The 272,490-nt window shown below is 43.6% G+C and overlaps 5 protein-coding genes across 8 annotated transcripts; 1 reads left to right on the top strand and 4 right to left on the bottom strand.

The window, feature by feature from the left end:
* Positions 1–248: 248 nt before the first annotated feature.
* On the bottom strand, positions 249–100,931 carry LOC144933806 (oxysterol-binding protein-related protein 8-like). Of its 3 annotated transcripts, XM_078858960.1 has the most exons (24): positions 100,679–100,931; positions 93,547–93,643; positions 80,242–80,284; positions 75,813–75,917; positions 32,138–32,320; positions 29,083–29,150; positions 28,790–28,864; positions 27,014–27,115; positions 24,155–24,358; positions 21,231–21,315; positions 19,727–19,895; positions 16,417–16,744; positions 15,272–15,456; positions 14,621–14,702; positions 13,352–13,450; positions 12,675–12,771; positions 11,941–12,039; positions 11,063–11,160; positions 9,916–10,005; positions 8,159–8,295; positions 5,255–5,440; positions 4,495–4,727; positions 4,076–4,175; positions 249–3,373 (listed from the first exon to the last, which is right to left on the bottom strand). In XM_078858960.1, exons 2-24 carry the CDS (start codon positions 93,592–93,594, stop codon positions 3,238–3,240), a joined length of 2,952 nt encoding a protein of 983 aa, XP_078715086.1. In that variant the 5' UTR covers positions 93,595–93,643; positions 100,679–100,931; the 3' UTR covers positions 249–3,237. The 3 variants fall into 3 exon arrangements, with proteins under 3 accessions (XP_078715086.1, XP_078715087.1, XP_078715088.1); XM_078858961.1 differs by lacking the exon at positions 32,138–32,320 and having other exon boundaries at positions 100,679–100,930; XM_078858962.1 differs by lacking the exons at positions 75,813–75,917; positions 80,242–80,284; positions 93,547–93,643; positions 100,679–100,931 and adding an exon at positions 43,972–44,072.
* A 13,294-nt stretch (positions 100,932–114,225) lies between these two features.
* On the bottom strand, positions 114,226–138,979 carry ZDHHC17 (zDHHC palmitoyltransferase 17). Its single transcript, XM_078858963.1, has 17 exons — positions 138,892–138,979; positions 133,564–133,676; positions 132,940–133,062; positions 130,810–130,887; positions 129,209–129,353; positions 128,409–128,473; positions 127,167–127,329; positions 126,916–127,041; positions 126,648–126,790; positions 124,984–125,090; positions 122,815–122,933; positions 122,226–122,288; positions 121,931–122,024; positions 121,519–121,602; positions 120,526–120,683; positions 119,689–119,783; positions 114,226–119,028 (listed from the first exon to the last, which is right to left on the bottom strand). Exons 1-17 carry the CDS (start codon positions 138,958–138,960, stop codon positions 118,890–118,892), a joined length of 1,884 nt encoding a protein of 627 aa, XP_078715089.1. The 5' UTR covers positions 138,961–138,979; the 3' UTR covers positions 114,226–118,889.
* A 5,125-nt stretch (positions 138,980–144,104) lies between these two features.
* Positions 144,105–188,512, bottom strand: LOC144933721 (glycogen [starch] synthase, muscle-like). The gene is made up of 17 exons (XM_078858787.1): positions 188,371–188,512; positions 188,172–188,301; positions 182,682–182,863; positions 179,326–179,517; positions 170,800–170,985; positions 165,732–165,876; positions 164,439–164,556; positions 163,597–163,717; positions 162,116–162,222; positions 160,141–160,200; positions 159,446–159,524; positions 151,321–151,434; positions 149,522–149,648; positions 148,600–148,695; positions 147,908–148,071; positions 146,622–146,702; positions 144,105–145,450 (listed from the first exon to the last, which is right to left on the bottom strand). Exons 2-17 carry the CDS (start codon positions 188,281–188,283, stop codon positions 145,178–145,180), a joined length of 2,157 nt encoding a protein of 718 aa, XP_078714913.1. The 5' UTR covers positions 188,284–188,301; positions 188,371–188,512; the 3' UTR covers positions 144,105–145,177.
* A 4,294-nt stretch (positions 188,513–192,806) lies between these two features.
* Positions 192,807–197,935, top strand: LOC144933722 (uncharacterized). The gene is made up of 3 exons (XM_078858788.1): positions 192,807–193,049; positions 193,512–193,617; positions 196,396–197,935. Exons 2-3 carry the CDS (start codon positions 193,514–193,516, stop codon positions 196,970–196,972), a joined length of 681 nt encoding a protein of 226 aa, XP_078714914.1. The 5' UTR covers positions 192,807–193,049; positions 193,512–193,513; the 3' UTR covers positions 196,973–197,935.
* Positions 197,936–215,473: 17,538 nt separating this feature from the next.
* Positions 215,474–222,137, bottom strand: GAL (galanin and GMAP prepropeptide). Of its 2 annotated transcripts, none has more exons than XM_078858789.1 (6): positions 221,937–222,137; positions 219,914–219,997; positions 219,343–219,397; positions 218,773–218,850; positions 216,551–216,628; positions 215,474–215,613 (listed from the first exon to the last, which is right to left on the bottom strand). In XM_078858789.1, the coding sequence occupies exons 2-6, from the start codon at positions 219,995–219,997 to the stop codon at positions 215,552–215,554; spliced, it is 357 nt and encodes a 118-aa protein (XP_078714915.1). In that variant the 5' UTR covers positions 221,937–222,137; the 3' UTR covers positions 215,474–215,551. The 2 variants fall into 2 exon arrangements, with proteins under 2 accessions (XP_078714915.1, XP_078714916.1); XM_078858790.1 differs by having other exon boundaries at positions 215,479–215,613; positions 218,773–218,847.
* Between the last annotated feature and the right edge of the window lie 50,353 nt (positions 222,138–272,490).

Raw genomic sequence — 272,490 nt, forward strand, 5'->3', positions numbered from 1 at the left:
AAGCATTGCGTATTTTTTAATGAAGACAAGTGGTGCATTATACAACATCATGTTTTATTTTAAGACCCCCATTCTATATTTAGACTGACTAAAACAAGGCACTGAGATTGAGTACTTGAAATGGGCTGTTTGGCAAAACCTACAAGTTCACCATTACATGTGCAAGACTGGAGATATCCTAGGAGAGGCGTGGTGCCACATTGCTTATATCAACAAGGCTGCACAAAGTTCAGCATCAACTCCATTCGTTAAAAAAAACCGTCTTTACTTCACCGGCAAAACACATTACAATAACAACGTGGATGCGTCTTGTGCTATTTAGTCAAAGCGAGAGTAATGGAATAACCGCTATTGCACAAAGGTTTCATCACCATCATCATCATCGCCACCACCATACATATTCAAGACCAGCTCCTGTGCCACCATCAGAATTGTGAAGTACCAACTTATTTTCTACCAATATTCCGTAAACTTTTCGGTGCACTTTCGTGAATTGAGCGAAAGACAAAAAAAACTTTTACTTCAATGGTCATGGGGTGCTTTATTTTTATTCAAATTTAAGCAAAAATGTTGGTGAATGAAAGTGGTGTGTCCTCTTCTGTGGGTCATAATCCCCTTGTGGGGGTCCTGCAGAGGTTAGCACAAGCATGACCGAGTGTGTGTGTGCATGTTTACAGTGTCCACCGTTTATGCATGGGTCGTCACGTAGCTTGCGTACTATAACAAAGTAAAGGCTTACAATCAAGATTTACCCTATTGCTGCTAACAGAAGTTGTGACTTTTCTATTAAATATTAGTGGCAGAGTGAAAATAAAAATGCAAACATTAAGCACAATATAACAGTAAATGTAACAAGTAGAAAATATATCCAGGTGATCATGTAACATATTATTGCCTGTTGCATATATTTGGGCAAAGCTCATTTCACTCTCACACGCACAAAGGCAAGCTCTCAGCACTTAAGTACAAGGATTTCCAGCTTTGGGACGCAAGATAACCTAATTTTAACATCATGTTCTTTACCTCTTAAAATGTAACTTTCTATCAAAAACGAAATAAGTGACAAATTAGACACGGATTTACACAGCATGGCAAGGAATGGTTATAATTACGAGACGTCACCTTATATCAGTGGTAAAGTGAGATCTGGTCTATTAACTTCGGAATTTCCAAATAATTAATTTATATATTCACGGTAACTAGAATGTGGCATATGCAAGATGAATATACCAGCGGAACAATACATTAAACAGATTTTTTTTAAACAGATGGCAAGTAAAAAATGTACACAGGAATCCCGTCTATCTCACCTTTTTGTATACAAGTATTTACATCGTTTTTTCCTTCTCTTTAAATTACATTTCCTGTGTTTTGATCAGTTAAGACAAATGGTTAAGACTACACGTGGACCCAATTGTACGTACAAATAATCACATTTATCCTCTGGTGCAAAGTAAAAGCGTTTTAATTTATAGTCAGTGTCACAACGAGTCACCCAGCATTCTGCAAAAAAGAAAACATTAAGTAGGTGTACCGTTTAAAGTTAACATTAACTGTACAGACACACACACTTATGTGAACTGGTCACATGGCTTTGCAGGTCTTCAGAGAAATCCAGGGTGGCTCGTTTTAATACCATACACACCCTAACCAAAGTATTGCCAGACTGCACAATAACTGCAATACTGGTGGCCAACAATCGCTCAAGCTGTGTTTTACTAGTGCATGTGCAATGTGTGACAGTGTATTTACTACTGTATGTCATAAACCTTCTGTAACTAGACTTCTTGGCAGTGATGGCTAATTACATTAAAGTAAGCTGCTACTAGCGCCACAAACAGTGAAAAATGTATAAATATAATTGACACATTTACCAGACACCTAAAATACAATCACTGCCAGTGCACACAGTATGCAGAGTTCAGTAACGACGTATAACATGCGGCTGACTTGATAATCGTAATAGGATTAGAATTGTAAAAGGTAAAGTAGCTAATAGTAAGGCTTGAAGCACTGAATAGTGGGGAAATTAAGCAAATGGAAGAGTATTTCTACTTGAGATCCTTTTGATGCACATCTGTGGGCAGGGGAAAATGGGCAATACCAAAAATTGATAATCATCCGTAGCCCACCTCACCAAGTGCTGAAACGCGCTCACACACGCACAACTGCCAGACAAGATAGCACGCTCAGGCTGAGCGTATTGACCGTGGCGGCATGACAAGATAAATATTACAGTCGACTCGAAAACACCAGCTACTGTGGGATTTAAAATGGCACTAAGGAAGACATATTCGTTTATTTCACTTGCACCTTCATTTCTTCGCTGAAATAAAAACCGGCGTGAGCAATGGGAATTAGTGAATTCATTTTGTTCCACTCCGAGCTCGAGCCTTGGCAAACAGTGTTTTTGCCAACAAAAAAGAATTAACAAGACAAGAATGAACGTTCGTTACCAAAGATGACGCGTGTTTTTTTCCTCGTGTAATTTTAAACTCACCCCAACTCATTCCACTTGCTCATATATTAGTTACATCACAACTACAAAAATTGTGACTTGAAAGACAACTTGATTGCTGCAACATGGGTGTAGTATATGCAAAGCTCCCTATATATACCAGGTACATATACGCTGTAAATGTGATGAGCAACGAACAGCTCAGAGAATCGAGAAGCCACACACGCCCACTTGGTGGATCAGCAGCCTCCACATTGTATAATATAGTTATACACTTACGAAGACAACTACGCAATAACATTAACTGCAATATGAATTGACATTGATGCGATAACTCGCAAATGGAGTGTAAAAGGTGTGCTCTTGGCAATCAAAATATATATTATATTTGTAAGTGTGCACAGGCATTATTAGAGGGCAAGGGTCCAGCCACAGCTGCTCCATTTTTCTTAATTTTCCTTTCGCAGCAGAGGCCTTGGACATTATGACTGCTGCAGACAGCCACTGACAAAGCGTTCCACCCTGCTCCGCTCAAGGCTCCCCCTTGATACGTCGAAGGACTCCACCGTGCACTGCTTAATAAGTCCCCGGCAGACCGGCATACACGTCCGCTCTGGACGAGCGCTCTCGCGCGCAGTCAAGGATCCACCCTGTGTTCGGCCTAAGGGCTCAGCCCACTCAGCTCCGACGGCTGCCGCTTTCCGCCTCACAGCAGCCCGGGAGGGGTGGGGCACGTGTCTGGGAATTTGCCGGCATGCACGCAGAGGGTGGCGAGCATCCTATTTGAGAATGTAGGTGATGAGGAGCTGGGAGAGCAACAGCAGGAAGATGAGCATCCAGTCTCGAGCCTGCAACAGGCTCTCTTCCTCTGCGGGGTGGTTGGGCAGCACCCTGCGAGCGAGGAAGGCCAGATTCCTGTGCGTGCACACGGGACACATGGTTAGTGTGGAAGCAATTAGACTCGGAGCCACGCGATTTAATGCAAAATCTATGCACACATGTAGGCGTCGATACACACACATACATACATATGGAGCCACAAAATGCGATTAGAATTCACAATATGAAAGTAGTACGGCCGGCCACCTTTTAATAATGTAAACTGTAAGACCATATGTTAACAATGTAAACTGTTAATATTTACTTAGCACTCATATCAGTGGGCACATCACTTAGCACCTGTCCTACAAATGTGACAGAATGAAAACAAGTAGATATAAAATTTAATTAGCGTCACCAAATTGAAAAGTATGATTAGCTATGTTATCCACTGCAGTAAAATGCGCTTGGAGCAAATTAAACTGCAAGGTTAATAAAAATGCAATGAACACTGCACCTGCAGGCAGTTGCTGCAATAAGTGTATAATGCTGCGGTGGGCATGACGCACACCTGATAATTAATGAATGCATAATAACACGTAAAAAAGGTTTGTATTTACGCAATTCATACCAACAGCTCACCCCCCCCCCCTTTAGCAAATGGTCTAGAGCAGTGGTTAGTGGTCCATGGGTTCAAACAGGATGGGAACCACTGATCTAGGGGAAACGTAGGATTTAAAAGCTGTCATTTATCACTGCCTGAATCCCAAGCCCAACAATGACACTCCAAAGCCATACTTGTTAATTTCTTCCTGTGTTTTCCGGACTGAATCGATGGCCTCGTGGATTTCCACCAGCCCATGCCTCCTGCGAGACCTCGATCCATGCGACCTCACGTCTGTTCGCAGACAGGGAGAAGAAATCGTTGCAGCCAATAGATGGCAATCGACAATTGTGCAGAAAACAGCTGAACTACGCGCACATATTTATTTTGTTATTTTCTGACGGAAAGTTACTACGACATGCATTTGTTCAAAACGAATACAAATGAGACAACTGAGTGGCAATCATCTAGATTAACCCCGATTGATATACAGCATTTAAACCACTTAATTTCATAATTTAGCATTCAAGAATAAAACATACACGACGAGCTCTACTATTGACCAAACCGACAGGACAGGGATGCCCGCACGGCAAGGAATGAAGCGTTGTACCATCGTTGTCGGACGAGTCCAAGTGCTGGTGGTCTGGCAAGGGGTTTTTCCGGTGTCGCAGGCCACCCTTGAGTGGTTTGAGGTCCGGGCCCACCGCCTGAAAGCCCTTGTGAGATGCCGACGGCACGGCGAGGCTCACCACACTGTGCGCCGCCCTGTGCCGCATGTGCGTCTGGATCGCGCCGTCTCTCTCAAACTGCACCATGTCGTTGAGCATATCCCAGGGCCTGGTACTGTCAGCCACAACAACAGGAGACCCCCGTGCCCGACGGCGCCCAATTAAAACCGACGCACGGTGTGGCTGGATGCATCTGTGGGGGAATGGCTCCACAACATGGTGGTTGCACGTGTGTGGGCTTGTATAGCCTAGAGTGATTTTAGAAGAAATGGTCATTGCTTTTATTACATTTAGTTAAAGCCTGCAATACAAAGGGCTAGAGAGTATATCCAGCAATGTGAAAATAACATACTTAACATTTACTGCATGCCTGTTCAGTTTTACAAAGTCTCATAATAAAATGTAGGCTATTATGGTCAAAGGGGAATAGCTTTACCACATTTAAATCTGAAATTCAACTATTGCCCATCAAAAATGACACAATATTTACCAATTAGAATGCTTCAGGCAATGGTCAATCCTTGGCATGAAGGACATTATGAATGTTTTAAAGATAGCGTAATATGGAAGTAAACATTGTCCGTGTGCTGATGGTACGGCATGTAAAGTCGCAGAGTCACGAGGTTGCAAAAGGCCACTCACTCTGCATATTTATAACACCAGGCGCCTGTGATGGGGTCCTGCCGGAACAGTTTGGGTGTCCACTCCGAGTTCGACTCCTTGCGCTCCTTGGCCGCGTTTCGCTGGGCCTCTTCCAACACAAATTTCTCCTGCGTCGCTCTGTTCTGGTCCCTGTCTTGGATGGCCCGGGTCACGTGCTGCCACAGCCTGGCGTGTCGACACGGCACGCTCAGTCATTCACACTTGTGTAGAGGTGTAATTGTGGAAATGTATGGGCACGGATGGGTAACAAACACAAGGGGCGTGGCTAGGGCCGTACACAGAGGAGGTGCTCACACCGACGTCCGCACCTGCATCCCCCACGGGCCCCTCCCGGGGGCCGAGTGCTATAAAAGGTGGTGAGCCGGAGGGCTCGAGGTCGAGTGTTAGCTTTAACCAGCGAAGAGTGAAGACCAGCTAGAATAGGCCCCGGAGCTCCCCTGGCTCGCTGTCCTTGTCAGGACCGACCAGGGCAAGCTGGTGGCGTGGCCCCGAGAGCCCAGACTGACGTTCTTATAAGAGCCGGTCTGAAGACTCAGGGTGCCGGGATCCCAGCTTGACCAGGGCTGGGATAGGTAGCCTCCCCTAGCTCCGTAGTGGAGGACTCGGGCGTAGGTTAGCGGGGTTAGACGTTGTGTCTCCCTGTTAGACGAGTGAAGGGGACAGTACCCCTTCAAGTGTTGTGTGTACCCGTTACTGTACACGAGTTGGTATTAATAAATAAGTGTGCCTCCGACCCCGTCGTCAAAGCCTCCTAAATACTTACTACACTTGGACTTATCTCCATAGAGAAATGTCCTCTATTTCAGCAAGTGATCAATGTAAAGAGGTGCAGTCGTGCAATTTCTTGGTCACGCCACTGCCGACAGAAGGGCCTCCACCAGAGGGAGAAGTAGAGAGCCCCTCCAGAGGATATCTGGCCGACTCTTTCATGCAGATGTCTCGGAAGAGATAAGAGTACCACCACACTTTAACCCACCATATGCAAACTGTCGCTCGACCGACTTTAGTGTACCCATTTATACTCCTGGGCGAATAGAGGCAGTGGCATTTGAAAAACTTGCACCACTGTTTCAACCACAGCAGTGGATGATTGAACAGGTGATCCTCAGGTTTACAAGATTATCGAGCTAACCATTACCCTATGGTAGCAACCCCACTTTAATGCACAGTAATGAAAATAAATAACGCACGTCAATAGTCGCATCCAAATAAAAAAACACATTATACAGCTTTATATTTGACATTTACTCTAAGACTTTATTTATTTCAGCAGAAAGGGCAAAATTAGCTGTTAGGGTCTATATCATGGGTGTCCTGGGATGGTACAGATGTTATGCAGCACAGATCGTGGTTACAATCGTGGTTTTGTAGGTCGCGTCTAGATAGCAACAATTAATTATTACATTATTTTTTTTAAATTACAGAACAATAATCTTTATCAGAATCTTTATTTATCCTGGAGATGATATTAATTAGAGATTATTCACCAGCGTGTTAATAATTCAATGGAAAAATGTTAGTTTTTTTGCGTTTAAAGACAATGAGGAACTAATGCATGGTTTGCTAACAGTCATCAAAACACACTCAGAAACCACAGATAACAAAGTACGCAGCACAATACAAAAATACAACACGTTACTTTGCACAATACAACAGATGAGTCATTCAGGAGGACACTCCTCATCTTTACAGCATTATACCACAATGTTCAAGTCCAGGAAGGATTTGGCTTTGAGATATTTTACAGATGACTCTTAAATCCACACGAGTTTATTCCCTATCCATTTATTTTGCCAAAACATTTTCACTGATGCAAACAGCTTCAAACTATGTGGCCGTTGTACTGTAACTTATCCTTTGACTACAATAAGGTAAAACTGCTCCAGAAAGCATCAACATGTCTACATCACAAAATATATTGACTTTTTTTGTTCCTAATTTGAAGGCACTTAGTGACACTTGACTTTACTGTGACAGGGAAATTTGATCTTGTCAACATTTAGACCAGCAGCATGCACACACTTTCGCTACTCCAATATATTCTACCATTGGTAAAGGAGGGTTGAATAATACAAAGAGTAAGTGAACCAAAGAGATGAAAAAAAACTCAGTTTTATTTTAATGCCACCTGTTTTCCAATTACACAATACACAGGAGGACCTGTGGAAATTATGTTTAATCTCAAGTGAGTTTTTCTGGTTCTTCCCAATTAAATAGAACACCACAATGATTGCAATAATACACCAACTTGATGTAGAAATATAAGTTACATTCAGTTCACAAATTTGAAGTGTTGAATAATTGCACAAACTGGTATTATGCAAAGGTCTCAAATTATTGTTAAACGGGAGCCCGAGTACGAGTGAGGCAGCGTCGGACACTTCTGGTGTCTACTGAACCCAAGAGCAACCCCCCCCAGGCAATCTCCAGTCCCATAAAATAACTCTTTTTCATGATAATTGGTTTTTTACCCTTTTACAAGGAGTCATGTTTGCATAGACCACAATACCTGCAGTTTTTTGGCGTCATCTGGTCCAACACCATGTGAGACTAGGCTCTAAGGAAAGCTGCCTCGGGTGTGGACCAATCAACTTCAAGCACAGTGCACATTATCAGAGTTATGTTTTTTGTTTGCATTATGACTGCAGATATTGTGGTCTATGCAAACATGACTCCTTGTAAAAAAAAAAGGTGTCAGTTTTGTTGCCAGATAAAAGGGTAAAAAACCAATTATCATATTTTTTACTGGCAAATGAGGTTCCAATGGTGAACTCTTTTTCATTTACACCGGCGCTATTCACAACCATGTGAAAGGAAGATGCAAAGAAAAAGTCAAAAAGCTACGGGCGGCACGGCCGCCCCCCATGCCTCGCGCGGTCTCACCTCTCCGACTCAAACTCGCCCTGCTCGTGCATGGCGACCGTGTGTCGCTGCAGCCGCTGGTGCCGCACATCTGACGTCGGGTGCCAGAAAACCTCCGTGACCCCAGACGACAGCTCGTGGATCAGCACCTCCCGGTCCTGAGTGGGGTGAGGACAAACATTGAGGCCGCTCAAAGATGCTCAACACTCAGGCTGTCATGGCCCCTCAAACATGCTGCCTTGCCTGTCCGGGACCCCAGTGGATGTCCTGGGACTTGTCAGTGCTGCCCTGGATATCCTCTGGCTGTCCCCGATCCCGTGTTGGTTCTCGTTGCTATGTCCCAGGGCTGTGCCACGGTGTTGCTCTCCATCGTTTATTTCTAGTTTCTCTGCCCTATCCTCCCCTCCCTTCAGAAACCCAATTCCCTTTCTTTCTTAATGTACGTTTTGACCTCTTGAAAGCATCTTGAGATGCGGCCATATTTAGACGTTGCACAAATTTAAATGTTTGTTTTGGTCGTCATAGGCCTCGTGGAACGTAGTGGGGCTAATGTTGAGGAATCACGTGGCCTTGTGAGATTAAGTTCTCTTTGTCAAACAAGTGTTCTAAACATTTTTTCTCCAAATTACAGCATCTTTCATCAGGGACCATTGCAGAAACCAGCATATATTTATGGCAGAGTCATGCCTTTTAGAATAAGTTACCGCATACATACTTCCAAAGTCTCTTCAACTGCCTCTTATTTGTACATGCTTGATGATGACTACTTGCCCTGCAAGTGTTGTTTGTCGCTTACCAATCAAAATGAAGTGTGTTAGTCCTTAGAGTTGGAATGTGTTAAAGTAGGCATAAAACAATCTTTATGACAGTTTTGTGTACAGTTACTGGGCTTAGTGAAATGAATTAGTAAAGTTTAGAGTTGAAGAACAGGCCATCGACAGCAGATTATGTAAGTTAATGGGTGCTTGTTAAATTAATGGTAGATTACTTCGTAGTTCAATGATTTGTCAGTAACTCTTGTTATTAAATGGTTCTCCGTCACGGAAATATCATAAACCATAGGTTTCTCACCCAAATTGGCCATTTTGCCAATCCCTTAAGAATCGCGAGTCATTTTTACTTACAGTACAATTATTTTTCGATTTAAAGCTTTCGTGACTGCAGCGATTCATATTCTTGGTTCTTTCGGTAAAGTCACGTAGAAGGGAAATAATAAAATAAAAAATATATAACAATCAAATTCTCACGACGTTTCGATTGCAACACAAGCAATCATCATCATCATCACCTGATGATAATTTTATTGTTCTGTTTTATAATTTTATTATTTCCCTTCTACGTGACTTTACCCAAAGAACCAAGAAGAATACAATTATTATAATAATTATGTTGGCGAGCCATATTTCCTTATATTTGTTTCCAATCCATAACAGCTGTCAATCGCACCAAAAGGTGAATGTTGAGTGGCTATTCAATGGTAATCTCTTCTGAAGACAGCGATGATGTATACCACCAGACTGACAACGTCCACCTGACATGCAATAATTTCACCCTAAACACTTCATAGGCCATAATAAAAAACTCCCGAATTCAAATGTAATGGGTGAAGCTTCAACCACAGATATTGCTTACAAAAATATACGTGGAGAGTTATAAAAGCCAGAATGTTTAGTACTACTGCCAGCTGGCAGAGTGATTAAGACATTAAAAAGGTCTCTCCCTAGGGTCCGTGTGTGTGTACTTTCAGTGCCTGCTGTAATTATGAAGAAGCAACTCACCCAATGCCCCTGCAGCGTGGCCAACACTTCCTTGCCAAGCTTTATTTTCCCAGAAACTTGGTTCACGCTGTCCGAGCTCCCCAGGAATGGCTGCAGGAATGAATTGTGACAAAGCACGCAAACAATGCACCATGTCTACCGTGAACACCGCCTTATGAGAGAAACATAAAAAAGCAGGCTAGTATCTCAGGCAATGGTACTTCTTCAGTGCATCCAGAGTGCCATTGCCCTAAAAAAAGTTGGCCCGTTGTATATTTCACTATTGCCAGATAAAATCAATGTAAGGGTCTGCCATTGGCAGCGGTGCACAACACACACAAAAATGACTCACCAGATGGGTCATGAATAGTCTCATAACAGAGCCGGCATGCACAATATTAATTTACAGCCACTTGTCAATCCACTGCTGGATAAAAATATTCCCATGTTTGCTATTTGTTAGACCATACTTCACCACGTTGGTCAATGTTGATTTGTCAAGGTGTGGCCTTGGGACAGGTTCAGATATCACTTGCCCTTTATGTTAACTATGAGCAGAAATCGAACTCGGGTTGTAAGCTTCATGGCACAATGCGCTAGAAACTGTGCTGGGTTATTAAAGCTTTTACATTTTTTTCCCATTACAAGCCAGTGTTAATGAGGAACGTGGTGCGTTTAATTTTTTTGTGCTTTTGCACCACTGCCAATCTGATCCTCTACAAAACATTAGATTAAAAAAACCTGTTAATTTACTAACCACGCTGAAATAGATTTCAAGCAATTACACATGATAAAATAACGAGTAAACATTGAAAGCGAGCTTTGAAAAGTAACCATCACAGAATATGCGTGGTCCACCTTTGGGTGCTCCGCTATATTACCATAAATGCAATCCTAACATTTACCAAATTGTTACTTAGTGTCGCGAACCAAAATAAAAAGGTACGTTTCATCAACATTGCATGTCAACGAGACGAAAAATACAAAACCTGCAATTATTTTTTCAATTAAAGACAAAAGGTTATTACCACCCAAAAACAGACTATTATGGGACAGATTTTGTTCGAGCCAAATCCCTTTAAATCACCGTACGGACAAGGTAAAAATATAAACGTGAACACACTTCCACAACTATTGTATTGGTGTTTATAGATAACACATTGTTTACCTTGAGTTTGAATTCAATCTCGGCTTTATAGTTGGTCTTCTCGCAATCTATTACAATTTTGCCTCCAAGTTCAAGCGTCATGGTGCCGTAAAGGATGCCTGTGGGTTCAAAAGGAAAGTTTCCACGAGCTCGCATGCAACTCAAGCCCCATTTCTGAATGGCTATGAGCTGCCCATCAGTATCGACTTAACATTCCATTTAATCCCAAGACGCCGCACCAGCTTTCACAGCAGATACTTATTAATCTATAACCAAAGGCTGGGTGATAATTTCAAAAGCGCTTTGCGCACAATTGCTTGGCATGCTACTCTCGGCAGTGCAAAGCAGAAGAATATCATTACAAAACAAGTGCTTAATGCCATTTCATATTACACGGGATTATGGAATGTTTACAGTTATACTGACAGTGTGTCCTAGGCACAACTGGACATGACTGCATAAAAATGCGTTCTCCAGAACCCGAGTATAATAGTGTGCTGCATAAAGGCCAAATGTAAAGCATAATCATAAAAGTACAAGTAATTATAATCACAAAACATAGTTGGGCACTTTCTGTGAAGGTAATAATGAAGGCAGGGTTAACAGAGTTACACAATAGAATGGTTTTCTGGAACAATATAATGCATATTGAAATGTTCCTCAATTTGTGCTGTGAAAGACCCTCTGCAGTTTATTTGTTGATAATGAGTATGACGAAGATGATTAGGGGGACATCGTGTTTTGTAGCAGCAACAAAACAATCAACACACGACTTGTGTAGTATTGAAGAACGTGCCAAAGCAAGCAGCTCTGCTGGGATAATGACTGTGGCAGGTTTACTTGAGGATGCAATGACAGCTGATGAAGTATGTGTGCACAACCGGGCGACGATGCCTCACCTTTACAATGCGCATAGGGCATCGTCATTAAGTATTCCTCGCCCCGGTTGAGGAATGTCAGCTTCCCCTCACCATCCAAAATGGCAGAGAGCGAGTTTCCTGAGAAAGGGCAAAACGCGGTTGAACGTGGGCAGCGTCGAAACTTCCAAGCTCAACAGAAAGCTTGTCGTAAAATAACGACGAGCCTGAAAAAATGAGCCCGAGTCAAATGACGTGCAGATACAAACCTGGACAGCTCATTGGAAATACAGACGAGATAACGAAGAATGCTGCTCATGCTCATATATTACATTTTAATATGCACCGTTAGGACACTTATTCTTCTGAAGATAGTATTTTGTTTTGGTTATACTGGTAGGAACCCACTGGTTCCACCAGCCCACAGGGGATTATTGTGTCCGTCCGTCGTGCAGGGAGGGGCTGGGTGGGGAGGGAGGGGCTGGGTGGGGAGGGGAAGGTGGGGAGGGGCTGGGTGGGGAGGGTGGGGCTGGGTGGGGGGTGGGAGGGATGAGACTGGGTGGGGAGGGGCTGGTCACCTCGTGGTGCCCTTATAAAACTCAACGTTTAACTTACTCACGCCGGCTTGTGCCCGCCCCCACAGCCGGCCATATTTGCGGAATACACCACGCCGCTGTTGACCCTGGCCATTGACCGAGAAACCCAACGTTCCTACCAGCTCCCTCCGCAGGAATGTGTTTTCATGCTTTGCATTTGAAGGTGTTAAAGGTTCTCACCGTAAAATTTTGATCTTGCCAAGATGTTTCCGCTTATGCAGAAGCCGTCTTTTCTATTGCTGATGAAGAAGGCAGAGATGGGAGGGTGATGCGAGACCTAGGACACAACAAGATTTAACACTGTTCATTTCATTTGCTCCCTGCATCTCAGCATTAAAACAACAACATATTGCAATCTCATTCACCAGCTCGTGTACAAACTCAAATAACCATACACTCTCAAAATAATTTTACCCTCCACATTTAGAAACATGCGTTTTCAGTATTTAGCTGCTATACATTTCCACAAAAGCCACTTTGTTGAACTATCATTTGTGGCCAGGTCGCTGCTAAAAAGAGCCTTATAGCCCAGTGAGCAGCACATTACAATGTCTGTTTAACTGAAGTAAGTCTTTTCTTGTGACAGGGTCACATGTCAAACAAATACACTGCTTCACTTCAGCTCTCGTGAGAATTCCACTGAACTCTGCTGCCAAGCGCATGGTTTATAAACGCTCAGTGACGTATAATTCCACAACTTGGAAGTAAATAGGGAGTTGAAGGAATGGCCTGAACGAGCTCACCAACCTTAATGTGATTAGCCATGACCAAGCTGAATGCTACCTGCATTTATTTCGCCGTGACCACATCTGCTGACTGTTCCAGAGCTGCGCGTTCCAACGTCTAACCCTGCACACCTGCTCAGAGATGTAGTAAGTCTTGCTGCTGGTCTGCGGATGGATCCACATGCAACGGAATGTCTCGCCAATTATTGGGTTGTACGGCTTTTTCAGACCCTGCAAGGAGCAGACATACATGGCAATGACACACAAACAAACACACATGGGGCACAAACAAGTACACAAGTATGCGCATAGTATCTCATACTGAAATGTGGCCTAAATACCTGGCTTGGTTTTCAAAGCATTACATTTTGTTGACAGGACTTTTTAAAATCATTTCCTAAAAAATGTGACATGGGTTCCATGGAGGCAGACACTTCTAACTTGGAGGCAACATGTTAATTATACACGCCAACAGGGTAACTACATACACACTCGACGGGATAACGAGATAATCGGACCAGGTCAGCTAACACGCTGGCTGGTCCACGATGTCGTGCGCGAAGATCTAAGAGCGAAGCCCGATTAGCGTAGCACGAAGATTTGAAGCTTTCGTGACTGCAAGGATTCATACTCTCAGTTCTTTCGGTAAAGTCACGTAGGTAATAAAAAGAAAATAATAAAATCACGACGATGCAGCAAATCTGGCTGTGACGGTCCCACCTGATGACAGAGACTTGTGTTGCCTCCGAAACGTCGTGATTTTATTATTTTATTTGTATTACCTACGTGACTTTACCGAAAGAACTGAGAGTAGCACAAAGAGTTGATCCCAGAGAACAACCTGCTCGGCTCACAGGATCCCCTTCGTATCCCCTGAGCGTGGCCTTGCTCCGCCCTCGGCCACGCCCCCTTCGGGATCTTCCCAGAGGGTTCTGGGACCTCACATCACGTGTCCCCTCGGTCCCCTTCTGGCCCCCATCCTTATCCTCTCCTGGTCACGTGCCCTCTCGGGTTTACCTATTCTGTCCCGTATGCCATACGCACTCTGTTGACAGAGAGAGGCTCTAAGATGCACAGTTACATTCTTCTCACGGTGGCTAGTACCAACACCACAGTGACTTAATATGTCACTACAAATGTATTGACCAAGCACACCAAAAGCAACTGTGGTCTGAACTTCGTTCGAGTCCCTTTCTAGCCTGAATGAGTACTTGGTATTGTATCCCTACATCAGCATTGTGGAGATAAAGGCAGCTGGCTGTACCGATGGTGCTGATCACACCCCCCCCCCCCCCCTTGTGTTGATGTGCCATCTTTAATAGGTGTGTACTAACAGCACTTGGCCCAACAGTATAAAACGAAATCAAGATGCTTGTGTGAGTTTAACAACATGGCTCATGCCTTGGGTTTCTTGTAGAAGCCAGACAGGTACCACCGCACCACCTGCTTGATACGATCATATGCATTCTCCTCCACAGCAGCTCTGGAAAAGACGGGGAAAAAACAACGATAAATATCGGAACAAATAAAGATAAATGCGACAGGTGAAACGGATGTGAAGACAAGTTTATAAAACTCTTGAAATAGACACATTTGTCGGACAACTGCCTTGTAGATCAACATGAATGGACTTCATGTCGTATGCATAGCCATACGAGTAAAACTTTGGACAACACTTGAAACCTAGAGTTTTTTAGTGATGCGCCAGGACTTAATTCTGTGCACATCCTGAACAAAATTGGCCAAGTGTAGTTAAATTTTTTCACAATATTCTGAAACAAATTGAGTTGGCAGGCAGGGGATGTACATTTAAGACGCTTCAGTTGCTGCAGGGCTGCTGCGACGTTTCACTTCACTCACCATGAGCCCACAAGGGCATAGAAGTTAAATCCCTCATTGTGTGCCCATACTACAGCAACAAAGACCCGGTCTCATCGGGGGGAACGAAGTTTCAATCTGCAAAGTGGATCTGCGTCTCTCCATATGTATGCAGAGATCAGGCCACTGTGTGGGAGGAGGGGAGGTGTGCTCCCCGTGTGATGCAGTACGCACTGCGACAGGATGTCGGCGTGGTAGTAGTAGTCGGAGAGCTTGTCCAGGAAAGAACGCGGCTCCAGAATGAAAGTGGGCAGCACCACCTTGGACAGGTCCATACCAGGCCGCAGCTGCTTCAAGAGTGTCCAGATCAAGCCTTTGTTTTCCTCTGAGACGGTCTCGGTCTGAGCCGCCTCGCCAACCTGTGTTGCATGCGCGCAAACACCCCAACTGAGAGGTCAAACTGCAAACGCTGATCACCCACACTTCTGCAGCGCAAGTCAAAAAAACATCGCCATGTTTTTTTTCACAAACAGCACATTACAACAGAAAAATACGATACAAATGTGTCAAGTGATGGCCCGTCCTTCAGGTAGAAGTGTCACTGGCTCTAAAGAACATTAATTGCCAAACATGTTGGCCTATGATATATTTTATGTTGTAAGGAAGTGTTTATGATGAACATAAGAATATTTTATTTGTGCTCGTCCACAGCTGCCATTGCAGGGTTTCTTTTTTTGGTAGCATTGTACTTGCGGGAGTAACGATAATGGATTATTTTGTTAGGTGGGGTTTTGTTTCAAACATCTGTCTCTCGCTAAAGGAAATGTGCACAAGTCTCTTTCAGGATTCTACATAGTTGAGCCAATTCTTTCACGTGCTTTTTTGTTGCGTGGGCAGAACCAAATTACGAAGAGAAAGCCCACGCATCGAGCCAGACTGCACTCAAAGGACTGCAAGTGAGTCAACAACTAATTTGCGCATTGACTTCTACAGACCAATTAGTTGGCGTGTAACAATTCACCTGCAATGATGATGAATTGTCATGATTTGGGAATAGGATTCCACTGAAGAATCCATTCATTTTTTTCCTCTTTTGACCGATTCATTGGATTGTTTTGAATTGTTTCACCCCCATTTGCAAAGTAACGTTTTCTCCCTCCGCCAAAAATCTAACATTTACGTATTATTTGCAAATCAATTGCATAATAAAAAAGAATTCCAATGGGTGGAACAATATTTCATGCTCCACGCGTTCTGACAAGTATCACTCTCTTTCCGCGTTAACATGAGCGCGATGCTCTGTGTCGTCATCGGTGCGGTTCTGCAATCATCGACCGTAGCCAATGACGAGCGGGGGGGCGGGGGGGGGGGCTGCTCACCTCACCAAACTCCTCGCCCAGCTCGGCCACATAACCCGTCTCCACCACGGGCTCCGGGGGGGACCCATTACTCTGGGAGCTGTTTCCCAGGGAGCCGTTCCCGGGGGAGCCGTTGGCAGGAGAGCCGTTGCTTGGCGTGGCGGTGACGACGGCGGCGTCAGGCCGGTCCGACACGTCCGAGTCGCTGTCGTCCGTCTTGTCGGCCGTGCCGTCCTCGTCCGACTCCTCGCGCTGGCCGTCGCCGTCGCCGCCGTTGGAGCGGCCCGAGCCCTCCCAGGGCAGGTGGTGCGATCCGAAGTGAGCACTCTCGATCTCGCTCTCGTTCAAGCTGCGACCACCCGGCACGGCGCGTGAGGAACGGGGGGGTGGGGGGCACGTGGGGGCGAGGTGGACAGTCGGAGGGATGAGAGCACGGATCAATGCCATGTCATCACGATCATAAACGTCGGTCATCTTTTTATCAATGATGCCACTCGTCCCACGCAGCACAGCCTGGAGGGGCCAGAGCAACAAAGAAATTGAGATGGAACAAAATATCTCCGCAAGGAAGTTATTGGGGACAAAATACAACGGGCATCGGTGATGCATGCCGGTAATCCGGTGCCTTGGAGGTGGGTTTGGGTGGGTCACGCAGAATTCATCATGCTCTTGAACTAGAAGGTGGCAAGTAGGTGGCAGTAAAGCAAATGGGCTGCCAGCCTGTCTTTGTAGTTTGAGGGTTGTCTCCTGATTTTGTATATAAAGGTTTGTTTTTTTTTCCTGGGGGGCTGTTGCCAGATTTACTTGGAATTTCTAAATTTGGTTCAGGACATCAAACAGAAATGTTTACTGCCCCAGGCAAATTTGAAGGGGCACACCGACCAATATACCTAAGTGAATCTGAGATTTAAGGACCTTTAGAAATTACATAAAATAAAATGTTACAGTAGAAACAGTCATGATTTACACAGATGGTAAAAGATGCCTACACCAACTGTAAATGCACTGTATGTGTACAATGCATGAGTGCAATAACGTACATGCATTTCAATATGCACAACATTTATCATGGTGATGATGAACGTGTTTTTCATCACCTGTGATAGAATATAAGATTTAAAAAAATAAATAATTGGGTAGGGGCGCGGTAAAGCTGTGGGAAAAAGAGAATTGCTCGTAGAAAGTGATAATTACGGACAACTTGCAACTCAGAAGCGACACGTGCGGTTAGAGTGCATAGCAAGGCGCAGACAAGGCTGCCATGTTAGCGCGATTAAACACAGGGCCATGCCGTGGGTCGAGGCTGCAGAGGGGCACCCATCAATTTGAGGTCTTGTAACCCATTTGTGTGACCAATTAGTAATTGTGGAACGTGCAAAGGTGAACACCGGAGCACCCTTTGAACGGTCGGCAAAATATGTTTGCTTGCGATGATTCTGCATTAACTTGAAAGCTTACGTATTAATAGCAAATTACTCGCCTGCAAAAAACATCGAGCTCTAATTAGGCATGTAATGATATATTGGCTTTGCAATAGATTTTGATGCACAGAAAAGCCGTTATAATTGCACCATTCCCGTTTTAACGCATCATGATATTCAACCACGAGCATTTGGGCAGTACCGCCAGGACGAGTACATGCTGCTTGGCCTGCTCATGAATGGTCAAATGGTTCTGTAGAGATGTTTATGACATTGGGAGTTTATGAAGCAGTGCCCACTGCAAAATATAGGCTTCGTGTGCCACAAGTGTGACCTGTTTAAGTTTCTGAAAAATGTTCCTACATTTTGTATCCCAGGACAATTCAAAAAGAAAATGAATTGTCACGGTAAAAATAGGCATGATGATGAACATGTTTTAATCCACCTTAAATAGGGGTATAAATATAATAAACATGAGATCGGGGGAGAGGTGTAATGAAGTGGGTTAATGTTGTATGTTTTTGCAATGTAACCTGATACTGTAATAAAACACGTCAGTCTGATGCAATGTCATTTCAAACACCAATGATACATATTGTTAAGCATAAAAGTATATACGTTTAAAATAATCATTTAAGAACAAGTGCTGGATTAATCATTACAAGATTAGTCATCTTCAGGAAGTAACTTGTATGCTAGAGCATTATGAAACAAAATGTATACCGGTTGTAACGTAACTATGGTTAAACGCACTCATCGGTTTCTTTTTTTACCTCCCTGTACAGTGATGGGAAAACCCACTGCAATAGCTCACATCTCCTTCTATGAGCTGAGCACAGATCCTGTGGGAGGGGATATTAAAGGGCACATCTGCTAATGAAGCCTCGATGCCAGAGACGTGAAGAGAAGGGACAGGCCGTGACTCGGTGCGAGGTGTAACGTGATGCGTCGTGACATCAGAGGCCGTGGCGGGAGCGAGATGACATTGTCGCGAAATGCCCCCATGGCGCTGTGGTTTGCAGTGGCCTGGTACGGAACGATATCAGCTGCCACAGTTAAGTACGATGTCTGTCATCACTGTGATGTGTATTCTTTGGGTCTTTCGGTAAAGCCACGTAGATATAAAATTGATAAAATAATAACAATATCACGACGTTTCGATCGCAACACAAGCAATCGTCAGCAGGTGAAAAATATAGCGGGAGAGCTGCTGAGGAAAGAAAAATATATGGCGGGAGTGCTGCTAAGGCAGGGAGTTATAAAGGTTTGAGATGGGTGGAGCCCAAGGGTCAGTGGGTAGGGCTAGAGATGAAATTTGCATTTAAATATAAGATAGGAGAAATCTTGACAAACGAAGCTGTGGGGGGGAGGGCCGTTGTATTGTGAGAGATTAGCATGTCAATGTAAGAAATTTGCTTGTCAATGTACAATCGGTGAGAGCTCGAAAATATGTGATGTGCCAAAGTAGGTAATGAAAATTATATATTCAAGATATGCAAAAACACACATTCATAATGCTGAATTAATGCTAAGTTGTGCTCAAATTTTTCCTCTCCCAAATGTGTTTTTGTTTTTTTACCAATTACGTCCCAATTGTACAATCCACACAATGTCAAGAATCTGACAAATTTACTCTACCTATGCTATAATAATAACAAGAAGATATCATCTGCACTGTGTGCTGGAAACCTTGGAGAATATCAATCCATCCCCCTGGGAAAGAGCAGCTTTGGAATAATCCATTGAGGATATAGTGGCATAGTTGGTTGGCAAGCCGCACCTTAATCTTATAAACACACTTAAAGTTACCAAATGAGGCTATAGCTTTCTTGACACCCTCTCCACCACCTGATTGCCTAGTTGCCCATTATCAGGCCAAGTTTCCCATTATCAAAACTGCATGGCCGTACTTCTCCTGGGGGCTGAATGGGGCGCTGGCCCTGAGCAGCTGCAGCAGCCCCATGTGGCCTCCATCCACCGAGTTGTTGAGCTCAGCCTCCTTGCCATCCTTGACCACAGCGCGCTTGAGCAGACTGGAGCAACGCAGCGCCAGCTCAAGGGCGTCCATCCAGCAGCGGCCTACAGCGAGATGACAACTCTGATTAGCGCGGTTAGCTACGTACGGTGCAAAGGAAGTGCAACACACATATATACGTGCGTGCACATAGCGGAGGGAAGGACGTAGAAAAAGCGTGCGAATGTGCAGAGGTGATTGTGAGGTGGCTGGCTGGCTCACAGAGCTCTGAACCAGCACAGCTAAGATCTGAGTTTGAGTTTTAATTCCTGGTAGCCACTCGTATTTAAACCACGTTTTCAAGTCAAGTGATTTAAATGCCTCAGCTGGAAGAGAAGACGAAAAAAAACTATTAAAATAAATTTGGTCCTGCTTATTATTTGGATCAAATCCAGCTCTAGGAATAAATAATATCGATTTCACGATTATCTGATGAACATCAATTCCTCTGTGGCACAGCAGGTGGGAAAGTGCTGCCGTCTACTGTATATGGACTGGACATCACTTGAAGAGATCAGAGGCAGCTCTGTGACATCCACTTCTGTGGGCAAGCAGCGTGTGATGCTCTGCTAGCGATGCAACGGGATATTTCACGACATGGCGACATTTGGACATTTTGGATAAAATAGCAGAAAAATAAAAAAAGGAATAACATATACAGTAGATGTTGTGAGCGGCCTACCCATGTGGATGGAAGGAGGATGGATGCCAAGAGAACCGACCTCAGGCAGTGCTTGTTGTGAACACAGCAATACCCAGTCCACTATCAATGGTTAAATCACACTGAAGTGACCGTCAGTAAACAACCGCATATCTACAGGTCTCCGTGTTTAAGTTCCATTCTTTGTCACTCTGTACTCTGCTTATTATTATTTGGCTGCTATACATTTCCACATGATAATCCACTTTCGTTGAGCTGTCATTTGCTGCCAGGCCGCATCTGAAAAATAATCTCAGTGGGGCTGACCTGGTAAAATAAAAAAAACATTCTCGTTTTGTGATTTGCTTACCTTTCCTATACTTTGCACTCCTGTTGTATTATTGTCATTTTCTGACCTGCCCCTACCGGACATCTATGAAAAAAAGTTGTATAGCTAATCGGATTCCTCCAGTATAAATAACTATTCGGATTCTGATCACTATTTGTGTGTCAATATAAACAGGGAAGTTAACTTCTCCCACTTAACTACAACACATGGGAATGAAGTCTGAACAAAACCCACACACATCTAAAAATAAAAGTTAATTACCACACAGGAAGGAAATGATCAAAGCCCATCCAGTTCACAACGAACTTGGCGCCAATGCACACACGATGATCCCGAGTGTAATTGGGGTGCTTGGTACACCAGACGGACGCGTGCAAGGACATCGCCGTGTGCGGCGCAGCGTGGGCTCACCGTCTGACTCGGAGATGGCACGGAAGATCAGGTAGCTGCCAGGCAGCGGCTGAGTGATGGCGCCCACAGTCTCACCCTCCGGGCCCTAGCAGTGTGGGCAGACAGCACGGCTTGCTCAAGGGCAAACAGAGATAATTGCTTTTGGACAAAAATGTGCTGCACCGAGAAGGGTATGTTACCATTTTATCACAAATATCAGGCGAGATTTACGATGATGTATGCGTGTATGTGCTGCACATCAAAGGCAAAGATACCCCTGTATAGCGTTCAACAGACTGCGTGGGCAAGTGTTATTTGCAAGCACCAATAAAGGCCAGGGACGGCATGCGAGGGGATGGGGTGGGCAGTACCACATCTGGCGGCCTTTGCTCTCCCCAGTGCTACTGTTTACACAGCACACCAGATATTTGCCACTTATGCTGATTCAGTCTTAAATGAGTACCTGGTGTGGTGTGTAAACATCAGCACTGGGGAGACAAAGATAGTCTGGCTTGGTACTGGTCACCCACCCCCTCGTTTTCCATGCTGGCCTTTAATACGTTCCCACTAAAAAAACTTGGCCCAACAGTCTGTTAAGCCTATATGGGAGGGAAGGGGGACTTTGTCTTTGTATTGTATGTGATGTTATCATTGTCCGTGCGGAAAGTATTGCTTTGCAGCAATTATAACTATAGAGATAAACTGGAGTTCAGTTTAGGGGCATATCTTTCTGATGAACATTTTGCACACGATAATTTAGTCATCATTTATATGAAATTAAATTTCTAAAACCTAATGCCACACATGCACTTTAAAAACATACACATACACTTGCATACGATGACTATACTATAGAATGAAATGCTTACAGCAAATTTCATTATAAGATTTACATTGCGAGGAAACCACTGACTAGGAAAAATGTATAGAAGTTTATTATAACTCTCATATCTCACCGGACACTACCCAGGCTGTTGAATGAAAATAAGCGATGTATAAGTGATGATCAATGCTTGCACAAATTGAATACATTATCCAGTACATATCATGGGTTGTCATTTAACACATTTGGGTAAGCTGTTACATGGCATGGTCCTATATATTTGGGAATTAGCAATAATATGGACGCCAGTCTCTTTTCATCCTGTTAAATGCCACATTGTCCCCATCATCCTCGACGCATTCATCCTCGACAGCAAGAATAACAACTCCGCGCACACTTGCAGGACAAAGCGCTCAAGACACACAGAACGTCTATATATGTTCGCTGAAGGCCGGGCGAACATACTACGTGGAAGGTTGCGCAGGCAGGCAGAGAGGCAAGAGAGGTATGTGTACACGTTGCCTGATTTCAGGAAAAGATTGACATTTTTATCCCTATGGATGAAGAATTAATGACCTGGATGGGGGGCGGGGGCGTTGCTATCATAGTAATTATGTTAACACATAATGTCAAAAAGCTAGTAAGGAAACATTTCATTTGGCAAAGAGCACGCCCAAACAAACCACCATTATAGGCATACTAACCAAGCCCGAGAAAACCCTACCACCATATACAGAACAAAATGTCCCCCCTTTAGATCACACACTCCTGCAACATAACCTAAAATTCTAGATTTGAAGCTTTCGTGACTGCAAGGATTCACTCTTATTTCTTTCGGTAAAGTCTACAAAATTCTAAACCAACATAAGATCCAAGTCCGATTCAGCACAGTACATAAAATCCGTGATCTAATTCCATCTGTGAAGGATGTCATCCCTGACTTGCAATACGAGTACCCCGTCCCTCTGTTAGCCCTGCCCCCCCTCCCAATACGTTCCATTCATTGGCTACCACATTCTGATAAGCCCCTCCCCTCCCTCCCCCCTTAACTGGTACTTAAGAGCTTACATCTTGAATCCCTCCCTCACTTGATGCAGCAAATCTGGCTGTGACGGTCCCACCTGATGACAGAGACTTGTGTTGCCTCCGAAACGTCGTGATTTTATTGTTTTATTTTTATTACCTACGTGACTTTACCGAAAGAACTAAGAGTATGACTTAAAATATCTCATTAAGTCCCCTAAATCCTGTGGCCACATCTCATTAAATGTCACCTTCCCCAATGACTTGACTGAACAACACCTCATTCAGGATGAATAACAAACATTACAGTAGTTTTCCAATGGCCTTTCACCAATCTAAATTCAGGGGTACGTTTAATATTAATTTAAAATATATATTTTTAGTCTTGCGGCGGTACAAAGATAGCACTAAACTATATATATATAAAAAAGTATTAAAAATCTCTTCCCCGTTAACCATCTTAACATCATTTGCCCAAGGTTATCACACTTCTTGGCTTCACCTTTCGTGCAGCGGACCACGCGTGCGTATTTATATACTCTCACCCTGCACGTGAAATAACGCTGCGTACTGCGATGCATGACATTTGTCGTGACCCTGCCAAGTCGGTAAAATACATTTTGTTTTCATACACCGCTAATGGAATACCCGAGGGTTTCAGGCAAAGCACCACCGCGTTCACAAACTTGAAAAGACATCCAAAGCAAGGTGCAGCGGGGTCAGTGGCCGGGCCAGGTGGAAGCAATGAAACAGAGGGGGGGGGGGGGGGTGGGGGTGGTTCGCGTAAACACGAGGCGTTGAAGGAAAACTGAGAGAGGCATAAGGACAGAGAAGGGGACGGGGGTTGAGAGGCTGGCGGCACAGGCAGATTGTGAGAGAGGTCAGTGAGCCAGGCAATTACCAGCGAAACGTCGTACTCAAATTGTAAATGTTGTGGTTTCACGCTTCAACACACCGGTGGGCTAAAGCAGTGAACTATTTGTCTTTTGTCAACGTGACACTTTTTTTACTGATTGGCCGTGTCGGGTGGTGGAGGGTTACGACACATTTATAAATAACGCGATCTAAACTCAAAAACGTTGATTATGAACAGGTCTACCTTGACGGCCCAAATGGACTGGTCCAGCGGGTGGAAGAGCTTGAAGCAGAAGCCGTCCTTTTTGGAGGGCCGCTCGATGAGTTGGCACACGTTGAGCATCACCGTGCCCACCCAGTGCTCGTTCTTGGGGCTCTTGTATATGAGCAGCACACCGGGTTTGAGCACGCACCACAGCTTGGTCCAGCTCTTCAACGTGCCACGGATCTGCAGCCAACAGCAGGATGTCGTGCATCGCCCTTGAAATTTCCACGCGCAGGCTGTTTACCGAAGGTGGACATCTATCCAGCTTGATGCTCCGTGCCATGATCGAGGATGCTACACGTCATTTAGTACCGAATGTGTCTCTCGTACAGTTGAAGTACCGATTTGTCAGTTGCTCTCCATCATTCACCGTCTATTTGGTGCTCATCCTGCATGCAATGGCTACTATATTAAATGGATACACCCCGACCAAGATGTGTTTGGCTTTTTCCCAATGTTATTATAATTGCACTAGCAAAATTATGTCCTGAGGTGGTATATCCATTCATACATTTTGCAGAACAGTGGATCACCCCAAATATTAGAAACTTACTCGCAGAATCATATAATTTGGAACTATTTCTGTAATTCCTTCAAGCGCCCTTTTTAATCCATATACCTTACGGAAGAGATATGATCATTGCATGTAATTTTCTTTTTCCAAAACAAGAGTTTATCCAAATGAAGTTAAAAAAAATCATGTGATTGGTTCTTCCTGCAATAATTGGTAACTCGGCTAAGACAATCACACCATTGCACCTTCAATCACACAGGTGGCTACCAGGATTCGTAACTAGGATCTCAGCAGCACCAGGCTCAGTGCTCTGACCTCTTAGCCATCCAGATGTTGAAGCAATGCGCACTCTGTAGTAACAATACATTGAACAGTGAAAATCAAAACACCAAATTATACGAAAAGATAAGACAAAATAATTTGGTGTGAATGCCATTTTGAGCGAATGCTTCCAACAGTAGTAAGTGGAGCAAAGCTTTAAGGTGCTTCACGTTAATCAACTTAACTCTATACTTTATATTGTTTCTTCAACCCTGTGTTAATATGGTTTAATAAAAACAACCAATTCCAACAGTAAGGTTGTATCTTCTATCGCGTGTGCATACACACACTGGCATCAATTAGTTTGAAGAAATGCATCGCATCACAAAGTGCTTAGCATGCTCCAAAATACAGTATGAAAACTGTGCACACTCGCAACAAAATGAGCGGATTAACTCGCCTAATTAGCAAAACACATTTAGTAATTTTCCATTCCAGTGTTAAATGTCGCATGTGATCATGAAGCACGCATTGAGCCATAAAAGCGAAAGCATCATGTTTGCAACACAGTCAAATGACATTACCGATTTGAAAAAAATAACAATGAAGAATGCCGTTTTCCAGGCCCTTTCGAACACAAATACCGTAGTGTTAATTAGTGGCAAAAGATGTATAAAATTAGCTGTTGATCATTCTGAAAATAATTTTGGCTCACGCAATCAATGAGGATGTGCAACTTATATATTGCAAATCAGAATACGAGAGAATATTTAAAAAAATATTCTTTAATGCAATTGTTATGCCAATCGTTGCTAAATTTTGCTCATCAGTTGAAAACAATTCGAAATGAATACTTTGTTTGTGGTACAATATTGGTGCCCTGACATCCTCTTCTTGGTTCTTTCGGTAAAGTCACGTAGAAGGGAAATAATAAAATAATAAAAATAAAACATAATAAAATACAATTCTCACGACGTTTCAGCCACAACGCAAGCAGCCGTCCTCAGGTGAAGAACAGGTCTGTCGGAAAGACAGCGTCTTCCCGACAGACCTGTTCTTCACCTGAGGCCGGCTGCTTGTATTTTATTGTTTAATTTTTATTATTTTATTATTTCCCTTCTACGTGACTTTACCGAAAGAACCAAGAAGATAAATCCCTGCAGTCACGAAAGCTTTAAATCGAAACCCTGACATCCTGTTTGCAGAAGGTGGGAAACCCGAACAAACCATGCCCAGCGTGACGTGGCTAATGATGCCCAAGATGTTAAAAGCGCTGCCCATCACCTCCTGTCCCGTGGCACATGTGGCGGCGAGAATTTTTTCCCAACTAAAATGGTGTTATCCACTCAGTTGAGCAAGTGAACCCGATGTTCGGTAGTATATTCGATTGCTTAAATCATTGGTATATTCCAGCTCTACTTAAAATGTGCCCAGTTGATACCTGTGCAATCAATCGTCCGAAATGAATCGTGGATGGCACCATTTTTAATGGAAAAGAGAAGACCGGCACACACAACATAAAATGTCCGTCCATCATCAATGAATCATTTCAAATCGAGAAGCGTCCTTCGCCCCAAAAACCTTTAAAAAATCTTTCTGCAATATTAATTTTAACCACTGGGACTAACCCACCTTGACGGCTCAGCCCCTCACAACACAAATAATTTATTTGGCACCGTGCCTCAGACAGTCTATTCAATTGCCAAAATAGAAAAAACACATATGCATGTTTCTTAGTAGCAAAACCAGTTATTTGGGAACGTCGTTTTAATGCGCAGAATTTTGTTGGTGCTGTGTAATATGTGCCAATGTGCAGATGATCAGCGAGGCCTCAAAACAATACCCAATTTATAAAAAATATAAAAAAACTCAGGGTAATTTACATCCTATTCTATTTGTCATGGACAAAGATATCTTTCACGAGAAACATTTTGATTGTTTTTCTAAGCAGTGCTCCCAACGATAACATTCATTAACACATTTTCCGAATAATTTTCTAAGCAATCAGTGAATGACACCAAGTAGAAATTCTTGGTTAACGAAATAATCAGTGAATCACCCACCTTCAGCCAGTCTGCCATGATCACCACGGTGGGGTCCTTCAGGTTGCTAAGCAGCTCTTTAGTAGCCCTTTTCTTTTCCTGCTTGTAATTCTGTTTTTGAACCTGAAAATTGAGGTTTGTAAAATGTGAAAACACAAGTCAAAATCAGCATTAGCCAATAAAAAAAATCAATAACAATCAAAGATCTTTAACTTTCTTAAATTCTAAATAATTGAATTATAGTACATAGACTGCAGTTTTATTGTATTTTGAAAATAATGTTTTGCAATTAAAGCGACAAAGGACCTGTGCAAAGGGTTGCATGTGGATCCATTAAAATAAAATCCAAGGAAGCGCCGTGGCATGTTAGGAACAAAGTGTTCATTATTTTGACAACATCAAATGTGTAGCCCACAAAACTTCTGTATGAAGTTTTGCTACTTCAGAGTGTGATTCATCCGATGCATTTTCCAATTCCGTTGCCTTTTTAAGACCATGTGAAACCCCACGTCTGATCCTTGACATGTTATACACATCAGACTGGTCGTTACTTTCGTAGCACCTATTTGAAAATTTGAGCAAAATGGTATTTTTAGGAGGTTTCTTGTACGTCATTTACACAAGTTTCAACTGTAAATAGTTATTCTACAGATATTACTATACAAAAGAATATATTTTTTTACACAACAGTGATTTGTCTATTTAATATGAGCAAAATTTATGGAAATTACATGAGCTGAACATTATAAAACATTTGTGTTACGTAAGTTTATCTCTTTTCCAGATGTATAATGGCCTTCCCCAAGGAGTCGACAGGTGCAGACAAGGCGAGCTTGACAGAAATGCGCTTGATTGGCACAAATCAGACCCCGTGAGACTTGTGGAAACTTCACACGTGGTGACCCCCACAGACCCAGCGATGCGAGATTTGGAGCCAAGTGTTCAAAATCACAAGTGGAGAGAGGGCTTGAATATCCCAATGGAAGGCCGAATTATATGTCAGAACAATGGAGATGTGCGGGATGGCTTATCCTACCTAGATTATCCAAGGCACTTTACAGCGATTATAAAAAAAAAAGCAATGTTTATAATCGCTGTGGATTTTTCTCCAGTGAATCTCTGGACCTTTGATAAATTGAGCCTTAGTGCATGCACACACTTGGCTTTCTGCTTCAAGCTTCTTGCGAAAATCCCTTCCCAAGCACCACCACCGCACGGTACTATTGCGCACTAGAATATCCCCTTTGCTGCTATTATGTAAAATTTGTATTTTTAAATCATGGTTTTGTAAAAGAAAACTACCCGATCAAGCGATGTTAATGTCTGGATGTCACAAACAGATGTCAACACATTCCTCCTGCGGAGGGAGCTGGTAGGAACGTTGGGTTGCTCGGTCAATGGCCAGGGTCAACGGCGGCGTGGTGTATTCCGCAAATATGCCCGACTGTGAGGGCGGCCACAAGCCGGCGTGAGTAGGTTAAACGTTGAGTTTTATAAGGGCACCACGGGGTGACCAGCCCCTCCCCTCCCCACCCAGCCCACCCTCCCCACCCTCCCCTCCCCACCCAGCCCCACCCTCCCCACCCAGCCCCTCCCCACCCTCCCCTCTCCACCCATGGACGGACACAATAATCCCCTGTGGGCTGGTGGAACCAGGAGGTTCCTACCAGTAAGAATTTTCATTCCATATCAACCTTAGATTTGTAGATGTGTGGCAAAAGGAAAGACGAGCACAGTACAATCAAAGAACGGAATAAGTATCTTCTTGCAGGATAAATTAACAAGCAAAAAGTCTACCTTAAGAGATTCCTTTTTGGTAAGCTTGACTGTTGGGGTTGACGTCTCATTGCCATTGTACAAGCCGCTTTCCGACTAAAAGCGGAGTGGGGGAACAAAGAAGACAAATACGCAAACGTACTCTCCAGCGTAACAACGCACCATAAAATATACAATCATCATTCCACGCATTTATTAAACAGTGTGCGAAGTTGGAAGAGATCAGATGAAATATTTTGTCATTGCAGATACATAGGAAAAACATCGCAAGCGAAAACGCGTGCACGATTTTAATGACGAACGGTCGTTCTCACTTTGCTCTTTGTGACTGTGAAGGAGTCGTCCCTGGAAATGTCCGACTCCTCCTTCTCCCTCTCACTCCCTGGTAAACGGTGAGACACAAACGGACGTCAGTTCATCACAATTCATAAGCGGCACGAGAAACAAGAGTGCGGAAAAAGTTAATCCTGACATAAAAACTTAAGGCAACACACGCAGGGCACAAGCAACTGTTGAGAAGCAGTGATTGATTTGTTGATACGAGCACGAGCTACGTGGTATGAATTATTTAGTCATGTGTACATTTCAGTTGTGGATATTACATTTAAAATTCATTTGAAAGGAAAAAAGTGTTGACAAAAAGTGCATCGATTATGGTAAATACCCAAACATTACTGTCAATATAAATTATCATGTATATTCAAGCCAACATTTCATTTTTAATAAGATAACTGCTTTTATTTTTCAAATCAATACTTACACAACATTGAGAACACGGAGTTTTTAATCAATAAATACCCAGATACGCACAACACAATACAAACTACGATCCACAGCATCAACAACAAAGAACACAAATTAATCATTCTGATCCAATACTCAATCACTGCAGTGCATCTTGAAAGGTGTGCGATCCATTTAGTATAATCTCACAGCCTGTAGGCACTGTACGTATGTGGAATATGAATACCCGTTAAACAGAATAGGTGGCGATTGGAAAAGTAGAATTCAAACTTGCATCCGAGATTAGCGTTTCACTTTAAATTGTGCCGTTTTTCAACACGGCAGGCAGGACACTCATTAAATCCTGCTCACAAGGTGCCATTTAAGCAACTGCCACAGCTAAGCCTGTCCAAGAACACGTTAATACCAAAATGCTGTGAATAGCAACACGGATGAACCATTTGCATTTTTCCCACTGCCATTTCACAATTTGACTGAAGCGTCCCATTGCAACTAAGCGCTGTGATATTACCATCAAAATATACATTATAAAGGAATTATCTTATACGCTATAAACACATCCATATCGGACTACAGTAATGAGTACAGCTAATCTATTGGCTCAATGTCATGAGGGATCTGCCCTTTTAGGCTAAAGCCTGAGCATTAATATCATAATGTATAATAACTGAGTATATTTCCGTGATTTTCTTTCAAATAAAAAAGATGTCAAAACAGCAAATGGGTAAAAAAAAAAACGGAATAGTCAATGTTCGGACCACAAGGTCACCATTCTGCATGAACAATGGCTCCTCATTCATCAGTGATTAGTGACCAATGCCTCTGGGCTAAAACATTGACCGTATGTTTGTTTTTTCTTCATAGAATTAATGTAATCGATTTTCCCCCAATGCTGACACAGCAATACGAAGTAAATTCGAATTTTTTCTTCGGGTCCGGATAAACGCAGTTCAAGAAAACAATCGTGCGACACGGATGAATTAGACTAATGAGTTTGATTAAAGCGAGATCATATTTTACACACGGATCAATATGTTAATAAAAGGTCCCCCCTCTGTGTAATGAACTTTGAAGGGAGATAAATAATAAATTTAATACTCATTTCCATTTCAATTTTATGGAAATGGAATAAGAACATTCGGTTCTAGAAGAGTATCTACGTGAAACAAATGAACCTCGTGAAACAGTGTGTATTGCACAAGAAAATACATGCACTCATCGCGCTTATGACAATTAAACATTTTCACCGAGTAAATTAAAGCATGTGCAATGCAAATTCTGAGCTTACAAAACTGGCTTCATTTAATTGCAAAAATAAAAGTTCCTTTAAGTTCATCTGGGAATTAAGTGACATTGAAATGCACGGAGCATATTAAACAGCCTCCATTACATGCACGCCAATTTTGCCAAAAAGGTGACCTGGAAACCACTCTCATCGTATTCATTAAAACCCCCAGCAGCAACGCAGGCAGTACTGTGCAATCCACAACTGCAATTGTGAATTGAAAGTCGGTCACTGTTATTGCAATTTTCATGCTTTTGTGAATCCACTTCTAGATGGCAGCCTCCCACACACCATGTCCGTCAAGGGCGTTGTGTGACCATACTTCACCATCCTAGCCAGTTGGTTAAAGGGGGTCACCCAAGACCAGTCCGTATATCACTCACCACTGATGTTAGCCGTGGTCGGGATACAAATTCAGGTTTCCGGGTTCAGAGCACCACGTGCTAAACATTGCATCAGCACTCTCGAATAACAATAATTACGGTTGTACTTCAAATGATGCATGCTGCTCCATTTAACACCCATGAATATAAAAAGGAAAATGCAATTATCTGATTTGTGACATCATTGCGTGGTGGTGTTTCGTAATTATTTAATTCAGGTATTCCTACCATTAATTGGTGCTTATGCAAATTTAATCTAAATTTTGTTCTGTAAGCATCATCACTGTTCAGATTGTGCTACAAATGTCAATGCTGGCTATTCTCTGCTTAAACCCATTCAGACATTCAATGGAGGAATTGGTCTCTGGCACGCATGTACAATTGACGTTTACTGCCCACAGGAGTTAGCGAACAGCCGTTTGTGTCCACCACTGTGACTGCTAAAAAGGACGAGATCGCAAATTCCTCATGTCTCACATATGTGAGTGTAGTCTTGCTGAAGTAACGCAAATATTTTTTTTTTAGGTTTACGGCAGTCAATGTCTGCCCTGATGAGCCACGGCAGTGCAAGGCCATCACGGCATAATGGATTCCCAACTATACCGGCGATCTGGGCAATTAACGAGCCAGGCCATTACAAAACCGGTACATTTCTAGGCTCACGAAACACCTGAATCTGACTTGAGGCCAAGAAGGCCAGCGACGAGGGTAATTATTTCGATACGACGAAAGAGACGATAATGTGACGTCAGTAGCAAGTTTTGGGTTGTGCGGCGGCAAAAAAAACAACCCCGACATCTGCTGAGCAGCACCGTGCCCTGCCCGAGCCCACGGCTCTGTTGCACAGCGGAAGGGAGGCAAGGGAAGCGGTTGGGAATGTGGGCGAACGTGCAGCTCAGAGCGAATGTCGTGGCGAAAATGTAATCACGTCCGAGCGCGCGGTGCATGCACACACACCTGGGCAGAGCCACACATGGTGGAACCCCTCGAAGGAGGCCAGCCGGCTGGTTCGATGGCGCTTACTCAGAGGTAGCGCGGTGGCCGAGGAGGGTAGGGGCGGCGGGAAGGAAGCCCTGGCGTGCAGAGACATCATCGACGCGCCGCTCGTCTCCTCCCGCATGCTAGCAGCACTCCGTGCCGCTAAGAGATATGTGGCCGTGGCGGGCAGAGGCAGTTAACCAACGTGGCTTGCCGCGCCAAATGAAAACTCGCGCGTGCCTTACGATGTACTCGTGTCCAGTAACTCACGCCCGCCTTAGAACTGACCCGTTTCCAGAAGGTTGTACACATCCGTAAACGTGCACGCATGCCGTACATGCATGGCTGCCAATCAAACAGCTGGAGAAGACTTAAAATATGTATTTCTTGACTGCTTGCTTACATTTGAGTGCATAGTCAAATGTATGAAAATATGCAATGTTTATAAAATAATGTAGAACTGTACTCAGATTCTTCAAGTCATGTAACCGTGACAGACTTTACTATACTAGCTATATACATAGATGATAGTACGTGGAAGGGGTAGATTGTCCATATAAGTCACTTCTATGTTAACAGTTGTAAATCAACATAAATGTTCACTGCTAAGAATGGTGAAATGTGATTTTCATTGCAAACATATTCTTGTATATTTTTTTAAATGGCGACACTTTACATGGCTTTGAGAAGATTTATGTTAAGTATAAACAAAATTTCATATTATCATGTTATGTTATCCTAATTTTTACAGGCTATAGCCGACATATGTACTGCCATGGCATTACTTGACTAAATACAGAATTAAAATCAAAGTAATATTTTCCTATTACATATTATAAATAGCAAACACTTAATGCATTTTTCATTCATAATTCAGTACAACAATGTACGACCGCAAATAAAACTAATCTATTTAAGAGAATACTTGAGAAAAAACTGCCTTGTATGTCTGCAAAAGTCACACAATTACAACTTACCACTACAACACAAAGAACAACACTGTGCCGTATCACATTTCTATTGTGACAGCTTCTGCTAGCGAGAGAATTCACCTGGGTGTTTCAATGTTTGCCGGTGGAAAACTATAAGGGCAATGTTTTGAAAATCCCATTCTGTTAAAATGCTTTCTGTTCAACCAGGAAGCTCAATGGCCTCCATGCACTGACAAACAAACCCCGCTTTGCTGCTTTTGTCTGCCCCATGGACATTGTTTGACTGCACTGTTAGAGAAGGAAATGTACCGGCACACAACCTAACGATGCAACCGTGTGGGTGCAGAAGGTCACAGGGCGGATGTCCGCACAGTCCCTCGTTAACAATTGAGGCCGAATGATTGTCCCCAACGATCCAAGGCTCTATTTTATCTCTGTCTCAAATGTCCCACAGCCAGCTCTGCACCAAGGACTCTGAAGCGCTTTAAAATGTATTTCCAAGTCAAACCTAAATCCCCCCGATTCCCACATTACTGGCTTTCCGTGCAATGTGTATAAATGCATTTGCACACTCATTTGACTGATGGCAATAAAGACTTGTGAACCCGTTTAAAAAAAATAAAAATACACCACCATTACACAGGGTTCATTTGAATTTTTCAATCCATGAATTATTGAAATGACTAAAGTAAAATGTGCATTGACATTATCGACTGAAATATTGAAGTGGTTTAAATACGAGGATTTTTTGAAAACTCCTGAACCACTCCCAATTTAATCCACTGAAACTGTCCCTAATTATTTCGAGATATTTATTTTGCTTACTGCAAATTATGTAAAGTACCATGGCATTAGCTGTGCACAAGTTAATCAGATACTTTATAATAAAGTGTTGATAAGACAAAGGCAGGCCAGGCCCGAGGCATTCCACTCTAGCTTCATGATCGTTCCCAAAAGAGGTGATGGCATTAACTTGCCATCCCATACCCCCGCATCACCATTTACTTTCGCTCTTAATAAAATATAATGAATATTATAATTGTGCCCATATAGGAGGTACTATATGGCTGCATATGGAATGTTTACGTAGGAGGACCTTTGCGCTACATGCATGAATCAATGATGAAATAAAGAAGTGGACAACAGCAGGATGGAAGGCATTTGGACTACTGAACTTAATAACGAAAAGTTAAATATCCACGTGCATAATGGAGATAATATTTTATCAGTGCATATTACATGCAAAAAGCTGAAAAGTGTGCAAAGAAGCATAGAGGTAGATGTTCTGAGAGACAAAGAGGTACATTTGTATTACAAAACATGTACAAGTTCGAGACATCGTATTGACCGATTATAAAGTAATTAGGCAGGACTACATCATCCGATGATGTCCATTGAAGCTATTGATGAAGTGGCAGCCAAAGGAGTGAACACAGGGCCATGAGAGACAGTGATAGCTTGGGGAGCGGCTCTAATCCCACACTGGATAAAGCATGGTTAACAGTGATGATGAGGATATGAATGGAGGAAATGTTCTTCATGTGTCTACGGGAGCAGTACACGCTGTCTCTCTCTCTTGCCAAGGGACCAGAGGGATCTCTCACGTGTGCAAAGAAACGTTCTCAACTCTCCCCCTTTGAGGTACTGAGGCTCATTAATAATGTACCAGCCAAAAAAACCCTCAGGGGCCCAATATGTGCAAGCCAATGGTCCAATCCAAGCCTCGAGAGATTACAGCGGCATACAAAAGCTGCTGCCTGTGTGTTTGCGTAGAGGTGCATATGTGCACGCGTGTACACATGTCCGGGGGGAGTTAGCCGGAGAGATGGTACTCTAGTCTGTGCTTTCTGTCACATCCCCAGCCACCGGGGCTCACTTACAGGAAATGGACACGACGGGTTATTAAGATTCTTTATGCTGTATGGAGCAAACGGGTCGAAAAATGGGTGCCGGTTGAGATTTTTCTGTATTAATAATAGATTTTCTCTGCGGGGACAAAACTAAGCAGGTAGGCATTATTGTTTATAGTATTGATATATCAACTGATAAACTAACAAGGAGGTGAACGCTGACTTCACATAAAAACCAAACCCTCAAGAAAACCGCACATATTGTTGTCCTTCCCCCACACCTCCGATTAGCGCAGTTGGCTACATAAGGCACGAATTTTTTTTTAAACATACATACATGAAAGGATATCTATATTTGCAGCTATGATGAGCGGCCTGTTATGTATTGTTAATTTATTATACAGTACCTTTTTCCCATTCTTGCTTAATTTTACAGAAAATCAATCTTGAGCGTACGAATTCTCTTGCACCACTGCCAACACCGTTTCTGGGCACATGAGCACAGGATAAGTGATTGGCCAATTAAAAGATCACACGTAAAGAATAGGTATCAGCCTTGATGCCATTGTAGTGTATTACCATATTCATTCAAATGCCTTACTCATTCCAATTTGGACCTTGCTGATGGCTCGCCCTACTTCCGTAACACAATGCGGTTAAATATAGATCGGCCAGCGCCAATCTTTCGAACATTCAGTAATGCAATAAAGGCTTGGGTTAATTGCTTAAATGTTAATATAAGTTTTGAATCATTGTTAATTAAAAGTTTGTATGACATTAGACGACGCTGAATATTTGAAGCCAATTCATGGCACACAATGAAGGCCAACACAAGGTGTAATTGAACAGTTAGGGCCAAATTGTACGCAAGGTAAAGCGGCACATGATGCAACAGGATGTAATACTTCTAGATTTGAAGCTTTCGTGACTGCAAGGATTCATACTCTTAGGTTTTTTCGGTAAAGTCACGTAGGTAAAAATAAATAATAGAAATAAAATAATAATAAATCAATTAAATCACGACGTTTCGGAGGCATCAAGTTGATACAGTAAATTTAGCTGTGACGGTCCCACCTGAAGACGGAGACTTGTGTTGCCTCCGAAACGTCGTGATTTAATTGATTTATTATTATTTTATTTCTATTAATATTTTTATTCTTTATTTTTATTTTTAACCTACGTGACTTTACCAAAAAACTTAAGAGTAGGCATAAATATGAAAGACTTTAGTTATATTGTGCAAAATGGTAAAAAAAATATGATCCGTGGTTATTCCTATATAAACTGCAATCTGCATATGAATCACCTTGCTCATGTGTCCCATCAGCTCTCAGAAGCTTCGCAGGGCTGAGCATGGACGGAACTGAGATCGGTGACCACCATGAACAATAAGATTGCCAGAATTGTGGGGCTACATTGTGGGCAACAGAGGGCAGTGCAACAAAATACATTGTTGCATTGTGCTTCTATTCTCCCAAGTATCGGTACATGTTTCCAACTTTCAGCAACCTACATTGAGCAGCATGGTGAATTATGGTCCAATAACCATCGCGGACCTGCATGGCGTGGGAAGGCCTTCATCCAGCAGTAGATGAACACAACTCCTGTACATGCACATTCGTACATGAGAAACTAATCTGGATGCATGTCTGTACAGCAAAGTCCTCCTAGACCGCTTCAACAATTTCAATGGACGATGAGTCATTTGGAAGCTTATGATGCATAGATTTTGCAAATGAGGTCAAAATTACAAACAAAATGGACCCTTTTACCTGATTATGCAGGTTATCGGCCCCAGCGCTGCTTATCCGCGAAATCATTTCACATTACAACCAGGAATACACCGAGCCCCATAGCCTCATTTCAAAATCATGCAACTGGTAGGCATGTGCCTTTGGGGAGGGGTGTTTGCATGGGTGGGATCAGCCAGCCTTCACCCGTGTCATATAAATTGGTGAATCGTGAGGGTCATTTAGAGTTGATGACTGGTGAGTGGTGAAAGTCACATGAGTTGGTGAGGCTCAGGTGAGTAGATGACTGGTGACTGGTGACAATTATGTGGTTCGGGTCGGGAGAGTAGTAAACATTCCAAACGGGTCAGGGAAGTGTAATTTGAGTGTGATGTCACCGTCAGTAGGATAGGCTGCCCACTAGTTATTTATATGTACGGAAAATAAAACAAAATTAAGTACTTAGCTTGAGAAAAATAGGCAGAGTGCAGCTAAGTCAACATGTGACAGTTTTGGCACACTGAAGGGACATACTTGTAGCCAAATTTCATCACTGCATTACATAGAACATGCAAATAAACATGAATCCCGATTCGTATCTTATAACCCTTCATGTTGTGGTGGTAGTAGAAGAGAAGACGATCCTATTGTCAAAACCTATTTGTTTCCCTTTGCACAAGATGCGGCTGGACATTGTATACACTCTTTATTTATAGCCTATCAATTAGAATTATCCCGACATTCTGTCAACTCAAACAGTTTAAGTGAATGGGCAGGGTAAATCGCAGTTTGTGAGCACTGTACCTTATTGTGCACCAATTACAATGTATTCGTAATAATAACAAAATACATTCCCAAATTCGTTTTCCACCACATTGGCCTTGAGGTGATAGGTCAGCTAAAGGGCATCAGAACATCATAGAAGCAATTAATACAACTCACACTTCTGCTTGCAAATCACTTAAATTCTCCGACTGCACACTTTGTTCAATATTAATGTATTTTATAATGGGCTAGATGCCTTTATCCTTACCTAAAAGGTCAGTGTCGGCACTGGCTGTGCATATGGTGCTATGTGTGGAGGTAATCGGGTCACATCGAGGAATTTCCATGCATCATTTGGACAATTCCTTTAAATTTGTGCTTTCCAACCCCATAATCCATGTTGATTTGTACGAGAAGCATCTGCCAGACACTTTCTAAAATTTCCCTATAGGCCAAATCATACTTCATTATCTCAGAACAAAATACTATACCTGCAGCCTATTGAAAAGAATCCCATTTAAACTCAAGGGTAACCCCATGAAAACTCAATACACTAGTGTATAGACAATTCACGTGGCTAAATTCACTACCACCATCCACTGCAATTAAATTGTACGTATGACTGTGTTGTGAACATTCTTTGACTATAATTGAAATACAATCTTCATCCTTCAAGCATGCAAGAAAGAGCAGTAACAGGATAACAATCCAAGTTAATATATTAAGTGGCCTTTGTTTAATTGTAAAACCTATAGTTAGTTTAACAAAACCAAAACTGATTCAGTGGTTACATTCGTAGCATTCAATTTATCAGTGGATTTTCTTTTTCTCTGAAAGAAACTTCCATTTTATTGAACAACAATAATACCGTGAAAAACATTTTTCAGAAAAATAACAACTAAACTATAAGAAAAAGTACAAGACTCTGAGAGAGACTCGAGTGCAATGTGTGAGAGGTGTTTTGACTATGTCAGCCCCAAAAGAGTGCCTGGTGCGGTGTGTCAACATCGCCACTAGGGAGACAAAGGCGGCCGGACGTGGTGCTGGCCACCCACCCCCTCGTGTGCCACAGTGCCGGCCTTCATAGGTGCTACTCGCGAACAGCACTTGCCTCAACAATCTGTGAAAGGCTACACGGTGGATCTTTGTCTTTGTTGGGGGGGGGGCTGAACGAGCTGTGGTCTTGAGCTCCAGGTCGGACCTCTGGCCTAGGCGCTTCCAACACCCAAAGGAACACCAACGCTTGTGCGTCGCAGGCGCGAAAGCATCAAAGCGAGAGGACCATTGCATTCTGAAATTAAAAGCCATGTTCAGCCACAGTGAGCCCTTTTGCTCCTACAAGAAAATATCTGTGCAAAACCATGAACAACGATGAGGACGAAGAAGACAACAAAACCAGTCTCTAATTTTGATTTGAAGCTTTCGTGACTGCAGGAATCCATGCTCTTTGGTTCTTCCGGTAAAGTCACGTAGGTAGAAAAATAATAGATCGCGACGTTTAGATCGCAACACAAGCAATCGTCAGCAGTTTTTTCTTGCTGTGGTTGCCCCACCTGATGACGATCGCTTGTGTTGCGATCGAAATGTCGCGATCTACTATTTTTCTACCTACGTGACTTTAACGAAAGAACCAAAGAGTAGAGTCTCTAATTGCCAGATTTGGTTGGGAGAAATTTTCTTAAATTCATCGGTTTAGCTGAAACAATAATAAATGCCGTGCTAAATGCTTGTAGACCTCGTGACAATTTAATGTGTTTGACAGTCGGGTTGTGTATGCTCTTATCATAAACATTTGGCCAAATTATTACGTGGCCTAGATCAAATCTCCTATGAATTATGTCGGCTGCAAAAAACCTACGTAGTCTACTTAAAAAGAGTTGCGTAATATGAAAAGGATAAACAAAACCACTACCGAGTCAAAATAAAAACCTATCACTTAACATACATGCCATTCTACAATCCGCAAGCAAAAGCCTGACCTATAGGTAAGCGGATCGACCCCAACTTTACAAAACCGCCTCCTCTGCTTAGTTTCACTCAGCTGAGGGAATTCATCCCAAATGCACTACTTTAAGAAATCATAAAATAAGCAGGGTGCCCCTTGGAATCCAGCCAATGGATATTTGGGCCACCTAAATCAAACCACTGTACTATGAAAGCATAACTCATTGTTATAAATAGCCTCATACTTGCCCATTCTTCAAACAAACTATTTCTGGTGGGGAGTTGCCCACACAAGTGATTTTAGAGAATCTTGATTTGAAGCTTTCGTGACTGCAGGAATCCATCCTCTTTGGTTCTTTTGGTAAAGTCACGTAGGGAGAAAATTCATAGATCACGACGTTTCGATCGCAACAACAAGCGACCGTCTTCAGGTGACGATCGCTTGAAGACGGTCGCTTGTTGTTGCGATCGAAACGTAGTGATCTATTAAATTTTCCTACCTCCGTGACTTTACAGAAAGAACCAAAGAGTATGATTACAGTAATAAAACCACACGGGTTCGGAGTGGCGAGTCATTTTAAGAGAGTAAACAGTCAGATGGCTATACTGCAAGCTTTAAAAAATAGAGAATCACTCTCTGCAAATGATCCTATTATTTTTATTACTTTTTAATTTTTTATTCACTTTATTTTTTTTTTCTATCTACGTGACTTTACCGAAAGAACCAAAGAATATGATCCTACATCAGTGTGAAGTGCAGGTATTATTTGGTCCAGTGAGTGAGAGATATATAATGATAAAGTGGATGGTCTTACAATAACTGGGTTTTTAAGTCGATTCAAGCTTGCCTTATTTTGGGTATTTTAGACAATGTGTGCAAGCATGCGTGTTTTTTGCAGCAACGATTTAAGCACGTGTATATAAACACTCGCATGCGTGAAGTCACTTGCTTTCTGCACTATACATCATTTAAAATATAGGAAATACCTCATTGAATATTTAATTGTGTTGACATTTTCATACTTTCAACCTACGTCCCTAACAATAACAAACATACCATGAAAAGGCTCTTAATGGTTGTAAAAAAAACCGATATTATCTTAAAGTTAAAGTTCTCATTCTAAAGATTAAGGGGGTAGGTTAGCGTGTCCGGTGGTCCCCTTGTTCAACACTCAGCCTTGCACTTTAGATAATTGGGCTCCTCCTGTTCTGGACACCGCAGCAGTGTTAATTGGGATAGGAATTTTGTGGATGGTTAGCTACCTGCACTACTGGAAATACAGTGTTCCCCAGCGGAGCACGACGCTAGAAATGTTGGAGCACACGATACATTTTTCATCAACGAAACGTCTCTCAGCATCAGCCGGTGTGTAAGGGAGAGAGAACAATCGTACATGAGCATCCGCGACGATGCGGTATATGTTTAAAGGCAACCGAGTTGTGCACGGTCATGTCGGGCAGGTGGCTGTTCCAAATCGCCGGCTGTTTTGTTAAGAAAAGCCACGTGAAAGATATCCGCTAAGTGCAGGTCTTCTCTACGGGACCCTGATGCCTGCTGTATATTTGAAGTATGCATGTGCTCTCCCTGTGGTCGTGTGTCCTCCGGTTTTTGTCTCCACATATAGACAGTATGCATTTAGGAGTATTTGGCTGCTATCAATGTACCCGTGGCAAGCCATTTTGTTGAGCTATCATTTGCGGCCAGGTCGCTTCTGAAAAAAGAGTGGGCCTTATCTGGTAAAATAAAAATAGTTAGAAGTTGACTCCAAGATGGTGATAACTGCACCGCCAATTTAAGAATCGAGCGTGCCCTCTCAGTAATTGCGTGCACACTGTGGAGTATCATCTGTCGCCCCCACTCGTCCAAATGTCGTCTTTAAAAACATTTTGAAAAGGTTCTCGAGATGGCCAGACGACTCACTTGGATCAAAGCACCAGGTCAGCACTACCGAGATCCTGGGTTTGGATATAGCTGGCCAGGTGCCTACGATTAAGTGCAGCGAGTAGATGATCTCAGCCCAGTTGCAATAACTGCACACAATAGTTGATTTGGTGGATCACTTGCTTACTGCAGCTCTGAGAATTAAAAAAAACTGGTTTAACGCGATGAACAATATTTACTGCAGGGTGTTGTAAAACGTGTAGAAACGCTCAGTGTGAATAAAGATGGTTGGAGTAACTATTAAAAGCAGTTCTGTGATGTCATCTTCCTGGCTGTTCTCTAGAGGTTTATTAAGACACCAACAGAATAACTCGATTATAATAATAAAAAAAAGAAAACATAAAAGATGTAAAAGTTATCTCTGTGCATTCGTCAAATTACAGCCATGTTCTCTAACACTCCACCACATGTAGATATTCAATCACTGTAGAGGTGGCCAGGTGGTTTCAGAGGTGTAAGTATTGAGCTGGCACCCCTGAGATCATGAGTTTGAAACCAGGCCACAAGCTGTCATTTGAGTGTAGAGAGTTGACCTCAGTCCGGCCCCCCAATGACAATCCAAAAATCCCATCGCATCACATTGGTTCCGCACTATATCTTGCTGGTCTTTTCAAGGAGCACAAACCATCACACAAACTCTGGTAATCCTTGCAACGGATTTTAGCTAACCCATCGAATAAAGACAGTCACCGCCTCGTGCGCTTTCAGATGCACTTCTACGGCCGTCTGGAACGCTCTTCCTTCCAATATTTGGAAGCCACTGGAGCTATGCATTTTTGAAATCTAAATTGAAAACTAATTTCTTTAGAAGTGCTTTGTGTTTAGTTTGTTGTCCTGTCCCAACACCTCAGATTAGCACGGTTGGCTTCGTATGGTGCGAAGGACGTTCAAAATACATACATAAGGATACATTCTTTAGCTCTGAGAAATAAACACGTGGGTTTTACTGTCATGGAACCAACATTACACTTTGTAACAGGGTGGGTGGGTAAGGATGTCCCCTTACTGTGTGGACCACTTAAGGGGATCTCAGAATTAGTTATTTGTTATCTATATATAAAAGGGAAATTTATGAATATGTGTGTCTGTTCAAAATGTCTAGCATACTTCCCGACATGCAACAAACTAAAATTTGGCATGTGGGTAGTTTCCAGACAGTACACAATGCAAAAAGTATAAAAATAGACTTTAGTATTTTGGGGGGGGGGGGGGGGCGCAATAATGGATATATTTTGCACGGCAAGTGAGCGGTGACGTCACATCTGTGATGTCACCCGCATGCGGCAGCGTCACGCAATGTGCCTGCTGACGTCACGCACCCCTCCGCGTAGGCCGTGTATCAATTTAAGACAAGAATCCAAGTCCCGGGCGAAGCCGGGTAGTAAAGCTCGTCTGCTTATATCGGTGTTCTGTACTCGAGGGCTGTGTATTGCTCTGCGAGAGATCCTCATTCATCATTATTAGTCTCATGGGGTTATATTGCCCAATACAATAAAGATTCAATTTGGGTAAAAAACTAATATTAAAATACATTGCAACATCAAAGCAATGTCTTTCATGGACTTTTGCATATTTAAAAACACAAATAGGCAGCGATTTTCAATCCACACTGCAGTGTGTGCCTTGCTGTGCTGACACCATTGGCGAGAGGCTTTCAACACGTGTCCCAAATTCATCATCGCATGTCCACTTCAGTTGATCCTTTATACGTGTCACCTCTCTTGGCTGTCATTCCAGCAGCAGTCTTGAATGAGGCTGTCATCTCTTGGTACAATGAGCCCTGCCCTCACCCATTAGCGCATAGCATAGCAATGCGAGTGAAACAGGTTCCTGTTTTGTTCACTATTCAAAGTTTACCTTCTCATTTCATACTCGAGATGTCTGTTTCAATTTTTTTTGTCTTATTCTGGATATAAACCATCAGTAGACACATTCAGGAATTTGTTCAAGAAAGCCGCATCATTCAAAGCATAATTAAATAACTTGCTCATCTGCCATCTAACTCAGATTGATGTATTATTTTTCCCTTTATCCCCAGCTCTTTGGAAGATTTGATATTGTAAAGTTACTTTTGTTTATCTGAAAAGTCCCCCATCTTTAATATCCGACGCCTACGCATTAGACATATGCACTCTAAATATAATCCTCGCTGTGGAATGAATGTAGCTGATCTTTATTCTCACGATCTGTTTCAATCGCTTTTACTTCAATATTTTCAAAAGATAAAAATCAATTCCTTACAAGCCGTCTTACATTCATTCAAATTAAAAGATTACTTGCTATGAAACACTAAACACTATAAATCCTCAAAATGAAAATAATAATAGTCAGCAGAGAACAGGTTTCAAAAATAGCAAAAATCATCAAGAGAAAAATACAAAATGTACATTCATTATTTTTAAAACACTGGAAATATCAGCCACATTTTTAAACATTAACTACCTGTTTTTATGGCATTGTCTACGTGAAAAATGTTGCCATCCCAATATAAACATGCTCTTTACTCTACCCAACAACTTAAGTGTTCCTTTGATTTTACCCCAACTGCGTGAACACGAGTCTTTAATTCAGCTATTTTTCTTGAAAAGAACTAAGAATTCAACAAAAACCGTAACACCACACAATAATAAACCACTTTATACATACTTACATGGTCCGGTGGTAAGGCTGGCTGTGCGCGTGCGCGCGTACACGAGAGGAACGCACAGTGCGAGTGGCTGCGTGCGAGTGAACAAGCCGTGGAACCGGCCCCGGCGCTATACTGACGCGTGACGTCCGGATCACGGCGAGCCCAGGGCGCAGCGACGCTCAGCCCAACAGCAAAGGGGCGTGCGCGCACGGGTTCCGAGCGAGCGTGCGTGCGAACGCGCGTGCACGGGTGCGAACGCGTGTACGTGCGTGCTCGCGGATGGCCGCCCCCTGTAATCCGCAGGGCACAAGTGGTCGGGGAGCCTGTGTTTAATCAGCAACAAACACGAGGATGTGCTGGCCGCCCGTGCCACGTACGCATGTCTCCGCCCGCGACGCTGCCACCACCCCCAAGGGAGGATGAGCAGTTTCATGTGCGAGACACCTCCTGTCAAGCAGAGCACCACCACCGTCTACAACCGCAGTCGTGCTGAGAATGGGATTTTTTTTATTCAACAGCAGACGGAGTAGGGAAATATGAACCATATTTCTTATCAATTATTCACGGCTTATATCTAAACTAGGGCAAAGGAGTCTGAAGAGACAGCTGAGCATTTCTACGGGCAGGGGGAGGGTAATTGTTTACGGGAAAGGCAGGCTAGGCTGCCACAATTGTGTATAGAGAAATATATCAGTGGATATAAATTAAGGGATTTAATGAGTTCAAATGAGGTGAGATTTTAGGGTATTGCAATGCCATGTGCGTCAATATGGACATTGTAAAAAAATCCCTATTAATTGAAATGTGTAATCATTATTAAGCTGAAAGGCCAAACCAATTCAAACAAAACTAGTTAAGGCTTGTTGTTTCTCACATAAGTAAAGTGAGTTCAGTCAAAATAAAGCAAGATTTAAGGGCTGTATAGGCCTTACGAGCAATATATAAAACGAGCGACCTCAAATTTACAACCTCAGAGTCCTCAAGGCTTTCCCCGCATCTCCGATGAGAACGGTCGGCTACGTACGACGCGTAAGAAGTTCAACGTACACACATACAAGGCCGTTTGGCAAAGCTTTGTAAGGCATCAGCAAGGAAGTTCAAATAATGGCTGACACGTGTTCTATGTAGTGTTAAAAACGTAAACGTCAATTACACAACAGTGACAAAACTGTAAAGAAACTTGGTCTAATGTAACAACATTAAACCACCATATTAGTAATGTTACTTGTAAATTTGGTTTGAATTGCTGTGATTCAGGTTGTTTTTTCAATGCTGTGGTGGATAGTAGTGTCTCTAGTGACTGCAGGGGTCAAGTGAACCGATTGTGTAACAAATTCATTATTACACGCACTATTTGGTGCATGTATCGTGTGCGTAACACTTTCCCGTTCCCATGACGTATGTGTACATGTACGTCATCCGTCTTTGTTCCGGAAATGGGAAAAAACTAAATTAAACGTATCGGTACCAAGGCTCCCACAAGGCCAAGCGGGAGGACATGTGGCACAGTTTGGTGCCAGCTATTAGAGTACGGTCGTGTCGCTCCAGTTCTCTGCGGCGAATGCAATGTCTTTGCAAACAATGGCGCTACGCCTCTCCAAGTAAATGAACGCTGAACTTCTTGCACGTCCGAGATTCAGAGGCGAACGGGACACACCCTGCAACTTGCAGTTGTCTTGGAACCGGAAAGGGTTAAGATATTTATTTCGATCAATGAATGGATGCATCGGACCACCCTGAGTAGACACTGTACTGAATGTTTTCAATGCTAACCCTTGAAAATGATTTTCTACAGTTGCCCGCAATCATTTGGAGTCAGAATGTATGCTAAGAGGAAATAACAAATGCGAGCTACGTCCATGCATTTGGCACCAACTGTAAAGATGCAGAAATGCAGCCGTGTATTTCAGCAGCGCAGGCAGAAATATTGGAAACAATTTTTTGAATCTCGAATCCGTTGAACTAGCACACGTCTTCAGCGCCTCTGAGCAAACACCCCAGGAGGTTACAACCGTTCTTCCAAAGACCATGCACTGCGGAGGAGCAGGTTGACTTTCCACAATGGGTAGAGAGAGAGACAATGCTTTCTTGCAGCGGGCGGGCAGTGTGTAAACTACACATCACAAAACCAGGCGAACATTGAATGCAGTGGGACCTACTCTTGTGCCTATCAACAAGGCCAATATGTTTGGTAATCAACTAAGTATATGTTAAAAGTATATCAATGACTATTAACTTGTCCAAAGCTAAAACTCGTGACACCGACCAGAAGAGTATCGCATGATTGCATGCCACTCCAAATTTAGAAGCAAATTGCACACATTTATCTGTCGTTTGTCTTGCACACAACGTTTTTGTGACCTTTCACTTTGATACAAAAAAGGGTTTTAGAGTTATGCCATATCAGTCTGTATGCAATATAGTGCTCATGCCTGCAAGGATAAATATAGAACATTCCAATATCACAAGAGAGGGCAGAAAGCCGTGGAAACCAGAGCCAGCTTAGCCTCCCACATGTGTCTCAATGCACACTGCAGAGACCTGCTCAGACCTGCGCTTGGCCCCGTGGGAGCTGTGTGCACGCTGGAAAATGTTGGTTTGTGCAGTGGTAATCTGCACACCATTTAACGTGACCAAAAACAAGAACATCTTTAAAAAAAACGTTTGCTATGCTTTTCATCCGACACGTGCTTCTAAATACGGAACATATATATATTTCTGCAGCAGCAACAATAAGGGGTAAATCACACTGTGCGCATGGTATGCCGTTAATTTTAATGCGCAGGCAATGTCACCATTCGGCGTGTTGCTCATTTTAGATTTTCAACACTTCCTAAAACGTACATTACACTGGAAGGCCTGATGAGGAAAGGTTTATGACAATTATCGTTGTCTCACCATTGCAACCGGGAGTGATAAAAACGAGTACGACTTTGTGGGGACGTTCACAGCGGCTGTCCTATGGATATACTCACCCCTGGCCATATGAACATGGAATTTCCACCAGCGGCTCAGGGCTGTAAAAACGAAGATGAGCACTGCCACAGTGCTCGCTGCTTCTGCAGGACATCACCGTTGTTTCACGGGCTAAACAAAACCCATGCGCAACGTCTTAAAAATGCACTTTGTTTGCCCACCCTTAACAAAAATACACTAAATGTAATAATTCGCCTGGTCACCAAGCGGGCACACACTGGACTCGAAGCGGTCAGTGGTTGCTAACAACAATGCACCGATGCACACAGGCATTTACGAGCAAGACAACTGCACTCGTAACGCGCAACAGAAACTGCAGCACTTGTCAATGGCCTTTCTAAGTTCAATGGGAACTGAACACACCCGCTCCATCACAAGCAATCACTGCGGAGTGTGGAGCTTACAAATGAATTAACGAGAAGGCCTTTTCATATTCATTGTAACTGTGCTGTACTAAGCGCGTGTGGTGTCCTGCCATTATCTAACCGAGTCCGTGCGGGTATTTATTCGGAGCACTTGCTTGTGCCGCTATATAACCAGGCAGCGATGCTGTTTTGCTGACGTTTTCAAGTAAATGTTACTCGAGGAAACGTGCTTCATCGGTATCTTGTGAGGTGGAGAAAAATAACATTTGAAGAATAATGTCCTGACTGCAAGCGACAGAGAGAGAAATCAAGAAAACTCCAGCTATGCAGACTATGCGTTACGAAATGTAAACCAAACGTAAAATTATATTATGGAACATGGTTCCAGGCAGGTAGCAAATGCATTTGATTTTTCGATTTAAAAATGCATTTGAATTAATGTTACTGCGGTTATCCATGCCTAAGTGCAGCATTTTTATCGAAGTTAACTGAAAAGGAGTGTTGTGAGTTTAAATGGATTGTTGTTGTGAATGTAATCACAGCGATGATGTTTATTTATGTATTTATATGCTTATTTATTTAATTGATCAGTCCACTAATTCTCTTCGGAAAGCTATTTGCGCATAGTAACTCAATTTGTGTGATAGCAGCTAGTTTATAATGAGATACCGTGGGCATTAGATTAATGAAGCGTAGTCCAACAGATCAATAATACTAATGGTCTACTTTATAATCACATTACACGCTTTAATCTCTAAGCTCTATATGGCTGCTGCATTTGCTAAGTGAATGAATGTACACAAAGTTTCATAGATGTTCCTGGTAAAAAATGGATGCCCATTGTTCAAAACTGCATTCAAAAGACGTGAGTTTACATATAATTTAACTTTTCTATGAAACCGATTATCTTGAAACACATTTTCTTGCGCAGTTCGCAAAGGGATAGCAGCATTGTACATGATTCACATATCTTGAAGCACTTTCCATTGTGGCTATCTTTTTCCTGAATGCACAACAGACTGGTGGCTATAATCAATACGACCAACACAGGCAGCTAAATAGAAAACTTAATTCGTATTTTTCGGTTTAAAGCTTTCGTGACTGCAGGGATTCATATTCTTGGTTCTTTCGGTAAAGTCACCTGATGATGATTGCTTGTGTTGCAATCGAAACGTCGTGAGAATTTAATTGTTTGATTTTTATTATTTTATTATTTCCCTTCTACGTGACTTTACCGAAAGAACCAAGTATATAAACTTCGTATACTAATAAACACATGCAATATGTCCAACTGTCTTTTAAAGGCAGGACTACTAAGTACATCCTGAATGCTAATATAATAACGGAGCACGGAATCTATGGCAAACAATTAGCAAGCAGATAGTCCCACGGTTCATAACAAAATATATTAAACTGGCTGTGCGACTCACAAACTATGGAGGGCCGATGAGCGAGTGCTGTAAAAAAAGAAGAGATAAAAAATGAGAGTGGTAACCTTACCCTTATTTAAACATTAAACGCTTTCCCCAGACACAGACAACTCCCGGCTGTCTGCTGCAACCCTGCACCACATGAGAAGCCGAAGGGCAGGTACTGCTCGCCGGAGCCCAGGGCACAGGTATAAGCTTTCGAACGGATTCTGGCTCATGTTTCGAGAGCCTTCGCAAAAAAACGTTCCCGATTTAAAGGCTTCAAGATAAAGTGCCAAAATATATTCAATAATTTCCCACGCCAGTGACGTGTAACACCAATGCCAATAACTCCACCCCTTTATAACAACAAATCTCCTGTGCCACTATACATACAACTTTGCAAAAGTTTGAATTTGACCTCTAAGCAAGCACATACAATATTACCCATCTCTTCAACTTCCGAATAATCACAGGGATGTTTCAAATAGCTATTGAGAAATGCCTCAAAACACACTTCTGGCCAAATATCACAATACCGCTAGAATAACACGAAACGACCCGAAATTAGTGGAGCAATTTTGTCAAACGTTATTAGGTGCGCTCAAATTACATTACGCCGGAAAGCAAGAAGACCGCACTGAAAAATGAGGCATTTCATCACAGCGAGGTCTTTACAGCGAAACGCCTGGAAATGAACGCACTGATGGATGGATATCCCACTGGGTGCATGAACATAGAGAATATAAAAGAATAATAGATGGCACACGCAACGAAGGTGAATCAACACGTGCATTCACACAACGAACGCGCAAGACAACACGGCTGGCAAGTTTCTGCAGGTGCCGGCTGCCTGCTAACGCTTTAGCGGCATGTCACGGAATCTCATTACAGAAGCAACGCAGGGGCTAACGAGGTTTCGAACATCACAATGGACGCGTCCCCACAGGAACACACAACAGACACAATGTCCGGTCAGAATGAACCACAAGAACGGAGCAAAAACGGCCCATGATATATATTGTTATCACCATGAAGTAAAGCTAAAAGCACAACCAAATCTGTGCCTCGATAATAATGCTAATACGTTCTCTATTTACATCATCTGTGTGCCAGAAAATGCCTTGCACCAGTTTGATATACATGTTTTAACATTAATATTCAACACACACCTTGAAATGCAAAAATGAAAGAGGATATTGTTATTTTTATTTAGTGCGCGTATTTGTGCCGAGGAGCCAGGCAGTAGCTTCATCATTTACATAATGTGATGTCCTCAGACAGCTGCTGCCCGCTTGGTTAGCTGACAGAATCCAAATATTATTTATCCTGGAGAAATCCGATGAGCTATGAAGCTCTTTTTCATAGATGTCCAATAGGGACGGGTCAGAAAATGAGTCTTCAACAAAGTGCGTCACCGTCTGTCTTGCACCACCGCGACAGTTGAATTAATTGGTCACTTTTATAACCAAAGTACATTTTCTGAATCCGATTACCGTACTTTACAGGGACACTTCTCACATGCAATTCGTTTTCTCTCTGTGGGTGTCTTTGGTCCTCTGCCCAAAAGCAGGTCCTTGACTCAAGCTCCCTCCATGTTGCCCAATCTCTCGCCTTCTTCTCAAGTCACCGTATGCCACCCCCCCCTTCCCTTGAAGGTGTCAAACAGCACCCTTCATTTTCTACCCCTTGGCCTCTTTACCAACATCCTTCCTTCATGGAGCTTTCATTTCTGAGAATGCGTCAAACTCATATCTTTTACCTTTTATGGATTGTTCTAATTCGACTTCTCTCTTTCTGAACCTGCTCCAGAATGTCCTCACCACTCTCTCTTTCTCCACGCAAATGATGCCAATCATTTGATGCCATACCCACCATCTCTGAACTAGAATTAGTCCAGTTTTCAAAACCCTTTGATTTCCACTCATAAACGTGCATGTCTGTGGCTAAAAGGGGCATAAAAGCACTGCAGAAGAAGCGAGATGGAGAGTGGGATGATGTGGGTGTGAGCAAGTGTGACATGACGTGTTACGGCAGAAGCACACGGCGATCTCAGATGCCGACGAGAACTGTCTTAACAGGAAGTGTGTAAATTTCGATTTAAAGCTTTCGTGACTGCAGGGATTTATCTTCTTGGTTCTTACGGTATTATTTTTATTATTTTCCTTCTACGTGACTTTACCAAAAGAACCAAGAAGAGGAAGTGTGTAGTTTCAACGCACATTGCAATCCACTGAGGATGCCAACTTTGCCAGACGGCGTTGTATGAATCCGAGACTGCAAGACGCAGTCTTCAGCCTCCATGTTTGTGCTTGCCATTTACACAACTGTGGGTTTGGTATGATGTGTGCGAATGCCAGATTACAGTAAGTGTAAACGTCTTTTAGTAACAGTTCATTTCATAACATGCTTTTCCAGTCGAAATTGACCAAACAATCCAGACAGTGAAAATGTCACAAAATAATTCAAAGAAAGCCTTCTTTTCAGGTTATTTATTTATTATTTTAGGTGCTTATCTTTATGTATGAGATGGTCAGGTACTGGTGAAATTCTGGTTTCTAACCTGGGCAATAACCCACGCTCGGTGGGGGGGGAGGGCTGTGGAATCAACCCTGGGTGCTACGTCTCTTCGGTCTTCGCTCGGCATCGTGGGTCAGGCAGCGTGCGTGCTGGCTGACCCGTTCGTGTAGTTAACCCGCTGCTCACATAGTTAACCGTGTAGCTATCACCTAGCAGTAGAACCAATTTACATTTAGTTAGTTACCCTGTTGGGGAGTTGTAATAAACGTGTTGCCTTCAAGTTCAAGTGTGTGTCTCCATGGTCAACACGACACATGGATAAAAGACAACTGAAACGATGCCATAAGTTACCTCTCATCACTAGCCAGGCAATTACAGAGGCTGCTCCCGAATATGGTAAGACGCACTGCCTATGAGTGTGCTGAACAGAAGATTATTCACCTCCTGGCGTGATGTCAATATTCACTGTTACAATACAATTGAGAAAACTAAATGAAAAAAATACTATTTGGAAAATTGTTAGCTTTTGTTTATATAGCCTGTATTTTACCCCAGGTTTCATTTGCAAAACAGACCTTTGGTATTAGTGGGCTCTCACCTGGATGCAGAACAACTGTCATCTATATACAAAAATGGGGTGCAGCGGTGGTGTAGGGGTTATCTCACCACGCTAATAAACCTCGTGACACTGGTTCTAATCCCGGCCACGACTTGTGTCATCGGCGAGCGATGTCTGAACCGGTCCTGTGACCGCCCGTCACCAAGCTTTCCGAAGCAGTGTTGAAGTACGGTCAAATAACCCCCCCCCACCCACGACTGACACAGTGTGCAAAACTTCCTAAAGTGGTGGATTGTCCATGGGGTTCCTCACTTTGTTATAGAACAGAAACATTCACTGAGTTTTGCACGAAGAATTGTATTATCAGACACCGCCAGAACATTTCCAAACTATTACACTAAATATAGACTTGAAGATGTCTACAATTCAGAATTTTACATTGGTTTGTAAAGTACCACATCGAGTAGCAGGGAACACTGTGAAATCTCCTCGTACGGGTGCTGCCGACACACCACCAGGTCACCAGGTCACCCAAAACGAAGCAGCGTTCAGAACGGCAGTGTCGGTAATAGTCAACTAACCGAGCATAAGGCATCCCACTGGCGACACTCGGCACCCATTAATGATTGTCTGCGCTGGCCAGGCCACAGTGTGATCAGTCACTCTGAAATCTTTCACGCCACATTCCTTTGCACTTGGACCATATACTGAGCCCCATGGGATACAAATCAAAGGCTCTTTATTGTACTACTGGTACATTTCTACTATTTATTGTCTTAAATATCTTGAAAGACACTGAGATGATGTATTTGTATACTGTATTCTCGTATGAAAGGTCTCTAAATGCTAAGTGTCTTCTCCTGCACACTATGCTGCATCAAGGCAGCTGATAAGCTACCATTTGCTATTATCAGGGCATATTATGTTCGTTTGTCCATCGATCGACACCTCACATTTAAATAATCATTGCAAAAGCTCGACACTAAATGCTACAGAACTTACCACATGGCTTCTAACATTAAAATACCATCATCTATAGTTTTTGGATAAAATTGGCTAAAGTAGTTGAAAAGAATCATGTTTATGTCCATTTATGTTACACTATGCTACATACTAACACGATTAGCACTTGCACATTATAACATGAGCACATGGGTGTAAGTTCACGAACCTAATGTGTGGCATCCATTGATAGGTGTGCTTTCCTTTCCCCCCCTGCACACATGGCGATCATGTAGAGACAAACATCCCGTTATTGACTGGCTTTGCACCTTGTTCTCAAATGTGCTATGGACCGTGTGCAACATGCCGGGCCGAAGTCCACTAACTTTTCATAACAGTCACAATGACGTATGTAAACCTGCACGCTCTAATACATGTGTTCCTCTCTCCATCTCTCCGTGTAACATTCCAAGCATGCACCTCTCCCATACTTCTTTGCGCATCGTTCAGCTTTTGTTCAATCTGATCTGGATGCCGGTTGTGTCCCGTCAACAGATCTCTTCCATTCTATAGCAAATGTGCTGTATGTATATATGAACCTTATAGCGGGACCCCGGCTCTCGCATAAACTGCGTTGCGACGTCATTTTGTCTGTTGAAGGCGAACTATACGGCAATCTATTCCTCTTGACAAGCTCTACACGATGCGCTAACCAAAGTTTCAAAGTTTTGTTTCTTCTGCGCATTCATCCTCGCTGCGCTTGGACGGCATGACAACAGAATGATCCGCACCAGGTGGGTCGTGGCGTTTATGTGCGCGGTGGGACGGAGTTGCCAAAAAGAAATTACGATTTTGACTTCCGTTTATTTGGGACCCATAGTCCCGCCATAAGGTTCATATGTTGAACTTCTTTCGCACCATAAGTAGCCAAACGTGCTATTAGGAGGTGCAGTATATGACTCTTGTTTCGCTCATATTTATCGAGCCCCACTTTGCAGCCTTCTCAACTTGGTACTTCCAAAACATTTCCCATAGTTAATTTCCATTACTATTTTACAATGACTCATTTTGTAAATTTCACAAAAAAGCGATATGGACTGATGCATCTCAGGACTGTGAGAGTTAGAGATGGCTTGGGGGAGGTCTGTATCCAGCAGTGGCCAGATCATGGCTGATGCTGATGAAGATGATAGCTGGTGTGCAAGTGCTGGGATCTGCCATTCCATCCCGTAAAAGTACGTCTGGCTCTGCTCGCTTTACCCCGAATGCAACCAAAGTACTCACCGCTTGGTGACCACGTTGACAGCTATTTACTTATTTAACATCCAACCACCCCACGAGTGTTCAATTAGACAATGTTTAGTTTACATGAGAGTTCCAATGGAGGCAAGCTACAGGAAAGCAGCACACTTTAAAGCAACACCAAGAATGGCAACAAAAAACAGTGATGTGATAATGGCAATACTTTTATAGTATAACCTAATTATTAAGGCATTCGTGTTACTGGTTTTCTTTTTACATGTAATTCAATGTGTATGATCTCAAATTGGAAATAAAGTACAAACATAAAATGTTCATATTGTACAATATTATAAGCAGCAAAGCCTCTATGAAAGTGAACATATTTAGGTAAAGACAATGTTGCCATCTGAAAATAAACTGTAATTACACTTTTCCAATGGTGCCCTTCATAGGGCAAGCAACTACCATTAATATCCATAGTTTTTGACATGTATATAAACTGGGTATGACTGTGCATTGGATAAAATCTGCTTCCTATTTAGTGGCGTTCAGGTACCACTTGCTGCTTTGTTTGCAAGGCAAGACTTTGTGATTGGATCCCACCCTTCCAGTATGCGTGCCACTTTCTGTTCAAAACGTCTGCTGCCTCCTATGAATCACTTGAGTTAAAATCAATATATACAGCATGTCATGCTGTGTGGAAACCAAAGAAGGCCAAGACAACATGCCAGAGGCATCCCTCTTCCTTGCAAAGTTATGTGATTTAATAATAATGCGATCAATATTTTTTGCAGGGGCTTTCCATTTCACTAGTCTTGCAATAGAGGAAGCTGGTTATTCTGCCAATACACCATCCTATTCTGAGAAAAAATAATTAAACAAAAGGCAGGGAGGAAGACAGTGGAAACGGCACTTAGGGCACACGAGAAAGACGTGATTTATCGGGTCCTCCTTGGCACTTAACAAAATTTAAGACAGGTGATCGCTAATAGTACGTAGCTACAGCCGCATGTTGGGTCGGTAAAATAAAATACAACACAATGAGGCCGCACATGCTTTCACAATCGATTTAAGAGAGCAGTCGCCAATTTCAAACTAAATGTTGAAGAAATAAACTCAAATATAGCACGTTCGGAAGGACAGTGTAAACAAATGGGCAGGATGCTAAGAGAGATAGGATGGAGGGGTACTCGGGACAACAGGCAGGAAATATGTAGTTGCCGTTTCGCAAGCGTGAGAATGATGCATGCGGGTACACGCATGCACTCACACAGGGATCACAGCCATCTCTTGGTAAGCACGGCAGAACACAGTTGAGTAATTCCGGTAAGGTAATTAAAGTCATCCTGGTGGAGCCAGCAGTGCCTAATGCAGCACAATCATCCCTGTGAGATCGGCATCTCTCCATGGAAAGAAAAAAGGCACACTGCCACATCGGAGCTGAAATTTCAGAAACCTAAGCTGTGCATCGCTCAGCGCTCGGATCAGAGCTGCAATTTGCTTGGAATTTTCCTCTGAGCCGGTCAGTTTAGAATTCACAACTTGAACTGCGCCTTTAAATTATTCACACTGCTGTTCCAAAAGATTCCCTGACTTATAAATACAGTAAACAAGCGCTGTGGGCTGATCTCTGACTAAATGTTTAACTTTGCTTCGTTAATGCCAAAGCATCTGTTTCAATTCTTGTGGTCTCAATTTAATGATGCACAATGTATAATTATTAATCAATTTATTTGAATGCTATGTTAACAATTTAAATATAGCTTGTGTTTTTCGAAGAAGACCTGAACTGGACTACTCTTCACATGACAGGCAGACAAACGAATGCTCTTGAATATAATTTGACAGTGAGACTTTATAACTCCACTATGGACATCACACTCGAGCAAATCCCTTGACAATCATCACACGAGTAGGAATTTTTATTTCACCTTTATTTAACCAGGTATAAAAACCCATGAGGTTAAAAAACTCTTTTGCGAGGGGGACCTGGCAAGACGTCAGCAAAAATAAATCACCACACACACACATACGGACACAATACGAAAGAGTACAATACTAAATATTAAAAAAATTACAATGGTCAATGACATTTTATTCTATCAGAGCTTTGAAATGAGACAATAATACCCTCTTCTCAGGTCTTAAAATCGTTTGTAATTCATTCCAGGACTAAGGAGCATGATAGGAAAATGATTATTTCTCCATTTTAGTCGTTGCCCTTGGAACTGTTAAAGAGAACACTGACTCAGAACGAAGGCTGTAGGGTTGTGATGTTTTTGTGAGCTGTGAACAAAGATATGTCGGGAGTAGGCAAAGTACTGCCTTATACACAATCACGTACCAGTGTTTCAGCTTTCTGGTGTGAAGGAAAGAGGACTTCACCATGTTATATAATTCGCAATGGTGAGTGAGTAAACTTGCATTAGTAATGAACCTAAGTGCTCCATGGTGTACTGTGTCCAGCACCTTAAGGGTACTGGCGGCTGCTCACATATAAACAATGTTACCATAATCCAATACAGATAAATATGTACCGTGCACAAGATCTTTCTTAACTGACTTAGAGAAGCAAGTTTTGTTCCTAAAAATAAAAACCCAATTTCAACTTCAATTTATTTCCAATATTTCAATATGCTGTTTAAAATTGAGCTTTTTCATCTAACCAGATGCCTAGGTACTTGTATCAAAATACCCTTTCGATCAGTTTACCATCTAAAGTAAAAATTGGCAAATGACCACACCTGTCTGCTTTGACGGTAGAAAAAAAAACATTTACAGAGTCTGTTGGCATTAAGCACAAGCCTTAATTGTGAGAGTTGATTCTGAATGTAAATCCTGAAACTATCAACCGACTCAAAACTGGCTCACTCATCAACCCAACAACTATATTGCTAACTAACAAGTAGTTCCAAAAGAGTTTTAAATTATATCGTTACGCTGAAGAGCTCTGGGGGGTGGGGGTCGAAACAGTTTTTGACAAGAAGACCCTGTTCCGTTGGGAGGACATTTTTCACACTGTAGCACACAATTAAGAGGTTTTTTTTGCAATGTCTTCAGATTAGAATTCATGATGAAAAATGGCCTGAGAATGCAGCATCAACGTGCAGCATTAGGCATCAAGCTGGGGAAACAAGCGTGTCCCCCTCCGTGCCTGCCACTCAGCTCCCAGAAAACCTGCTATCTTCGGCTCGCTTCTACCGTCACGATGAGGCCTCCCACTCCCTCTTCACAGTACGCCCTGCTGGGCCTAACGGAGATAATAGCACCAAGCCATTTCATATATCTCACATCTAACTTCCTATAAATAGCATGCCCACTGTCAATCTAAGACTGCCATGCGTCAGCATTGATTCATAGCCATCTAAGTGCTGCTAGGAGAGAATCATTAGGCTCAATTTTTGAAGGCTAAAACTATACATTTCAGAAGAGCAAATCTACATCAAACAGCGACGCTCCGGAAAGTTCACCAAGGACAATTTCCATGAGCATGATAACACATTCGTATCCTCGGTTAAAGCACATTTGTATGTATCTATTTTTTGGGAAGCATCAGGTGTCTGAGAAAGCTCAGAATCACCTGAGTGTAATGAAACAATACATCACCATTGTGCGCTGGATCACCACATGCAGACGACTGCCCTATCTTTCAGGTTACGCTAGTAAGCAAGCTGCCCCTTCAGTCACGAGCGACTATGATGAGGCCTGCTCAATAATTTCTGATTTACACCATTGGAACCTCATTTGCCAGTAAAAAAATATGATAATTGGTTTTTAACCCTTCTATCTGGCAACAAAACTGACACCTTTTTTACAAGGAGTCATGTTTGCATAGACCACAATACCTGCAGTCATAATGCAAACAAAAAACATAACTCTGATAATGTGCACTGTCCTTGAAGTTGATTGGTCCACACCCGAGGCAGCTTTCCTTAGAGCCTAGTCTCACATGGGTTGGACCAGATGACGCCAAAAGGCGCACAACTCAAAGACAATGCACCATCAGAGTATGAGAGCTCGGGGTAAGCATTTACACCATTGGAACCTCAGTCATATTGCATTATGACTGCAGGTATTGTGGTCTATGCAAACATGACTCCTTGTAAAAAAGGGTGTCAGTTTTGTTGCCAGATAGAAGGGTAAAAGAACAATTATCAATTTCTGATTTAATTAGATTCAAAATATCTTCACGCAATGTAAAAAATGTAGAACGTTTGACAATTTTACATCATTAGCAAGAATAAGACACTATTTTATTGCAAAGATACATTTTTAAATCATGCATTTCAGTGCTGTTATATGCAGCTTAACTTGGGGCATTAAATAATTAATTGACAGGCTCTGGTTAAGGCAAAGTGATTCTCGACAGCTGTGGAACATTTAGTGGCCAAACAAGTTATCAGCTTCATATGTCACCATGAATGCTGACCAGAGGATGTGCCCTCGCTGCTGACACAGCAACCATCCAAATGCTCTTGGCACACAGTGCTCTGGCAGGTATTTTTTGCATTTGGTTAAATTCGCCAGTACAAATGGCATTGCCTGCAACACATAAGCACAATGTTAGACTGCCGTTTGCATTCTGCATCCTACCCCTTCTTAAGCTGCTCCACCACTAACTGAATACCAATTCAAAATATACATTTATGTTCAATTACAGTAGCAAAAAACGTATTGATCCATTATAATATTGCATTCACATTCCCATTGCCCACAAATGTAAGGTTCTGGTGTCACATTGTGTGTATACCATTGAATCACAATTGTTGCCCTGCCCACATTAGTGACATTAAAAAAAACATAGAACGGCCAGTAATGCATGTGTGACCACATACACGCAAGTACAAAGATCCCCCCTATCGCCTTCAACAGGCTTGAGGAAAATGCTGTTCGCGAGCACCTATGAAGGCTGAAACATGGCACACAAGGTGGCTGGTGGCCAGCACCACGCCCTGTCTTTGTCTCCACAGTGCTGATGTTTACATACCACATCAGGTACTCATTAAAGGCTGAGTCGACCTAGGGGAGCTTAAGGACTGGTTCAAATATTTGCCAATGTTATTGGTTGTGAGCAGGAACCAATGTCATGTCACCGAGTTGGGTTCGTAGTGCACTGCGCTAACCAGTATACTACTGCTCACCACCAAATACATAACAACCGACATTCACAACTAAGTGGATGTGACATTACCACGGCGCTTGTGATAGGCTAGGTGCACTTTGAGGCCACGTGAGTTGTCGGAGGCTCGCTGGCAGGTCACGGGACAGACCCAGGTGCCATGGGTTGATGGACTGAAATAACTGGCAGATGCACCACCTGTGTCCAATACTGTGGCAACTTGCTTCGTCTAAGCCACCCGGAACTCTGCTCGTTGTAATTGGAGGGCAATTGCCTCCCAACTGCCCAGTAGCATCCTTCACGAGCCTCCTCCAGAGGCCGATCTTGACACTGCTGGTACCAGTCACAGGCAAGTCCACTCAGCTCAATATCCTCCTGTACCACATCAGTCCATCTCTTTCATAGCCCGAGCCATGCCCGTTCAGCCCCCTCTATCCAGCCAAACAAAAGCCGATTAGGCATGTGGTGGCTGGGCATTCGGGCTACATGCCCTAGTCAACACAGCCTTGCTTACCAGAGGAGCTCACCGATCAGACTGTGCCCAGATCTTTCAAGGATTTGTGAGCTCCTCACACAATCCAGCCTGGTTAAACCCAGAATGGATCGTGTGGGCAGATCAGCTCCATGGTAGGTCCAGGTGACAAGGACATTGGCCTGCATCCACTGTTCCTTCACTTTGTAGTCCAGCAGATGTTCTTGCTTTAACTCAGTGTGCATACATGATGTTGTGTGGATGCACCAATGCCAAAACAGAGTGTTGGTAATTACAAGCCCATGGGCGGCACACAAGTCCAGTAGACTCCTACCGTTGTTATTGAGCTCATCTGGCCCATGCCTTCCAATCACTCCAGCCCGGGTGCCTGCGCCATGACCCACTCGGGCATTGAAGTCACCCAATGGGAAAACACTTTATCCTGAGGGGCCACTTTAGCTAGCACCCATGACAAGTCATAGAAGGCATGTGACTCATTGGCCTTGCCAGCATCCCTCCACTGATGTTCATGATCAGTGGGGGGGTAAAACCACCACCCCATCACCACCACCATTCCTCGCATCCCATTGATGGGGAGGAGAGCCCACAGTAGCCTGGAACGTACAGCTTCCCACACCTCAACGCCACGTTCCCACGCCCCCTTCATTATTTTGTTCAGAAGAAGAACCACTCCCTGTTGTTTGGCAGTTTCTGACACCGAGTGGAAAACTGTCCACCCCTCAGTGACAGGGGCCAGAACCAGTCCACCGGACCTCTTAAATACCAGAGATCCAGGCGGGTAGTGATCCAGATCCTGACGGAGGAGTGGCAGCCTCTCCTCCGCATTGAGTGTTCGAACATTCCCTGTGGCCACTCGCAGTGGCTTTTTGCTGTTTCTAGAGGAATCCCGAGGATGCAGGTTCAATCTCTTGGCTCCGCCAAATGGGGTTTGGTCAGCAGACATCATAGACGTCTGTCCCCGTGGGGCCTCCAGCACAAGCTTCGTTTGATCTCAGGAGATAATAAAAAACAATCATTTGTAGTTGACCTTTAAAACGCCAAAATTTGCACCTACATTGACCACCAAACACAGTTCTTGAAACAAACATCGGCCAATATTCTATGTATTACAGCACAATCTCTCATTAGATGCACCACATTGTCACCTTTCCCAGGCAATACACTGGTGTAACAAGGCCTGAATGTGGCTATAAGACTGTCGTGTTTGTAAAGCCTAAGGAATCAATCTTTGTTTGGGGCAATTGTGTCTATACTGTACTGTGAATTAAAATGAGGCCTGTTAAAACCTACTCCATTTATTAACACATTCTCCCCTCTTTGAATAGTGAATCGGTAAAAAAAAATCTCAGGAATGAAAGTAAAATGTTTCTTTTAACGATGCTCTCCTTACGGGAATATTTTATGATGTAAAAATGCTTTTTTTACCTTTCACAACGACAACAAAAATTACGTGAAAAATTGGGAAAAACAATGAGTTCACAAGCTGAGGATGCGTGGTAAGTTTTGATTTCCTTCAAATGAAAAGGAGTGAAAAGCAGAGGCTACATTTCTGGGAAGAGCTGGGGGGGGGTAAGACAAAGGACCGCTCTGTGCAAATTAAACAAAACACATTTAAGGGAATGTATTTGCAGATGTGTGTGGACACAAAACAATTTAACTCACCACGTGCGTCATTAAAACTGTCTTAACAGAAACTTATACCAAGTATAATTTTTATATTTCTGACAATGGCCTTTCTTCAGGGTAGAAGAGGAAGAGAAACGGCTGGGTGATTTGACTTATAGTTGGAGATTATACTTCACAGTATTGAGAAAAAGTCGAAATGTTGAGAAAGCTCACCGTTTTGAATTTACATACTGTATTCGTAGCTTACCGAGTAAATATTCATCAATTAATCGAATGCTTACAAACCGAATTATGGTCAAACAACTCCCACGACCGACAGCGTCTCTCTGAAGAATATTAGCATATTATAGGTGAACAACCGAACCAGTCTTACCAGTTTACTACTAGCTCTTTATATCTGCTATCTACGGCAAGCTTGACGTGGTGACTTGTTAAAACCAGCGGTGCTTCACTTCAACAGTGTTGACCAGAGTTACAATAAGTCTGTCCGTGATGTTCATCTGATTTCTAGTAAAAATGTAACTATAATCGAACACACATGCTGTATTCAAACTGAAAGATGTTCATCCAGCGAGGCTAAATGAATATAAAATATATATTTACCTAACATTATATCTTGTGTCTATTGAATGTTAGAAAAGTCCCTTGTTTTTCCCATAATGAAATGTAACAATCAAGACAATGCTCTTCTTTATGAAATTCAGTTTTTTTACACATGCATGAAGGCTGTGTGCTTTTTACACATTTGTGTCTTGTTTAAAAATTCGACTTTTACTGCATAAGGGTTTAATCATACATACTGCTTAAGAACAGTAACATTTGAAACTGTTCATCAATTTATATAAAAAAAATATCCTTGTTTACTCAAGGCCCCAGAGTGTACATTAAAAATCTCCCAGTATAAGCCAATATCCATTCTCTCACTGCTGTAAGTACCTTTGCCTGAAACGTCAGCCTCCTGTATAGTGCTGTCGTAACGCTGGGCTAATAAAGAATGTGGTGTTTTTGAGTTGTGCAAGGTTTCTCAAGTGCCCGCCGATGGAAATAAAGGCAGAGGCCAAACTCCCACAATGTAATTGCACAAAAACATGCAGACAGGAATTATGACCTTGCTGATTCAAAGAAATTGAGAGCCAGTTGGCTTTTATTTCGTCTTTCCCTCCGAGGTGAGTGACTTTGTCCTGTACTCCTGTGCCAGCTCATCATCGAGATGAAGAAACATCCAATGGTCATTAATACAGTTCTGTTAATGACCTGCTTGGAATGTCACATGCAGCCAACCTATGTACTAGACATGCCTACCACCACATTCCATCCCACCCAGAGATGTGATGAATTGATACAATTTTCAGTTCCAAAATGACGTAAGATAAATGAGATATTTTGAGAACAGGCAATTGTTTCAAAACATCTCTTGTGCGCTCACTGCGTTTTTACCTTTTCATTAATATCTTTACCTTGCTATTTCCACTCCGATTCAGCAGTTTTATGAGCTCAATTCGCCTAAATCTAACATATGTAGTAGAGTTAACTACTCGATGTTCACAAACTGGGAGAGCAAATCGTTAACAAGGTTTTCCCGCTCAAACTAACGGTCAGGGTCTCACAAGCTGTGAGAGCTGACCGTAAACAAGGTTTTCTCGCGCGACCAAACGGTCAGGGTCAGATAGGGTGAATTGGGATCGAAAAGCAGATTGGGAACGACCAATCACAGGGTTCCACAAGGTGGCCGGGGATTGGACAACCCGGCCACGAACAAGTATAAAGCCAGAGCGCTCAGAGCTCTCGGGGAGTTCGACTACACGAAGACCCAAGACGGCGGAAGAAGCCTAGGACCCTGGACCAAGCCCTACAGCCCTTATAAGGGCTAGGGTTCAGAGTAACCAGTGGTCGGGGAGACATCTCCCTAGGTCCAGTCAGAGGACATTGAAAGAGCGGGGTATTAAGTAGCCTGTAGGGTGCGGAGGCTTGTACGTTCTGAGTGTAACGGGTGAGGGGACCGTATACCCCTCAGTGCATAGGGACTGTGTTCATAAGACGAATAAAAGTGTGTGCTACAAAAGACGTCGAAGAGTCCGTCTGTACAACACTACACATATAACGTGCATGAATCGTGAGAACAGCAATCAATATTAATGCATTAATCAAGCAACGTGACATGGCTACCACGCATGCTTTTCTGAACAATGGTGGTAGGCAATGCCATAGTCTTGAGTGATCGCCACTGAGCCAATTTACACGGAATCATCGGTTCGATTCCCACAAGTGTATAAACTGCTGGGCACTATTCCTTCACTTGTCAAAAGCCTTTGACACTGTTGACGATGATATTCTACTCACAATACTGGGTCAACTACTGACGATGATATTCTACGATAATCTTCTACTCACAAGACTGGGTCAATTAAAATGTTCAGACGATACAATAAAATGGTTTAAGAGTTACCTCTCAGACCATTCTCAAAAAAGTGCACAGTGATAACATCTCGTCCACAAATATTAAAATAACAAAGGGTGTTCCATAAGGTTTCATGTTGGGTCCAATTCTGTTCTCAATAGATTTCAACAATCTCGGACTCAACTCAATTCACTCAGAACCAAATACATTTGTTGATGACCCTGTTATATAAGCACTGGGTAAATCTCCAAACCAAGTCAAACAATCTCCAACACAATTTCCACTGAATTTAAAATCACTGTCATCATTAAAATTTCTCTTAAATCCTAAAAAACTGAAGATCATGCTATTTTCTTCAAACAAAAATCAAGTTTAATTCCATTCAACTATTGCTGATATCAGAAACAACATCATTGAACAAATGGAATGCTTCAAATACTTGTGTTTATACTCTTTGGTTCTTTCGGTAAAGTCACGTAGGTAGAAAAATAATAGATCACGACCTTTCAATCGCAACACAAGCTGCTGAAGTAGCCTACTTTCAGACCGCAGTCCACTCACTGGCATTGACTATATATCTTTTATTCTCCGCAGGGAATGGATTCTTTGCTCCGCTGCAAGTCTCCTATTGCCACTCTCCCATTGACATATTTCGTTGCTTCCTCTTAGTACCTTTCACGCGACGGCCAATGGTATAGTGTATAGCAGATTGTATAATAATAAATAGTATAAAAGTGTAATATTTAATATAATGTATAAGGTAATATATAGTATCGTAATTGTATAGTGAATACTCCCTCCCTTTGATGCTGCTAATCCTGCATACTGCATAATGCATGGGCATAATATGACTTTGAACCCCCCCCCACCTCCTACTCATTCCACAAGTAGTGACTAATCCCATATCTGCATTTCCCATGAATATATGCTAAATTCCTCTTGATATGCAAATTCCTTTGTCAAGGCGCCCCTTCCCCCTCCAACCCAGCTTAAATATACGCTGCCAAGCCTGGTGGTGCCCATTCAGACGCTGTCTTTCCGACAGACCTGTTCTTCACCTGAGGACTTCTGCTTGCGTTGTGGCCGAAAGGTTGCGAGAAGAATTTTATAATGTTTTATTTTTATTATTTTATTATTTCCCTTCTACGTGACTTTACCGAAAGAACCAAGAAGATGAATCCCTGCAGTCACGAAAGCTTTAAATCAAAATTTAAAAAAGGTTTTAATACAAAAACAAACATTGGTTTCCCATTCAATTGCATCTGCTAATTATTTAAGGTATCATTCTACCACTTTGACAATTGTGACACTTACAGATCAGCTACTAATGAAACACTCAGACTAAATTCACATTAAATCTTGACTTAAAGCTTTCTTGCCACGTAGACAGAACAAATAATAAAAACAATAACAATGTCACGACGTTTTGATCACAACTCGAGCAATCGTCATCAGGTGAACAATATAGCGGGAGAGCTGTTTGGAATATATGGTGGGAGCGCTGCTAAGGTAAGGAGTTATAAAGGTTTGAGATAGGTGTAGCCCAAGGGTCAGTGGGCGGGGCTAGAGATGAAATTTGCATGTAAATATAAGATCGGAGAAATCTTGACAAACGAAGCTGTGGGGGTGGCTATTGTATTGTGAGAGATTAGCACGTCAATGTAAGAAATTTGCATGTAATTGTAAGCTCGGAGAGAGCTTGGAAAGAGCCATCGCCTCATAGAGGTGGAAAAGGATGGCAAGCCGACATTTACTACAGCTAACGGTGGCTGTATTAGTGAATGTAACTCAGAGTCAAAAATAACTGCTAACATAGGAAGATAGGGAGGGAACATCACAGCAGTTATGACCGAAACTGGTTAATAACGTCCTTCCAATGATTGCTCAGTTTGTACCCATCTTCTCGGTTGAAATTGTGTTTGTGTTTATATATCTGGATGGCTTCATGAACGAATCTTTGCCGATAGCCAGTGGGCTTGCAGAGTACCCTCGTATTGTCAAAATCTATGTTCCCACAGCAGTAAAACAATGATCAGCCACAGCTGAGGTATTGGTCCTACCATGTTTCAGATCTGCCTTGTGTTCACGATAAAACTGCATTTGCAAATGTGATTTGTAACTTTCATCATTTCCCATGTATCGATAGTTCAATTTGAATGTGCAATTTCATGACGGGACCGTGTGTTGACTTGAGTGTGGTCTGGGAGTGTTCTTGTTGTTGTGTTGCTGCCCTGCCCAAGCCTGGGAATTGATGTACTTATGAAATTTGAACTTATATACTTTATCTATTATATATATTCGTTTTTAGTTATTCGTTTTCCTTTCCTATACGTTGCACTCTGACCGCTTTTTGTATTGTTTGTTGTTGTAACTTTCTGACCCCGTGCCCCTACTTGACATCTGTGAAAATAGCTTCATAGCTCATCAGATTTCCCCAGGATAAATATAGATTCTGATTCTTCTGATTCTGATGAACATTTCTGCTAGAAATTCTAGATGCACAGTTAGCTGCATAATGAATGTGAAAGACCGTGTGATGTAACTTGAAAATGTGGGTCAATGTGTGTTCTTGTTATAGCCGAAATGGCACATTTTCTTTAATTACCTGCAATTATCAATGAACTCGACTTAGAATCAGGTGCATTTACTTTGTGCAATTAAAAAGTGAGCGATTAAATGTATAAAACAAAGTTTACCTAAATCTTCAGCATATGATTTACTGCTTCTCGTCGAAGTAATGGAAACATAGTGAATTGAGGTGAACTTGAAGATACACCTTCATGTCCCAAGTACATTAAGGTGAAATGGGTGGATGGCTGGTATTTAAATGCAATACAACACTGTAAAAAATAACAAAAGTGTCCCTCCACAATACATGACTAAGAATGGCAGCTGACATTCTCCTGACATTTAATTGCGCCATTTATTTTTGCTGCACAGTGCACTTTGGGTGACTTCCACCTGCTGAGATTTTTAGCTACATATGTCATCACCCAACTCGGATGCTTTGAAGAAGCGCATAATACAGCTATATACACTGCCCTGCAAAGAACTATGTAATGCGAGCCAAAAACAATATATGCACACACTCTGCTAAAAATGGAATATCACATTGAGTTAAACTGTTTGCAAGTAATTTCCATGAACCAAGCAACTGTCTACGATGATATAAAAAATCAATCGCTACTTCCAGAAAAAGGCTTCCGTATCAAATAATGCATTAAACGCTCATCCCCACTGTATGAAGAATATGGCAAGCAAGAGAGGCTATGCATTGCGACTGGAACACGAGTGCAGTTGGGCTCAGCACATTTTAAATTTCAACACGGTGAGCAACTTAATGAACACTTGATCAGAGTTTCAAGTCCAAAAGTCCCAAGCAGCACACATCACATGACGACGCTATGAATAAGCGGATCAGCCCTGGCCAGCATACATGCGGGTTATTCTACGTTCTCTATCGTGGCATCACTTAAATGCCATCAATCCCGACAATCCCTCTGTTTTGCCGGCACACTAAGTGCTATTGCCTTAATCTCCAAAATGCCACAAGCTTTTCGTTTAAATCTATGCTAGGGGTATTCAATCATGCAGAGCATAGCAGTACAGACAAGGGTGTCTACCACTGCCCCCACGAAGTCTGTGCAAATCAATCAGTGTAATAGAAGCTGCCAAAAAAGACCACGCCAAGTTAGGGTCTACAGGGGGTGGGGGGGGGGTTACACCGTAGCTAGGATACATACTCAATTGAAATGTTTGTTCGGCTCTTGAGATACTTGACCATCCAGTGACTGTCTGTATGAAAGCTAATGGCTGTGTTTAGCAGGATAATATAGCGTGTTATTCATATATAAACATATTTAAGGCCATACAATATTCTGTTGTAACAAAGTATGCGGGTAACAGAAATAAACACTGGTTTTACATTTATGGGGCCATGAACGATGACTTAAAATAGCTCATTGGGATATGTTCTCAATGTGATACCAACCGGAGCAAAGCCAACAAGCTGGTTTTCTCTAGACGAGGACAGAAAAGGACTCTGAAGTGGTAGAGTATTTTAAGAAAATTACGAGTGCGTGTTTATTCTAAACTCAAAGCTGACCCGGCAGGAAATTCATTCTAAACAAAGTAATGAGTTGTGGCCTTGGGAAGTCAGTGAAAATGGAACCACAAAACAACGAATTTCCTCTTGTTAAATAAATAATAATTTTCATCTCTACAAGTAAATCCACCGCTGGACAAATGCCTCCCCCATGCATGTAAATCATACAGCACCATACTGGTAAGGGGACGCTGGTGAAAGGGGGCCCAGATCTTAATTTATGTTATAGCCATGGCCAGGAATCAAACTCAGGTTGGCTGGGTCAGCAAAATAATACTATTTCATCAATAAATAATTACGCTGTCTTTCCGACAGACCTGTTCTTTACCTGAGGAAGGCTGCTTGCGTTGTGGCCGAAACGTCGTGAGAATTATTTTATTATGTTTTATTTTTATTATTTCCCTTCTACGCGACTTTACCGAAAGAACCAAGAAGATGAATCCCTGCAGTCACGAAAGCTTTAAATCGAAAAGTCATTAATCACATTTAAGAGCTTTACCTAACCATGCATATGGCACAATCATGTTTGTGCTATGCAGTCAATAAGCATAACATTTTATTGAAATCTAGTTACTGATTGACCACGAGTGTGAAAGCAACTCAACTTGTCATTGATTTATAACATTTTGCCTTGTGGTCCTGAATACCACTCTGCATCACAAGCGAAATAAACACGAAGGGCAGGCAATACACGACTGACTGCAGTATTCATCTCCAGCACTTTTTGTCAATCCACTGCTTGATGATCGCCTCTCCATGTCATATGGGTTATTGGGGCTATTTGAACATTGTGCTAAGCCTAACCGTACTACAATTAATGCTGTTGAAGTGGACTTCGTTTCCCACCACATAGTCACACAGCTTATGGTGGTCATCCATATAATCACTCTCCAGGCTCAAACCGGCTTTGCTTGCAAGATAAATACACCATCTGTTCGTCTGAACCCACTTTACATGTTCTCACGTTAACTATAAACTCCTAACCAAGAGCCTTACTGTAACACCATTGTCAACAACAATGCCCGCCAAAAATTATAGTTTTTTGGAACTATCGTCAACAAACGTGAATTATATATTTTTTAAAAACATGCTGCTATCAGTGTTCGATGACCCAATTCGCCATGGGAGCACGTTGGTAACAGTTTTGTATGGGCGTAACAATGGATTAATCAATAAATTATTCGTCTACGTTCTCTATGTAATCGAAGCATGTGAACTTTCCACTTGACTTTTGGATTGAATGATAATGCAGAATCACAATTCACCAATTCGCGAGGAGGGAGAATCCTTGCACTCCTCGTAGTTTCTACGTATGGTGCGCGTGTGTCCGTGAGTGTTTCTGTACGCACGCTAATTTACGCAGCCGACTCCGCTTGTCACAGTGTTCTTCAAAATATCAATATTATTTCATCTGGGTGGAGAGCTAGCGCTGTTCTTTGCCCCATGTGCGAAAAACGACGCGAAGTTATGTTCCTGGCCACATCTAACATCAATAGAGTGGTATCTGAACTGGTCCTCAACGGAATAAGGGGCCATCCATTTAGTAGGTACGAAAAAATCAGTCAAAACTTGACCCCTCCCCCCCTCCCTGTACGCACGCGTACTTTTTACACCCCCCCCCCACCACTTGTGTGCGTACGTACGCTTGACGCACCCCCCCCACTCGAATCCTATAGAACGGCCGATATTTAATCCACGCAGATTAAATATCGGCCAAGCTTTACACACAGCTTTGTACAAACAGTTATACTTGACCGTGTTATCAATCCTGACTGGTTATTCAAAAAACGTCTATTATTATCTTAAAACACAATTAAAACTCGGTGAACTAGTCTCTACATAAAGTGCGTCGACTGAACATCTACTGTAACAGTAGACCGATGGACAGACCAGTGTTAGTACTGTAGTCAGGGAACAGCAGCAGCACGAACAGAGCACCACGGCAGCTAAAATCTTGAGACAGGGGCAGTCTGCAGTGAGGCCAGATTGAAGGATGTGTAATCCATGGGGCAGACCGCCAGACTATGTCAGACTCACAGCTGAGCTGCGTGATAGCTGCAGTCAGGGGTACGGTGGCATACAAGTGACACCTCTCCCACAGTCCCACTTCTCCCGGTAGTACTTGTCTGACAGCAGAAGAAACTGAACTGTGGCTCATTTGAAGGCCAATGTAGACAAATTATCAAGGCTTCACCCCCCCCCCCCCGTTTCCTCTGCGTACGTACATTGTCAGCAGACCCCCCATACGCAAGCGTACACATTTGGGTTAACCCCCCCTCCCCCCTCCATGCGAACGTACTAAATGGATGGCCCCTGTGATGAGGTATGGTCAAGTAACCTCCTCCATGACCCTCAGTGTGCAAAGGCCTCGATCAAGCAATGGATTGACATTTGGCTGTAAATTATTATATTATTATATGTTCAGTAGGTCTGCAGTTTTTCCACTTAAAATTGCAAACTAACGTTGGTTTCAAATATTCAAATATAAATGGAAAATAACCTAGAAACCTCAATAAAATGGATGCTTTTGTCATAGGCTGACGGACACAATTTCGATTTATTATTTGGGTTCTTCTAACAATCCTCATTAGAAATACTTATCAAAATAGTTTTCTGCTGTCAGTACATGGTAATGGACCTGCAAACTGATACGCAAACATCGCTAACTTATTTTCCCACTGGAAAGACTGTAATAGCAACATTTCAGACGGCACAAATATGGGACCAACGCCACGGCTCAGCACAAGGCCGGCACTAGGTGGATGCTGGGGTGGGCCCTTCCACCACCTCGTGTCAGAGGTCGCAAACGGGTTTTGATTCCTTACCCGTACCCAGCCGCACCAGGGTCGCAAACAAGTACCCGTACCCGGCTGTACCCGTACCCTACCCGTACCCGGCCGGGTACGGGTAGGGTACGGGTATCGGGTACCTGATTGCAACCTCTGGGATGAAGTCATGTTGCAGGCATGGGTGGGTTGATTCTAGGAACTTGAATTGTGAGAAGAGACAAGACGTTGGGAAATGAGTGACAAACAGTTACTCACCAGTGACTCACGGTCTACTCGTACCCGACCGCACCAGGGTCGCAAACGGGTACCCGTACCTGGCCGGGTACGGGTAGCCGGGTACGGGTAGCCGGGTATCGGGTAGGGTACGGGTATCGGGTACCCGGTTGCGACCTTTGCCTCGTGTCCCCTTGGCACTCCCGGTGTTTACTCTTCTGCACGGTACTGTCTACCACTGTTACGATGGCCCACACGATAGTATTACCCCCCCCCCCCGTCCGAGACGAGCTAAAGCCAGGCCTGCAAAGAACTCCAAATAAAATTCCATTAAGTTTCTCATGTCACACGACCACAGCCAGTGGACAAAATAAGAATTAAAAATGTATAAGTTGTTAAATGTAATTATTTATTAATTCACATATATATAGGATATTTTTTATACATAGCACAATTTAACTCATGGGATTGTTGCTCAAGTGTTTCTAGCACACGACTGGTGTCACCGATTTGGCGAGGCAACCATGTAAACTAATGCATTCAAAATGCTATGACCTTTTAACCAAATCTGCCAAGCGCACTTAACCTTTCGCAACGATGTGCAGAATTGTGAAATGCGACAGGTGTTGAAAAGCACGACAGATTCAGCACAGTTTACAGATATGAAGTGTCTTAAAAAAATACTCACACCGACACGTTGTAACAAGTCACCTGCTTACACTGTATTCACCTACTAGCTGATATACCCGGCGTTGCCAAAAAATATTTCAAAACTACTCTTAAAAATGTAACAGCAGTGCGTACTGACTGTGGTAGTACCTGCTATGATTACAGCAGTGCATACTGTGGTGGTACCTGCTATCACTACAGTAGTACATGCTGACTCTATAGCAGTATTTATGGACTCGAAAGCACATGGTGAGGCCTACTCCCGTGCAGAGCCTCCAGCCTCGACTAGATTGTCCAGCCAGCCGAGGTGGCATCTTGGCAGGCTGGGGCTGGGCTGCTACTCCTGACCACCCCCCCAGCCACGATCTCCCGGCCGCTCTGCAGTAATATCTACGGCATATAGTGGTAGCATCTACCAACTGTATAGTAGTAACTGCACGTATCGGGGTGGGGGGGACATCACACAGTGAAGAATTTACCTGAGCGTTTAGTGTATTTGAATAGCATTTTTAACACGAAATACAATGTCCCCCTCAGTCCCACCGAAGGCGTGCAGCTTGGCATGGGCCATCCCCCCCACCAAAGGCGCGTGAGTTGGTACAGTCGTGCATGCATCATACATAAATAAATAAAAAGAAAGCACACACAAATCGCACTAAATCGCTAAATAAACTAATTACAAGTTGACGGATGTGAAAAAGGAATAGCGCTTGCTCACGGCGGGGCTTACGGCGTGGTACCTGGCTATTTTTATTTAATGTAAACCCCACCGTTGGAGAGCCAAATCCTTCGCAAATGCACAAACACAAACAAACCCACACACAAACTCCACCACAAACCCACAGACAAATTTTTACTTTGATATATATTCTTGCACTAGTTGTAGGCACTCCTATAACGGTCTATACAGTCACGGTCACTTATGTTTAACCTCTCCCCACTCTTATCTACCTTTCACCTCCCTTGCACTCAGCAGCTCTCAGCGACTCCGCACACAGCGTCTTCGCACACAGCGTCTTCGCACACAGCATCTTCGCACACAGCAGCTTCTACCCTTCCACCGCTGCTCCCTCAGACCCGCTCACCCATCTGTCCCGGGCAGGGGGATCAGCCATCACCCGCCCGGCGACAGCATGAAGGTTGCGGTTGCGTTGACGGCTGTAGCGGCAGCGGCGAGATGTCTTCACACTTGGTCCCCGGCAACAACTCCCCGCTCCGCTCACGCAGACGCCCTTATATTCCTCTGCTAATTATCCGAGACCTCTCGTGTGTCTCTTTAGGCTGGCGCCTGTCGGCCCATCAATCAACCCTTATCTCCCGTCTCCCTGACAACACCTCCGGTGTCAGCGTGCACAACCGGTCGACCACGTTTGCACCTGTTTCGTCCCTTACAACTGGCGGTTTGCCCGTGCAAACCTCACGCGCACCTGTTTGCCCTCAGTTGCTCTCGGTTAACTGTGCGCACCGCGTATTTCACTACATTGCAGATATATAAACACTGCCCACCTCACCAAAGTGCAAATGCAGCACAGGACACCCTTAATATTCGCAGGGGATACGTCCCGCGAATATTCATCTTTAAAATATTACGAGGAAAATTGGATCAGGGGGGATAAACATATTATGTTTCATCATAAACATATAAACTGTATGTATATAGTAATTCGTACATATTTTATTCATATAGTTTAGGTGATCTGTGCCTAACGCCTGATACTGTACACTGTGTAACGCTGGGGAGGCTACGTGGATCCGAGTGATGTCACAAATTATCCAGTAAAATATCTGCACACACGAACACCATCATCTGGAATGCCACCTCATAAATTGGTTTTGAAAAAAGGAACCATTGTAATGCCGATTCCAAATCTCAACCCCAAAAAAGTATTATGCAATGGCACACGTCCAGTGATTCGTGAATTGATCTGGCACCGTCTGATGTGAATTTACCATTAATTTTGGGGCGAAGACCGTTTCCAATCATTCCTGCATTTGCTATCACTGGCAATAAGTCACGAGGACAAACTTTTGAGTATGTTGGACTTTATCTCAACAATTCTGGTTTTGTTCCCCGAATGAAAACTTTATGTTGATTTGTCAAGATGCAAAACTCCAACCAACATCAAAATGCTGATTCTAGATTTGAAGCTTTCGTCACTGCAAGGATTCATATTCTTAGGTTTTTTCGGTAAAGTCACGTAGGTAAAATGTTGTTTTTTAATTACTATAAGTAAAATAAAAATAAAAAAAAATAAAAAAAAATAAAAATCACGACGTTTCAGAGGCAACACAAGCTGTGTTGCCTCCGAAACGTCGTGATTTAAAATTTTTATTTAATTTTTTATTTATTTTACTTTTATTAATTTTACTTTTTTTTACCTACGAAAAAACCTAAGAATATCAAAATGCTGATTCAACAAAATTCATCTCAAGGAAAACTTTTGGGAGATGATCGTCAATTTACTTCAAATGTGCTATATAGACAAATTTTTGATTAAATAAATTCAGTACAATCTTTAAATGTTTGTCTTTTTAATTAAATATATTTTTTATGAAGCCGTCATATGATGCACAATTACACAAGTAATGTATAGTTATTTAACTTGCCTTTAATAAAGATTCACATACAAATATGTAAAAGTACAAATAGAAATCAATAAATAAGTGAATATTGCACACTTAGTAATTCCAAAACATTGTAAAGAAAAGTGCCCGTGTGTAAACAGTGCGGCAGATAAAGGCAGACTGAGGGGGAGAGCGTTGCGTGGGAAATATTTTGTGGTCTAAATCTACACCGCTCTCTTGCCTCACTACAAAACAACACTTCTTGTCAGATGGTAGCGCATGCTCCAGCCGCCAATATTTAAAATAAATACCCGCGAATATCAAATAGCACAACAGTAAATTAATCGCGAATACGCAAAAAACTCGATTATAAAACCTGTGAATATTAAGAGTTTATTGTACCTTCATCAGCAGTTTTCCTGAACTTTGTGGACATTTATTACGCCAATATATGTGGTTGTATACTTAGAAAATGTATATAATGCAATATTCGTAGCTTATGATTGATATCATATATAACTGGTCAAAGGTGGCAGACGCCTGTAATCCAGCACATTTCAGGCGAGGATTGGTGGATCGTAAAAATGATTTTTAAATTCCTTTTCCGTCAGCATTGAGGTCTCATACCCTGGCTTGCCAGCAAAAGGCGGTACAGCAAAAATGTGGATTCCACATTTAGATAGAGTACTACGAGAAGTGTTCGATCAGCACAGAGCTTGCACTCCACACACCATGGCATCCAGACTTTGCAACACAAGGAGGAGGGGCTCCAATTGACACAGACCACCCCAAGAAGCCGCCAGAGCTGGATGTGCTTCTAATTGGGAAGATGCCTAATGAACCAATTATTTGTGGAATGTTAAGAAACCCACTCAATTTTTCTTTATGGAAGATTTAATCATCTTATTATTATTTTGGAGAAAGGTCATCTATAGGCATTACGTTTCAGTCAAGTCTGCGCCATTCTTTAACAGTGAGCGTTAGAACTCAAAAGATGTTCTTAATAACAAGCAGGCAATAGAACATATCTCTAGCAGATGGATATTAAATTCCCCCAGAAAGCTAAACCTTTTGATCGGTACAAAAATAGCAACTGCTGGGCTAATCTCAAAGGACTACGGGGGTCTTGTCCAAGATAAAAAAAATTGTCACATCCCACTGCTGGGTTGATCACACACCTTCCAGAGGTCTGCTGCTTGCAGTGCTGGATACTTAAATATAGCAGTTTTAACATACGGAAATGTACAAGGACATCACAGACTCAACACGACATCCAAACACCACAGAACACAGTACACCCACATAAAACCATGCAGATTTTTGTCAGCAGTTAAAGTTTTGCGTTTGCTGGGGGCACTTACCTTCAATAATTAAACCTACCTTGAAGCTTGCAAAAACGCACATATGAACAGTTGAGCAATAATTAAATATATAGGGGGCATGGGATAAATGCCCAAGTATGTGTTTTCATAAAAATTATGTTGCATGAAGCAGCTTGAATTTTACTCAAATAACTTAGTTTCCTGCCAGTAACCAACAATAACAAAGTGCGTATCTCACGATATGCAATTTAAATCTCATGTTATATTAGTGTTTTTTTACGTAAGCTGCCAACACGTGCCATAAAAGCCGTTTGCTCCCATTGTTATCATTATATTTTTTGTTTATGCCATGCAGCGTTTCGCAAAAAGTATTTTTAACACGCAAGCAGAAAACCCTGTCATGTGACTTCGTACTCCTTGCGTCAGCTCAGTCTGTGGCCGTTCACTTGGAGTGGTGTTAAGTGCCCCTTCTCGTTGCCCATGCTGCAGAAATAAGAGCGGCAGCACTAACAGCCAGCATCAGCTGTCTGTCCGGGCCAATAAAACCAACCGTGTGCCGGGCTGGGGATGGGAGTTGCCATGTTTTCTTTTCCCGGGCGAAGGCTCAATCTCTGTTTCCCTGCCAACGCGTCCTCACTGTCCAGGGGTTGTAGGACTGCAGCGCACAACGGACACGCACGCGAGCACGCACACACAAAAAGCAAATAAAAACAAACAGCTCATACTCCCAACAGAAATGGGCATGCTGCATTACGGTCGGGATTGTACGTGCACAGGGCAATAACTCATAAGACTGAAACAGGAAGAAAACAAAAAAGACGGATGGAAAAAAAACTGACTCGAGGGATAAGAAATAAATGTTATCAGGGTTAGGTTAAGACATAATTGTGCTCAATATTTTTACAAGTAGGTGGCAAGGTTATTGGAAGGTGACACACGAATGGCATGAGATGAAGACCCATACATTTGGCAACATATCTCAACGCTCGACACTTGCCGGGTTTACATTCAGGAAAATGAATTATCATAGTCCAAACGATTTGATGCAGCTGTTCACCTTTATCAAGTAAATGCAGATTATTCCTTACCCAAATGAATGTGTATTCTTTGATGTAAAGATCACTACTGGGGTGTACAAATGGCTGCAGCTACATTTGTGTTTTGGCAAATCCAGAATGGGAACACAGTGCTGTCTGTACAGACAAAAGCATATTCACATTTTGTGCATAATGGCAGCCAACACAAAAACTGAATATGTCGCACAAGGAGACGTTAAAATACCAGCAGAATGTCCAAAATCAAAGTGGGATGCCCAACAAAATGATTATTCTAATCAATGAAAGTAAATTAAATGAAGACATCAAAAACACTAATTTAACAATTACATATGATCAGCATTTATATTTAACAATTCTTTAAATCCGTTGACAATCCACTGCCGAATGAAGGCCTTCCCCAACACCGTGTCAGCCATGGGGGTCGTTTGAGGTTACTTCCCCACGCTGGCCAGTGCGAGTTGGTAGATAGGTGCTCAAGGCCGGTTCAGATATCACTCACCATCGATGTTAGCCATGGCCAGGAATTGAACTCAGGTCTCCCGGTTTATCGGGCACGCCACGGCTCTTGAGAGGGATTTAAAATATTCAAATTGCACATACAGTAGTGCTCTTAAGATTCCAAAAAAAACAAAAATTGGAGTTTCATGCATATTTAGTGTGCATTTCATCAAATGCCTCCACTTGCAATGTTAAAAACAGCTCAATGCGTTCATAAAATAATAATGACAGCAAATTAACCTCTAAAAAGCAGCCTGCAAGTTCCATTTGCTTAAACAAGCAGATGGGAAACTTAAATAATTATTTTGACCTTAAGCAAAGCATACAAAACCTATCTATTCACAAAAATGTTTTAATAACTCATGACATGTATAAGATAAGCACAATCTCTACAGAATTTTAAATCACCATCTTTGTGTGTGAAATACCATTTCAAGCCCACATTTGCTGCAATTATTAAATTTTAAGAGATTTTTTTAAGTAAATAGTATATAGACATTTCAGATTTTAAATGTAAAACAATACCACAATGGGACACTAAAGACATTTAAAAATGGCAAACCGCCTATTTTAAATTATTTTGAAGAAGCAATTCCAGAATCATGTTATTTATATACTTCTTATTCATGTTTAATTCGTTACACTACAACATGTCTTGTTGTGTATAAATGATTAATCAGATTATACATCAATCACCAGGTACAATATAATAACAATCATCTACAGCCATTTGACAAAACTACTATATTGGGGGGCTTCCTCGTGCCATTTTATTAATCTACAGGTCTACCCTAAAATACCGGATTGCAATTTTTATGTCCTGAATTACACCTAGAACGATACAAATAAATAATGAGTGGTAGTCAATAAGTATTTAAATTTGCAACAGCTGTGACCAATTCACGTTCATAGTGAGTGAAGTTGATTTGCTGCTTCATAATGTAGAGTGGGATTATCGTGGCATGCACAGAACGATTATCAAGCATGCCTCTGCACATCCATCTTTAAATAGGTGCCATTTGTACGAAACAGGAAATGGTATAACCGGTTACATTTTCCACTACCGTTGGAAAAACTAGCGTAGGCAAGCTCTCAATCTCCAAAGAAGTTAACGAGAGCACGGTGGACCCTAAGAAAGAAAAACCGAAACAAAGTGCACACTTGAAGCTTGTAACACGTTCATAACAACCGTGAGTTACACTCGCCTGCGGATACGATGGCGACTGAGGGCCACTCCGATTGCGCACTCACTTGGCAAAACTAACGCGAGCCTTGCCACCACAGGCAAGCACAAACACATGCGGCAAAAGAGCTTGCAACAAACACTTGCTCGTGTGGATGGCAAAGCGTTGTGAACGTTGAACCAAACAGTTCGTAGGCCATGCAACTATTCATCTGTCCATCTTAACATTGTCTACATCCACAATATGTATTCTATCAAAATTACTGGATGTAGTTCAGCCATGCAGAGTGTAGCTATTTATTGAATAAACGTAAGTGTATATGCTAATGTATTTACAGAAAATGTTATATTTTCAACTCTATGTGACCATGAAATTATCCATATGTTCACCTCGATCATTTTTACAGTTACTCTGTGTAGTCTATAAAAATTAATGGCTGCGCATTCAGTCATACAGTGTTGCTATTTATCTAACTATCATCACTGTACGTCAAAACCGATCCAGAATTCGCTTAAATTGGATTGATGCTGCTGAAATGGTGCACTACCAGAAGGCAATGGGGCTAAGCGGTTGCGGGAAAATACTTTCATTATTAATGTAGAGAGATGATTACATGAAGGACACATTTCCTGTTGACTTATAGTTATTCATAATCTCCACAACCATGCTTGGTTATTTTGTGTTATATAAATTATGTGTCTCGGCTAATTCATTTACACTCGTCATTTTGTGACAAGCAGTAGGGAAATTGCTGCTCATTGATAAAAACAGAAGTGTGAGTTACAACGCCACTGCAGGGACTATATATGGCCACATGCATTAGAGGAAACCCCCTCTCATGTGAACTCATTAGCAGACGATCAATTGCTGACTGTGCAATACAACTTCAATTAAAAAGTTAGAGAATGCTACTAGCTAAATAAAAGGCATTACCAATAAATATATGTTATTTAGCCAAGTGAATTTCTATCCTTTTTGAATAAATGAGCATCTTTAATTTCACAGTAACAGTTATTAAGTTCTTAAAATTCTGCTGTGCATAATTTATACGTTCGAGATATGGACTATGCCACTTGATGAAAGAAAATATTTAACACGCCTCTTATATGAGACAGCGTGCTTTCGCGATTTCCCCATACAAATTAGATGGTGGCTGTGAAAACTGAACCACTGACTCGGTCGCAAGCACACGACAGCCCCCCCCTCCTCCCATCAATCACGAGGACTGCTCGCGAAGGCGTCACGTTCCACCTGAGGTAGGTAGGCGAACGCCATGGTGAGCAAGGGGAACACAGGCCCATTTGAACGCACATCCTGTTAGCATGCAGCGGTCACAAGGTCATTAATTCCAGTCACTGCTCATCAACCTACAACCTCCGCGCTTAATTGATGTATATATGGTGGAATTGATAAAGAAAAATTACACGCTCCTTGCATTGTGCCCGAGTGGCAATGTTTGACCTCTCGGTGGATGGAGAGTGGTGGCCTCCTCCATCCACGTGAATGTCACGTAAAGCGAAGTTGCCCGTTTCGGATAATGCCAATTTTGGGATCACAACAAACCGTGTCCATCTCTTTGCACAACATAACCACACGCCGATAAATTATTAACATACTGTGCCACATCCTAAATTTACCTTTGTTGATAAAAGCAAACAATATCGCAACATCCTTCCTGCACACACAGTGTGACACTGTCCTTTAAAAAACATTTTTTTTGCAACAACAAACCATAACAATCATAACTTAACCATGCCCAGTGTGAAATACATGTCTTATACTGTCATACATGTTGAGTCAACGATTAAAAAAATATATTAACTTGGCAATATAATCACTTGCTAACAATAATAAATAGGCACTCCCTAAAAAGAACTGAGTTATGAAACACACTAAAAGACCAAAACATATCCACCGTGTCAAGACTTGATGCTGCTAAATATTTTCCCGCCAACACAAATGAACCGTAGTATGTATAGTGAACTTATTTCGCACCGTACGTAGAAAGCCCTGCTAATCGGAGGTGCGGGTAAACGACAAGAAACGAAACACAAAAAGCAGTTCTTAAGAAATGCGTTTACAAGGTCACTCAAATTGATCACAGAAGCAGTTCTATGCAATCTGCTTCAGCAGGCCATTGAAATGTACGATTGGAAGTTCCGCTTCACAACCACCCCAGAGCCCCGTGCAAAGGAAACGGGAGGTACCGAGTGAGAAACGGGGACCGCGTGCTACTCACATGCATGGCTGTCGCGTGCTTGAGAAGCTTCTGCCCCATAGTCCTGTGGGCAGCGGTCCAGTGGAAAGTGGAGAAGCCGGCAGTGGGTGAGAAGGAGGGGGAGGGAAGGAGGAAGAGGGAAGGAGAAATGCAGAGGGAGGGGTGTGGAGGAAGAAACAGCAGGAGGGAAACGTGGGCGAGCGGTCAATAAAAAATATCGCATCGTTACGAGGTTAGTGTGCATTACACAGAGGACGAATTGGAATGTGCGGAAGGGTTAACGTTCGTTGAGGCCATTTGTTTTGTCGAGCAAGAAAGTACACCACTAAATGGTGCTTTATAACGACGACAATTATGAGTAGCAAACTGATCGTAATTAATTGGAAACAAGTGAGAAATTAACACAACAGTGACTACATTCGAAGGTAATACCATAAACAATCCATCCGACATACTCTTTGGTTCTTTCGGTAAAGTCACGCAGGTATAAAATAAATTACATCACGACGTTTCGGGCGCAACACAAGCGTCCGTCATCAGGTGGGACAACCACAGCAAGAAACAATTGCTGAAGTGGGCAAAAAAGATCCGACATTCAGCTTTGTTGTAAAATTTACTAAAACACGTTGAGCCTGGACCCTCGCTCCTTTTCCTAATTCATCATCCACGCATTTTGCCTTGTTTACAGATGGTGTCAATTTCTGAACGTTCCATAGCGCACACTATAAGTATATGTTATAGTCCATTCATAAATAAGAAAAACGTCCTTCACAGATTAAAGGAAATATATAACGTCTGCTAACCGTTCACTGCATACATAACCTAACATGTGCGTATCATTTCAACAGTATATATTATGGTATCCGAAAATGAAACATCAATTGCTATGCTTTATCCACTGCCGATTAAGGAGCCCCAGGTCATCCGCACTGAGCAATGCCACAATCCATCTTGCTCTTTTGCATTGGCTGCTCCAGTGGTCACCCTCTCAGGCCTGTTTTCTTCCTTTAGCTGACATTTCATCACCATGCGCGTCTACCAGCTACCATTCGTTTTCATAATGCGTCCAGCCGAAGTGAACTTATTTTTCTTCACGGTCAATGTCTCTAATTTTCACTGCTTCTCTGATCAATGTTTACTCTTTATGACTCACGTGTAATTCCCAGAATGCATCTCTCCATGTTTATGTGCATACCTTCGATAAATCTCCATGTTACTTGAGGGATTCCATGTTTTCCATCCTTAAAGTAATAGCAGGTAATATGCATCGATGAAAAATTATCATCAAAAACTATTTTCCAAAATATCTCTATTATGCTCTCAATTGCCTTCGGATTTCATCATTTTTATGCTCGACTGCTTTCAATGATTACCAAATATGTCAATACTCTTTTGAGTACTGTATTCTAGTTCTCTCCCTCCAACGAAGATTTTTACAGCAAACCGAGTTATTTATTTATTACTGTTATTTTGCAAATATTTATCTTTAGTTCAACTTTTTTTCCAGGCTTCTTTCGCAAGTTATTTTTCTTATGTCTGGTGGTTCAGTTCCATTGGTTGTAAATGTATCACATTAATTAATCAAACATTGTGAATACTTTCACGATTCACGATAAAATCTTTATTTCCTCAATCAGATCTTCATAAAACATATTCTGGAGTTGCTGTGAAAAGCCTTTGTGAGAGGTAAACCTCCTTTGCTGAAAGCCAAATAAAAGGACACAAAATGCCAGGGACACCGTTGACTGCTAAGATCAACTACAATCATTAATAGTTGAAAAGCTGACATTTCACAGAAATGGGTTTAAATTTCAGGGCATGTCACTGAATATGACACTTCTGTTACATCGACCACAACTCACGAACAATATGGAAACAGCACCGACTTATCTGCCTAATTAGGGAGCGGTTGAGCTCAGTCCCTGCATTGTTTGAAGGCTCAGGCCAAATAGAGGCAGCTCAACAGCATGGCTCGAGCAAAAAGCAGCAAACGCATGACAGGCGTATAGCTGGGCATGTCAGTGGAGTGTATCAGTGGAATGTGAGCATAATTAACTGTTAAGATACTATGCCAGATTTGGCAACTCAAAATAATTGTATGCAGTACTCAATCAAAGCTCTCCAAAAAGCAACATCTGAATTCAAGACAAATATTTAAAAATTAGAAGGAAAAAAAAATCTGAAATGGAAGAGCGACACTGAAATTTCGTTAATCACAGGGACACGCGATGTTTTTGAAAAGTTGGATTGGAGATACATTCAAGTGCATGTTCATGAAGCAAATTAAGATAGCCGTGTGCACTTAACAAGTTTTGCTGGCTGGCACACAAGTGTGCGGTGGGGTGGTCACCGCACACATCAGCGTGATGACATCACTCGCATCCCACGGCAGTGAGCTGGGTTCGTGGGTCACGCTGGCGTTATCACACCTACCGCCCACCCAGCACTGGATCCTGTGCAAATGCGTAGGCAGTGCTAGTTTCGCTATACATATAAAAAACATATATGAAATACAGTGCTATTGGCAAAGTTGTAAAAAAATACCATGTACAAATTGCGATCATGCACAATATATCCAAAACTCATAATGTGCACTGCCAGTGCTGTCTTGTCTGTAATCCCACAGTAAATGTCTGTTGCTAAACGCCGACATCCATTTTTGTATTTCTGGAAGTTCTACACAGCAGGGGATACGCCCTTACCATCCTGTTGTTTCCTTTTCTGGTCAGTCAGGGTGGGTTCTGCAGTGGAGACCGAGCGCTGGCAGGACTTGCGAGCTTAGTGACCAAAGTAAATTACGAATGCGAGTGCTTGGCACTGGAGAAGTCAATAATTGCTTTTCTGCCTTTTCTATTTACAATTGCAAATCATATTTTTTAGGGATGTTTGCTGTTCCTTGATACCACGTATCAGATGTTCCATATTTACAGTACATTGTAATTTGGTGTTGTGTAGTGCCAAAGGCATCGCTATTTAATGATTATAAACATATCAGGTTATACATGGATGCGGTTGCCGTGTTGAAAAAAATAACACTCACACTGGGATAAATAGCTCTGTATTGCCTGTAGGCTAATAAAATAAACGTATTCTTTTTTATTCCAGCAATTATACAAAAGTCATTGTCCCGTGACAATTCCTCACACTTATCAATTCAACAAAACAAAGCTGTAAAACCTTATATAGGCATATCTAAACATATCTGCTCCTGTGACGAAATTACCCAGAATGCAGCCAACATCATCAGATCTCGGAAGCTAAGTAGGCAAATTGCGTGCCTAGTGCTTGAATGGGCAGCCACCTCCAATTAGCGCAGTTGGTTATGTACGGTGTGAAGGAAGTTCAACATACATATATCTAAACAAGTATGATGTATCATGATGCTGGGCTACATTTTCAGTAAAGAGCAGTACATCAAAATCCATTGTACTGTAATATGATACAATGTCTATGCTCACCAGCAATCCTTACAGACCAGCGTGATGAAGTACGGTCAAACAACCCCCACGACTGGCATGGCATGAGAAGGCCCTCATCCAGCAGTAGTCTGGCAAAAAAGGATGTGCATGTGCAAGCACGAAGGCAAAGGAGGTTCCAATGGTGTAAATGCTTACCCCGAGCTCTCATACTCTGATGGTGCATTGCCTTTGAGTTGTGCGCCTTTGGCGTCATCTGGTCCAACACCATGTGAGACTAGGCTCTAAGGAAAGCTGTCTCGGGTGTGGACCAATCAATTTCAAGGACAGTGCATACATTATCAGAGTTGTGTTTTTTGTTTGCATTCCGACCGCAGGTATTGTGGTCAATGCAAACATGACTCCTTGTAAAAAAGGTGTCAATTTTGTTGCCAGATAATTGGGTAAAAAAACAATTATTATAACTAATGCATTACTTTGCCAAATAAGTGTTATTGCCCATAAAATGCACTACGATACGCTACGGCTTGATAGACTGAAAGTCTGCCAAACTGGTGCAATGTTGCTGTGAAAAAACAAATGTCATTTGACGTTTATCAAGAAGGCCCATCATTTTAAAAATATACGAACACTAAAAAAAAAACAGTTTCTTTATAAAATAGCATTGTCTTTTATATATAATAACTATCTAGAACAGGGGTCCTCAAACTACGGCCCGCGGGCCACATGCGGCCCGCCGAAGACATTTATCCGGCCCATGGTCACTAATTGGGCTGCGCTTGTGAGCACTAATTGGGCTGCGCTGGTGAGCACTAATTGGGCTGCGCTGGTGAGCACTCATTGGGCTGCGGTGGTGGGCACTGATTGGGCTGCGGTGGCGAGCATTGATTTGGCTGCGCTGGTGAGCACTGATTGAGCTGCGGCGGTGGGCACTCATTGGGCTGCGCTGGTGAATGGTTCAATGGGCCAATTGACTGGACTTGCCCCCCAGGCCGAAGGCTGCCAGCCCTCCCCTGGCTGCGCTTGACTGGCTCTCCCTCCCTCAGCTCCCTCACTTGCCCCTCGGCTGCACTCCCAGTGATATTCCTGTGTCCTGGGGATGTACTGTGATCTGTGAACAAAACTGCAGGTGTAATTAACTTTTTAATGGCACCCGCACTCGTGTGAGCCTGGGGTAAAAGCGGAGTTCCCCCAATCAGACTGCATTGATGGGCAGTGCAGTCTGTATGTCTCTGTGTGGGCAAAGTTAATGCTGGTATATTGTTTTTGTAGCGCTGTATATATATTGGTATTTTACTAATAGCAATTTGACTCCCTAGGAAACTGATGTCAAGAAAGAGAAAAATTGACTCGGAGTATAGGATATTCAAAGAACAGTGGACTTATGATTACTTTTTCATGCAGTACAAGGAAAGAGCTGTGTGTCTGATATTCCAGAATATAGTGTCTGTGTTCAAATAATACAATTTACGTCGACACTATGAAACTCAACATGAAGATAAATATGATTGTTTGGTCGGAGAAGTGAGAAAAGATTAAATATTAAAACTGAAAAATACATTAACTCATCAAAATACTTTTGTGAAGCAGAAGCAGCTAAATATTTCATCACTGCGAGCAAGTTTTCAAGTTGCCAAGCTAATAGCGTGCACTGGCAGCCCATTCGTGGAGGGAGAATTTGTTAAAGAATGCCTTATTTCTGTTGCCAAAGAGATGTGTCCAGAGAAGGCCGATTTATTTAGTACAGTGAGTCTTTCAGGACCTACAATTACACGGAAGATTGAAGAAATGGGAGACAATTTGCATCAGCATTTGCAAAACTCCACAAAAAAACTTTCCTATTTTTCCTTGGCACTCGACGAAAGCAATGATGTTCGTGATTCTGCACAACTTCTAATTTTTATTCGTGGGATGAATGACTATTTCGAAGTCACAGAAGAGCTTGCTGCACTGCAAAGCATCAAAGGAACAACTACAGGAGAGGATATCTATGAAAAGGTTTGCCAAACTGTGAATGATTTGGAGCTGAATTGGGCTAAACTAGCCAGTGTGACAACTGATGGTGCTCCTAGCATGGTGGGGTCTAAGAGAGGAGTAATTGCTCGCATTAACCAAGAGATGGACAAACATAACCATTCTCATCCAATAGCCATACACTGCCTCATCCACCAACAAGCGCTGTGTAGTAAATCACTGAAGTGGAACTCTGTTATGAAAATTGTGGTATCTTGTGTTAACTTCATTAGAGCTCATGCACTAAACCACAGACAATTTCAGGAATTTCTGTCTGAACTAAATGTTGACTATGAAGATGTTCTGTACCACACAGAATTCCGTTGGCTGAGTCGAAGGAGAGTTTTGAAACGTTTCTATGACTTACTTCCACAGATTACAGCTTTTCTGCTTTCAAAAAACAAAGAAGTACCAGAGCTCAATGATGCAGAATGGAAATGGCACCTTGCCTTTCTGACAGATGTAACAGAGTTACTCAACAGTTTCAATGTGCAACTTCAAGGAAAGGGGAAGCTCCTCTGTGATATGCAATCACATGTCAAAGCATTTGAAGTAAAATTAGGCCTCCTCATCAAACAAGTTAAGGAGGAAAACTTCTGCCATCTCCCCACAACTCAAAATCTGTTAGCGGAAAAACCATTGGTTGCAATTCCCAAACAAAACATGTGTGGATTCACTGGAAAAATTGCAAAAGGAGCTCCAATTTAGATTTAAAGAGCTTCATCTCCATGTACAGGACATACAGCTTTTCCGTAACCCATTTTCTATTAACATTGAAAATGTGGATACAATTTACCAAATGGAACTGGCTGAACTGCAGAATTGTGACTCTGAAAGACGCATTCAAGTCAAGCAGCCTTCATAATTTCAATGCATCTCTCCCCTCTGAGACATATCCTCATCTCAGGAACCATGCACTCAAAATGGCAACCATCTTTGGCAGCACTTATGTCTGTGAACAGACTTTTTCCAGAATGAAACATTTGAAATCTCCAACCAGATCTAGACTAATGGATGCACACTTGCATCACTTGTTACGACTAGCAGTGACAAATATGGAACCGGACATTGACCATCTCATTAGCCAAAAGCAGGCCCATAGTTCCCATTGAAATACTGGCAAGTTTGTTGATTTAACTTTACTTGTTCTTCATTTTAAATATTGTATTTGTTCCCGTTTTGTTTCTTCACTTCAAAATAAGATATATGCAGTGTGCATAGGAATTTGTTCATAGTTTTTTTTAACTATAGTCCGGCCCTCCAACAGTCTGAGGGACAGTGAACTGGCCCCCTGTTTAAAAAGTTTGAGGACCCCTGATCTAGAATGTAGATACCTTAATCTCCCGGTCAGACAAATTGTTTCATGTAGAGCATTTATCAATGGCCAGCATAAAAAGATGTTGATTATAAAATATATTTACATCATTCATGAATGCCCAACATAAAAATAAACCAAATTATTTTAGTTGGGCTTTATATTTTTCTGTGCCAACGAGTTATATATTGAGGCATGTTTGCAATAATTCCGTTGTTTTCCAGTTTAGTCACTCATGTTTAATGTGATCCCAACTGGGTTAAACTTTGTGAAGTTCTTTAATAATTTATTGTGGCTAATTTATATTGGTTGTTATGGCTTGTATCAGCAAATATGGGAAGGTTAATACAATCCCTATTTATGCGTATGCCTCTATTTCTCACATGTAATTGTTGAAAAATATTTTGCAACGTCCCTGTGAATAGCTTCAGCGAGCAGCGTCTCCTTGACACACTCTTCGGATCTGTATTGTGTTTCCGGTCGCATTCAATCTCAAAGTAACTGTACTACCTTAATAAACGTTTTTTTATAATTATTATATATTTTAATGAGGCCTGGGTTAGCGTTTGGTTGTCTGCTTCTTTTCTACCGAATAAAAAATATTTTCCAAGTATAGGAAAGATAGGCATAGCGGTATCTGATATTAATTTCCCTCTTCCATAATCTGATAGCATTTATGTGGACAATGGCAGAACGAGCGTTATAATAACACCTTGCTCAAGTGGTAGGTTGGCCTCTAAATTGTCCATTATTGCATTATCTATCATGTTGTGAACAATGTGTATGCACAGAATGAGGATAATGGGTCGAAATTTCTTCAAATAAGCTTTGTCTCCATTTTTTATGAAGTAAAAATTGAGGCATCGTTCCAGAAATCGAGGTAATTAATGGCTGCGTTAATATATATTCAGTACATAGGTCCACTTGTTTTGATCCAGGACCTTGTCATGTTTTTTCGATATTTCCAATAGTATTGCATCGTGTCCGGAAGCTTTCCCATTTTTGATACTGCAAAGGGCAGTGGTTACCACTTCAACTGTGACATCTGGGATATATTTATCCTCATCTGAAAAATGATTTGCTTCCTGGGGAAAGAGATTAGCTCGTGCGAGAGGGATGGATAGTGAATCCACGAGACCATGGGCAGCGGCAATAACTGGTGGAGGCCTTTATCCACCATTAACGCACATAATGCAGAAACGCCGCACGAGACAGAATTCTACTTGAAAGTGCAGTTTTGTAGACATCTTGCCGTGCATGTAAAAAACGCACAGAAATTCTACAGTTTCTATGTATTGATATGGTCAGACAATTTCTGCGAGCAGGAATGCAAATGGCAACCACATCTTCTCGGTCACCTAATGGCCTAAACAAAAGGCATTTCTCCATTAAGTGATGTATCGCTTTGAGGCGGTGAAGGTTTACCATTTATAGATTTCACTATAAACATTCGTTCGTTCAGTCTGTCAAATACGAAGTGGCAGACGTACCACCACATTTGTTTGGGCAATTTGTAAACTCTACACTTTCGATCTACAGTACAGCATTCCATGCAGAGGGCTCTTGATACATCGGCCAATAAAGTTGGCACCTTGGCTCTCTGACGGCAGTGCTTAAAAGGTCAGGAGCAGTCATGGTGTACGAGTTAACACGTTGTTCTGGAGGTGTTACATCTTGCACCATTGATTTTTCAAAGCAAAAGCAAGTCTCAAAGCAATAACAAGTTATTCCCAAGATTATACGTGTTCAGCGAGACAGCTGCGATTATGGGGGTCTCTTAAGTTACCAGTTTCAAATACATTTGGCAAATGTGCAATGGTTGAAATCAAGTAACTGTTCATAGTTTCAAATGGCTTGCAGGGCTGAGTGACTGAAAACAGTACATGAAACACGAGTTGCAGAGAAGTGCCAAAATATATTTAAATTTTATTTGATATGCTTCCATGACGTTGTAATCATGAGCATATCAAACTTTCATAAACACACAAAACTTCATATCCATTGAAAATATAAATTTTCACACACAGATGACCATCTTGACTTGTCATATAATCTCAAGCATGTGTAGAATTACATTTTTCTAATAAAAAATAAAAGGTTCAAAATGTCAGCCCTTTAAATTTTCAGTGGGTCTGTTGTTTCTGAAACTAAAAACAGTCACAAATGATATATCCTTATTTTAGCTTCCCTTATATTTTCATGGATTTACTGTACGTTGATTTACACTAATAACAAGATGCATTTGAAAAATAATGTTTTTTCCTCTATAGTCCAGCTGCCACCAATGAAATGTGTTTTTGTTTGTAAAAAAGTTACAGATGCCTCTGCTTTCTGTTGATCTGTGAGCAGTGGTCAGCACTGGGGAGTGAACATTTCAAGCCGTGCGTTATCCAGTAAAAGTTACGTAGTGCGGCGAAGTGTTCGGCGATGTAAATAAAAACTGTACAATGCAGTGTTTCTGTACAATTTCTGAACCAAATGAATGCCAGTAACATTCCCCTCCCACCACCCTACCCTTATAGGCTCTCTCCACCATTCTGGCCGTGTGCAGAATGCTAACATTTACACTGTACATCGAGCATGCCCTTCTTCTATCCATCCAGGCAAAGAAAGGACGTCGACTGGCACCATCTAGACGGCCGTGTGAGAGACCCGTGGGTTCGTCAGATCTGCCATGACACCGGCCGAACCTTGCATGATGCCTTCTACAATGCGGTGGAATGAGGACACTGGTTTGCGGAATGGGCCTTTGTCGCCTATGTGTCTCAGATGATGATTAAGAATGAGGCACCCACAGGCATGGCTGGAGATGTCAGAGAAGCCTTACATAATTGTGCTTAAGTGTGAAATTACTCATAGCATTAAAACTAAAATATTTAATTTATCAGGTAACTCCCACTGAGCTATTACAGACAATTTAAAGTACATTTTCAGTAACAAATATTACTTTTTGGGTGTGTACCTTAACTTCCCCAACAACTGGCAGTTGGTCAGCCTGTAAGACACCCATCTCCTCCACACATTTAGATAGGAACATTCTGCCACGAAATATCCAGAAACAAAAACCACAAGCGAGTTCACGTGATTTCATACCAACGACAACATACTCCTTAACCAAGTCCTCAACAATGTACCGCGTCCCCAACTCAAGTCGCGATCCCCCTTCTAGGATCGTGCTGTCACCATCCTAGAATCTCACCCAAATTCATAAGGATGCTGGTGAACAGAGTGGAACAACGTGAACGTCCAGAATAGCCAACTCATTACAGACCCAAACATCGCATCTCCTGGCTTTAACATTGCTCAAAGACACTGGTGTATCATCAACAACATCAAAACAACAGGGCAATGCACATCTCCATCATAAGTGGAACATTAAAAGACAAGCCAGTGTGGTTCTGGCCATGCTAGCAGACCACAACATTGGCATTTCACTCCGCAACATATTGCCATATGCAAGAATATAAATTCCATACACACCACACAGAAGACTCGTCCATGAAGAAGCTTTGGGTCGCACAGCACGATGAGTGGTTTAGTATCCAGGAGGGTATTCAGAAGACTTAGCTAAACCTTAACAATCCGTTTCAAATAACCAAACTGTGTACATGAATGTACACATATTTCAGAGGTACGCTACTCATTTAAAATTACCAAGTGGATTTTAAACAGGTATATTTATTCCCAAGAAAACAAACTAGATGAGGCAGCAGTCAAATGAGGAGTACATATGATTAGTGGCTTAACAAGGGGGCATGGACACAAGACACCTGAACAACTTGACATTTCCCTAGACAATGGGCTATATGTACACAGTGGTTTGTAAAATAAATGTTGTCTTCTGAGATCAAGTTACCGTAAACATACCCAGCAGGAAATGGTTAGCATGCGGTATTTTTTCTGCAAACCCTGTGGAATTACAACCAACCATTTGTCAGACTGTATAAAACCCACATTTCCATGACTAAATGAAACATTTTCATTCAGCTCAGTTTCACATCTAACAATGGCCGACGGTAAACAATGCTAAGGCATTCATTTACCAAGTGATAATAATTAGAACACAAGGAAATAAGGTGACATGAATGCTGGGCAGGCTGACATTTCTCGTCATTGTGTTACATCAGCTGGCCATTGCACAGAGGTGTTTGAACTATTTGGCCCCCAGAACACACCCTGGGAGTGTCTGTATGTGGTAGAACACTTAATTACGGTATGCTGCATATATTTATTTATTCAAGATACAGTACAAATACTTCATAGCAGATTCTCAATTACGTTTCAAAGCAACATTTACAGAATCAAAATTATAAAACCTATATAGAGTACGCATTCTGAGTACAGTAAAACATTACATTCCGTGGATTTTTTTCACGAAATTCAAATATTCGCAATTTCATATTTGTATACCACTTCAAGTGTTGCACCTTTTTACCCTGGACTATTCACGATTTGGCAACGTGGCGGAGGGGCCCCGTGTGCACACCGAAGCAGTTATGTAACCCATCGGTGGCATGATCGCGCACAGCACAAATGTGCACACGTTACCATGTGCATCTAGCCGTTCACTCGTTTAGGACGTTTCATACGAAAGCCTAGATGGCATATCACTAACGCTCAAGTGACCATGACGTTTTGTGTTGATGTGTTTTATTTTCATCTATTCTATGTTCTTGTGTTATAAAATATTGTATTATTGACAATTTTATGAAGTATATGGATCTTATTTACGTGGATGGTACAGGATTAACGTTACGAAACATTAATTTTTTCCCGTATGTTAAGCCAGACACGGGAACCTAACCCCATTTCCAATATAAATACCAAGGCCTTACTGAAAAAGATTTACAATCACGAAATAATGTTTGAAGCTCCAATATGCAGAACTGTACTTGCTTATAATAATGAACCCATTTAATACATGTCATTACTCATGGGCAGAGAGAACATATATCTTATAACCTTACCAAACATGCAGCAGAAAGGATACGATTGTTAAAAACTGTCAAAATAATTGTGTCCACACTCCCCGAAGAACAAGGTGCTAATCTGGTTGAGGTTGCTGAGACTGCCTAAAGGTAAATTCCCCCTTTGGGTACAGCACAAGCTACTATAACAAATAATAGCACAGCAAAAATGGAGACAGATTCCAATGCTGTCAACATGCTCACGGATATGAGCGTGAGTCACTAACCACATGAGCATAGTCTGGAGTGTTTTTGTGGGTAGTGGCACAAATATCGTTGAAAAGTGAGACCTGCCAAACAGGGAGGGATTTCTTACATGCTCGCTGCAGAGCTGCCCAACTGACTTCACAGGGATGCAAGGCTCGGAAGCACGAATGGAAAATAACAATTTCTTCGATATGTGCGACTGTGGTCACCCAAAACAAATAATAAAACATAACGACTCAACGCCAAATTCACAAATACGAAAGAGGCATCACAACGATGCATTCCACTGCTGCTAACGCAATTATCTGGCTCAACCACGACAATGTTGAATTACGGTTGTTGCGTGACATCAACATCAGCCATACAAAGAAGGAAGCGCCATTCTGTACCGTGACGTAAAGGCGCCATGAGTATTATCAACAAACAAGGCTCGAGTTGGGAGGTACAGCTTGAAAAGAAGAGACCGTATGAGGTGTGTGACAGACAATTATGTTTGTGGTGCCTGCTATTTTAAGCGCAAAAAAGCATTTCAGTGCATATGAATTTTGCCTACAGTAGAAGCTTTTTGAAGCAAGCACGTACACGAGTCTGCACAGAATATAAGCAAATTATTTGCACAAAACATTATTTCAAGCTAAGGTAACTGTACACGATTTTTGTAAAAGACTATGGTGTTGTTTTCCTTCATTTCCTTTTTTGAATAAAAAACTATTTCCAATGTAAACCTCAAAAGTGGGCTTTGTTTAAATAAGGAAATACTATATTTAAAACTTTTTCCTAACTACAATGCTCAGCACGAAATACATAAATACTGGAGAAATCACGAAAATGTGGAAGTCTTGAGCATAAGGCAAAAAAAATCATTCAAATGGCATCAGTGAACACATAAAACGCAATCTTTTATTGAAGCAACCTTTGATCCAGCGAGGATAGATATCTCGTTTCAAGATAATCTAAACAGCACAGCTTCAATAATTGATAAATGCAAACATGGCTTTTATATGTGGGAATTCAGAATTATTTGAGGGTTTTTTTCACTTTTTGTTAACAAAATCAACTTAGTAACTGGAGATATTTAAACCAACGCCTCAAGGAAGGAGTGGAATTAGTTTGGCAATCCAATTAAATCAACCTGAGCTCCAACTCCAAAACAATTCCCAGTGGAGACCTAACACATGCCAACCTGGGGGAGCCCACATCAAGCCTCTTGAGATGAATACAAGTGTTTTGGGAGAAAATAACATTTATTATTTTGTCCACAGCAGACACGCTCCGGGCACACGTTGGCCCTTGTGGAAGTCTGGGGTTCAGTCCTGCTACGGAGCCGTGGGGGTTAAGGGGGGCTGACCCCCGGGGAATGTGAGAGCGTGGCCGATCACGCACGCCTCATGAGACAGGTGCCACTCACCAGGGTGTGCTCACTCTCCGCTGCTGCGTCAGGCGTGGCCGGCTCCATCCTATTGCTGCCAGATCAACATGAGGCTCTCACCCCCCTTCACGCTCGGCTGCATGCGAGACAGCCCAGAAAAATAAACACACACATAACACTGCAAATAAATCCTCAGGCGGCAAAACATCCAAGCTGGAAATGCTGTACAATGTTAAATGTAATGTCAAGATTCCTACGAGAAAAACTAATTTACAGCATTATTTTTAACGCACAAATGTCATTTACTGTATTGTGTGTATGGTATTTGTATGTTGAAAAAATGTCATCATGTGATGAAATACATTTTATGCAAGTAAAATGTTTCAGAATTATAATGCAACTTATTAATAATACGATAGTAAAAGCATGCAGACCCAGTAATTTTCATGTTTTTCAATATACCGTAGTGACAGCAACATCAATGTACTATTTTCACATTAAGCAGAGTACACTAAAACTATGAGCCCAACATTAAGTACAGTACTGTAGATGTTGCATTCCCAAATCTTGACATATTATTAAAGTCCATGGAACTAAATACATATACTCATGATGTAAATGTGTCTGTTGAAGGTGAAACTGTTTGCTTTTTTCTGATTATTCTGAAACATAATTTTGATGCATCGATGCAAATTATGTATCAATTCAACTATTCATTTCCCTTCTTACCCTCACAATGTATAATAATCGACAGACCTGGTCTTCACTTGAGGACGGCTGCTTGCGTTGTGGCCGAAACGTCGTGAGAATTATTTTATAATGTCTTATTTTTATTATTTTATTACTTCCCTTCTACGTGACTTTACCGAAAGAACCAAGAAGAATAATGGATGTGTTTTCATTTATACATGCAAGTAATTTGCTAAATACTGATAGGTAAAGGGGGTACAAAATCTCCCCACCTCCCCCTATACTTGTTACACAAAGAAATTATCCACAAATTCAGTGAACCGTGCTGAAGAACGATGCCCAATTTCAGTGGCTCTAGAGCAGCCAACACATTTAAGTTGCTGCGTAACTACAAAAAAAACCTCAATGACCCCCTCTCAAAACTGCATTAAGGAGTGCCCCAAGGTGCTGCACCAGGTACCAGACATGCACAAATGCCACACCTCTCACACAGAGCAGGTAATCCTGGTTTTAACTATAACCTCATGAACCTTTAAACCTTATCCTGACCTACTTAAGCCTGACACTAGTCCCCATTCCATGAGGCCAAATCCCATAGAAAACCTCCAAACCCAAACAACATTACCTCCCTCCCACAATGTTGTTCAAGGTGACATTCACATGGATGAAGAGCCACATTATCTTTAGTCAAGATTTATCTACACCCAAAATAGATAAAAAGGTTATCCATTCGTACACTAAATAACTGCACGTGATTTTGTAACCTCCCCCCACTCCTGCCTAACATGTTCAATACGTCTATAAGACTGCTCCACTTACGTCAAAAGCTTTGATGTTTAATTTCACACAAAATTACCATCCATGGTGTCAAGCTGTGAATGCCAGAATGTGGAAATTAAATGAAGGCTGTTCAACACTATAAATATTATAGAATCAATCATAATTAAAAATCATGACATTCAACAAATAAAACGAGGGTCTCAGAAATCCAGAAAAATGTCATTCACATCCCATGTTAGAAAATGGTAATGAGTCCAACTATGGCTAAAAATAAAGCATCCTTATTTTAAGGTGGATATCATACTGCAATGCAGTGGTAATTCAATGCTTTCTATATAAAAAGCATAGACTTGCAATTCCCATTCTGATTTATAAAAACTAGTACATTACCGTAATTTCATTCCTGTCTGAGAGAACATTCTGAAAGTAATTAAAACAGTTAATAGAGTAAAAAAAATATTAAATAAAACTGCGAAACATAATTGTTCCACTGTATTCAAAACATTTTCCATATTTAGTAAATATATTTACTTTATGGATTACGGTGTATTAGAAGGTCCGTGTCGCTCACATTCTATAATTCACAGGAGGTATTGAGCAAATCAATATGCAGTTTCATCCACTTTGGCTCAGAGAGAATATTAAATATTCATTACAAGTCTTCCAATAAGGCCAGATTGAAAGTTGTGAGGTTATAGATCGAATAAAGCTGCACCATTGGCAGGCACCGTCATTTTTATATAAATAAAATAATATATCTTGATCTGAGGACGATCGCTTGTGTTGCGATCGAAACGTCGTGATGTATATATATTTTTTCTCTACCTACGTGACTTTCCAGAAAGAACCAAAGAATATCAAATAATATATCTCATAACAAGGGAAAGGGGTTAGAGAACAACATTACAATTAATAGCAAATGTATCCTAGACACACGGTTGTGCTAAAGAACTGCAAATGCTGCTCACATTTGTTTGTCTATGACCAAATCACCAGGAATACACCCAAGTTGGCCAGATCGCAGAAACTGGACAGTGATTGGGCAGCAACCACCGTGTAACATTCTGACCCACCCCAACTGGATATCTGTGAAAAAGAGCTTAACATGTCAACCGATTCCTCCAGTATAAATAAAGATTCTGATTCTGACAAACAGGTTGTCATCGGGATGTGGGGGCTACAATGCGAACAACAAAGGTCAGTGCAGCAACATTCATTTCTGTATTGTGCTGTGATGCTCCCACGTCTATTTTCCCTGCCTTCACCAACCCTCACTGACCGGCAAGGTGAAGCATGGTTAAATAACCCCCACAGTCTGTACGAGGGATTGACCAAAGCGCTGTACACGTTCTTGTACACATGCACACTTATTTACAGATGCATGTTTAATATGAATTGTATACAAACAATGTGCAATTTAATCATGTTAAATAGCTACGCGTGAAAATGTCAAGTTATCGTCATGAAAAGCAACACAGCATTATGAACAATAATAAGACCATTACGCTTTTTGTTCACTGCACTGTAGATATAACCTCTATGAACACGCTGTTAATCTTTAGTACATTTGTTAAGCAGCTTACACTGCATAGTGAGACAGGCATTTTACATTTTCCACAGGCTCAACAGTTAAAGGGTTTAATTTCCAGGCTTCTTTATCCAATGAAATGCTTACAGACTTCTTGAAAAAAGAATACTCTTGCCAAGGCTGCCAGTGTGAAAATTCACGGCAAACTTCTCTGTTCACCACACAAGGTCAAATTAAAAAAGCCCCAGAAGGTAGACTATCATCAAAGCTGGGCAAGGATCATCAAGGTGAATGTGTTAAGTGATCTGGCGGGCTTGCTGGGTTCATTGTAAGCACTACTGCGTTGCTGATGAATGTCCATCATTTCAGAAAATATATAATGCCCAGTGTGCACATCAAGGTGCTTTCACTTTGCTGTGTTTATGGCCGAAAAAAATGCACGTCTAAATTCACTGTGTCTGCAAGAACGATGCAAGGCAAAAAGCCATGGTGCTGACCCCCATCCGGAACCAGCCTCCACCCAGGGAGCAGGAACATCACGCTGCGATGCTTCAAGCAACAGTGATGCTGCAGCGCTGCTTTGTGCAAACCCCAGGGCACAAAGAACACAAATTCCGCATAGCAAACTGTTAAGCTTCAAGCTACAGCAGCCTGATGTGCTACAGTTGGACCTCAGCAGCTGAACTGCTACATTCTGCAAGCCGGAGCAGATGGCCAAGTCAGAAGCTCTCTGATGTGAATGAGGGCATATAAGATGTGTACTCACCAGTATGGTGCAATGAATATGATTGTGCATGCTGTTTCAACTGCTTTTTGTGTTTAGTTTGTTGTCCTTCCCCCGCACCTCCGATTACCGCGGTTGGCTACATAAGGTGCGAAATGTTCAACATGCATAACCAGGTTGTGTAGAAAAAGAGCAATAAGTAGCAAGCATATAGCATGTGTTTCACGGATACTACATTCAGTTAAATGGCACAACACGTTAATTTATTATTCTAGTATTGTTCTCAACATTGAACCGACAGAACAATGAACGAAGGAACATTCAATAGCATAAAAGATGTAACTGGTGAGGCACATTTAAGTTAATTGTTCTGGGGTAGTAAACATGCAATATTAATGCATGTCAAATTACAAAATCATATGTGGTGCATGCCAAATGTAAAAACGAAAATAACATCACAAAATATTACATAACGTGAACAAATGTTGTCATGTACACAAAGATCCCCCGTGTAGCCTGAACGGACTGTTGGGTCAAGTGCAGTTAGCGAGTACCTATGAAGGCCGGCGTGGTACGAGGGGGTAGGGCGGCCAGCACCACGCCCGGCCACCTTTGTCTCCCTAGTGGCAATGTTTACACGCCCCACCAGGTACTCATTTGAGGCTGAGCCAACCTAGGGGAGGCCCGGAATCAGTTCAGATAATGGTCACTGATGTCGGCCGTGAGCAGGAATTGAAATCGGGTGGCCCGATTTGTAGCGCAGCGCGCTAACCGCTAGACTACTGCTCATGGACACAATACATGGCAAGACAGACCCATTGCAAATATTTTAACCAACGCAGTAACACTGCAAACAGAAAAGAAAGCACGTCAGACCTGGAAAAAAAACATATGCAATGTATAATGGGCGTTCAGCTGCTTTAACACATGTCTGGATATGGTTATACGGAAAGTGTTTTTAATTGCAGACTCATGGCTTATGGAAAGCTGCATTATTTTACAGTCGTCACAGAGCACTACTATCTCGTTCGAAGTGGGGTTAAATATTCTATTTCAGTCCACACCTTGAGGCATGATTCATAAATGACAACTCATATGCATGATTGACGAGCAGCAAAGGGCGCATTATGCTTGTTTAACCATTGTGGGAGCTTAATCTTATCAAAAATACTATTGTTATTTGTTATGTTAAACCACTGCACAAAGGTATATAATAGTACACGATGGGGCGGAAAAAACACTTTTTTTTAAACTGAGTTTCACTATCTCTCAATACCTTAAAATCTCACAGGCGGATAATAGCTGACAAAATGTTTTTTAAAAAACCGAAGCCCGTTTCCGTTTCTGCCCCCCGTTTTCTGGCATTTCCTTCTGGTCATCGGCACTGCTAAAACTCCATCCCCTCCTGTTCTAGTCCAGGCTTAAGAGATGGTCTCTCCTCTATTTGACTGACCGTCAACCTATCCTTGCTTCGTCTCTTTTCCCAAGGAATTGTCTTCAGCAGCAGACAGCATGTACATGCTTTATACGTGCCATTCAGGCTGCCGTTGGCACGTGTGTTTCGCTAAATGTTTAGTGACAGGGTTAGCATTTCAAACTCGTCTATTTCACTATAACGCATCTGTAGAAATGTTTTTAAGAAGCGGATGTTTTACGCAGTTGTGTTACTCCGTGTTAGAATGGTTGGTTTTCATGCTCAATTTTTGGGTGTTTTAGTATTTTCCACCGTTTTTAGGTTTATTCGTTTCATTTTCCTGCTTATATTTGTATAAGGGGTTATCCCTCCCCACCAAACCTTTACGGCAACTGTAGTCTGATGATTGCCGTCTTGTAGGGCCACACACTTCAATGGTGAACACTTTCCATAAACTAATACACACAACACAGTAACCGTATTATACTGTAGGTTGCTTTTTTTTCCAAAGATGAATTTTGATCACATTTTACAGAGTTGAATAAAATATACATAAAATAAAATTTCAATACGTATTTTTTTATGTGTCTATAACGTTACATAGATATTCATTGTTCTAAACGCTTGCCGGACCAGTGCTCCTCCCTATGAGTCCGACTCGCCTACATTTTTCTGTAATATGCAGGTCATTTCCATCATTGGAATTCCTTTGGGCAAGACCAGCTGCAGTGGATATTTGTCAGCTGTAGGAAAAACCCGAGGGTTGGGGACATACAAACTCCATGGGCTTATGTATGAGGCACGAATCAATTTTAGATGTCATCCTTCTGTTAAGTCTTCTAAAATTCCAACACATTCCCCCTGTCTTGTTCCCCAACCTTGGCTCTTCGCCTTCCAAACTAACAACTCTGCAAAACAGAATCCCTGCTGTTGTTGACGGGGGTTAGGACTGTGTTGCAGGTGTCCACTCCCATGGCCTATTTCATTTAAAAAAAAACTGATTGGTTTGTTTTGAACGCGGCATCAAGTGAATAATTGTAAGCGAGTTGAGGTTTTATTTTTGTTAAATCTTCAAGTCGAATAAAAAAACAACTGGCGTTCCATTACAGGGAAATGTGTAATCAACCCGACACTAATTTCCGTTTCCAGCGTCTTAAATGTCTCCAACTTAAAAGGTTTATACGTCCAAATTGTACCTTAATGTTGTCGATACTGTACACATGAAAATCTTATTCTCGCCCTCTCTCCTGCCCCTGAAACCTCACCTTCACATCAGACACACAATCACGTCGCTCCTCTTCCCCCTGGACATATCGACACACGCGTTCCCCCCTGGCACGTACAGTGGTTGTAAATCAAAACGTAAACATTTTACATTTCCGTCTGCGACCCCTCCATATCGCCGCTTCTGCTTTTATCCATAACCACCCAAAACACAAATCAGGAGCAGCCTCTTCCCAAACACTTCACAACACCCGCACGTACACACACACACCAGGGTCGCATTCAGACGCGTCGTGCCATCACAATGTACACCCGGCCACTCTGTAATCGTGCCTCTTTTGACACGAGACCAACCGACTGAACACGCCACTAAAAAAAAACATCACAAGGGGACGCGAACCCCGCACACAGCGGCGAGGCGAAAGACATTGACACCAAACCCCGCGAGCGAGGCCGAGGGAGGCCGCCCCGACCCTCGGGCCCACCCGGGGGGGCCTCTCCCATAGCCGAGCCAGGCAAGCGGCGTGCGGGGCAAGGCTCGTGGTGGTGGAGGTAGTGGAGGTGGTGGTGGTGGGTGGTGGGTGGTGGTGGTGAGGTTGGTGGTGGTGGTGAGGGTGGTGAGGGTGGTGGTGGTGGTGAGGGTGGTGGTGGTGAGGGTGGTGGGGTGGTGGTATTGGTGGGTGGTGGTAGTTGGGGTGGTAGTGGTGGTGGTAGTGGTGGATGGGTAGTGGTGGTGGTAGTGGTGGATGGGTGGTGGTGGGGGTGGTGGGTGCTGGTAGTGGTGGGTGCGCTAGGCCTCAACGGAACTCACCTTCCAAACGAGGCGACCCAACGCGGAGCCACACGTCCCCGACGGCGTTCGGTGCTCGCTGAACGAAGAAATCTTCCCGTTGATGAATGCGGTGTGGCGTGTGGTGGGTGGTGTGGCACCGCACTGGTCACCCCGTAGAGCCTCACACACAACACACGACACAACACGACAGACACAGGAGGCAGCAGCAGCAGCACGAAGCAGCCGACACCGCAGCTCTGCACCACGGCGACTTCGCAGCGAACCCTTCGCTCTCGAATTTCCTAGCGCGCATTGACGCCTCTCGCGCGCCATTGGTCAATTGGCGTGGGCGTGGCGTGAGAGGGGGAGGGGCCGGAACCGCGACCCGCCCGCTGACCAATAGGGAAGCGCCGCCATGTGGCAGACGCCGCGCGTGCGTTGTGGGAAATGTAAAGGGGATGGGGGGGGGTCCATATTATTTGGTAAAGTCACGTAGAGAGAAAAATAATAAAATTTAATATAAAATGAATAAAATTAAAAACACACAAATGTAGACTGTAGCCTGGTTATTAAGCTGAGTGAGTGTACTGGCAGTCTATAATGTAGACTGTAGCCTGGTTATTAAGCTGGGTGAGTGTACTGGCAGTCTATAATGTAGACTGTAGCCTGGTTATTAAGCTGGGTGAGTGGACTGGCAGTCTATAATGTAGACTGTAGCCTGGTTATTAAGCTGGGTGAGTGTACTGACAGTCTATAATGTAGACTGTAGCCTGGTTATTAAGCTGGGTGAGTGTACTGACAGTCTATAATGTAGACTGTAGCCTGGTTATTAAGCTGGGTGAGTGTACTGGCAGTCTATAATGTAGACTGTAGCCTGGTTATTAAGCTGGGTGAGTGGACTGGCAGTCTATAATGTAGACTGTAGCCTGGTTATTAAGCTGGGTGAGTGTACTGACAGTCTATAATGTAGACTGTAGCCTGGTTATTAAGCTGGGTGAGTGTACTGACAGTCTATAATGTAGACTGTAGCCTGGTTATTAAGCTGGGTGAGTGTACTGACAGTCTATAATGTAGACTGTAGCCTGGTTATTAAGCTGGGTGAGTGTACTGGCAGTCTAAATGTAGACTGTAGCCTGGTTATTAAGCTGAGTGAGCGTACTGGCAGTCTATAATGTAGACTGTAGCCTGGTTATTAAGCTGGGTGAGTGTACTAGCAGTCTATAATGTAGACTGTAGCCTGGTTATTAAGCTGGGTGAGTGTACTGGCAGTCTATAATGTAGACTGTAGCCTGGTTATTAAGCTGGGTGAGTGTACTGACAGTCTATAATGTCGACTTATTCTTGGTTCTTTCAGTAATAATCAGGGGGGTTGTGGGTGAGTGGTTGGGGGTGACATCACGCGCGTGGGAACGCCGCCTTGGGCTGGCGCGGGACCACGTGGGAGGCGAGGTGACAGCAGATCACTGAATGACTGCATTGGGACTAGCACACAGCATGATGATGTTTGGTAGCAATGTTTGTGTTTTTTTATATATACTGGATGTTATCTGTGGGCCACACATTGGAAGATAGGCATATAATTATGATATTGGCAGCTGTGCTTGGTTTATATATGTGGACTACACATTGGAAGATGGGCATAGCATGATGATATTTGGTAGCAATGTGTTTTTTAAATATATACTGTATGTTATCTGTGGGCCACACATTGGAAGATAGACATAGCATGATGATATTGGCAGCTGTGCTTGGTTTATATATGTGGACTACACATTGGAAGATAGGCATAGCATGATGATATTGGCAGTTGTGCTTGATTTATTCTATACTACTAGCATTTTGCCCGTCCAATGACGGGTGTATTGCAGTAAATCTGAAACTTGCAAGCGAAAAGCAGACCTCGACGTGCTATTCATTGCATTAATCCGTGTGCAATTTGTAAGGTCGCGGTGACACAGACCTATTTCATTGAAAGGTTTTAATCCCTTATTCATCATGACGTCCTTTTTACTTTGATGTCTCAACAGCGTTACGGAGATCGCCTTTGGAGTGAGGGTTTTAAGTGGACGCCGAGGAGGGGGGAGGAGGCGCCTCGGCAGAATATTTATTTTATATTTGAGGAATCCGATGAGCTATGAAGCTCTTTTTCACAGATGACCAGTAGGGGTGGGTCAAAGCGTTACAAAAAACAAGCAATACAAAACACGATAAGAGTGCACCATGTAGGAAAGGTAAACAAATCATTTAACAAATATATACAAATAAAAGTAAACTTTTTTTGTGCTTAACAGGTAAAGCCCACTGAGCTTATAACTCATTTTTCAGAAGCGACCTGGCCACAAATGATAGCTGAACAAAGTGGCTTATCATTTGGAAATGTATAGCAGCAAAATGTTCAAAATCTGGGACTACACAGTGGAAGATGGGCATAGTATGATAATATTGGCAGCTCTGCTTGGTTTATATACGTGTACTGCATTTGTTTGGATTTCATCACATTTATGAAGCATTAAATGGTACAAAACATACTTTATGACATGAGATATTGAATGGCTGCATAAGACAAGATATTGAAGGAATAAGAATGGCATCATATGTTCTGATATACTTGCTTTATTTGTTATTAATATAGATCTATAATGTTCATATCCACCGCTGAATGGAGGCTTCCTCATCCCGTGACAGGCATGTGTGTTGTCTGACTGGACATCGCTACGCTGGTCACTGTGTGGTGGTGGTGAGGGAAGGGGAGCGAGCCAGAGACTGCTTCAGATATCACTCGCACTGATTGTTACTTGATCCGGAACATCGAACTCAGGTCGCCAGGTTCACTTTATCCACATACGTATATGGAAATCAAACGTCACAAATTAAATGATGACATGAGATTGAATAACTGCAAAAGGCAATACATTGAAATACTAAGCATGGCATGATATTCTCTGCAATGATTGGTTAATATATCTTTGATATCATATACATTCAGTTTTTCCATGCAATGAAATATAAAAAATGGCATGAGATGTGATAATAGGACTTAAACATGAACCAAACCCCACATACAGAATGACAAACGTACATATTTTTAAAGGCTCTGTAAGCTGGGATGCACCTAATTTGGCATGCAGAGGAGTCGGCTGCGATGTGAGATCCAAATTCCACCATCACCTCTCCAGTCAGATGTAACTTGAGCACTACATGGGCATGAGTTGTTATCAGCGATTGCACTGTATTAAACATTTTTATTCCTGGGTAGTAAGTGCTATTTCCTAATTGCTTATGCCTCAAAAGTACAGAAAATGGATATTATTCCCCACAAACTTTTTTGGGAAATGTCCCTATTTTCAATGAGAGAACGGGCGAATTTGTGTATTTTCGTTCACATAAAAAACCAACATGAATCTATATTAACATGTATTTATATACTAAAGTAATACAAAAATGACGACAACAGATTTAGACACCAAGGCGCACTACCACAGGCAGGACTGGCCACAGCAGACCGAGTTCTCTGTGGGGAGGAAAAACGTCAAGTGGGAGCCACTGGTGAACCCCCGGAAGGTGCTGATGCCACCACTGCACATCAAATTGGGCATTATGAAACAATTTGTCAGAGTTGTAGATAAGGAGTCGGCAGCCTTCAAGTACCTTCAAGACTTCTTCCCTAAGCTGTCTGAGGCAAAGGTCAAAGCCGGTGTCTTCGTCGGACCACAGATAAAGAAGATCCTGGAGTGCAATGAATTCCCCAAGAAGCTCACTAGTAAGGAGGAAGCGGCTTGGAACAGCGTTGTCCCAGTGGTTCGTGGCTTCCTGGGCAAGCACAAGGTCGAAAACTGTGGAGCTGGTTGAGACTGGTGAAGAACTACGGCACAATGGGCTGTAGGATGTCTTTCAAAGTCTATATCCTTGATGCTCATCTTGATAAATTCAAGGAGAACATGGGAGCGTATTCGGAGCAAGGCGAGCGCTTCCAACAGGATATACTGGACTTTGAACGTCGCTGCAAAGGACAATATAACGAGAACATGATGGGAGACTACATTTGGGGGCTGATTCGTGAAAGTGATTTACAGTAGAATCGTAAATCTCGAAAAACGACTCACTTCTAAATCTTTTGTCGTCATTTTTGTACTACTTTAGTATAAATACATGTACATTTTTAATTAATATGTAGTTTTTTAAATCCTTTTTTTAAGTTCGCTTGCTTGCTTGCTTAGGACCGTGCAAATCTTTCGGTCGTTTTTTAACCCACTTCGTTGTGCGCGACAATTAATGTTCGTGAAAATTTTTGTTCCAAAATTTTACACTTTTTAGGACAAAAATATTATATTTAATTACCAATTGCTTAATGCTGCCATGCAATCATCTGACCCATAGGTGGCAGCCATCTCAAGCCAGAGGACGAGAGGACTCTAGCCACCACGCATATAAAGGATTTATAGTGAAAAACTTTGTTTTTACGGGTTATACTTGTTTCTGAATTTATGTGAACGAAGACACATTCGCCCGTTTTCTCATTGAAAAGGTACATTCAAAATATCACTGTCCTGGTCACAAAAGCAAAGGATGTGGGGAATAATAGCCATTTTTTTTATTTTTTAGGAGTAAGAAATTACGTAATAACACTTACTATCCAGGAACAAAAATTGTGTTACATAGTGTTGGTATGGCAAATAATGTTAAAGTTAGACTTGTCATTGCCAAAGGGATGTGGAATCACCACCCCTTGTGATTTGGGGTTCTATAGCATGCTTGTTGCTTTGTCTTATTTTATGTAATGTATGTTTCATTTTTACTATCATATATAATAAACTTACAATATTTAATATATCCTTAGTTATTGGCAATATATTAAAACATATATTGACATGTTCTCGATAACTGAGGATATATTGTTAAGATTGTAAAACAAATTATTGCTGCAAATCAAACATAATTAATCAAACACAGCAACGAACAGCATGCGATATTTTGCTGCACGTGGCCTGCGTCCGACAGCGCAGAATAATGGAACGCACACACTATCAACCCATATCGAACATACGGTGGTGGAAATTGGCCGAAACGCTGTGGTGGGGTGAAAATGTAAACCCAGCTGCGTTCCGGAAGGAATCAATGATTTATCTTTTTTTTTATTTGACTCACAGATAGACCCCCTAGAGGCCTAGACTAACAGAGATACCCACAGACACGCTCAGAGACCAAGAGACACACATCGAGACCCACAGACACAAAGACAAAGATACCCCTATAGCCTTAACAAACTGTTGGAGCAAGTGCTGTTAGCGAGCACCTATGAAGGCCGGCACTGTGGCACAGGATGGAGTGGGTGGCCAACACCACGCCCGGCCTCCTTTGTCTCCCCCAGTAGCGATGCTTTTACACACCGCACCAGGTACTCATTTAAGGCTGAGTCGACCTAGGGGAGGCCCAGGACCGGTTAAAATGATCGTCACTGGTGTTGGCCGTGAGCGAGAATCGAACTTGGTTCGCCAGGTTCGTAGCGCAGCGCACTAAACCACAGACACACACGTAGACACACACACCACCTCCTCCTCCGATCTAGTGTACGGTCCAGATCTAGTAGGGGGTGGAGGAAATAGTTTTATAAGTTCCCCTAGTACTTTATTCCCATTTCCAGCCCTGCGAACATATATAAAAAAAAAGCTGCGTGTTTTATCCAGGGCAGTCCCCGACATATGAACGGTCCCGTTCCTGAGACCCGTTCGGATCCATCCATAGATTGACCCGTTCGGATGTTGATTCGTTCGTATCTCAGAACTCACTAATGTACTGTGTTTAATTGCCCATACGGTACGTGTTATAAAATGTGATATCGTTCAACAAAAAAGGGAAGCATTGTTAAACTCGTAAATGAGAAGAAATGTACATTTTCATGTAATGTCAATTCAAGAGGCACACGCAGTAGGATGTTGACAAAATTTAAATAGAGCATATTCATTCTTGACTTAAAGCTTTCGTGACTGCAGGAATTAATATTATTTTTTCTATCTACATGGCTTTACCAAAAGACCCAAAGAATGAGAGCATATTCATATTTGATAACTGTTCAATACCTCGGATTTAATGATTTCAGAAATTGTCGATTATAATCGAGGATACATTAAATAAGTTGTTTAATACATTGGCGATAATTGAGGATTATCCTATATACAGTAACATTATTTATGTATATTGTCGAAATGAAAAAGTACAGAACAGTGTATTTAAAAAAATCTAATATAGCAGCAAATATCATGCCAGTGTGCAGCCAAAGATCATCGTGATATATAAAACGATGGACACGTTTACGGGAAGGGGAAGTGAACCTGAAACCACTTGCTGGGAATTCAACGATGTTAATCCGTGAGCCGATGGATTAACCGATTTTTTTTTGTTTTAAACACAACAAAGCATCACTTGTTGAACCTTACACGCCTAAGCTGCGTTTCGTGGGTTCTCCAACACACTGTGAGGCTTCTTTGATGAGGAAACAGTGTTCACTTACGGTTGGGGAGCCTAGTGACGTCTGCCATATGATTTATGGAAGATGTCACGGCAATATGATTTATGGCAGATGTCACGGCCATATGATTTAAAGCGCCAACGCATTGGCGTCACTGCAGCGAGCGCATAACCGTAACTTTGAAGAATTACATTTATTTCTGATCCCAAAGTTTAAAAAAAAATTTGAACAGTCCGAGACGCATTTTAAATAAGCGCTACAGTTGTTCTTTGGTTTGCATCTTCTTCATTCAAGGGTAAGAGGTCATTTGATACAGCTGAGGGGTAAGGTTTCGCTGGATACTGGCTGTGAAAATTACAATCGGAATTGGGACTGGGGTAATTGGGTGTGTTGATGGGATTGCCATAACCTTTAACGGGAATAGGCGCGATCGATCGTGTTGGGGATAAGACTATGGGCAGAGCCAGTAATTGTCTAAATCTCTGTTTAAGAGCAATAGTGTTCAATTAGATACGTGAATAATAATAATATCTCCATGATAACAACAAACACAAGTTTCCAACAACACGCAAAAAAAAACCCGCAGAAAAACCACTCAGCCTTTGTGCATTATTCAGGAAAAGCAGTTTTTTGCAAAGTGCACAAAGGCTGAGTGCCATTTCACACGCGCCTGAGTGTTGTCCAGTGGCGTTTATAGCCCAACAGCGCTCACGGGGTGAAATCATTGAGACCAAGAAGCTTTGCCCTGCACAGTCACTATGTGTTTAATTGGCACCTCTCTTCTGTTGTTATTCTTCCCACCGGCGATGGTATCTTCTTGCGACGTGTCCTGCCCAAGTTCACTCGGCTTTCCTTAAAACGTAAAAATTATGATTTTAACGTGATATTCTCGAATCCAAACGCCCGTGATTCTGTCTCTCAATGTAATTCCCGGTATGTTTCTTTGAGCACGTTTGAGCTCATCTTCATGTTGGTTCGTCAATGTCCATGTTTGATCCGTGTCGGCTGATCCATGTCATATCAGATAATACCATTAAGTTTGCCTTTCCAAAACCACTCAAACCCACTCTCGCCGTGACCTCAAGTTCACCTTCAATACATTAGTTCAACTGATGCAGTCATTCAAGATCTCACAGCAGATTGAGTACACAGTATAAAAGAACATACATTAATATTTAATGTTTTAAATGTGTAATACATTATATTTTATCTGATTAAAGTACATAGAGTTATCTATACGGTAGCAGACTAGGCTGTGCAGTCAAGGGACGTACTATAGGGCATTACCATATGAATAAAAAGTGTGCTGCACTTGCCCCTTCCCCCCTCTCCAACCATTATATAAACGGAGTGGTAGCTCCTGCAATCTCTCATTTACTTGATACAGCTGTCGTGGCTGTGACGGTTCCACCTGAAGACGGAGGCTTGTGTTGCCTCCGAAACGTCGTGATTTTTATTTTATTTTACTTTTATTAATTTTAATGTTTTACCTACGTGACTTTACCGAAAAAACCTAAGAATATGGATGTACTATAATTAATATGTAGCTATGAACACAGTCTCTGTAGCCAATAACGAGAAGGGTATATTATGCATAAGCGAGTGTGAACACAAACAATACAGCCATGTGAATAAAGTAAGGTATTCTAAAGCCTGTCTTCTCATTGGCTGATCTTGGCACTTACTATAATGATGGAGAATATGTATACACGTATCAGAACATCTGAAAGCTTATACTGGTAGGAACCACCTGGTTCCACCAGCCCACAGGGGATTATTGTGTCCGTCCGTCGTGCATGGAAAATGGGAGGGGTGGGGCTGGGTGGAGAGGGGAGTGTGGGGAGGGGCTGGGTGGAGAGGGGAGGGTGGGGAGGGGCTGGGTGGGGAGGGTGGGGCTGGGTGGGGAGGGGACGGTGGGGAGGGGCTGGGTGGGGAGAGGCTGGGTGGGGAGGGGCTGGTCACCCCGTGGTGCCCTTATAAAACTCAACGTTTAACCTACTCACGCCGGCTTGTGCCCGCCCTCACAGTCGGGCATATTTGCGGAATACACCACGCCGCAGTTGACCCTGGCCATTGACCGAGCAACCCAACGTTCCTCCCAGCTCCCTCCGTAGGAATGTGTTTAACGAGAGGGATCCATACGGTCCGCCTGGGTAGGAAACCACAGACAGAAGCTAGAAGGCAGCTAGAAACGGGTGCCAACAATTGCCCATTGGCACCGGTACACAATGGCCTATTCTTGTGAAAGACGTCACGGGATCTTTAACGTCCACTGTGAAGCAGATGGAGAATAGGTTTATGCTTCATCTGCTCCACAGTATTAACCAGGGCGGCCTCTGGAATTTAACAGTGAACCTCCGCAACAAGCAGCGAAGGCGCGACCCCAAGACCATGCATGCATTGCTTTGCTGTAACATTACCTATTGCTGTAATAAATGTAACTAGAAATTAGTGTAATGATTGTAAAATAAATTATAAAATTGTAATATTTAAAAAGGCATTCATGTAATTACCATCATCCTATTCCTATTTAAACTTTTTTTCTATCTTACGAGGTAAGGCTCACTTGATTTTTATCGCTATTTTTCAGAAGCGACCTGGCCACAAATGATAGCTCAACGAAGTCGCTTATCATGTAGACATTTATATCAGCCAAATACTCTAAACACAAGCTTCTAAATGTGGAGAGAGAGAAAAAATTAACCCGTAAAAACAAAGTTTTTCACTATAAATCCTTTATATGCGTGGCATCGGTTTTATTTTATTATTCATTTCTGTTTTTCTTGAGTAAGAGTTTCATTTTTATCACATTGGTATTTGAAATTAAATATGAAAAACATTTTTTCTAAAAAAGTGGAAAATTTAGGATTTTTTTTTCACGAAAATAAATTGTCACGCACAACGAGTCTGTGTGCAAAATGTCAGCTCGATTGGATCACGGGAAGTGGGTTAAAAAACGACCGAAAGATTTGCACGGTCGTAAGCGCGCAAGCAAGCGCGCAAGTGAACTTAATATAAAGGATTTAAAAAACCGGAGGACCCGGAGAAAAATCCACGCCACTACTGGGAGAGAAACATGCAAACTCCCAATATACAGGCATCAGGATCGGGATCGAGCCGGCCAGCATGCTGGCGTCATTGTCCTCCATACCAGGCGAGGGAGACAATATCTCACCACCACGACGCCCCAGGGTCTATTCACTGGTAGATGAATACCTCATGCTGTCACCATCCCTCACATTTTTACAATGCCACGGTCACGTCTCCTTCCTGCAGATGAACTGATCACACCGCTCCATCTGCAGTGGTAAGCCTCTCGTTGTTGAGTCCCCATCATGTAGAGTACTGTCCTGTATTTAATTAGCATTTGTTTCGCAAAGTCATTGGGCAATGTTTATCTATCTCTCCATGCTTCTACTACATTGTCAACGTTCATTTTCATTGTCAACGCCCCCTACGCTAATCCAATGTCAGAGCAGGTAATATGCAGATTTGAAAACTTGTATCCGTTGGCACACGTGTAATTACAAAGGGTTGTTTCTTTTCTGGATTGTGCCTCCCATAATTGACTTCTTCGAATTCTCTGCCCAAGGGAAGGTGGTTTGCTCAAGCTTGAGTTTAGCTAATTTGAAATTGTGCAGCTGTCTAACGTTACATCAGCTTTGCTTAACCCCAGGTTAAAATCTATTGAGAGTCCATGAAAAAAAACGTGCAGAGATAACACGAGCAACACAGTTTCATTAAAACGTACAGTACATTCCAGCCTGCCGTACTCGGATTCCGTACACACCATCAGCAATTTCGTTACCCTACTCCATTGCGGCATTTAATCACACTATGTAACACAATTTTAGTTCCTGGGTAGTAAGTGTTATTTCGTAATTGATGCCTAAAAAATAGAAAATGGCTATTATTCTCCGCAAACTTTGCCTTTGTGACTAGGACAGTGATATTTTGAAACGTACCTATTTTCAATGTGGGGCCGTCCATAAATGACGTCACGCACCTGGGGGGGGGGAGGGTCAGACATTTGTGACGATATGTGACGAGGGGGGGGGGTTGAGAAATGTGACGTCACATCAAAATGCACAATTTTAAATAAATATAGACAACACGTTCTACTTAATTAAATATACTTTTTAATAAATGTTTTCTCCTACATCAGACTGTAGCGCCACATCAAATACGCACATGCTTCAAGCGATTTGAAGCATGTTTTATTTTTGGGGGGGGGGGGCATAGCTTTGTGACGTCATATTTGAGGGGGGGGTCTGACTTTTTGTGACGCCGTGTGACGAGGGGGGGGGTCAAAAATCGTCCAAAATCGCGTGACGTCATTTATGGACGGCCACTACGAAAACGGGCGAATGTGTCTTTTCGTTCACATAAAGTCAGAAAAAACTAAAGTAATACCAAAATGACTACAAAAAAATTAGAAGTGAGTCGTTTTTCGAGATTTACGATTATACTGTAAATCACTTTCACGAATCAGTCCCCAAATGTACTTCCATCATGTTCTCGTTATATTGTCCTTAGTAGTGGCGTTCAAAGTCCAGTCTATCCTGGTGGAAGCGCTCGCATTGCTCCTCCGAGTACGCTCCCATGTTCTCCTTGAATTGATCAAGATGAGCATCAAGGATATGGTCTTTGAGGGACATCCTACAGCCCATTGTGCCGTAGTTCTCCACCAGAGTCTCAACCAGCTCCACATAGTTTTCGACCTTGCGATTGCCCAGGAAGCCACGAACCACTGCAACAAAGCTGTTCCAAGCCGCTTCCTCCTTACTAGTGAGCTTCTTGGGGAATTCATTGCACTCCAGGATCTTCTTTATCTGTGGTCCGACGAAGACACCGGCTTTTACCTTTGCCTCAGACAGCTTAGGGAAGAAGTCTTGAAGGTACTTGAAGGCTGCCGACTCCTTATCTACAGCTCTGACAAATCGTTTGATAAGGCCCAATTTGATGTGCAGTGGTGGCATCAGCAACTTCCGTGGGTCCACCAGTAGCTCCCACTTGACGTTGTTCCTCCCCACAGAAAACTCGGTCCGCTGTAGCCAGTCCAGCCCGTGGTAGTGCGCCTTGGTGTCTAAATCTTTTGTAGTAATTTTTTGTATTACTTTAGTATAAATACATGTTAATTTTGATTCATGTTGTTTTTTTCTGACTTTATGTGAACGAAAAGACACAAATTCGCCCGTTTTCTCATTGAAAATAGGGACATTTCCCAAAAAAGTTCGTGGGGAATAATAGCCATTTTCTGTACTTTTGAGGCATAAGCAATTAGGAAATAACACTTACTACCCAGGAACAAAAAACATGTTTTGTTACAGTTATGCATGTCCAGCTCGTTCGTGAATCTACTGCTGGATGAGCCTTCCCTGGCCATTCAGGTCGTGAGAGTTTATTGGATCACATTTCATCTGACTCCGCAGTGAAGATTGGTGGTGGTTAGATGAGGGCAGAACAAACATCGAATCTGCTGCACTGCCCTCCCTCTACACATACCTTCACTTGAGTGTTTGTGCTTGGTGGTGGCCCATCCAAGCAACTATCCCGGATCAAACTTGCTGAGCTTCCGATGGATAACAGAATCGGCCGCATTCCAGGTGATTTGCTCGGAGGCCATGTGTAATCGTGTTTTACTATGTATACTTTTCATGATTAAATTACTCTATTGCAGCTATCTTTCGTAATACCACCCCTCAAAATCGGTGTGATTGTACTGAGTAAAGGGCATTGCATGTACAGTGTTACAATTATTATTGTACGCATGTCTCGCCTATTGAGGACTTGGTCCAATTTTCATGGCTCATTTCGTTGTTAAAATCATGGATCAAAATCATGCTATTCACACATTAGCAGGCCGATATTATATTATTGTAAACCATATGAACGTTAGCCTAAGTGGTACTTATTATGCAAAATATTAGAGAACAGAATTACTGTACAAGATGCTCCTGAAAGTAAGACGCACCACAAATTTGTACCCGGTGTCAAGGAGGGGTTAAAACTGGTCATACACATCGGATTATAAGACGCACCTCCAACTTTATCTTTAAAACGCTGCAGGGGAGAGTGTGTCATATAATGCTAAGAATACGCTACCAAATTGCACCCGTAATCGGGTTGCGGAATTACCTTTTAAACGCACTTCAAGCACCTCATACCATTATTCGTGTCTGCTTTAAATCTATGCGGCAAAATTCAAACTCCGTCCATTTAAATTCAAAGTACATACTGCTTCACAGACATGTTACGTAGTTAAGTGGAGCTTTAATTTGAAGGGCACCTCTTTTTGGGATGTGATTTATTGGTTGCTTACCGGTGCAATGCGGCTGATTAGTATGGCCGTGACAACTCACAGTGGCCTTCACGAACTCATCAGTAAGCAGACGACTGAGGGCTTTAAACGTTTACCTCTTAAAACATTCTCTCCTGGGTTATCTAGGAAACAAAATGTTCTTTCTGTTCATGGCCCTTGCGCATTCTGCCTTGAAAAGGCAATTCCAACCCAGATACGTGGTTGAATTGATGCTGAAAATATTACCAGGAATGGCCAAGAGTAAAAACAGTTGAATAGTTAGGGTATGTGGGAGGGGACACGTGAGAATAACATGCCATTCCAGCATAATGACCATGGCTTAATTAACAGGTCTAAAGAGTGCACAAAATAGCCTTAGAATTCGACTGTTGCATTTGGTCATGGATGGCCAAATTGGCAACGAACAAATCTACAGAATGAGTCGTGCGAAAAGGCTTTGTTCCTGAGAAAGTCACATTTAGAATAGTTTAGAGATGAGAAATACTGGTGATACTGATCATGATGAAATATCGCCCTCATCTGGAAAATTCTGGAAGTCTATATATATGGTCGTTCAAGCATGCGCCATTACTCTAAGATCCATTATATTACTTTCCAGCGACTGGATTACGATGATGCACCACAATATCCAAGGTGTCTGAAGCGGAGAAACGGTTTCTCTTATTTACTCAAAGCGTTTGCTTTATTGACATGTAGACTGAAGCGGGAACACGTTACAAACCTGAACCACTTTACTGTAACACAAAAAAATGTGGAAGACCGAACCACGTTTCATACAAGCAGCCATCTATAAAGAAATGTCGAACACGAAGTTTATTTTTGAAAGTGTCAGATATTACGGTCATTCGGCTTTACATTAACTCAAATAGAAATTATACATAAATAAAATTATGGCACATCTCATAAATAAATCATTTATATAAAAAGAAAATCAAATATACAAGAAGGTTTAACACAACCAAGTTGTTCCAATACAGCAAATGTCAGAATGTTTAAGCTTATGAGATTGGGCATCATCATGGGACCTCCTTTGCCAGTACCAAAATATGAGAATAGGTTTTCCCCTTTTTTCTGGCAACAAAACAGGTGTTAAGATGTTAAAACACCAAACTGAAACCTTTTACAAGGAATCATGTCTACAATAATCACAATACTTGTGGTCAGAGTGAAAACAAAAAACATTCTGATAATATATGCATTGTCTTTGAAACTGATTGGTCCACACCAGAGACAGCTTTCTTTTGAGCCTCGTCTCAAACGGTGTTAGACCAGAGGGCGCCTTTTTGGTGTCCTCTGGTCTAACACCATTTGAAACTAGGCTCAAAAGATGTCTCTGATGTCGACCAAATTAGTTTCAAAGACAATGCATATATTATCAGAGTATGTTTTTTGTTTGCATTCTGACCACACGTATTGTTGTTAATGCAGACATGATTCCTTGAAAAAGGTTTCAGTTTGGTGTTTTAACATCTTAACACCTATTTTGTTGCCAGAAAAAAGGGAAAACCCTATTCTCAGATTGGGCATCATTTACACAATTTATAATGATAAACGTTATAACATTGCTTGGCCTCCTGTCCTAGAACAGCAAGTGGCAATGCACAACTACAACCAACAACTGTACACAGCAAAGTCAATATTTATATATTTTCACCATACCCTTAAGTGTCTAAGGTACATATTTTCCCTTAAATTGTTCACACCAAGAATTTTTTTTCTAGCACACAACACAGACTGCCGAACACAATGATATGCACCAAGCATAAAACAAACCTTGTAAACATTGATGCAATACGATTTGTAGTCATGCGAGCTTGTTTCAAACAATTTAGCATTTTTTTCAACAGGAAATATTGCAAATTGCATGTTTCATTTGTATGACTCTACCTGGGCCCTTTAACATTCACCCACACACGCACACTTAATACGAGGCGACTATGATGTTATCATGAAAACTCAGTGGAACACGTCTGCACCCAATTCAACACGTATGCTTAAGCTCAAACTTTATAGAGCACTGATTTCAGGGTGAGGCTATTACATACAAAATTAATTGAAGTATGCAATAAGTAACATGAATTTGTATGCAACAGCCACACCATGTCTTCCACTGATGGGAAGACCCTGTCTTGCCTTTGAGGGCACTCGTTTACATTTTGCTTGCCCAGTTTCTGTCTCGTTATTTCAACCAAGGTATGTGCTAGCACACTTTCACACGTTTCCTTAATTGCCACAAATAGTTTAAGCCCCTATATTAATTATTCTGTTCAACATAAAAACACAAGATCTCAGGAGCCATAACAATTGCTTAATCGAGGCCTAAGAAAATCAATTAGAAAGTGTTGTTCACTGCTACAAGCTTTTAATTTTGTGGCTGCTTAACGCTAAGTTAACAATGTCCACAGATATATATTTCTTTGCATGGTACTTTCAACGTAGTTGCAGCCTTTTATCCAGGACGTTTTCAAGCAGGTCGGGGGAGCCAATAGAAGTCAGGCAGCAACAAGCCTATTGTAACAATTTGTGCATACTGGCGAAACGTGGTTGGTTAGTTTACAGTGCTAACATAGAAATAAATGTTAAGAAATTATCACTCAGCTTTATACAGCCTCCATTATATACAAATTACTTGCTTTGTTTTGCTGACAGCTTGTATCGTCATTCACATTACATCCCTTTTTTTACCCCGTTTCTCCCACCCAAATTAGATCAAATTGAAAACAATTAAATTGTCACGTGATTTCACTTAAGTATGATGTAACAAACAATGACAGCTCCATATCACATCAATATCTAAACACAATGGCTAGAAAGAAAACATTATTTTTTTGAAAATAAACATCACACTTCCCCATGCTTATGATATAATTTCGATAATTTTATCAAAAACTATGAAAATAACAGTGACCAAGCAAAAACCTTTTGGTTGCTGCCTGCAACTTCTGACTTGTGGCTGACTATTACAGAAAACCATAATTATGTGGTATATGAAGGTACGTTTCATTTAAAAATTACAGTATTTTAATGTTTTGATGAGCAAAGAAATGAATCTTGGCTTTAAATAAAATTTTGGGGATTTTTTATTAACACTAAATCTTCGGATCCAATATTTTTTAATTATCTGGGGGAAAGTATTACATAACCATACCAATGTTATTCACAAAGACACCGTATCTTTTTTGACCTTGTACTGTATTGTTTTCACGATACCAAATACAGTACTTGAATAGCTTCAGAATTATAGCAGCTGTTTTCAGGATACCTATCAAAACATACATTTACATTTCGTATAACAGAGCGCAAACAAGTGATAGCACATGATTATTTGGGCAATCTGTGCAACTAACCTTGACGTATTGGAACAATTCAAATCAAGCCCATGATTTTTACATTGTCAGCCACTGATAATTCATATGGATTTGTAATTTTTGGGTCGGGTTTCAGAAATCAAATGTGTGTCGTACACCCTCAAATCTACAATATTTTAACGGTTGGGTAACAATTGGATTGCTCTCCAACACTGGTCTGTTGAAGCAGTAATGAAATGGCACGTATGTTCTCGTGACAACTTTACCAATTGGCTATGTCGGGTGGAAAGAGGGTGTACGACATACATTTTACTTCCACGATCTTACCCAAAAAACGATTCTCAATCATATTGGTCAAGTGAGAGGTGTTCAATATGGACTTAACCTACACGGCCTGGAGGCATGATCTCTTGGCAACAAACTTGCTTCTCATTAACGTGGCCTGTGTGCCAGCATTAATGATGCGTCTGTCAGAGGTAAGAGTGCCTTAATTGCCACATGAATTGTGACTGTACATACACCTTCACCAGAACCCAACATGTCCACGATGAATAGTAACCTGCTCTGTCATCATGCCATTATTGCATTATGGGTAAACTTATCCTGGCACATTTATACAGTAGTTTGGTAAAACGAAAGCAAAAAAATCCCACAGCTACATTAATTTCATATTCCTTAAAGTTTCCCCCGATTACTACGCAGACAATACCAGTCAATATTTGATCTGCTGGGCAAAGAGGATTTCCGTACACATTAATCTCGACAATGTCAATAAACCGCTTGGTGCTTCCTGTTCAACTATACACCATCCAAATGTGTTGTCAAGTACCATTGGTGTTAAAAAGAAAACTATAACTTGCTAATTAGTCCGTGTGATTTCAGATAACATGAGAATGTGATGTCTACCAAACACTTGCATGGCCTTCAACTGAAAACACATTTTCCAGATTGTGTGAGAATGCATTTTCTCATAATTTAATCTAGTGAACAGAAAGACATTCATAGACATGCAAAAGCGATCAAGATGTCATATGGTTAATGCCAATATCCAGCATCATTACAAATTGGGATGTCAATATTATCAAAATGTGCTGCATGCTCATTCCAACAGAAAACAAACGTGGAACAACACACATTGAAAAATGTTAATGGAACATTATAGATGTATCAAGCTCACCACTAAATAGACACAAATGTATTGGCTCTACTGTACCTGAAATGAAACTTACAAATTACACAAATCTGTACACTCGAAAGCATCTGCAAGTTTGAAAATAACCTCTAATTTTAAAATAATGTGAGACATTTAACAGCAAAGAGGGCCTGACGCATTTACATAAACAAGGCATTCCACTGACAACTACCATCCAAAAGGGTGTAAAATGGTGTCATGTTAAAATTGTTTAATATAACCTATGTGTTTTTTTTTTCTGTTCATAGTAAGCTTAATACATGTAAGACTCACCTGCTATAATGCATACATACAATCTTTATTTGGTTTGATAGTGGGCTGAATATTCACCGAATGTTAAACACACTTGCATTCATCCTTTGTTAAAAAAAAACTTTTTTTTCAGTCTCACTACTCCTCCAACTCTTGCCCCTCACTAATTGCAAGGAAATGAAATAGCATGGGTCAAGAGAGTGTACCACTTTGATGATAGGGAAGAAAAAAAACCAAGATAGCTAATTAAAATGCACTGAATGTGCATTTTCACTCCAAGACCATAAACATTTTTAGAGACCAATTAAAAAAGATACATAACACTGGAAAAGTACACTTAATGCTAGATCTGATTTTCTAAACTAGCAGATTAACCAACAAAATAATTGGCAATTACTAAAACTATGGCCATGATGTTTTCACATTTCACAAAGAACTTCCGATCAAAGTGGTGCAATCTCATGAATGCTAGGTGAAACTTTGTATTACCAAATCTGAACTAAAGCTTTAAATAGCATGTGTTTGTGTATATGCATGCACGCTTTGTCAGCCTCAATGCAAAACAAAAACATTAATAAATAACAATATTTGTTTAAGGTTTTCAGCGTTCAAAATTTGCCACTCGAAGAGAGCAAGAACGTACAGTCAGTATCAACCACCTGCACACACACACACCAGCAAGCTTCGCACACGACCTTGCCCGTTGGCCCTTACACCAGCTGATAGCCCGTGCCGGAACTCTGGTCATACTCAATGGAGAACTGGCGTGTCCAGTCCACAGCGCTGGGTCGGCACAGCCCACAGCAGCGGCACTGGAAGAAGTCCACCGAGTTGCGGAAGCAGCCGTGACTTCAGGGTGAAACGAGATCGTGGAGGAGAAACAAAATGAGGCCACAAGGGGAGGAAGAGAGATCATGACCGATTAGCACGGTTGGCTACGTACGGTGCGAAAGAAGTTCAATATACATTGTAAAGATAAACATTCACTGACCAAGTTTACCGCTTTACAATGGAAGAAACTGTTTAAGAGGCCACGTGCACTCAATTTAACTCAAAACAAGTGGAATTAAATGTTTAACTGAATAAGATAACTTCACACGTTGACTTAAGTACAACACTTCTCAACCAGCTGTAATGTTTGTTTGTTCCAGGCTGACAAAGCTGTATGACTGAAGACTTTCGTTATTAATGTTACGTATTTTATATCAGGAAAGCCGTAATGACTCTCAGTACAATTTTCTGCAGGTTATCCCTTGGAATGTTGAACAGTTTTGGAGTGCTGCGGGAGGTAATCACGGTGCCCAGAGAAAATCCACACGTTTAGAAGGGGGAGTTTAACACTCAAATGTCTGTGCAAATTCACACACATTTACTGTGTTACTATCTGCCCACTATCTTCCATTTCAGTGACTTTTGAAGCTTTTCAAAAAATGTTTGCCACCACATCAATTTTTGCAAAAGAACACAACAAATTGTTACAGCTATAAAATGTATCATACAATCACTCACTTGAATGGGCTCTCAATGGTTGTGGCAGTCACTTTAAAGTGCTTGTATCTTCGTGCATTCATCCTTTCATTGGTTGTTATTCCCAGGCAAGAAATCTTTAAAGAAACATCATCACACAAGTTAAAACAAAGGCAACATTTTTTTTCTCCCAATCATTACTTGTAAAAGCAAACACACTGCATCTGACACATTAACATGGGTGAGCAACACAATATTATCAGTTTTGTAATTATACAGGTAGGAACAACAGTACCACACTGCCCACCAGGGATTATTTGTCTGTCGTGCATAGCCACGCCCTTGATTTGTATTTCATAGAGCGCTTCGGGTGGGCTCAGCACCACGTGACGCCCCGCCCCACGCAGCTTGCGCCGCGTGACACGGATCGCACGAATGCGCTGTCCAACCAAGTTCTTACCTGCCCACTTTAAATTTACGTTCTGGTTTTCAGGAACGCATCCTGGGCATAAACCAGGGTATGTCTATATGTTACCTATTAGTAATTACACTCATATTAAGAACACGATTGAAAGGTATGAAATAATGTTGCATGTTTACCCTGTTACATTTTATGATTCGCAAGTAATTGCGATGCTAGGTTTATATGGACAGATATTAGATGCATGTGTATAGCTGAACCCGATACACATATGTTCAGTATGGAATGCACATATGACCTGCATCTGAAATGTAATTTCCAGAGTGAAATGACCCACAACACAATAATAAGTATCACACTGACCAGAGCCAGAACAAACTTAGTGGGTCGAGAGGCAATAGCACAATCCTATGCAGTCTGTACTCAGTGTAAGCAGGACAATCAGAGAACATGAACACCTGGTAGAGCTGACACATGAGCAGGATGGTGACCCAAGTGAGGTGGAAGAGGCTATTGATGAACATCCAGAAGATCCAGGGCGAGCACATAGCCACCTGGGACACGTATGTCCAGAAGCCATCCGTGTGGTACGTCGTGTGGCACCGCCGGCTCCAGACTGCGGTTAAACAATCCAAACGCAACGTTGACCACAATGGATACCCAGACTCAAATACTAAACATGCCGTCCTGGAATTCCATGGAGATATAACTGATGTGGAATAAGGTGTTTTGGTAAGTCAGAACCAAGTTAACTATGACTTAAAATGTATTAAACTCCAAGACTAATCTACCATAATCTGTTGGCCAAAATATATTGAGGATATTTCCATAAACCAATAAAACGGATATACATGATATAATTAGCCACCACATTCTGTATAATCTAGTTCTTACTTTGCATGTAAATGTATCAATATGAAAGTTTCGGCAACACTGAATTTGCATGCAAAAAACAAACGTTTAAAAACATGAGAATAGGTTTTCCCCTTTTTTCTGGCAACAAAACAGGTGTCGAGATGTTAAAACACGAAACTGAAACCTTTTACAAGGCATCATGTCTACAATAACCACAATACTTGTGGTCAGAATGCAAACAAAAAAAACACACACCAAAAGGCGCCCTCAGGTCTAACACCATTTGAGACGAGGCTCAAAGGAAAGCTGTCTCTGGTGTGGACCAATCAGTTTAAAAGACAACGCCAATATATTATCAGAGTATGTTTTTTGTTTGCATTCTGACCACAAGTATTGTGGTTAATGCAGACATGATGCCTTGTAAAAGGTTTCAGTTTGGTGTTTTAACATCTCAATACCTGTTTTGTTTCCAGAAAAAAAGGTAAAACATTAGCATATTTTGGTACTGGCAAAGGTCCCATGGTTTAAAAACATGTAATAGAAAAGTTATTTTCTAAGAGTAACCCCGAATGTTTAAACCACAATTTATCACTCACATATGATGCACCCGTAGATCAGCCAGCATATAGTTCCCAGCAGGAAGAAGAGGTAGCCAACGAAATAGCGGTGGTTTCCGGCACCTTGACAAGAGAGTAAAAATCAACATATGCAAAGGAACCAATGATTGTATGACTTGAGCTGTTAAAACACTTCTCTAGCGTTTCTCATCTTAATAGCAAGGCTCTCAATCGGTGAGACCACTTGATGCAATACTGCTTGGTGGAAATTTGGTGAGAACCCAATTCCACAATGTTCATATTTTAGGCATGGGTGGAATGGAACGACAGCACAATGAGCTTGATCCCTTGAAAACAAACAAGTGTGCTCAAAATCAAAGTTAAGGATCTCGTGCAAAAAACACAAAATGGGAACTGTCGTCACGTGGTGACCTTTGATGGCAATGCTCACCCACGCAGTTGCCGACCCAGGGACAGTGGTGATCGAACTTGGCAATACAGCGATTGCACACAGAGCAGTGCTTGGACCTCACTGGCTTGCGGATCTGAAAATGTTAGTGATTACACTGGATAAGTTTCAAGAGGCAAACAATTCATGATTTTCTTGTTACAAAGAACGGTGTGTGAAGTATATTGAGGATTACTCAACCCAATAGAATTTAAACTATTATGAACTTCCAGCAATATACAATAGCAAAAAGATATTGTGAATAAAAGAATATAGAAATTGTAACTCTTTTGCTTACCAAACATGTACTGCAGAATATGCTGAGATCCAAGCTCCCAGCTTCAGCTAACTCCACGATAGTCTTAAAATGGCACAAGTACAGAGACGCAAGTACACAACACAAGCACGTGTAATCAAAGTGTTAAAACAATCCTTGAACATTTAGTTAGACTTATTTGGACAGAAACATCATGAACGATAACATTTTTTGTAATCTGTAATATAGACCCATGAACAGAATCAATTTGGCTTAAAACGTTTCAGTGCTTTTTCTAGGAGTCCAATTTTTTGGAAGACACTTTTTGCAATTTAACATAAGACAAAATTACAAATGTCACTCAAAATGTAAGAAATATTCCCAGGCAGACGTAAACAAAGTATGACCATCTACGAGAATAAAGAGTGTGTAAAATTGGAATGTTATGTGGACATTAAGTGTGTATACTAAAAACACACTATGCAATTAGTTATAAACATATTAAGTGAGTGTGTAGAGAAATGTCACCAACATTAGCAATCACCTTAAAAGGCCTCAAAACTGTTTTCAGAAAGGCTTTTGTTTCAAACAACTGTAAGCACTTTAGGCACTAACTACCCTTTGATCTTACCTTCTTTTTCTGCTCCTCTGTGGCTTTCACAACACCCGGGTCTGATTTCCAAGACTTGCCGAAGTTGTAAAAGAGAGCCGCAGTGTTTATTAAGAAGGGCACCTGAATGGAAAGGCTGGTCAGTTGTGCATGGCTTGTTAAGGAACACTACTCTCAATGAGTGCAAAGCCAAACAGTGCATTAAAAAAATATTGTCAATATCCACACACTAAAGGGAAAGAGTCAACTATATTCAGAGACACATTATGGCACTAAAAATAAACGCACACTACATGTACCAGAATCACAGATTTGACATACTATTGTCCAGAACAGTAAATTCACTTTGAATTTATGATCTGCAACCAACCCAATAAGTATGATTCTGTATATTGGACTCATTCTTTGCACAAAGAAAATGCTGTGTTCCATAAAAAAACAAGGATGGTTCTTATACTGGCTTTCCTATCACCTTCTGATGGACTCTGATACAAGTGATACTGCAACAGATTACCTGCAGCACAAGCCATTACCCTATTATACAGGTTGGCCCAAAAAGCCAGGACACACATGAGTAATTGAATGTATTTTAACACTGACATAAAATAATGGTAATTGTTTATTCATTAAGTAAATGTTATCTATTATCATTATTCAAATCTATTTTTTTTTCTTCTCAGATGAAAACAAATGGAAAGAAAATTAAATAACCCGATGTGATTTGTTAAAATAAAGATAACCCTATGTCCTAACTTTCGGGTCACCCTATGCAAATCAATCCAGCAACCTCAAGAGGTTATCTATTTTGTGAAAGTAATCACACTCAAATGGACTACATGTGTCTCATAGCACGATGATCAAAATGATGTCCAATGCAGTGTTTTCAACCTCCATGAAATTTTTATCCCAATTTCCAGGAAACAGAGCTAACGACTGAATTACTGCAAGCAAACAATCCCCGTGCATGAAACTCTTTCCAAACGCAGGGGTTACGTTCCTGGAAAATGCTGTTGGGCAAAACCGTGTCCGACAAATAATAGACTTCATGTGAAAAATAGTCCTTCTTTGTTCATCTAACTCTACACAATTGTCCACGACTTGGTATCACATGAATCAAAACAGACACAAAATACATGTAAATCAGTGAAACAGATTTTTTTCTCCTTATTATAAATTATGATTGTGGGGGTGCTGGAGGGCTCAAAGGGTTGAAGGGCCCTCTTTGAATGTAGAAGTACTGGTACTTTCACTTTTGCTTGGTTTTAAATGTTCGTAAAGGCAGTTAGCCTTCTCCGTTACCACTGCGAGGAAGTATTCTTTGTGTCTGTTCCTTGATCCACAAATTAAGTGCCTTTTCTGTTTTATCGATCAATAGATCACGTCGAGCAACCAGACACTTTAGCACTGGCTGAAGCGCTGACAGAAACACTGGGCCCCCCCTTATCTTGTCTTCCGATTTCTCAATCGTTCTCACAGTCGATTCATGCACACCATATTACTTCCACCGGATGCAGCACTCTCACCTCTCGCAAGCCTTTCTGACAAGTACACTTTTTGCACTAACATCATTACTTTGCTGTGAATTCCTCACGACAATAACCACCACTCAACTTGCATTTTGGGTCATGATTACAAAGTGAGACCGCAGCCTGAGTGTTGCGGAGGGAAGATGGTGATGAAATATTCATCCGCAGTATATACAGGACAGTACAACCGGACCGTTCACTACTTTTCGACACGAAGATGAGCGTCTTAGCAGCATCAAACCATAATAATAGGGTTTTTCCCCTTTTTTCTGTCAACAAAACTGAAACCTTTTTACAAGGAGACAAGGCTCAAAAGAAAGCGGTCTCTGGGGTGGACCAATCAGTTTCAAGGACAATGCATATATTATCAGTGTGTTTTTTGTTTGCATTTTGACTGCAAGTTTTGTGGTTAATGCAAACATGAATCCTTGTCAAAATGTTTCAGTTTTGTTGGCAGAAAAAAGGGGGAAAACCCTATTATTATATTTTGGTACTGGCAAAGGAGGTCCAATGATGTAGAAGCATCAAACCACTCATAGCCAAAACATTACCCCCATATTCCAGAAAATATTCCTCATTTAGTAAACCGTATATAGACAAAACACGCGTTCGGTAAAACCGCATTTGGCGAGAATTTCCTGTACAATGGTTTGCTGAAAGCAAAGGATATCTGGCCACAGCCATCCAAACCAGGTGATGTACATCCAGAATTTAGTTCCCAAGTAGATGCCCAGAGGCAGGGCACTGTGCATGGAGTGGTCGAAAAATGTCCTGCAAATAGAAAAAGAAACAATGTTTACACATTCTTTGGTTCTTTCGGTAAAGTCACGTAGGTAGACAAATACTAGATTACGATGTTTCGATCGCAACACAAGCAATCGTCATCAGGTGGGACAACCACAGTAAGAAAAAACTGCTGAAGTAGGCGAGAGATCTGCTGTGGCACGAGGTTATATAGGCCTCGGCAGTCCGGGGGGGAGAGAGGAGGTGGGGGGAGAGAGGGGGCGGGGGAGAGAGGGGGCGGGGGAGAGAGGGGGCGGGGGAGAGAGGAGGCGGGGGAGAGAGGAGGCGGGGGGAGAGAGGGGGCGGGGGAGAGAGGGGGCGGGGGGAGAGAGGGGGCGGGGGAGAGAGGGGGCGGGGGAGAGAGGGGGCGGGGGAGAGAGGAGGCGGGGGAGAGAGGAGGCGGGGGGAGAGAGGGGGCGGGGGAGAGAGGGGGCGGGGGGAGAGAGGGGGCGGGGGAGAGAGGGGGCGGGGGAGAGAGGAGGCGGGGGAGAGAGGAGGCGGGGGGAGAGAGGGGGCGGGGGAGAGAGGGGGCGGGGGAGAGGGGGCGGGGGAGAGAGGAGGCGGGGGGAGAGAGGGGGCGGGGGAGAGAGGAGGGGGCGGGGGAGAGAGGGGGCGGGGGAGAGAGGAGGCGGGGGAGAGAGGAGGGGGCGGGGGAGAGAGGAGGGGGCGGGGGAGAGAGGGGGCGGGGGAGAGAGGGGGCGGGGGAGAGAGGGGGCGGGGGAGAGAGGGGGCGGGGGAGAGAGGGGACCCCGCGGCAGCACTTGGAGAGATCTGAGAAATCGGCTGCAGGGGGGGGGGAGAGAGAAGGGGTGAGGGAGGAGGCAGGGCAGAAAGTGGACCCCGCAGCAGCACCTAGGTCACTGGAGTATAGTGGATCACCACAGCAGCACTAGAGAGATGGGCTACAGGGGGGGGTGAGAGAAGGGGGGGAGGAGGCGGGGCAGAAAGTGTACCCCGCGGCAGCCATTTTTCTGTATTATTCTCATAAATTAACAACAGGTGGCCATTCAGTGCAACGCAAGTCAACATGCAATGCTAAGACCATGGGTGCAATTCACATGTTGCCAAAGGGCCAAATAACCCTGGCAATTATCTTCACCTTAGCAGAGCCAATAGGAAATAACAGAGAGAGCATGCTCCATGAGCCTTAACCAGCCATTCACCAACTTCTGAACGCACTCCAGGGTCTAAAGGTGTGGCCCTGCAATTGCTTGCGTATGCCATTCCTGGGGCAAGGGCCTCCACTGGAGTGAACTCTTGAGGGTATATGGTCTTCTCTTCAGACCAGATGCGTTGGAAAAGGTAAGCGTACCCACACTTTTCCCCACCACATGCGATCTACTAAATCGACTAACTGTGGTGTATCCATTCATACTGCTAGGTAGATAAGAGGCGGGGGGATTTGAGAAACTTTCCCACCGTTTCAATTGCTACGCCGGAAGATCGAATGGAACCGGCGACCTCTGGTTGCAAGTGGAGTGTGGTAACCATTACACAATGGCAGCTAAAACCTGGGTTTTAAGTAGACCACAAAATGGAACTCACTTTGACAGGAACTGCACGAGAGCCCAGACCCCGACGTAAAGAGCCCCCTTGATGAGCCAGGAGCCAGTGTCCAAGTCAGCGATGAAACCGATCAGCCAGATCACCAAGAAAGGAGTGCCCAGCATCACTTTCTGACGTACCGACTGAATGGGAACACCCGAGGCAAGTACACATTTCAGAACAGAAACGAAAGAACCAGATCCCAAGGGCATCTCTGACAGTAGTGTAAAAACCCAAGTGAGGCAATGGCACAATGCACATGACATACCTTGTCTGATTTAAACCTGTGCAGGAAGGAGGCATTGTCCAGCCCCTTGGCTTGTCTTGCCTCCTGTAGCCGGTTTACTATCCAGGCATTTTTCCGCTGTTTGGCAAGGTCGAGAGCACTCTCTCCCTGCAAATAATGAAGCAGGGGGGGGGTTCAATTTATAGACCAAAGTGTGTTGTGGACTAAACCAACATGGAATTCAGAAATAGGAGGGAAATAAGTTTTGTGGTGACGCATCAATGTGCCGTCACCTTGACGTTCTGCGCGTCAACGTTGGCTCCAGCATCGAGCAGGAGGCCGATCACATTGGTGTTGCTGGCCAAGACGGCCCAGTGCAGTGCTGTGTTTTTGTGGAACTTGTCCCCAAGGTTCACCGTCGCATTGAATGTGAGCAGCAGCCGTGTTGGGTCCACGCTGCGTCACAGCCAATGGAAACGGCAATGTTTTTTTTTACAGCGAAACTGACATTATAGAACAAAATTCATCACTAAACCATGCCAATATGATTTAAGTTGGTCAAATTCAGAACTTTAGATTGAGTTGATTATCTTATTTCATATTCTTTGGTTCTTTCGGTAAAGTAATGTAGATAAAAAAATAAGAATAAAGTGAATAAAAAAAAGAATAAAAAACAAAAGGCACTAATGTAGACTGTAGCCTGGTTCTTCACCTGAGTAAGCGTACTGACATTCTTAGTAACCATTGCTACTGTCTACATTATAGACTGCAAGGACACTAACTCAGATTAAGAACCAGGCGACAGTCTACATTAGTTGTCACTTATTTGTATTATTTTTCTATCTACGTGACTTTTACCAAAAGAACCAAAGAATATGATTTACTGCAGTCACGAAAATTAAGTCAAAATGTAACTTATTTCAGTTTATATTTAAATAAACCATGTGTTTTATATAACAATTGTAAAGGTAAATTATTTTGTTAATTTAAATGTATTCCCGATTAATGCATCTCAACACAACAGAGAACATACCACACCCTATTAATGTGACCCATAACGTCACAATGTCAAAATGGATCATGAGTTTCCCTATTTAAAAAAAGACACTGCTGGTAAAATAACGGTCCAGAATGACTTCTGGCATGGACCTCATTATTATTTTCATTATGTATTTTGGGATACAACAAAATGCTTGCTTGTCAATTTAAATCCAATAGCACATTTTTATAAACCGACATTTGAAATTTTAAGAGTTCTCCAAATTACTTTCATATGCACTAGCTTGATGTTTTTTTTTACAAGTCCCGAAAATGAATTTGGAACTAATTATAATCAAACGGCGCAATATTTTATCCCACAAAAGAACCAGCTACAAACAACTGCTGCTGCATTTATTTAAATTACCATCATGATAGACACTGCAAAATAGATGTATTTTTCTAAACCTGATAATCCAGATGATAATTGTCGCGGCTAACACTCTGAATGTCTATCGTTTCTCATGTCTGGCGCAAACTACAGGACGTCCTCTTACCCGTACGTCCGGTATGCCGCCCACATCAATGGCGTCATTCCATTTTGGTCCATCATGTCCACATCCTGAAATAACAGGCCCAGAGGTTGCATTTAAAAATGTCATAAAGGCACAAACTAACATGAAAAGTCTGGTAAACATTTTAAACTATGCTCGAAGAACATGCTTTAAGCCAGATTCTTTAAACGTAACCAAACCCACCCTCAAAACCTCTTTAATAAAGAAACCCGACAATTTTAGCTATACTCACCCATTAACCTGACTTAGAAATCAAACTTATTCTACCCACAATATAAAAAATAACCACGACACCAACCCGGTGCAGATGAAAAGCCACTATATTGAATATTGATATAAAGTATTCATTTGGTGGGAGATTGATTGCTCATTCTTTTCTGCTGCACCCCCCCCCCCACTGTCTGGAACTCCTTTCCCCCAGCAATCTGTACTGTCCACTCGCTGCCACTGCTCCAGCCCAGGTTCAGCACCTACCTTTTTGAAAAGTCTATCAACAACTGCCTCTCAATAAAATAATTATGGCCAATGTTTTTTTTACAGTATCTTGAGATGTGGTCAGTTTTATACTTGACATAAATCCAAATGGTAAAAAGCGACATGCATGAATGCTTTCTGTCAGCCAATGCAGTATAATGCACTGGTATCTATATGGATTACAACTGAATCGGTTACAGTTTCAATTTTTAAATGACATTGCCAAACCAAAAGAATTAAGAAGATTGATAATTATCAATGTGGATGTCATTGATTGGGCTCATTTTTAGCATCACCGCTCCACTCACCAGGCCCTTAGCTATGAGGTACGCAACGATGGCTGTGTGCTGGAACTGAGCCGCAAGGTGAATGCAGCTGCAGCCTTCTCCGTCCAACAGGGAGGGATCTGTGCCATACTTCATCAGCAGCACCACCATGGACAGGTGGCCCTGCCTGAAACAGAGGTGGTAAGGAATTAATGCACAGCACATATACGTCTATGTACCAATGAATGCATCTATTGGGGTGAGCAGAGGTAGAGTTAAATAGATGAAGAGGTATGATCAAGGGATTTCATCTGTCTATGAAATTGGAGCAACATGAATATTTACCAGAAGCAGATGGATCTCTTCTGGGCTCTTCGCCAGATCTTCTGATTGCAGAATGCAAAAAAAAATCTGTCCAAAGACAGCTGGCAAACATTTGCCTTCTGCTGGTACGGCTACTTGTAGCAATGAACGCCAGTTAATATTCGCGGTGGTAGTATCTTTTTGATTTAAAGCTTTCGTGACTGCAGGGATTCATATTCTTGACTCTTTCGGTAAAGTCACGTAGAAGGGAAACAATAAAATAATAAAAATATAACACAATAAAATTCTCACGACATTTCGACTGCAACACAAGCAATCATCATTAGGTGTGGAAAAACACAGCAAGAAAATTTGAAAAAAGTAGCTGTTTTTCACACCTGATGATGATTGCTTGTGTTGCAGTCGAAACGTCGTGAGAATTTTATTGTTTTATATTTTTATTATTTTATTGTTTCCCTTCTACGTGACTTTACCGAAAGAACCAAGAATATGGTGATAGTATCGTTTCATCGGCATCTTCCTCAGCTCATTGTTGTTCTAGCTGCATCAGAACCTCATTAGACAGGTCCTCACCATGAGACTCGAGTAACTACACCATGTCGGACTCCTCCACATTGAGTCCACGTGGTACGCACATAGCCCTCCACGTGCTACGCTATGCCCGTACAGTATACGTGGAGGGCTCCTTTTCCTCTCAACCCGGTACGCGCTATGTGCGTACTATAGAGTATTACATCACGTAGTATTTTTTTTACCACGTGCGTTCCTAGTTTAAACATAATGTGCAAACATGTCAGTTACAGGGCTTGTAAACACAAGTGTCATGTAGAATGCTCAGAAAGTTGTGACTACACAGATGTTGATTAAATTGTGAATGTGCTGCACTTGGAAGAAAATGTGCACCTACTCCCACAGCAACTCCATGATGTTTCTAACAAATGTATTTCGCAAGTTTAAAGAGGTCTAACTAACAAAATGTAGCAACAATGAACAGCTAACACAAGATTCAAATTACTGTATTTCTTAGAGTGATTGAAATCATTGCAATAATTCTCCAGCGTGCTTTGTACAAGAGAGTTAGATGGATCGGTGATGCTAGTAGCTGCTCATGTTCTCAGTAATTGCATTTGAAGGGTATGACCTTAAAGGTAACACATTCAGAGCAAAGAGAACATTTATTTATGCACTGCAGAAATGTTAAATAAGAGCTTGTGCCATAAAGTGACATGTGGCAGAGGAGCCAATCTGCAATTTCTGAATGTAAAATGCAGTGTCATTTTGTTTCCATGGCCACGTGAAAGCCATGACTGGCACATTACCGTGTGGCCCAGTGAAGAGGGGTGGAGTTGAGGTCTCCTCCAAGCTGATCCACTATGGCTCCTTTAGAAATATAGAACCTTCACAACAGGAAGTTCAGATTTTCATATCATCATACATTCATCCACCCACATGCTAAGCAATGCCCTCCAGAAATGTCACTCCCTGAAGTTTCCCTCCTCAATAAAATCCAGTGCAGAGGAGAATTATTTTCAGACAAAACATGAGTTTTAAATACAACCAAACTATGAGTACATTTACCATTAAAGAATGCTGTCTTTTACATTGAACATTCAGCATCCTAATTTGGATGCTAGCTGGTCTAAAACATCCCACGGTTTCACCATTAAGCAAGTGTACTGAAGTATAATAAACGTAACTTCCCACATTTAGTCAAACTACAATGGGCTGTTGCAAAATAATCTATTAAAAATACTGATCCTTTGGTTAAATCAATAAAAAAACACATGCACATGTTTCATAAAAAAACACATGAAATAAACTAATCAATTTAATGCACCAAATATAAAACCCAATTAAGATGACAGATTTAATCTGTAATATCAGCAAGCGGGAGATTAATATTATGCAGGAAAAACTTGACATGGATACATTTTCCACCATATGCCCTAGATTGAAATAATATTCCTCGGGATAGATATCAGCAGTGCCACAGAAGACGTAATTCTGATAAAGAGTGCATGCAAAGAAATGATTGACCAACATATTCATCTTAACGTAAATAATTTAAATACAGAATTTCACGCAACAAATCTATACTGTAATGTACTAGTTTGGTTGAAGAAAACAAATCCTCATTATATTGTCTAAATACAACACATTTGTGCCTCATAACCAATGCCTTTAATCATGAACGGAGATCAATATTTAAGTCCCATTTCAAACTAACACTGCACAAAAATAATGTGATAAAAATTACATCTTTACAAACACTAAAGTGTTTTTAAAGGAAGCATCAGCAAGAAAACGTGTTTTCTATTAATTTACCTTCTTTCTGTGTTTTTTACAATGTATGTTTTAACTTCCCTGATTCGAATGCTCCACTAGCTCAGCATTTGCATCAGGCCAATTCACCCACGATGTGCCTTCAGTGTTGCTCTTGATTAAGAAGACACACTGCAACTACTATTCTGTGCATGATAGGTTTTGCAGATAAACAGAATGTATATTTAAATATTAAAATAATCAAGCTGCGGGAACTGCCAGAGCTAATCCAGTAACAGCATTATACAGCATTATGGACTGTGCGGGGGTTAGGCAAAGAAGAAACTGCAAAAATATTGTAAAACAAATAATGTACAACTTACGAATCTGAAAAAATTTAGTGAAAATAACCTGTTGATTACTGCTCAGTCCATCTTTTGGGAAGCAATAACTGAAGTTCCATCCTCATGTAGAATACAAATTGATGTTATATCAGCAATACTCATTATCTATAAGTTATTACATTATGAATCAGTTAGTCCACACTTGTGAAACTAGAGTATCTCGTCCACATGGCCATCCATGGCCATTGGTGTAATTATACTGAAAGTACTCTTTGGTTCTTTCGGTAAAGTCACGTAGGTATAAAATAAATTAAATCACGACGTTTCAATTGCAACACAAACATTCATCATCAGGTGGGAAAACCAGAGCAAGGAAAATGTTTTTTGCTGAAGTGGGAGAGAGATGCCGTAGTAAGAGGTTATATAGTTAAGAGAGGGTGGAGGGGCAAGTGGGGAGAGAGAGGGGGGTAGGGGGAAGGGAGCGTTGCGTGGACGCTAGGCGAGGGACGTGAAACTGGACGGGGGGAAGTGGGCAGGGCTGGAAGTGGGAGGCTGAGAGAGCTACTACGGCATCTCTCTCACACTTCAGCAAAAAACATTTTTCTTGCTGTGGTTTTCCCACCTTATGATTGCTTGTGTTGCAATCGAAACGTCGTGATTTAATTTATTTTATACCTACGTGACTTTACCGAAAGAACCAAAGAGCATGGATCCCTGCAGTCACGAAACCTTCAAATCTAGATTATACTGAAAATAATAATGCTCCTGTGCTGGTGCGAATGCAATTTCCCCACAGCAAGTGGCCATTAATGAAGCGGCTGCTTTGTCAATCGGTTGACTCACTTGACAAGATCAATGCGATTGTTGATGGCTGCCCAGTGCAGCAGGGTGACATTCTCCTTGTCTGGTTGTCGGACATCATAACCCGCTTCTACCAGTTCCCGGCAGCGCTCAAAGATCCCGTATCTGAGCACAACAACAAACCACATTAATATATGGGCAAACACATATCAGATGTGTCTATTATGAAGTGTGTATCACAGAGCATGTTAAAACTGGGTGTGGTGACTCAAGCCGATTAACCAGAAATGTTGGGGCAGGATTTGTAGTTCAGTTGTAGACCTTTGAAACTGAAACTTACCGGGCTAGTTTCAAAGGTCTATAACTGGGCTAGTTTGTAAATATATGAAGATATTGGAGTGTTATCCCATTGTATTCACAAGTTTCTAAGTAAATGTTTTTTTTTCCTCTCGCATGCAAAGCACTCAATCAATGGAAAGAGCCAAACATCTCAATGCTGGATCCTCTTGAAAAAAAAGTACCACAATTGAGACTTTATTGGATAAGAATATATGTAAGTACGATAATAATAATAAACTGTGCTGCATACAATTAACAATTGTTCATAGGAAAAGGCAATAACTTCACTGCATCACAATCACGGGCTAGTAGAGCGGCTGCACTTACTGTGTTGCTTTGATGATATCCCAGGTACTGTAGTCATCTGAATGGTGTTTTTGCGGTTTGCCAGAAGAATCGTTGAAGCCTTGGCTATTGTTGAAACTGGCCTTCGTTTCAGACTGCAAATGCACAAGCATAGCATAATATGAATCAAAAATTAACATAAACAATTGCTTTTCAGAACATCCAGATTTCTAAACCATCCACATTGTTACTTATTACTGCAGTTAGCTGCTAAATCACATATTTTCAAATGTTTATTGCATGGGAATTTAAGGGGTTAATACCATAATTAACACACAAATGCCATTTACTGTATTGTATTAATTTGAGAAACTGTCAAAGTTAGGTCCATTTGGGTTACACCTAATCTATTATATTTTCAGCTGAAAAATCCAGACTCCCATTCGTAATGCCTGAGGTCTATGATACCAGCCAGCACACTATTGAGGAAAACAGCTAAGTAGGTAATTATGAGGAATGAAAAGGACCATTACCTGAAACGTCACCTATTTTCTTTTTTCTTTTAAGGTATTGTTATTGGCGAATGTGTTAAGTTTTTTCTAAGTAGGTAATTAAAACCGAAATAGTTTTTGTAGAAAAATAACAGGCCAATTTTAAGCACTACAAAATTCTAAATGTCACACTGCTCATGTATATAATTAAAATTACAAAAATTGGACGAAGCTAATTCATACATAAATGCTTGTTTAATTAAAGGTAATTTCGAGTTATTCTTCAATATGCAAATTTTAACATTTAATACTTAAAATTAATTATATTACAATTTATGGAAAACCACTCAGTTGCTTACTCAACTTTAAAAAAATTATATAAAGATCAGCTACTTTTTTTCTCTCCAAAGAATGAACAAAACTAAGTTGGTGATAGGAATATGTTAACAGATTTAGGTTAAAAAGATTAAAACGGCCTTGGAGACCACTGACAGGAGCCCTGAAGCCCACAATTATCACCCCCTGTGCATTGCTACAACGGGCTCAAAACAATTCAGTGAGCCTGCTACTCAGCCATTTTAACAGTAATCAGATTACTTGCGGATGTTTTTGGGTTAGCGGTCACCGAATCACTGACCAGCGTTGAGGGACAGATTCATAATTAACTTGCACACATGTATAGATATTTTTTTCGCAAGCATGGTTAAGCTGAAACATGTATAATTTCCCACCAAGTAATCAAGGATTAAACGTACCACTTATAGAATATGCCCAGGCTGATACTGGTCTTAGGTTTCATCACATATCATAGTTAAGCACACTTTATGGCACTCCATTTACAACGCTCCCATGTTTTCATATGTCAATGCTTGTCACGAGAGCGGCTATGGTGACACGTGATTTCAACCTTGCTTTATCATTTAGAAAGCTTTAAACTGATACGTAGCTTGGGTAGGGCATCTACAGCAGCTGTGTGTGTCCTGGGTTGCATCTTCTTTTAAATGCCCATCTTTATTTCGAGCACTTCAACCATCCTCTTTTAATGCTAGGTATTTTGCTCCCCAGTGACCCAGTCTTTGCAGGTGCCAGATGGGAGGGCTCATCCCCAAGGGTTTGCTGCACCCGACAAGTTCCCTGCTGCTAAAGCTGCTGGCTAAGCTGATAATAATCCCACACAATAGCAGTCATCCTACCAATGGGCTGTGTGCTGCCTAGGTTTTATTAATTATAAATGAAAAGTACAAATTATTCCTGTGCAGCCTGGAGTTAAATACAGACACTTTTTTCAAAAATGATCACACATGAATGTAGAAAAATGTTAATAGTCCGGAGACAAATATTTGCAATACAGTTAATGTGACAATGTGGTGATTACTGTATGTCACTGGTATAACAAGTACATGTGCTTTGTACGTTCTGTATAAGGTTAACGAAATAAAGGGCTACAATAACTCCTCTTCCATACAACCTATTTACACTCAAACTTCACCTATGGTGGGTTTTTTACCATTCACGCCAAATTCAGAGATATAGTTTGCTGATCGCTGAAGAATACACTTCATCAACATTCATGCAAAGTATTTTAGTTTGTTATTTTTTTAACAGCAGAGTATTTAATGTAATTGTCTTTTTATCCCTACCTTTATTTTCATGTTTACTTAAATATACAGTTATTCACGAACTTGCTATTCGCGATTTTGGCAATCCGCGAATCGCATCTGGCACTCTACACGACTGCAACGAGAGAGAATGTGATGTGACAAAGTGATGAGATAATTTTCATGCATTTAATAGCTAATTTATGTATTTAAGGTAATCCATTAAAAGAAAAGGTTTCTGTGGGCGAATATCATTAGCCGCAGAATTTGTTATTCACGAGCATCTCCGGAACGCATCCCTCGCGAATAACGAGGGAAATACTGGAAAGGAAGACCTCCTTGGAGCGACCCCGTAGAACGCAGATTCATTATAACGCGCTTGGGTAAACATTTGATGAAAAGAAAATTCACAAAACGACAGTTTATATTTTGCACGCTTTTATTTAACTCACTCTGTCTGTTGTCCTATCCTCAAATCCTGTAACTCAATTTTAACCCACTTCCCAATGTGGTATCGACTGCAAAATTGGTATACTTATGTCATACTGATGACAATACTATATTCTATCATTTTAAAAAATGTTTTTTTAAACCATCTTTTTGATGTTATGTTTCGGCTTGGGTCTAATTGTCCACGCTCAACTGTAAATCACCACGGTCCCTTACGTTATGGCAAGCTTCGGGGCCACTTCCTGGAGTCGTGGAGTCTTACCATTACGAGTACGGTACATTTCATTAAAGCGTGTTATATAAAAAAAGGGTATTTTTAAATATGACGTATTAACTGAAGAGTACGCAACAGTGATGACGAAACGAGCCTGCTCTGTTTACATTCGCTCAGCCAATGACACCCCCACCCCGTCCCCTGGTCACTATTACATTTGTAAAAATAGATGTTATTCAATGTAATTACAATACCTCCGATTATCACGGTTGACTACGTACGGTGCGAAAGAAATTCCACATACATACGCACATAGAGTATGCTCTGAGCCAAGTAGCTCCTCAAACCTCGTCTCCCACTGCTGCCACGTACGAGTACAGGAAAATGCGCTATCTGAATTATTGGGGCTATTACCGATACCCCAATAAAGTCCTCATATAGTAATAGGTTTTAACCCTTTCAACTGGTACAAAATTGACACCTTTATACAAGGGATCATGTTTGTAATAACCACAACACAAGCAGTCAAAATGCAAACAAAAAGAAACAACTCTGATAATGATATGCACTGTCCTTGAAGTTGATTGGTCCACACCCGAGACAGCTTTTCTTAGAGCCTAGTCTCCATTGGTGTTGGACCAGATGACGCCAAAAGGCGTACAACTCAAAAACAGCGCACTATCAGAGTATTGAGAGCTCGGGGTAAGCATTAACACTATCAGTGGCAAAATATAGTAATAGGTTTTTACCCTTTCAACTGGTACAAAACTGACACCTTGATACAAGGGATCATGTTAGCAATAACCACAACACAAGCAGTCAAAATGCAAAAAAAAACGCTGATAATGATATGCACTGTCCTAGAAGTTGATTGGTCCACACCCGAGACAGCTTTTCTTAGAGCCAAGTACTCATATGTTTCTCCTGTACAATGCTTTAACTCCCTTCAGCACTGATACGATTAGTGCTCACTTCTCCAGGGCGCTGTACAGTGCAAGTTATATTTAACACTATCAAAATATGATTCAAATTTTACGTTAAAAACCAAAACCCTGTTTTTCCACTATGCCTTTTGAGTTCGTCGATCGCGGATTTACCGATTGCAGCTTTGTTCAAGAGCGTAACCACCCCCCGCGATGGGAAAGGTCGCGCTTAATGTGCCTCCATACAAGGCGAACGCTCTTCGATTCGGGCACGTTTTTAGCAAAAACACGGAACGCGGTTTCTAAGCGACCGAGGACGAATAACCCTACTTGAGCTGCGCGACTGAACGGTATGATGCAGCAGGCAGCGTACCCTCATCTCAGTTGTGCGATGGTTTGACTCATACCTGTCAACCACTTTATCAGTGCCTACTTTATTAAAGACCAATTCAGACGTTATTGGTCACCCTGTGCCCTTATGCATCTCAACGTTCATCCTGCAAAGCCCGGATTAAAACTGTAAGACGTGTGGACCTGAAAACTCAATCTCGCTGTACAAGAATACGGATAAACCGTATGGATGACTGCGGGTTGATGTTATAGTGCAAATATAATTCAAACATGCATTGTTTTATGTATGTATGCCCCGTAATGTGTATACCTCAATACCTCGCTTAACGCGGCACTGTTCAGGATAGCACCCTCCTCGATGTGTAATTAAGCGCAACTGCACTCCAGTTACCGCTCAGCACGAGTGGCACCCTGCACTTGCGATCTCAGATGCTCACAGTAACTTAACCAACGCATAACGAGTCATTTTAAACATTACTTTTAAAGTTGTGAACCCTAAAAAAACGCGTGTAAAGGTAGCCGAGGAACGAATTTGTTGACATAAAGTACCACAGTATGAAACGCTGCGTGATGCATGTTTACCACCCTGTGCAAGGGCACCGCCGCTCAGACGTGGCCCCATTACTCAATGCAATGTCATTTGACGCCAGTGCTTTACCACTTGTAATCGTGTAATCTCCCCAAGAGAACCAACAGCACAGCAATGCTAAGGAATAAATAATGATTGCATAATCTCGGCTGTATAGCGTGGGCGAGAAGTTCCATTACCTCCATGTTAAAAGATAACATTTTGCACGGGAGGTAAACGAGGATATTGTAAACTGCAGTTAAAATGTCATGATTGCACATCTGCGTCTACATAATGTACGTTCAGTTGCATATTTGTTAAGGATTTCCTTATGCATGCAGAGAATAAAGGGCGTTTGACCAAACCATCCCTAATGATGCTGCAGCAGTGATTCAGTGCAGAGTCCGTGCGCGACGTCACTTATCAAAAAGCATTGCTCCCTACCCATCAACCGGTCTCCTATCTCCAACTCGAACACAAACGTTGCATGAATAACAACACCGATAACAACAATAACAAAAGCGGGACCGCCGAGGCTTGGGGTAAGAGATCTCCTGCAAGGACCTCGCCTAGAGACCCCTACCGAGAAAGCCTCCCCCTCCTGGGCACCGCCGAAAGGAAAACCGCTGAAAGCCTCGGCCTACAGACCTAGCGCGTGGGGCGGCCATCGAAGCAACACAACAACGGTATCACCGCAATCGTTAAAACGGCGATACACACACGCTACAAGCAGTCGCGGTGTCGCTGCGGGCTGGGGGGAGGAGAGAGACGTTACCTCGGGCTGGAATACGGGCGCGCAGCCAGCCTGCTTCTCGTCGTCAACCATTTTCACGCCGTCCGCCATCTTGTTCGGCCCCGGCGCGCACGGCATTGTGGGTAGAGGGGGCGGGGCCACCACTCTCATCCACCCCCCCTCTCATTCACCCCCCCCCTATTCCAACCCCCTCTCATCCACCCCCCTCTCATCCACCCCCCTCTCATCCACCCCCCCTCACACCCCCCCCCCCCATCTTATCCTTCCCCCTCTTATCCACCTCCCTGTCATCCACCCCCCCCCATCTACCTCCCCCCTCTCATCAAACCCCCCCCCATCTGATCCACCCCCCCCCTCACGTCCATCCACCCTTTCATCCACCCCGCCCTCTCATCGACCCCCCCTCTCATCCACCCCCTTCTCATCCACCCCCCCCATTCCACCCCCCCCTCTCATCCACCCCCCCCCCCCCATTACACCCCCCCCCTCTCATCCACCCCCCCCATTACAACCCCCCTCTCATCCACCCCCCCATTCCACCCCCCCCCCTCTCATCCACCCCCTCTCATCCACCCCCCCTATTACACCCCCCCCTCTCATCCACCCCCCCCCCATTACACCCCCCCTCTCATCCCCCCCCCCATTACACCCCCCCTCTCATCCACCCCCCCCCCATTACACCCCCCCCCCCATGACTCCCCCCACCACGAGGGGGCAGCAGCGCGCGCTGATTTTGGCCACGGAGGGGAAACAGCCGAGGGCCGAACACAAACCCGCGGCGACTTCATAAACTGGACGCACGGCCAAGTGAGGCTTTATACCACTTACAAATGGCCAGAAAACGAAGTACCGTATGTTTATCACCGCCAATAAATTGACTGCACTAATGGGGAACTAGAGGGGAATATTTAAATACAGCATACTTCATTTGCAAATGGAGCTAAGCGTTAGGATAGCCAGAAAACACGTGTTAAATCACATTAAGGCATTACTCTTTTACATGCACTGATTTAATAATAGAAAGTAAAATAATACAAGTCAAATATGGGTGCAGTATTTAATTTGTATACAACTTATTAACTGGCATTCGTCTCTCAGTCTTCACTACACCAACAGCTTACTCATAATTAGCTGTTACGACGGTTAAGTTTGTGAATGAGACCAGGCTATTATACAATAGCACTTATATATTAATGATCAGTGAGCAGCAAGTATTGTACCCAGTAAAAATGGTACTGCCACTGTGGAAAGCCCCCATCTGTGGAAGAGGGGAGGGGGGAATGGTGATTGGGCAAATTTCAGATAGAAATTGGTACGTTTCAGATCCAGTGTTGGTATCTGACCTGGCACATCACACTCATGGAGAAGTTACAATCACTATGCCGAGTTATAATATCAGTGGCGAGGTGCAATGTCCGTGGTGCTGCACAACGCACACGTTGTGGTACATATTCCTTAACATGGTACATTGTACATGGTGTGGTGCAATGTCAAGTGCCATGTTCTGCTGCGAAGCCATGTGATGTCACACCTTGAAGCCGTGTTTTCCGCTGCGTGGCATTTCAGTAAAACACGATATCTCCAACCTCAGATAGACAGCGGGGCGGAGGGGTCAATAAAGAGACGTGGAGATCACGGGGGAGAAGTGGAGGTGATCAGACATCATGAACTTCGTCGAGAGTGAGAACACGTGGGTGACAAAACCCATCCACCCCATCCATTCGAAGCAACGGCTCAGAGCTGATGTGCGGGTTGGTTCCACGCACGCGCAACGTAGCGGAGGCAACAAACACTCAACCCGACTCCCCTCGAAGGAAAAAATCGCTCGGACGTCGAAGGAAACGATGTGCGGCAGCAGCAGCAGCAACCACCAACCATATCTATATATTTCACGACTCTTGTGTACGGCCCGCGATGTGATGTCAGTAAATCGTTGCATGCCTACAACGCAATGTTTACATAAAAATACTGTAAATCACGTGAAATAAAATTAATGAAGTAATCGAAGGTATTAAGGTTCGCTTCTATAATTGAGCCCAGGTCTGGTGGGGTGTGTGACTGGCAGATGCGTTTATGAAACAATGCGTGCCGGACGCGTTGCCATCCCAGTGAGTGGGAGCATCACACCCTGGGTCTTGTTGAAGTCTCACTTGGCCTGGTGGAAGTCGGCAGTCAGCCATGGAAAGCCTGGCAAGGAAGCATTTCATTTTAATCGATTAAAAAATTGTCATGATGTAGTGAGTTCAACTGAGTCGCAGACGTACTCTTGGAGGCAACACATTTATTTAGCACCAACACACGGGGTAACTGCCCCTTAACAGAATAACAACCTATGGTGGTGAGTGGTGACCACCAGGCTAACTACACCGTAACGAGCTACAACGGACCGGACCACAGTTCGGGTCCAGGTCCACGTGTTAGATACTTGGCAGGACGTAGACGAAAGCTTCTTCAAGATGAACAACAACGCCGGTCCCTCTGGGGGACCCGGCTTATATCCTCTGCGGCGTGGCTGGTTCAGCCCTTAGCTACGACCACCTTCCAGAATCCTCGAGCAGGATCTGAACCCCGACCACGTGACCACCCCTAGCCCCCACTTGGGGCCCCTGTGTAGACTTAACCGGCCACGTGTCCTCTCGGGTCAACCAGAGTGCCATGGCCCTCAATAACCCCGTTTCTATGGCCGGCACTCCCACACCCTATCCTGTAGGGGCCTGCACTGCACGCCAAGTGTGGTGCCATCCAGCGCTATTAATCAGCGCTCACCGGGCCCTTCCAGGGCCGGTATTACACCCACATTATTGTGGTCTCCGCGATGTCGCTACATCGCACGCCGTGCCTCTCTATGGCCGGCACTATTGTAGTGACATCTCGGGATGTCACGACAATAGTAAAGTGTTATTACAAACGCAAATCCGAACCATTTCTTTTTTTAAAGAAAAGTGGGTTTTGGGAAAGAGACTACGAAAAGTGATGATGGGCGGTAGGTGACTGATGAAATAGCAGCCAAAGGGAAATGAGACAACACGCAATAAAGTACCACTGCGGAGATGGCGTGATCAGAACAGTTCATGTGCGGTGATTGACTGTGGCATCAAACAATCCCAAGGCATGCTGATGGCATGAGGAGTCTCGTGATGATGAGGTGTAACAATTTCCAAAAAGGGGAGCAATTCGTCAAAATATTTTCACACATTCAAATAATTGCATATGGCTGTGAGCTAAAATCGTTCCTTCACTTGAGAAAGGGATTGTTTCCATCACGGTTTAGAACTCCTTTAGGATGTTGACTGCCTTGCCGGTTCTGTAGTCACAGGGCTTCATTAGCCCCGTTTCCCACTGCCTCCGATTCATTTTCAACTTTGCCTGAAAAAAAAAGTGAATTCTGGCTGTGGTTGTCCCACCTGATGACGGACGCTTGTGTTACGCCCGAAACGTCGTGATTTAATTTATTTTATACCTACGTAACTTTACCGAAAAACCAAAGAGTATGAATTATTTCACGTACAATACTGTCTTTGTAAATTCACTGTTGAATGAATGCCTCAATGTCCAGCATGGGGATTGATATACCATACTTCACCAGAATTTGCAGATTACTTGTAGGGCAGGGGCGGTTTAGATATCACACCTGTCCAGCACTGCCCCTAAAAAAATATATACACAGTGAAAATTACGTATAACAAAAAACAAAAATTCTAACACGAAATCAAACTTCGCAAATATACATTTCACACGAATTAATTGCAGAGAGGTCTATTGCTCAAACACCTCCCCTTCACAAGCCAGCCTTGCTGGCATCTGCAATAAGTCACCTGCAACTCGCTTTCAATCTAACTTTTAATTAGAGTAATTTCCATTTACGCGAATAAAAAGGCACTTGTAAAGCTAATAGGACGGATACAATCGATACGTCCTTCCAAAAACACTTATCTTACTTGCAAGATCTATACCGCAACACAAAGGAAACGTAACAGCAAACACCCTGAACGAGTTCAAATCCAAGTCGCAGACAAAACCGATCATCCGAATTGACATACTGTATCATCTTTCCGTGGTCGATAAAGTGGGTATCATTTTCTGGCAAAGTGAGCAGCGCTCCCGTGATCTTGACAGAGCGGCTCCAACCCAAGCGACAAAAACTGCGCATCCAGAAACACGAGCGCCTCCCCACGGTCAACGTGAGCGTAGAGAAGCCAAGAAGAAACGTGGGAAAATCTTAAATCATGAAGTTAATGTTAGTGAGCGGTTGTTATGTTCCTCCAGCTGCAGGAGCCAAGTTGCCAGGAGACATTGATTGACAGCAGTAGTCATCGTGATGCGTACCGCAGCGTTCATCGGAACCTAGGTCCACATAATCAGTCCCACCACCAGATGGACCTGCGCGCCTCTAGTTGCCCTATAGGGGCCGGCCATAAATGACGTCACGCGCTTTTGGACGATTTTTTACCCCCCCCCCCTCTTCGTCACACGGCGTCACAAAAAGTCAGACCCCCCCTCCTCAAATATGACGTCACAAAGCTCTGCCCCCCGCCCCTCCCCCCAAAAAAAATAAAACATGCTTCAAATCGTTTTAAACTATTGTCATTGTAGTGCGTATTTAATGTGGCGCTGCACTCTGATATTGTAGGAGAAAACATTTATTAAAAGTATATTTAATTAAGTAGAACGTGTTGTCTATATTTATTTAAAGTTGCGCATTTTGATGTGACGTCACATTTCTCACCCCCCCCCCTCGTCACACATCGTCACAAATGTCTGACCACCCCCCCCTAAATGCGTGACGTCATTTATGGACGGCCCCATAGGACTCGATTGAACAAACCATGATGATAAACTTAAACATATTTTGGTCTGAAAGCGCACGCGTCTGTGTAGCCTCCTACAGCAGAGGACAGATCAACCCTGGAGAGTGGGGCCTTGCATTAGGAGGAACTCCCAACAAATCTGTTCCAAGTTTAGTTCCATCAGTCGTGGATCCGTTTGCATCCAGATCCTCACATCTGTGACAAAGGGGCCGTGGCCAGTGGACGAGTTCCGTGTTCTATGGACCCACAGGGGCTGTTGTACACCGCTTCTCCACTGCTTCCTCGATTTGCTACCAAGATCTTGTATACAAGATCATGAAGCTTACATTTTGTAGTTTTGTAATGCGGTTGTATCTTGAATATATATACACACACACACAACTGTTTAAATGTAAGAGTACACCAGCAAAACAAAAATATGGGATTTGTTTTATTTCATCCAAGTGCAAAACCATGCAAAAGTGAAATGTCTTGGCAAAGATAGAAACATATGCATTTGTTTTACGATATGTTCCCCAGCCTGCCTTGTTCGCATAAAAACACTTTTTTGCTCTTTTTACCGTGAACATTTTTAGCACATGTTAGGATATATTAACTTCCAATTCTAAAACACTGCAACTTAACTTGTAACTGCAATTCTGTGAGATTTGTGGATTAGATTACTAAAGTGTAAACCTCGGAGCTCTGACAAAGACCATGAAGCAACCATATGCTACGGATTGAAAAGACGCACCTTCTCCCCCCCTCTTTTAGAAGCGTTATGGGGTGCTTCTTATAATTTCAGTCGGGGTATGTATGACCAGATTTGTATAACTTTGTTGACACCTAGCATACGTTCGTAGTGTCTCTTCATATTAATTTCCGGAGCATCCTATAATCCTGTGAATGGGATATTGAGCCACTTGGGTTTTCCAAATGAGCAGGTGGTGCTTCACATGACTGCCTGTTTATCCATATGTAACTCATGCAAAGTGCAAAAGTGGATGGCTGACAAATCTGTACGATTCGGGGTAGTCCTCAGGATTGAGGTAGGTTGATCGTTTAGCATTGTGAACATTGATGCCATTGGCCACATGCCTCCTCCACACAGCTCCATATAAATCATCACAAAGTGGACCAGAAAATAGAATTTTCACTACAAAAAATACGCTGTAGGACATCTCATTTACCAACATATAGGCTTTTAATGTAAATGTCGACAGAATCAAAACAGAAGTTACAAATAAATCAGTCTTTCCATCGGGGTGACTACGTTTTCAGATTCGCATATCACACACAGCGGGGGTGGCTAACGCAAAAGCCATCACATGCCAGACTCCCCAACAAAACGATGGCATCAACGAACCATTCACACCGCGAGCGATGATCCGTAAAATTACATTTTAAAGCCGAACCACACCTGGCATGAAAGGTCTAGGAGTTGCCAACAACGAGCACGAGACGTCAACAATGCCAACAAATTGCCAATCTTGCCCAGGTCATTGGAACAAGCCAGAACGTCAGCTCTCCTGCCGTGCCGCTGCTGCATTCGCCTTGGGCCGCACGCCGGTTTTACGAGCCTTGCGCCGTTCGCGGGGGGGTCTCTCCAGCAGCATTTGGGGCGGCCGAATGTTGATGCGGTCGATCTCCGCCTCCTGTTCCTCGTCGTAGCGCTCCTCATCATCTTCACCGCCGCCATTCTCACTCTCGCTCAGGAAGGAGTTCGATCGCAGAGAGGCCGACGGGGAGGTCGGCACGGAGGCCGGGCGAGGATAGCGGAATCCAGCCTCCTCCTACAGGCAGTACACCACGACAAGAGGCCAAGCTGACAACTGCTGTCATGGCTACCACACGCTACGGTCACAGGTACGTACAACAGCAGTGGTGCAAACCCATTGGGTGCCCCAAACAGAAATGAGTTGAGCCCTTTCAATTGATACTATCCTAATGAGATGACAGAAGATATCGATTTGGTGAGATAAAAAGACTGTAGATAAAGCTAGATAAGGAGAGGTCCAGACAAGACAGAAATGGGAGAAGTTGGATATTTAGGTTAATTAACTTATGTTTATTAGGATTTGATTGTGCGTCGTGGTAGTAAATGCTGAGGATTGGCATTTGAGTGTCTTAATGGTTGCCACTTTGCACTCGTATTGTGTTTTTGTAGTGTTTGTTGTTGTAACTGTCTGGCCCGTCCCTACTGGACATCTCAGATTTCTCCAGGATGAATATAATTATCTAAATTGCTTGGGACCCGAGGCTTTTGCTTAGTTTCATTATGCATAATGCTGCCACTGTATAACAGGAACACAGCTAAACTAGAATTGCCTTCCAAATGCACACAATCATTGGTTTGTATTGCACCTGGTCCAATTAGATTGTACGACTAAATTGCAGACTGAGTGTATTGCTTGCATATCTTTATTTACCAAGTCTCTTAAAAGATAATCAAATAATGTCAGGTAAATTGTACAAAGGGTTAAATATTAGGATGAATTCTACATCATTTTATTAATATGGCAGGATTGGAGATATATGTTTGGCATCAATGGAATTGCTTGGAAAGACAAATGAACAAATGGATATTAGAACATATGCAGGTTAGCAACATCATTGAAATTGTAGTTTTGCTCAAGACACATCGCTAAAATGGATGTCGGACAATGGTAAAGAACAATAATAAAGTGGCAGTCAAGGGTTGACATTCTTACAAGAGGACGCACATCGAGAAGATGGAACGATAAATCATCTCGTGCACGTGGTATATGACACCGCAAGAACATTAGAGATAGTGGGCATCTTTGGGAAGGCCTTCATCCAGCAGTAGATTGACCATGGCTGATAATGGCAGCATATGGTAAAAATGTATCCCTTAGCAGTGTCTTTAAATGGGCCTTCATGCGTTTGAGAATTTCACAGATTTACAGAGCTTTAATGCAAGGGACCCAAACTCGATGTCCTCACCAGTTCAGTTTCCTCCGCATCATAAGTGAAACTTTCCGGAAACTTCTTGGCCAGTGCCATGTGTCTGGCCTGTGCATAAAACTAAAAACAAAGACAGACAGGAATAGTTATTCAATACTTGTTTTTCATACAAATGTGGTGGCACTGTGGTTAGTGTACTGCGCTATGAACCCAGTGACCTTTGATTATATTATCGGCCCAGAGTATACAATGGCAAGTCATAACCCCCCCCCCCAAAACACCTCCTTAAATCTGCACCAACCAACGTTAAGTAAAAACTAAAAAACTATTAATATTTCCAGGTAAAGAAGCATGACCAAACAACCCCGCCATGACCGACAGCCTGGGAAGGCTTTCACCCGGCAGTGGAATGAAAAATGGTTGTATAGTATATTATCATTGTTTAAACTTTATTAAGCCGACTCTTTTTCACCGTTAGCTAGTTATAAACACAAGAAAAATCATGCACATGCATGGATCGGTAACATTTTCCGCAGGCCTCAGAATTATTTGACTAATTATGAATAACGATGTCGCGTTTCAAGCCGCACGGATAGACGTCGCCACAGACATTGACATCGCTGGGAGGGGAGGCGCACATGTGCCTCTGCAGCCCCCATCTGCTAGAGCAAAAACCGTTTAAGTGCCGTTTTTTGTCTCCAAGGTTTTGACCACCCTTCCACAAATCTGGTTGCTTTTCTCAAGGGTAAGTGCCTAAAAGCAGAACGGCTTTATACACGATGCAACTTTAAATTGTGACCACGTTGGATAACCTTCACGAGAGACCTCATATGCTCCCGTGTAACAGACAGACAAAGCCAATGCATTTGTGTTTTCAAACTTAGTTGGAATTCGTTCCAAGGGGCAGTACTGCTTATTAGGAAGCAGTATAAAAAGGCAGTTTTCGAAAAGGCTATCTCTGTGCAGATGTGCATTCTTACTTTCTGACATCCATGGGGTTTTCAATTCAATGCAGGGCGCTCCTGAAGCGCAGTCTTAAGACACCACTACTGGTGGAAGTTCCTCTGCTTGAGGGGTCTCTCAGGAGCCCCTAGAACGTATTTTGGCGTGCTTTTCCAAGATGGCCAGAGACATCTTGAAAAAGTAAGCGAGGGGGACCCACACTTTTCCCCCACCACACACGATCTGCTCGATTGAGAGTGGCGCGCGCTCATTTATAAATCGCCAGCTGGACAGACGCGAGAGGGTTTAAGAAATGTTCCCCACCGTTTCATCTGCCGTGCTCGAACATGACAAGGAGTTCATAAATCAACGGCCGGTTTTACCTTGTTCAGATACCTCCAGTCGAGCAGGTCCGACAGCCGCTCGGTGCGATTGCGCTGCACCACGCGCTCGCGCCGCGACTGCCGGCAGAAGCTGAACAGGAAGCGCGTGAGCTGCTCGCACGACTCCTCGGGTGACTTGAAGCGCCGGTCCACGATGTAAATGCCTGACGCAGCAGTCACGGCGGCAGCAGTGGACGAGATGGTAGTTGGGGTAGTGTAGCGTACAACAGCACTTGGACAGCTAGAGCACGTGGCACAGCTCGCAAACGGCACCACCATTTTACGAGCAAACGGGAGCTAAACGACGCCGAGTACTATTAAAGCCGGGTCTTCTGCGGGGAGGGGCGCTGTAGCCGAGGAGATACAAAGGTGGCTTAGCTTGTACTGTCACGGAGGGCTTTTTGACCCGACTTCACTCCATTGGTAAGTGCAGGCTGCTGAAGGAGGTGCCGCACGACCGGTGTCGGATATCACTCGCCACTTGCGTCACCCGTGGTCAAGAATCAAACGCAGGTAAGCGAGGTTCTTAATGCATTAGGCTAAGCATCGCGCCACCATTCCCGTGACAATATAATTCAGTTCAACGAGCAAAACAGCAAAAGAAAAAAATTACGTCAGAGGTGATAGGCGTTCAGAGATTACAAGAGTTCAAAGATTCGGAGATGTGGGTGCAAGCGTTGTTGGCGCCATACCGTAGGATGTGGGATCGGCGATGTGTTCCGCCATAAAGGAGCCGAACCCAGACAAGTTGGTGGTCACACTGGGGATACCCATCACTGTGCACTCGGCTGACGTGAGAGAGAAGAGACATCCACCTCGACACCGGTTATAATGGCAAACGCACGCACACACACACTGCCTTCTGAACACTGATGGTATCGTGGTTAGCAAGGAGCCACATAGACTGTTAGAATTTTGAAATTATATGGTGATCTAAAATAATATGGTCAATGCAAGTTCACAGTTGTAAGGCGTTTTGATGTTAGCTTCTTTGACAAAACTTCCACGGGATGGTGTCGATGAGATTAAGCACCACGGTAGCGAGATGTTAAATACCTCGCCTGGTATGCAGAAAGTTGTGAGTACTATCCCGACCCTGGCACCTGTTGTATAAATCTAGTTAGTATGATCTCTGTGGTCGTGTGGATTTTTCTCTGGGTCCTCCAGTTTTTATCCCCTCCATATTTAGAAACGTGCATTGAGTATTTGGCTGTTATAGATTTCCACACGATAAGCCACTTCATTGTGCCATCATTTGTGGCCAGGTCACTTCTGAAAAAGAGCGATATAGCTCAGTGGGCCTTACCTGGTAAAATAAAAAGTTAAGAGTTTAGTTTAGACTAATACTTTGACTAAATGAAGACTGCTAATAACCCTATATGCAACCACACAGCCGATTGTGCCCCTCCCCCCCGTGTCGCATAGGGATTCACGGTTGTTGCTGTACAACTCTCAGATGTGTTTTTGGGTTGAACCGCACGTTGTCAGGATCAATGTCCACGATTTCGCTTGACATGCTGGGAGCATCTTCAGCAACCAAATGTAGTTCACAACAACATGGAGTAAACACAACCGGAAAACACATTGGAAAGCGAGGATTGCCACACGTCTCACCAGGCGTGTATCCCCAGGGCTCGTAGTAAGAGGGGAAGACCCCAAGGTGGCAGCCCCTGACGAACTCGTCATAGTCCATGGGAAGCAGTGGAGAGGCGGAGGAGAGGAATTCCGGGTGGAAGACGACCTGTTTGGGTGCAATTCCAGAGGCACAAATTAAGCGCCTCCAATTAGCACGGTTGACTACGTACACTGCGAAAGAGACGAATTATTACCAACCATTTGTATCTTACCAGGTAAGGCCCACTGAGCCATACAGCTCTTTTCAGAAGAGACCTGGCCACAATTGATGGCTCAACGAAGTGGCTTATCGTGTTGAAATTCATAGCAGCAGCCAATTACTCTAAATGCATGCCGATTCTAAATGTGAAGGGAAAACTCGAAGGGCCTGGGAGAAAAATCCACACGACCACGGGGAGAACATGCGAACTCCATATACAACAGGCATCATCAGGATCGAAGTCGAACCTACAACATCCTGTATACTAGACCAGTGAGTTAATGTCATACATCCAGCGACAGTTGAAATATTGTTACCATGGACCTTTGTTCAGGAACCATGATTTTTCTTGAGACGATTCGTGACTTTCAGGAGAATGTTGTGTCGTCATGTGTGGCCATTTCCTTTTAAAATACTGTTGCCCTATAATGGCACAAATGTACCACTTTACCTAAAAGGTCTTCATCATTAAACCAATTCTTCTTGTAGAAATTGACAAGCACCTAAAGTATCACTTGTACAAACCTAGAACGCCAGCAGGAATAGCCGAGGTGAAGACTTTTGCAATATCCACAAGAAGATTGGCCATAATTGTCAAATTGTGATTGGGTCACAGAAATCCTGCCGCTACTATAATACATGAACCACGGTGCAAACAATAATATTTTTTTTACAAAACAAACGGTGACCTCCAATTGTGACAAGGAGTCATTTTATTCCTAGCAGAGAGGGTGCATCAGTAGCAAGCATGAGTGATGGTAATAAAATGGTTCAAAGGTCAAGTGGGCTTGGTTAAAGCAATTTGAGAGTGGAGTTGCAGGTCCATGGTTAGCGCTCTGCTAGTAATCCGGTGACCGAGTTCGACTCCTGGCTATGGCCAACATCAGTGGCGAATGATATCTGAACCAGCTCTGGGATACTTCACCAAAACTACTCTAACCACCATGGTCAAGTAGAGTAAGGGAACCATCCATTATTGATGTGGGGGAGGCCTTCATGCAACATTTGATTGATAAATATGCTATAAATTATAATGAGTACTCTTCTTGGTGCTTTCGGTAAAGTCACGTAGAATGGAAAAAATAAAATAATAAAAATAAAACATAATAAAATCATTCTCACGACGTTTCGGCCACAACGCAAGCAGCCGTCCTCAGGTGGAGAACAGGTCTGTCGAGAAGACAGAGTCTGAATCCACCTGAGGACGGCTGCTTGCGTTGTGGCCGAAACGTCTTGAGAATTATTTAATTATGTTCTATTTTTATTATTTTATTATTTCCATTCTACGTGACTTTACCGAAAGAACCAAGAAGATGAATCCCTGCAGTCAAGAAAGCTTTAAATCGAAATATAATGAGTACTTTTAATGCTAATATGCATCGTGGATAAAATACACCCTCTTGCTAAATGCTTGCTCTCATTTGTATTATTATGCAACGTGGGGAGGCCGTCGTTCAGCAGCGGATTAAATAAAGGGCCGTGAAAAGGAAAAAGGATGCTGGGCAGCAGTGGAGAATAAGAGGCGATGGAGAAGGCGAGGGAGGGGGTCACGCGGAAAACCGAGACGGGCGCTCGTCACCTTGACGCGGTCGCTGCGGTTGTTGAAGAGGCCGATGCGGCGCACCGTGTTGAGGATGGGGTCGCTGTTGTCGTCCTGCATGTTGTGAGTGCACACGGGTGGCAGCAGGTGTCTCTGTGGGAGCCACGGGGACAGCACCGCGATGCAGTGGAAAGGCATCCAGGGCACAGCTAGACCCCCAAGGTTACACTGCCAACAATCGTCAGGTTTTAGTGTAAAGCAGCAGGCATGGCCAGCTCACAATGTGGAAAGCTTAGACTAAATTTAGTGCGATGTATGCATTAATGTAGCTACGTAACAATAATTAAAATGTGTAATGTGCATTCAATACAAGGATCCAAATATCAGACAGCACCGTACATATAAGCTATATTAAAACTAATTTGGTATTCGTACTTTTTTAAATATATATAGTGCAAGGCTATCATGGAAAAACTATGTTTCGAAGGGAGTCTCTGTAGTAGTTTCATAGTAGGGAGCACATTTGTCTACGTGTTATCCCAATTGCTTAGTTTGCAAGTAATATTTTAAATAAAAAAAAATTTGGGCCATGATACTGGAACACAACGGCCTACTATTATGAAATGGAATAACGCAATCTTTAAAATGTGCTGTCAAGCAGACTTGTATTTTATGGTTAATCAATTTGTAGTAGTAACCGGGGCTGCCTGCCGGATTCGAACCGCGAGCTTCTGCAACAAGCAGGAACGTGCCTCCGCTAGGCCATGTCCCCCACCCCATAAGACAACAGTACACAAATCCATGATTGTAATGTACTTTGCTCCTACTTAGATGCTTCCCATTTCACGAAATCCACACTGACAAACATTCCAGTTAACGTGCAACGTTGACCCAACCTTCCATGTGTAGTAACGCTTATGACTCGTTCACACCGGAGTTGGAGGCACACTTGTTTATTTAACACCACACGTTGTGACATACACACTGAGGGGGTATCGGCCCCCTCACCCGTCTATCTGAGGACACACCTCTAGGCTAACCCTAGCCTGCCTCTGAGTCCTCCTCTAATGGGCTAGGGGAGGCTATCTTGGCCCGACACTGGTCAGTCGGGCCCGGTACCCAGAGTCCAGACCAGCACTGGCTCTGGCTCTGGTACCACGCCACTGGCTCGAGCCTGCGCGGTCCTGATAAGGACGGCGTGCCAGGGGGAGACCAGGGCTCTATCTAGGACGTCTTCCGTCTCCTCTTCTTAGCTAACACAACACTCCCGAGCCCTTCGATACATTCCCCTTTTATACCCAACCCCTCCCTGAGGGGTGGGGCCCCGGGGGATCATAATGACCGAATCGACCCCCCAGGGTGTCTGGCGCGGACGTCGCAGAGGGCACCTGCTCGTGCACACATGTAGCCCCGCCTACTGTGTTTGTTTACCATAGGCTGCCATGCATAACGGGCTCTCTCTCTAACACCCCTACATCACTCCCCCCCGCATAGCATGCAGCCGTCCCGGCTGCCAACATACAAAAATTTGACAATAAAGGTGCCTTCACCCCCTGACCGCGCGTGTGCCTCACTATTTTTGAACAATAACAGGAACCAGAACAAGAACGCAACAGCAAGGTGAGAAACAACCCGTCGCACCCCCCCGAATAAATACGAATTCCGTAAAAAAAACAGCCTATATACAATCAGCAGGGAACCCACCCCGCACACACAACACACGGTGAACCCAACATATGTACATCCGAGGAGCGAGGAACACACCACCCACACAACACCCAATAAACACAACAGCTATGTACACATTTTGCCGGCCTCACAACAGTTTGCGCATTTTAGCGCGCGTCCTTGCAGCGGGCCCCTCACACGGGGTAACCCCGCGTGGCGGACCATCAGGTGGCGAATGTCCGTCTTGGGGTGAGCATTCATCCGACTCCGCGTGACCCTTGGCATCCGCAGGCGGGGTGATCGGGCGTGAGCCCGTCACTCCTGATGCTCCTGAAGGTGGCACAGCCGGCAAGGCATTTGGTGAGAGCGACGGAGACGGACCCAGCGAGTCGGCCGACCCCCCACACGTTTGGCCACGCGCATGTGAAGTGGGATTGTGTACCGCCGCGAAGGGTTTTAACCTAGAGGGGTGCACGAACCATCTCCGCTTCCCCCACTTTATGCGCACGCACTGCGGACGTAACACCTCCACCACTTCCACAGGGCCCCGCCACGGCCGCACCAGTTTAGAGGAGGTCGCCAGTGGCACCTGGGGGCAGTGCAACCATGCCTTGTCCCCCGGCTTCCACTGCAGTATGTGCGCTCGACTCAATCTGAGGCGCTCATTCGCCTTCTGACGGAGGTCAGAGTTTTGCATTGCAGCATCCCGTGCCTCGGTCAATTTGTCCAGATTAAATTTAACATGGTCAGCCAGATTAGTTTTTCCCTGCGGCACGGGGATCCGCAACTGGGCACGAACAGGCGGGTCTGGTTCTCGGCCGTACATGAGGTAAAAGGGAGAAAACCCCGTAGCTGCATGGGGTGCCATCCGGTACGCCGCCAAGACCCCCTGAATTTGTAGGTCCCAATCCGTTTGCGAGTCCGAAACTTGTTGTGATAACATGGACGAGATGGTGCGATGCAAACGTTCGACCATCCCGTCAGTTTGTGGGTGATATGGGGAGGTCCGAATTTTCTTTGTGCCCAGGAGATCGCAGACTTGTCGGAGTAATTTACCGGAAAAATTCCTGCCCTGGTCGGTCAGCAACCTCTCCGGAGCACCCTTGTCCAGGACATAACCCTGAACAAAGGCCTCCACGATGGCTGCTGCCGACTGGTTGGCCAGAGGCCAGGCCATAGGCCAGCGTGTAAAATACTCGACACCAGTCAACAAATATCTATTCCCCCTGGGGGTGGCGGGGAATGGTCCCAAAATGTCCAGAGCGACCAGCTCGTTTATCCTGGACACCTTGATCGATTGCAAAGGCGGGTTAGACTCCCGTGCCGGCGGTTTGCGTTGTGCACATTGAGGGCATGATCCCAACAAATCCCCAACATCCCTCGTCATGCCAGGCCAATAAAAATCAAGTTGCAACAAGGCGAGAGTCTTTTGGGTCCCCAGGTGTAGGAGGCGCTCATGAGCGGCCCATACCACCCTACCCCGCAACCCAGTAGGGACCACCAGCCGATGTCGACGTGACTTCCCGTCCCAATGCATCAGCAGACCTTGGCACATTTCCCATGCGTCGGAACCACCTCTTTCCCCCCCCCCCGCACCGCCAACGCGACGTCGCCACCCGAGGAGGGAGACATCCTCCATCTGGAGGCGCCCCCATTCAATGACGGGCAACCCCAACAGGGAATCTTTGCCCTGTTGTTCGATCGAATTAGGAACCACTGCATCGTCGTCGTTGGCGGCCGCCAAGACAGGTACCGATGTGTCCCCTGGAGGCCTGCAACGTCCAGACCCCAGGAGGCATGCACACTCGGAGGCGGTTGGCAAGCGTGACAGAGCGTCCGCGTTGGTGTGGCGAACGCCCTTACGGTATGTGGTTTGGAAATCGTAATCCTGGAGGACCTCCAACCATCGGGACAATTGTCCCGATGGCTGTTGAACCCTCAGGGCGTACTGCAGTGCCGCATGATCTGTGCGGACGGTGAAATGCCGACCGTACAGATATGGGCGATACTGTTGGACGAAATGGACAATTGCCAACAGTTCCCTACGGGTGACACAATATCGTTGCTCCGCTGGAGACAACACCCGACTGCCGTACGCAACCACACTTTCCACGCCGTCAACCACCTGGGAGAGCACGCCCCCAATACCCGTGTTGCTCGCATCGGTGTCGAGCAAGAACGGTTTTGAAAAATCAGGGTAAATCAGGGGGGGAGCGTTTACCAAAGCATCCCGAAGGGAGCAAAAAGCAGCTTCCTCCTCCTGACCCCAGCAGAACCGAACCCCTTTAGATGTTAAAGCATGTAGGGGTTTGGCGATAGTCGCAAAATTAGCGACGAAGCGTCTATAATACGACGCAAACCCAATGAAACTCCTAACCTCTCCCACTGAGGTGGGAGTCGGCCAGGAGCTAACACACTGCGTTTTGGCGGGATCAGTAGAAATACCTGAGCGCCCCACGATGTGCCCCAAATAACGCACCGACTCGCGTAACAAATGGCATTTTTGGGGCTTAAATTTCAAATTAGCAGCCCGCATCTTTAGGAAAACTGCCCGCAACCTCTGGAGATGTTCCTCAAAAGTTTTGCCAAAGACAATGACGTCATCCAAATAAATCAGGCACGACTCCCATTGCAATCCAGCCAAAACCAATTCCATCAACCGCTGGAAAGTTGCCGGCGCTGAGTGTAAGCCCATCGGCAACCGGTTGAATTGAAACAGGCCGTGCGGAGTACGGAAAGCAGTTTTAGGCTTTGAATCATCGTCCAGAGGAAGCTGCCAGAATCCCGAAAGTAAGTCCAATGTGGAGAAGAATCGCGCTCCCGCCAAGGCGTCAAGCGATTCGTCCATCCGTGGGAGCGGGTATGCGTCGGCAACCGTAATTTTATTAAGGCGCCGAAAGTCAACGCAAAACCGCAACGAACCGTCCTGCTTCTTAACCAGGACGATCGGCGCTCCCCAAGGGCTGTTGGAGGGAGAAATGATGTCGGCGGCTAGCATGTCATCAACAGCCGATTTGACATGGTCCTTTTCGGCGGGACTCAACCGAAAAGGATTCTGGCGTATTGGCGCGCTGTCACCCGTATCAATATGGTGACGCAGCAGATGAGTGCAGCCCAAATCGTATTTATCCCGACTGAAAACGTCGGAAAATTCCCTCAGTAGTGTCTTAAGACGTTGGCGCTCTAAATTTGACAGGTCCGTCGATCCCGCGCAAAGCGCCTCGAGCCACCCTTCATCGCTGTCCGAATGTGGTCGCGGTGCAGGGACAGCGCCGACATGACTCGCGACGGGTTCCTCACAGGGCACCGGCGTTGCGTGAGCAAGCACGGTCCCCTGTGGGACCACCACCGTCTGCGAGCCCACATTGAGGACCGCGATGAAGGGTTCTCCTTCCCCTCTCACTATGGTCTGGGCCGGGAGTAAATTAGGTCCACTGACCCCGGCCCTAGACGGTCCCAGCAGAACCCCTTGAGCCCCAATGCCCTTAGCGAAGGGCCGCCGAAGTTTCAAAGGAATTAACATTTGCGCCCCCGGAGGAACGCGCACCGTTCTATCTACGAACGCCGGCACCGTCGCGAACGCCGTCCGGCTCGTAGCGGGGGATGGCAGAAACGCCATGCGTCGGCCCGATGGGAGCTCAATGCATCCCTGGTCGATTAATATCCTAATCGGCATTTTGGCCAGGAAATCCGTCCCCAGCAGGCACGGAACCGCCAGCGAGGAGGAAACAAAAATCGGCCCAGATAATTTAATATCCCCGACACAAATTTGGGCTCGAATCTGTCCGATAATGCCAAGTGAACCCCCGTTAGCAGCAAAGAATGGCACATTAACAGGCATCAAAGGACGGCTCTGGACAGGGAGAATGTTATAAATCAACTCCGAAATAATGGTCGCCGATGCTCCTGTATCGACCAGGATGCGCACCTCCACCCCATCGATGTGACCCACAACGGCCGACGACCCCGACGACGCGGCTACAACCCGATGGGCCAACACGGACCACTGGCTGGGTTCAATGTGAGTACCCAGAGCGGTGCGTGTTGGTGCCATGGTACGCGATATTGGCCCCCCCTTCGCTGCGGTGTTTGAGTGTGCGACGGGCGTGTGCGTGGGCCAAACGTGAGGGGTGCCGCGACTCGCCGGATTATGATGGTGGAGCTTGTGACGAGGGCCAGCGTCCCGTTGAGGCGTCGTCCCGCGCTGCCGAGGAGAGCGGCACCCCGAGGCGACGTGGCCCCGGATGCCGCAGTTGTAGCAGCGTGGAAGCGCTGGTGGCGACGATGGACGTTGTAGATGGCTCGAACCGGCCCGGTCCTCCCGCGCTCCCGCTCCGTGCTGCCGTCGATGGTTGATGGCGCAAACCTCTTCCGCCGGGAGGGTGGCCGCAGCGACGGCGCGCCCGCTCGCCGCCTTGCTGGCCTTCCGTCGTTGAGAGGACAGGTTTGCGTGGAGGAGACGGGCCGCTTGGAGGGAGCACATTTCTGCATCGTCCTGTGCGACAATGACGATGTCTAAGTCGTCCGCCAGCAAAAGTATCTTCTCTGTCACCATGGCGTCGATCCCTTCGTCGTCCATTCGTGGAAAGGCTTCCTTCGCCAGCGCCAGGAGGCTTGTACGGTACGCCAGGGGCGACTCCTTCGCCCCCCGCTGGCGATCGTAAAAGAGTTGACGACAGTCCGATGGTGGCCCATACACAGCGGACAGCACTTGCATCGCCTTCCGCAGCGTGGAACGCCTCTCCTTCGCTGCCGATGTTAGTGTGGCGAGGGCGTCGCTGTCGAGGAGTGCTGGCAGTGCTCGGAGAGCCTCGGCGTCTGTCCACTGTGCCATCTCCTGGTGAGCGAGGAAGCGCCGCTGGAAGCCGCCCCAGTCGCCCTCCTCGCCCACAAATTCTTTGAGCGGCGGCAGTCGCTGATGTAAGGCAGCGGCTGCAGAGGACGATCGCGCTCCCTCGTCTCCCTCACTCGACTCAGCGTCGGCCCGAAGCAGCGATGGCATCGCCGGTCGCACCCGTGGTGACGCGGCAGGTACTGTACTCCCGCCGTTGGACGCGATGCTTAGAGCGGCCACGCCCTCAACAGCAGCTGCGGCGATGGCGGGAGATTTAAAATGTTGCTCCGTTGAAATGGCGGGAAGGCGCTGTGGTCGTTGGCTGCTGTCGCCTCGTGGCGGTCCCGCAGCCCCCAGCCGCGTGATGTTATCGAGCATGGCGGCTGCGGCGTACAGCAGCTCGGCCAGCTTCGCGTGCGCCTGTCTCAGCCCCTCCGTCGACGGCTCCCCTTCCTCCAGCTGCTGTGGCGTGGATGCACCCAGCCCCGGCTGCTCGATGGCATCTTCAGCCGTCTCGGGCTCTCCAACTGCAGCGGTGTCCTCCGCCCCTGGTACTCCGACTCGAGTCGTCCGGCGTGTATCCATGTTCGTACTTTGTTTCACTTCTGACGCCAGATGTAGTAACGCTTATGACTCGTTCACACCGGAGTTGGAGGCACACTTGTTTATTTAACACCACACGTTGTGACATACACACTGAGGGGGTATCGGCCCCCTCACCCGTCTATCTGAGGACACACCTCTAGGCTAACCCTAGCCTGCCTCTGAGTCCTCCTCTAATGGGCTAGGGGAGGCTATCTTGGCCCGACACTGGTCAGTCGGGCCCGGTACCCAGAGTCCAGACCAGCACTGGCTCTGGCTCTGGTACCACGCCACTGGCTCGAGCCTGCGCGGTCCTGATAAGGACGGCGTGCCAGGGGGAGACCAGGGCTCTATCTAGGACGTCTTCCGTCTCCTCTTCTTAGCTAACACAACACTCCCGAGCCCTTCGATACATTCCCCTTTTATACCCAACCCCTCCCTGAGGGGTGGGGCCCCGGGGGATCATAATGACCGAATCGACCCCCCAGGGTGTCTGGCGCGGACGTCGCAGAGGGCACCTGCTCGTGCACACATGTAGCCCCGCCTACTGTGTTTGTTTACCATAGGCTGCCATGCATAACGGGCTCTCTCTCTAACACCCCTACACATGTCTACTCAGATGAAGTGTGGTCAAAATATCATCATGACCCAAAACAGCGTGGGGGAGACCATCATCCAACAGTGGATTGAAAAAAACGAGCCATTTTAACCAGCCAAGACGACAGTTGTAAACATGTAAGGCCTTCCCCTCGCAGTGTCGGTCATGGAAATGATATGATCATACTTCACCATGCATATACGGTACAATGCATAGTGTCATTACACAACGTGTGCTACTTCGAGTCGTCCACCAGGTGACACCACTCCATGAGACTAAAATGCCGTTGCATTTTTTTGGGGAAGGGTTCTTGTGACTGTCAGACGGTGTACACAGATCATATTTAATCCAATAGGTCCAGTTCCTGCCAGTCAAGAGCGAGCTCTTGCTGAACACTTTATGACTCAAGCGATGTAACCGACAGACTGACTGATTAGACATGTATTTATTGATATATGAATAGATCTGGACCAGTACAATACCTGTGCAGAAAATATTGCTCTCTTCAGATGTGTAACATCCTCCCCATCCAGACAGTGACTGATGTCTGGAATCTCACTCCTGCACACACAGTAAAACTGCTGCAATGAGAAATGTATAAAACTCTGCTCGACTTGTTTTGATTAATGTTGTGAACTCTCAATTCTGGTCGCATTTGCATATTTTAAAGTTTGCAATTCTTAAAGGGGCTGCACCATAGAGTTTTGAAACTCCCCACACTATGTTTTATAGAAAATTTGCATTAATATCTAAAATTCACTTAGGAGGTAGATTTATTTTTGGAATTGCATGTTTTATTCATAGCCAAATAATTGGATGCTATGCTGCAATATCATGAAATTACTTCAAAATGCACAACTCAAAATAAACTATTAAAATCTTTCATGAAGTTTACTCAAACTGTTCAGAAAAGTAAGTGCGCTTGGGCAGAACCCTTTGCTTGAAGGGATGATTGGCCAAGAATATTGACGATTGGCCAAGAATATTGGTCAATGACGGCCAGAGTATAGAACTAACCAAGGAGAACCCGCCAAAGAGATAGAGTGTTGAAAGCAGCTTGTGTTCAGGTGCTGTGTGGATTGTAGCATCGCTGGATCACGGGAGACGATGGCGCCTTGGGGGAGGGGGCTATCATTTAACGGAGGATTCCTCAGTGGCTGATGGACCGTGAACTCACATCAAGAGTGACTCGTAAAGCTTCTTTGCAAATTTTTCTTTGATCGTGTTAGCCGTGTCCCTGTAGAGAAAGAGCACAAGGTTATTTCAAGGCCACATAGGTGTGGGGCCCACTTACCATCCGTGCTTGCACATTCCCCAGGGTAACGCCACATTGAGCAAGGCAATGCCGCGTGGTGATGCGCGCATTTCCAGGTTTGAATGTTGGATTAGAGACAAACTCCACTTGATCGGCAAGCATTGTTGGATCGCGGCAGTGTTAACGTGCAGAGAAATTATGTGGCCAGCACATGGTAGTACAGCAAGTAGGCCACTGACTTATCCATAGGTTTGAATGTTACACTCTCGCGTGCGTGGGTTTCATTGGTGCATTCGGGTGCCATCCCACGTGCAGAACATCAAGACGATTAAGACTTGCCTCAAACAACGATTCGCTTGTCATCGAGAACTATAATTTGCTTAACTGGTTTCAATTTAAAGATTTCCTTACATGGGGTATCACTGCGCTGGAAGCTCATGACACACAGATCCAGCATTAAATCGGAGAGGGGTGTGGGAAGGAAGGTCAAAAGCTGGTCATGTTATAATACCACATGGTGTAACCATGTGGCATTCAGATTGCGCAATCACCAGATTGTGCATTCACTGGGGGGTAGAGGCGATTATAGTAGTGGTGGTATTCTGGTGGGGGAAATGGCGAAGATTATAATTCGCTGTGGGTGGAGAAGTTTAGGGGTTTGCAATTGTATGGGCATCTCTCAGGCTGAACCATCTCGAAATTGAATGAGGCTCTGAGCAAATGAGTCGAGACTGGTTTCCACAAAATGGCAGTACTACAATATATCGTACTATGTAAGATGCGCAAAAATAGTTTCATTGATTTCGCAACGTATGGCGATTATGGTACTACTAGCCTTTTGCCCGTCCATGGACGGGTGTATTGCAGTAAATCTGAAACTTGTCAGCGAAAATCAGACCGTGACGTGATATTCATTGCATCCATTCATGTACAATTTGTAAGGCCGCGGTGACACAGACTTATTTCATGTAAAGGTTATAATCCCTTGTTCATCATGACGTCCTTTTTACATCTATGTCTCAACAGCGTTACGGAGATCACGTGACGTGAGGGTTCTGCCTTTGTAGTGAGGGTTGCAAGTTGAGGAAATAATATACATTTTTGAAAGGGAGCAAAAATAATTCCATAACCAACATAATGTATGTTGCAAAATCACCAATACCATTATTGCGGATCATATATCATTCTAGCATAATATTGCATAAACCAGTCTGCTTTTAAGCAATGTTTATTCATACTTCATGTGCATAATAGCACAAAAACGAGATGATAAAAATTCTAAATATATTTACAAGGTTAAGGTAAAATGATACATCGTGAAACCTAATACCGCATCATGAAAAATTATAGTGGTAACCCTAGAAGAAACAGACATAAAAAGACAGAAAGACAGTGTTATTATGCATATTTGTGTCACCATTTCTCAAACACAGATGCAGGGTTGCCTGCTGGATTCGAACAGAGAGCCTCTGCAACAAGCAGGAACGTGCTACTGCTGGGCCATGTCCCCCCCCCCCCCCCCCCATAATAAACAGGACAAAAAACTAGTATTGTAATGTACTATGCTCCTACGTCGATGCTCCCCATGTCACCGAATCCACACTGAGAGGGGGAGGGGGGGCAAGGCAAGAGCAACACAGAGGCAGACACATGGACATACAGAGAGAAAGGTATCGGAGTCACAGAGACAGAGACCAAGAGCCACAAATACAAAGACACAGACACAGAGAGAGAGAGGCAGAGAGAGAATCTCTGGATATTATTTTGGGAAGCATGAGCAGAGAGAATCACCGTCTTAACCACATCCAACACACCGTGTCGCCCTGCGCGCGCACGGACAGCCGTCACGTGACAGCCCTCCCCCACCACCGGTGCAGTCTCTCAGAGGGCAGCTTACCAGAGCTGCTTTCGCACGGCCTGCCCCTTCAGCGTCTCCACGTTGAAGTTGTTGGTTTGTGCCGGCATGATGAGGAAAGCCACCACAGTCACATCGCTGAGGGACGTCTTTGGAGGAACGAGACCAATTCAATGTCTTAACAATTATGTTGGCAGTCGAGTAATAAGCATTGGTCAGACAAAATATACAGCAATGAACAACAACAAAAGCACAAGCCACATGTTAACTGTTAAGCCATTTATTTAGATAGTGTAAGAACAATAATTATTTTCTTTAAACAGTTTAAACCCTACATGTTCTACAATTGAAAGGCAACATCTTCACTTTTTTCAACGCTAAAAGTTAGAATTCTTGAACTGTAATGAAAGTGCATGTACAGCTCGCTCCTTGATAAGCTGCTGCGCTTTAAGTGGCAAATTTCCAGCAGCCCAGAGCTGGATTAACAGCTGTGTGGTTGGTGAACATGCCCTGCATGGGTCCATGGTTGCAAGGGAGGCCCTCTACTGGCATGGCTGGTATCTGTGAATGCACAGACTTCAAATGTCAACACTGAACACTGTAGTTATGGTGAAGAGAGCCGAGTATTTTTAAATCCTTTATATTAAGTTCACTTGCTTGCTTGCGCGCTTACGACCGTGCAAATCTTTCGGTCGTTTTTTAACCCACTTCCCGTGATCCAATCGAGCTGACATTTTGCACACAGACTTGTTGTGCGTGACAATTTATTTTCCTGAAATGTTTTTTTCCAAAATTTTACACTTTTTAGGAAAAAGAAAATTATATTTAATTACCAATTGCTTAATGGTGGCAGGCAATCATCTGACCCATAGGTGGCAGCCATCTCAAGCCAGAGGACGAGAGGACTCTAGCCGCCACGCATATGAAGGATTTATAGTGAAAAACTTTGTTTTTACGGGTTATTTTTTTTGGTATCATTCGTGACTGGACTGAGACCATCAACTCGTTGCACTTGAGAACCCAGTCTTATCACTGGCGGCTCAGTGCTGAGCTACCCAGCCACTTATACCACCCTCTTTCACTGTCTAACAGAGCCCCACGCCCATACCAAGTCAGCATGGCACGGCACAGAGGGTGCCGCGTCGTTTTGCCGCTGTACGGCTGGCTCGGATGTGGCATTGGGAAAAGGGTTTTGTATGTATGAACTTGTTTCGCACCATATGTAGCCAACCATACTCAATCGAAGGTGCGGGAGAAGGACAAACTAAACATCAAAAAGTTTCTATACAAATTAGTTTTCAATTCTAGATTTAAAAGTGTATAGCTGCAGTGGCTTCCTAATATCGGAAGGCAGAGTGTGTTCCAGACGGCCGCAGAAGCGCATCTGAAAGCGCGCGATGCAGTGACCGTCTTTGTTCAATGGCTAGCCAAAAGCCGCTGCGAGGACGACTGGAGTTCGCGTGATAGTTTCTGCTCCTTCAAGTGTTAACCGTCAGTGAGCTCTGCGGCCAGACGTTGATCACCTGCAGGCGGTAGTTGAGCCGAGTGAGTGCCTCCAGGAATAAGTCCGTCCCTTTGTTGGTGAACTCGTATCGCCCGGCCGTGAACAAAAACAGTGTTTTCTCAAAGTCGAAGTCAATGTGCCTACACCGCCAGAGTCGAGCACACAACAGGGATGATTATTTGGAGAGTCACGGTTGAGAGAAGCTTGAGAAACTTTTTTTAAACGACTGATAGTCATAAAAGATCCCTCCCCCCCCCCCCATGGGCACTAAACTAAACACATTTTTTTTATTTTACCAGGCAATGCCCACGTAGCTATACAGCTCTTTTCCAGAAGCGACCTGGCCACAAATGATAGCTCAACGAAGTGGATTATTGCGTGGAAATTTATAATCAGCCAAAAACTCGAAATACGTTTTCATAAATGTGGAGGGAAAAACTGGAGGACATGGAGACATATCCAAGCGACCACGGAGAGAGAAACATGCAAACTCCAAATATAGAGGCGTCAGGGTCAGAATCGAACCCACGACCTCCTGCATACCAGGCGAGGCAGTTAACATCTCGCCACCGTGCAAAGTGGTTCCAAACAGGTTTCATGGTCGGAATCGAACCCACGACCTCCTGCATACCAGGCGAGGCAGTTAACATCTCGCCACCGTGCAAAGTGGTTCCAAACAGGTTTCATGGTTGGAATCGAACCCACGACCTCCTGCATACCAGGCGAGGCAGTTAACATCTCGCCACCGTGCAAAGTGGTTCCAAACAGGTTTCATGGTCGGAATCGAACCCATGACCTTCTACATACCAGGCGAGGCAGTTAACATCTCGCCACCGCGTCACATTCAACTCTGTGGCGCACCCGTAAAAGTGCCCCCGAATGAACTCCTGGATGCGGAGTTTGCTGAGCACGTGCAGGTTCTGGAACTCGTGCGTCGCCGAAAACTTCTTGAGACTCAAGCCGTTGGGGGTGATGAAATCTGCGAGATAATGCACGAGGACATTATCCAGGTCATTTACAGAGGGCAGGTGGTGATAATGGTTGTATTCTGATGGTGATGATGGTGGTACCATAATGGAAGTGTTGGTGGTGACAAAGCCGATAATAGTAATGATTGTGGCAAAGGACCTAAAGTTGTGATAATTATAGGCTGGTTACAGAGATGGCGGCAGCTGTTGTGGTTCGGTGGTGTTTATAATGGAAGTAGAAGACTTAATTACACTTTTTGGACCATCTTATCTGACAGGCACTATTTTAATTTACTTCACCGAGTGTTAACATCCCCAGTTATTTTTAACAGTACTCTCTTCATTTTTCAGCCTGCATTGGTATAAACATGGGCATTTTCGTTCCTTTGTTCTATCATGTGTATCAGACCTCCCCTCCCCCCTTTCTGCCCATTGTGTTGGCGTGCGCAGCAGCCGCGTCCAAGCCGTCGCCAAATGTTTTGTTGGCTCCCTCCCCCTCCCACCCCCCTCCCTCCCGATACGTTCCATTCATTGGCTACCACATTCTGATGAACTCCCCCCCCCTCTCCTCCCCCCCTTCAACTTGCTTATAAGGGATTACATTTTGAATCATTGCTTCACTTGATGCAGCTAATCTGGCTGTGACGGTCCCACCTGATGACGGAGACTTGTGTTGCCTCCGAAACGTCGTGAATTTTATTTTTATTTTTGTTTTGTTTTATTTTACTTTCATTACTTTTAATGTTTTACCTACGTGACTTTACCGAAAAAACCTGAGAATATGAATCATTGCAGTCACGAAAGCTTCAAATCTAGAATGAATGGAAGTAGTGTTAGTTGCGCCGGTGGTGATGGTGTTGAAGGTTATAATCGGTGATGGTGGTGATAATCAGTGTCAGTGCAGGTAGTGGTGATCGTAGTTATGGGACCTGGTGATGGTGGTGATGGTGATCATTAAGACAGTTATGAATAACAATAGGACGATTGATCAATAGATGTTATGGGTAGGTATGTCCATCGATGGTGACCAACGGAGGCAACCGCCCAACTCTGCCCGATGGGATGGAGGCAATGCTTTCGAATTAAATGAAGGACCGGAAAATAAACGAAGAATGGGATGATGGCGAGGACTTTGCGACCACGAAGAGGAGGGGACGTTGACGCTGGCCCTGCGGGGGCGGCTCGCCTGGCCGTCGCTTGAGCAGATGCTCAGCCTCGTAGGCCGTGATGCGTGACACGGTGGTGAAGGCGTGGGCGCAGTACGACGCCGCGCGCTCGATGCAGTAGCGGTGGTAGATTTGACGCTCGCCAGCCTCCTTGTCGGGGTCGAACTGTGTCGACAGACGCAATCATTCTTCACCAAGGCAATGGCACGTACACGCATGGCCATTTTGTCAATCCACCGTTGGATGAGGGCTTCCCGCACACCATGTCGGTTATGGGGGGGGGGGGGTTGCTATTCGACCATAAAATGTATAGTTATTAACTTTAATCGATCTTCTTGGTTCTTTCGGTAAAGTCACGTAGAAGGGAAGTAATAAAATAATAAAAATAAAACATTATAAAATAATTCTCACGACGCTTCGGCCACAACGCAAGCAACCGTCCTCAGGTGAAAACCAGGTCTGTCGGGGCGACAGCGTCACCTGAGGACGGCTGCTTGCGTTGCGGCCGAAACGTCGTGAGAATTATTCTATCATGTTTTATTTTTATTATTTTATTACTTCCCTTCTACGTGACTTTACCGAAAGAACCAAGAAGATGAATCCCTGCTGTCACGAAAGCTTTAAATCGAAACTTTAATCGAGTGAGTATATTGATAATATGGGGATATTACAATGGTGAGTATTTTTTTTAATACTTGCTAGCCGTTGTGTTAATGTCGTTATACATATTGGGAGGCATCGGAGGCATCGAGAGAGAGAGGGAAGGAGCGAGGCTTGGAGGAGTGCTGGATCTTCCGGGCCGAGTCGTGACCCAGCGTCAGTGAATAATGAACGAGCAGCAACGCGGCTGATCACCACCCCTTAAAGGCTCCCTAGTGGGCAGTGGGTGGGGGCCTGGGAGAGTCGGGGGGCTCATGCTGCGGTACAAACCCACGGGCACCCCCAGTTCGAATCTTAGATGGCCAAGAGCAGGTGACAACTATTTGAACTGGTGATGGGTTACTCCTAGGTCGACTTGGCCTCCGGTGGTGTAAACATCACCACTGGGGGACACAAAGGCGGCCCAGGCGTGGTGTTGACCACCTGCTCCCTCCGTGTGCTCTTTGCAGCCTTCCTAGATGCTCGCTAACAGCACTTGCCCCAACAGGCTATGCGGAGGATCATTTGCCTTTGTCCTGCGACATCAGAGGGACATTACGGCTGAAGCGAGCACACGGGCATACCAGCGAACTCGTGACAATTTGATTAGACTAGAGCCGCTTTGTTTAACTGGATGAGAAATGCATAGGTGTTATTGAATTTGTCATTCGATAGAGTACCAGCAGATTACTCTTTGGTTCTATCAAACAGCCTATTTCTCTCTCTATAAAATTTACCAGGCTCTCACAGGTCCATTCGATCTTTCTCTCCCTTGGTCGCTTTGGGTGGATATCCACACAACTCTCTCTAAAATGTACCAGTCTTGTTGGGTCTTTCAGTAACATGCTAATTTCTCTGCTCCAGCAGACCCACCTCTCTCTCTGCCCCCCCTCTCTCTCTCTATTTAAGGCCTCGACACAGAGGCATTGGGTCTCTGTGTGTCTATGTTGTGTGCCTCTCTCTGTGTGTCTGTGTTGTCTCTCTCTGCTTGTGTGTCTGTCTGTGTGTCTCCGTGTCTGTGTTTTGTCTCTCTCTCAAATTTAGTTCTACCTGATGACGATTGCTTGTGTTGCAATCGAAACGTCGTATTCTATGGTTTAATTTATTTTCTTTCTACGTGACTTTACCAAAAGAACCAAAGAGTAATTCCTGCAGTCACGAAAGCTTCAAATCAAGTTTGTACCAACAGATTACTCAATTGGAATTACACACATAGTAGTATCACTCCCTACTGAGAAAAAACAAACTTGGCAAGACCCTCCTTGACAAGAGAGTCACGAAACCCTGCAAGGCTTTCCTGGGTAAACAAGCGTCATCGTGCCTTCCATTACCATGTAACCTTTCCTAATGTATTCTGAAATTTGGATGCGTGTAGAACTTCTTTCGCACCGTACGTAGCTAACCGTGCTAATCAGAGATGCGGGGGGAGAACAAACTAAACACGAAAAGCAGTTATAATGCAAAGAGTTTTCAATCTAGATCTAACAGTGCATAGCTCAAGCGGCTTCTTAATAGCACAAGGAAGAGCATTCCAGATGGCCGCAGAAGCGCATCTGAAAGCACGCGATGTGGTGGGCGTCTTTGTTCGATAGCTAGCCAAAAGCCGCTGCGAGGATGACGGGAGTTTGCTTGATGGTTTACGCTCCTTGACGAGATCAGCAAGGTATTGTCGTTCATTTGTGGCAAGTACTGTGTGTGTAATGAGCACGACCTTATAAAAATGTGTCAGTCAACGGTGCGCGCAGGACTGCCAGCATCATCCTCTTTGCACGTCTCATGACAGGGTTAACGGGAAACGTGTCATCATTAGACAAATGACGGTGGTGAGGTTTGGCCATGTCATTCAGCGCGAGTCCTTCCTGCCACGGGCTCCACGTTGCACTTCCGCCTGCACGTCCTTAGAGCGTCTCAAATGAATGAGTCAACGAGTAATGACACGGCAGCGTTCCCGTACTCCCCGTCCCACCTCGCACACAAACTAAGAATAAAGGTCAAATCACTGGCACTTCCCAACGTACAAAAGTATACAACTATACTGTTACTGTTCAGCTTTGCAAAGTAACAAAACTCAAGACTGGTGCAAGGTTGCTGATGGCCGAATTATTTTTATTTTAGTGTCTCAACCCACGTCTTTTAATAATGTATTTCTGGATTGTATCACCATCTCTTGTAACCTGCTGACCCACACCTACCATATATCTGTGAAAAAGAGCTTCATAGCTCATCGGATTCCTCAAGGATAGAGATCCTGATCCTAACTGTGATCGGTCATGCCATGGGGTCATCATTCAATTCCCTAATTTGATGTTAAAGTCTGGACCCGTTGGTAATAGAATTAAACTACTGCTGGAGATGTCTTTTCTCTTCCACAGATATTTCTCATTCAAGAGATGACACGGTCTGATCGAAAATAAAGAATGTTTAATTGCAAGCCGGTTGTTAGATTGCCTACCAAACTTTCAGGGGGATTTCACACAAAAAACATAATTTTCCACCTTTGTCAATACACTGCCAAATGAAGGCCTCACCACACACTGTCGGTCAGAGGAGTTGTTCGACCATACGTCACCAGGACTGGTTGGTGAAGGGGAGCCTAGGATCGGTTCAGATATTACCAACTACTTCTGACATTTCACCTCAGGTCGTCTGGTGCATAGCGCGATGCATAAACCGAACCATTACCTGTCCGCACCCAGATCAGAGTTAAGGTGCATTCATTTGAAAACCAAACAAGAAGCATTATTCAATCACTGATGACATGGATACCGGAAACCTGCTATGTTTGAGGACATGCCATGCACAAATTCATCGATTCAAATCCGGCTTTCACTCAAGGTACATCTGATCATGTACATTACTTTCAATATTCGCAAATGTGATGCTGATGTTATGGTTAGGCTAAGTAAGCAATGCAGTACAAGACAGAACAACAAACACCACAAAACAAGACTGCTAAAATTTAATAAAGTAATGAATGATCTTGAATTAAACCACGACCAAAAATGTATGATAATTCACGAAATTGTATTGGGCGAATTATTACATGCCTACTGTTTAGATCGAGTGAATTCCTAGAATCTGGGGAATGGTTTCCAAATTCTCCGACAGACGTTTCACCTTCTACTCACCCTCTAAATGCCCAGCGCAATTACCGCCGTCTGTCGCCAGTACAGACGCAAGCGCACACTCTTGTGTGCTAGCGTGGGCGTAATTGCCGTGTTATAACAAGGAAGCTGGGCATCATGGGAGGGTGCGTTGCTGACGATCTCAAGCCAACAGTCGCCCACATGAGTCCACTTCAGCCTGCGGATTTCTGCGTGATGAGCGGCAGTCACCGCATGGCCAATATTCATCGGGAGGACCAAGACGAATCCACTAGAACCCTTTCCCAGCCCTTCGCCAACTTTGTTTTTCAAATTTGGATTTGTTTAAATCAGTGCGAGGACAACGATAATGTACTTGCCAAAAAGATGTGTTTTAGTGGTACAATAGTTCCAAATAATACACATAAGTGAGAAATATAATTGATAAAAAGGTTATCCAAGTTGTATGGCACATCTATGCTCCTCGCCATTACCAACCTACACTGATCAGCATGGTGAAGTATGGTCAAATAAACCCCACGACCTGCACCGGCAGGAGGGAGGCCCTCATGAAGCAGTGGGCAAACAGCTGTGTATGTTCATTATTATGATGGGACGCTGCGGTGATCATGGGGTAGCGCACACTTCAGGTCGTCACCAATTCGATCTCCTGGCATGGTATTTGAAACAATTGCCAAGTTTCTTAGATCCCACCCCATCCACCCAGCAGTAAATGTTGATACACAGTCAATCGGCAGGTCGCGTGTGGTGCGGTGAATTGTGGGTACCTCCCACCTCTGTGTAAACATGGGCAAAACTTATTTTCTCAATTCCCCCTTTTAGTGGAGGCCCTTCTGCCAGCAGCAGCTTGAACAAGGCATTCCAGGGCTGCACCTTTACATTTTACGTTTACTTTTATTATACCTGCACAAACCACAGAGTATTCCTCTAATGTGCCACATTACAGACAAAAACGCGACACGTTCACCTCCGATTAGTACGGTTGGCTACATACGGTGCAAAATAAGTTCAACATTCGCCAATCGAAAAAGTATATAATAAATAAATAGGTGGTCTCTTTTGGGCAGAGGTCCTTCTTTACAGGACAGAGGGGGCAGAGAGGTAGCCTCCCTATGTGCCATGAAGAAGAGCCATTGCCCGAACCATCACTCACGATATATATTGTTTCTTTTTAAAAGGCAGTGTTATTGACGAATGTGTCGAGTTTTAGTTACTTGTGCACCGCTGCCAACGCAGCAGCACTAAACTATTTGGTCACATTGCAGGCGGTCGCCACCGCGACTGGCTGCAGCCGTGCGGAGTGCCGCCGTCTCCAACCGTAGCGTTGCCGCCCGCGTGCACTCACGTGCTGCATGTTGTTGTAGAAGTCGGTGTTGCCGGCGCACAGGTAGCGTCCGAGCAGCGTGGCGTGCGTCGTGAACACCGTGGCCACGGGCAGCTGTCGTAGGCGGCACAACAGCAGCCCCACGCCCGACAGCCACTCGTGGAAGTGAGCCACGATCGGCAGGTGCTCCTCGCTCTGCGCTGCAAACTGACGCGCGCGCGCGCAGACAGAGACGCGCGCGGTCATCAGACCGACGAGCGTTACACGCCGATGGCGACGACACGCCGTGTCAAGCATCGTCATTTCGAAGCGCTGACAAGGTGCAGCGAAACGACTTTCATCCGCGGCCATAATGTCTGCTGCTCCTGGTGTGCGTGCCCCCACCCCAGTCGAATTGCGGCCGCTGCCGTTTCTCGCGAGCGGATGTGGAGAGTTTCTCTGTACCCAGCCGGGTGGTGCTGTTTGGCAGAGTTCTCAATATACAAATCACAAGGTTTTTTTTCCAGTATCAATGTATGAAAACTATGAGTGGGGTTTACCCTTTCATGGCAATAAAACAGGTGTTAAGATGTTCAAACACCAAATAGAAACCTTTCAAGGTGCACATAGCCTGGCACAAGCGTTGTTGTGACGTCACCACCACTTTGTGGCGAATGGCGGTTGTTGTTGTTCAGTCTATGCATGTATGTGCGAGTCCATTTGTGAGTGTAACTCTATGTGTGTGTATCAATGGATTTGCGTGTGTAACTACACGTCTGCCTTTTTCGCCCGGGCAACGCCGGGTACTAACCGCTAGTAATATATATGGCATTCTCTTTGAAACTAATTGGCCTACACCAAAAACAGCATTCTTTATGGCCTAGTCTCACCATACATATTAGCAGAGAATGTTTTATTTGCATGTTCACCACAAGTACGTGTGGTTAATGCAGTGACTTGATTCCTTGCAAAGGCTTCTATTTGGTGTTTGAATATCTTAACACCTCCTGTTTTATTACCAGAAAGAGTAAACCCTATTCTTATTTTTATATTCAAAATGTTGGCAGGTCAAAACGAAGGTCAGGGGTAAATAGTAAAATAGACCGATCATCTCTCCACGGTCAATAAAATTCGTACCACGTTGTGAAAAACCAGCAGCGTGGAAAAGCTGTGGCAAGAGGTGGCGTATACGCCACACAGAATGTCCATCACTGACTTCCAGTTAAGACGAGTACCAACCAATGCTGATTAAAGTGTGGAGCTTAATTTGACTTGCAATTCATTTTGGCAGGAATGCTTTCCAATGGACCAAGATAAACCGTGATGTGAATAAAAAAAATTTTCAGCGATTCATTAATGATTTGGCAGAGCTTTAATGTACTGGATAGCCCTTTCCCACCTCCTCCGATTAATATTATTTTTAAACATGTTCCCTTTTGGCAACCTGTGGATAATGCTGTACTATAGTAGAGTACAGTATTGTTTGCAACATGTATATAATGAATAGACAGAAAGTCAAAACCTGTCCAGAGCTGGCCTGCTTAAACAGATGCTGCTGGAAAACACTGCTCTGGAAGGCCCAAAAGTAAATGGAACAAAAACATCAACTTGCTTTTATGTGGAGAAAGGGATTTCCTGTCTATTCGTTTTCTACATTTGAATAAGCCTTTTGTGAATCTACTGCTGGATGAAGGCCTCGCTACGCATTTCATCATGATCCCCGTGTCCCTACCCATGTTTCTAACGGGTTCTCTCTGTGTGTCCCCGTGTCTCTCTCCGTGTGTCCACATTTCTCTCCATGTGTTCCTCTCTCTCTCCATCTCCCCGACGGCTGCTCTGTGCTTCCAATGTTCAGGGGCCTGCTTAAGGCGCGGCTCTGGCTGGAGCACGCACACCACACACGTCGGTGATGTGCACGTCTTCTTCGAACGCTGGGGGGGGGGGGGGGGGGGAGCCGGAAAAGCCCTCTGTACCAGCGTGGACGGCACCCTCATGTTCACCTTCTGAAGCGCTCACTCATCACCGTGGCGTGCGCGATGAACACCACCACGTGACTTTTCTTTCGTGATGTGCATGGTGCATTTAGCGCCACAGCGCATGGATTTATAGCGTGTGTTTCATTTGTTTGCTGGTGACTGTCTATTTCATATTGGAATCGCCTTCAGTGCTGTTGCTGCTGGCGGCAATAAAAGTTGTACTGGTAGGAATCTCCTGGTTACACCAGCCTACAGGGGATTATTGTGTCCGTCCGTCCGTCGTGCAGGGAGGGGCTGGGTGGGGGGTGGGAGGGGAGGGGCTGGTCACCCCGTGGTGCCCTTATAAAACTCAACGTTTAACCTACTCACGCCGGCTTGTGCCAGCCCTCAGTCGGGCAAATTTGCGGAATACACCACGCCGCCGTTGACCCTGGCCATTGACCGAGCAACCGAACGTTCCTACCAGCTCCCTCCGCAGGAATGTGTTAAAAGTCTCCGTCTCCCCCCACATGTCTCTCCCCCCCCACCCCCGTGCGTTTCTCTCTCCCGGTGTGTCCCCAGGGGGTGGGGCCATGTCCGGCTCGACTATCACTCGCCATTCACGTCAACTGCGACCAGGGATCGAGCTCGGATCTCCATACCACTGCAAACCACTCGCCCCACTATTCATAATATACGCGAAAAAAAAATTATAATCTCACACGTCCCAAAATAGCACTGCAAGTCTGGGGTCCCCTGCGGCCACTCGCAAAAATTAACAGCGGCAGGAAACATTTCTCGTCCCCTTGCGAGTTCTTGGCAGTTGGCCCCATCGACAGGGTCAACTGCCGGCTCCAAATGTGACGCCAATACAAGACGACTAATCACGTGCTGATTAGGGGAGGACGAGGCATCTTTCTCTCCACCCTGAAGCGGCGAGCACAGCAGAATCCTTATTGTGCATGTACAGCCCTCATGTCAAACCCATGCTGGATGAGGGCATACCTACACTGCACGGGTTCACAGCGGTCATTTGACCATAACTTCGTCATGCTGGTCAGGTAGGGAGCATAGATGTTTAAGCATAGTACATGACAACAATGGATTTTGTGGCACTGCCTACTGCTCACAACATAGCCCAATGGGAGCTTACAACAAAACGTATGCGTTGCGGATGCCCCCATTCAAGCACCATCCTTGCTCAGCCCTGTTAAGATCGAGGGGACATTCTGGGTGATATGGTCGTAGGTTATTGAATTATTACACCAGTTAAATGAGCAGCGTGGTCACCCACACGGGTAATTACTCATTCATTGTACAGTCTTATTACAGAAAATTCACGGCTCATTACTACTGCTGTAACAACGAGTGGCAATTAATGTTTCCACCAGGGCCAAATTATTTATGTAGCCCGACCTACGTTTAAAGCTGTATTTATTAAATTTTAATCATTATGTCATTATTCGGGTTTTCAGAGAGTGCAATTTTCAATGTATTTCAATGTTTCGTTTTCAGGTACCATTCTATGGTATTCCAGTGGCATTTATTTCACATGCTTGAACATTAGAACAAAAATGTAAACCATGTCAATCCAATCAGCTGCTGCCAGTGCATACAAGTTTAACGTACATTTAGTATAACCAGTTGAGAACTCAAGTGACGAGAGGCATGTCTGATAGGAGGGGCGATTATTGCTGTGCATAGTCTAAAAAGAGTAATTTGCGGCTAATTGTAGGATCTGGTAAATTTGGACCCTTATGCTTATACACAATGGCCTACTCTTGCAAATTAAGTCAGGTGATCTGTAACGTCCAATGTAAAGCAGACGGCACGTGGTATTCTTATGGTTATTGCACCCACATAGAAACAGGGCGGCCACTGGATTTGACCAATGAACTTCAGGAACACTACTTGTTATGTATGTTATGTATATCGTGTTATGTATATGTAAATGTTATGTATATCGTTTATTGTTAAATTTGAATCACAGTTCCTATGATCACTGTTACATTGTTTTTATAGCTTTATTTTGGTGATTTTGAAAACGTTTTGGTCTACATTGTCTTATGGTTGTTATTGTTTGACTTGCATCCCACTGGGATTTTTGTACACAGCGTTGAAATACGGTGTTTTTTCTGGAAGACTTTGCCGTTTTTTCCTTGATTTTTCTGTTGCGTGGAGTCACTTTAAGATGTTTCTTGTTCATATTTTTGTTTTGTTGCGGTTGCACCCGAGTCAAGAGCTGCATGGCTCACAGGGTTATACCTCATAAATGAAATGAAACTACTGGGCCAAGTCGTCACCACCACTACTCACTCCTGCTAGGCCATACACCCTGCGACAGTGTGTGACATAACTTGCCCATACCATACGCAACTTTCAGCTGCATAATCATGAACCAGAAACATAACCAGACCACGATTCAGGTTGCATGTTGTGACATCTGCTCAAGGTCAAAAACATTTTGCCTTTGGCTCACGCTACCCTTCAATTGCAGACCAACGTTTCCATGTTGGTAATCTCACAGGTCCTGTACATTCACTGGCTACCTTGCAGCCCAGGATGATGGGAATCTCACACAGACGATGATAATATTTGTATAATCCACTAACTGCTGCATCCAAAGTTATCGATTACAAGGCATGCACCACTACCACTATCAACACTTCTACAAAATTACTATTGGCTTTATTTTACCACATACCTTTTTTGCTGTGTTCGAATAGGTCATTAAATTTGTATCTGCATCTGTCTACCTATGCCCATTGTGCCACTCCCATGAGGTGCATAATGATTCACCTCACAGAAATTCTAAGCATTGACACAATTTGGGGATACAATTCAAGAAACATCTATTGTTAATTTTTATGGTCCTGTATTGTAAAATGTATTATTTGTTCCGAAGTCAAAAGTATATTATAACTTACAGAAACAGTAGACAATCACTTCTTAGACACATGATTCAATGCATGTGTAATGGGGGTTCAATCAGGGCACACACTTGAACTTGGAGGCAACACGTTTTATTAACCAACACCACATAACGCCTAACGGAATAACAACATAAGCTGGTAACCCACTGTTCCCACACTTATCCATGTACACTGGAGTATGGCTATTTACATTCTGGATGGGGCAACTACAAATCGGACCCAGGTCAGCCAACATGCTGCCTGGTCCACGTGCGCGACGCCCGGAGACCCGGAGACCCGCCGACGACGAAGGTTTCTTCCCAGCCAGGACGAACCCCAGTCACCCCTGGGGCTCAGCTTACGGCGTGGCCAGGCCCTGCCCTTGGCCACGCCTCTTTTCCCGATCCTTCTTGAGGGTTCAAGACCCACCTCACGTGTTCCTCAACCCTGGTCCCCCCCCCCCCGTCCGCACCACATCCGGTCATGTGCCCCTTCCCGTTTACCCAGCCTCCCCTGGTATGCCCTTCCACTGTCAGGGAGAGGCTCCGCCCCTACAGTACCACCCACGCGGTACGGTCTCTACACAACGGTACCCACATCAACGACACTACACATGTACATTATCACAGGCATAATAGATTTCCAATCAATGGCTTGTTACATGCTTACTTTTTTTTCTCTCCACCTGAAAAAGACCGCTTGTGTTGCAATCGAAACGTCATGGGTTTTTTGCTTTAAATTTGTATTGTTTTCTATCTACGTGACTTTACCGAAATAACCAAGGAAATGAATTCCTGCAGTCACTAAAGTTTTAAGTCTAAATTTAACCGCCGCTACGGAGAGGGTTTCCACATAACCATAAGATCTTTTAACAAACTCCGAGACAAGAAAGCTCATCTGATCGAGTCACTCACATTTCTGAAGAGATGCCGCGACTCTAAGGTAATACCGACTTTATTCGCAATGACCTCTGCTGCTGTCACATCTTCCAATGCCAAACGAATTTTGTTTAAAGCTAGCTTAGCCCTGGTCTCTGAGAGAATTAGACTGCTCCACACTGAACTGGATCATGCAGACAAGACTCTTGAATTTACACTTAACATTGATGCACAAAATGTCTACATCTGATTGGGAACATGTAGATAACATGACCGCTTCATCAGCCACTACAATGTCAGCTAAATGTAAAGATAATCTGATTTCCTTTCCAAGAAGAAACCAGATCCACATGTTAAAAAGTTAGACCTTGACAAGGTCGTTATCAATATGAGTAATAGCCCTATTTCTGATGGTCTGAAGTCGGTTTTCGCTAAAGGATTGAACTTTGCAGTCACCCCCAAACAGATACCAGTTGATGACATTATTGCTCAGGTCGATGTAGCCCTTAAGAGTTTGGGACACCACTGCAGAAGTGACAAGATCTGAAATCGCTGCAACCCTCAAAAGCGCTAAGATACCAGTCATCAGTAAGGAGGAGCGCTTTGAGTTATTTCAATAAAAAAAAGAGAGGGAAGATATCGTCATCCTCTCAGCCGACAAGGGTAATGCCACAGTCATCATGGACAAAAACGTGTACAATAACACAATTCAGGACCTACTTAATGATGGTAGCTCCACAAAGATTAAAAGAGATCCTACCAACTGCCTCGTTACAAAAACGAACAGTATCATCACTGATTCAGCTTCATTAATTTGAACAGACCAAAAGGTTTTTCCTCAAACCTTCTGCTGCTAGATCACCCAGACTATATGGCTTACCAAAAATCCATAAAGAAGGTACACCCCTTCGTCCCATTGTCTCCACCATTGGCTCACCCACCTACAAACTGGCCTGATATCTGAGACCTTGCAACCTTTCACTGGTAAGACCACCTCTTCTGTTCTTAACTCGGCTCACATGGCAGCGTCAATTAAAGATATCTCACTGTCTCCAGGTGATTTGCTCGTTACTTTTGATGTATTTCTCTGTTCACCAAGGTTCCTGTGCCCGATACCATTGCAATAATTGAAGATTTTGTCCAACAAGGACTGAATGCTGATGTACTGGCCCTGGCGAGACACTGCCTCACTAATACATACTGCACTTGGAATGGAACATTCTACAAACAAGCTGAGGGCACTCCAATGAGTTCTCCCTTATCTCCGGTTGTGGCTAACATTTTCATGGAAAAATTTGAGACGGACGCCATCCAGGCATCCACTCTACATCCATCCTTGTGGAAGAGGTATGTGGATGACATGTTTGTCATCTGGACACATGGCCGACCGGCTCTGAAACAATTTCTCAACCGCATCAATTCCATTCACCCAGAAATCAAATTCACCATGGAGGTAGGAAAGAATGGCATGCTACCCTTCTTTGATGTTCTAATCAAAAGGAGACCAGGTGGCTCAATGAGCCACTCTGTTTACAGGAAAGTAACCCATACTGACGCCTACCTAAAACCTGATTCCCACCACCATCCATCCCAGAAGAATTCCCTCATCAAAACGCTACACCATAGAGCTCAATGTATCTCCGACTATGAACACCTGACCAGTGAACTCAAACACCGGGCTCTCAAGGCGAATGGATACTCTGACTATACAATCCGCAAAGCCATCAACCCAACCGTGAGGAAGGAGCCATCTTGAAGATCCAATCAAAACCGTCACCTTACCTTACATGGAAGGGATAACCAAAAATATTTTTTAAAAATCTTGATCAAACACAAGATCCAGGTCCGATTTAACACAGTACACAAAATTCATGACCTGATCCCATCTGTGAAGGACAAGATCCCTGACATGCAATATCCCGGCGTCTATAAACTAAGCTGTACCTGCGGCAGCAGTTACATTGGGTAAACTAAGCGACATGTCTCGGACCGTGTTCGTGAACACAAGGCAGATTTGAAACACGGCAGGACCAATACTTCTGCCGTAGCTGACCATTACTTTAATGCGGCTGGCTCACGTGAAATTGATTTCTCTAAAACGATGGTACTTTGCAAGCCGACTGGCTATCAACAGAGATTCATTCATGAAGCCATCCATATAGACAGACACAAACACAATTTCAACTGAGACGACGGTTATAAACTCAGCAATCATTGGAAAGATGTCATCAACCACTTTTGGTCATGATTTGAATTTGTGTTTCCTTGTCAACCTCTACCGTCAGCAGCGTGGATGGGCGTAGCGAGGTGCAATTCCTCCCTCCTCCCATCTCTACCCGTCTCTCCTCCCCCCCCCCCGCATCTATGCCCCACCCCCTCTCTCCCTCGCCCCCCCCTCTCTCGCAGCTCTTTTATCCCCATTTCTTCCCCCGCCCCGCCCCATTGTCTGCTCGCGCAGCCCTTTCCCCCGCCCACTCACTCTGGAGCCCTTATCAGCAGCTGCATTTGGAAGCTTGCCCCCTCTTTTCTCTCCACCTGAAGAAGACCACTTGTGTTGCGATCGAAACGTCGCGGGCTTTTTGCTTTTAATTTAGATTTTAGTTTTATTGCTACGCGACTTTACCGAAAGAACCAAGAATATCTTTATACCAATTTATGTATGCCTTAATTTCAGCCAGAGCTGGCAGGGGCTGGAATCTGGAAACGCTTGACGGTAGGTGAATCATTGTCGGGGAAAGAGTGGGGGGAGGGGGGAACAGTTTACAGGGGGGCGGTGGGTGACCGGGGCAAGCATAAGATAGACCACAGGGCCTAGGCACCTACCTCTCTGAGGAACGCCTCTGTGAGGAAACCAAAGAGGACGGCTTCCGTGGTCTCCCGGTCATCGCACGGCACGCCGATGTTCGACGCCTCCCACAGCTCGCCCTTCCACTGATCCAGGTGGTGCCGGGCACTCTCGATGTCGAACAGCACCACAGAGGGGCCCCCTTCCGTCAGCCAGCGGCCAAAGTACACCTGGCACCACACAATGCAATATCCACAACCGGGCCCTCTCGTCACCACAAAGCAAATCATGAGTACTGTCTCGGTATTCGCTCCATTCCTATTAGCAATAGGCTAACCAGGATGGTGCTATGATGCACAAATTAGTTTAGTCTGCAGTACTTTTGCAGTGGGGGGGGGGGGGGGGCAATGCTGCCACGTGGCTTAACCTCATTCGAGAAATGTTATAATTTTTACCGAGATGCCGATGCACGTGATTAATGTCCAATGAGAAGCAGTGGGCATGCATTTTTGCTCAATACACCCCGAGTATAAAAATGGAGGTGCCCATTGGGCTCACACTGCGAGCCACCACCAGAAGCAGCAAACGCTTTACTGCTCGGCCACGTCGCTAAAAACAAAGCACGGACGCCGTAAAATAAAAATTATTTTGGAAAACTTCACAAGTAGAAAAATTTCGCTTCAAATCGAACAATTCATGTGATTAGTTTGGACTGCTGGGATCATCGACCAGGCTGCCTTCACCCACCGTATTCCGCTGAAAAACGGCGACTGGAGCGAGACCACAGTGTCACCGCCTACAACTGGACCATAAACTGCTTAACGATCATAAATCAGGAAGCAGTATTTGTAATTCTTTCAGGTCTCCATTGGAAAAAGAGGCCTTCATCTTCGTGTTTTGGGAATGGCTGGTAATTGGCTTTATTTATTTTACCTGTGTGTGCAGAAATGCATTATCAGCTGATAACTCCACTTTTCTTGGCCAAACGCGTGCATTGGAACACACCCTGCTGATCTCAACAGAAAGAGCATATGGTAGTAGAGAGCCTGTTTGTGTGACCCTAATTCACCGGACACCATCATCGTCATCATCATCGTCATCATGCCACGAGTGGCCACCGTCTCATCTCTCCCCTACTGACTTCATGCACCACAACTCAACAGCAGCTCGTGGAATTTAGCTTCCAGATTAGGAAATAACTGGATGGTCCACTCCTAACGCCACTAATATAAGCAAGCTGTTTCAACTCCGAATTGGACAAAACAAGAAACAGTTCTCTTGTGTAGAGCACCAGTTGTCCGTGTGTTGCTGTGACATAGCATCCATAAGAGCTTTTTTTGGGTTAGATCGCGTAAATATAAACGTGCCCTTATACCCGCCACCACCCGACAGCCAATTAGTAAGGTTTGTCACGTAAACAAAACATGCCAATTCGTTACGAGTACAGCACACCGGTGTGTTGGAGAGTAAACCCACAACATTTACAATTCGAATACGACGTTCCGCCAGAAATTACAACCAGCCCCATCAGGCGACAGCCAGACTTGTGTAGAATTCCCCCTGTTTCGGTCTTAAAGATACATAGCAGTTTGGCTTAATTCACACTGGGCAAAGAGCATTTGTCCGAATCTACACTCACTGCCACGCGTTGTTTCTCTCTTTCTATTCTAAATGCCAAGGTGAAAGAATGCGTAATGGTTAATAAAGCGCACTTCAGCAAGTTCCAACTGAGTGAGCGAGCCATGCTCTGCCCCCAGGGTTAAAATTCTTTTCACTTAATATGATCCGCGTATTCAGGGCCAAACGAACGAAAGTTTTTTTTTACTCAGCCACTAGGGTAGCATTTGCAGACACGGTGGAAACAACGAATGCAATTAAGGACAATGCTGGCTGGCCACGTTTCACCCCTGCTGGAATATGAAACAAGTGGCCGTTAAGTTACCGGGCTGCAGTGGTGGCTATGCACGCACCTGTAATCCAGGACCATGGAGGAGGAGGCCATGGTTGGTGGATCACACAAATGTCATTGCACTCCCTTGCATATTAATGCAATTCGTTACATTAATGAATAAAAACAATCATAACAGTGAAATGCAGTGTTCTGTGCAACAATGTAATGAAACATCATGGCCTCGGATCACCACACCTTACCCCCTTCTAGATCAATCCAGGATACAGCTCCCAGTCAGCACCAGGTCTATAATCAAAACGGTGCCGTATACTGCAATAACGTTCAACACAACGCCGGTACCAGACCTCAAAATCAATCCCTGCCACCAGATCACAAATTCGATTTCCCGGACTGTCCGGGTCAAACCCAGACAGGTGGCCAGCGTAATCATGGCGTGTTAACGCTGCAACAATCTGGGTCGGGATCCCAACAGTACCTGTAGCTCCAAGGTCGAAACAGTCAGTGGTCAAGAACTTAGCAGAGACAGAGGGCCATGTCTAAGCTCGAGTTAGCAATGGTGTCGCTTGGTTCAATTTCGCGGTTGAATGCTTTGACCTTTTGCTATATTATGCATTTAATGCGAACATAACTGGAATTGACCGGACACAACTGGGGAGCTGAAAGGTTATTGATTAAGCAGAGCATAGATCATTGGATTCAGGTACAAGCAGAATTTGCTGCGTAGCGTGTTGGTGGACCTTGCATCCGAGACATGGGCATTTGCCATTGCCCCATGGCACCAATGGGGGGGGGGGGGGGGTAAGGGGGGCACGACCTCTGGATTGCAAGATTTCAAGTCCAGAAGTCATCTCTAAATTCTTATAGTAAAGTAAAAAAATGTCGATTAGCATCTTTTATACGAGTGCCGTTGTTTTTTTAAAAGGTTCCCTTGTTCAGCTCTCAACAATTGTTCAAAATGTAGTTACAATTACTTCGTCTTCATCACATCACTACGTTATGGCCGCCCACGACCCCACCACCCTCTTTATCGAAGGTCACGGTACAGGGTTTTGCAAAATGCCTCGCAGCCCAAACCGCCCTCCACCTGAACGCAAGGTGGTGGCGGCAGTGGCAGAGGTGGCGGTGTCGTCAGAGGCGTAGCTAGGGGGGGGCAGGGGGGTACATATGTCCCCGGGCGCCAAGGTAAAGGGGCGCCAAAATGAGGCTTACAACGTTACATTATAACTTATTGCGGCGGGCGCGGCAGCCTGAAACTACTGCACAAATATACACCTCAACCTAAAAGTTGATATATCCCGCCACACACAGCCTACATGTCATGTAATTACATTTGGTATGTGGTTAAATGGGGGGGGGGGGGGGGCGCCAATTTTATAGTTCGTCCCCGGGCGCAAAATATCCTAGCTACGCCACTGGGTGTCGTCATCCAACGGGCCCCTGTGGAGGATGCGCGAGGACGCGCGAGTGTGTGGTTGCCGGCACCTTGCACCCGCGATTGTCGAGGGCCTCCATGGCTCGGCGCACGGCAGGGTTCGTCGGCTCGCCCAGCTCCACCTCGGTGCGCACATTGTGCTCGAAGTAAGGGCCGATGAGGAAGTAGTTGTCGCCCCACTCCACGCTCGTCTGTCTCACTTTGCTCTGGATCACCGTGTAGATGCCGCCGACTGCAATGAGGGAGGGATGGGGGTTGGGGTCGAGGGAATGTGCGACAAACATCTTATTTTACTTTTATTAATTTTATTTTACTTTTATTTATTTTAATTTCAATTTTTTAACCTACGTGACTTTACCGAAAAAACCTAAGAATATGAATCCTTGCAGTCACGAAAGCTTCAAATCTAGAAACATCTGAGAGGTGGAGCTTCTGCAGAGCCTGGTCTTCAAGCCAGAGGCCTCCACGGCCACGGGGAGACAAACAAACGCACAACATTCTAACTGCGGGAGCCCAAGTAAATACAGACGTAAATAGAAGTGCAAATTGCAACTACAAGTAACGTAGATTATTACTGCCCATCTCTGTAATACACGTAGCTGTCTCAACACAAAAGGGGCTCTCTGTTCAGATGGGGGGGGGGGGGTCGGGGGAATGAGGCTGTGGATCTCCTTTATCCAGAAGTATAACTTCTGGCTCCTGAAAATGAAATGTTGGGGGCATCCTAAAGAAGTGAAACGCCCTGACCATATGCACATGGTCCACAGCCCTGGGTGTGTATACATAGATAAGATGAACAATATTTCAACATAAAAATCTTAAAATATTTATCTGTAGGGTTTTCTTTTGTACAATTGATGGAAATCAAATGCAGGATTTACGAGTGAAATTCTAACGGAAGCAGAACTCTTATGGAAAATAAAAGCAGCTTTATTGGAGAAATATTTATCCCGCGGTATTAAAAGTGACGTGGGTGGGGGGTAAATGTCTGGAGCTCTTAACGTTTTAAAGATTAAAAAAATGCAGCAATAGCAACATTTCTATAAATCCCGTCAGATTGCCTCTTAAGTGATCAAATGTACGAGCCCCGCACAGGCACAGTATCTGTGTGTTAGGCAACCAACTTGACCTTTAAAATGTCGAGTAAGGACATTTCTCAGAATGTCCGGTGCTGATGGGCGTGTGTAGGCCAACTCAAGCCATGAATGTGTGTTTTTTGTATGCGATGTGTTCTATCAGCCTTGTCATTTTTTGATGCTGGTCATAACCATGTCTGGTGCAGAACCTTGCCATTTGGTAATTGGCAATGTACAGTTGTTTTGGGATTTTTTTGTTGGTGTGTTTTTTCTTGTTCTTGTTGCTGTAACTAACATTTTTTTGCGTGTAACCAGGTCCCCATCGATTTGCATATTTATTTTCCAATGGTTTGTTGTTACTTGTGCCCGAATTTAAACCAAGAAAAAAAATCTAATCACACAAGAGAAGGTTTTCTGTGCAATTTTGGCGTCACACAAACCGGGTTTGAACTTTGCACCAGTGGTCAGCTGGCCTCAAAACATTCAAACAACATCGACTCGATTGCAATTTGGAATGACACACTTTTCACTTGACCTCAAAATCACCGGGCAATTTGTTTGTGTTCCCGTTCATATGCATGTGGCGTTGGCGATAGATAAATAAATGAAATGCTACACATTAAAACAAGATAAATGTTCACGATTTTTGATTTGGTGATATGAAGAAAACCCATGACTGGGAGCATAACCGACACTGGATATGTTCATGTAATATTCAATGGTTGTTCGCTAATGAAAAACACTGGAACAACCGAGACCTCAATAGTTTACCAATATTGTACATCGCAACAATAACTGAAAACTGGATACTATGTAAAATGTGTTACCTTCACAATACAAATACATTGGCAACTCCAAGCCAAGCATTGGCAGTGTATTTTAAAAGATATGTCCCTTTCATTATTTCAAATGTGGATAGCTTAAAAAAGGCAGGCATTTATGCAATGCACTGAAACCAATTATTGTCCCAGATTCTGGAATCAACATTCACCTTCTTCGCTACTTTGGCAGTGGTTGGTGAAATACTTTATTTTATTTTTCATACAATGTCTACACACAGTAACACTGCAAATGTTGCCCCCCCCCATATCCCTGCTGGGTGGAGCAGCGGTGAAGTAATTAGTGCAGTGAGCCGTGAATTCAGTGAGCAGAGTTGACCCGGGTTCAATTCCTGGGGTGCGTGAGGACAGCCTTCTCGCGGTCCAACCGATTGTTTCAACGACCTCCCGGTACGAGTCGCAAGAATCAAAGTCATTCAAATGGTCCTTCTCAGGGCCACGACTAACCGTGCCATGGAACCAGCACTGAGGATCTGCAAGCAACCTAGACACGGATTGAATTCTTGTTACTCAATTTCCATACGAAAGAGTCACATTCCTGGTCACGGCTAACATCAGCGACCAGTGATAACGGAACATGTCCGAGGCATACCTTCAACCTACTCTGGCCAGCATGGTGAAGTATGGTAAAAAAAACAACTCCTACGATTGACTTGACGTGGGGAGGCTTTATTTCAGCCACGGATTGACAAAAGCCTGTACATTCTTGCTGCGATTATTATGCCCGTGCAGCGACACGTGATCCCCAGGTAGCGATGAATGAGTTGTGTGTTTTAAATGGAGCCCTTGCCACTTTAGGTAGCCAACGAGGCCAAATAGTTGCGGGAAATTTGCAAGCAGCAGCGATCTATCAAGCTGGTGAAACATCGTTGCCCTGCTCATCCCTTTATTCTCATTTTGGATTTTGATTTTCTCAACATCGCAGGCTTGCACACCCCCACACTACAGGTGAAAAGCATCGAGATAAATTAACTTTGGACTGCGCAAAGAAGCATCTCACACGACAGTTGAGATGTACTTCAGCTTTGGAAGGCAAAGTGCCACACTATTGGTGCCGTTGGTGCAAATATCCACCCACCCCAACCCCCCAACTGCGTCGCAATCGGCAATGCTCTCCTTTTGTTCTGGGCGCAGTTTGTGGCAGCATGCCGCTTTGATTACTGGGCACGACCATGCTCGCGGATCGTGTAGACGGTGGCCAAAGCTGGGGCGAGTTAGAGACCGCACCGGGGAGAGACAGAGAGGCGGGCGCGGTCCCGTGTCGCGCAGGTCACGACACAAACGCCGAATTTGTGCCGAGAATAATGCGCTCCATTCAACGGCCCAGGCCGGCCTATAAATAGCGCCGAGACTGGGTCACAAAGCGCGCATCTTGGCAAGAGCCACGCTGTACCACCCCCACGCAAGCAAGCAAGCAAGCTCGGCTCTTGCATAAGCAAATTCAGCGCACAAATCTGTTTACACACCAGGCGAGCGCACGCGTGTGCATTTCAGTAATATCGGTATCGAGAGAGAGAGAATTACGTTACACCCCCTTCCCTCCCCCCGCTCGTCGGCCGTGAAAACATGTTTTTTTGTGCAAATGCACGCTGTAGGTTCGCAGACCAAATTAAACGTTTTTATTTTACCAGGTGAGGCCCGCTGGGCTGCACAGCTCTTACAAAGGCATTCGTTTTAAAATGTGCAACTTGATCCTTTCTCTGAAAAAAAAACCTACTTTTAATTATCCAGAGGTTTTTGGGTTAGATCGGGTAAATATAAATACATATCTGTCAACCCCTACGGTTTACCCGTATTCGTGCACAGGGAAATTGAGTAGTAGTACTACTAATATACAGGGAAACTGAGTAGTAGTACTACTAATATACAGGGAAATTGAGTAGTAGTACTACTACTATAAAGGGGAATTGAGTTCAGGTCCATAAGGCGTACAGCCGTTTCAATGCAGGAAAAAAAAAGTTGTCTATTTGTGTTTTTCCCTTATGATGGGGCTTTGTAGGATGAACGTTGAAATTTATAAGGACACGAGTGACCAATTAGGTCAGAATTGGTCTGTAATAAGGTAGGCACTGGTAAGGGTTTGGTAGGTGTGTAAATGCGTCGTTAAACCCGCCACCACCCGACACAGCCAAGTAGTAAGATTTGTCACATGATCAGAACAAAACATGCCAATCAATGCGTTACTAGTTCAGATATATTGGAGAGGAAACCGACAACATATGAAACAAATGATATGTTTTACCCTTTCCGGCAAAAAAACAGGTGTTAAGATGTTCAAACACCAACTAGAAACGTTTTGCTAAGAATAAAGTCTGCATTAACCACACGCACCAGTGGTGAACATGCTCTGATATATGGATAATATTTGAAACCGATTGGCCTACACCAGAGACCGCCTTCTTTAGGGCCTGGTGTCACCAGTGTCAAAGCAGAAAGCGCCTAAAGGCGAACAGCACAATGATAATGCCACTATCAAAGCATTCATAGCTCGGGGTGAGCAGCTACAAAATGGGACCCTTTTGCCAGTTTTGAAACCCACAACATTAACAATTAGAGTACGACGTTTCGCCGGTAATTACAATTAGCCTCGTCAAGCAACAGCCTGCGTCACAACTCATCAGGAGACAGTTGGGAATGGAACTCAAGATATCCGAGCACATAGACGAGTGTGCTAATCACACCACCACCACCACCATCCAAGCATTCACAGTCATGGGGCATTTAGAAACCACTCTCACTCTCCAGAAGAGTTCAACCTCCATTCTCACACAAAGCATCTCGATCGCGTGCTCCAAATGAATTTCACAACACCCTTCAAATATATGCCTGCTCTTTGGATAAATATGGAGAGATATACAGCACCGTGTTCGTGAATGGGCACTAATGACTGCAGCCATTTGTCATGAGGATTCAGCCCCCACTCTTAAACAAGTGCAGTAGTATTGCGAGTCAACTTTTCCATTGTGTAAGGAATTCGTCTCACCCGCATGCAGCTGGAATAAATAGCTTATTGACATAAAAGGGTTGCCAATTTACAATACCAACAGCGGGCAATACGGCTATGCTATGCCAGACCGTCAAACAGTTTCCAGAACTTTCTACGGTGCGACAAGGCGAGTTGAAACAAATACGCGACTGAGGCTGGACAAAAAAAAATAAAGTCTACATTAATCTTCTCCGAATAACAGAGATCAGAATTGCAATCAAGATACATCTACCGGCAAAGATAAAGTTACCCTGGTCCCGATTGCAGCAGGGCAGTTGCTGCCCCGAACACGAACCAGGGCGTTGCTGGCTTGAATCTTACCGATTGCCTGCAACTGCTTTGAGCCCCCCAGTGGTGTGGCGTGAAGAGAATTGGCCCTTCCCGGTGCCAATTCTATTCTTCGTAGCCCAGTGCCTAGGCCCCTCCAGTCTCCTATGGGACGTGAATGCAATTGCACCGTCTTGGTAGCTACGGCACCGTATCGGTATAGCCCACAAGTCCACCACGTGTCGTTGGGTTGGTTTGGGTTGGCGGACAGAAACAAAACCTCGCGAATTCTGGCGCCGCGCCGCAAGCCCTCTCATCATTAGGGCGACTCGCCGTGCGGGTGGCATCAAGTGGCACGCGCGCAGCAGGTACCTTTGTTCGCGACTTCCCACGCGACTTCAAAGAGCACGGCGCCTTCGTGAGGTCTCTGCTCCAGACTCCACTCGCCCACCGACGTCACCGAGATGGAGCGAGACAATGGCATGGTGCGCAATGAGTTCCGCTTGGATGCGGATTACAATTATAATAATGATTATGTATTCGAAAAAAAGCTGAAACCGCAACAACTTACAAGAGCGGCAACATTGGCATCGAGCAGCAGCGCCGAAGTTGCTCTCAGCCGGCTGAGCAAAACTAAAAAAAAAGACTCGTAAAATAATAAATATATCACAACTTTTCTGCGACCCGAAAATGCACGCGAGCACGTGGAGTTGACGTGGTGTGAGAGCCGAGTGGCTGCGGTGCATCGCATCGGGCTCAGGGGCGGTGTTCTGCAGTTCGCAGTCTGCTTTAGCCGGCCCTGGACCAATAACCAACAGGGTGGGCCGGTGGCAAAGTGGTTGGTTGGCGGTGGTGGTGGTGATGAAACATTGCCGCGCGCGCGCACACACACACAAACACGAAGTCATTAATCAACTCCAGCCTTGCAACGATCATCGCTAGGTCGTGACTCGCCGCACGAGTTGCGTTGTCTGGTGACGCTGCGTGCCCGTGATTCACACCTGCACCGCGTGCGCACGTGTGCGATGACGCCCGTCGTTGGACGAACACGTCCGCGTGTGTGTGCGCGACTGCGTTATTGAGCACACTGCACAATGGCATCAAAGATAAAGATCCCCCGCATAGCCTTAACAGACTGTTGCAGAAAGTGCTGTTCGCGAGTACCTATGAAGGCCGGAATGGTACGCGAGGGGGTGGGCTGGCCAACAGCACGCCCAGTGGCGATATTTACACGCCGCACCGGGTACTCATTTGAGGCTGAGTCGACCTAGTGGAGGCCCAGGACCGGTTCAGATAATCGTCACTTGGTGTTGGCCGTGAGCGGGAATCTAATCCGGGTCGCCGGGTTCTGAGCGCAGCGCGCTATTCGCTGCGCCACCGCTCCCACAAAGTAATCGGGACATAAGAATGTGCACTCATACATATACTGCGTGTTTTATACTCATAAGAATCCATAAACAAGTCTTTTTTTACGAGTGCATTCAAAAGAAAAATTTCACCGAAACCACATTTTTGACTTTTTTTTACTTGTGTAAAATAATACTTTTATCTTTACAAATATCGTATGACCACCGCTCGCTCGAGAGGTACAACGCGGCGCATGATGGAGTAATGAAATCAATAGTCGGGTTGAGTGTGCACAGACTTTTTAATTACCGATTCTTTTTTTTTTAAAGCCGGTCATGCATATTTTAGCTCCGCTAAGGAACAATCTGAAGGGCATTCATGTGCGCAGCCGAAGCCTACGCGAGTGCTATTGTGAGACTGGGTTTAATTAGCGCGCCTCGCCGTCTACACACTCAGCTGACAAGGCACGCAATCGGTGACGCTGGAGTGAGTGAGTGATTTGCTTTCAAGTTGTAATGCAAACTTCCTGCGCCTTACATCTCGTCACCCTGGGCAGATGTCTTCTTCAGTGCGCGCCTCGCTCACTGCGCAATTACTAATAAACGCGACGGTGAGTTGTGTTACTTTGGGATTTGAATAAAGGGAGGGGGGGGTGGCGGGGGGATAAAGTCACAACTTGAAATACATACACATTAATATTCATCAGTGGCTGAACACATGGCGTTAAGTGGTGCTGTAATAAAGAGATGGAGGGAGGAGGGGGGGAATTAAATAATTAGACGCAAACAAAGCGCTAACGTCTTCTGTGCAGATACTTATAAATTGGACTCCATTTCCAGATACCCTGTTTCACCACTATCAATCACCATCATCACTGTTGCAAATCATCATCATCAACGTAATTATCATTCTAGATTTGAAGTTTTCGTGATTGCAATGATCCATACTCTTTGGTTCTTTCGGTAAAGTCACGTAGGTAAAAAATAAAATTAAAATAAGAGATAAAAAAAATAAAAGCTAATTAAATCACGACGTTTCGATTGCAATACAAGCAATGATCATCAGGTGTGAAAATCACAGCTAGAATTTTTTTTTAAGTGGGAGAAATGCCGAGGCAAAATTTTCGAGCTGTGATTTTCACACCTGATGATGATTGCTTGTGTTGCAATTGAAACGTCGTGATTTAATTAACTTAAATTAAATTTTTTATATTATTACCTCTTAAAATTTTATTTTAGTAATGATAATTGCCATCAACATAAATCATCATACATAATCATGCGTCATCACCGTTATGTGAATACATTTTATTAATAATATAATTAATGAAAATAATCAATATCATTAATAATTATCAGCATCATAAAACCATCATTTAATTATCATCATCAACATGGTAAATAATCATAGTATATGATCGTCATTGTAAATTGTCATCAACATTGTAATCATCAACACTGCTGTAATGCAATAACAGTGTATACAATGGCCATGTTTATAAATCACCACCACGGATCGTCACGTTAAGTCATCAGTGGCATCGTCGAAAACCAATTATCAAAGCGCAGCAACAGCAGGATACACAGCAGTGTTCTTAATCCCTCCTGGAAAGTCTCACCGAGTCTCAAGACTCTCTTTCACGAGGGTCCCGACGCACTGAGATGCATGTCCAAGCCCATCCATGTGCGTTTGGCTCCATGTGGCACAGGAGCCGAGTCAGCAGAGACACCCACGCACACGGAGAGGGGCAACACTCACAGGTCCGCACAGATTGATTCAAGAATCAAGCTCACCTCGCAGCCCGTTCTCTATCTGCTGCTGGATTATAACCGCCCTTTATTGCGCGTGACGGCGCAACTTGCATTCCTTACGGAGCCCACGACGTTCTTCAAAAAGGGATCTCCACTTTTGTCACTCCACCTCTCGTTCGATCGTTCAACGCGGAACAAAACTTAAAGCTGTGCACGCGTTTACTATTCGGTGGTCTTTGCACAATTTGAAAAGACTGCCTGCCTCCTGTCACGTGATTGTGGAATTTCCACCACCATTGACTCCGCCGAGGGGATTAGCTCTTCCCCGTTTCTCGTGTTGGCAACGTGACAACATTACATGTTTTCAACGCACGCATTGGGTTGATTGAATGAGCCTACGCTGTTGCGTGTTAGTAAGGCTGATCGTAATTGTACAAATGGCCGGGGTGTTTTTTAATAGACTTTTGTCTGCGTTATTTTTGATCAAAGCAAGCTCGTGTCTTTCAAATGTATTATCAGCAGAGTAACAAGTATTTTTTTTGCCAACACGTATGTTCATCATTGTTCATATGACGCCGTCTCTGCACCAAGTGTGCCTTCAGTGTGAGACGGTGTTGGGTTCTTTGTCAATCCACTGCTGGATGACGGATGGCGGTTGTTTGGCCATACTTCACCACGATGGTTGGTGAAGGGTGTGCCGAAGGGAGGGGGGGGGACCCGAGGGGTGTTCCAGGAACCGTATCAGCTCGAAGTCCCCACTGATGTTATCTGTGACCGGCAATCGAATTCAGGTGCCAGGGTTTATGACGCATTGCGCAAATCACGGTGCCACAACTTCGCGTCGCATTATGAACCCCACCGATATCCGCTGCGTATGCAGCACATTGTATCCCTTGTATTTGTACTTCACGTGTTCCTTTTTCTGGCTCTTCGTGTACAATTCCAGGCACGTATATCCCCATGCTTTCTTTGCTCATGTTTAAGCTTTTGTTCAAATTTCTTTGTCAATGTCCATGTTTGTGATCGATGTGTCACAGCAGGAACTATACTCTGAATAAAAAAAAACACTTCTCTTGGCAGATTGGTCGGCTGATTTTCATTACCAAGTTGAGTTTTCCCAAATAAACTACCCCAAGCCACTGTCGTCCATCTTCATTCAATTATTTACTTTCATCAATAACTGCCATGAGTAATATACCTGCACGGTCGTGCTGGTTCTCAATTGAATTACAGGAATAAAAAAAAGCCATGAATATATGCATCTAAAAATCCATTATCAGAACAAAACTGCACTTTTCCCCGCTAAATGTGTACCATTTCTGCAGACGATTAACCGTGAGGTGACAGCAGAGGCACTTCGGGACGATGCATATCAATTGCCAAGTCAATTACCAATTTCTCGGGAACACGAAGCACGCGTTTAAATGTACAAAACAAACACGACCCGGCTGCTTTATGTTTAACATTTCATTTTCTCTCTCTCTCTCTCTCCATCTCTGAATCTCTCTCTGCCTCTCTGTGTGGCACAAATGGCAGGTGAATGGTGTTAATTGCCATGGGAGAGCCGCGCGTCAAATGGACAAAAGCTCAGATTCAAGGGTGCTCGAGGCTTGATCGGATGACTCGGGGGAGGTAGAGGAAACCCAGCTCGTAACCTTTCGGTGTGTTCACAAGTAATGCCCCGACTGGCCGCGTCGCAAAAGAGACGGTCGCTAATTGACGACTTAAAGCCGGATTCAGTTCTCTCCCCACCCCACACTCCGCACTCAATGTGCGGCAGCATCATTAAAGTTGTATGACTCAGGCGTGGGCCCATCTATTATATAAACACCGTCGACAGTCCGCTTTTCGTTGTTTATTCGGGCTTTGATAAATCTTTAATAACAGCCGGAGATGGTCCCGTAAAGCCCCCCCCCCCCCACACGCTCTCTCTGGCTAAACGCACACAGATTAGCAAAAGCAGCACCACGCCAGCCCGGATATATAGAGGGAAGCACGCCGGTGTCTGATCACACATCTCTGGTTTGATAGTGGGAAGCGCATATCCGGACTTGCAGATAGATTACTGGGCGGATAACGAACTATTGCTATCACGATATTACTGCATTGCGCTTTGATATTTAAATAAAGAACTGTGCACCAACACTCTAAGGTTAGTGACGTTCCTTTGAGATGGGCTATATTACTATAGAGCCCACACTTTTACATTGTTTACATAAGTTGAATCGTTCTTCAACACGTCACAATGCGTCTCTTTACACGCATTTTTAAATGCATTGGCTCGTTATGTGTGTGAAAAATGTTGTCGTAGCATAGCGGTTAGCATTGCGCTACGAAAGTTGGTGACTTGAGTTCTGTTCCCGACCACAGTGGCTGACATACGAGCCAGTTCCGGGCCTCCCCTAAGTCGACTCAGCCATTAAATCTGGTGCGACGTGTAAACAACAGCAGCACTGGGTGGACAATTTCGGTCAGAAATCATGCACCATGCTGGTGGGGGGGGGGGGTGCCCCCCCTAATAGCACTGACCGAGTCTATGAAAGGCTAAAGGGGGGGGGGGGGGAGATGTGTGTCTAACGTTGACCCTGCGCCCCCACGTCTCTCACCTGTTCAGGGATGGCGCACGAGACTCTCCTCATCAAGCTCGTGCTCCTGGGTTACCTGTCCACCGGCGGAGTGGCTGCCTTTCTCCTTCTCCCCAGGCTCGCGTCACCTCAAAGGTAAATGTGGCTCCGTGCAGCCTCTGCGCACCACCCATTCCTTGTGTGTTTCACGAGTCACTCCTCCCTCTGAGTTGCTACTATTACGAACTATTTTGTATATTCATCTTCTTGGTTCTTTCGGTCAAGTCACGTAGAAGGGAAGTAATAAAATAATAAAAATAAAACATTATAAAATAATTCTCACGACGTTTCGGCCACAACGCAAGCAGCCGTCCTCAGGTGAAGAAACAGGTCTGTCGAGAAGGCTTCAGACGCTGTCTTCTCGACAGACCTGTTTCTTCACCTGAAGACGGCTGCTTGCGTTGTGGCCGAAACGTCGTGAGAATTATTTTATGTTTTATTTTTATTATTTTATTACTTCCCTTCTACGTGACTTTACCGAAAGAACCAATAAGATGAATCCCTGCAGTCACGAAAGCTTTAAATCGAAATATTTTGTATATTACCAGGTAAGGGGCCACTGAGCCCTTTGGGCTCTTTTTCAGAAGCGACCTCACCACAAATGATAGCTCAGCGAAGTGGCTTATCGCGTGGAAATTTATAGCAGCCAAATACTCGCAACGCGTGTTTCTAAATGTGGAGGGGAAAACCAGAGGACCGGGAGAAAAATCCACGGAGAGAACATGCAAACTCCAAATATACAGCAGGCATCAGGGTCGGAATCGAACCCACGACCTCGTGTATACCAGGCGAGGGAGTTAACATGTCTCCAACGCCGTCCTTCTAACAAAACAAGTACCAGGGCAGGCATATTCCGCATAGATAGAACAGCAAACTACTTGCTGTGCTGCCTGCCGCAGGCACCTCGCTGCTGGTAGTCGTGTTCAATCAACGTCTACACTCACGGATGCCTGTAAAGGGCTACTGTTAAGGCAGGGGGTGATTTAAATGCACTACTTCAAGACTATGCTACGTTGTTGGGCAGCAGAGGGTAGTGCAAAAGCGTGCGACGTTGTACTGTCATTCTATGCTCCCACAGATTTACTAAACAATGTAGATTTACATAGACTCTAAAGTTGGGTTTCCCAAACTCCACTCCTCGCCACCCACCACGTCACTCTCCATTCGAGTACATTTACTCCTTCCACGCTGCATGCGTCCGATGATTGTTAACCACGTCCCACGTGACGCACTAAGCGATTAACGCTGTCTGCATCATCTGGAACGCGTGTACACGCACACGTGGAACGCGTGTACACGCACGTAGACGCACGCCGAGATCTCAGTCTAAACTAGAATCGGGCTATCTATGGGCACAACAAAGTCGCTCCACATAACCCAGGCAGCGACGCTCTTGTGCGCAACTGAAGTCGATGTTCACGTGTTTTTTGCCAGTCCGCCTAGCGCCGCTATTTTACACGTGTGTACAAGTTGTTTTTGTTGTTGTTGCGGCGTTAGAAATCCAACTGGGAAACGGCCCGCGCACCCCAGACAGCCAGCCAGCCAGCCAGGAAGCCAGCGAGAACAACTTTGTTCGAATGCGTATGTTCAACGAATGCAATTGCATATACATGGCGCGCGCGTGGAAATTGATGACAGTTGAATATCTGGGTCCTCAATTCGTGACGCTCCCTCGTGAGGCCTCAATAGCTTGTGAGACGTCCGTGGTAAGAGCTGAGCGCATGCTTGTGTTGTAAAACTCCAGCTTAATGAGTCCATATTTTTTGTATAACTTAATTACCAACCGCGTTAGGTCAGCCCACTGATGTATGAAGCCCTTCATCCCGCCGTGTCGGTCAAGGGAGGTTGTTTTTGAAGAGGAAACTGATTCAGATATCACTCACTAGAAGATGTTAGCCGTGACCGGAAATCGAACTCTCTTGAAACCTCTTGAAGACTACCCCTAGTCTCCCCAGTTCTGCGACCTCTGTTGGAGCAAGGACCAGCAAATCGTCCAGGTAGCACAAGTTGGTTCGCCGCGAATGTTTGTCCCTTGCTAAAGTGTCGTGGCAGAAAGTACCATTCACTGGCAGGCAGCACGAATACTACTAATGCCATTTGCATTGCTTTATTACCCAAGCCCGCCATGTGCCACACAGTGACGTTAAAGGCGCGGTGACCTTTCTTGCAAGAGCTAGGAATTAAGTTTCGTTTAAATACCAGAAAATGCGAAATATGCAAATTACCAGCAACTACATTATATACACTAAATAGCCGCATCAGATGCAATTACGGCACATCAGTTCTCCCTTTCATGATTGATGATGCATTAAAGGAATGGGTCCTCACGTGGCTATGAGATATCAAACACGCAAATCACATCAATAGGGCTGGGTGACTCATGGGGCGGAGAACGTACGAGGCACTGCCGAGATAGAACTGCTTTGTGTGTTTAGTTTGTTGTCCATCCCCCGCACCTCCAATTAGTGCGGTTGGCTACGTACCATTCGAAATAAGTTCAAGATACATAGTACAATGGCTGCACACACACAAACACCGTGATATTTAATTGTATTTTCACTTAATTCTGAATATTCCACATCTGAAAAAAAGGCAGTGTTCATTGACTCGCGATATTCATGGTTTGCCGCGAGCGGAGATGAATCCGCAATTGCGCAGTGGCTTTAGCAGTAATGTGGCGTCGACTTCTGGGGCCGTTCTTTGTCACAAGGTAGTGCACTGTTCGCTGCAAAAGTTCCAAGTTTAAATGTAATCGTTTCATGACACGTCGCTTATAGCGAAAATGTGAATACATCTTTTAAGGGGGGTGGGGGTCAAATGAAAATGTTTTGAAAACAAAAAGATAAAAACGAAATCCCTCTCTGTTCACAACAGCCAGGAGTCACGGAGCTCCGAGAACGACGCCAACGCGGGGGGAGACCCAGGCCGGATCTGGGCGGACGAGGATCAGCTGCAGCAAGAGCAGCTGCAGCTCATGGAGCCAGGTGAAGCTACCTGGTCCTCCGAGGGCCAGGGCTTTCCGAAGGGCTCCGACTTCTTGGAGGAGCTGTGGTTGAGTTCTGATCCCGGTCCCAATCAGCTGGTCAGCCAGCGCGTTGATCGCTCCGTGAGCAGCGTGGCGGACCACGCCGTGATGCAGAAGCGTGGCCGCCTGCTGCAGGAGCTGGCTCGGCAGAACTGGCTCAGCGCGCTGCTACAGGATGTGGGCTCCGTGGGGGCGCGCACCCAGCGTGCTCTCGGCTCCTCTGAGCCGCTGTCCGTGGTGCTGAACGGCGGCGGTGTTGGTGTTGGTGGTGGTCTTGGTCGCGGCGTTGGTGACGGTGGTGTCGAGGAGTCGCGACGCAGGGCGACCGTGGCGGAGGATGGGCTGATCAGGCAGAAGAGCAAGTACCTAGCCGATGTCCACCGGCAGTCCTGGATCAATGCTATCGTGCGTAAGCTTTCCTCGTGAAGGGGCCTTGCCGCTACTCGCCCTTAGGCCTTGCTCTAATGGGCGTTCGACCAGATTTATTGTCACGGATTCGTACGGGAGCGGTGAGTTGAGTTTATGTGGCACATCGGTGAGATTTATAAGCTGAGGTTGAGTCTTTTTTTTTCTTCTTTCATTCAGAGGTTGACGAGTTGTTAGGGTTAGAGATGGGTTAAGTGTTGGATGATTGATGGTTGTAGACAAACATGTTTATACTCCTATTCGATAGAGAAAATCTGAGCCAACGAGTAAGTTATAGCTCAATATTTGGGTAGATATGGGCACAATTAGATTTTAAGATGTATACGATTCTCATTGAATGAGCATTTCTCCCCTTAATTATATTACAATACAGTTTCAATTTATAAAGCATCTAAATTGAGCATCTATTATTGGAGCATCTAAATACAACATCCCCAGATGTTATACAGATGCCATGCGTGTTACTCTTATAATTCTATACTGTGTGGATTAGCTCACAGTTCAACAAAGTTGTGTGAGAATAAGTACTACTTCTAAGCCAGTGCAATTCATCAAATAGTTGCCACAAGCAAACATGGGGAGTCGTGCTTGCTCGTGTCATCCACATTGCACGTGATAATAGGATACAGGAGAGAAGACCGTAGCAAGACAGATGAATGCATAGCAACACGGCCCTCTGCTGTCGACATAACGTGACTCTTGATTTCCAACACCACGAATTTTCCATGTTTACGTTCCTACATATTCAATGTCAAACCAACGGTGATTTGGGGTATACATTTATAAGACTCGGTGCGGTTTCAATCAGACTTTTGTGTGCAATAGTGTCCAGTAATCAGTTTTATTGCGTCAATGTATGTTATTTGTTTTTCTTATTGTCGTTAAAGTATGCTGTCGTGTCTTATACAATGATTCTTTCCTGCTTCGGATTATACCATTAATAAACACTGCAATTTGAAATCTTTTGATGCATTTAGCAATTTACTGTCAGTCACACTGCTTGAAACAAACACAATACAACGAAACAGAGTATTTAGTGATGTTGCTGCGTGCACAAACATATACAAAAAAAACTAAACACATTTAATCAATAACACTGTGTGGCCTGAAAAGGAAAAAATAAAAAAGAGGCGACGTTTCAGGCAATGGCCCTTCTTTGTAACACATACGAACGTAGGCCTACGTTTCACGTAAACAAGTGCATCGACTGTAGTTGGAGCCTACACATGATTTAAAATTAGGTTTAGCCAACAAAAAATTAACATTTATAAAATTGAAATGTAGATAGTGTATAGTATATAGATCAAGTGTCGTCCCTTTAAAACAACATTAGATAAACAGGTCATTGCAATATAAACGCTATTAAAGTCTAATGTTTGCGTTTTATTGACAGTGTTTGCAAAACAAGCTGGTATTTTTCAGTATATATGTAAAGCTAACGCCGTGTCCAAGTGTTAATATGATCGATTCGCAGTTTAACTGATTACTTTTGGTACATGTAATTTATCGACCACACTGCATTGACCATCTCAGCCATAGCCGTAACAGCCCCCCCCCACCTCATGCCCACCCCCGATCGAGGCTATTTATGTACTTCTATGCCCGACGCATTGTTACGTCCGAGGACATTTCACGCGTGGTCACGAAAACTACAACAACAACAAAAACCCCTCAACAAAACCGCCACGAAAGCTTGCGCGCAGATAATCAACCCATAACACCGAAATGTGTGAGTGTGTGTGTTTCAAATAAAATGTGGGCAAGACTAACGAAGACACACTTGTAATGCAGGATTGTATATATACGTATGTTAAGCATAAACAGAAACATCTGTGCAAGATCGCCAAAGCAGCAACTACGTAACATAATTTTCACATCCATGCAATGTATGTGCTTAGTGACAGTACTATATTCTCTTGTAATACAAACCTGATGCGTGCTTTTCTAGCTTTGTCTATTTCTTTTGGCTAACAATGAGGCAAATGAAAACAAATCTCAATTTTCGAATGTTATTGTTAAAATCACAGTTGCCAATATGACTGGGAAGAACTGCTCTAAAATATCAGCAACCCGAGTTCGACTCCTGACCACAGCTAGCAAGAGTTGCACGGGATATGTGAACCGGTCCCGCATCTATCCCAGCTTCACCGACTCGCACACTGACCAGCGTGGTGAAGTATGGTCAAAAGTCCCCATTTAAGCGAGACGACGCGACGAGGCCTTCCTTCATCCAGCAGTGGAATTGAAAACAATCCGTGCATCATTACATCAGTCTACAACGCTACATCAGAAATGTCTCAGAATCAAAGAGCCAAACATAAGATGCCCTTACATTAAACAGAACACGCACGTATTACAACTTGAGTGATTCGATTCACTCATGGAAATGCTGCTGCTGATGATGATGCTCATGAACACAAAAAAGACAAAGACTTCTCATATAGCCTTAACAGACTCTTGGGGCAAGTGCTGTTAGCCAGCAACTGTGAAGGCTGGCACGGCACACGAGGCGGTGGGTGGCCAGCACCACGCCCGGCCGCTTTTGTCCCCCCAGTGGCGATGTTTTACATAACGCACCAGGTACTCATTTGAGGCTGAGTCGACCTAGGGGAGGCCACGGACCGGTTCAGATTACCGTCACTGGTGATGGCCGTGAACGGGAATGGAACTCGTGGGTCGCCGCGTTCGTAGCGCAGCGCGTTCACCGCTGTACTGCCGCTGGAGAACGATGCACATCCACAACCACTTCGCGTTACCAGCACCCACACTCCACGCAAGGGGGCGGGGGGGGGTGTGAATTAACGTCTGCTGCGACACGCCGGGGCACAGACACTCCACACACTCCCCTCTCCATGAACAACTCCACTCGCTGCTCATCTCCCCCGTGGAGTGGAGTGATTCCGTGACTCTGCCGCACATCACCGGTGTATATGCATGCATCTGCACGCCTAGGCGTGAACATGTAATTACACGTAGCTATTTTGCCATCTGATCAATTCTAACCTTTATATATTTTTTAAAGACGTAATTTATGTGTCGACGGCCTCTAGTATTGGGGAGAATATGTGGCTAGAAGAGAGGTGGAAGGGGGTGAATCAACTCGGGGAGGATTACGAAGACAGCGGTCAGATACATGTGAGCAGGGGAATATCTAAAATGTATTCACAAAGACAAAAAAATCCCCCGGATAGCCTTGACAGACTTTTGGGGCAAGTGCTGTTAGCGAGTGCCTATGAACGCTTAGCACGGCACACGATGGGATGGGTGTCCAGCACCACGCCCGGTCACATTTGTCTCCCCAGTGGCAATATTTCACACACCGCACTGCACCAGGTACTCATTTGAGACAAAGTCGACCTCGGGGAGGCCCAGTACCAGTTCAGATAATCGTCGCTGGTGTTGGCCGTGATCCGGAGTCAATCTCGAGTCGCCGGGTTCGTAGGCGCTGCGCACTAACCGCCACACGACCGCGACACGACGCAGTGACACACTGTTGTCATCAGATATATCTAACCATACTTCGCCTCGCTGGTCAGTTCGGATTGAATAAAGGCGTGGGTCACAGTGCAGCAAACTAATTGATTGTTGCCGTACTGCCCTCTGCTGCCCACAACATCGGCATGCTGTTTATGCATGGGGGTCACCCATCCAAGCACTCTCCAGGCTCAACTCGGCTTAGCGCTTTGTATCCAGCAAGATCGGCACATTCTAGGCGATGTGGTCAAAGTCTATGGGGGATACACAATTTTAGAAAATCCAAGCTTAATAAGTCAAACTATTTGAATTTCGTGTGATTCAACAATTTGCTGAGAGTCCAATAAAGGCATCATCCTGCAAAAATCAAGGACGGCTAGGCCGTGTGTTCATGATCATTTGAGTTCAATTCCTTGTCTGGATCAACTCAGCCATTGCTTTCCCTCGTGTTTCCAAAATAAATACTACCCGTTCAGATGGCTTCCCCACGCATTGCAGTCAAGAGCAACTTGTTCCATTCAAATGGTGGCCCCCTGCCTTAGAAACGTGGAGTTTTCTCCATTGACTCAAGGCCACCAAATGCCGACGAGCATCCTCAAATTATTTAAAGATATAGGGGGTAGCGTGGCGTCAGATGCAAATGCTGAAGAGTGACAAAGCAGCATTGGGTTGAATTACCACCTGTGCCAAGATCTAGAACTCAATTCCATTAAGAGCCGAGTGGGTGTGCAGCCTAGAATTCGAATTACCGTATTAGACTTCCAAACCACCCCCCGTCATCTCCACCATCTATTTTTCAGTTCATGCATAAATATAATTGTCACCAATATGATGCTTTTCTAACGTTGTTATGATAAAGAAAGCATGTTTTAAACATACATGTGAAAATAATTTGCGCAAGAAAAGATTTCTAAACACCCACTCTTTACACGATGATCAATGAAACATTGTTGGTAAGCAATATTGGGCTTCACTCAATTTATTTCGGCTCGAGGTCACACTCTATGGGCAGTTCACCGATGATGATGATGGTGTTCGTATATTGGTACGCGTTTAGCACGAGGCCCTTAAACACAATGGATAATTTTTGGCTAAACCTGCTATGAGTGAAACCAATCCACCTAATTCAACCCAATTCTGCTCTGCCACTTTTTAAAAAATGTGATCTTTTATATGTTCATAATATTTGGGACTATGAGCATAGACTTGAATATATTGTGCCATATTTTAACTTTTCAGCTGTTCTGAAACTTCACAATTCACACGAGTCACTCATTCAGACAGAATTGCCAATACATATTTGAAGATTTACACCCTGATATAGCATTAGACAAAATGACTGGGCAGACACTTTACCAACTATTAACAAACTGTATTTCAGTTTGGTGTTGAAATCTCGAGTACTGAACAATGTATGGTGGTGGTTATGTGGCAGATATTCAGGCCAAAGAGCTACAAAGCACTAACAGTGATTAATTGTTACTAAGTGCCAAGTATGAGGACAGCTAATAGATAAAATCCCCCACAATCAAATCCTTTAGGTCACTTCTGAGATGAGCCTATTGAATCAAAGACAACTCTTTGTAAGTTTATGGGAACACACCGGAGCGATGCTTATACGTCCATAATTGAAGAGCCACGTCCCAAATTGAAGATAGAAGAAAGAAAAAGGCCAAAAGACGTCAGTAGGAGATGCGTAAAACAGACGTCGATGGTGGAATTTAATCAATAGCAGGCGACACCGAGAACATGTGCAGGATTTTGCACGTTTCAATAAGACGCGCGGGCCCGGATTGATTTTTTAATGGAAATCCTTCCTTACCATTTCCAGAATAAAATAGCTTTTATGTTAACGTGACACTACACCACCTGCCACGAAATGTGGCCCCGTGGATGTCTTTGTTGGCCTCCAAATGGAATCATCGCCACAAGTGTGTGACTCACGAGACCCCGACGTTATGCGCTATATCGATATGGAGTGCGTATATAACAAGCGGCGACGCATGCCCCGGCAGTCGTCCCGTGACTATAACCGCCTCTGATGGGGACCCAACGTCGTCTCTCATCGAGTCCACTCTGACGCGTGAAGGGCACACGAGGGGCCCGGTCCGGTGGCGACGATGGTTCGCGAGTGAGGCAGGGTGCTCGCTGAAGGTGCCACACCGACACGCGCTCAGGCGCGTCGACGATTAACAATTAAAAAAAGAAAGTTGGTAAGTAGTGGAAATTTCTAAAGCAATGGCACTGGACAGCTCTTCGTAACTGTTGTTGCTGGGAGTCCTTTCGTGAGTTAAAAACAATGATGATGCGTCCATTGTTGCTGATGCCGGTGATAACGATGATGCCGATTCTGATTCTGATGTTGATGATGCTGCGGCTGATGATATTAATAATGATGATGTTATTGCTCTGCTGATGAAAATGATGATGGTGCTTCTGCTGTTACTGCTGATAACGATGATGATGATGATATTGATGCTCCTGCTGTTGCTGCTGCTGCTGATTGACGATGATATTGCTGCCAATATTGCTGGTGTTGATGATGAGTTTCGTTTTGGGATAGCCTTGTTGTCCGCTTAGAAATGAATTCACACACACGCGCTTTATGGAGACGTCGACCCAGCTTACTTTAGCCCAAGGGAGAATGCAAAGCCATGTTTTTCACCGACACAATTCCAATATCCACACACGCTTTGCTGTGGATAAGAAGTAAACCCGTCGGCAAACAGCACTGTTTCCTAAAAACGGACATTGACACAGACAATGAGTTGTGAGTATATGTAATTTGGTTTAATTACTATATTACTCGTTGCATGGTATTTGTCCCAGCCCGTCACGTCATTATGATTGTCTGTTAAGGTTCCATTTCATGTGTTGCTGTTTGTTTCATTCTTGTGTCAAACACCAAAAGGTTGAGGTTTTATTTTGAATTAGTATAATGCTGCAATTGTAAAACCAAATGTCGAATCTTGATTTGAAGCTTTCGTGACTGCAGGAATCCATACTCTTTGGTTCTTTCGGTAAAGTCACATAGGTAGAAATAAATTAAAATAAAACAAATCACGACGTTTCGATTGCAACACAAGCAATCATCATCAGGTGGGAAAACCACAGCAATAAATAAATTCAATTCGAATGCTGAATTAAATTGTGAGTTTTAACGCTGTGAATTATGCCTTGAGAGAAACAGGCATTTATGCCCTCCTAATGAACAATTACGGTGGCCCCGCATCTGTGTCTGTCGCCTTATTACAGGGAATACATTTCAAGACAAACGAAAGCGTTTCGTTTTTACAACGCCACAACATTCGTCACTGACCCTGCCCTAAAGAAGTCACAAAATATCCATGATAGAAGATGCTTCAGGCAATGGCTCTTCTCCATAGCAAAGAGTAACTGCATGACCCATTTGTGCTATTAAGACGGGCCTATTATGCATTGTTTCATCTTTAGGGCAGTTTTTTGGACGAATGTTTTGAGTTTGATTGTTACTTGTGCTTGTGCACCACGACCAATGCAGTGTCACTGTTTGCTTTATTTTACACGCTTGGGCGATCCCTTCCGTTAAGACACAACTACACGTTCACATGTAAAAACGTGTCTATGTTTTTTTATATTAAATGCAAGTCAATGCAAGAATGTCAAGTATGCACAGCTATACGATGAGCCCTCACTAAAGCGCCACGCCAAAGTGAACATAGTGAGGGCAATCGCAGAAGACACGCAAAGTTCCGCCCGACTGAGACATTCACCGCGTAGATAACGGATAACGGTAAAGACGATAGCTCATGATGGTGCAGTGCTCTCTATAACTTTCCTAAAAAACTCAGTTTTTCGTGCATTTACCAACATTCCCGAAAACAATACTATAAGCAGAGCAATGTAATTTAAATGTACAGCTATTGTATTTGCAATCCACTGCTGGATGAAGGCCTCCTCCTCCCTACGCTTGGGGGTTGTTTGACCATTCTTCACCACGCCGGTCAGTGCGGGCGAGTGAAAGCGGAGCGTGGGACCGATTCACATATCGCTCTCGACGAATGTTGGCCATGGCAGGGAATCGAACTCAGCGTGTCTGGGTTCACAGTGCGGTGCGCATTCTGGACCTGCGTTGTTTTATATTGCCCTCACCTTGTGCTTCCTCAGACTGTGACCCCGTTGCGTTTGATCGATTGAGTTGGGCGGTCGTCTCAACCGAGGTTACTCTGTGCGTCCGTGTCCCATTCCAGGGTGGCCATGACTCCCGCGTGCTCCATCGCCGCGCTGCTCGCAGTCTGCGTGCTCGGAGGAGGAGCCGTAGCCGCCAGGACGGATCGTTACGGCGCGAGCCCAGGTGAAACCTTCGAGCAATGTTACAGGCGACGTGCCCAGAGGTTTGGCAACGTCTATGTCCTGACCAGGGCTTCACAGGCGGGGGGAGAAGGGGGGTTGTGAGCGCATTTCGCCATGAACCCGGCGGCGACCTGAGGTCGACTTCCAGCCACGGTTAACATCGTTTGACACCCTGGAAAACTCTTGCCGAACGGGATGTCCCATCTAGAGGGATTTATTTCCATATGAAATATTTTAATTAATAAAAAAGTGGTAATACTTTAACCAGTCCAGGGCTCTCCAGCATTTCACCGAACCAGCACCGGCCAGCACGGTGAAGTATGGTCAAACAACCCCCGTGACCGACACGGCGTAAGGGAGGCCTTCACCCAGCAGTGGATTGACAAAGGCCAGTTAAATATAAACATTTATTGTACACACGTTCTGGGTGTGACGTTCAAACTGAATCCGATGATGGTGTCACCCAAACAAAACTTGGATGAGCCGAGATGTGTCCCCTACCTCAGCAGTGCTTTCCCTGGGTAATGGCTCATCAATTAGCGTGTGGCGTGCGGGGTTATGGATCGCAGCAGATGGAGGAAGCTTGGTGAGCCGTGGATCTGCCTTTGAGCGGTGGAATCTGCAGGGAGAGAGGGAATTGAACGTCTTTGAGTGCAATAGAAATCGGTAAAAGCCAAGCGCCGTTCACTCTCACTGCAAGTCAATGTGACTGTCTCCGTCGCATTATGCGGCAGAGAAGGCTCATGAACAGCGCGGCGTCGCTGTATTGTTGTGTCGCGCACATTGCACTCACCTTGACGTGAGGGCGAGGATCAGTGTGGAGGCGGCTGCGTGGCTCAGACGACTTCGTACGGGTTAGAGACCGGGTCCCAGTCACCTGTGAATTAGACCGGCTTCTCCTGTGAAGAAAGCCGATGGTCTCATTATGTCACGTTTGAGTTTTCACTCAATGCCGATTTTTCCGAATCAGATTGTTCCGAATACCATTATTCGGAACCGACGGATCGCACACATTTTGTGAAGCTCCCTTCCCGTGGGCCATAGCCTGGCTTGCCATGAGAAGGCGGTACAGCAAACAAGCGGACTCCACCTGTTCCGTCTGTATGGGAAAGTGTTTCACCCTGGCACGCGTGGGTTTTCTCCTGGTGCTCCGATTTCCTCTGACATGTAAACAATAATTGGCGAATAACACCTTAATATCCATAATATAAGTTTTTTTGGGTTAAAGCGCGTAAATATATAAATGTGTCGTTAAAACCCGCCACCACCCGACACAGCCAACTAGTAAGGGTTGTCACGTAAACAGAACGTGGCCAATTCGTCACTAGTACAGCACACCGGTGTGTTGGAGAGCCAAGCCACAACATTTACAATCTGAGTACGACGTTTCGCCATTAATTACAACTAGCTTCATCAGGCGACAGACAGATTTGTGTAGAAGTCCACCTTAATATATTGAGGACTGCAGAGCTTGGGAAATTGTTGGTAGCACCGGCTCACCGCGTGGCTGCCTTCCCGCTCGTCTGTGGTTCCTCCTCGCGTCTCTGAGTCGTTTTCTCTCTACGATTGTGAGCGAATAATTTACTGTGCCTGTTACAAGTAAACATTATTATTAATAATTACAATTTTCGATCTGATTGCCATGCGATGAGCGGAATTCTTTGCAGAGCGCATTTAATAAAGAGGTTTATTGAAGCGACTTCATAAATAGTTAAGTGGAGTTGTCGCCAGCGGTTGCTCTCTGGCACAGGGTGGTTCCCTACTCGCTGCGAGGGCCCCGTTTTGAAACTGATTTGTCTCATTGCATGACGCCAATATCAGCGAACTTATAATTCGGGGAAATAAAATAATAAAAGAAGTAATAAACGTTAAGGATTATTGCAATCAGAGACAAATCGAGATGGTAAGGAAAATTAAAAGCAGTCTATTTAGACTGTAATCTATTGTCAATGTAAACCCTGTTATTTCCTCACAAAACACGCAGTTTGTCTTCATCACATATATATCCATCTCTATACACAAAATATAAAAGTATTTCTCTCACGCAGTCCATCAGCGGCACGGCCTTCTAATAGCACACAATTTTAGCAGCATTGATTCAAGACCAGCAAACTTTAGACCGGTTACGACATCCAGAGTGGAGATACGTCTCCAATTATTATTTCCAGTCATTTATTCTATAAGATAATTGATGCATCATTAACTAGATTGACAATAAATATAACTGCCATGTTGGTCATTTAAATCATCCATTCACTGACCTTTGTCAACCCACCACTGGACGATGACCTTCCCAACTTGCGTGTCAGTCTTGGGAGTCGTTTGACCATACTTCACCACGCTGGTTGGCGACGGCTTAATGCGAGGTGACCCAGGAGAGGTTCAACTATCACTCAGTGATTACACCTGTGCAAGCTCGTTCATCGTACGCACGGGCTGTTTGTAGAGCAGGTGCAGCTAACGATATTAATAACGCGTGGATGGCTTCACAGACGCACAATAACACAACAAGCAGGTGTAGTCATCAGCGAGCATCTATTTTTAAATCCTTTCTATTAAGTTCACTTGCTTGCGCGCTAACGACCGTGCAAATCTTTCGGTCGTTTTTTAACCCACTTCCCGTGATCCAATCGAGCTGACGTTTTGCACACAGACTCGTTGTGCGTGACAATTTATTTTCGTGAAAAATTTTTTCAAAAATTTTCCACTTTTTAGGAAAAAAAATAATTTCACTAACACAATCATATATTTTTTCTAAACACAGAAAATTATTCAAGAAAACAACAAAAATGTACAATATAAACAATCATACAAAAACTGAAAACCTTATAATCCTTATATACGACTTTCCTTATATATCATTTAAAATACCAATGTGATAAAAATGAAACTCTTACTCAAGAAAAACAGAAATGAATAATAAAATTAAACCGATGCCACGCATATAAAGGATTTATAGTGAAAAACTTTGTTTTTACGGGTTAATTTTTTCATTCTCGCTCTGGGTCGTTTAGTGGCTGTAATGTCCCACGTACTGCAGGGATCACGTGCCAGTGTTTAAAGAAACGGCGGCTCACCTAATCGTGTTGTTCAATGAGGCATCTCCAGCCAGCTCGTCTGACTTACGAGCAGTGTTGACTTCACACGTGTACAGTTTTTGTGTGATATGCACAGGCAACCAACTTCCCCCAAACACGCATCCGTATCTCCCTGCGTATTTGTATCTCTGTCCCTGTGCCCCCTTGGTGACACCCATCTCAGTTTCTATCAATCTCTACATGTCTCCGGATCTATCTTTGTGTTTGGTGGCTGCATGTCTCTGTCTCCACTGCTCCTGTTCCCCATCACATGCAAAGGCTGAACGTCAGGTTGAATGCTTCAGTACCACATTTTGGTTAACCTCGAGAACGACTGTGTCCCATCATCTGAATGCGGAATTCCCATAAGTGGCTCAGGGCCATCAACACCTCATGCCTGATGACTAATTCCTATTTAGCGTTGAGGACAGTCAAACACGTACTCGGTATTAACTTACTAGGTCTTCATGACTCCCTGAATTTGTCTCCACATTTAAACATGTTTAAGCCTATTCCCCATTGACTTCCCAGGTATCCACCAGTATTTATTTACACAAGGAAACTCTGGACCAGTTTTGGCCTTCTGGGTTTCATCAGCAGTCACACTTGTTAAACAAGCGCTGCCCAGTTGCAAAATGTTATTGGCAAGAGCAGGCCATCGAATTGATGGGCACCGTATCGTGCACTTTCAGATGAGATTCTGTGACCGTCTGGAACGCTCTTCCTTCCGATATTAGGAAGCCACTGGACCGATGCACTTTTCAGATGTCTCGGTTGAAAACTCATTTCTTAAGAGCTGCTTTTGTGTTTAGTCTATTGTCCTTTCCCCGCACCTCCGATTAGCGCGATCGGCTACGTACGTACGGTGCGAACAAAAGTCCAACATACAACATACGATGAGCAATAACGTATACAAAAACAGACCTCAATTCTGTGCCCGGCCACGTACAAAAATAAAACCTTTTTCTCGCCGTACCATCAGCCTCTGAGCTTGCACATACCAATGGGTGTGTGTGTGCGCGCGTGCGTGGCGTCTCCTCGGCTCGTGCCGCCAGATTCCAACCGCGCGCGCCGTGCGAACAGCCCCTCGGAGGAGGTCGTCACGGGGCGTTTGCGCGCCTCTCCCTTGCGCCTCTTCGACGCCGTGTGCCGGCGCGCGGCGGAGACGCCGAGGCTGCTGCGTGCGCTGCACGAGGTCCACGACCTCGACGGCGCCCTCACCGACGGCGAGGCTCTGCCCCGTAGCGCCGATAAAGACGTCACCGAGTTCAACTACAACCCCTTCGGCTTGCGCTTCGGCCGGCGCAGCGGTGCGCAGTCGTTGACGGCGGCGGCGGCCACGCGGAGCCGTGCCGAGTCGGCGTGCGCGCCAGGCAAGCGCGGCTGTCGGCTCGTCATCTCCAAATACAAGCTGCGGTTGTGATGGTGGTTGTGGTGGCGGCGGCGGCGATGGACACGGTGCACAAGGGACCGCACTCACAACTCCCACCTCCTTTCAGTCCGAATGCGATGGTCTTTGGGTGTCTTGGCGCGCGGTGCCACGTTTGAGGTTCGTGGCTTGTTGAGAGAAGCCCCTGAGCACGATGTTGGCTGTTTGGGTCGTGGACAGCTCCAGTCGACGACGGGGACCAGTCGCTTCTCATGTTTTGCCAGCTGTACAGAACCCCGAGGAGTTCTCAGCCTTGATCCTCATGATCTCCGCCGTACAGTGCCAATTTCGGAATGTCAGTCATGTGTTTGTTACGTGCGTGGTGGCACACACCTGCAGTTTGGTACTTTGATGGTTAATTAGAATGTATGTTTGTGACGTGCTGCCGCACAGTATTTGGTCACCCTAGAAGCGAGAGAGAACGACTCAGAGGCGCGAGGACCCACAGACAATTGGCCAAACTCTGCGGTCCTCTATATATTCAGGCGTTATCGGCCAATGAATGAGTGCTGACATGCGGGAGGAAACCAGCGCAAGCAAAGAAAACCCGCACGTGTGAGGGGGATACACTCCGTCTCAAACAGACTGAACAGTTAGAGTCCACACTTGTTCTGGACTGTCGTCTGGCAAGCCAGAGTGTGTCACCCCAGGGTTTGTGATTCACCAATGCTTAATTCCACCGTGTTGGATTACAGGCGTGCATAGCTACTACTGCCATGCTCATGTATTTTTAGCGAAGTTATCAAATATGATGACTTTCTGGCGGGCCAGGAGATATCAGTACACCAAATGGGTTCAAGACCCCACCTGTGTGGACCTTTGAGTGGTATCCCCATGTGTCCATTGGTTTTCGTGAGTACACTGAAGACCTCGTCCATGCAAAATTATCTCTAAAAGAAATTGGCCAAACATCCCAGCACAATAGTTATCGAACTGAGTGTCATGGTTTCCTTTAAAAAAATTGTCATTAAAAATAAAATTAACCAATAACATACAAAAAAGACCTCACTCGATATTTTCTGGAACCACTAGAGTACAAAGTAGGTATATTCATAATAATCCTGCACGATTGTCCCCTATATTCTTAGCATTTTATGGAAAGTTGTATAAGCATAATGAGGACAAAGGGTGAGAAGAAAGTGGAGTGCCAAAATAATTCCTGGAACAGTATTATGGTCTCTTCTGGCTGAAGTTAATATGCATGTATGCTGACATGTAAGTTAGGTTTAAAAAAAAAACATTTGCAAACACTGTCTATAGTTTTGAGCTGATAGTGAGGCTTTCCTGGAAAAAAAAATATTGTAATGATTAACAATAAAATAAACGAGTGTTTGGGGAAACACTTATAATTTGAGAGCTGAAGCTCGGAGTATCAATAAAAAAGGTTGAGAATCGAATGCATTGATACCAAACTGTTTTATTAGATCTTAATTTGGAGCTTTCGTGACTGCAGAAATTACTCTTTGGTTCTTTCGGTAAAGTCACGCTATTATTTAATGTATTGTTTTATTGGATTCACATTGGCTAAGTTGGTTGTATGGAATAATCTGATAAGTATGGACATGCTTGTATGATGACTCATGTGACAAAACAAGAATGCAAAGCAAAACCCTCCTAGTATACACCGGTAGATGCTCCAAAGGAATATCTCATGGGCATACGCGTGTGTAAATACTCCATGTAAATATCGTCCATTGCAATCGGTTCACATTTTCCATTGTCCTCGCAGTTAACAACTGTGTGACACCTGCCAATTTGCGTGGTAGGTCGTTGAGTTTTAACTTGTGTTTCCGCATAATCCATTTCAAGGTGTAAAAAAAATCTAAAATAATATTTTTTTCAAAATGTTTGTGAATCAGCGTGATCACCGTTGAAGATCTGTAAGTGGTAAAAAAAGTGGTAAAAGAGGTTTAAAACTCGACGCTTAAATCGCTCGGTTTGTGCCAATACGGCGTGCGAATGTAGATGTTGTGTAGCGTGTTGTCACTGTAACCCGTAGGCCAACGCACCAAAGCGACTGCATGCACGTGTCGCGAAGCTGTCTGTCCGTACGAGGTCCCACTGCTCTAAATGTGTCAGCACCGTGTGCGATGTAGATTACTTGCGGTACAATCTCAGTAATAAATATGTCTCGCGTGGGGCTACCGTGCCACGCTCGGTGGGACTCGATGTGCAGTGTTCTGTTTGTTTTAAAGTTCATGTTGACATTTCAGTGGATTTGCCCAGAGTGTTCGCGCGCACACACACATACGTATTCATTATAAATGCAACTAATATCACTTATTAAAAAAAAAAGTCAAAGTCAAAACGGTCTCTCGCTAATTTAAGCGGAGGATTGTAGTCATCTACCGTATACAGTCCAGAACCAGTTTTTAATTCCACATTCCTATGGTGGGGACGAGTATGTCCATACTCTTTGGTTTTTTCGGTAAAGTCACCTAGATAAAAAAAAACAAATAAATGAAATCACGACGTTTCGGAAGCAACACAAGCAATCGTCATCAGGTGTTGACTGCTCCAGCAAAATTACTCAGTAATTTTTAATTTATTTGTTTTTTTACCTACGTGACTTTACCGAAAAAACAAAAGAATATGGATCTTTGCAGTCACAAAAACTTCAAATCTAGGAGTATGTCCATGTGAACCACTGTTGACTCGCCAAAAGAGTAGTTTTGGTTGTATGCACCCCAGAGTTGACCACACCACAGGGATTTGAACTCACACTCATCACAATTGTAAGCAACATACTCGACTACTGTGTTACCTAGCCGGGAAAAAAATAATTGACAACAGAAACAATATATTGGAGGCCAAATCATTTGAGGCAACGTTTTTTGTCTGCAAAGCCAAGAGAGAAGGCAGACATAGTGACCACATTATTGTTGAAAACAAACGTTTATATCGTGGAGGCTGAAGAACACCGGATTAAAGAAAGGAGACTTGAATTGAGATGTGAACCGTGGTCATTTAGCAGACAAGTAACCAACAAATCCTTGCAAGTCATATATATACTGATTGAAAATGCGCCATAGGGCAAGTGGCAATATCAAAAGTAAACATTTCAAATTCATATTTTTGTATATTATTTTGAAATCAACTCTCTACGTGAGTCAATATCTGCATGTTTTAATACTTAATTATTTTGGTGAAATGTGTCCTTTAACATCGTCTCTTTGTACATTAATTCCCGGTAAATAGTATTGGCTCAAGACTTCATCTCATTTCCTTAGTTTCAGAGCTATATGCTGCACGCCTGATTGAAATGTGAAATCTCAAGCTCAGATCAATGTGCAATACAGACCGATATTTGCGTAACTCTTACCGACACTGCGTCAACAATATTGACATTAACAATGACGCATTTTGCTCATTGAGTAACAAAGAATGAATATACCGAAAATATATCTTTCAAAGAAAATAATTATCATTCCCAAACTCTGACAACTGTCGTCTCTCACGACGCAACATATATTTTTTTCTTTACCCTCAGATCATTCAACCATCAGCTGTTACTGGACATCTGTGAAAAAGAGCTTCATAGATCATCGGATTCCTCCAGTGTATATACAAATTCCGATTCTGTTCTTTGCTCATGTAGTGTGACCATTACATTACTGCCATTAATTAGTAAACGTGTGCATATATAGTTATATAAACACTCTGTTTTAGATAGAAATATATATAGACATATATATATAATTCCTCCTTTGGCTCAACGATCAATCCATGGAGTTGCCAGGGTCACTTATCTCTGTGCTCACACAGATGTGTCGTGGATGTTGCCCAGCAGAACTTGAGGTTTGTTCAACCGTGCTTACATTTTAAAGGCGACAATGGCTTTTTCACACGACTGAAGGCCACAAATAATCGTAGGAACTACAATTCAAGACTTCTGTTTAATGCAGTCCTGACCTCGACGACTGTGCATTCCATATACATCCCAAACCCACAATATACATTTGTTAAAAGTCAGCTAGGGTCAATGGAACACATTTACTAGATGCTTTGCTTGTAGGTGGAAACATCCAAATGATTTTTTAAATTGTGTATTTTCTCAACTATTTTTTCAATGTTAAACTAATTTTTAAGCTCCTCCAAGTGCCAATGATATATTACGGCATATTCATGTTAGGAGCGACTATACTCAATAAAAGCCTGATGTGAATACACGCACGAACCTGTCAATCTACTCCTGGATGAGGGCCTCCCCCCATGCCATGTGAGTGGTGGGATTATTAGACCATACTTCACCACACTGACCATCACAGGGAACACAGACGGAGGGAACATTCAGGAACGGTACAACGATGGATGTTGCTGTACTGCCGCACTGTGCTGCTCACAACATAGTTCCTCCACCTAGAACACTGTTACACATGGCAGGCACACATCCAAACATGACTCAGCCTAAAAATCCTCATTAGCTTCCCAGATCTGACCAAATCGGGTGCATTGCAGGCGTTTGTTCGATGGTTAATATGTATACTCTTAGTTCTTTCGGTAAAGTCACGTAGGTAAAAAATGAAATTAAAATTAATAAAAATTAAACAAGGAGACTTGTGTTGCCTCCGAAACGTCGTGATTTTATTGTTTTATTTTTATTAATTTTTATTTCATTTTATACCTACGTGACTTTACCGAAAGAACTAAGAGTATGAATCCTTGCAGTCACGAAAGCTTCAAATCTAGGCTAATATGTATGTTGAACTTCTTTCGCACCGTACCTAGCCAATATGTACGTGCACGGTAGTGAGGCAAAGGTACAGCTCTGAAATTGCTTGCTCAGGCCACTGCTGCAGGAAGGGCCTCCTCGAGATACAGCCGTCGTGGCTGTGACGGTTCCACCTGAAGACGGAGGCTTGTGTTGCTTCCGAAACGTCGTGATTTTTTATTTTGTTTTATTTTACTTTTATTAATTTACATTTTTTACCTACGTGACTTTACCGAAAAAAAGCTAAGAATATGAATACCACGGGAGGGTGTTTGGCCTTTTCTTCACCACCGATCAGACGTCTCGCAGGAGGAGGAGGAGCACCCACGATTCACCCCGGCCAAACACGACGAACTGCGGTGTACCCATTCATGCTGCTGGGCGGGCAGAGGTGACGGGCGGGGGGAGGGCGATGTAATAAACTTGACCATTGTATCAACTGCCGCGCCGGGAGAACGAGCCGGCGGCACCTGGATTGCAAGTTCGGTGTGCTGCCCATGGCACCACTGTGGCAGCAGTAACCGTGAGTGTGTGTGCGCGTGTATATCTCTCATTTTCTTAGGTTTTTTCGGTAAAGTCACGTAGGTAAAACATTAAAATTAATGAAAGTAAAATAAAATAAAAATCACGACGTTTCGGAGGCAACACAAGTCTCCGTCATCAGGTGGGACCGTCACAGCCAGATCCGCTGCATCACGGTCCCACCTGATGACGGAGACTTGTGTTGCCTCCGAAACGTCGTGATTTTTATTTTATTTTACTTTAATTAATTTTACTGTTTTACCTACGTGACTTTACCGAAAAAACCTAAGAATATGAATCATTGCAGTCACGAAAGCTTCAAATCTAGAATATCTCTCATTTCCCAACACATTTCAACTGCCCACTTAAAACTAAATTCAAATGAGTTTTTTTTCTTATTTTACCAGGTAAAGCCCACTGAGCTATGCCGCTCTTTTTCAGAAACTCAACGAAGAGGCTTATCACGTGGAAAGGTATAGCAGCAAATACTCTATACAACGTATGTTTCTAATGTGGAGAAAAAAACCGGAGGAGCCGGAAAAATCCACACGACCACGGGGAGAACATTCAAACTCCAAATATACCGCAGGTGTCAGGGTTGAGGATTGAACCCACGACCTCCTCCATACCGGGCGAGGTAGTTAACATCTCACCACCTCGGCACTTCAGAATGCACCGGTTCTTACAGGGTAACCGACCACAAACGCACCACAAGTGACACAATAAATCACGACCGACAGCACCGCGGTTAAACTCCACAACTACATGTTTACTTGGACGTGCATTCTTACACGGGATCGTGGCGAGCTAAGCGTAACAATATCGTGCTCAGCGACACAGACACCAGCGCCCGACTGAATAATACATCTGGAACACGACACACAGACGAATGGTAAGAAGTATGCATTTTTTTTGAGAGCACAAACGGCAGCTAGGATAATGAGACACTTATTAATACGCTGGCCCATATATAAGTCTTTAGCTTATTATACACTCGGTGCTTAGATAGGACGAACACAGGCGGCGGTTTGGGATCAGGGCTGCCGCGGGAGATCTTCGAAGAAGTCTTCTGGCATCGTGCTCAGTCCTCTTGCTTCTAAAGAATGTAGACGGACAACAACAACAACAGCAACAACAACAACAACACTCGAATGATCCAAGCAGTGGCGGAAATGGGGGAGGGGTGGGGGAAAACGCCTGTGCATTTTTGGTCACTTTGAAAGTGCTGAAGTTGTAAGCGGTGCAAACACAGTGCCGAGATGACTATCGTCACATCGCCATTTACACGTGACCCTGTGTGGACCAGGTCACCTGCATGTATTGAATATGCAACCGTTGCATCAATTTCGACTTCTGGGCCAGGTTACTGACAGAGGGGTGTGCTCACAAGGTGGCTGTCAGCACTGTAGTAGTTTGGGAATAACTGACAAGCACGATTATTTAATACATGTGAGTGAGTGATCCCCCTTAATGTCTCTTACATCCCTGACTGCATTCAACAGGATCAGAATCGTTCTTTAGACTGGATATGAATAAAAGTTTCGGTATTTTTTCCCCAATGTATTCCAATTACACCATTGGCATCATCATGGGATGTACAGTTCATTTTAAAATCTTACAGAGCAGTGCATGGTCCATGTGTCAGGGAATGACTTTGCCTAAAAAATCCATCGTATAGATTTTTACACTTCACAAGCAACTGGTTGGCTGGGCCAATGAAGTCAAAACACCTCAGGCCATCGCCTGGCTCAACTCAAAAAACCGGTTTAATCGTGGATGACTAAAAACCCGGATTCAAGCCCAGGATCTCAGCAGTGCCGGACCAGCACTCTGACCTCTGAGCCACCCCAAAACCACCAGATAATTAATGTAGGCATTTGCTAAGCATCACAATCGGGGATGATACAAAATTCGAATGGCAGCCAAAGCACACACGAACAGAACATTCTATTGGGAAAAATTACGTTGGTGACACAAGGCTTTAATTAAAGATAAAAAGCCATAGCTTAAAGGTGAGCATGGATTGCACTTACCTTTCATGTGCATGTAATTAAGGTAGTCGATGATGGCACGCAGCACATCTTCTGTCGACACCCGCAATGGCTTTTGTCCTGCCAAGGGCACACGGGAAAATATTACCAACCATACCTGCATATAAGAACGCTGCCACAGCGGTGCAATGGTTTTGCGCACTGGACTTGCGATCCAGGAGTCGCCGATTCGTTCTCTGGGCACGTGCAGTTGAATCAGTTGTGCACATTTATTCAATCCCCTCGCCTCTGTCGACCCAGCAGTGTAAATGGGTTCGTCACGGTTGGTCGCATGTTGTCGATTAAAGTGTGACGTGACCAAGCAATTGCAGGGATGCACCTTTATCTTGATTTGCAAATATAATACATGCGTGACTTATTCTGTGGCAGTTTTCAGCACATTATTATCTTTTATTATTTTAAAACATTATTACTGTATTAACCCGCATGGGGCTGATATGTGAGCATTGGAGGAGCGATGCAGTGGTCATCACAACGTGCTCTGAACCAAGCGGGCCGAGTAAGTTTCCCGGCCATGCCTAAGGTCAAGTGGAAAGTGACATCTGAACTGGTCCTGGGGCCCCAACTGCTTCAGTAGCCTGCACTGCGCAGCACGGCGAAGTATGGTCAAACAGGCCCCACGACAGACGTGGCGTGGGAAGGGCTTTATTCGGCAGTGGATTTACAAGAAGGCGATAAATTCTTCTTATGGGCAGTTCAATGGCTTGTGGCATAAAAAAAATACACCTATATGAAATGTCTGGCTTAATTATTATTACGCGATGTATTGATAAAACACTTTTTAAGTGATTGCAGATAAAATGTATCCAGTGCATTGACGCAATAAAACGTAATCCATAAATACAAATCACACGAAGTGCAGTCACGAGTGATGATTAGTGCTGCTATACAATGTCTACAGCCATATAACCATGTCCACTTTTTTGCGATAGTTATATATTAAATAAACAATGTCAAAAATACATTGTTCGGGCTTTCCATTTCTTTTTGCTAAGGTTATACGAATATTGGAATTGCAAAGTTTGATTTAAAAAAAACATTGAAAACAATGTAAGCAAATACAATTTACTCCTCTAACGAACACCAATAATGGTAAAACTATCATCTGATGGCCTTCGAGTGTTGCAAACATTTGTTAATTTATTAATTTAATCAACAGTCTGCAGGCTTACATATGCACACCAGTGGGCTCTAACAAACAATTTTTGGTATTTCCATGGCTGTATTCTGCACCATCAATCCACTCTCCATTGAGAGTGGATTGATGGTGCAGTGGTCAACACACTGCGCTATCCACAAAGGGATCCGAGTCCGATTCCCGGCCACGGCTCACATCAATGGCGTGCGAGCGATTCCTCAATTTGCTGAGAAGCGAATTCACGAATCTAGGACACGTGACAGCCTCGGCCCAATCGCCAATGACTGCACAAAACTCAATCATTTCAATATTTGGTTCTTGCCTTGTGACAACCTTGGGGAGATTATTTTTGCACTTTCTAAACTAACTCCATATTATCAAGTACATATCAGAGCACAATATAGAGGACCGGATCGGTTAATTGTGACGCAAGTCAAATATTTCGATTTAAAGCTTTCGTGACTGCAGGGATTCATCTTCTTGGTTCTTTCGGTAAAATCACGCAGAAGGGAAGTAATAAAATAATAATCACCTGAGGACGGCTGCTTGCGTTGTGGCCGAAACGTCGTGAGAATAATTGTATTATGTTTTATTTTTATTATTTTATTACTTCCCTTCTACGTGACTTTACCGAAAGAATCAAAAAGGGGCAAGTCAAATAGTTACACGGCCCGATTGGCGTAATATGTTCATATTAAAGACCAAACAAGGTAAAGATCCCTGCCCTCCGACGACCACGGAGTGAATGGGTGGGTGGGACTGAGGGGCGGGGCTCGAGCCCATGGAGCCGTGCTGGCCATACATGGAATCAATCTCCCAGCTCGGCTTGGGTCCGATTTCCTATAGATATAGAAACATACCGTGAGTGCCCAATGAATGGACCTGGCTTCTTGTGCCATCTTACTCTGCAGGCAATCCTCGACGTGCAAAATACCCGACTTACGAACACCCGCACTTACGAACCAGCTTCCGTGAATATTTAGTTTGTTTGTTTGACATCGACTTAAAACGAAAAAAATCGCACTTGCAAATTTATTTGATGCAGCTGTGATTGATGCGCATTTACCGAATGTATTGAAGGTTTCCTCAAAGGCCGCACGCTTGCCAGCCAAACCGTTGAGAGTTCGATGCTGATCCATAGCTGCTGCAGATACACGCATGCTTTCTGTTCCATCTCATCACAAGGATAGTGCCGTGCTTAGGCTGTGCACCATCACGGGAAGAAAACGGATCTCATGGTGGCGTTAACATGACATCCTCACGTGCCGTTGGAGCAGAGGATCCTCCTCCTAACGATATGAACTCGAAACATTAAAATGTGCGCGAGATTGTAACGTCTGCAATTTCACTCTTTCAGTAATATTCAGCCCCTGTATTTATTGTCACATTTGTAAAATATGGATGGTGATAATGACCCACGATCATCCAGCTTGCTTGTCGTTGGCTGTTGAGGACACTGTGTTAATTGGGTGATTAAGGTGTAAACCGCAACTACAATTAGCACAATTGGCTACGTACAGTGCAAACGAAGTTAAACATACGTGCATAGGTGTGCATGACTTCTACTTAATTTGTTACATTTCTTAATCTTTTTAAAAATGAGAACTCGTCGGTTGAAAGAACGTATGCTACTCACTGGGACCCAGCAGATATCCTGCACTGTTCAGCGTCCATCCTCTTTTCTCCTTTTCCTGATGGGAAAAAAACATGTACAAGTTCAAAAGTGACAGAGAGAGCAGGTGGAACATTTGCTAAAACTGTCCATTCATATTCCTTGCAAGGCTATGTTTATGGACATTTAGCGCAAGCATTTTCAGCAAGCGTTGTTAGCAAATCAGGAGAGGCAATCAGCAGCATTCGAAATGGAAATGTGTATGTCCCAGTATAAAACCTATTTATCCTGCAGAAACACCACAGCATAGGAATATGAAACGTTGTGAAAGTGGCAGTATACGTTTGGTGTTCTGAGCAGTGGCGGTATGGTGTACCGTCGTATACCGGCCCACTTCAACCACTGCCAATCAGCGATTATGACACATACCCACATTAGCAATGCTGATCTCAAGTGTCAGACTTCAAAATATTTCTGCACGTATGGAGAGAAGCAGTGGTCGAGCGATCCAAAGCCAGCTTCTTCGCTACGTGTACTAGTGCGACCTTGTATCTGCGTCTCTGTGTAGTGTGGGGAACGAGGGTTCTCAATTTACCGTCAGAACCATTCCGTGAGATTCTGCGATTGCCGCCAACACCAGGAGAGCGAGGCAAATGAATAGTCTCGGACTGCACTGCATCTGCAAACAAGTTGTATATGTTGATTAAACAGCAGACATCCAACGTCTAACAATACACCTGGGAATTCATGAAATGTAAAAATACATTTTGTCGCCTTCATTTAAACGTACATTTAAAATTAGTATGCGAATGCCATAATTTAGTGGATGAAATTGTGAGCAATTCATTTCTAAAAGTTTGTATGTAACCTATAGTATTCATCTCATGTTATTACTGTAATGTTCATTTTAAAAATACTGATAACTCACTACCAGATTCTTTAAAAATTATTATTTCCCAATGTTAGTTTTAAGTTTCAAACTAAATAAGAACAACGCCCTTAATTTACCCAAGGAAGCCTCACAGAGTCTCAATCCTCTTTTTCAAGAGGTTTCTGCCAAGTTTTTGCACTACGGGTGATGCTTCTGCTATGTGCAATCCAAATGAAGTAATTTGCAGGTACCTTTTTCTGCATTGAGGTATTTGACCAATGCCAATTACATTGTATGCATTTTTAGCTATGGGAAGAAACTGGACAACCCAGAGGAAACCCATGCAAAACAAAAGGAGAACATACAAACATCCACACAGAATCATGCCCGAGTCAGGAATCGAACCCAGGTCCTTCTTGCTACAAGAAACAAGTCTTACCTATTACTCGCCACCCTGCCATCCTACTAAATTGCAAACTCTGTAGTCGATGACGTTACGACGAGATGCAATAAAACATTATTGCAGCCAATATATCGTAGCCACTGAACTGTACCGTTAATGCAAATACATAACTTTCTGGCAAATGGTTACAAATTAAAATTTGCATTGAAAATTATACACAACGGTAAATCCACTTGAACAAATTGACGGAATTGCCTTCATATATTAATACACGCATATTAGAATAGTTTCATAGTCCAGAAACAAGGATTGTTTCCATAGCTAATCTCATGCGCCTATAACCGGTAGTGTTATGCACATCCTTGCCTGGTAATAACAAAAACGAATAATCTTGGTAAATTTGACCACTGAAAATATAATGCAGATGTCTTGAATTTTCAGGCAGTCCGCATTTTATTTTAGTCTGTTGTCATGACTTTTCAGGCAGTGTACCTGAATTATGAGACATCCCTAAATAGCTCATGGGTGCCAAGGTGGTGAGATGTTAACTACCTCGCCTGGTCTACAGGAGGTCGTGGGTTCGATTTCGACCCTGACGCCTGTATATTTGAAGTTTGCATGTTCTCCCCGTGGTTGTATGGGTTTTTCTCCGGGCCCTCAGGTTTTTCCTTTCACATTTAGAAACATACGTTTAGATTATTTGGCCGCTGTACATTTACATATGATCGGCCACTTCAATGAGGTATCATGTGACCACGTCGCTTCTCAGTGGGCCTTAACAGTTAAAATAAAATAAAAAGTTAGTTTAATAGCTATTTTAGATTATTTGTCCGGTAGAGCGTAGCATCTCACCTGTTACCATACACATTATGGCATTTACGGGGGAAAAAAATCTTATTTTATCATACTCTGACAAATACAATTACAATGTGTAGACATTTCAAATACATATCTCTGCTATGGGTTTGGAGCATCGGCACATTTATCATGCACACCATTTTCAACACATTTAGTTCCAAACGAGAGGGTTATGTTTTGCTGACATTTTCTATCATAATCGCATATCGCAGCATTAACATCTTAAAGAAATAAGGAGATGTAATATTTTGGAAAGTTCCAAAGTGAAAGGTTAAAACATCTAATATATATAGTAGTTAGTGTTTTATGTTTTAAACTTAATGCATGAATTTCAAGTAAATATAATGTAATTTTTATAAAAAATGTAAGTGATGAATGTAGACTATTCTTACAACAAATGCAGCTTCCCAAACACATTCGTATAAGCATACACATTAAAAACACAATTATAAAAACAATACATTTGTAACACAGTAACGTTGGTACCTTGAAAATGTACTGGGTAGTGAAGATAGAAAGACGTCGAGACAGTTTTTCGCGAGATCTGCAGACTTGAGCGAGCCTCTACAACTTGTTGTTAACTTTTCTGTGCTCTAGCCCAAGAGCCAGTCCTACCCATAGCGCGCTCGCTCACTCCCTGTGCAAACAACACCACCGCCACAAAACTGCACGAGGCAAGCAGCCGGGTCGCCCAATATATACTCAATACGTGCACATCCACCCAAATATGAATACCGCGCAATTTTCCGTTTGGCGATTTAGGCGGAAAATTGCACCCTCCCTTCCCTTACCCTTCACCATCCACAACCCACCCCCAGCTCCCTCCCACCATCCCCTCGTTCAATTTTTGTCCCCCCCCCCCCACACCAATCCTCACCCAAATTGCGCTCCCTACAGCGGGGACAAAAGGCGCGTTGCTCGGCGTCAAATTGTGATGACTAAACTGCGTGTGCACTCGCCCGTAATTCCGAAGTGAATGCAGATGTAATTTGCCTCGTAATTACTTTTGATTAACGCACCATTTAGCACCATGGTTACAGGAACGTCGCGTTTTGAGGACTCGCAATCTCGAACCTGGTTTCGGAGTTTCATTTTTTTGGATTCATAACAGGGCGGTCCTTATATGCTCTTTGGATACCTGGTCGCGTTGCACCGCCGTCACACCTGTACTTTTGGGAGCCCACCTGAGCAGTATAGAGATGGAACTTATTTACTACGGGGGCAGAACTAAACAAAAAGAGTCATCTCCATCGGCAGGTGCGCAGCACGCCACACTTAGACCCGAGTCATACTTTCAGTAAATATCAGCGGGGTCACAGTATTCCCAAAGTTGTCGAAAATATAGACCAGAGCCAAAATTATCACGGTCAGAAACATTTCAATACGATATACTTGCAGAACCGCTGGACTGAATGAATAAACTTTTGTAAAAAAAAAAATTGCAACGGAGACCAGTAACCAGTGTCATAACACAACTCAAGTGGAAATGTATCTTCAGAGGAATAAATAAGTGCTTAATGCAATTGCGTTCCGTCAACTCCACGTCTAGTTCGCGTCATGAAGTGCGGCATAAACGTGCGCATGTATATCGTCGGAGCGTTTTACAAAACCCGCGGAGCACACAATTATAGGAGCTTAGAATGATTGGCACGTGCCCTGGTGCAATGCAATGAAATAGGCCCCATGTCAAATCTCCCCCCTTCTTAACAGCCCGCCACTAGAACTTCTCCGGACCGTGCGGCCTGGTGCAGATGCACTGCTTGCACACTCCATAGCGATACCACTGACATGGTTAAACGTGCTCTGTATGAGATACTGAAATAATATCTTATTCGTTTTTTTGGGGTCATATGCTTCACCGCCCTGGTCAGTGCGGATTGATGAAGGTAGCAGATCTTGTCACGTCTGTCGTTGAGTGCCTGACTGGTATGGGTGACCCTATTCAATACAGCTCCACAGGTTCATGGGGCCTTCTAACGTATTTGCTATGAGAAGGCAGTGGCCCATCGAAATATTACTGCAATAAAACAAGGCCATTGTCATCATCATCATCACAATCAATCCAGTGCAGGATGAAGCCCTCCCCGATCTCAGGTTGGTAGATTCATTGCGCAGTGAGCTCATCACTGCTTCACCATTCCACTCCCCAAAATGTTTTATTTTGTATTTACCAAAATAACAATTTATATATTTAGATCACGTAATTATATAAATGTGTCGTTAAACCCGCCACCACCCGACACAGCCAACTAGTAAGGGTTGTCACGTAAACAGAACATGCCAATTCGTCACTAGTACAGCACACCGGTGTGTTGGAGAGCCAAGGCACAACATTTACACTCTGAGTACGACGTTTCGCCAGTAATTACAACTAGCTTCATCAGGCGACAGAATGATGCCAGCGTCTACATTTTTACAACTGAAAAAAGAATATAATACAATGAGTTTAAATACTTTAGTCTATACTATAGAATTAAGCCTGCCATATTTAACACATGTTTCCTGAGTGTTATAGGGCACCACGGTGGTGAGATGTTAACTACTTCGCCTGGTATACAGGAGGGCGTGGGTTCGATCCCGACTCTGACGCCTGTATATTTGTAGTTTGCGTGTTCTCCCCATGCTATTTAGCTCAGTGGGCCTTACCTGGTAAAATACAAATAAATAAAATAGTATAATACTCAATGTTATATGTCCCTGTGACTGTACTCGGATTAAGGTCGAAAGTCAAATCAGCACATCATCACTCTGGGATCATGACATCAGTACCACTGAGTCGGTCGTCATGTGCAGTTATCATTATGTAAAGACTCACCCCTGTCATAGCAATGTGGAATTTTCACAGCTGACTCAGGGTTATAAACAGGAAATGAGCACCAATCCACGCTAGCTTGAATATGACGTCTCTGACTTTTAAAAGTGTGTTCAGTGTGTCTGACCTATGAAATACAATGCCGCATATTATCTAAACGCTGCCACTTTGAGGACTCACAATCCACAGGCACAATCACAGTCCAGATTGCAAGGTTTTACTCTCGCTCTCGGTGATTGAATGCGAGGGCTAGTGCCTTTAAGGCGACACAATGCGACTTGATTTTATATCGGGGTTAGCCATATAGACTGCACATGGAAGGCACGCCAGGCAGGGAACTGCATATTATAATGAGACAGGAAACCATGGAATTAATGCAAACAAAGGTAATGCACATATTTGCCTAAAGATGTAATTGAGAACATTTTAAGCCAACAATTGCTGAACACTCATTCGTCCAGGAGGATTTATGGAAAACACAAGTAAAATCATACAGCAGGACAGTAGCGGATGTTTAAATGCACACGCCACCTCAACCAAATGCAAATGTGAAACCCGGCGAACAGGTACACCACACCACGTTTCTGTATATTCTGTAACTACACAATAAAAATAATGTACACGCATCGTTAACGACATGTAATCCCAGTTCTTAAATTACCGCAATAATGGTTTCCTGTTAAATTTGGGATTTATTTCAACATTCTTCTGACTGTTTATAATGCCTTTCATGGTCTCCAGACCCTTATATGTAGAGGAACTGCTGACACATTCCGGTCATCCTCGCACCAGCTTTTGGCTCGCCATCAAACAAACACGGTCACTGCATCGTGTGCTTTCAGGTGCATTTCTGCGACCATCTGGAATGCTCTTCCTTCTGATATTATGAAGCCAATAGAGCTATGCACTTTTAAATCCAGATTGAAAACGAATTTCTTGTGTTCAGTTTGTTGTCATTCCCCTGCATCTTCGATTAGCACAGTTGGCTACGTACGGTGCGAAAGAAGTTCAACGTAAATCCTTCCATTATGCTCCCAGTCGCACATTAAGATCAGCAAAGGCTGAAATTTTAGTGGATCCTAGGAAGTGACCTCAATTCAGGTGGGGCATGGGCACTAAGCTGTCATGCTCCCTGCAACTTTATTCCAAGTCACATCAGCAATTTTGCCCAAACTTAATCTTTGACATCAAATATATAAACATACACCGCTTCAACTTAGCCTATTCTTGAGTTGGATTGATGGCCAAAGGCTTTTTGAGATTTGATGTTAAGCGCTCGAAGATGTTATCTGCATGAAAAGCTCTATATTAAATGAAATTGTGTTGTGAATTGTACTCCTATCCTCGACAGATATGACGATTAAACATGGCGAACGAATAATGACTTTAGTAAGAAGCCTCAATTGTGTTATTCATATGAAAGGATATTGGAAACTTAAAACAAATCACGTGTTTTGACCAAGAAAAAAATAAAACATATGTAATCAATACATTAGTTTTGACAAGTTTATTCCATACTATAGTTTAGGACAAACAACGACACCCCCCCCCCTAATTGGACAGATGTGTGCAATGGACATAATGAACACCTCGCATTTATCTCACCAATGACTGCTCACGATTGTGTGGGGACCGTAAGCACAATGCAGGTCTGAGACGACTGCTGGTCCTACCATCAAATAATCACAAGGTAAAACTGCCTGTACAATTACACGTATTTCCAAAGTGTATCGTAAAGAACACATAATGTATCCGTGCTACTGTCGACGCAGTGATTTCTACCTTTGTATGTTAACGCGTGCAAAACCCACAAGGCCAGACATTGCAACTAAGTTCATACGTTGGCACAAAGATACACGTATTGAGCAACAACAACAACATACCGACCAAACTTCTATTTTTAGTCAGGGATTGAACATTGCAAGAAATCACCTTTCTGCCAACCCATGACTCAAACGCCTGGTGTTGCTTGTTTGTGCATCATACAACTGTTACCACAATGAGCAGCGACAGTTGTTGTACTCGTAATTTGCAGGATTATAATTACACGCATTCATTGGCAATAATTTTGCTAAACAATGCACAACATCAGCATAAGAATTTTGAGCAAAATTACAAAACAGGTCGCAATATGTGCAGTTCTGTATTACATTATAAAGCATTGATGTGCTTTGAAAGAGAAGAGAGAATTGATTTGTAAAAACCACTGAAATCAGGGTATATCAAATGAACACAACAGAGTTTAAAAGTGAGAGGATATATATGTGCATATATATTAGAAACAAACAAAAGAAAACCAAAAAAAATCGGAACGTGGGTAACACAATTCTATTTCACTTAAAACAAAAGCAAAAGAGGTAGGATTTGGTGAACAACATTTATAAATGTTTTTTTTTCAGCTTGGTTCTAAAGACAGGCAAGGATACAGCTTTCCTCAATCCCAAACGACAAGTGGATTAACAAACATGGGGCTACAAAATACAATATGTATTTTCCCATACAGATGTGCCCCACACGCCCGTCGGATGCAGATAAAAGCTCCCGGACTCTGAACATGTAGTCCACTGTCGGACAAACGGCCACATTCTGGACGCGAGATGATACATTTGGCCAAAGGCCATGCAAAGAGTGAGCAGCAGCGAAGATGACCTTCTATTCAATGTGAGCTGCGACAGAGAGCTAATGTGGGTTTCTCCAATAACGGAGACCGGTACCAAATTCGCGTGCACCCACAAGCGGGTGACGGCGCTGCAACGCGGCCGTCGGCCAATGCCCTCTGCCTCTCGCTGCGGCTGTGGCGTGCGCGGCCCTGCGCAGGCTGCCTCCGCCTAATACCTCGCCGCTGTCCCTCTGCCTGGGTGGGTGGCCCTCTCCCGATTGCTTTCCCATGCTAAAGCTAAAGCTCCGTGGCTGGCAAGGCCCACACTCTGCCACAACAGTCTTTTTTTTCCTACGGCTGATGTGCGTGCAGAGCAACAACTACAATTTCACATTCGGGTGGTGAAGCCAAGACATCAATGGGGCGAGTGAACGTCGATCATCGATCTCCCGGTCTCCAGAGCAACAACACAAGCCACAGCAGTGACAAGAGTCCTATCAACAGTAGGCCCCGCTGCAGATGGAGTCAAAGTGTCTCCGTGCTCAAATGAGCAATGAGGCGTCAGCTCGTTTCTCTTGAGAAGCCCGAGACAATTGTGGACATTCCACACTACGATGACAAAGGGGTCAATCTCCCTAAAGAGTAACTCCTGTTGACTGCTCACAAAGAGGTACTTGCCTTATTGATCTCAGAGAGATGTTAACGGGCGTTGACCATCAACTCAGATTGCAACTCACAGCCTTGTCGAACTCTACCCTGCGCTCTTATCTGCTGCATTTTCTTTTTCAACAACTATGACGGCAATGAAACATGTTCTCGGTGACCCAACGCAGACACTTGTGGTTCAGAAGCTAGTGCCACCATTATGCACATAATACGTCTCGTGTAGGCAAGAGACTTCATCTTGCAAAGTTCCACGCTGTTGTGTGAAAGAGGTGCTCGAAAGTTTGCAATATGTGGTATGTTTGGATAAATAACAAAAAAGCGGGAGTTTTGCCATTTTCATGGTAATGGCCGAACGACATTATTTAAGTGCAAAGTAGCTTTATTATCTCGTGTTGTGTCTAACTCATGATGCAGCAGCTACATTAATGGTATGCACTTCTACCAATGAGTGGCAACACCTGATTTTAGCCAAGGTGGATTTTTTAAAAGTATTCCATCACATTTTGTTCGTCTATCCAAAACATATCTTGCTGTTCAATGGAAATGTTATACGAGTGCTCCAACACATTTCTTTGAGATTGTAATTGGAAGCTCAAATAGATGTCAGCTTACTCTGCTTCTTTACATTACTGTGGATCAAAACAGTCATTGGGTAGATAATTGAAAGTTATTTAAAACAGGTGCGCCCGTTGAGGCTAAGAGTCTCTTTTTCAGGGTCACTAAAAAGTACAACTTACACAAGTAACACGGGATCACAACAAATAAAAAGAACCATGAACAATGAAACATGATTCTAGATTTGAAGTTTTCGTGACTGCAAGGATCCATACTCTTTGGTTCTTTCGGTAAAGTCACGTAGATGAAAAATAATAATAATGAAACATGATTTATACTTAAATTAAGCATAAAGTAAGATACAATTTAAAGTACAACTCCCGTAAAAAAAAAAAACTCACCATATTAATCATTAACAATGGCCCGCACAAGACGGTCGGGTGACCTTTCAGGCAATGGCCATTCTCGGGACAAAGAATGGGGACAGTGACTGACTCTAACTTGGAGATCATACTTCACACGATGGAGCTCTGAGAAAAACGGGAGATTTAAAGAAATGTAACAAACATATGTAAGGTATTAAAATGTAAATGCTGCGGTGTTTACTCTCCAACACACCGGTGTGCTGAACTCGTATCGAATTTTGATTTGAAGCTTTCGTGACTGCAGGAATCCATACTCTTGGTTCTTTCGGTAAAGTCGCCTACGTGACGTCCCCTACGTGACTTTTCCGAAGTAAAAACACCACTCTATTGGTGAGCTCCAGCGGAGCAAAACCAGTCCACAAGGAGTGCGTGTAAACGATTTAATCTGGGTATTATTAGTCTGGGAGGCTAATAGAGTGATAGAATAATATATGTATATCTTTTTTTTATCATAGTTGCTGACCACAGATCCAAAGATGCAAAAATGACAAGTGGTCAGTAACAAACAAGACAATTGAGGATACAATAGATAAGCGTGGTAAGTATGAAAGCAGACACGGTCATTTTTAATCAACAACATCTTAGATCTGCGGTAATGCCACCATTATTCATGTTTTGTGGGTGCTTTGAGTGTAAAAACATTAATCAAATTCAAAATCAGGCATAAGTGTATGAATGTTGAACTTCTTTCGCACCGTACGTCGCCAACCGTGCTAATCGGAAGTGCGATTAGCTAAAAATGCAGTTCCTCCATCATTTAACAGGGTGGGCATGCGTTATGCACGAATATATTGTGAATGTATGTCGCCAATGTTTCCAGCACACTGATACCCGTTATCAAAAGCGCGCTATGACACGTGCAGCTGAAACAATTAAAACGGGTGATTGCCCCATGTCCACTTTGGAATGTAAAAAATAACAATTACTCGGGGTCTACGCGCTCTTTCAGCAGGTGCTGCTGCTGCTACGCCACCGGTTAAATGAGGAATGTGCCCACTTTTGTGAGCTCCGCATACATTAGATCACCCTCCCTCCCCGCACGTGAACAATTACCCACCCCCGAATGGAGTTACGTTAAACAGTTGTATTGAAAGGATGTGTCGCACACGGTTCAAATTGGACGCAGCCATCATTAAGTGGTCATCTGCACCGGCAGTCATTCAGGCTGCTTTGTGACTTGGGCAATTTATTTAAATGACGAGTTTTTTTTTTCTTCCTCTTCTTTTGCAACGACTAATGAAGTGGTCCATTTAATTTCCAGCACCTGTGAGGCAGATTGGGTTTGACTATGGAATGAGCATCTTTGTTCGCGGGGAAAGGATGGAAATTACACTTTTTGAGATTTTCAAGGAGCTGATTATTTTGCCCACGAAACATTGAAAGTAAATGGCCGTGGCAGCGGGAGCTCTCTTGCGTACGACGGCGCACCTTCGCCGATTGTGCCACAGGCGACGCGTGACATTTTAATTGTGGCGACGTTCAGGCGCCACCTTCAAAATATCCACGAAAAACGATGGCAAGCTGAACGGATGGTGAGTAAGCTTCACTCATTAGAGAGTAATGGAGCCGTCAAAATATGTATATATTCATATAATCACAGTCATTTGAACACCTGCTTTCGCGATGAGAAATTCGATGTGTACTTGGTAAACAATTGGCAGCACGTCCCACTGGGGTAAGATGTTTTGCCATGCACAGTGATTGGAACCAATCGATTCCGGTCAGGCAATGAACACAACGCCTTGCTCGCCAAGCACTTCGTTTCGTTGTCACTTTAATAACTATCTGTAAGCAAGAATAAACGAATCAACTCACACCAGGACGTAAATTAATAATTACATTAATTATTTTTCTCAATTATTTTCCAATATATTAAAAGGTTAAATTAATTGCAAATGAAACTCAACCCACCCCCTCCCCATTAACTAAGATTTACGAATACTGGTCCAATCATGACAACACACTCTTGGGAAATCCTTACATTGGTTGAATTGAAATTTATTCACAAAAGGAGCAGTAAAAAAAACCAAAATGAAATGTTTAATTACTTCTGCATGAAAGTTCAACACAGCTGCACCATCTGCTAATACTCACACGACTGCACGATCTGGGCCATAATCCACAGTAAAGTCGAATGCTCGTTGTGGGTAATTGGTTTTGTTGTTATTTGGAGGGGTTACTCGCTCAGGCATCTTCGACGGCGTTCGCAGCCTGCAACGTTGATTGCAAAGGCCGTGCCTTGGTTTGGGTTCCAGTCTAATGGACATTTGTATGTGTTGAACTTCTTTCGCACCGTACGTAGCTAACCGTGCTAATTGGAAGTACGGGGAAGGACAACAAACTAAACAGAAAAAGCTGTTCTAAATAAATGTTTTCAATCTATATTAAAAAGTGCATATCTCTTGTGGCTTACTAGTAATGCAAGCACAGCCCAGTGCCAAACTAAAGTAAACTTTTTATTCTATTTTCATTTTACCAGCTAAGGCCCACTGAGCTATTTAGCTATTTTTCAGAAGCGACCTGGCCACAAATTATTGCTCAACGAAGTGGCTGACCATGCGGACATTTATCGCAGCCAAATACTCTAAACGCATGTCCATTCTAAATGTGGAGGGAAAAAAAATCGGAGAGCCCAGAGAAAATTCCACAGGGAGATAGACATGGATATACAAGCGTCAGGGTCGGGATCGAACCCACGACCACCTGTATTCCAGGACGAAATAGTTAGCATCTCGCCACCGTGGCCCCCGAGTGACAATGTTCAGTCACCCAAGGGGTTATCACACCTCGATATGCGATCCAGAGATCGCTGGTTTTATCCTCATCTCCCAGCACGACAGCCAACACAATGGGCAAGTTCCTGAAATTCTCCCTGCACATAACCACCCAGAAGTATACAATGGTGAAGCACATTTGGTTGATTAGTAGGTCACGTGTCGTCGGGTAAAGTGTGTGTGTGCTCCCACCTCTTTCATGGATGTCTGGCCAGAGTGAAATAGTAGGCCAAATACTCTCTAAAGGGGCTCCGTAGAATTCCCATTCGTCAATGCCCTTCCATCAGCAATCGCATGAGCAAAGCAATGTAAGTATTGCACCTATACCTTCACTACCCCTTCCACGTGACTTCCTCGCTTGCATCAACGGGTCCGTGATATTAACTCACAATGGCAGGCCACTGTGTGCCGTTGCCATGGACAAATTTGCCCAGGGAAATTACCCACGATTGTCACGTGTTCCTGGTGCACAGCCCGCAAGCAAGACGCCTTTTTTTGTATTCCGAGTGGATTGTGGCTCCCATGCCTCCACAATAAGTGAATCGCCGGCGCATGAGGCCGAGCTGACCGGCCGTGCTGCTTTTGCAGTCGCTCTCCCTGATCATCCACGTCGCCTCCGAGGCTTCCGGCGTGTTCATCTGCGGGGTTCTCCATCGCCAAGGTGACCAATTTTTGGCTGTTGAACTTCTTCAACGGGGCCCTCACCAAAATCCCATCGCGAGGCCACGCCAAACACCCACCGCTGCATTCTGCATTGGTGAGTGAACGGCGAGGGTGGAAACTCAACGGGCAATTATTCATTTCGCTACCGCGTGTGTAACGTTGCAACGTCGTGTGGTCACCTATAGCTAATGAGCTATAGCTGCGATACTTTGCCCTTCAGCGCGTGTATGGCCACCGGATAGCTTTCATGTCATTTAAGTCTCGTAAATTGGATCATAATGAATGCCTGATTTTCAACCGGTTGCAAATGATTATCTAATTTACACATGAGGGAATTGTGCATTTCCACTTAAATAGCGAAGGCAATTTAGACTTGGCAGGCTCCATGATTCGTTTGAAATCTGAAACCTGGATATGTTATACACAACTGATTGTTAATATGACGAAGAAGTCTGCCATGAGCCTGTGCGAAATATACTCGCAGCATACGCCTACCAACTGCTGCTGCCGGTCTCGTGGTGCCATGGCTTAGAGCTGCAATTTGGTTAAGTCACTCACTGATACTCAAATAAGCACCGCTCGTTGCAGCTGGCAAGTTGGCCCTTTTATCCTCGGAAGCTTACTCACAGATTCAGAGACGTGGCATTGTTGTACATAGCTGCACTAACTGCATCTTAAAGGAAAAATTCCAGAGGTTCCATAACAATAATTGTAATTATTAAGGTTGTGGATGCCTACGTGCGCTGGTCTTACGTTGTGCCAGTTGAATAGCCTGGCATTGGGAGTCATGCCATTGGACAGTTTGTGAACATTGTCAACTTTATCTCAGGTGTAGGGCAGGACTGGCACTGTGGTGGTCCTGGGGTGGGTCCTGTATCGCATGTTCCTTTGGTTCCCCCAGGTTCACTGGTATGGGAGTGCTTACAGCTCTACTGCCCCCCCCTCCCCATTCAAGAGAAGCTAGAGCCGGGCCTGGTAAGTGGAGGTGGCTATCGCACGGTGAGGTGGCAGTCACACACGTCACTCTGTCTAGTGGCCGGCCATCCTGCCTACCTACCTACCTATCCAACTGCCGGTCTGCATACCTAGCTAGGGGTGAGTTACCTCGGCTGTTAACTCGTCAATGTTCAGTTCTGCTGCATTAATATTACACATGGATGCGATTTCCCCATGAGTGTACTTAACATAAAAAAAATAAACCCGTGAGTATTCCATCTGCGTTTTCAATGTGCACAAACAATACACAGCTGTAACATTTTACTTAGTAATTAGTGATCTGACGCACGCAAGAAACCCATGCAGCGCCATGAAGGAGGTGTCAGTCGGAAGAGAGTGCACCGATTGCTTGTGCCGTCCAGACCCACTGGCAGGTTCCTTTTTTTAAATCCTTTATATTAAGTGCACTTGCTTGCTTGCTTGCTCGCTTACGACTGTGCAAATCTTTCGGTCGTTTTTTAACCCACTTCCCGTGATCCAATCGAGCTGACATTTTGCACACAGACTCGTTGTGCGTGACAATTTATTTTCGTGAAAATTTTTTTCCAAAATTTTCCACTTTTTAGGAAAACAAAAATTCATATTTAATTTCAAATACCAATGTGATAAAAATGAAACTCTTACTCAAGAAAAACAGAAATGAATACTAAAATAAAACCGATGCCACGCATATAAAGGATTTATAGTGAAAAACTTTGTTTTTACGGGTAATTTTATTTTTGGCTCGCCATCGAACAAAGACGGTCACTGTATCGCGTGCCTTAAGACGCACTTCTGCTGCCGTATGAAACGCTCTGCTTTCCGATATTAGGAAGCCATTTGTCCTTTTCAATCTAGATTGAAAACTAATTTCTTTGCAACTGATTTTTGCGTTTTGTTTGTTGTCCTTCCCACGCACCGCCCGATTAAAACGGATTGCTGCATATGGTGCGAAAGTAGTTCAACAAACGTACAGGTGAAGAGCATTCCCTCTTGCCTCAAATAGAAGCCTGGAGAACTGAGTGCACAACATCAATTGGAGAACCAACTCCTTGCAATGTTTTGTCCTGCTCAATAATTGTGTGGCATTTTTACAATTTCTATAGCACTGCATCAATGTCCAATGCACACAGTACTTCAATTTTCTCGAGTGGATTTTCCACTCTTGATGTTCACAAACTTGAAGGTTGACTTTTACTTGTATGCCTATATTGAGTGCAATGTGCGTCAGACACCATTAGAACCATTAGCAGCAACATCATCATCATCATCAACAATAGGTCACTGAAAGTTTACCAAGTCAGATCAAACCTGTTTGTTAATCGTGTCGTGAATTTAGTCCACGTCTACATCTTCCTGGCTTGTTGTTGGGACATTTTTTTGGACTTTCCTTACATTTTTGTGGATTCAGAGCCTTTATCGTACCTGGGTAAATTTACTCTTGAACCCGAAAATCCGGACGTGAAAGCTCAAAATCCCATGCCTCCATGATATTTGTAATACCTCTCTGTGACAGAAAAGTTTGCCACTTTTTAAATTACGCAGTCCTCTCCATGTCTCATATGACTTTATCCCACTGTTCCAATGAATTTCTACCGAAGCTGTATTCCAGTTAAATAATGTTTAATATAACACCCTTACTAACAAGATACTAACAACACCCTTGCTCAAGGGATTATCCAAGTGTAATATTGAAATCGCAATTTGTAATGCAGCATTGTCCAAATGTATATATGTATGTATGCTGAACTTCTTTCGCACCATACGTAGCCAACTGTGCTAAGTGGAGGTGCGGGGGAAAGACAACAATTCAGAAAGCATGCTGTATGCACCTACAGACTGTTAGCATATGCCCCTTCAACTTCCTAGCCAACACCGTGGCAGGTGGATCTCGACATCCTGGGGAATAGAGGGCCTAATTTAGGCATGATTACCATAGGGGTTGTTCGCCCATACCTCAGCACGCTGATCAGTGGCGATGTGTGAAGGTGCGGTGCATAGCCATAAATGTGGCTCCTCTGCATTCAACTCCCCTATGACAATCTCTTGTCGGTCACCCGTCCAAGCACTATACAGGCTCGGCTCTGCTGAGCATGTGAGATCTGACGAGATGCAGCCCACTGCGGGTGATTTGGTCACAGGTGGCAGCTCTTACGACCGTCAAGGAAATCAGATCGCGTCATCGCGCATCCACATCGCACCCCGCGGAGCGAGGCCCGGCTTGCGGTTCCTCCCGCGTCGATAGATGCCCAAAGGTCGCACACCTGAGCGTCTCGTGATGTTGAAGGAAATGACTACAGAAACGGTGATTCATGGATAAGTGGCCTCGTCACACATCCTGAGAATCATTCTCCTTCTGACGTGCGCGCAGTTTGCATGCAAACAGATGTTAACGGTCGCTAAGTGGTGTTCAATTAAAGCCCTTCACATGAAGGTGCCTCCAGTCAAGGTCTTCACGGCCATGGCCAATGCCAGTTAATGCCACCAAACCTTTCCATCAGACCCTTACACTTCTGCTAGATCCCAGAGTTTTTATAAAGTTTGACACTTGACCTCCAATGTTCACTCTTATAGTATCCTATCATCTGACTTGAGGTCCTCACATTGTTCGCTGGCTTCTCTGGGTGCCACTCTAAGCACTTAAAGAGTGTAGCCCAATTGTGAAACGCGTGCAGCCAGAGATGAAAAAAACACGTGGGTGAGGCTGAACAAGATTTGTATCGAGAGTCAATGTGATGTGCCAAGCAACCTGTATTTTGTTTGATATTCGTAATTATATTTAATTCTAGAGGGCAGATCCTTAGAGAAGCGTACAGCCATGCCGTTTTCAAAGCAGACATTTAAAGGAAGCCTGTTGTTGGACATGCACGTGGCTTGTAATCTAGCACTCTGGAGGCAGCGAAGGATTGGTGGATCGCTAAAACTTTATTGTGTAACTCCCTTACCATGGGCGTCGAGATGAGCAGAAGGCAGTAGAGCAAATGGAGTGTCCAGTACAGCAAAGTGGACTATGTGTGTCTCGGCCTCGCTGTGCGCTGCGTTGCACCATTATCCGAGGAGTTAACCTAGCATTCAATAAACTTTCAGAGCCACGGTGAACATCAGACTGCGACGTATTTAATTAACTGAACGAGGTAAAACTGATGGAAAAAAACTGCACAAAATACAGCATCTGTTAATACTTGCAATATCGATACAATGAATGAACACAAGGAGCATCATAATATTGTCTTAGATAACATGAAACTCAACAATAGGTCCTGGATGGACTAGGCACCTACATTAGCACTGAATAGCTATACAAGAGAATAAGCTACTGTGTTAAATAAGGTCACTTCGTGTAATCACCATACTGCAGCCTAAATGTACAGCGCTGCACATAAGACTGAACTGTGGATGAGATACTTCTTCCTCCTTGCTCTCAAGATCGCATGAAAGTTACATGGGTACAAATCTGACTCGATTTATTTAATTACAAGTAACATTCACAATAGTGTAAGTGGCAGGCTTCGTTGTTAATTAGGCCTCATATTAAACATAACAATTTAACAGCATTATAAAGGCTTTTACAGCATTATAACGGCAATCCTAACATTATAACAGCATTTCCAGTATTATAAGAACATTAACGAACTTACAGACAATGCTTCTTAAAGTCCCACAATGAACAGATGCACCTGTCTTCACTGAGACGCTATTTTGTGCCTCCATTTTGTACTCTGTGTAATGGCTGACACCCTGCCTCATGGTTTAGAGAATCTTAAATCGTCACTTCCTGGTCACGTGACCAAACTCAACTCCATATCAGGAAATTCCTGTGTACGCACACCCCCATACCTGCCGTGAGGCAGAACAATGTGCCACCTGTTTCCATCTGTACAGGGGATAGAGCATTGTCCCCTCACGTGTGTGGGTTTTCTCCCGGTGCTCTGGTTTCCTTACACCTTATATAAATTGGCTGAAAACATATTTTAAAAGTATACTAGCATAAGTACCCGGCGTTGCCCGGGTGAAAAATATATTTCTTAATAACCTTACATAATAAATAAGGCGATCTAAACCCAATAACGTTGTTTATGAATAATGGTCGCGAAAGCCTACGTGTTACAAATTGACTCACTTTACTTAATAACCAGGCTACAGTCTACATTATAGACTGCCAGTACACCCACCCAGCTTAATAACCAGGCTACAGTCTACATTATAGACTGGCAGTACGCTCACCCAGCTTAATGACTATTTGTACAGTCAACATTTAAAGAATCGATTCTTGGCGCGTCGGGTTTAAAAGTAATTACACAGTTGTTTTTTCATCAGAAATGGTAATTGTTGTGGTTTCACGCTTGAACACACCGGTGGGCTAAAGCAGTGAACTATTAGTCTTTTATGAACGTGACACTTTTTTACTGATTGGCCGTGTTGGGTGGTGGAGGGTTAGAACACATTAATAAATAAGGCGATCTAAACGCAATAACGTTGTTTATGAATAATGGTCGCGAAAGCCTACGTGTTACAAATTGACTAACTTTACTTAATAACCAGGCTACAGTCTACATTATAGACTGTCAGTACACCCACCCAGCTTAATAACCAGGCTACAGTCTACATTATAGACTGCCAGTACGCTCACCCAGCTTAATAACCAGGCTATAGTCTATATTATAGACTGCCAGTACACTCACCCAGCTTAATAACCAGGCTACAGTCTACATTATAGACTGCCAGTACACTCACCCAATTTAATAACCAGGCTACAGTCTACATTATAGACTGGCAGTACGCTCACCCAGCTTAATGACTATTTGTACAGTCAACATTTAAAGAATCGATTCTTGGCGCGTCGGGTTTAAAAGTAATTACACAGTTGTTTTTTCATTGGTATGTAATGTTTGAAAGTTTTCAGAAGATTTTAAATGTATTTTCCCCCCGGGCAACGCTGGGTATATCGAGTTTATACCACAAAGTCGTCGCTTGACACGGGTGGGGTGTCGAGGCCTAGTACCGTGCAGAGCCTCCGGCCTCGCCTAGATTGCCCACCCGGCTGAGGCTGGGTACCGGGGCCGTTACCCCCCCCCCCCCCGCGCTACAATAATACTGTCTAATCGCTATAATTTTATAATCTACCGAGCCTATAATAGTAATTGCACACATTGTGGTGGGGGGGGAGTGAAGAGGACGTGAAACTTTGATGAATTTACCTGAGAGTCGCGTGTTAATGCGTGCGCATATTTTTTACGGGAATTAAAAATGGCGTCCACCCCGCAGCGAATGCGTCGCTACCCGTTGCCAGGGGCAACCGCCGTGGAAAACCAAACGGACCAATCGTGTCTCGCAAATCCCTCACATTTCGTCCAATGAAACTGCGTATGGTCCGGCGACACACAGACAGACAGACACACACACAGACACACACACAGACAGACAGACAGATTTGCGATTTTATATATATAGATAAACCCAATGTCGGAACCTCCTGAAAAAAGAGTCCCATGACCCAGCGTCGTCTCCCGGGTAATAAGAACATATCCAAATAAACAATTTCCAAATGTTATCTCCACAAAGTTCAATTATTTAAGCTACGTTATCTCTAAAGTCATTGTGTAAATATCAATCTTGCAACATGGTATGGTTTCGCAATAATTAGTGCAACACCCATTATGTTAGATATTTAAAGCAGTAATTACACAATTACTGTGTCATTACCTGTTATTTTAAAGGAATCCAGCTGAATTAATGTGAGAGGTCTTACCCAACAACTGACTGAACAGACATGTCATCAATTACCTCGTAATTACACACTCGTTATCCTTTGTTACAATAATTAGCACACAAAATAGCCATGCCATGTAGCTCAATATTAACCAGCTGATACATTTTTCAAGTGAAAGGAATTGAAGAGAGTGGAAGTGATAAAGGATAATCGTGATGCTCTGGCGCTCGTCTCAGATCGATGGTGCTTCCACGTCGATCACTGGCCCGAGTGTGATGGATGACCAAAATACTGAAAACGGGGTTACGATATTATACCAGGAAAGGCTGTGTGTGAATCTTTGGTCGTGGCTAAATCTGTTGTAGGTCACGACACTTGCACACGGTTTAACCAATTTTTGTGTGTGTAGTTTGTTGTACTTCTGCCAGCACCTCGGATTTGCACGGTTGGTTCCATACGGTACAAAACAAGTACAACATACATACGTGTTACAGCACAATAGAAGTTGTCACTATAATACATGTTACCAGCCTGCCATAACTCTCCCAGGTGAAAACTTCACAACTGACGCTACACAAAATAAGTATATATCCACGTGCCAAAAAGTTGAGTTTGCAAGCTACCGTTCCTCTATAGCTTACTGTAAATTTAAATCAATTGCATTGCAGTATCATGTGTTAGAAGATGGGAACGTGTGTTGATAGGCTGCTGATATTTCAGTGAGGTGTGTATCTCATTCTTAGCGAATGAAAATGATTAAGAGTGACAATGCACTATATTTGCATCTGTGACCCTTTAGGAAAATAAGACAATTAAGAAGAGGTTGTTGTATAATTACTTTAGCTATGACTTCATATATAACATTGTTTTCAGGCTGTGCCTAAAACCAGGTCACTCTGCACATATACATGAAGGAGATGCAGCATAAATAATGTTTCATCATGATGGTGAGAAAATGTGAGGTATTGCTGTTTTATCGTGGCGTGAATGACTTTTGGTGTGAATATTTCATTTCAGAATGTACTATTTGATACTTTGTTTTTCCATCGAAGTCGTCATTGTTAACAGCAATGCACTTTGATGTAATCTTTGCATGAAAATGGCTATTCATAAGAATCTAGGTTACTTTTTGTATCATTCTCAAAACCTATATAATTTCTTTTCTTATAACCATGCTTGTTGGAAATCCATTGAGATTCAACCGGAATAAATTACATTGGGGTAATTATTACCTCAAGATAATTAAACGATTAATCGCTTGCAAATGCAGGTATCTTGACACCCTGACCCCTATCCCTCCCACTGCCACCTCAACGGCACATATATATACATTTTATGAATTTAAAATAGAGCTCGCACGATATGCTGGACTATTGTAAATGTTATCGACCATAAGCGGCACCATGGCAATAAGCCAAAAGGACACGTCAAAGGTCAAAAATTTACCCGTAAAAACAAAGTTTTTCACTATAAATCCTTTATATGCGTGGCGGCTAGAGTCCTCTCGTACTCTGGCTTGAGATGGCTGCCACCTATGGGTCAGATGATTGCCTGCCACCATTAAGCAATTGGTAATTAAATATTTTAAAAAAATCCTAAAAAGTGTAAATTTATGGAAATTTTTTTTCACGAAAATAAATTGTCACGCACAACGAGTCTGTGTGCAAAATGTCAGCTCAATTGGATCACGGGAAGTGGGTTAAAAAACGACCGAAAGATTTTCACGGTCGTAAGCGCGCAAGCAAGCAAGCAAGTGAACTTAATATAAAGGATTTAAAAAGTATCCATAATTTTGCCCCTGTTGAGATGAACTACATATCATACACAGGTTAAGCAGTCTAGGATGAATTTTCCGGATACACGTACAGATTAGCCACTTATATTGTACACTGTGTATGCACGGTATACACATTGATCCAGTTGGGTGCTACAGTGGTAGAGTGTTAGGCTTACAATCAGAAGGGTGGGAGTTAAAAATTCCGATCAGAGGTCAACCCAGCCCTCCGTGTCTCTGGTATCCATTAAATTAGTACCACTCATGAAGTGAACAGCGGTTGTCCTATGGACATACTGACTCCAGGCATAGCAATGTGGAATGTCCACCACTGACTCAGGGCCACGGGCAGGAGATGTGCGCTACTCTACGTGCACGAGTGGAAAATCACTTGGACTCTTCTGATGCGTTTTCGGGTAATGGCCCACGTGCTGTTCGGCAGGATGACGTGAAAGAACTGAAGAAGCTCCCGGCTCGTGGAGCGAAACGTCGGACATCGTGTCGGACAACACGCGGCACAATCCGAAAACATCGGAGAGCCGTATAGCACCACCGCGGAGACCTACGCAACAGCATCAGCTCGAATTTATGTGATACAATGTAGCACTCCAGAAGCAAGGCTCCATTGTCTGTCCAGCAACGCAGAACGGGAGCAGCAGCTCTGAGATCACACATTGACCAGATGTATAGTCGTGCAATGACTTTGTTATCAGTGTGCTGTTAAATTTATGTTGGGAAATCATTTTGCGATTGAATCTCAAAAATAAGTACCACGATTAAATAGTTTTCCTTGAATATGAAGGACTTGGGAGTAAATCTGCTTTAAAATATATATTTTTTTGAGCTGTGGGCGTAATTGCTTCAAATGTCGGAAAGACAAAAACTCATTATCCCATTATAAACCCACAGACCTTCCTGCCGTCACTCAGATTATGCGCACTACCCAGTGTCACGTACGAGGAAATTTAAATTCATCGTGCGAATCTGTGGTGAGGCAGAGTAGCTTATGCTTTTTTATCGATGAAAGATTGCACAAACCGCAGGAGATGGATGTGTTCAACGTTTGCTTATCACCGCGACGTTGTTGATAGAAGTTGTTTTTGTCTCTCCCCGTGCAGAAGACTGACCACCGATGGTCTTGAGTGTTTCGCCAGCACGGTCACCAACACTGCCTCAGAAGTCTTCCACCTCGTTGCTGACCGTACGATCGTGGTCACCACCGATAGAACAGGCTGGTAAGAATGTACGGCAACGTTTTACAAAAATACTGTTCATCCCTCCTCTCAGTGTGAATGTCGACATTGATTTAAGCTACCGACACTGTGAGATAAATGATCATGTCCGTTTTCAATCGGACAATAATAACATTACACCCATTGAGATAATAGGTTTTCCCCTTTCTGGCAATAAAACAGTTGTTAACATTTTGATTTAAAGCTTTCGTGACTGCAGGGATTCATATTCTTGGTTCTTTCGGTAAAGTCACGTAGAAGGGAAATAATAAAATAATAAAATATTAAACAACAATAATTCTCACAGTAACAAAATAAAAATATTAAACAATAAAAATTCTCACAATAATAAAATATATTATTATGTTATTATTTCCCTTCTACTTGACTGTACTGAAAGAACCAAGAATAGTTGTTAAGATGTTAAAACACCAAACTGAAACCTTTGCCAGGAATCATGTCTGCATTAACCACATATACTTGTGATGAACATGCAAAAAAAAACATGCTCTGACAAAGACAATGCACGTACTGATAATTGGTTTTTTTACCCTTCTATCTGGCAACAAAACTGACACCTTTTTACAAGGAGTCATGTTTGCATAGACCACAATACCTGCAGTCATAATGCAAACAAAAAACATAACTCTGATAATGTGCACTGTCCTTGAAGTTGATTGGTCCACACCCGAGACAGCTTTGGACCAATCAACTTCAAGGACAGTGCACATTATCAGAGTTATGTTTTTTGTTTGCATTATGACTGCAGGTATTGTGGTCTATGCAAACATGACTCCTTGTAAAAAGGTGTCAGTTTTGTTGCCAGATAGAAGGGTAAAAAACCAATTATCATATTTTTACTGGCAAATGAGGTTCCCATAGTGTAAATGCACGTACTGTTAGAGCATGTCTTTTTTTGCATGTTCACCACAAGATTAGGGAGTTAACTTGAGCTTCCTTCGCCGCAAAAGAGTATCATCCCCGCATATGCGCACAACAGCAGTGTTAATGAGAGCAGAGTATCCGTTCATCCTGAGGGCTTGATGTACGTGCTCCAACTCACTGGCTAGGTGGTGCTGGTCGGAGATGCAATGGGGCCCTATGGTGTAGTGCCATGGTATATGTCTTCAAATTATATTTGAGGCCTCTGACGCAAATGATCTGCACGATCTCTGTGTGTGATCAGCTGCGGCAGAAGGTGGAGCAAATGTGGGAGCGCTGTGGATAAATGCTGCTGCAGCAGTAACACAGCAATCATGTGTCCTGCAGTCGATTGACTCTGAACAGAATCAGAATGTTTATTCTTGCTGGAGGAATCTGATTTGCTTTAACGCTCTTTTTCACAGATGTCTAATAGGGGCGGTCAGAACTAGACAACAACAACAAACAATACAAAAACACGATAAATGTGCGAGGTCTAGGAAAGTAAACAAATTTCCAAAAATCTACCTGATAAAATAACATTTTGCTGGAGTTTTATTGCTCTGGCTGCACTACCTGATAACGGAGGCTTGTGTTGCTTCCGAAACGTCGTGATTTAATTTAGTTATTTTAATTTTTATATATTTTTTTAATATTATATATATTTTTTTCACCTACGTGACTTTACCGAAAGAACCAAAGAGTATGAACTACATTCACTCGCACCTCCTGTCTACGTGGAGTTATTTTGAGCAATCGTTTAAAAAAACAACACTTGCAAGTAACTCCGACCTGCAGCCAGTTTTACAGCCGTTGTGTGATAACCCGTAATGGGCTCGGCTACTTACCAGCAATGCCTTTGTTCTTCATCTACTTATGGTGGGTTTGACAGATAACGTGTCTCAGGGGTTTCAAAAGCTAAAAAAAAAAATCCTTGTCAAAAAAAATCGTTGACCATTGTCAAACAATCCAATTTTAGTTAAATATAACCTATACACTGCTGTGTATAGATTCATATTTTAATGGTGTCAAATTAGGCATGCGAAATTGCCATAAATGCGGGGCTTATTGTCATGTTGCGAATTACACAGACACGGGCGGGTTGGTGAAGTTTTCTATGGCCTGAAAATGCCCTCTCGTAATAACACACACTGCTACGATCGGGCTTTGCAGCTCAATTTCAAACATTGGTCCTAAAGTCATGCCGCTCATACGGCTGGCGTGGCAATCCATAGAGTAGCACGGTATGAAAACTTTCACGCGTGTTTGTCACCGTTGACATCGAGGACAGGAGGTGACTAATACAAGAAGCAGAGAGTCGTGCGCCACGGGCATACAACAACCAAATGCATAGTTACAGGACGGAGCGAGGCAATGTATAGCAAAGGGGCCATAAATGACGTCACGCGATTTTGAACAATTTTTGACCCCCCGCGCTCGTCACACGGCGTCACAAAAAGTCAGACCCCCCCCCCCTCAAATATGACGTCACAAATCTCTGCTCCCCCAAAATAAAACATGCTTCAAATCGCTTTAAACTATTGTCATTGTAGTGCGTATTCAATGTGGCGCTGCACTCTGATGTTGTAAGAGAAAACATTTATTAAAAAGTCTATTTAATTAAGTAGAACGTGTTGTCTATATTTATTTAAAGTTGCGCATTTTGATGTGACGTCACATTTCTCAAACCCTCCCCCTCCCTCGTCACATATCGTCACAAATGTCTGACACCCCCCCCCTAGGTGCGTGACGTCATTTATGGACGGCCCCAAAGAGCACATGAGTGCAGCGCCTACCAAAGCAACAGCCCAGGTACTCACCCCACTGACCTCCAGCTGCTGCATCATCTAACTACGGAGCCCACACGCTGCAAAACAATGATTGTCATTAATTACCGAACACACTTTTTTGATACAACACTTTGTTACTTTCATTGAAACGCTCTGGTAAAACATGTTTTTTTACATTAGCTTTCAGTAATGTTGTTGGTGGGATGAAATTAGTTAATGCACAAATGTGATCTGCAGACATTTATTTGCACAGCCCTGACGGAGGAGTTTTACAACAGAAATGTGCTTTCATTTGTGGACCTTATCAAGCAATGTCTGGAGGCACGGAATGTTGTTGTGGTAATGAGGCATTAAATACCTGATTTTCCCCACTGTATGTATGTATGTTGAACTTCTTTCGCGCCGTATGTAGCCAACCGCGCTAATCGGAGGTGTGGGGGAAGGACAACCAACTAAACATTAAAAGCAGTTCTCAAGAAACGAGTCTTAAAAGTGCATAGCTCCAGTGGCTTCCTAATATCGTTAGGAAGAGCATTGCAGACGGCCGCAGAAGCGCATCTGAAAGCGCACAAATGGCTTGGCAGAAATGTTATTGGCCGATTGCTTTTTGTTTGGCCAAATTTGACCCACAAGTCAACCCGGATCAAAGGGCCCACTTTATTGATGACGAAACGTGTCCCCAACCATCTTCACCTGACTATCCTCGTGTCTCAATATTCCTCGTCGGATGCTCTACTCGCAGTCGATTGTCCCAGCGAGTAAACGGACGTTGAAACCTTCACAATGCGATCTCATTCTCAACCTGGTCTCGTGCAGAGGGGTCAAGTTCTAGCTGCAAGTTTATTTTGTTGAACCTGATGAGATCTCGAGAGACGCGTGTCGTCTCGCGTGCAAGAGTGACCTGCGGCATTCGTCTGAAAGTAGTCCGCAAATTGAGGAATTCGCGTGAGATTTTTCGAATTATCATACCTGTCAACCCCTTATCAGTGCCTCTCTTATTACAGAGACAATTCAGACCTTATTGGTCACCCCGTGCCTCTTATAAATCTCAACGTTCATCCTACAAAGCCCGGATCGAAACAACTGGACGCCATATGGACCTGAAAACTCAATTTCCCTGTACAAGAATACAGATGTAGAGAAGTTCCCACGGACGCACTCGGAGACGAAGGTAAGTTAAGGGCTTTCGACAGAGTTTATTAAAGCTTATCAATATTACACAAGGGTACACAACTCCCAGGGGCTAGGGCTCCTACTCTGAGTCCGGGTCCCTGCCGGCTAGTTCCGGTCTCTCTCTCTCTCGTGTCGGATCGTGGACTCTGCCGACTCCACCGACCGGAGAGAGAAGCACCTCTACGGCTACCACCGGCTTCTCCCCAGACTCACCACGCTTACGTCACGGGGTATCCCTTAAGTACCCTAGGAGACGTGACGTCATCGCACTGAACGGCACACCTGACGTCACGTCCCCATTTTACTCCTCTACACAGATAAACCGTATGGGTTGACAGCTATGAATTTGGCAAATTTGGACACTGACGCCGGCCCACTCCTCCTGCGAGTGACAACATAAGCAGATGGCGCACATCTATAGGCTCATTCCATTCGCGGCAGTAATCAGGGCGGCCATTTGATTCGAACCGTAAAAAAACAGAGTGCCGCATGCGGCTGCCTGCTCCAAGTTCAATCATATCGGGGGCTGTCCACGTGGACACGGTGGAGTGGCAATCACCACCCATAGGGAACATGAAATCACTGGTGACCGTCACTGCTAAGGTAAAATGTGGCTCAATGAGCGGAGCGGGCCAATTGTCCGTCTGCTGAATCACTCAGCATGTTCAATTGACCGACCGTTTCTCGCCTTCCGTTTTGCACGTCAAGCAAATCACCAGCTGATCAAAGCCTTTCATGCCGTCATGTGTTTCCTCTTTCACGATCGCACCTCCCAACCCTCGTAGCGTACGCGTGGCCCCTTTGACCCTCTTCTTCTCAACCCTGCCATCACTGTCATCATCACGATCATTATCCATTCACAATCTACAGGTTGAATAGAAGACGCCCCTCTCCCCCCTCCCGTGCCAACGCCACTGCCGCCCGTAGTTCAGCGCAGCTGCGGTCCATTTCGCGTCCCACACGGCGCGTAATTGCAGCGCTCATTTCTTCTTCCCGCTCCCCGGACTATCCAACCGTAGTGACACCTCTTCAACAGCCTCTACCTCAGCATCTCAACCCCTTGACCCATCCAACTCATTGTCTCCTGCCGTTACTCTCCACCCACCCCCGGCGACACTTTACTCCTTCAAACATCGACCACTTCACACACACACACACACATCCTCGTCAGGGATCTGCACGACCGCCTCGCCACGACTCCACAACCATTTAATCAGCAAGCAGAACTCAAAACTATCTTGGGTATTCATGCGCCACGTGTGTGATTTGGTTACTCGAGGCGGGGCGAGTCGGTTCCACTCGAATCATGTCCGCGACGTGCCTATCTGCAAGGGCAGCAAGGCCGTTTGCATATCTACCAGTATCTGTCTTCAGTTCGAGTGCGTTCCTCCCACTTGCACAACACAAATACTCAGAAACTTTCTCACCGAACATCCAAAGCAAAACGTATTCCGAGAACTAGTCTTGAAATGAAAAGGCAATATGTATATCAATTGTATTAATCGCTTATTCAAATCATTTCATAATTTCTAATACCTTGATCACAAGATTATAGCTTGGAGTTGATAACTTTTTTCTCTCACTTTATAAGATAAGCAATAAACCATGTAAGTAGAATATACGTATACAACTTGCTCAACTGGTTTGCATTCGTTTTGTGGCTTTATACGAATTGGCTTTTTTTTTTTATATAAACGGGGGACCAATAATTTCTTAACTTTAAATAAATCCCTGCAATTATTTTAATTCAACAATAATTTACTTTAAATTGTAATATGCACACTTAAATGTCATGTTGGAGAAAATGTCCTCATCAAAGTAGGCTCGTAAAGTAAAGTAGTCAATTTGTCTTTGACATGAATTGCGTAAGTGACTTACAGACACGGCGACCTCAACTTATAATGGGCTTTTAGAAATTTTACTTTTCACCAAAGCTAAATCCTGCTCAGGAATTTAATTGTTTCAAAATTTTTCCACCCTATTATTTGCCATTTGGGTTTGCAATTACGTAAGGCACAGAACTGCAACACGGTTATCAAATCTCCTTGGGACCCTGGTTTGCATAATATATAATTGCAACCGTATTAACACTCATTTTAAAAATTACTCCACTTTGTAAAATTGTTTTTAGATAGTAAACTCTTTCGGCCGGCTATAGCCACATCATATTCACACAGAGATGTCTGTCTGCTCAATACGAACAGTATCGCCATTAGAATGTACATGTGGGTGTTTTAAGTACAAACATTTCCACCTTGACATCAACAATGACCCAGCTTGACAATAATGCCACACTCACACAGTCACTTGAAGGCTGTGGGATTCGAAGCACGAAGCCGATTCAAATAGGTCTTTGTGTTTTGCATGTAAAGTGCTAAACTGTATAGCCACAAAGCTATATTTATTACATTTAACCTGTCATGTAGGCATTGGATTAAAAACAGTGTATTCCAATGAGCTCATAAACAAATTTTACGTTGGGAAATTCATCGATCTGGATAGGGATAGTGAATGCTTATATAAGTATACTGAACGTACGGGATTTAGTCTTTGTCCTCCCATCATTATGATTCCTAATAACGGCTCTCTCTTCAAGTTCAATGTGCAATCTGTTATCCATAGTCTGTTGCTGAATGGAGACAAGATAATCATTCACAATGGTATTCTTTACAGCCAAAGTGGAACAGGACATCACAACCTTAGCCATGCCAGCTTATAAGCATCCCATATTTAGGGTTTTAGTTAAAAAACTTTCATTTAAAACCTTGGGTGCTTTGACTTGAACATGAGGTGGATGCAAAACCTTTATGATCGTACGAGGCAAAAATGTATCAGAGCTTCAGCTTACGCAGATAGAATAAGTGATAATAATGGAATATTTTATATACTACTACATCAATGACAAACATGTCGTAATGTTTGATGGCAAAGACATCATGATTTAGGTTGTCGGTATTTTCAAAACTCTGATAATAATGGGGGCATTCGTCACAGCTCGCACATGAGCCACAATAACCAGACAATTATTTTAAAATCACCATAAGAACAAGTTAATTTACCTGCATCATTTGAAATTCACAAACACAAATCAAATTAACAATATAAATTGAGCACAGATATATGTAAAATTACCCACAAATAAAGCCACATATAGTTTTTTGTTGCAATTATATGTGTCTAAATAAAACAAGCGCAAATTCGCCATTCTATAATTAACAAAATAACAGCAGCATTCCTCACGTGTCTGTCCTGCGCCAAGCTTGACATGTGACGACAGATTATAACAATTCATAATAGAGGTTTTTGGGTTGGATCGCATACATATGTCGTTAAACCCACCACAGCCAATTATATATTAAAGTTTGTAACGTAAACAAAACATGGCAATTCGTGACTAGTTCAGCACACCGGTGTGTTGGAGAGTAAACCCACAACACTTAAAATTCGACTACGACGGGCCTGTAATTACAACTAGCATCATCACGCGGACAGCCATGTGGTGGCAGCGGGTTTAACGACACACGTATATTTACGCGATCTAACACGAAAACATATATTATGGATAATGTTGGTCCGCGAAAGTCTACATGTTAAACAGATTATAACAATGTATTACTGGAGAACCTTTCAACCGCCACTAATAACAAGAAAACAACAAAAGTACCCAGATGATGTCGAGTCAGGCAGTCAGGTCATTGCCTGTACAGGTCAGAATGACTCGCTGCTCACTTAAACATGTAAAACAATCAAATGCAATAATCTTCTAATTGTTATGGGGTTTTGCTTGTTTTTTTATGTTCCATCTCCTTGTCTAGAACCTGTTGATAAATAATTTGAGACATTCTAACTGCCTATTTCATTTCTTTGGGCACATATTGCCCAGCAATGTGACTCATTGCTCAAACAAAGTGAAGTGCAGGTTTGAATTCGGTTAGAAAAGTAACGGTGCAAGAGTGTTATTTTTCTACCATAGTGTGAAATTGTATTATATATATAAGATCATGTTTAACATGTAGGCTTTCGCGACCAATATCATCCATAATAAAGGTTTTTTTTTTGGATTAGATCGTGTAAATATATAAACAACATTTACAATCTGAGTACGACGTTTCGCCAGTAATTACAATTAGCTTCATCAGGCGACAGGCAGATTTGTGGAGAAGTCTTCCACCTGTTTCGTTCCTTATATAGAGGATGTGGTGACCACACTTCTGCGCTTTTGCGCAAAGTGGGGGGAGGGGGGGGATTCATCACCACATCTACCTCCTCTCTGACGCGTTACATTCCTTAGCTGCCATTCCGTTTTTATTATTGACCTCAGCCATCATTCCTTCGAGCGACGTATCCTGCCCAAGCCAGCTTACTTTTTCTTCACAGTTTGCATCATGCAATTTAACTGCACGTGCTTCTATAATTTAGTGTTATTCCAAGCATTTATCTCTCCACGCGTCGTTGTGCACATTTTTGTTATATTGATATAACATCCTCGAACATATGCACCCATATAAATGAAAACGAAATGCACATTTTAATTGGTGCAAAGGACAATTCGATACCGTGTGGCAAATAACTATATAAACAAACATAATTTATAAATCGTATTTCAAGCACTGGTCATCTGGCATTTTTTTTTATTGTGCAGAAAAGTGCTTCCACTCAAATAAGAAACGAAAAGTAAAAGGAATCAAAATAATTCAGTCGCTCTGCCTTTGCACGATTTTGTTTATATGAGAATGTGGAACAACCTCTGGCAAGCTGGATCTGGACTTGCTTTTATCTCCCAGCTCTACATTTTTCGTGCCCTGATGGTTACAGTGCAGTGGACGTCATGCCCGGTCACTGTCAGTAACTGATGAAAAGAAAACACCAAATGGATTTGTAAAATGTTCAAAGCTTTTAGCGGAGAAGGCTGTTGAGAAAATGAGTTAATGACACAGGTGACATAGTTTAATGCACTTCCATAAGGAGGTGGATTGCTCTATTATCAGGTCCCATTAAGTCATCACACTTGTCTGTTGAACGTGAAACAAGCTTTTAGCATGTTTCGGTAAAGTTTTCATTGTGCGTTTGCAAAAAAAAATTTGCGTGGTTATGGTATCATCGCAACAAATGCCAAATTAACTCTTTATCGGTACCGAACGCTTCTTCACCACACCATAATAGTCCTTTATCGAAGGGAAAAAAACCTCACCAGTTGCTCAATGTCTTAAACCCTTTGTAAAATTTCAATCCTAACTTTCTATTTGAAAAAGATGGCCACTCTTTAATGCGGGCTGAAGTGTGTGTGTGTATATATCGCATAAGTAACAGTGTCTGGGCAAGTGGGCAGACCTCACATACTGAAGTTGTTCAGATAACGTAACATTATTAGGACCACGTAACTCTGTCATATCGAAACATTATGCACAGGACATGAGTGATGTAAAGAATCTTATTTTATAAATGATAGGCAATAGCAAGAGTGTTGAGTAAAGATGAAAAGCTGTTGACAGAAAAACGAGATTTGTCGGCTTAGGCGTTTCAGTACACTCACATTTGTTAAGACACCACGCAGCTATTTTACTTACCAAATGTCAAACCTCAGTTAAATAAAATACTTATTGTACATTTAATGATCCTATATCTGTGAGGAAAAGTTTAACCTGGAACACATTTGGTTTGCTTTCAGTTTGTGGTACCACTGTTTCATGAAATTTCAGACTAACAAGGCATTGGCATCTTACCATCGGGGTAGGCACATAGTAATTCGGGGTGAAACCAATTCTATTATTTAAGTAATGCCATTGAGTGCTTTTTTTACGTTTCAAAGCGACACGGTATTACAGGAGAGGCTCTCTTATGTCGGGGACAAACATCGTGGATCCTTTTATCCGCAGGGATACCTGTGAATTTACTCCATGTCCTTGTGCCAAATAACTCCACTTATACTGTCAAATACTCACAGACAATACGCAATTTCGCAATGAAGGACAAGGTAAAGATCGCAGATAATTGCAGATAATAGTGTAGCGACATCGCTGCACGTGGCTGTGTGTGGCCAGCCACTACTGACACCGCTGCTTGGGGATGCAGCACCGGCCCTGCTCGACAAGCAGGTAATGGCACCACGCTCTACGCGCAGTGCCAACCCCGACAGGATAGGGGGCGAGAGTGCGGGCCTCGGAACGGAGTTGCGGGGGGCCATGGCACTCTGGTTGAACCCGGTGGACACGTGACCGGAGGTGTCTACCTGGGGACCCCCAAAGAGGGAGCTGGGGGGACCACGTGTCCGTTGGAGAACCTCCTCGAGAGTTCGAGAAGGGGGTCGTGGCTAGGGGCGGAGCGAGCCCCGCCACACAGGATAAAAAGCCGGGTCCCCAGTGGGACTGGCTGCTGTTGTCTTCATCAAGAAAGCTACGTTCTATGCCGGAAGAGGATCTCCAACTCAAGCGGTCTGGTCCGTGGTAGCTTACTCTGAGTGTTAGAGTAACTAGCCTGGTGGTCTACCACCATCGGTTATCTGGTAAAGGGGCAGTTACCCTTTTGTGATACAGTGTTGTGTTAATAAATGTGTTGCCTCCAACGTTAAGCCTGAGTCTCCGTTTGAGCCCACTACAACAGGATAAACACATTTCTGCGGAGGGAGCTGGTAGGAACGTTGGGTTGCTCGGTCAATGGCGACGTGGTGTATTCCGCAAATATGCCTGACAGTGAGGGCGGGCACAAGCCGGCGTGAGTAGGTTAAACGTTGAGTTTTATAAGGGCACCACGGGGTGACCAGCCCCTCCCCACCCAGCCCCACCCCTCCCACCCCCCACCCAGCCCCACCCTCCCACCCAGCCCCTCCCCACCCTCCCCACCCAGCCCCTCCCCACCCTCCCCTCCCCACCCAACCGCTCCCTCCCCTGGTGTAACCAGGTTCCTACTAGTAACAGTGGCACGTAGAATATAATTTTACACGGACCATTCAGGTCCCGCGGATGATAGGGGATGTGGATGATAAGGCTCGGGGTTGCAGAGGTTGTCCCTTACGATGTGGCCAAACTTGTATCCTACCATTGGGGTAGGAATGGAAAACAGCGTGGTTATAAAATGTAGCCATTTTGGGTGACAAGGAGGTGCAGTGATAACTCTTGTGCCTCACAGCGAGAAGGTCCCGGGTTAGATTCCTTACTTGGGTGCATTTCTGTATGGAGTATATATTGTCTTCCCGTGTTCCACATGGGTTTTTTCCCATAGTGAAAATAAACATATCATATAACTGGTATTAAGCCAAACGTATGTATGTTGAACTTCTTTTGCACCGTACGTAGCCAATAATGTTAATCGGATGTGTGGGAAATCGGAGGTTTGGGAAATCGGAGGTTTGGGAAATCGCAATGCAAAAAAAAATACTTTATTTAGGTTACACATAGCAATACCACCCGCAACTGCGAAAACTTAGCAGGACCCTCCTGAAAAAGTCTTGAGAATCAGTGAGGCTTTCCAGGGTAAACAAGCATAATACTCATAATCATAAGCCATTCAAATTTAATACAGTGTTTAAAAAGATTGACCAAATTTCAAAGCAGCATATTTCACGATGGCAACATGTTACAATTACACAAAAAGTTACAAACGGTTTAATGATTTATCAAGTTTTACTAACCATTTTATAAATGCTCTATGTGCCCTCCACTTGCTGTTCGGACAACATCGGGACGATAGTTGAATTCTTCCCAAACGCCTCTCTTCTCACGTTTTCCTCTTAGGTGCGTGGCCGCCCTGTGCTCTTCCCCTTACATCAACAGCAGCCTGCTTCCTCAAATTGTCGCTACCAACGACGAATGCTCTTTGACATTGGCGGATCAATGTCAAAACGCCGTTGAAACGCACGCTGCACCGCAATTACGCATTCAGTCTTGCTGAACTGCAGAACGCAAAACGCCCCTTGTGTGTTGCGGGGTCACCGTCTTGCGAATGACTGAGGCTAGGGGCTGTTTGTGCGCTGGGAGAGGCATCTAGCGGTCATCATTTTAAACGCTATGCCCCGCCCTCTCTATGCCCCGCCCTCTCTATGCCCCGCCCTCTCTAGGCCCCGCCCTCTCTATGCCCCGCCCTCTCTATGCCCCGCCCTCTCTATGCCCCGCCCTCTCCATGCCCCGCCCTCTCCATGCCCCGCCCTCTCTATGCCCCGCCCTCTCTAGGCCCCGCCCTTTCAAGTGGTAAGAGTATCATTCATGGGCGGTTCGTGGTTGCAGAGATATAGCGATTTCAAATCTGGTCCATACTTTTAAAACACCCTGTATACATGGCACAATCTGGATGGCAACCCAAGATTTAACTGTGATATCGTGGATCAAATCTCGATAAAGCAACTCTGAACATCATAACATTCTCCTCAGAAAATACATGTGTAACCAAAACCTGTGTGCAGGCTCATTGGCATTTCTGAAATATCGTTAACATCATAATTATCATATTTTTACTGGCAAATGAGGTTCCCATAGTGTATCGTTCACATCAATGTATAGTACGTAAAGAACTGTTTGAGTTCACAAATGTGCCTTCTGTACTGCATTTAACAGGGTTATTCAAAGCCCTTCTTGTACAAAATGGTGTGTAGATGAGTGCTGGAGAAATTCTAGAATTAAATGGCTATTCCTCATAGACCCTTCATGAGCAAATCATGTTCAGTCTCTGTTTTTCTCGATTAGTTTTTTGGCTAACCGATGACAAATTATAGACTTAGCTAGGAAATCACATGGTCTATGCTGGTCATACAGACATCTGAATGTAGCATTCTATTGTATCCCACTTGGGCACGATTACAATCCGAGGCATATAGGCGTTACAGAACGGACAGTACCGTCTCTCTAAAATATATTTAAGCGGTGAGTCTCAGAGTAAGAGTCATCGTGCCGTGATGTCCGCGAGTCTCCAATGTGGGAGGATTGCTTCCCCATCTCTTGCTCGGAACCACGCTTCAAGCATGTCCCACTTCTCTCTGAACTTCTCTCTGCCGTGCCAACACACAACGCTGCCAAACAAGACACTTGGGAGAATGTAAATGCAGTTGTGCAATAGATCTCATGAGAGAGAGCACATGCACTTCGTTTATACGTTCACACACGCAGAAGAGATTTATTGCAGTGCACCTTTGCACCCGGAGACCTGAGTTTGCGTCTCATCCCTGGCTAACATCCGTGGCAAGCACTCTCTGAAACTGATCCTGGGCCCACCTTTCACCAACCCACACTGACCAGTGTGGTGAAGTATGGTCAAATATCATTCCATGACCAACATGGCACGAGGTGGCCTTCATGAAGAAATTGATTGATACAAGGCTGTACATTGTTGTTTGCATGTACAGTATATACATTTGGTGAGCTGTTGTTTGCACTGACTGGAAATGAAACCAAAAAAAAAATGATAGCTCAACAAAGTGGCTTATCACGCGAAAATGGATATCAGCCAAATATTCTCAACACATGTTGCTCAATGTGATGGGAAAACCCAGAGGACCCGGAGGCAAATCCACGCGACCACGGGGAGAACATGCAAACTCAAAATATATAGCAGGCGTCAGGGTCGGATTTGAACCAACGACCTCCTCCATACCACCTGCATACCACCTGCATACCAGGTGAGGTAGTTAACATCTCGCCGTGGCAGTTGCCATCCAACAGGTTCTACTTGGCCTTCTGGTACTTCAGTACTGACTGTAGTAATACTGTCGTAGACCTTCTTAGAGTTGACATTTTCAAGTGGCCCGATGGTTTTGCAATTCATCATTTGCTATGAATTTCTACACAGTGTGCCATCTTGAAGAAGACTGCCATTTTGGTTAGATTGCTAATAAAGTTGTGGGTCCAGTATCCAGTGTCCCTGACAATACAATTTGAACTACATATTTTACGTGGTGGTTTAAAAATTACAATTCAAGAAAATATGTGGTGTGACTACGCATAGCCCGTATACTTTTCAAAACATCAGTTAAATTGTTTGGAGCAGTTTCATTCAAAGTGGAATAAACACTGACCTGCTTTGAAGGTTCCTTGGGGTCGTTGTTTAATGCTAGCAGCTGCGCTGTGATGCGATCTGATGAAGCGTGTGGATAAATGCCCTTCTGGACCTCTGAGCAGCGTAGATGATCTCTTGACACGCTTCCTTTTGTAAAACAAACTGAAATGTGTGAAGGCGAAATGAAAGGACACGCGCACGCCTTTGAAAAACTTCAAAAAACCCTTTGATATCCAACGCAGAGCACAAATCCCAAGTAATTAATACATCGTGGTATTAATGCACAATTATTAAGACGTTTACTTTTTTTTATGAATCTAATATTGGAGAACAAAAATGCATTACATAACATGTAATCATTTTCACACGATGCTTTATTGATGACTAATTGTAACTGTGGTTGCTACTGTATACCATTATAATACAGCTCCATCTTACCTATAAATGGCTTATTTAAAATTAGTCCTTGCTTGCTTGATATTTTGCCTGCCAACATGCCGATCACGGAATGCTTAACTTGGTTGCGAGACATACTTAATAATTTCATCTTGGGAATTGTTGTCTCGCTTTGTCAATGTGTGCCTGAGATCAAACATCCACATTATGATTTAATCTCAAAATGTAATACATTGTAAACATGACATCACATTTACAAATGTGCCGGGTCAAACACTGCTTAGCATTGCAGGGTGTAGGATGGAAAGTCTTGGAGCTGAGCTTTACAACTGCAGGCATGAACACAATGCGTATTGGAGGATAGAAGAAACTAAACATATTAAAAAAAAAACATTATTTTAAATGCTTTGTTAACTTTAAAATCAGACACATGATAAATGACAAACTCACATCGGTTCAAATTGTTGCCATGTTTGTCGGTAAACTATTTTGAAGCTGGAAGGGAATTTAATCAAACTATGATTAGTGGGGACACAGGTTACGCTTCCAAGCAGTTGGCCCTCAGCTTGGGGTGGGTATGAGGCAGAGCTGTGAGGATGGTGCGGACCTTCTGCGACTTCCTTTCTGCTACCAAGATTCAGATCCACGTGCAATTACCGAGACGTGCTCATGACCAAAGTAACCTTTTCAGCTGGCATCTTGCTCATCGCTTCAAGCAACGCCAAGAAACGGCACTGTCAACACCAGCTCCGTGATTCTGGTTGCCAGTACTTTCAAAAGAATCGCCTCCAGTCATATTATTGACACTGCCTGATGCAGTACGTGACATTTCATCTGGAGATGTGCATATAGTTACAAAATTACAGGGCAGGCTTTGAATTCAGGACATCATTATTGTGGTGTAAAAATAATTAAAGCCATTTTATTTTATATTGAACGAGTAATTAAGCACCTAATTAAACGACATTTTAAGCAGCATGCCATGAATTTTAATATTTTCATTAGTATGTAATGATTGTCACTGAAATAATAATCACATTAAGTAGACAAGGAGATTAAGTTTGTATCCTGCTCTCGAAGACATTTGCTACAAATAAAACACGATCATCATTAGCGACAACATAACGAGTGAATGCATTAATTCTAGATTTGAAGCTTTCGTGACTGCAATGATTCATATTCTTAGGTTTTTTCCAAACCTCCTGGCTACCATCAAAGTTTTGTACACGAAGCCATACAAATATACAAACACAGACATAATTTCAACCGTGATGACGGTTACAAACTGAGTAATCATTGGAAAGATGTGATTAACCATGCAAAACAGATTTAACTACACTTATTTGCCAACCTTATTTGATAGACAACCATTACTGTTTTACCATGTTTAGTGGTGGTCTTCTTGTTACAGGTTGAGTCACAAACCGCACCTCTCCATAACAAAGGCTCAGCCTTTGTTATGCAGTCTATTCTTAGTCTCAAGCCTCACCTTACCATATTAATAATAAGTATGCGGCCCTTGCCCCACCACCTTCTCCAACCATTATATACACGCAGTGGTAACTCCTGCAATCTCTCATTTACTTGATACAGCTGTCGTGGCTGTGACGGTACCACCTGAAGACGGAAGCTTGTGTTGCCTCCGAAACGTCGTGATTTTTATTTTTTTATTTTATTTTACTTTTTAATGTTTTTCCCTACGTTACTTTACCGAAAAAACCTAAGAATATGAGTGAATGCATATTAGTTAATATTAGTGACCATCATAGCCGTCAACAACTTAACTTCAAATTTTGACATCTATTTATTTTAGTCTTGCTCAAATACCTATGTATGGTTTACAAGCAGATCCTCTATGTGTTTAGCGCTATCAACTGGCGGCTTTTTAAACTTGCTGTTGACACTGGGGAAAATAAGAGCGGACAATTGCAGTGTTCTGGGTAATGCACACATGTGGCTGAAACATACAGTGGCCTAATATGTCCTCCAAATTATCTCTTTTTTGTTCGCGTGAAAGGAATTGTTAAGGCATGTTGGAAATTCAATTGATAAAAGCTAGTCAATTTCCAACATCTTTCTGTTATTAAAAAAGTAAACAATTACATCATAAATTACCAGAACAAAAGCAACGTAATTGTCTAGCACTTAGCAACCCTTGACATCTGCTTGCATGCAAACTGCGCGCACGTCAGAAGGAGAAAGATTCTCAGTGTGTGTGTGTGTGTAACGAGGCCACTTATCCATGAATCACCGTCTCTCTAGTCATTTCCCTCCACGTCACGAGACGCTCAGGTGTGCGACCTTTGGGCGTCTCTCGACGCAGGAGGAACCTCAGGCCGTGCCTCGTTCCGTGGGGTGCGATGCGGATGCGCCACACCGCGATCTGATTCCCTTGACGGTCGTGACCAAATCACACGCATGGTGCTGCATCTCGTCAGACCTCACACGCTAAGCAGGTTCGAGCCCGCATAGTGCTTGGACGGGTGACCGCCATGCACGATTAGGTTGTCATTGCGATGCAGATACGTGGTGGGCTGTTTGTAATCACAGCAAAATCCATTGGTTTATGATACGTCCGTGCGCCTGTGTCTATAGCACCCGACATCATCGTCCCACACTGACCCCCACGACCCGCACAAGGGTGGAAGGCCCTCATCCGGCGCTGAATTGACAAAAGCGCTGTATAGGTACGCGTGAGGCGTTGTGTACACGTTTGTGCAAAGGCAATTTGATATTTGTAAAGTCTGCTGAAGTCCAAACACGCGTAACTTATTTCATACATTCCTATTCACATTACAAGGTAGATGATCGTGACGTATGGAATTCTGTCATATTCAATAAGTGGCGCTTGCCAACTGGTGACAATTTGCATGGTTTCAGCCAATTGACTAAGTGGCTAAAATGCCACGTACATTCCAAATTCGACACGTACATTCCAAATTCGACTTTTTGACACAAACATGGTTGTGGCACTTCAGATACCACTATCAAATTCTCTTTCGTGTCGTGCACGCTGCATAGGAATGTTCACTGCAACAAAAGAAATCATGCTCATTGTACAATAGTCAGATAATTTAGCAGGGATTTTCATGCTGATGAATAGACATACCCATCATCAAAATCTGTTTGCTGGATACACATTCCAGACTTGATGTAGGTGATCTACCTTCATAATAAGTTGCACAGCCTTCTGGCGTGGTTGTAAGCTGGTGATCAAATTGCATAAAGAGAGCGAAAAAAAGAACATCAAGAATCGAGTAAATAGGATTATTCACGGAAATTGACAGGCCATTTCTAGAAGAAAAAAATATTATAGATAGAAATGCATGAAAATAGTCGCCATAATAACAACCAATGAAAATAAACGTCAGGGAATGATTCAATAACTTAACGAAGGCTGCAAAGTTGGGCTCAATATAAATGTTGTATTAAGAAAAAACAACGTGTGTACAACATTGTTTAACCAAACAATTGTTCGAGGGTCACAACTAGAAAACACAGCAGAATGCGTATACCCTGGTAGTTACTGAACATGGTTCAGGATCAAAATGATGGCATAGCGGATAACAAGAGCAGAATTGAATACCTTTGAAAATCTGTTTGATAGCTAGTTAAAGATTCACGCCAATGCAATTGAAGAAAGTGCGAATCAGTGTATATTACCAACTCTAATATACAGTATATAGATTATACATATGGACAAAAACAATGGAAGAAAGCTGAAAAGTATACAAATATGTATGGAGAGATGCAAGCTTCAAATTACACTGAGGCAGAAAGAAGAACACACACGTGTACGAGTGAACAAAGACATTGCCTAATCATACAGGGAAGGGGCATCATATTGCGTGATGGATGAGATGGCTGATCGAACGGTAACCACACGAGGGCATGCACCCAAGATGATGCCCGCCACGGACATGATGATATGACATCAGCTTGTATGCAGGCGTGAGGTGGATTGTTGCATTGCAGGATCATGAGAGATGGTATTAGCATGGGGAGGCCTTCATCCAGCAGTGCCTGTACATTGGATGATGATGATGATGATGACAGTCTTCACTTACCAGCATTCTTAGACAGAAATGATTTGGGTAATGTACATTTAAAAGACACAGACTACACAATGCCATCTCTCACAATATTTTAAGTCTAATAGGCCTTTAAGAAAGCGCACAGGTTACAGCACCAAGCTCAGTTTGCAATGCATTTATTGAATGTGGTAGGTAAGAGGGCATTACATTGATCCTGACTGGGAAATGTGGACAGAGGACATTCTTTGCACATCAATGAAATAAGCAATCTCATATTCAAACTATTTTTTGTTGGCCACAATATAAGATATATGATGCAATAGCTACTTTAGGCCATTCAGTTTCGCGGATTTCTCTTTGATAAAATGTATCTCAGGGGACATTTGTGAATTGCCTTAGGCACTCGAATAATCAAACGATAGTGTGCAGTATTTCAAGCCGGCCAACAACAGCCTCGTAGCTTTTATTGCACTGTTCCCATCCCCGACAGCAGAGCCAGTGGAGATATCATAACTTCTGCTCACATAGGGTGGCTGCATTGTCCATCACAGTTACATGTTGCTACTAACATATTTTCAAGCGTGCTACTTTATTCAAATGGGATTGATATGACGGTGTATTGCTTAAAGATACATTCAAGAGAGACGATAGATAGATAGATTAACCAGAATAGGGACCTACATTATACTTGGAGAAATGTAAGTACACCCCATTACCAACAATCCACGTTGTGGCAACAATGGCAGTCAGTGGCTGAGAGGAAACTTCACTTCGGCATTCAGTGCAATGAGACTCCCTTGTGCTTTGCTAATGCAACGTTGAGGCTCTTTATGTTGAGGCGGCCGTGTCACCCCACGTCAGCTCTGCGCCATGGCCGCACGGACGGAGCAGCACAGGGCGGTATGGGCCGCGTGGCCATTTATCTATATGTGCCAAATTGCAACCATTAAAACAAATACAACAGGAAAGGCCGTAACATATTGTATCAGCAGAGCGCAGCGACGTTGCAGGAAGGCATAATTAAACAAATTAGGATAATTGTTTAAATGGACAACGCACACAAATCTGCGCAATTGGGAGATTAAATTGGCTCGGGCTTTTTATTTTAGAGCACATATGCTGGCTTGCGCGCTAATGCCGTGCAATTCAGTTTTTTTCAAGAAAGTAAGATTTAAATGACATTGTTGACTAGGACATTAACTATAATGCGTAACCCAAAGCTCACAGATAATTGATGCACTCTCAGTAATCAAAAAAATAACTTATAAAAAAAATCTTACAATGAGTATTTATGCTATCCAAAACGAATGAAGTTATGTAAGGTTATTCCGCTTAAATGTAATACTGAGACGTGTCGACATTGTTATACAAAAAAACATTTCCCTTTATTATGTTTAATGACAGATTTAAAAAGAAAACTTTGTTTACATTTGAAAGTATAGTGTTCTGGATTGTTACAATGGTAATACAAAAGCTAAATAAAAAGATTTATAACATTTCAAATAAAATTAACACTGCACCTGCAAGCAATTGCATAACCAATTTTTTTTTTATTGTCTGGTGGTCAGTTTTTTCTAACCTCGCAATTATCTGGAAAATATTTCTGCAAAAGCTTTTTTGAACAAATATATAGTTATACACGTGTATGTATCTATGTAATGTTTTACAAGCGAGTTCATGTACTGCTACCGTCATTCTGTTGATGTCCTCTGTTGTGCATAAACATAATTAGGTCTTTAACAAGCTGCTATTAGGGGGTCTCTGGGGCTAAAATACTGCACTATCAGATGTTTCATTACATTAAGGATGCGATATTCTATAAATGCAAGTACTGCATTATATATTATGCATTCTATAATCGGTGCGTTCCTCTTTTTTGTACCTCATATTGCCTTTCAATAATAGTGAGTGGGTTTGGGCAGGACACTTGGCTGGAAGAGGTAATGGCCGGTGGTCGTGAATGCTGATGGACAGCCAAGGGAGGGAACACATCTGAAAATACATGCACAGTCATCCACCGTGAAGAGAAGAGCGATTCCATCAGACATTGTGCAGGTGCAATGTGGATGATTACGTCGCAGAACCGTGAGAGGTGGCAAGGGCTTGGGGACATATCCACCAAGAAGTTGACTGATCATGCCGAATAATTATGATGATGATGCAAGTGGCATGCAAAGGTCTAAGGAAGGCATGGTAAAGGGACTGATATGTGGCCCACGCTGCCACCGACTACCTGACCAGCGTGGCCTTGATAAACCACTATGCCCTTAATTTTGTGAATGGGTCAACTTCTTGTCCGCCAACATTCGTTGCTGTCGAGATTAGAAGCTAGGATTTCAGTGGTGGCAGCTCAGCACCCTGACCTCTGAGCACCTCGTATGGAGGAGCCCTGCTGCTCATGATGACGTCAGGACCTCAGCAATGTTATCTCCTACTAGGTCAGGGGTCGGCAACCAAAATAACAAGAAGAGCCATTTCTTTACAATTCGGTACAAAATTCAGTATTTCAAGAGCCGCAATGCATCCGAGTACATACTGTACATACGTACATATCGTCAAGAAGCAGCCCGTAAAGAGCCGCATGCGGCTCCGGAGCCGTAGGTTGCCGACCCCTGTACTAGGTGCTGCCCGAATGCCACACAGACACGCAGTGTCATGGTGAGTCGATGGCACACCCATTTTGATGGCCCGTATATCTCTCATACCCTGAATCCAACACTCACACCTTCACGTTAGAGAGATTTAGTTCAATATGTGCGCGAAATGCCACTCGTATTCCATGAATCGAGTGTCATATAAGTGGAACAAAAATGTTTCGTTGATGCGTCAGAGTAAATGTACATGTTGTTCCTCATCCCTGATGGTTACTGAAGTAGAATTTGTGTGACGTGTGTGCTTCATCACAGATGGATAAGCTATGAGTGTAATTTTAAAAAGTCACGAGTGAATATACTGTAATAACCACGTGCTTATGAAACTATGCGCTGTACACCACCAGCACTCACATTCTGGGCTCGTTGTTCCCACACGAAAATATTGTTATCACCCACCTGCTTTCATTAACAAAGACTGCTACAGTTTCCACTTTTGTCGGTAGCAACTCCAAGTATTCTACAATAAGTGTTTTTGTGAATCAAGAGGTTTGACCATAACTTGCCTCCCCAAACTTCGCTCGTACAATGAATGTGCGTTTAAATCAACAATTTAGTACCCTGGATTTCTGAAATGTAAATGAAACATATATTTGGAGATGTAAGATTGTTAATTTCGATGTTATTATAAAAAGCCATCGTGCTAAGATTGCAATGGAACCAAGAGGCAGTCAACAACGTTTGTTTAGAAGGGAGAACACTACCTTGAGGGAAGATGTTACTTTTTTAAAGTGAAAAAAAAATGGAACCACAATAAGCCAACAATGTGCTTAATGATGAAAGATTTGCATCATTATACATTGCAGTACTTCTACGTTGATGTATGGATTTGAAAAATAGACATAGACAACGACAATGGAAGAACACTTGAAAAGTGCACAAAGCATGGAGATATGCCCTTATAAAACTCAACGTTTAACCTACTCACGCCGGCTTGTGCCCGCCCTCACTGTCGGGCATATTTGCGGAATACACCACGCCGCCGTTGACCCTGGCCATTGACCGAGCAACCCAACGTTCCTCCCAGCTCCCTCCGCAGGAATGTGTTAAAAAAGGACCACCGTGTCGTATTCACGGGAATTGCGCCTCGTGAAATGGCTCTTCTTTGTTATCTTGATTTCCGACCCCTGAGCTAGCAAGAGCATTACATGCAACCACCAACCTGTTCACTCAACGCTCAGTGTGTTACCCGCATCCGACCACTCTGGTGGGAGGGGCACACGCGAATGTTGTTGTTGTTGAACTTCTTTCGCACCAGTACGCAGTCAACCGTGAAAAATCGGGAGGTTCGGGGGAAGGACAACAAATGAAAGACAAAAAGCAGATCGAAAGTAACGAGTTTTTTATCGACTGGGTGAGAGGTGTGTGTGTGTATTCAGTGCGCTCCTCAAGAAGAAATAGGCTCCCCCCTGCCCTAAAGCGGTGTTGGGTTAAAACTCGCCCGGTGTTTGCTCTCCCGATGTGCTTTCGGGTTGTTCGGCATGATGTCCGACGTTTCGTTCCACGTGCTGGGAGCTTTTTCAGTTAGAATCTGAATATTAATGTACACTGGAGGAATCAGATGAGCTATCAAGCTCCTTTTCACAGATGTCGACACGGGGACATTACAACAAAAACAATACAAAAACACGATCGGAGTGCAAAGTATAGGAAAGTTAAGCAAATCGCGAAATATGCATAAATAAAACGAATCTAACTAAAAACTATTACAAATGAAACGAAGTCCCTGAAGACATCGGGCGTCGTGGAGAGCGACGGTGTTCTCATCGCTGCTGCATCTCTTGCTCTCTGCCCCTCCACCTCCTCCTCCTCCTCTCTCGTGCTGACCGCTCGTTTGTGCCCGGCGAGGATTGTGCGGCCACCTGGCGGGTCAGCCGCACTTGCAGCTGGGGGCAAGCTCGGAGGGGAGGGGAGAGGGGACACGGGGCTCGACTACAGCAGCTGCCACCGAACAGCTCCAGGCCACCCCAAACCAGAGGTCGCAACCGGGTACCCGATACCCGTACCCCACCCGATACCCGGCTACCCGTACCCGGCCGGGTACGGTTAGACCGTGAGTCACTGGTGAGTAACTGTTTGTCACTCATTTCCCAACGTCTTGTCTCTTCTCACAATTCAAGTTCCTAGAATCAACCCACCCGAGCCTGCAACATGGCTTCATCCCAGAGGTCGCAATCAGGTACCCGATACCCGTACCCTACCCGTACGGTAGGGTACGGGTACGGCCGGGTACGGGTACCCGTTTGCGACCCTGGTGCGGCCGGGTACGGGTAAGGAATCAAAACCCGTTTGCGACTTCTGCCCCAAACTCCACGTGGCGTCCCGTGCGTCATTCCATGCGCCCTGCACGAGGTAGGGCCGAACGATTTGAGGAAAATATCGAATTGCGATTTTTCTGACAGATATTGCGATTCCGATTTGATTTGCGATAAATTTTTTGGAAGTCATGCTTCAGTTTAATATTCACTGTGTAATAGATTTAAAACATGTGATGGAGCATTACCACATGATACCATCAAAATATGAACCGCTCGTAATATTCTAATGCAAGGATGAGAACTTAAAAGATATGAATTGCTTCCAACATGTATTTAGTAAAATGTTTTAATTGAAACAGAACAATCAAACATATAATAATTGTTAAGTTAAATAAATAAGCACTGTTGTAATAATTTAAAATAAAACAATTCCAAGAAGAAATTGGACTTTTCAAATCGCCAAAAATCGCAGCCTTTGCCATTTGCTAATCGCATTGTTTCAAATTGCGAGTTAGATTTGAAATCGATTAATCGTTCAGCCCCTAGCAGGAGGTGGAGAAAACCCACCGTGGTGAGCGAGAGCTCCCCGGGCTCCAATACCCATGGGATATGTGACCGCAGCGGCTTTCACATCATCATCATCAATCTTTCATCATAATTATCCACCATCGTCAATATCATAACTCATCATTGTCAATCGTCATCATGTTCAGTCATCATCACTGTCTGCAATGTCCTCCTTCCAGACTCCTGTTCAAGTCCAGGCTCGAGACTGATTACATGAAATGTCTTCATATGCAGATGAATCATGCCATCAATTGTGTTGTTTTCTGTTAAAATTGTGTGGTTAATTAGCATTGCATCTTGAGATGCCTTTATATTTCGGCGTATACATCATTACTATTAAAGATGATGTCCCCTCAAACAACTGTTGAGAGGGTGTAATTTTAGCAGCCCGAAACATCAGCCATGGCCAATCCATGATTGGATGAAGGCCTCTCCAAGCTGCCGCTAAATCACGTGATCCTTCTTCTTGGTTCTTTCGGTAAATTCACGTAGGAAGGAAATAATAAATTAATAAAAATAAAACATAATAAAATAATTCTCACGACGTTTCGGCCACAACGCAAGCAGCCGTCCTGAGGTGAAGAACAGGTCTGTCGGAAAGACAGCATCTGAATGGGCACCACCAGGCTTGGCAGCGTATATTTAAGCTGGGTTGGAGGGGGAAGAACGCCTTAACAAAGTAATTTGCATATCAAGAGGAATTTAACATATTTATGGGAAATGCAGATATGGGATTATTCACTACTTGTCTACTTGTGGAATGCGTAGGAGGTGGGCGGGGGGTTTTACGTGATCCTGTAATGTACATTACATATTCCCATGGAAAAAAATAGTCATCTTACAAGGACAACCACTGTTGACTTCCCACGAAATGGAATAGATTTATTAGCCTCAGAGTTAGGGCTGAAGTGACGACCCTCGACCAGGAATCGAGTTTTCAAGCTGATAAACTGCGCGAAATGTGTTCTTGTCCTATCACCACTCTGGCGGATTTTTTGTTAAGTGATACGAAATTCGTACAGTTCCAAAACGTAGTTTGACAAAAACATGATTTCGCAACAGACAGCTCTGATTGCGGTCGTCTGCTAACGGAGACAGCAGCAAGGACAGCTGTGTAATATCAACTGTAAATAATAATGGGTTATAATCAGCCATTCACAAATAACATAATGGTAGTACTGAACCGACTAAATCAACCCTGTTGCCTAGAGATGACAAATGCTGCCGCTGTGACACGGTGATGTTTTAGACCACGGGTCAGCAACCTGCGGCTACTGGGCCACATGCGGCTCTGCTTCGTGACCGTTGTCTGTGAAGGACCCACCGTCGCGTATCCACAATGCATTGCGGCTCTTGACATATTGATGGGTTGATAATTGGTTCTTTACCCTTCTATCTGGCAACAAAACTGACACCTTTTTACAATGAGTCATGTTTGAATAGGTTGCAATACCTGCAGTCATAATACAAACAAAAGAACATAACTCTGATAATGTGCACTGTCCTTGAAGTTGATTGGTCCACACCCGAGACAGCTTTCCTTAGAGCCTAGTCTCATATGGGTTGGACCAGATGACGCCAAAAGGCGCACAACTCAACGACAATGCACCATCAGAGTATGAGAGCTCGGGGCAGATAATATTGATGGGTTTTTTTTATTTACCAAATTCGAAAGACGTTCTCCTCTTGTTATTGTGGGTGCAGACCCCCGGTTTAGACCAATCATAGTTCTGCATCTCACGTGTACATAGAGCCAATTTGATTGTTTTATCTGGATTACTATGTTGGGTCCTGCCTCTGTCCACCTTAACAGTGTAAATGTGTACACCTGTCAGTAGCGTATAGTGGGGTAAAATATAGGTACTCGCAATTCTTTCAAGATGCCTGAACCATCGTGGAGGAGTAGGCCAAGCTACCCTGTGGAGGGGCTCACGAGTGCTCCCTCTGGTAGAGCCCCTTTTCGCCACAAGGGTGAGAGAGCAAATTAAGAAAGCTTTTTTACGGGACTTCCCTTGCCAGTATCAAAATGCAGGAATAGATGTTACCCTTTCCGGCAATAAAACAGGTGTCAAGGTGTTAAAACACCAAACAGAAACCTTTTGCAATGAATAATATCTGCATTAACCACTTATACTTGTGGTGAACATGCGTCCTCTGGTCTAACACTTTGTTCGACAAGGCTCTAAAGAAAGCTGTCTCTGGCGTGGACCAATCAGTTTAAAAGACAATGCATATACTACCAGAATATTTTTTTGGTTTGCATGTTTACCACAAGTATATGTGGTTAATGCAGACACGATTCATTGCAAAATGTTTCTTGTTTGGCGTTTTAACACCTTAACACCTGTTTTATTGCTAGAAAGGGTAAAACCTATTCTTAGGTTTTTTCGGTAAAGTCACGTAGGTAAAACATCAAAATTAATGAAAATAAAATAAAATAACAACAAAAATCACGACGTTTCGGAGGCAACACAAGTCTCCGTCATCAGGTGGGACCGTCACAGCCAGATTAGCTGCATCAGCTAATCTGGCTGCATCAGCTAATCTGGCTGTGACGGTCCCACCTGATGACGGAGACTTGTGTTGCCTCCGAAACGTCGTGATTGTTGTTTTTATTTTATTGTATTTTCATTAATTTTGATGTTTTACCTACGTGACTTTACCGGAAAAAACCTAAGAATATGATTCCTTGCAGTCACGAAAGCTTCAAATCTAGGGTAAAACCTATTCTCATAAGAAGAAAGCTTGTCATTGGTGCGGTACGATCTTAGAAATGCATGTGCAGGATATATTTGGCTGATGTTCCAACAGGCTTGTTTTGTTACTTATCTGTTGACAATCTACAGATATGCTCATACCAAAACACAGAATAGTATGACTAATGCATTTCATGGTTTCTTGATGTGGAAAATTCAATTCAGAGGTAACTTTTTTTAGCGTGTCGCTGATGAAAAAGTCACAAAAATGGATGCCTGTGACACTGCGCAGCATTATAATTCAATTTCCCCTCCTTTGTGTGTCCTTTTTGTGCTCATCTTGCCATTTTTGCCAAAATAATGGACCTCTGACTCGTTCCAGAAGTCCGCTCTATCCTATACAAAGTTCTTTGGCTACTGCTTTGAAGGTGTACACCTCAGCAAAAGCCGAATCTTTTTTTATTAAGATGAAACGTTTTTTTTTTAAATTGCCATTCAATTCACAGCCATTGTAGCACCAGAAAATGTACGCTCATTGGAACTGCTTTATGCCAACCGGCATTGATACAGGACCTGCAGAGAGCGTCATTTATGCTGTTACCTTGATGTGTGACTTTCAGGCTCTGCTGTTGCTGCTGCGAAATAAGAAAAAAAAGTTGACAGGTGCCGAGGTTGCTGAAATTTCTTAAAATGTCACCAATTTTGAAATGCCACCCGAAACGAACACAGAAGGCCAGCCCATCGCGATTACATTTTCCCATCATCACCTCTGGTAAATATAAAAGCAGCGCTTCAAAGGCGCAAAATAATTATCAGGGTTTTTTTTAAGGCGATGACAATGACACTCACGTATTCCGTGATTGTTATAGATGCACCTCTTTTAAGGGTGATGGGACTCGTGCCAATTGTAATGGCAGAGAAAGCCGTGACAAGTCCAGCTCGTGACGTGCGACGAGTTCGCGGAGGAGCGTTGGGGCCGAGTGTAGGGGTCACATCGGGGACAGGGGACCACGCCGATAGAAATAAGGAGAGGGGGGATGCTGGCAAGAAAGGTGGGACACGGGGATTGTAGGGAAACCCACAGTGGTAGGGAAAAAATAATAGGGTAGAGAAGAGAGGGGGAGACAAAGAAGCAGAGGAGGTCCGAGAGAAGATGTCTCACCGTAAGGATCCGTGTGCGTGCCCTACCTTTAATTGGTGTTGGCGTTGCTTCGAACAATAAAGTTCCCTTACCAGGACGAGTCGTGTGGACTTCCTTTCGCTGAAACTATCAACAGGGTAAACGCAAGACGCAGCGGCTAGCTCTTTACCCTACCCAATGAAGCACATTAACACTCTTCCAAACCTAAGAATATAAAGGTACCACTGCAGCATTTAGCACAACACAATGTAATGTTATATAAAATATCTGCTTCCCAATCTTGATTTGAAGCTTTCGTGACTGCAGGAATCCACACTCTTTGGTTATTTCGATAAAGTCACGTAGGTGGAAAGTAAAATAAATCACGACGTTTCGGGCGCAACACAAGCGTCCATCATCTGTTTCCCACTTCCTCCTGCCATTGGCTGTCGCATGAAGAGAATGCAGTGCTTTTAATGAAGGCAATTCTTGGGCGAGCTTGAATCCCACCAGGAACTGCTGAAACGGTCAGCCCTGCTACTGTCCTTACCCACAGGTGGACTGCGAACGAACGAGTCCCATTGTCCTCTCAACACATGGCAGCATCTCAGGCATCAGAGGTCTGTTACTTCAGGGAGCCCTTGCTTGTTCAGCACGCCGACTGCTGTCATCCTGCGCCGGTTGACCAATCAGGTGGGCGCTCCAGGTCCATTGTCCGGTGTCTATTGTTGTAAAGGCTGGAGGCCCATGGAGTGTCGTGTTTGACGATGTTGCCATTGGTGCACCAACGATGGAGGTCCACTCATGCGGACTCCTGGAGTAGGAACGGATGCTATGTCCAGTCAACTGGGATTCAAGCGTCAACTGCAGTGGACACATGTGTAGCCTGGTGACCTATCTGTAGCATGTCCCCAGTGGAACATTGTAGACCCAGCAGAAATAGCACATCCGTGACTTTGACCTGTGACTTCTGAGAGAGATAGGAGATCTGCAATCCATGGCCTTTGTGACGGGTGAGGTACAATCTCCCAACAATTGATTGAATGTCCGCCTCGAGGTGGATATGAATCTGCTGGCGATAAGATTGCATTTTATATGTTGAAGAGTTGAATGCTTTCGTATAATGGGGTTTTTGTCGTGTTCCCTCAGATTACCTGATTGGTATATTGTCCACATGAGGATAAACATGCACACATGACCTTCTCTGGCTCAATTAAAGTATGTTTTAATTACACATGCCACCTATTCAAGGCTGAATGGAAGCTCGGTATACCGATAATGCTCGTCTTGAATGGAAAGTGAGGAAATGTTGATGCTCTTGATGGATGGGAACGAGCAGACAGGTCCACTGATGTCATCCATTCCTGGGGTTGTAAGGCCTTCATCAGATAGCGAAGGGACTCCATCTCAATAAAATAATTACACAAGTAAAACAATCCTAATAATTTCTGTAAATAATTTCCAGAAAGTGATAGAATTTAGTCACCCTTAAGCAGTGGCCAAACTGTCCTCCAAAGTGTTGGAGAACACCTTGTCAATTTAAGGCCCATGAGGTACAAGGCACCACTAAGCGTTAGTGGATATACTTTGGTGATGATTCCTACAAAAGTGAAACCTGTAAATAGTTATCGCATTGTCCTGCTGCTGTCCAAAAGGGCCACAATTTTCCAGTTGATTAGTTTGTGTGCATTAACATAATCTATGGTCACATCACGTGACATGCAAGGTATTATGGAAGGACTAACGTTACGTCGCAATCATGCCGTTCGCTGTCTATAAAACACTCGTCCTCTGCAGTATTTGTCTTCACTCGGCCTCTGGTAATTGAGGATCTGTTTGTAGTAATACTGCTGTTGAAACGGCTTATACTGACAATGAATATTATATATAAATGATTCTGTATTTGGCTTTCTTATCGACACCCTAGACCAGGGGTCGGCAACCAAAATAACAAGAAGAGCCATTTCTTTCCAATTCGGTACAAAATTCAGTATTTCAAGAGCCGCAATGCATCTATGTACATACTGTACATACGTACATATTGTCAAGAAGCGGCCCGTAAAGAGCCGCATGCGGCTCCGGAGCCGTAGGTTGCCGACCCCTGCCCTAGACCAAGTGCAGCTTTGCTGGCAAGTACTTTGACAAACCCTGTAACTCCCACATGTAAATGGGTGACAGATAGGAGGGGTTCTGTAACGGAGATCCCATAGACCTCATTAATTAGTAATAATATTTTATTCCAAGAATCACATCAGTTCTGAGCCGGGTGTGAGGGTTGGTCCATTTCGACCGTCACACAAGGGATCATGCGAATTGGCCAACATTACTTTTCATACACTTAAAGATTGCTAATGCTCCCATGTAACTTTTTTTATTTCGTAATAAATATAAATCATTCAGCCATTTTCTTGGTTCTTTCGTTAAAGTCACGTAGAATGGAAATAATAAAAATTAAACATAATAAAATATTGTTTTAAAATAATAAAAATAAAACATAATAAAATAAAATTTTAATGTTTTATTTTTATTATTTCCATTCTACGTGACTTTACCGAAAGAAACAATAAAAATAAAACATAATAAAATGTTATTATGTTTTATTTTTATTATTTCCATTCTACGTGACTTTACCGAAAGAACCAAGAAGATGAATCCCTGCAGTCACGAAAGCTTTAAATCGAAATTCATTCAGCCATTGTCAGCCCACTTCTGAATGAAGGCCTTCCACACGGCAGTCAATAAGGGCTGCATGACCATAGTTGACCACTGACCACTGCAGGTTGGTGAAGAGGGGGGGGGGTAGGACTCGCCTCTGATTTTGGCTTTTGCTGGTGGCCAGGTTGGCAGCACAATGCCAAACAGCTGCACCACTCCTAACAATGAGTATCATACAGATGATCACTGCCCTCTTGTGGCTGTGAATCAAGCGTACATCAATTTTCAAATGTTTCACCAGCTGTCTCGGCGATAGGCATGCATCCTGTAATGGGGTTATGTATAACCGAGCTCATCAGAATGTACAAGCCAGCCTCATATACGACACCTCTAACCCATCTGACCGTATGATTGCGATGCCAATTCATCGTTGCTTTTCCATCAGCAGTCGCATGCAAGGCTGACGATGACGATGGACGATCATCTTCCTCTGACGGTTTTCTTTGATCGTGGCGATCGTTTCCCGGGGAGTTTTATAGTTCTCCACATTTTTATTTAAAGTCGTCAAATCACACCCCATGTGGATGGCCTCTCCTTCCTGCTCCTTCCACAC

Source organism: Lampetra fluviatilis, chromosome 8 (genome assembly GCF_964198595.1).
Source record: "Lampetra fluviatilis chromosome 8, kcLamFluv1.1, whole genome shotgun sequence".
In the NCBI taxonomy this organism is placed as follows: domain Eukaryota; kingdom Metazoa; phylum Chordata; class Hyperoartia; order Petromyzontiformes; family Petromyzontidae; genus Lampetra; species Lampetra fluviatilis.

Excerpts from the sequence above, each read along its gene's own strand:
- GAL (XM_078858789.1), bottom strand. The coding sequence starts at position 219,997 with ATGCAGTGCAGTCCGAGACTATTCATTTGCCTCGCTCTCCTGGTGTTG. Across the intron at positions 219,398-219,913 it reads CTCACGGAATGGTTCTGACG|GAAAAGGAGAAAAGAGGATG; the intron begins GTAAATTGAGAA and ends TTTTCCCATCAG. Across the intron at positions 215,614-216,550 it reads TAATTACATGCACATGAAAG|AAGCAAGAGGACTGAGCACG; the intron begins GTAAGTGCAATC and ends TACATTCTTTAG.
- LOC144933806 (XM_078858960.1), bottom strand. The coding sequence starts at position 93,594 with ATGGAGCCGGCCACGCCTGACGCAGCAGCGGAGAGTGAGCACACCCTG. Across the intron at positions 29,151-32,137 it reads CCATGTGTGGCTCTGCCCAG|GGAGTGAGAGGGAGAAGGAG; the intron begins GTGTGTGTGCAT and ends ACCGTTTACCAG. Across the intron at positions 15,457-16,416 it reads TGGGCGAGGAGTTTGGTGAG|GTTGGCGAGGCGGCTCAGAC; the intron begins GTGAGCAGCCCC and ends CATGCAACACAG.
- LOC144933722 (XM_078858788.1), top strand. The coding sequence starts at position 193,514 with ATGGCGCACGAGACTCTCCTCATCAAGCTCGTGCTCCTGGGTTACCTG. Across the intron at positions 193,618-196,395 it reads AGGCTCGCGTCACCTCAAAG|CCAGGAGTCACGGAGCTCCG; the intron begins GTAAATGTGGCT and ends TGTTCACAACAG.
- LOC144933721 (XM_078858787.1), bottom strand. The coding sequence starts at position 188,283 with ATGCCATTGTCTCGCTCCATCTCGGTGACGTCGGTGGGCGAGTGGAGT. Across the intron at positions 163,718-164,438 it reads ATTCGGGGGCACTTTTACGG|GCACATTGACTTCGACTTTG; the intron begins GTGCGCCACAGA and ends CTGGCGGTGTAG. Across the intron at positions 148,072-148,599 it reads CGCCGATCCCACATCCTACG|GCATTTACATCGTGGACCGG; the intron begins GTATGGCGCCAA and ends CTGCTGCGTCAG.
- ZDHHC17 (XM_078858963.1), bottom strand. The coding sequence starts at position 138,960 with ATGGCGGACGGCGTGAAAATGGTTGACGACGAGAAGCAGGCTGGCTGC. Across the intron at positions 133,063-133,563 it reads GATATCATCAAAGCAACACA|ATACGGGATCTTTGAGCGCT; the intron begins GTAAGTGCAGCC and ends TGTTGTGCTCAG. Across the intron at positions 129,354-130,809 it reads CCTCTTCACTGGGCCACACG|GCAGGGCCACCTGTCCATGG; the intron begins GTAATGTGCCAG and ends CCTCTGTTTCAG.